The sequence below is a fragment of the Ochotona princeps genome, chromosome 9 (genome assembly GCF_030435755.1).
Source record: "Ochotona princeps isolate mOchPri1 chromosome 9, mOchPri1.hap1, whole genome shotgun sequence".
NCBI classification, from domain to species: domain Eukaryota; kingdom Metazoa; phylum Chordata; class Mammalia; order Lagomorpha; family Ochotonidae; genus Ochotona; species Ochotona princeps.
This window is the reverse complement of record NC_080840.1, coordinates 55,028,287-55,241,288: the sequence shown is the minus strand read 5'-3', so window position 1 is coordinate 55,241,288 and position 213,002 is coordinate 55,028,287. Positions and strand designations below refer to the sequence as shown.

General features: G+C 41.2%; 1 protein-coding gene across 6 annotated transcripts; it reads right to left on the bottom strand.

Annotated features, from left to right (window-relative positions):
* Positions 1 to 3,943: 3,943 nt before the first annotated feature.
* SULF1 (sulfatase 1) lies at positions 3,944 to 171,774 on the bottom strand. 6 transcript variants are annotated; one of them, XM_058668717.1, is made up of 22 exons: positions 144,636 to 144,915; positions 133,060 to 133,154; positions 77,381 to 77,451; positions 76,845 to 77,076; positions 63,151 to 63,390; positions 54,184 to 54,335; positions 51,176 to 51,345; positions 40,716 to 40,866; positions 39,266 to 39,441; positions 37,589 to 37,717; positions 37,253 to 37,309; positions 36,303 to 36,432; positions 25,124 to 25,340; positions 22,807 to 23,056; positions 21,475 to 21,571; positions 20,582 to 20,676; positions 20,192 to 20,257; positions 19,066 to 19,238; positions 15,533 to 15,675; positions 15,316 to 15,439; positions 13,459 to 13,492; positions 5,082 to 5,250 (listed from the first exon to the last, which is right to left on the bottom strand). In XM_058668717.1, the coding sequence occupies exons 4-22, from the start codon at positions 77,014 to 77,016 to the stop codon at positions 5,220 to 5,222; spliced, it is 2,607 nt and encodes an 868-aa protein (XP_058524700.1). In that variant the 5' UTR covers positions 77,017 to 77,076; positions 77,381 to 77,451; positions 133,060 to 133,154; positions 144,636 to 144,915; the 3' UTR covers positions 5,082 to 5,219. The 6 variants fall into 6 exon arrangements, with proteins under 6 accessions (XP_058524698.1, XP_058524697.1, XP_058524699.1 ...); XM_058668715.1 differs by lacking the exons at positions 13,459 to 13,492; positions 144,636 to 144,915 and adding an exon at positions 171,505 to 171,774 and having other exon boundaries at positions 3,944 to 5,250; XM_058668714.1 differs by lacking the exon at positions 13,459 to 13,492 and having other exon boundaries at positions 3,944 to 5,250.
* Between the last annotated feature and the right edge of the window lie 41,228 nt (positions 171,775 to 213,002).

Genomic DNA, 213,002 nt, shown 5'->3' with positions numbered 1-213,002 from the left:
GTTCCAACTCAGAAAACCCACATAAATCAGTAGGAAGCTAGATATGGCTAAAATATTTAGCTCTGCAGCAGGAACGAGCCAGCCCTCGATCAAGTTGTGCTAGATGTGTTTTGAGAAACGTTGCTGCTTGACAATTTAAGTGACAGCTTTGCTAAGGCAGGTCCTGGCAAGCAGAGATCTTTAGTTGTAGTAGAGCGACACCTCGTGGTCAGTTTGGAAAACACAAGGTCTATGAAGGAATTTCTGGTTCCTGGACTTGAGGATAGTATTAATGCATAACCTCTCTGTTGCTGAAATGTGCTAGAGGTTAGGTTGGCTTTTGCCTAGCTCTTCTGGCATTGGAGAGTTGGGTAATGTTGAAGAAGCTAGGCATGGAGGACCTCCGAGTGCTGGAAGGCTTCCTGGCCTGGTGGTGGACAAGTCACACAGCAGGCAATGCTATGGCTCATTGCTTTAATTTCTCAACTGCAATGAAACAGTGCTGGGCACGAAGTGGCTCCTTTTCCCCTGTCTCTCTGTAGAGCTTTTCCTAATATTCAGAGCAGTGACTCCTTCACCCCATCAGGAAAAATGTGAAAATCTCGCTGTTTACCAGCTTCCTGCAGCAATGGGCTTTCTAGAAGCCCTGTGATACGATGCAGGCAAACAGCCACCATCAAGGAGAGGAGGAGAGTGAGCCAGAGCAACGCTGACCCTGGTCACAGCAGGCAGAAATGGGGATGGGCAAGGTCCTAGGACCCACTGTTGGCATCAGACTTGGTACCTCGATTTTCTTACCAAGAGGAGCCTGCCAAATGAGGGACTTCTTCTGTCCAGTATGAGGAAGTGCAGGGACGTTTCGGCGGGAAGCAAAACATCTGAAGCAAGGTGGGAGCTGAAGTGTGGAGGGCATTTGTCCAGGTGCGGATGGGACCTGGAGGGCTAAAGCGAACGCAAGCATCCAGTTGAGGTTCAAGCCCAGCGAGTGGTCCTCATCCCGGGAAGCTGTGGAAGCAGATAGGATGGAGGGGGAGCAGGTGGAGCAGAAGGCTGAAGGTTCCTGGGGCCCCCAGGCTGCAATCCAGCAGAATGACCCAGCACCAAGGGCTTCTGCGTGGGAGGGAGCCTGCGACTTGAAAATGTGCAGTGAAAGACTCAGCAGGAGTGGAGGATGGACTGGACTGGACGGAGGACTCAGTGGAGAATGTGTGGGGAGCTGCAGGGGGAGAGGTGGGGAAGGCTGCGTGCCTACTGTAGCCTTCCAGATCTTTCAAATACAGGAGACTGATGTGTCCAGATGGTGTGTAGATGTGTTGGCATGTGGGGGTGGTGGGTATTGGATATCCATTCCTTTTCCTGTTAACCAAAATGCTGATGATCAAAGGGTATTTCATGTCAAAGATGACAGGTTGAGCCTCAGAGACCTAGTCTGAGCCTGGTGAGTAAGTTTCCTGTCTTGCATGTTATCTCCAACCAAGATGGAAGTTTCTTAGTTTACTCTTGTCAGGCTTCCACTTTTTTTGAGATACACAATGACCTTCTTACACCCACGCAGACTGTAAAATTTGGCTTGCAATTCACTAAATCCATTTAGGTCTTCTTCAATGTCCTGTTTATTCTTTGTGAGAGTGGACCCTGCCATGGCCACTCTGCCGTGACGTGTCTGTGTGTCTGGTGCATCGTGTGTACATGTGTGAGATGTTGTGTTTGTACATGTTGTATACATCCCGAAATGCTCACAGCAGATCCCAGTGCTGGACCAGGCGGACTCCAGGAGCAGGAATTCCATGTGGGGAAACATACATGTGGGTGGGTAGGCAGCCACGGGCTTGAGCTGTCATCTATTGCTTCCTGGGATTGGGCAATAGCAGGAAGCTGGGATGGGGTGGAGCTGGGACTCAAACTCGGGCCCTTGTATATGCCGGCAGCTTAACTGAGCTGTGAAATGTCTGCCCCAGTTTCGTGTGTTTAAGTGTTTAAATGGATAAAGGAAAGTGGTTGACCACTGCCTCTGCTGAATGTTTTTCTCTTCTCCCTTAGTGAGGAGGTAGAGGTGGTCAGCTGTGGGCTGCCAGGCTCTGAGGACCTATGGCGTCTGAAAGGCCACCCAGGGAGGTAATGAGGTCTCCCTCATGCCTCTTACAGGGAGTGGTTATTCCAAGAATAGTTCATGAACTGAACTAATATTGAATATTCAGCAGGATAACAGCAATTGGCCTGTCCACTTTTCAGAAGGGGCAGAGAACAAAGACTCATCTTTGGGTACATTATTACTTTGAACTCTGTTCTTTGACCACGCCAGGGTTTGTTCAATCGTCCAAGCATTGAACAAGCATGTCCCTTGGCCCTCTGCTCCACCACCACCCATGCCTTTTGTTTTTAAGCTTCTAATCTCTGAACACTACATGGATGTTAGTCTCTATTTCAATGCTATACCTTGGGAGCTTCGGAACACAGGAAGCACCTGGGAGTTGTCAATCAAACACTCGAGGGTTTGTAGGGTTAGGTGTCTGCCAAAGTTCACGATCCTCAAAGAATGCAAGCTGCCTTCAGTAGGGCTTTCCCTTGCTTTTGGAAAAATTAATTTTGGGAGGTTAGGAAGAGCCACACCATTTGTAGGATCCAGGGGATGGGGGCATGTCAATGGACGTTCCTTGGTCAATGATTACTGAGAATTTCAAGATGGCATCAGCATTAAGCCAAGCAGGTGCCTGTTGAGGCTGGGCTCGCTCTGACAGCACAGAGGCTGTCCACCACGGAAATCCCTCTGGGTCATGCTCTGCAGTGCGTCAGTACCACGGGGATGGCTCATGGTCAACTGAGTAAACTGAGATCAGCACTGGTCTACTTGTAAGGAATGAATGTATCACACAGGCTTGGTTAAGTTCATTTCTCTGAAACAGGTGAAGTTTAAACATGTTTTTATTTCAAGAAATATTGCTTCTGGACTTTTTTGAAGCCAGAATTGTTCTACAAAAGTATTACAGAGTTTTATACAAGATTTATTTTTTTTTTTAAAAAAAGAGCACAGTATGCCTCCTAATAGCTTGAATTCTTTATACAAAGCACATCATTCACGACCATAAATATGTTTATTCTGTCATTCAGCCGGTGACACGCACATCTGATAAACAGCTTAGTTAATTTTAACATATGTACAGTCTGTGAGAAAGACTTGAAGTTACCAAAGTTTTGACTATGACATATTAAATTTCCCTTAGAGGAGTTTATCTTAATACTTGCAGAAGGCATAATTTACTGAAGCATTTGAATTATCCAAAAATAAAAAAACCACTGTTAGGTTAAACAAAAAAAAATCTTCTTGGGAAATTAGAGGAATAGGGTACTCATGATTCTCACTGAGGCCTTTTTTTTTTTTTTTTTTTTTTTGCTGTTATTTAAAACTGTAATAATACAAAACAAGAATACTCGCAGGAATACCGACTTTCAAATGCAATTTTGAATTATGTCTTAAAGGCTTAAAAATAATCTTGGAACACAATGTTACGAAATGAAGCCATCTTACGGCTTATTTCATTATGGAGCATTTAGGATTTGATTTTATTGATTCCTTATGTAAATTTAAAGCCCAACACTTAAGCTTGTTGATCAGAAAACAACACTAAAGATGAAAAATGAAAGATCTTCAGTTATTTTTTTTCTCTTGGCAGGGAAATAATCCACATTTCGCAGTCTGGAGCATGAACAACTTGAGACTAGGCACAAATAGAGCAGGCAACCTTTGTTTTGTTCAGGTATTTATTTATTTGTTCTGACCACCAACATTTATTAGCCATGCCTTTCTGCTAATCAGTTTTAGCAGTGTCGAGGTAAAACACATGCAATATTTCCTGCAAAGTGTATATGAAACAATATGTGCTCTATACTGTGTGTTGTCCTTGAGGCTCTATCGGACCTTGTCACAGTTAGCTCAAGCATTGTGACCGGGCTCAGCCTGCAGACTCACCCAGCAGATATGGCATTCCAATCTCAAAGTGCAACAAATCACCGAATGAAACATGGTGGCACTGAAAACTTGCAATGGTTGCAAAGAACTCAAAGCTTCGTTCTGCAGGCAGTGTGGGTGTGTGCGGAAAGACTCACAGAGCAGGTCAAGTTTCAGAAACTTGGAAAGGCACCATTCTAGCCAGCTTATTTGGAATATATATATGTATATATATATCCCTATAATATTCAAAAGATAATACTATTTCAGAGCCGGACAAAACAAATCAAAACCTCCCACCCTTTATTTCCACTCTTGCCAAAGAGTGAATTACAACACAGAGTCCCTGTGCGTCTATCGCTTGCTCAGGTGCACATTAACTTCTACAGCACAAATGGACACAGGGTAGCTTGGAATATTGGTAGTCATAATTGCTGCCATTAGTTTACCAATAACAAGTGAAAAAGAAATACTGTGTTTCGGGTCAGGTCATCATTTCATCTAATCAGAGGGGAGGGGAGTTGAGGCACTGCCTTCTAGATGCTGTGAGCTGTCCTGCGTGGAATTTTTCTCCACGGTGGCCAGAGGCCTCCCCACTTGGCCGCACCGCACAGGCTGCTCTGGGCTGGCTGTGTGGGCTGTCGGATGGACAGGGGTTCCAGAAGAACGCACAGGAAGATACAGCTGATCTTCAAAAACATCGTCTTCTGGGCCACCCTCCTGGGGAGGCTCTTCCTGGTAGCTGTCCAGGGGTTGCAGCCTGGGGCTGGGCTGGAGAGCCAGCTCCGTCAGGCCGTTTCCACTGACCTCAGGTTCCAGGGGATGGATGTTTTCACGTCCCTCCCTGTTTTCAGTTTGACCACGGCTCCAGTGTTCAGAATGCAAACGACTCACTTCTGGAATGTCATTATTCCATTCAAGTTTATCCTCTGCATCTAACGGGGACTGGTTCCAAGGCAGGGTTCGAAGGTCAGCTGGCAGGGTCACATGAGGTGCTTCCTCAGCTGCAGGACTTGGGTCTGCATCTGGCTGGGCTGAGGCCATCTCGGGCGGCACAGGCAGCTCGGCTGAGATACCTGGGAGTCCAAGGCTTGGTGCAGTTTTCGTCTTATTTGCTTTCTTTTGCTCGAAGTGACTGTTCAGCAGTGCAAATACTCTATCTACATCCTTCAAGTAGTGAGTCCAGTCAGCCAGACTAAGTCTATAGTTTTGTCTGTATGCGTAGATGCTTTCAGTCACACGGTACAAGTCCTCCAGACCTTGCCAGCTGTTGTTGGCAGAGAGCCTGGGAAGGTTAGCCTTCCCATCCATCCCATAATTGTCCTCTGGGAAAAGAGAGGCAAAGGTGGTGCATTAGTTGAGAAAATGAGTCCTGCTTATCTAAATAAACCACTCAGATCATTCCTACAGACTAAAACGGTTTGGAATACAACATGATCAAGTGTTCTCCATTAGCACTTTGTGATCAAGGAGGGGGTGTTAGGTTACAAAGGCGACTGTACACAAGGAATTGGGCAAAAGATGAAATACATGACAACTCCTAGGAGGAGGCATGGTTGCTTGGTGTTGGAAGTGGCCTCGTCCTGTCAGACTTGGACTGAAGTTTTACCACTGGTTACTCAGGTGCCCTGTGTGAAACCCTCGTGGTCTGTTCCCTCATCTGTCAAGTGTGGGACAAAACCTTTCCTAACTTCACGTACAAATGGAAGGTTCTACCTTACAGAGTTGCTGCATGAATGGTGGACTTGAACATATCAATGTAACAGGCATGGCTTTGGATGATTTTTTTTATTCTACATTCCAGGGAAAAATAATTTCACTTTCCTTTTCTTTTTTTTTTTATGCCCAATAAATATGTTGTTTTCTGTTTCCAATATAAAGCCAAACTTGAATGTGATTAAACTCTAAATCAAAATAGAACCCCAAGAGTTCTATGTCTTAGCTAAGTCTATATAGCCTAGACAAGTCAGTCACTGGAGGGGTTTTATTCTCCCTCAGATCTGTCTCCATTCCTGGTATGACTACAGTCCTGAAGGAAACAATACTTTTACCCTAGTTGTGACTAAGGTCATGTAGAGAGGTGGCCTGGATGAATGCAGTAAACTATCAAAAGGAGACATAGATTAGCTGCAAAAATTAGTATCGCTACACAAAGCCCACTCCACGGGTTTTAAAAGAATGACAGAATTCTGTAACCTTCAGGTCACCTGTAATTTAAAAATCCACCAAATTCCAGAAGAGCTGTGTGTTGCACTTGGTCACTCTCCCTAGGGAACAGCAAAGATGGGAAAAGAGAGAAGTGAGGTGGAAGCCATAGGCTGATGGTCAGCTTGCAGGATGAACTAGTCCCAGTGGGAAATAGCACCGAGAGCGAGGAGGGAATGAGCTTTGTGCACGATAGCGGCAGGTGTTTGGTTTGGCAGTGAAGAAGCTGGTCAGGAAGCTCAATCCCATAGCAGCAGGCTTGGGTTGCAGCCGCAGCTTTACTCCTTAGTCCAGTTTCTTTCTATCATACACCTGGGGAGGCAGGAGGTGACGGTTCAAATGGTTAGATCCCTAACGCCTATGAGAGAGACTTGGAAAAAGTCCTGGGCTCCTGGCCAGGCAGCTGGCTCAGCCCAGGCTATTACAATCATGCTGCAGATGAACCAGTGGACAGAAAACCTCCGTCTTTCTCTCAAACAAATAAATAAACACTTAAAAAAGGAAGCGTGCGCGACTCAAAGAGGCAGTTTTGGAAGGCATTGCTCCAGGGAATGAAGGGTACAAAGGTGGGGAGAAACACCTTTGAAAAACGGGGGGCCGAGGGGAGGGCACAAGCCAGAAGGCAGGCATGCCAGGTCCTGGAAGAAGAAAAAAGAGAAAGAGAAAGCACTGTAAAATACACTATTTCTCCCCCTCCCCACTCTTGACTCATAGCACAATTAAAAGTATATTTGATTGTACAGAGAGGAAGGCATCCTCTAAACATGGAATTTGTGAGCACTCCAAATTTATGGAATGAAATCGGCCTAAATTCATAAGAAGTTACATTTCAAGAAAATAGAAAACGAGAATAAAAAGTCAGTCATCTCTTTTGCCCCTGCCAAAATAAACCATATGGTAAAGCAACACACAACCCTCCAGCGGTAAGTCAACTGAACGTTCTCAGTCAAGCATCTAGGGATCTGAAAATCATGTTAAATAAGAAAACAAAGTATGGGCCAGGAATCTCCTATCCAGCCAACCTCTCCTACAAGTCCCAAGACTATGAAGAGCAGCTTACAGCATGTTAGAATGTTAGGAATCCTGGAGACATGAACCATTCCTCAACAATCTTCTAGGAGATGAGTTTTCAACTGAGAAATCACTGGGGAAACTTTAGCAAAGGGATTGATGATGGAGAGTTAATTACATTTATTTCATCTAGAAGAAATACAAAGGTAGATGCATGGTGAAAAACAACGTCTGCATTTTATATAACAGAGAGAAAATAATGCAGTGAAAAATGGAAGAAATAAAATAGATGAAAGAGAAGGAGATCCTTGGAAATGGTTCAGGTCCGAGGAGGGTGGTAAAGAATGCCATTCAAAACTGATCAGTGAGCCCGGCGGAGTGGCCTAGCGGCTAAAGTTCTCGCCTTGAAAGCCCCGGGATCCCATATGGGCGCCGGTTCTAATCCCGGCAGCTCCACTTCCCATCCAGCTCCCTGCTTGTGGCCTGGGAAAACAGTTGAGGACGGCCCAATGCATTGGGACCCTGCACCCGCGTGGGAGACCCGGAAGAGGTTCCTGGTTCCCGGCTTCGGATCGGCGCACATCGGCCCATTGCGGCTCACTTGGGGAGTGAATCATAGGACAGAGGATCTTCCTCTCTGTCTCTCCTCCTCTGTGTATATCTGGCTGTAATAAAATGAATAAATCTTTAAAAAAAAACCTGATCAGTGAGATAATGAGAGGTGAAATAAGAAAACAGGGCTTCAGGGCATTATAAATATATAAATACAGAGGCAACCAGAAGGACCAAAATATAGCCCTTCCTAAGTACCAAAGAGGGAATACAATACCCGTTTCTATGTGGAATAGATAGAAGACACAATGAGAAATACACACGATGACAGGACAGATTCAGGCCAACCCAGAGCAGATGAATTAAAACCGAGTGTGAGTACTTATGGAATGCCACTGGGCCCGCCAAGCGGACCTCTGAGTACATGCTCAACCTCAGCCCCTGGGGCAGGGGAGTTGGCGGTCATTCAGGGACCAGCTGAACACAGACCTTTTCTCGCAACTCTTGGAGGACAGCAAGAACTGTTCTGTCTGCCCACAGCAGACACAGAAACCACATGGATTCCTCCCAGGAAAGGCCCAGCACAGAGCTGACAGGTGGGTTACATTGGGCCAACTCTGGGAACCCTGAGGGGTTTTATCAGTGAATTCTGACATGAATAGACTCTGGGAACTGGGCCCTGCCTTCTGAGTGATGAAAGCTAATGTTCAAAATATTAGTAATGGATTGGAATAGAAGATATTGTACCAGGTTGGACCACCAGATTGAATTTCTTCAGACCTAAGGACACACTTTTTAGTCAGTTTCCAACAGACAACAGTGGATGACATCCTATTGTAAGCCATCATCCTCAGAGTAATTTGTTCACTAGGGAAGCAGGAAGAGCAGTGAAAACATTTGGTGCAAAAACTGGGTGGGATGGTTTCATGGAGCAGTTAGTATGTCGCTGAGACACCTGTCTCCCATATCAGAGTACCTGGCTCAAGTCCTGTCTGCTTCTAATCTAGCTCCTGCTAAGGCAGACCCTGGAAAGCAGTAGATGATGGCTCAAGTTCTTAGGTTCTTGGTTCCCATATGTGGGAGTCGCAAATTGAGTTCCAAGCTCCTGGCTTTGTCCTGGCCTAGCCTTGACTGTATCATGCATTTAAGGATTGAGCCACTCGATCCAAGATCTCTCTCCCTGTTTCTCCCTGTATATCTCCGTCTTTCAAATGAACGAAAAATTTGAGAATAAAATGATGGGAGTAGTAGATGTTCCCTCTAGCTGTTAGGATACCTGCGCGCGTGTGTACACACACACACAAACACATACACACACATTGCAAAGGCTGAGTTTGATAGCTGCCTTTGGCTTCTGACTCCAGATTTCTGCTAATGCAGACCATTGGAGGGACTAAGTGATGATTCAAGTAATTGGTTCCTGTAACCTACACAGGAGACTTGAATTGAGCTCCTGATTCCTGGCTTCAGCCCAGCCTAACTTTTGTTGGCCTTTGAGGAATGGATCAACAGATAGGAACTGTGTTTGCTGTGTTTCTCCTTCTCTCTTTTCCTCTGCTTTTCAAATAAAAGTAAAATGAAATAAAATAAAAGGGAGCCAAAAAAAGGGCATGATTGGTTTACATACCATGCTCAAGATGAGGAGGCTAAGAAAGTGTCTTCACTGATGGTTTCCCTGCCACTTTTAGGATGGTGTGGAGAAGAGGTGAGGGGAAGAATCTGTTGCTGTTATGTACTTGCATGTCACATTAGCTTTGTCATTTCCTACCAGATTCCAGGATCAAGGAGGCACCTGTTCAAACAACTTTGTGCAAGAGTTTATCATAATCGACCCAATAGAGACAGAAAACTCAAAAGCGTAATTTCCATAGAAGAAAAAGAAAGGTTATTAGAAAACTTCAAGAACTACTCCACAAAGAAGAACTGGATCCATTTGTTTACATAGGAAACTTTTACCAAAAGTGCCACAAAAGAGATTACTTTTTTTTTAAGATTTATTTATTTTATTGGAAAGGCACATGTACAGAGAGGAGGAGAGACAGAGAGGAAGGTCCTCTGTCCTATGATTCACTCCCCAAGTGGCCGCAACAGCTGATGCTGCTCCGATCCAAACCCAGGAGCCAGGAACTTCTTTGCAGGTCTCCCATGCGGGCGCAGGGTCCCAAGGCTTTGGGCCGTCCTCAACTGCTTTCCCAGGCCACAAGCAGGGAGCTGGATGGGAAGTGGAGCTGCCAGGATTAGAATTGGTGCCTATATGGGATCCCGGGGCATTCAAGGCGAGGACCTTAACCATTATGTTATCGTGCTGGGCCCACACAAAAGAGATTCTTGACATAGACTATTCCAGAACACAGAAAAATCTAACTCTCAGATTCTCTTTATGGAGCAGGTATAGCAATAATAGCTATGGCAGGCAGGATAATGGGCCTCCAAAGACAGTTTTCTCCTGTCTGCAGAAACTGTGCATGCAGTAATTTCTGTGGCCAAATGGACACTGCAGAGGGGATTAAGTTATGGGTCTTGAGATGGCGAAACTGTCTTTGAGTTCCAGACGAGGTCATGATCATTCTTATGGGCAAAGGAGGCAAGGGAGTTAGGTACAAGAGTGAATCACTGGAAATCAGAGGAGAGAAGGAAGGAAAGAAAGAGGGGAGGAAAGAAGAGACATGAAGGTTAGCTTCGTGGCTGACTTCTAAGATGCAAGAAGGAGTCATGATGAAGGAAGGCAGACAATCACTAGAAACAGAAAATGGCATGGAAAGGGGGTCTACCCTGAGCTCCCTGCAGCAGCACAGTCCTGCTGGCACCTTCATTTCAGACTGTTAAGAACTGACACAGACTTCCGACCTTCAGAAATACCAGAGAATAAGCCTATATTGTTTCAATATTATAATTTACCAGAACAGCAATAAGAAATGAATAAAATACCTAGCAGATAGCGCAAGACAACAAAAAGGAAATGATAGGCCAATTACATTTTAAATATAATATAGAAAATTTCAATGAACAGAATTCAGTATTAGTTAAGTAAATAGTGCACAATGACCAAGTGGAATTTATTCCAGGAATGAAAGCCTGATTTGTTCTTAGCAAATCTATTAATACAAGGTGCCCTGTTAACAACTCTAAAGAGGAAACTTTTCTGGACATCTCTACCATTGTGGAGAAAGCTTTTGACCAAGTCAACATTTATGAATGATGCGAACACTGACCAAGGAACAGATGCCTATTTCGTTACCACTTTGAAAATGTACACATCTTAGTCCTGACACCTGCCTCTCATTTAGTGAGGGAATTCTAAAAGCATGTTCACCAAGATCAGGAACAAGATAACATACTGGAAACATCAGTTCTACACATATACCATGACTTGCTTTGGGTCTGTTCCCATTCAATCCAACAATACATGGTGAGCAATGAAGTTCTCATCAAATGTTGTATTTGGGGGCTTCCTGAGTCCCAGACATGACTTGGTAGTTGTTCTCTTAGTAACTCTGTGTCAAGATTTTCTGTCTGCAACGTGGATAGCTACAGCAAAGTAAAGTTCCCTACGGATTATGTCTGAAAATACCAGATTGTTTTGAGTCATAAGGTTGCCTTACTGCTGCTCCCTGGAAAGGAACCTTGGTAAGGACACTTGCATGAGCTTACATGAGCTTACATGTCACTCCTGTACACAGACCATCAACAGGTAATAATGCCAAGGCCATGTGAAAATGATCCAAGAAACAGTTGATTATTTCATCCTTTGAGTAGTGATGGCAGAGGCCCAAGAAAGGGAGAAACCCAAAGGTCATTGAATTACCTTTTAAGAGCAATTAACCATTCTTTACTTCAAAGGAAAGATGACTTAATGGAGAATAACTCAGTTCTAACTGGCGTGATGGTGGAAATAACCCAACTTTTTTAGCCTTTTTCATGATAAAAGTAAAAGAACACTAGACTGAAGATCCTTAGCTGCAAAACTTAATACACGATAAAATAACTGTATAGCCAATGTCTAGTGTTAGGTACAAATACAGTGTCACACTTTGGAAATGTCTTAATGTGATCCAGGGGAAGTAGGCAGCATAGACCTTGATTGACTTGAGTGTTTCTGGGAAGGTGTTTGTTTAGTTCGTTGGTTAAGATGCTAAGGTCTTGTGTAGGAGTGCCTGGGTGTAGTATCTACTTCTTGCCCCTGATTCCAATCTCCTGATCATGCAGTCCTTGTCATGTGTTTGGTTCACGCCACTCTCAGGCCAAACCTGTTCTGAGCTCTTGGCTGCTAGCATTGGCTCTGATCACCCTGGGCATTTGGGAGAGTGAATAACAAATGGTCACCTATCTTCCTCTCTTTCTCCTTAAATCAAAAAGGTAAAAATAAAAATAAAAAAAAGTTTAAAAAGAATGCTTTCCTATTATCTCATCTTCGTGTACTAGAGGAGGAAGGACATGTGACTGGTGTTGGGCAGAATAAAGGAAGGAAGGAAAGATGAGATTGAAAAGATAAAAAAGATATACATAAATGGTAATAAACTAGCCTCAACAGTCCAGCATCATTTGTCTTGCTGCTGGTGCCTGTATTCCACACTGCCTCTCCTGTGATCATTTGACTTGTCCTGAGACGACTGAACTACCTCTGAAAGGAGGAAGCTGAGATGAAAGCCCAGGAGCCGAGGTGCTTACCAGGACATAAGCAGGATGCCTTGGACCAGCAATCCGCTTGCTTCTCTGGGAATATATCAGTGTGATGGCACCAAGTAAGTTCATGTGTTTTTTGTTTTATTTTGTTTTCATGGAAAAAATTTCCCCCAATTAAATGTACCAACCAGAATGCTGACACATGAATGTCTCAGTGTTAGTGCTTCCCCAATCCCTGTCTACACTGCACAGTACACTTCTACAGATCTCTAAGGTCAACGCTTGGTGTGAAAAGTAGCAATGGTTGCCACTGCCGAATGACTAAGCGGTGGGCCAGCAGGTGTCTGATGCTTTTCTCCAGTACTATGCGGTAGGAGGTGTGGATGACGGTGAGAAATGGTGTAAGATGAGGAGGCTGAAGGTTGTTTTGGAGGTTTTGCATGTCAGACACTATTGTCTTAGTATTGTTTTGGGGGGGAAAAATGCTTTGACCTCAGGTATGTATTCCCACCCAGTAGCACAACTTACTTATTCATCACGTCCTTATAGAGTTTTCTGACTTGTACGAATGGCTGCTGATTTGGTGAGAAAAGTTAACTAAAGACCACTGACCAAGGAATTTTTTAGATTTCCCCCAACATAGCGAATGAGCATTTGAGAATGCTCTTAAAATTTTCATCAGTCCTTGTGTACCTTGGATAATTATCTAATAGAACTCTATGGTTTGTTTCCGTGAGGAAAACAAAGTGTAAGCATGACAAAGACATTCATCTCCCACCCTCTCCAAGGCTCTCAAAGGCTGCCCTCCCCGTCCACTCCCACTCCTTTCACATCATTTCATGCTTAAAAGCATCATCCAACAGGCAAACAAAACAAAACAAAAAGCAGCAACAACAACAATAACAAAAAACATGGCAATGAGTAAATGCTCTGAAAGATGTCTTGCTGAGGCAGTGAAGTGATTGGAAAGCAGAATGAAAAACTTGTAACCAATGATACAAGATGGCAGAGAATGCTGTTAGAACAAACATGCACCCCAAGCTATACCCTGTGCAACATGGGAAGAAACAGAAATTAGTTGAAATAACTGGAACATGCAATTATTGGGAAAGAAGCTGCCGAGAATAAAAAAGTGTGAATACCTGTGTAGATCATAGCTTCCTCCATCTTTATTTCCTGATATAGGAAAATAGAAGAGTAATTTATGTTAGATTTAGAACTCATAAACCATCCACTATGTAGTTTTCCATGCACAACATCTAAGTCCTAAAAAGAAATATATTGTGTTAAATACAGTGAGGGCTAGAGTCCAACAGAGATTTTTCTATTAGGTTTAAAAAAAAATGAGGATTGAAAGCTAAAAGTAAAAAGGTTTAAGATTAAAAATATATATATACATGAGACACGAGAGAAAAATTGAGAGTGGATAGGAAGGGAGGAGAGTTCATTTAAAAGCAATGAGAAAAAATAATTCTAGAAGTCTGTGGAATTCTCAAAGCTAAATTTTGGTTATTTTTAGATGAAACACTTGAAAAACTGGGCCGCTAATAATCAATCATAGAAATGATGCCGAGTGTGGAGAGGACTGCTTCAAGTGCAGCAGCAATAACTGGTTCCCCCTGCTGTCGTTTCACTAGGAAGAGACACTATCACATTTCACTAAGCAGAATCGTTATGTCATCACCAACAGGAGTTAAGAAAGCTATGATCTTTTGGGAAGAAATATCTGGGTATAACAGGTCAAGTGTGTTGAATGGTTGGTTTAGATTCCAGTCTCTGGTGGGTCCTTTTTTTCTTTATCTCTCTCTTCCTTCCTTTTCTTTGTGAGATTGGAGCAAAAGATCAATAGATATGAAGAATATTTGAAAAAAAAAATTGAGCTTAGTGAGGTCAGTGACAAGAGACCTATTTTGTGAGTCTAGTCCCCCTGGCAGTTCCCCCCAAGTAGGTGTTAACTGAGAAGTGTTGATTGAGGCCTGAGATGTGATATTTCTCACAGGACTTATAATTTCCTCTGGGATTCCTGTAGCATGAAAGTCATTGGAACCCTATAGTGGTGGAAACGACAGGAGAGGAGATTGTCTATTTTGAGATGGGACCATTTTCCCCCTTTAACTCACATGGCCCAGAGAGCTGCCCACTTTAATGGTTGCTGCGCTGGCTCTGCCTGGGCTCAGAGATATAGCTATAGAAGATCCCAGAAAACAGCTGCAAGAAAACTGCTCCCAAACGCCTGGAAGGCCAGTTCTTCCTTTTGGGACTGACTTGTTGTGCCAATGGTAATACCCTTAGCTTCAGCTCTTTTTCCTTCCTGCTATGGACCGCTGACATTTCAATTTCTGCAGAAATGACGAGAAGGGAATGGGTATTCTCATTATCCACGAAGGAGCTCGGGATCACATCACAAAGAGCTGCATTCCCCTCACCAAAGGAAGTGAGTTTGACACAGCAGGTCAGGGAAGGAACTTCTGGCAGGTCCCAACGAGGCCCTTGTTTACCGACAGATGCCAAGCTAATGTACTCCTCACACAGCTCTAGTTTCAAATGGGAAAAACTTGTATAAGAAATCTAATTCCCTATGACATGAGCTTGGATCCTACAGAGGTCATTTCAAAATGTGATAAGCAGAAATACAGAATTGTGTGTGTCCATCTATGTTCTCTCAAAGAAAAGGAAATTGTGGTTTACAGCGATGACAAAGACTTCGCAAAAGTTTTCATCTCATTTTCTGGTAGATGCTTCTACCAGGAATCAAGCTTTACTAATTGAATAGACCTGTGTGACAGATTCAAAGGAAGTGCTCACTGAACGTTTTGGTGGATTAAGTTTTTCATTAATGCTTCCAGGGCTAAGTTTAGAGAGCCAATTACGTGTGGAATTACCTGGAAAGTTTCCTGTGTAAGTATCACCAACTGGATGCTTCTATGCACAGGAATATTTTAAAGGCAGAAAACCTGGTAACAGTTGGTAAGATAAAACAAGATAAATCTTTTCCTTACCCATGTCAAGGCCTTTAGGTCTTGGGTTACATTGCTTGTACCCTTGACAGCTTCTGAGTTCCATTAGTTGAACATGTAGCTGATTCAAAACTCCTCGTTCTACTGTGTGCACTGTGTTCGTGAGCTGGGGAGGAAGAGGGCAGGACAATGTGTTTCAGCTCTTGCTGTGATGATCCTGTTCTCACCAACCTTCATAAAGTGAAACATACTGTCTTACCTGGTAAGGATCTGTATTCATGTCAAAATATTCCAGAAAGCCAGTAGCAAACTCGCAGAAGAGAAAGTTATGTGTCTCATTGACTGTTCGCAAACACCAGTATGTGTTATTGTTAGAACTTGTGCAAGCACAGAATGATCCCACTGGTGGGTGAAAAGAAAAACAAAACAGAATGAATAACCTTATAGCAAGCTGCTTCAGAGTTTGGCTTTACACTTTGAGGTTGATTTTTTCCCCCATAGATGTTGTGGTTTGATATTATATATCTACACCCCTTTTCCTCCTCCATACACATTTGCTGTGAAACTAGGTGAAAAAAAGAGAAAGAAAGATGATGATTTTCTACATGCAAACGCTAAGGTGCATCAGGCAGCCTACTTTAACCTCTCTTTAGCTTTGTGGTCATTTCAAAAGCAGACACGGATGCATTCTTTAAAAAGTCCAGAGGCCATTGCAGTAGGAGGTGATTTGTTGGGGGGTGGATCTGACTTTTCTAGTTAATGTTGTTGAGTATCTACCACTATGTCAAAAGCTCAAGTTGGCACTATGAATACTAGGAACGCAACAATAAAACATGTCCTTAAAATAAGAAACAGAATAGACAAAAAAGATGGCAATGAGACATTGATTTTTAAAAATTCAATTTAAGTATATACATTACCTACAGTATATGTATTACAAGCATACACGCAGATACACAGTGTATGCACACTATGGATAAAAGATCCTGAGATAACATGTATTTGTCACTGTGAGTTACTGCCAAAGGAAATTTGAAACCAAATGGTCTAGAATACTGACACCATGACCATCAACAACGCAATGCACACTGCCCAGTGCATCAGATTTGGTACCAAGTGAAATCAAGTCTCCATTTTGATTCTGAAAGATCTGAGTAACTGCAGGGTAATTTTTTTCTTTTCTTTTTTTGGCTCACTTCCTATTCCTTACATTGTTACACGGTGACATTCGGTGGTACTCAAGAGGTTAGCTGTATTGTTATGAGTTGAGCTATACTGGAGTAATTTGCTTGTTTATTTATTTATTTATTTATTTAGCACCGAGAGGATGCAATGTGCTAGCGACATGATCTCTTATCTTCAGAAATGTATAGCCTAGAGATCAGAGTTAAGCAAAAAGACAAGTGAAACAACATACATAATTGCAAACATGATCACTCTCATAGAGAAAAATGGAGGACGCACTGACAGTGTAGTGCAACAGTGGCCTCCATGGCCACAGGGAATGTGCCTTTCAGAAGTGACCTTGCAATAGGGGTTGAAGAAGCAGCAGGTGTTTGATAGACACAGGAGAAGAACCTTACGGAAGGAGGAGGCAAGATCTGTGAAGAGCCTGTGGTAGGAGGGGGCTTGGGATGGTCAACAGAGAACCAGAAGGCAAGTAGTGGAGCAGGCAAAGGTGGGAGCACACGTCTGGGGTAGGACTGGATCACGGCCTGCAGGCCATGTTAAGGACTTTACTCTTTAACCCCCAAAACACAGGGCATCATCTGCAGGTCACTCTAACTCCTCTGAAGAGGATGTAGCGGGGAATCTGGGAGACCACTGAGGAGGGAAGGCAGTGGTTGAGGTAAGACATGGTGGCGGCTTGGTCTTAGTGTGCTGGGAGATGGTAGGCAGGTGGAAGGTTGATGTCTCCTTCTGGCCTGTGAGATTATGACTATATATTGTTAGTACCTCCTCTTTCAAGGAGCCTCCAGCCCTGGACACAAGCAAATGCTCACTGCCCCTGGCCCTACTCAAGCAGTTCCCTCTGTCTGGGTGGTTGCTCCCTCCCACGTGGATTGCCTTGCCCTGCCTTTTGGTTTCAGCTGGAATTTCTCCTGTTTGCAGAGGCCTGTTAACTCCTTGCTCTGCAAAGGTCCCCTTTAACAATTGTGGTTTCTTTGATCACTGCTTCCTTCAGAGCATAATTTCAGCTTATTATTGTTTCATTTATCTCATTTTCTTTCCATATGTAAACTCCCCTAATTTAAACCTAAGTATAATGAAGGCAGAGAACAAGGTGGCTTGCTCAATGTTCCCAGTTCTTTAGTTCTTTTAATTTAATTTCTAGAAAAATGTATATAAAGAAAACAAATCTTATGCATTTGCTACATGCAGTTTTAAGAATACAGTGGTACTTCCCAATGCACACACCCTCTCTCCCATCCTTTCTTCTCATTTTTGCTCTAATTTTTACAATGGTAAGCTTTCAGTTTTCTTTATAGTCATAAGTTTAACTGAGCCTGGCAGAGCAGAGACCCAGCCATGGGTCTCATAACCCTCAGGGTTGCAGGTTTTGGAAACTTTAACAAAGTTTAATGCTGTGACTGTATGTGGTCATTCACTATTCATGCAATTGTACACATAAATGCACACATGAACATTGAAATTCAGAAGTGTCAAAACAGGAAGATGAAACAAACATCCTGTTGGAGAGGCCATGGATTGACCTTAGGATGGCCTGTAGACTCCTTGGAGTTTCCCGCTCTGAGGGTGCAAAGCAGAGGCAGGGTGGTATCCAGCCACTCTCTCAGTCACCAGATTTGGTGTCTCATCTCTGTGGTCCGTGAAGCTTGCCATTGACTGATGCTCTACGAGAATTTGGATGTTGTTTCCATGTGTTCTCAGTGGGTATATGTACACACCACTAAGAACAATACTTGTGTACCAGGTGGGAATTTGGCACAGTGGCTAATATGCCACTTAGGACACTCACATCCTCTATGGGAATGCCTGCTTTGAGTCCTGGCTCTGCTAATGAGTGCCCTGGAGGTGGCAGGTGATGGCTCCAGCACCTCAGCCATTCCCGCCCACATCAGAGACCAGGAGACAGTCCCTGGCTCTTGGTTTCAGCATAGCTCAGCTCTAGTGGATGTCATGATTTGGAGAGCAAATTAGGAGACAAAAGATCTCTTTTTCTCTCTGTCTTTTAGATAAATAAAACAAGCAAACAAATAAATAACTAGAAACTAACAAAAAGGAATAGTCCTTTTTTTTAAATAAAAGCACTGATTTGACTTTGCACCCTCAGAAATTCAATATAAAATCAAATAATTATGTGGAATTCCTGTTATTTCTCTCTCACACACATACAGAGCACCAAAGGGGGCTGAGAATCACCAAGAAGTGGACTTGTATCTTTCTTTTACTTCCTTTTGTTACACTTAGAGTGTGCCCTTGACACGAGATAGAAACATTGTAGCCAAATTGTTCACCATTTACTGGGTTATTAACCCACAGAACAGTCTTTAGTGGTCGGGGTTCTGCAAGTGGTGGGTGCTCTGCAGGACAATATCTTTGGGAGAAAAAACTCAAGGAGGGGTTGGCATTTTAAAACAAAACACACACAAAAAAACCATCCCTGAATTCCTAAATTTTTTTTTTTTTTTTTGCAGGAGGCACAATGATTCACATTGTGAGTTTGCACTGTGCTAGGTAGGATGCCCTTCCATCTTTGGAGAGTGCCTGGTCAGTGTTCCCGGGGTAGGCGCCGCAGGGTCGGCGGGGTGGTGGGAAGCAGCGACTCACGGTTCCAGAACGGGGCCGTCTGCCAGTGGTTGTTGTCGTGGGTGAAGCAGGTGAGGCCAGGCACGCTGCACGCCTCGCCCTTCCTCTGGCGTTTCTTTTCCTTCCTGTCCTTCCTCCTGCTACGGTTCTCCTTGAAAAGCTGCAGTTTGCTGTCTACTCCCTGGGCAGCCTCCCTGTTGCAGTAGAAGAGACTGATTTTAGGGATCAGAAAGTAGTATCTCAGTTAAAAATGGGGTTAGTGTTCTGAAAGGTGCGCCAACATTTAGATGCATAAGGACACATCCTGCAGAGGAAATGATTTGTGGGCAGAAGGCCAACTCATTCAATGACAGCTCTCTCAGAACTTATGAACCCTAATGCGACCAATATCTTCTTCTTTATTTACATGGAAACACTGATAAGAGTGAAAGCCAACGTGAATCACAGCTTGCTGCTGGCCGCCCCATTTGCGCAACTGTCTTAATCTGGTGGTCCAGAACCATCAGCTCCCAAACCCATGATGACTTGCATCAGATGGTTTCATTTTTGCAAGCTAAAAAAATTCTTTGATAAATTCTACAAAATAGGTATGGAGAGCCAATATTTTGAATTGATTTGTCTTCCTTTTTCATTGTCTTGACATTTCAAACACTATTGGGGCCTAAATATTTACTCTCCTTGATGTGCAATTTCTGCTGTTCTTTTCTTTTGAATATGCATGCTTGTTTCCACTTTCAGAATCAAATGATCTTACAGGCTGTTCTACAGAACACACCAATCTAATCAGTAGAGACTTTGCCACTCTGTCACTCTGCATATGGTCTGGTTATTGGTTCCATTGAGGAGGCACACACACACACATGATTAGAGACTGCTATATATATACATATATATACACACACATATATACGTATACATATATATACATATATATGTATAGTTGTCACTTGTCAAAGGATCCAGAGCATCACATGGTAAACTGAGGAGGTACAGGGTGTGTGTACCTATTCTTGGGCTATGCACCATGCTGGATCTGCCTTTTCCAAGGCACTGGCACTTTGCCCACATGGAACTCTTCCACCTTCTGGAAGTGCCCAGGGCACAGACCCTGACACCCAGCTAATGTGGAAAACACAGCATAACTTACTTGAATGGGTGAAGATGGCTCTTCAATTTCTCCTGCTTTTTCATGCCTTTCTCTTTACTGTAATAGCTGCAGGGAAGAAGGTTAAAAAGTGTCTTTCACAACCTTGCATTTGACCTTAGCAGTTCATTTTAAGAAGCGATAGCAGCAGAGGAAGGAAGTTGTCACTGTACTGCAACTCTTTTAACTGCATGTGACTTTGTACTTGCTGCTTGAGTTTATGGAAGATTTCATTTTACATTTTACTTCAACAGGTTAGGTTAATCACCATAAGGCAATGCATTTGTATTTTGCTTTCTGTTGGTAAAACAGAAAAAGGAGCCTGCTGTTCTGCCCTGCAGCCTGTGTGAGAGACCAGGCAAGCAAAAGCAGCTGGCGGAGCTCCACACCCACCTCTGTTTGCCACAGTTACACTCCTCAGGCTTTCTTCGCTTCAGATGTCCTCTTACTTCTCTTAAATTCTTAATTTTATCTTGCAGAGCTTCGATCTGGAAAACACGTATTTGAAAAATGGCGTTTGCGGTCACATCCTACCTTGCCAAGTGCTTTTCTTGTCTCCGTATTGGTTGTGTTCTGTAACTACGAACTGCAGACAACGATTTGTTAGGAAACATATGAGGCAATGTCAGGAAGTTCCTGGAGGGGTGGGTGTGTGGCCCAGTGATGAGCACATCAGGTGCATCGCGCACATCCCACTTGCTAACGTCAAGGCCCAGCTCTGGCTCCTGACTTCAGCTTTCAGGAAGTGTAGGAACGGGGGGATGGCAGTGATGGCTCAAGGAATTGTACTTCTGCTGCCAAGAGAGGCCTAGAAAGAAGTTTCAGCTCCCCTGGCCGGAGTTGGTCCTGGCCATTGTAATGCATTTGGATCAGTGGATGGGAGCTTTTTTTTTCCTTGCTTGCTCAAAAAAAGTAGAAAAAGGACTGAAAAGATAATTTATTTTGGTGTAATTTTGAAACTTATGTTTCATGCCTAGATTTTTTTTTATAATATGCATTTCCAGGAACTTTTTGAAATTTTACCTTACACTCTAACTGAATTTTATGATTAAATCATTTCCATACATATATAATTTTCCTACAGAGTCTACTGAGTCCATCCTTACCCTCTGCTCATTTTATGGTTTGTAGCACAATCACTGGTTTTTCTTTTTTTTGATCGTTTTCTTTTTTATGTAATTACAAAAACAATGACTTGGGCACACCGCATATCCCACCATCACAGCAGGGCTGGAAAACTGAGCTTAGATTTGGAATAAATCCTGTAGTCACATGGCCATACTCACCTCTTTATCAATGTATGCCTTATGGTCCTTCCAGGCTCTGGCTGATTGGTACAGTTCTCTCTCACAATGGATTGTGTCATTTGGAAGAATAAAACACCTGCACAAGTAAACCACAGTATAAGAAAATAGATTTACGTTTCAAAGAGAACATAATGACACTCTAAGTTACTAACATTGATACAAACGGTAGGCTTGGAGTCTATGCATCCACAGGCAGGATATGTGAACACATCCTGGCACTTGGCTGCACAAGGGATGATGTCACTTTTCAAGGCAGCTCTCAAAATTCATGCTTCTTGGAGTACATACCACCCCAGAACTCAAGTTTTGGAAGCATAAGCAAACACAAAGCGAGAGAGAGAGAGAGAAAGATTTTTTACAGTCATAATAAAAAATGGCTTGTTTGAAGAAATGCAGAGCCAGGAAGGGAGTATTCCTCCCATTAATTCTGTTCTAAAGGGCTTGCCTTAAGTATGCCATTATGTTCTGAAGCAAAGAAGCGGCCCCAGAGATGGAGAGCAGGTGGGCTGTAAGGGTCAATGTATAATGCGAGAGAAATGAATGCCAGCCCACATCTTTTTAGTATATCACTCTGACAACTGCAGGCATTGAGGCCAACCCCAAAGATAAAACCCCGGCAGGACCATGGTACCTCTCCTGCCACAAGAAATGCAACTGAGGGGAAAAAAAACCAAAGAGCTTGCTAGTAAATTCAGAAAGAGATTGCTTCTCCATCAAGAGAGCGAGTCATTTTGGAAGGAACTGAAAAGCCAATGAATCCATTAAAGCTTTGGGGGAGTCATCTCTCTTCTCTGCTTTCCTGATGTCCATGCTTCTTTCTGGTTTCTGTGAACAGCCACTGCTAACCTACATCATCTTTCTGGAAGCTTCTCTGAGACCCAGTTTCCTCCCTGTGACTGTACTTTGTTTTTGAGGTCCTGGCTACAATCCTGCTAGGAGCAACAGTGGCCATGCAACATGGAAGAGCCACTCCCAGCCCCCGTAACTATTTCAGTCTACTCTATAGATGTCAACATAGATAATTCCTTGGGATACAAATTCTATGCTGCTAAGTTAATATGGGGCAGCTTTACTCTGGCTTGATTCCCAGATAATTTGCCCCAATATAAAACTGAACCCAAAGCACATATTCCAGTTCATTACTGTTGGGGTTCCTCAATGGCCTCTTAGGGTTTCCAGCTGTTTTGGTGACCAGCCCTCGGATACCAGATGTTCTAGTGACACTATTTTAACCAGCACAAAATTGTGGTCCTACAGGGGAGTGGAAGCAACTGTGAACCCAAGTCTAAAGAACAGACAGAGGCCTCGTACTTGTGTGTCACTCTCACAGTGGTGGGGCCCACAGCATTGCTGCTGTCTGCCAGCATCCCGTTCCTGCTGCCACCGCTGCCCGCCTGGCGGCCTCCCAGCCCCCACGGGCCTTCATCATGGCGCTTGGCAATGTTTCTTGGTTGCAACACTTGCAATTCCTCTTCTTCCAGGTTGATGTCATAAATTTCGCCTTCAAATTCCACGGACAAGGAACGTGTCTGCCGGGTATGGACGAACCTGGGCTTGTACTCTGGAAACAGGGAAGATTATGTTACTAGGGGTGTCCTTGTGGAGTTCAGGAGGGAAGAAAATGGTCAGATCTTGCGAGGGGCAGACAGGACTTGGTGCATTGCTGGCGGGTGCCTGGTGCCCAGGGCAACCCTGTGGTAAGGCATTACAGGGGAGGCAGGTGGCTGCTACGGCTGTACCACTGGATAGCACTCTGCAGGACAACACGCTTCTATGACCCTCAGGGCCTTCAGCCTTCAAGGAAGGATCTCTAGATTGTTTCTTGGCCTTTGGGCTAAGACCAAGTGCAGGATCTCAGCCATCCTGCCCACTTAAAGCAGCGTGTGACCTGCGATGTCCAGTTTTCAATGGAAACCGTCTAGCCAGTATGTTCAGATACAACTGTGTTCCCAGTTATGGTGTTATTAATAGTGACAAAATGCCTTCTTCTAGTTTGTTTTCAATAAATAGTAATAATAGTTATTCTGTATTGAGGTTTTGCTGCACAATACTCACTTTATACTTAACTGTAACCTATCACGGTACAAGGGAAGAAAAGTGACTCCTCCGTCCAGGTCTGTTAGATTCTAAGCTGATGGAAAACACTGCTGAGCCTTCTGCGTGGGCCCAGCCCTCTGAGGGAGTGACATCCGGCTTTGGGGAAGGGACGCGGGAGTCTGCTGCTGAGACACATTTGGCAATTCAGCTGCAAGGCCGTGTCCCTTGTGATTTTAAACCCTATATTCTTTTAAAAAATTACCTATTTGTTTTCAAAATATTTTGTTCATGTTGAAAGCAGAGTTACAGAGAGGGGGAGAAAAGGACAGAGAAAGAAAATCTTCTGTCTGCCGGTTCATTACCCAAACAGTTGCAATGGCAAGTGTTGGGCCAGGCTGCAACCGGAAGTCTGTACCCTCAACCAAGTCCCAGGCCACCTATACTTCCTATCCTTTTATAAATGATTAAAACTGAGATTTTTCTCATTGGAAGGGGAAAAAAAAATTCCCCGAAGGAATAGTTCTTGATCTTCTCAGTTATGGATTCTATTAAGAATTTGTGGAGAGGCAGTGCAGTGGGTTACACTTCCACTCGCAATGCTGGCATCCCACAGGAGCACTGGTTTGAATATCAGATGCTTCGTTTCCCATCCAGCAAGTGGAAATGCTGTAGAAGATGGCCCCTTGCTACCCGCCTAGGAGACCGCTAGGCTTCTGATTTTGGCTTCAGCAGGCCTGGCAGCTGAGTGGGAGATCTCTGTCTTTTCCCCTCTTTCTCTGTCACTCTACCTCCCAAAAAAAATCTTTAAAAAGGACTCTGTTAATATTATTGACATTGACAAAAATATGCATATGAACATAGAATGTATTTATAATTTTGGATGAAATGTCAGGGTATTTGTGATCCTAAAGCCCATTTTGTGGGGTCCAGGGTTTATTTACACTTTTCAAGCCGGATAATTTGACTTCCAAATCTTGCGTCACTTTCACACTATTCCACCAGATGGCACTAGACTCATTCTTTTTTAGAAGGTGTTCGCTTGGGAATTTTTCAATCCCTATAATCCTGGGATTTTTATAAAGAAAATGCTAGGCAGTGCTTTTCATACTGATAGCAACTAGTTTGAGCCTGCCAGCCAGTTATATCTAACCACATTTAGAAAAATGTGTTGTCTTAATGGAGATTTAAGTATATGTCTTTTTAAAGAAAAGTACTTACGCTTCTCATCTTACATAGTGAAAACCTGCATTTTTTTAGGCAGAAAAATCATCAGATTAGCATGAATGTAAAATAAAATGGAGCTAAACTATACTTCTATTTTTTTTTTCTGGAATAATCACTTCATAGCTTTGTTAAAAAAATGAGTGACTATTTTGCATGTGGTCTTTGATTAAACATCCTTTCATTTTATGCTTAAGCTAAAGTGTTTACACAGCAAATTATTCTTAACTTTCTTTAAAAAAATAAAGAAAACGGTTTTTTATTAGCCTAAGAAGCACGCATGGGTAATCTCTACAAATGCAGAAGGAGCAATCCTTTGTCCCTTTAAGGCCTCGGTCTGCCTCGGAGAGGGGCACAAAGTGTGGCTTACTTGGAGTGCCCTGGTTTCTCAGGAACTGCCGTTGACTCTTCCTCTGGTCCCTGCTGGCACGATAACCAGACTCCCTACAAGCACACTCTTTGTCCTTGTCGTGGAAGCCGCGGGGGTGGAGGTTGCGCGTGCTCTGGCGGGCTGTGAGCAGGTCAGTGGGTCCCTTGCACTTGTGGATGCGCAGCTTGCCAGATGTGTCCTCGATGCACTGCCACTTCTGCAACAGCCAAGGGGAAAGCAGGTGACGGTTCCGATCCAGCTGTTATTGATTAGGAACTGCTTGCGGCCTTAGCTTAGGTTCGTTTGGCTTTTGTGGAAGCACTGGCAAGACCATTAGAGAGGGTGAATGGAGAAAGGCAAGCTTTTAAGTGACCCTGCAATAACTTGACGCCCAGTTATTTCTTTCACCGGAGGCCAAGACAGACGACAATGAAAGCACTGGAAATCAGAACGACCTCGGTGACACAAGAGCCCAGAATTGATATATGAATCCTCAGCCACCAGACTAAACAGTCTTGAATGAAACATGGAAAAGCCCTTAGTTCACAGAGACACAGGCCACAGCTGTCAGGGCCGTTTGCAACAGGCTCCTCCTGCTCGGCAAAAACAAACATGGTTGCTTTGTTCTCGGCCCCTGAATTTCTAATGAGAGCCAAGGAAGAGTGGCACATGAGGAAGACAGAGATGAGTTTAAATGGAGTCCATCCCAGGGCCAGCCAGCTCGCAAATCCCCCAGACAGACATTGGCAAACTTGTCAGGTTTTCCTTTTGTGTCTTTTCATCTCCTTCTGGAAACACTGCACACCCAGGAGAGCCTGGGCATGTTCCTGGGAGGGACTCAGGCGTGGGGAGCAGGCACAGGGTTTGCTAGCAGTGTGCGTGTGTGTGCGCGCGCGCTTCTCTCAAGCTGCAAGATACTACAGGCTCACTCCGATGAGCCTCCAGCCTGTTTCACAGTTCAGAATCCCCCGTGCTCCCTGAGCGGCAACCTGGCCCAAACAATAGCCCTTCCTTCTGGGGGGCATGTCATGAGATCCATCTTAGTTCTCCTGGAGACCTAATAACTTCTTGCCTTTTTGCTTCTGGAAGGACCCTGCTATGAGGGCCTTTCAAAAAGTTTGCAGGAAAAGAAAAAAGGAATCGAAAGAGAACTTTACCTGGTGTAAAATGATTTTAAAGCCCAGACCACATTTTTTGATGATATGCATATTCCATGAAGGTTTTTGAAGACTCCTCCAACTCTATTCCCCCTAGCCCATCATATTATGCAGGAAGCATATCAGGCCTCAATTTTCAGTTGACTGGAGCTATTACAGTAAGATAAAATGTAGTATTTCTTTTTTTTTTAAAGATTTATTTTTTTATTTTTATTACAAAGTCAGATATACTGAGAGGAGGAGAGATAGAGAGGAAGTGGAGCTGCCGGGATTAGAACCAGCAGCCATATGGGATCAAGGCAAGGACCTTAGCCACTAGGCCACGCCTGATAAAATGTAGTATTTCTAAACTTTCTTTTTCTTACCTTTCTCCCTACACAAGTATTATCTGTTTACTATTATGTGTAGGACTTTTTGGTAAATGGATACATGCTTTAACTATGGCCAGTACGATAATATCTGTACTGTAGAATTATGTGTTCGTTGTGCCACCTACATATTTTCAGATATATGAAAATAGGGAAATAACTATTAAACAAAGGGCATACCCATTATATGAGTGTATTCAATTTCATCTTTATAACAACATACTCTACTGCCGCAGCTCACAATTATATATCACATACATATCACATATCACATATATCTATACACACACTTGGATAATGCAAGAGCCACTGTAAAAATGGCAATTATTTTCTCTACCATGATCTGCAGAAGAGATCCTGCTAGCTAGAGGCTTAGAAAATACTCTCCATGCAAGTGTTGTAAGAATTCTGATGAAGTAAAATCGCCACACCATTGCTGCAGTACTTGATATCATGACAAGTTTTATAATAACACAATAAGACCTTGACATAGCCCCTAAAACAGTGATTTTACTTAGGGCATTTATCGTGGGAAGCCAAGAAAGAGGTTTTTTAGAAGAATTACTGTGAAGTCAGGAGCCATGTAAATGGTCAAACTTTCAAGGAGAGGACACGATTCCGCATTAGAACAGATTGGGCAGTGAGATGAGAAGCTAAGGCCACACGAGGCACCTGCCAACAGGAGCTGGAGTCAGCATCAGAGATGACACATGGCCTGCCACAGACACAGCTGTCACACGGCCACACTTCGGTCCACACTCCTGAAGTCTACCAGGAAATCAGTCAGGAGCCAGACTCCACTGCTGCCATCTTCAGGGAACATCCATCCCTCTGCAAATCCCTCCCTCTCTTCCTGGGATTACAGCATTTCAATTCTCCCCATCTCTTTGAGGGCTCAGTCTGTAACAATGATTTTAGCATATGTTTCTTCCACAGATATTTCTGCACATATCTGGTGCAGACTAAACTATTTCAACATACACTTTCTTGAGTTATTATTTAATCCTAGCTTTTCAAACTATACCAGAACTTAGAAGTAAGGGCAACGGCTGTGTCTCAAATAGTTGAATTATTCCCAGAAGTTAACTCAGCACACAGTCACGCTGATTGATAATTATGTATAACTGGTTTTAATTGATTAGGTCTGCTTGCATGTAATTAATTCCTGATGAGAAAACTGATAATTCTGGTACAAGAATACAGGTATATAGCTAGCTTGGCAGAATCAAACTCCATGAGAAATATGTCAAGCGTCTTTCACACAGTTCCAGTACTCCTCGTCTTCACTAACACCAACATCATCATCCACTGAATCTGTAGTTGATGCCACACACTGATATGGCGCACTTTATGAGCGTATTCATTTCATCTTTATGACAACATATTCTGCTGCCACAGCCCACAATTTGGAGAATTTTGTAGTAGTGTACAGTACACAAATTCTGTATTGGATTTGGGAAGGGAATTTTATACTCATATTGTGTGGCTTAAAGAAAAAAAAATCTGGACTGTCAAGCTGGGAAAGCCTGGATTTGAAAACCAGCCTTGGGCCCGGCGGCGTGGCCTAACAGCTAAAGTCCTCGCCTTGAAAGCCCCGGGATCCCATATGGGCGCCGGTTCTAATCCCGGCAGCTCCACTTCCCATCCAGCTCCCTGCTTGTGGCCTGGGAAAGCAGTTGAGGACAGCCCAAGGCTTTGGGACCCTGCACCGCGTGGGAGACCCAGAAGAGGTTCCAGGTTCCCGGCATCGGATCGGCGCGCATCGGCCGTTGCACTCACTTGGGGAGTGAATCATTGGACGGAAGATCTTCCTCTCTGTCTCTCCTCCTCTCTGTATATCTGGCTGTAATAAAATGAATAAATCTTTAAAAAAAAGAAAAGAAAGGAAAACCAGCCTTATCATACCTCTATGGGGTCCTGGCAAATCATCTATGCAATTGAAGTCATTGCAGATCAGTGAGCCCTGAAGATGACAACTAGAATAACAAGCTCTGGAAGAATCTGGCACATTGTAGGTGCTCCATAAAGGCAGATTTTTAAAAATTACACAAACACAGCCACAGTATTTATTGCTTTTTGAAGAAAATCTAGGATAAACTTGATGAGAGGCAGCCCTTACTAAAGGAGATAAATTGGCACCTGAAGACTTCAATTTAAATTTTTCTTCCTGCTAACTCTATGGCATTCAGCAAATTGCAGAATCTTCATTCTTCCAGATTCCACATCTGGTAACATAACACTTGTGCCTTTGGCCTCAAGAATATGTCCTGAGGCTACGCTGCGGATATTTTGGAATTCAGCGGAAAAGACGGTCTGCGTGAATCCGGAGCAGTGCCATCATAACTGGCCTTTCAGCATGTTTATCTAATCTTGGGCAACTTAATGTTTCCCGGTTGGAAATATTCTCCACATACAAAAGAATCATTATTTGGTGGGAGAATTCATGGCTTTGAGTCAAACAGATCTCTGTTTGCACTCAGACTTGTCACTCTTGTGGCTGTGTGACTTTGGCCAAGTGATTTTCCCACTTTAGCTTCAACACTTTCCCATTCAAAACAGGTTTGAAGGGCTGGCATTGTGGTGCAGAGGTTTACATCTCTGCTTGCAATGACAACATCCTAAATGGAGCTCCCTGCTAATGTGCCTGGAAGCAGTGAAAAATGGACTGAATGCTGGGGCCGCTGTCACGCATGTGGGAAACCTGGGTGGACTTTCTGGCTGCTGACTTCAACCTGGCTTAGCCACAACTATTTTTTTTTTAAGATTTATTTATTTTTATTGGAAAGGCAGATATACAGAGAGAAGGAGAGATAGAGAGGAAGATCTTCTGTCCGATGATTCACTCCCCAAGTGGCCACAATGGCTGGAGCTGAGCCAATCTGAAGCCAGGAGCCAGGAGCCAGGAGCTTCTTCCGGGTCTCCCACATGGGTGCAGGGGCCCAAAGCTTTGGGCAGTCCTCGACTGCTTTGGGAAAGACCACAAGCAGGGAGCTGGATGGGAGGTGGGGCCACCGGGATTAGAACCGGTGTCCCTATGGGATCCGGGTATGTTCAATGTGGGGACTTTAGCCTCTATGTTATCACGCCGGGTCCCAGCCACAACTATTGTTTGGGGAGTGAATTAGCAGATGGAACATCTCTGTATCTGTGTGTGAGTGTCTCCCTTTCTCTTTGTTACTCTGCCTTTTGAATAAACAAAATAAATTTTTATAAAAATAAATTAACAAGGGCCTGGCAGCGTGGCCTAACGGCTAAAGTCCTTGCCTTGAAAGCCCCGGGATCCCATATGGGCGCCGGTTCTAATCCCGGCAGCTCCACTTCCCATCCAGCTCCCTGCTTGTGGCCTGGGAAAGCAGTCGAGGACAGCCCAATGCATTGGGACCCTGCACCCGCGTGGGAGACCCGGAAGAGGTTCCAGGTTCCCGGCTTCGGATCGGCACGCACCGGCCGTTGCACTCACTTGGGGAGTGAATCATCGGACGGAAGATCTTCCTCTCTGTCTCTCCTCCTCTCTGTATATCTGGCTGTAATAAAATGAATAAATCTTTAAAAAAAATAAATTAACACAAAATTTGTAATGATAATTTCCCATGTAGAATGTCTAACACAGCATTAAGGGATGGTATAGCTCCAGTTATTTCTCCTGCCTGAGGTAACTAATAGATCATAATGATAATCGTGCATTTTGCAATATAAAAAGTGTCAGATTGGTTAAGGATTCTCCATGTTCTTATGAATCCCTGCTCATTTGCAAGAACAAGAGAGAAAAAATTGGATACAACTTTTGCAGTTGTACAGCAATGAAAGCTTAATCACACACACATGGGTACACACTCATGTTCTCCGTTATTATGTGTCTTCTGTGCACTTGGCCACAGTGCAGGTCAAATCATGTTCTCTGAAATGTTGCAACTCTTCAGTAATTCTGTGATAATCTGATATCCTTAATGCTGGGAGCAACATCATATAAAGTTACTTGCATGTGGACATGTGTCTCTACAGTTTTTATCTAAACATGGAGGGATATGAAAACATAAACATAAATATCCTGTTCAAATTGCTGCTTAGCCCAGCTGTTGTCAAGTTTACCTTAACTGTGCCCAGGCAATTTAGCTCCATTTTTTTTTTTTTGACTAGAGAGGAATGAGAAGCAGAGGAGAGGAAGCGTTTCCTTTTTTAGATTTTCAGCTGGGCAATAATTTGTAAAAATCAACACTGGGATGTTGGAAGAAGTATGGTTCTTGCATTCCAGGGTATATGAAATCGGCGAATGGTGCCAGCAATCAACAGACAGTATTGTTGAAGTCTTATGATGTGCTGGGTACTTGACATGTATAGCTTAATTTTTACAGCAATCCTCTGCACCATGTACTATTATTATGTCCATTTTACAGGTGAAAAAAAAGAATCAGTTAGTTTAAGTGATTACTCCGATTATGTATCAAAAAGTGTACCTTGCACAGGACAGTGATATGAAGGAGAGGAGCCTGGGAAAGGGTGTGAATGTTGAAAGGCCGACATATTGGCTTATAGGTAGATGAGAAAGTGGAATGTGCATGTTGTGTTAAGTGTCAAAGGGGACTGGAGGAGGACAGCCAGTCAGGAAGACAGAGCAGGTGCACTTTGGGTAGTTGATGGGTAAATGTCTGTCCTTAGGTATTTGTACTTCTTGCTTATTGGGAGAAAAATGCACAGACACTAGCCACCTAGCAGATGTGACCCTTCAGTCTGGACTGAAGTTTTAAGGAAGCAAGCCTAAAAGGCTGAGTGCGCCACACTTGGTCTGTGAGCAGATCAGAATCCCATCCAAGGATGGCCCAGGGATACATTCCTTCTGGAGCCAGAACATGCAGGGGTATAGGTATAATAGCCCAGCTGCAATGTTTACCAGGGTTCAGGGCGTTTCAGGAAGCTGGAAAACTAACTAGCTAGACCTTACTGGCAAATGTCTCTACTCATGTTTTGCAGCTGATCTTAAAAGTCAGGGAGGTAAGCTTTGGATGAGAATATAGTTCCTGGAAATAAGTTGAACAAGCTATATTCTAATTTCATTTATAATATTATAAACTTGCTTGATGCTGGAGTCCTTGCAGAATTTTAAGCAAATTTTTGATGTTCTACTGACAGAAGAACAGAGCAATAAACTGAGTTGCCCAGATGCTGGAATTTAACAACCCGACAAAATTATGCAATATTTACTTTATTAAAGCAACGCAAAGCTCCCTATTTCCCTTTCAATGTCAGAAAATACATAAAGCACACTTCAAAACTGAGTGTCTGAGGAATTTTTGCTTTATATAACTTGTTGAAGGAGTCACAATCCATTCCAGAAGAGGATGGAAAAAAAAAAACCAACAATATCACATGGGTTCCTTCCCTGGCAGTCCTAATTTAGTTTATCTCAGCTGGAACTCGAACATGAGCTTTCTACAATTGCCTGTGAAATTCTAATATGCAGGGAAGGCTAAGGGCTGCAGTTTTAGGTGCTGGGAATGGCCAGACCAAACCAATCATAGCAAACGCCATTCATAATTTCAAAAGGAAAACCTATTGTCTCACTCTTCTGCAGGCATAGCGCACTATGGGAAAGAAAGCACTCAATGGGAAATGAAGAGTTGGCTTTGGGTTGATAGAGTTTTGGACCTGAATTTCCTTATCAGGAAAATAGCATCATTAACTAGATTTGTAGGAATTCTTCCAACTTGGACATTCTTTGCGTCTTGGCCTGTGGTTCTTTTCTTTCTTTTTCTACTTACGTATTTGAATGGGAGGCAAAGGGAGAGAGAGAGAGAGAGAGAGATGAGAGAGAGAGATTTGCCATTTACAGATTCACTTCCCAACAACTGCGGTGAAGCTAAATCAAAACCAGGGGTCGGGAATCCCACCTGCATAGTACAGACTCAGTTGTTTGAACCATTATCTGCAAGTTCCCATGATGCACAAAACAGCTGTAATAAGGAGTGAAGCTGAGACTCAAACCTAGGCACTCCAACATGAGATGTAGGCATCTCAAGTGGTATCTTCATGCTGCACCAAATGCATGTTCCATGTGTTTCCTGACCTGCTTAAATAATTACAGGTGCCTGGCTTCACCTTTAGGCATCTGAATCTGACTTGCTCTGGGATGAGGTGATACAACAGTGTTTCAAAAGCTCACGCAGGTGATTTCATTGTGCTGCTAGACATGCACATCTATACTCTCTGCTGAACGAGAAGTCTTTGAAGACAAAAGTAGGAGTGTGCACATCTGTATGTAGGGGGAGCTGTGTCTGCACATAAACATGTTTGGGAGAGCGTGGTGGGACGTCACACACTGTCTTGTATTAATTCAGGAATACAGAAGTAATGCCAACACATATGTCCATATTGTCTTAATTAGCCCCTGCTGGTTATCCTGTGCACATTCAAGAAGCAAGACCAAGTGTCTGGGATTGCAGCCCATTGTGATTCCCTGTTGGTTCCAAGGAATGAGTATGACAGGTAAGATGGCTTGGAACAGTATCAACTCCCAACACTCACACACTGGAGAGAATGAGTTCAGTTTCATCTAGCAGTTGACATAGATGGTATCACTTAATTCTCACAAGAGTGAGATTAATTTTCTCTGTTTTGAGATGGAAAACCTGAGACTCAGGAAGACAAAACAAGAAAATGGTGGTTGCCCATATTCTAACTAGACCTTTAGACTTCAAATTCCTTTTCCTTTGTTTCTTACATGGTGAAGAGGCAAGGTAAGGGGTGAGGCAGAAGAGGGCATACACTTTCTTTGTTAATAAGGAAGAAGGCAAATGGGCTAATGGTGCTTAGTTTTTCCTTCATATCCCCACAGAAAGCCCAACCCCTGGTTGTACCATGTTATAGTGGAGGCAGCAAACCTGACCCAGAGGAAGACAAACAGGGCACAGGCCAGGTGCAAGGCCAATGGCAAGGAAACTGATTGCAAGCAGGCCCATACTAGACTTAGCTGTCACCCTGATTCTGAGCAAAACAATCTTATTTTCCTGGCTCTTCTTCCCACCTTTTAAAGTCAGTAATACAGCTGCTGAGATGATACTCTTCACAGGAGCCAGAAAGGAAGGATCAAGGGCTAAGACATAGAGACTCTGTTGCATACATGGGAGCTATTAGGTTTGACCCACAGTTTTCATATGTGCCTTCAAGAGGCTCAGCCTTTTCCTGAAGGTTTGAGTAGCACTAGTAGGCTCGGCAGGAGGTGACAGCAGTGCTTCTCACACTTTCAAGGAGCCTCAGAATCACCTGGAGATTTGAATACAAACATAGCCTGCCCAGCCTCACTCTGAGCACTTCCAACTCAGGAGGTCGGGGGGTGGCCAGAGAATTTGTGTTTCTAACCAGCTTGCAGGTGACGCCGATCTTCTGGCTTGGGGACCACACAGTGCAAACCCTGAGATTAGACGAACAGTTCACTCGGGCCACGGATACACAGAAGCCTGAGCAGTCTGAAACATGCTGTATATCTCGCCCATTGTGGAGCCCACAATGCCGTATTTAATGCCATTCTACAGAAACAAAGCCCTGCTAGGGCACAGCCTGATTCCTTGTTGCCTTCATTCAGGCACTCCTAAAAGCGATCGTTGCTGACAGTCTCATATATCCATGCAATGGAATCTTAGTCCATTCTGATTCTCACAGTAATACAGCAGTAAAGGAAGAATTCCGGGGAAGCAGGAAAGCACAAAACAAGCTTAGAAAAACATGGAAAAGTAAATTTAACTTTTTAGCATAGTATTCCACATAGGAGTGAAAAGTTTACGCTAAAGTGTCCTAACCTAGTTCACAGAAAACTTGCCCTGTAGGGCAGGGAGTACAACGTCAATGCAAGCCAGGTGGGGAGGTTTACAAACTTGTGTACTGAAATGTAGACAGTATACTTTACACCCAAATGGTTGTAAGGCTCACCACTGGGAGAGCTAAAATAGTAACTCATTTATCAATGTGTGAAAGTTTATATTTGATACTGAGCATGTCCAACTCTAGCATAAAAGTAACTAATCTGTTGGGGCTGGTTCATGAAAGTCATATGAGAGTTATAAAACATTTTTGAGGTTTTATTCATAATAATGCTTACAGCTTCCTGAAGAAAGATTTGAAGACTTCAAATTAAAATATAATGAATAGCTCTATGCTTCTCCCCCAAGCACTTGAAAACTAAGAGTTTCTAGAATGTTGTGGAGGCCGGGTTTATCCCTTCCTTCAGCGGCTCTCCCTCTCTGCCCTCTTCTGTTTCAAAGGGATCCTGCACACAAAAATAGCCTGAGGAAATAAGGAGTAAAAGGATCAAGCTGTTTATTATGATTGTCTATTCAAGAAGCTAGATGCCATATCATATAAGTATAATGAATGAGGCCATTTTTATAACCATTTCATGTGCCTGCTATCTTGAACTGGCTTTGACCAAATTGTGTGGGTACTGAGAGTTCAGATAAGTTAAAAAGATACACAAAGGATCCGGACCCTTCTTTATCCAGTTAATGTAATCTATCTTCGAAGGCAGCAAGCAGCTTAGGCTTTTGAATTAAACTCTTGTTTGGGTCCTAGTTTGGCCACCTGCCCATCATGCTTTATAAGCTGAGGATGACAATGCCCACAACCTTGAACAAAAGTGAGGAATAACATGAAAAAAAAAAAAAAAAAGAAACTACACTCAATGATTTAAAACAAGTGCTCAATATAGGTTAATTCTAACGACTTTCCTCTGATTTTTCTTCACTTACAATAATTTAGGCAGAGATTTAGTTCCTCTCTTATGGTAAATGCCTTTTCTTTTAGCTAGTATAGATTCCAGGGAAGAATATTTAAACTGATTAGTATCCCTATGGTCTCACTTTCATTAAAAGCAGTGTTAATTTAGGGCCTGACACAGTAGCCTAGTGGCTAAAGTCCCCGCCTTGCATGTGCCACGGTCCCATATGTGTTCTGGTTCATGTCCCGGATGCCCCACGTCCTTTCCAACTCCCTGCTTGTGGCCTGAGAAAGCAACAGAGGATGGCCTGAGTGTCTGGAACCCTGTGCCCGCATGAGAAACCCAGAAGCAGCTCCTGGTTCCTGGCTTTGGGGTCAGCTCAGCTCTGGCCACTGTGGTCACATATGGAGTGAACCAGTGGATGGAAGATGTTTCCTTCTGTCTCCTTCTGTCTTTGTAAAATCTGCCTTCCACAAAAAAGACAAATACACAAACGGAAAATGATTTTCCTTACTACTTCCCCATCTGTGTCACAGATTCTGTCCTTCACTTTGGGCTAGAGCATCTTGGGAAGACCTCATCACACAGCTGGGGGTGCATCATTGGCTGGAGACTTGACATCAAACTCTGTCCTGACAAAGCATCCTTTTCATCACTCTTTGAAAACCAGTTAATAGGAGTCCCAGCAACTTTCTCCTCAGAAACAGTGTCTTTGGGTAAAGAATTTCAGAAATTTGTCTGAGTGCACCATCTTTTGCTTTCTTTTTTAGCAAGCTGCCTAAGTAGTCATAAGAGGCCCAGAGGGGAACAGTTAAACACTTCTGTTAGGAGAAAGGTATCACAGTGCCCAGAATAAAAAGCCCATATCAATAAACATCTACTTGACATAGGTCTTTGAAATTAGAAACGTATGAATGCACGATTGAGAGGAAACGTGTGATGTCACTCACCTGCCCAGGTTGTTCACAGGCTGTTTGGTACCTGGCCTGTTGGCATAGTTCCTTGACCCTCTCATACTTGGGCAAGTGATTTGACTGTTGGATATTCTTGCTGGATTCTTCCTTCTTACGTAGAAATTTGCTTTGACACAAATGGGAAAACTTGTTAGGTGAGATGAGATCTGAATGACATCCCCAGAGTCCTGTTTGGTCCTCTTTTTATTCCCTGTCCAATGACTCCATGTTTTTCAAACAGCAAGAAACAGATGTTAAGTGTTTGTACACAGAACTTCACGTAGTGAGCCCTTTGTGAATATTACAAGTTGACGTGCAGGGAAGATGAAGGGTCAGGATAAGAAGGAGTCATGTGCCACAAAAGCACTCATTTTAAAACGTAGGACATAAATATCTGGTGTTACATGTTCAAAGGCTTTTTCTAAAAAAAAAAAAAAAAAAAAACAAAACTTTCCTGTCTCTTAATTTATGTAAAAAGGAAAACAAGGCATTGGATCTTATGAATGAGAAGGGGAAAACCAGGAAAGACTAAAGTAATTATAATAGTATATTTATATCATTAACAACATAAAAAGCACATGAAGGAAAGTAGCAGAAAGTAGGGAACCTAGCAAACCTTGGCGGCTGCGTAGGGAAGGACTTGGGAAAAAACAGTCAGGAAAGTCAACCAACTGGTTCAATTAGCCACGACTGAGCAATGCAACAGTAATTGCGTGCCCACGTCAAAGGTTTGGTTCCAACTTACGAGAATTTATTCTTCACAATTCTCTGCAGCAACAATTACTCAGCTGGCTGGTAGAGAATAAGCAGCAAACCATTCAATCTTGCAACTAGGCTTACGAAATCTGCATGCTTTGAAAACCAAAATAAGGAGGAGAAAAATTCCCAGCAGGGAGAACTGCCCACTAGGACGAATTCCCAGAAGTACCCTAGGAACCAATAATTACCCTCTTTCCACTAAGAATGTATCACGCCAAATTTTGGCCTTCTTGTTTGTTCGAAACCTGAAAGCAAAATAATAATATTTACTGTTGGCATCTGGACATCTTTCTGAATGGATCTGTGCTAACAGTTTATTTAAAGAAACACCTCTCACTTCCCACAGACCATGACTGCACCTCCATCAGAGCGTTACTCACCAACAGCCAAGAAAGGCTCAACATGGGGCGAGCCTCACAGGAAAAATTTGTTTTGCCTCCACTTTTTCAGCTGCGGGTTTGCTCTGGATGCCAGCCAGAGCTGAGTATGCTTAGCAATGGCTGAGAGAGGAGACACTGACGCACCTGTTACCTGGCTTTTCCGGGTCCAGCAGTTTGAGAACAGACTTGCCATCCACATCAGGAGGTGTGTCGAGTCCAGCGATATCCAGGATGGTGGGGGCCAGGTCGATGTTGAGAACGATCTGGGGGACTCTGCCAAAAATCAGGTGGTTACAGTCAAATGACAGCCAGCAGAGGGTGACATTCATGGGAATTCCACTCCTCTCACCCACCCTTCTGGTCCCCAGGGAAGGGGCAGCAGCAGCATTTGGCCAGTGTTGGTGACCTCTCAGCTGCAGTGGCAGTGAGCAAGATGAATAGGCTCTTGGGTTATGCCCTGCTACACTGCCAGGGAAAATGTGGCATAGTAGACGGATTTTGTAGGAACTATACTTTCTTCAACACCTAATGGTTTGCAACTCCTGTATTGAACAAAGGTTTGACATTCAATACTCTCAAAGAGCACAACAGTTTCTACTGTTTAATCCAATCCATGCCACCTAGTCCTTCAAACAGAAAACCTTCCACTAATGTCTGTCATTGTTCAGGGTGTTTCCAAAGCTCCTAAGAGACATAATGATCTTTCAAAGAAACTATGCATCCTTCGCCACCTCTGTCATTTACTCCCCAGGATGCAGTGTGATGCAACAGCAGATGAGGTGTGTGTCTGGGATCTGGGCCCTGGAACGGCCGCTTTCAGAGTTAGGGACTCTGAGAGAGGCCCTCCAGCTTCTCCTTTGTTCCTCCACAGGCAGGTGCTTTTAAAGAGCCATTCAGGCTATTTCTATTCTTACTTTTTTCTGTAATTCTTTCATGTACATAGTCCTAGTTTTAAAAAATCTATTAATGTGAGAGCTAGAGCTTCCATTTATTATCTTACTCCCCAAATACCTGCAACATTCAAGCCTGCTTCACTGAGAAGCAAGGGGTTGGGGACTCAGTCCAGGTCTCCCTGGGGTACGGCAGGAGCACAGTAACTTGAGCCACTGCCAATACTTTCCAGGATTTGCAGTAGCAGGAAGCTGAAATCAGGAGCCAACCTGGGACCAAACCCTGGTATACTCTGAGGAAGAATGCAGGCATCCTAACCAGAATCTAAACCATTGGGCAAACGCCCAACCCATGATCCATTGTACACAGCCGACGGATATGATTGGCAAGGTTTAGGAGACCCAGTTGTAATCTGGGGACATAGCTGAACAGGGGTGCAGTGATTTGCCTGGGACAGTAGAAATTTAACTCTTCTTGTCTTTTAGGTCTCTTTTCCTTCAAAAGAATATCAAGTGTCTTAGATTTTAGTCTTAAAATTACTTTCCCTTAATAACACTTTTTAAAATTGGAAACAAGTAGATTGGCATTGAAGGTTTTTAACAAAACAATGACACTGTATCACTGAATCAAGGACTGATATTGCCGCAGATCACATTCTGTCTGTGTGCCTGTGCCAGAAGACATGGGTTCTGGTCAATTTGGGAGAATCAGTCACTGACACAGTTATTTTCTCTTTCCCTTTAAATGGTATACTTCAGTTCATTTAACATGGGGCTGTGAGGAAAAAGGTTTTCATCTTCTAAATTACCAACCTATATACATCCTTCTTTGTTTTTAGATGAAAGGAAACCAGACACTGAGATTGGTAATCAAATTATTTTAGACACACATGCGATTTGACAGCTGAAAGTTGCAAACAGAAATACGTACATTGATCCTGGTTCTACACTTGGACCACGAATAAAGAAAGGCACACGAATATCAAAGTCATATGGCATGGATTTCCCCTTGACCAGTCCAAATTGCCCAATATGGTAACCGTGGTCGGCGGTGTAAATGATGTAAGTGTTCTCCAGCTCCCCCGTCTCCACGAGCATGTTATACAGCTGAAACACAACACAGAGACAAGTCAGAGCCCATGTGGCAGCCGGAGATGACACTTCACAGTACTGCATGACTTCCCCCAAGGGTCTCTCCGATGACTTTCAAAAGGCGAGAGTTACTTGGAAGAAGGCTCACACATCTGAATTCCATCCACATTTTCTGTTTGCTTACAGCTCCATTGAAACAAAGAGTAACTATTTTGAATCTGGAACCTTCTACTCACAGGTTTTGCTCATCTGTTGGGTAAATGAAGTGTACAAAAAAGCACATACCCTCCTCCTACCTGCCAACAAAACTCTTACTGCTGAAGTTTATAGGTTTTAAAAAAAACTCACTGTTAAAGCAAATTTTAGTATCATCACTTTGTTATCTAATTATCTAGGGTTAACATCAGGCTACTTCTGAGACAGATGGGGCTAAGTCCATCCTGAGGCACATCTAGTTTGACGTATATTGTGTTTGACAAACTGATGATTTAAATTTGTATTTCCAGCTTCTTTTAAAACAACAAGAAACTTACTAATACTTGACTCATATTTCTTCATGGCAAAAATTAGCTGAAGCTGAGTAGCTGCTACTGCTGTAGATGGATTCTTAATGTCAGCTTTACTACAATCCCCACTATTTCCTGTCATCTTAAATGGACCTGCTTTGGGCCTGGCACAATGGCTTAGCGCCTGAATCCTCACCTTGAATGTGCCATTATCCTCTGAACATTGGTTTTTGTCCTTCTGGCTGCTCCACTTTCCCTCCAGCTCCCTGTTTGTGGCCTGAGAAAGCCCAAAGCTTTGGGACCCTGCACCTATGTGGAGACCCAGAAGAAGCTCTTGGCTCTTGGCTCCGGATCCGCTTAGCTCTGGCCTTTGTGGCTATTTAGGGAGTGGACCAGCAGATGTAAGATCTTGCTCTCTGTCTCTCCTTCTCTCTGTAAATCTGTCTTTCAAATAAAATAAAATAAACCTTAAAAAATGGACCTGATTTAGCCATTCACATTATGAGGCCAATTTTGAACAGTATGTGAGGGTATGGCCTCTAATTTATGATGTTTTCATTTTTTTTAAAATCATTGTTACTGGCTTCATGGTAACCACATATGGGGAGGTAGACGGGGGGAAGAAGGAGAGGCTGAGAAAGTCACTGAATTCTCTCTCTGTACTTCTCTGTATGTGTGACTCTTGTCAAGGCTGCAAAATAAAAAGACTAAATAGTTAGCCAGAATGGATTTGCACAAGAGAAGCTGGACCAAAACCTCTCCGGAGGCAGCTCATGTGCTTACCCTCTCCACAGAGTCATCCACTGACATCAAAGTCTGAAGCCTTTTGCGCTGTAGGACATTGGTAAACTCCATGTGGATGGGCAGCATGGGGCCCGTGTACTGCATAATCCAGTGTTTATCCATATTTGGTGCATAGTTATAACTAGGCGTTCTGAAAACAGGCAGAAAGGAATCTTACTGTATATCTCCTCATCATTTAGGGAAACATCTCAAGTTAAAGGTGGTAAAATATCTGATAGATAATTTAAATTCTGCAGAAGTATTTTCTTCTCTTTGTGGCTATAGTAAGATCTGATGTGCTCCCCATGCTACATAGTATATATCTTCTCTGATGTACATTACTTCAAACTTCAAAAACCAAGACTGTCATTGTTGCAAATTCATTTGAGTTCGCTGAATAAAATGTGTAGGAAGAAAATCAGGATAATTACTGTTATGTTACAAATCTACTGGTAAAACTCAGCCATATAGAAGGAAATGTTCTCATGGTGATGTTAACTCATAAAAATTTTACTGCTAATTAGGCTATTAAGTATAGTCATAAACATGTTTATGTGAAATGATGATGAATCATAATTTCAACACTTTTCTCTCCTGAATTTATTAGAGTACTTCATTGATTACTTACATACCTAATCTGTATGAGTTTTTCCTACTTTTAATCTGAAACATAAATACCCTTAATCTAATTGCACATTACTCGAATTATAAACAAGTCTGTAATATATGTGCTTATCAATAAAGCTATTCACTCAACAGACAAATCAATACGTGTGGAGGATATAAATCTTATTAACCACAAGGAAGTGAGTACTTTTATGATAAATCAGATTGAATTTAACCTACTTCAGAGATCCAAGTGTGTCTCATGAATTCTGTTGGGAACCCACAAAATATGTTTGCTTTGCTAGAGTTTAATGAAATTCTTTGGACATTAAATCCTGCTCCTGCTCCAAATGTACAGATCTACACTAGGAAATTTCTCATAGAATTATCTGCTTCTATTTGAGCTCTCTACCAGTCTATAATAAGACTAAGACCGCAGAGCTGCTTAATGTTAAGAACTTGCTGTTCCACCAATTGTCAGGTATACATGAACTCATGTAATGACCTTAGTTCTGGGAAATACTTTTGTTATTCCCATTTTACAGTTGAGAAAATAGCTGAGAAAACCATGTTTAGCAAAGTTAAATGGCTTTTCCAGATGAACACAGTTATTAGATGGTAGAGCAAGAACTGGGTCTCCAAACCGATTTGCTTTAACAACATGAACATAAAGAAAAGTGAGAGGTGCTTCCTCTATCAAGGATTGCTTTTGATGTGAACCCATACTTTATAGACACTCTTCTAGAACAAGCAATAGTCTAGGTTGAATGAAAAGTTTGATTACCTGTCTCTGTTCTGGGGAGAATCTTATCAATGAGAGGCTGTGAACAGTGTTGATGCAAAAGGGACCTGGGCCACCACTCCACTAACATTATAAAACTAGAGGAGCAGTCAGGCACTCTGAGTCCAGATCTCAGGAATCTTGACTGAGTGAGCCCTTGGATCTGCAGTTGTGGTGGTGGGGGGTGAATTTCCCTCAGAGAAAATGTGAAACATTTGGGACGTAGATAGATACTGGGAAATGTCCATGCACAATAAGCCATGTGAATGCCACCCGTGACTGTATATTCTTATTAGGCAGTGGATTGGCAGTGCCCCCTTTAGATAGCAGAAAGTGCTATCCACCCTGATGATCAGTGTGGATGCTGGTCACCTGGTGAAATAGCACAAGTGCAACGTGGCATTTAGCTCAAATGACACTTCTCTGAAAAGTGTGCCACTTACGCACAGAAGTGGAAGTCAATTCTGCCAATTTATAAGGCTGGCGTTCTAAGGAGGGAAAGGGGTGTGGCCCAATGTGCTCAGTGGTAAATGGGGCTAAGAGCACTTCTCTTAAGATGCAGGTTTGTGGAACAACTACATACACAGAGAGATCATTTAAACATGCCTAGAACAAGTGCAGGTGTTTGACTCAGCAGTTAAGACGCTGCTTAAAATGCCCTCATTGGATATAGAAGTGCCTTGGTTACAGCCCCCCTTCCTTTACTTACTATCCAACTTCCTGCTGACACACACCCTGGGGGGGGGGGGAGTAGATTATGGCAACTGAAGTATTTGATTTGCTGCCACACACATGGGAGACCTGAATGGTGTTCTAGGCCCCTAACTTTGGCTTGGTCCAGCCCTTGCTGTTGCTAAGTGAAGCACCTGGCACAGAAGATCTCTGTGTTTCTACCTTTCAGAAAAAAAATGCCTAGAACACACACATGAGTGTTCTTCACAGGCAGGAGTGGCAAGCCTTATATCCCTGCACTTGATCTTTGCCAAGAATCCGAGAAGTGATAAGCCTTATATTTTTAAGGACCATTTTGACATTTCTAACTTCGTTAGCAGGCCATACGAATTTATCAATTTTAAAAATTAGTTTGCTACCGATGACTGGATTTCAAGCCTGCCTGCAGCTTGCCTTTGCAGGGCCAGACCAGATGATTTCACAGGTCTTATGCAGCCTGTGGGCTGGATGTTCCCAACTCCTGCACCGAATACATTTTGTCTAAGTACCTGAGGATGAAAAATCCCTTAGTGTTAAAAGTCAAACTCTTCACCTATCATCTGCGATTTTTTTTTAAAGAAAAGAGTCCAGCAAAAGCTTTCTTCTATCTTGTGAGTAAAGGAGTAAAGTGAATAGTCTTTCTTTTTTTTTGGCCTGAAAGAGCTGCTCATGTTGCCAAGTAAACCAAGGAAACCACAGTCAGAAGGGAAGGAGGGATGGCCTGCAGCCACGTCTCACCTCGCCTTACAAACAGGATCAGATTAAGAGGTCGAGAAGGAGGACAGAGGGCTTCTAAATCCCCTCGCAAAGGGCTTTTCACCCATGGGGGTAGTTTGAGGTCAGAAAAATACAGCCAGTTGGTTGTGAAAGGTCTCCTAGCCATTTACTGATTCGTGCCCTGAAAAAGAATACAGCTATAAAAGATTACCCAGGGTTTCTTTACAACACCCAAACATCCTCCTCTCATTGCCTTTGATGTTGGGTCGGCTTAATTTAAAAATAAATCCAGTTAGCTTTTTTTTTTAAACCACAAAACCTCAAGACAAATAAAATTACAATAGGGAACTGAAATGCAGGCTCATGGTAGGTAAATTATATCTTCCACCAGTTACCTTGATGTGCTTGGCATAGCTCCACTTCACTTGGAAGAACAGGAAAGGCTGTAGCAAATTACAAGCCTCAAATTGGACTCCTGGATTTCCACAATGACATATGTTAAATCTGGTTTATATTAAAAGAGAGAGTTCATGGCCTGTTGTCAAAGCTGTATTCCTCTCCCCCTCTTCCCTTCTCTTTATTTCTCTATATGTGAGATGACCCCCAGCTCTGGGGATAAAATCCCAGGTGGGATCCCAGCAGGCAGCAGAAGCAGGAGCATACGTCTGCCTTTTAGAGGAAGACAGGCTGCCACTGCGCCCTAAAGAACAGCAGCTGTTTGGGGACCTGCAGGTGGAAGGTCAAGGGGTCACTGGAGTTGACAATGTTGTTGAAAAGTGATTTCTTGCCAAAGACCTGTGGTTGCTTCCCGCTGAGGTTCTGCCAGATTTCTGGAAGATGCAGCCCTCTCCTCTCCTGCTTAGTGATAATTAAAGCTTGCTGACTTAGCTAAAGGTTGACTTAAAATTCTTTAAACAGGGTCGGGAGCTGTCAGGCAGGACACAGGTCTGATGATGGAGGCAGGCAACTGTTGGAGGGGAAAGGTGGAACAATCACACGTCCAGTGATTCCAGAATACAGAAATCAGATCTGCATTCTCATTCCAGTTCTGCTACTTGCTGGTATGTGATTCTGGATTACACTTTTTTTTAAGGTAAGCCTCGGTTTCCTCATCTATATAATGGGCACAGGAATTTCAACAAGTACTTATCAGGGCTCTGAGAGAGTATCATAGTCATTTTATAGGGTTGTTGGGAAAGAGCTTATCCTTAAACTGTTTGCTAGACTTCTGTGGCAACTCTTAGTAGGCAAGGCATCCTATTTTCATTTTAGCAAGAAAGAAAACGTGCATACTGCACAAAAGTGACTCAAGAACCCTCTGGGGACAGCACAGGAACAGCACTTCTTCTATGATGTCACAGGGACCACGGTCCTGAACCATGAAAGGCTTCTCCTATCTCAATGAGTAAAAACAAAACATAGTACACGCATTTCTTCCTAACAGAAGTCAGCCCTAAAACTTACAGCCTTAATCCTGACATCTGTTTCCTATTCCAGTGCCTCCCACCAGCTGCTGAGGACCCACTTCTGTTGCAAGCACAGTCCGACTCTTCAAGACGCATAGAACGCATCAGTGGAAATCTAGATCACATTGGTCTTCAAACAGAGTGTAAAAGACCAGACTGCTGTGGGGATGTTTCTGCTTTCTTCAAAACAAAAAAATTAGTGTGGGCCTTGTGGTGCAGTGAGTTAAGGCATCACGTGGGATGCCTGCATCTCATATGGGAGTGCATGAGATTGAGTCCCACCTCTGCTCCCACTCTAGCTCCCTGCCAACGCCCCTGCAGGGCAGCACACCGTGGTACAAGGACCTGTGCTCCTCCCACCCCTGTGGGAGACACAGATGGAGCTCCTGGTCCTGGTTTTGGCCTGATCTAGAGCTGGCTCTGGGGGACATGTGGGGAATGAACAGTGTGTAGATTATCTCATTTGTTACAGGACCTTCATTGTCACTCTTTCTTTTTCTGTAAGTTTATTTTCTTTCAAGCCTTGTTTATTGACATAACACATTTAAGAATTCTGAAACTCGATGTCACTTTCCTTTATGACAGGTGGATAACTTAGAAGAATGAATCTTCCTAACACAAAAAATAGTTTCAAGCAGTGCAAAGTTTCTGCTGTACATTAAATCCATGCTGGCGAGTTGGACAGGACTTGGCACTCATTTTTACTGCTGATGGTCTCTGCTGTCACTCCAGTGACAAGTATTTCCAGTGTTTTGCATTTGACCATGTGTTCTCTACATGTGTGATTTAGTCTCAAACAATCACCAAAATCCTAATGATCTCATTCTTAAAGGGAACTGGTAGCAGGACCATCACTCGCTGAGAAATTAAATTGGTCTCAATTCCCAGAATAAGCTAGTTTTACAGATTTAAGATACACACTGAAAGCATTAAATTGGAAATTCTATACTTAAATCTCCCAAGTCACGTCATCTCGATTTTCACTAAAATTGAAGTTACTTAATTGACTTCGTGGAGACATTCCCCACTTGAGTTCAAATGTCCTTAGATAGGTAACATTTGAACACAGGCAGAATGAAAACAACACCAGCTGCCCTTGAGCGTAGACCTTCGCAAAAAGAACTTAGTCTTTTCAACGTTGAAGCAAATACCACACAGAATTGTGCAAACACACAGGAATAACCTATGATATTAATAGTGACTGGTGTGCGTGGGGCAAGCCTGGTGTGATGGGCAGATCACAGACAACAGGAGGGTTGAGTTTTTGAACCAGCTTTGCCCAAAGCTATCTGGACCATCATTTAAAAGAAACAAGCTCAGAGCCTCCACTTTTTAAACTAAAAAATTAGAGCATTACAGTATCACTAGGTGTCTTAAATTCACAAACGCAAGCATGTTCAACTCCGATGTCAGGAGCCACGCCTGTCAGGCACTTGGAGGTAAAGAGAAGAAATACTTTTGTCCCTGTCTTCAGGGCAAACCTGCCTCGCATTACTCCAAGGTGTCCCTCACACAATGTTATGATTGCTGCTGCTTGAAGTTCCGGGATCTGAGCAAACAGCTAATATTGATGGGATATGTAGCAAGCAATAGGGAAAAAAATAAAATTGAAATAAAAAGGGTGCTATTCGTCTGCCCCAAATCAGCCATTTTCTGAGGGAATTTAATTTTTTTGTATCTTCCAAAGTGAGTATCTTTGGTATATTTATGCAAGAATGTGAACATTCTTTTTAAGGCAAGACATTTATTTCCAGCTTGAAATAACAAAGATGCTTCAATAGTTATTCTACACAGACGTAGCTTTTCCTTTGTTTACCCACAAGCCATGTTTAGGCAAAAACTCTTCTTTCATAACAACTCTTGCAAATTCGTGGACACAGATTTTTTTTTGGCCAGAATTTTAGAGTTCCTTTGAATCTGTATGTGTGACTCTGTATGTGTATGAGTACATGTAGAAGCACATGTACAGAGCCATACATGTGTTCTGGCATGGGAGTAAAGAACTGTTAAAAATAGATTTTACAAAATTGGTAGAGGCAGTTTGCTGGTGGATGATGAGTGAATGATGCCGGAGGCCCTCAGCTTCATGGAGTTGCATAATGTCACCCCCACTAGTCAGGTTAGGTGAGGTCGTAGCATCTTATCTATAGATCTGATAAGGTTGCCTGAATTACTATGATGACATTTACTTAGACCTGTTGAAGACATGAGTGCTTGACTTACTGGCTGATTAAGCAGGGCTCCCTGTCCATGGGGCGGAGTGGTGCTGTGATAACTGGCTTCCATCCAGAGTTGGTAGGCATAATTTCTTGCCCCAGTTGTAGGACCAACATGACTGTATGAAACCAGCTTGCTCTCTATTGGCAATAGCAGTAAGCATGGTGGAAACCTGATATACAGACTCAGGTCAGAGAGGGTCACCAAGCTACACTCTGAGGCCGGATGAAAGGATCAAAGTGGTGCGGATGATGCTTGGCCATCAAGGAAGAAGACCTGGAGGACAGTGTTCACATCCTGGCATGTTCACAATAGGGGAAAAGTTACAGGTTCTTGATGTGTTTTCACAGAACCTGAAAAAATACTTGTGCAGAGTACTGAACTTTGTGTATCCTGTTGCTTCTATGCATTGCTATTGCTTTTGCTGATGAAACCAGCCATTCACCAGCTCCTTACAGCACAATGGGCATCTTGTTTCCAACATGTCTCAATTCTTTTGTCTGAGGACTGAACCCTGAACCTGAACACTCCCTTGCCATGACACACAGGATGAACATTCATTCCCTGCAGTGCCTTCTTCCAGGAGCAGTCAGGGAAACATTCACAGCGAAGATGCCAGGAATTCAAGGCTTCCAAGGCCTGGGGGAGACATAGCCCATCTCCACATTCTTGGAGGTGTACAAAGACCAAGGTTTAGCAGCAAAGAGAAACTGAATCACTCAACCAACCACAAAAATGTTCATCTTCTGTGGCTAGGATGTTCTCCAAACTGGCAGCTACCCATAACACACATTTGCACCTGGAAAAGAACACAACCCAGCTTCATGCTTATCCTGCCTGTTTTTATGGAATGGCCAGGTGTGAGAAGCTCATCTCCCTGGCTTATCTCAGTGAGAGATTTGCCATGTGACAATGGGCAAGCATCAGCTTGTTACTTCCCTAGCTGCTTCCTTTAATCAGTAATTGAACCACAGGATTGTGGGTTGGGGAGGTCAGGGAAGATCAAATACTGGTAGATCCATATAATTCTTCTTCACAGAAAAGATCAACATAAATTAACACTGACAGAGTGGTTACTGCGTCCCAGGAGTACTGAGATACAGGGACTTTACTGCCTCTCAGTTTTTGTTCATTGCGTAATGTCAAGGTGCTTTTGTTATCCACACTTCACAGATGAGACAATAGAGATTATGGGAGGGTAAAGCAGCAGCTCACAGGCTCAGAGGGCAGAGCTGAGTCAGGAAATTAATCCTTGCTTATCTAGAAGGCTCAAGTGCTTTCACTCTGCCATGTGTAGATTTTGCTTTACAGAATCATTAGTTAGGACATAGCTGCTTCATCTGGACCAAAAAGGATAATAAATTTATCTCCACGTGGAAATGGCCAAGTTACATCATATTTTATCACTATTCTACTTGATAACCTCTAGTAATCTTTTGCCTATAGGCTGGGAGCAATTCACTGAAATATTTCAAAATTCTGCAATAGTTTTTCTCTTGTCTTACGCCATGTTGACTTAATTGTATCATTCTCCAGTTTCTAGTTCGTGTGTTAGACCATCCCACAGACACAGAAACCCGTGGTTGTGCCATGTTCTCTTCCTGAATTTACCTATCCAATCTTTGTAGAATTCTCTGAAAAGATTTTACTTATTCCACAAAAATTTCCTAGTTCTCCCAAAAGCTGTGAATGGTTTCTCCTCTGTATTTCCACAGCTCCATGTTTGTCTGCTTGTAAGTTATTCCTTCTGGGGCTTCTGGTCTTAAGACTAGCTGTCCATTTGTCTAAGGCAGGGGTGAGAGCAAACTTACTCTGCTAAGGATCAGATAGCAGCTATGTTAGGCATTGCAATTCATACAGTAACTACTGCAATGACTCAGCTTGGTTGTTGTACTACAAAAAGAAACAAATTTAGACAATGTCAAAGTAAACAGAAAAGTAGCGCTTGAATAGAACTAGAATAACAAGAACTGGTGACCAGACTGCCTCTGTCTTAGCATATCAGCTCCTAAATATTAGCCGTTTTGTCTTTTTCTTCCCTCTGTCACTCCGGTGATACACTGTGCTACAGGTTGCTCTCATAAATACTTGCAGAGCTAACTAAATTCCTAACTGTTGGAATTAGAGATGTTTTTTGAAAAGTTTCTGTTGAGACTTTGGGACCCGGGCAGTTGTGATCTGTCCACAGCACTGAGCTGTCAGAATCTCTTGACCTGCGCCTGACTTTCCCATAGGCTTGGAAATTTACTTTGAAGCTTGACTTCTAAAGAACCACAAAATATTATCTTTTTTTGGTCAACCCCTCTCCTCAAACTGAAGGAAACACCTGTAAGATTTATGATTGTGTAAAGTCTGTATGACTTCTAATTCAAAAGAACAGGAAAGAGATGGGTTTCGATGGGTTTACAGAGCCAAAGACATTTTTTCTCATTGAGTCAGCTGGTCAGTAAATTCTTAAGTCATAATGGATGGCCCTCCCTACTTGGGGGCTTCATTCATGAATTTAATGATAGCTTCCATAACAGCAAGGTGATATGTGGGGTAAGGTTTACAGAGGCTTGTGTGTCTGCCCATGGGACTGATTCCAAAACCCAAGTGCTCATTCAGAACGTATTCCCCAGTGGCTGGCAAAACATTCAATATGCTGAGAGCTTTGTAATGCATTTAAACCCTTCCAGCCTCCTAGATCCTGGGCACGCTCAGAAGGTTACCCATCCTGTCTTCATCATGATTGTTAGCTCCTGTCTTGACTCAGTTCTGGCCTACTATTTTTGATTCTAAACACTTGATATGATAGAAGCAATCTATATACCCTTGACTAGGAATCTTCAGCCAGTTAGTTAAACAAAATAAGAACACAAAGAGAGTGTCTTAGGGATAGATGATGACCAGCAAAAGGGCATCCTCAGTAGGTAGGTATCTGTCATCATAAGATGTTTTTCCATTTGCGATTTTGGTCAGAAAATATGTGTGGATGAAAAGGACTGGTACTTCGCACAAACATACTAAGCACCAATTTTGAAGGCTTAACAATCAGAGAAACAGGCATGGATTCCCTGTTCTCTGCCTTTTCCACGGCCACAAGCTTCCAGTAGACACAGAGCCAAGTGTTCTGTGTGGAAGGGGCATGTTGATAGCAGTGTTGGAAGAAGTTGTGTCCATAGAGCGAAGAACAAGATTAAGTTCTTTACAACCAAAGCACTCAGACTCCTACACCCTTGGCTAGTGAGCATTCTCAGCATATGAAACTCTCTACTCTGCCTCACCACCCTCACCCCATCAGCCCATCTCCCCTGTGTCTCCCTGTCCCCGCCACCAAGACTCCTGCCTCTCAGAAATAACATCAGGTTATTTTAAAGCTGTGACCCTAGAAGGCCTCCTGGGCAAGTCACTCAAGCTGCCTCCTGCAGCAATCCTCCTGACACATCTGCAGCAAAGCTGCTGCAGAATTTGCCTAGAAAATAACCCCACGTTGCTATAACCAGACCCAGGGTCGCCACTCAGCTGCTATGAAAAACATACGATCGACTATTTATTATTATTGGATCTGACTCATGAATATGAAAGGACTTTAAAAAGTCCATAGAAAACGGAATGAAAAGAGAAGTTTATTCTGGTACCTTCTCCCCCTCTCTCTGCCCCATATGAAATCCATGTATCATTTTTTTTTTCATGACACGTATTTTCAGTGAAATAGCTAAAGATCTGCAGTATGGTTTAAAACAACAGAAGAGAACATTTGATAAAACTCGTCCTCATCCTAACTCTAAGAGTTTCTTCCTTTCCAGTAGACCACTTGGAGATGTAGGAAATCTGATTTCCTAAGAAAACCCTCTATGTTCATCATGAGGATGTGCTGTTTCTGACTTGTGGATATGGGGTGTGGGAGGAAATAGGTAGAAGTGAGGGAAGGTAGTGGCCATGTTCCCCATGGCAGGTGGCAGGTCACTGTTATTACTCACATGTGTTGGGAGGCGTTGGGGTACAGTTTTGAAAACTGTGGGGCTGAGTCCTCAGGGCCGTGGGGCGCAGCGTGGCTGATCACCATCATAATGGGCCTATGGGGATACATTCTCTTAGACATTTTGAAGTAATTAATGCTCTCGTTAGTGATTAAGTCTGTGAAGTAGTCCTGAAACATACATTTGACACAAAACAACAATTACAAAAAGTGACAGTCATCAGATCACGTTTGAATACTGTTCTCCTCCGAAGGGACTCCCTGCAGAGGGGGATACCTAAAGCAGGAAGGAAAGATATTCCTCCCTAGGTACAGAAAAACACTTTTAGAATAAGAGAATAACAGTTCCCAGACACTTTCTAAGACAGTTAGCTTGATGACATGCAAAAAAAAAAATGTATCTGAAGCAACACACCATTTAAGTTAGGAAAGAAAAAGGCAAGTCATGTTTGCCCATGATAATGCACAAATCTTGCAACTCAAATGCTAGCACACAGGAAATACCGGATACATATTTCATGCTCAGGTTTGGCTTATGTAATACACTGGCAAAAATATTTTAATTACTTCAAGGGCAGGAAACACCCACATCCACTTCAAATCCACAGTTGCAGAACACACACACACACACACACGCGCACACACTCTCATAAGCCTATAAACACAAGAAAAGTTTTTCTCTTGCAATTGAAACTTCAACTATGAGAATTATATACAATAATCATTAATCAAAACCATGGATAAAATCCGGGAGCACAGGGAAAAGCTTGCAACATTTTATCAATTAATTTACTTGAAACACTTAAATATGGGGAGCAGTTGATTTCCTGCAGATTATACTGTGCTAATTGCACAACTAAAGTAATACAGCTGCTGGGATTAGAGTCTGACTTGCTAATAAAATGACTTAACCCACAGTTGGGGGTTGCTGCCAGGCTGAGATGGAGAGGGAGGAAATGGAATGAAAAGGAAAGATGAAAACTTAAATTAAACCACCTGCTTCCTCTAAGTGTGTCTCGTTGGCCTGGAGCTCCAGTATAAACTTTATTCGGAAAGTCCCAGGCATAGCAAATCACATGTTGTGGATGTAAGGACCAGAACAGCTGCAAAAGCAGTGGCAGTGCTAGAGGGACCAATCTGTGTCACACATCACTGTGAGGCCAAGACCACAGGCTGTCCCCTTTTTCTGTAGGGGTGTCTGTTTCACTCCTCCCCTCACTGGAAAAAAAAAAGATAGATATTCTTTTTGGACACAGTTGTCTTTGACACTTAATCAGCTGTGATAATGAACAAGCCACGCTGATTTAGTATTTGGAGGAAATCTTGATTACTTTGCTCTCTTTAGAACAACAGGGAATGAAAGGTTAATAGCTTGAACAAGGAGTCTGAAAAGCATCCCCACAGATAGATAACGATAGCGGTGACAATTAGTGCATGTGGCACACATGGGTAGCATGCAGTGGGAAATGACCCAGGGTGAGTGAGAGACTCAACCACTTTGAGCAGCCTTGTCTTCACTTTTTAAAACGAGGATGTTGTTCAGATTTGCCCCTAGGTTCCTGCCAACTCTCAGCTTTGATGAGTTTGGAAGTCCATGAGCAATGTTTGTGAATTCATTTGCATTCATTGTTTTCTGAAGGGTATGAGACAGACTCACACCTAGCTAACCCCAAAGTCCTTTGTGCTCAAATCAGACTAAGCACAAAGACAGCCTGTGCTTACCACAGATCAAGTTCCCCTTTTCTGATTTCCACACAGTGCTGCAGCCAAAGGGGAGAGCCGCTAGCTAAAGTAGATTCTCAGCTTCTCTCAGAAAAAGGCTAAAAAGGCAGGAAAGAAAGGGGGATATTCTGGACAAAGCAGGAGACTAAATTTAAAAATATGAGGGCATTTCAAAAAGGTAATGGAAGGGGTCAGCACTGTGGTGTAGTGGGTGGAGTTACTGTCTGATGGGATTTCTCTGGGCGTAAATTCAAGTCCTGGCTATTTCACTTCCAATCCAGCTCCTCGTTAAAGTGCCTAGAAAATCAGTGGAAGGCAGCCTAAGTCATTGGGTCTTTGCAACCATGTAGGAGACCCACAACAAGCTCCTGGCTTCAGCTTGGCCCAGCTCTGGCCATTATGGCCATTTGGGGAGTGAACCAGTGGATAGAAGACTTCTCTCTCTGTCTCTCCCTCTCTGCAACTCTGCCTTTCACATAAACAAATCCATCTTTTAAGAAAAAGTTCATTGAAAACAGAATTTTAAAAGACATTGATTTTAGTGCAAAAATTTCGAAATCCATGAAGAATTTTGTCATAATGCACATTTTCCCTGGTCTTTCTGAAGATCCCTTATGTGCATAAGTATCTAAAATATCTCCTTCACTTTTGGCACCTGGAAATTTTAAAATGTTGCTGACAACCACAAAACATTCATGATTTTTCAAAGATTCATTGGTTAGGGAACCGTGAGTTATGCTGATCTCTGTTTCTGTGAACTGGTTTGGGAATCCTGGGATGGCAGCCTTAGACACATCCGTGAACCCTCGCAGCCCAAGGGCAGATGTTGGACAAGTGGAAAAGCAAGGAATGCTGTTTCCAACCCTTCTTTATTGCACATGTCTGCTGTTTTTTTACCCGAAGTCACAGGCCAAATGCACTTTCGCTTTAGTGCAAAGCAGGACGGTTCACAATGAACGTATGATTATGTGGATGTGTCGTCAGAGAGGGACACACGGGTATCATCACAAGACAGACTGAAAGATCCGTGATCCTGATGATTCTCTTATCAAAGGCCGATTGCCTTTTATCTTAATGAGGTGGCGGGTGGGGGATCACTACTTAAAGGCAGAGTGCCTTGATAGGATTTTTCCCTTGCCTCGGGTTTAAAATTACCTTAAAATTTTTCATTCTAGCATTGTGAGAACATAGCAAGCCAAGCGTGTAGATACTTTAACTCACTTAAAAAGGATGTCCTCCACTATGGACAGAGCAAATTGATGCAGTGTAGAAGTGCCTGAAAATTACCTTTGCATAATCAAATCCATGCTTTTCTTTGATGCCATTGCGACAAACAGTGTAATTATAGAAACGAGAATTCTTGATTAATCCAAGCCATTCTCGCCACCCAGGGGGGATGTAGCTGCCATTATACTCATTGAGGTATTTTCCAAAAAAGGCTGCAATGGGGAAAAAAAAGATTATCTTTTCATAAGAAATGATTAATCACAAATAAATGCATAAACATGAAATCACGACTTGTAAAAGAGAATGGTAAAACAAAAATTACCTAGGTAACAGTAACACCAAAATAATATTAGCTTAAATGCTCTGATCCTTTGGCAAAATGACATACACACATTTTCCTTTGGAATAAATCTAAGTAGCACCTAAGTACATGGATTATGATTTAATAAAATCACCATAATGATCACAGCACTCTGAATGAATTTATGACTCATGATCCTACTGGAATAAAACCAAAATATACTTTCCGTGGAGTTCTTGTAATAATCTGAGAGGCCAGTGTGAGATTTGGAATGCTACCACTGGGCACATATTGGAAAACTAAAAGTTCAGTGTTTATGAGAAAATAAGTTTCCCACCTATTTGAGGGTTGTGAATTATAAAAATACCATTGGAAAAGCTTGTCTTTGTTTTTCCATATCCAGTTTGTATCCAGAGGATACAAACTTTCCTAACCAAGGAACTGTGGTCAACCCAATTTTATGGACATGGTGAGGGCTTGTGTGTCCCAAGTATTTTGTATCATGGGTAAGTATGTTGTGTGTGTTTTATGAACATGTGCATCTATCGCTGCTTATGAAGAATTCCAGCAACATGGAGATCCTACAGACATTATTAATTTTCACAGGCTTATAGCATAATAGAAACATCTATGTCACCAAAATGCTACAGTTGCCTAAAGTAGACCTTGGAAAGATTTCATGCTGAAAAAGTTTTAAGACTTCTTGATGTATTTTAGATGCAGAATGGCATACACACACAGAAAGAGAGAAAGCACACACCCATTTTTTTGGCTCACTCCCCAAATGTCTGTAATATCTGGGGCATAGTCAAGCTAAAGCCAGGGGCAAGAACTCCATCTGGTCCTTCCCATGGGATAGGGGCCCAAGGAGCTGGGCCACCTTTTGCTGCTTTCCTGGGCACATCAGCAGGAAGGTGAATTGGAAGCAATCCTTGATATGGGATGCCAATGTTGCAAGCAACAGCTAACTTGCTGTGTTAAAATGCTGGCCTTGCATTTATCTCTTGAGCTGGCATTCTTGGACCCAATATACTCCTAAGATTTTACGAGTTCTAGACTTTTACAGTTTCTGCTGTTCATTCAGATTATAATCTGAACTTTTAAACAAAGCTTAATTTATTTTGGGGCAAGTAGAGAGAGCAAGAGTAAACAGCAATCTGTTGGTTCACTCCCTGTATTCTAGCTGGCACCTACTGGGGCTCAAGCCAGTAGCTAAGAGCTCGGGTCTTCCGCACGGGTGGCAAGGACCTGAGTAGGGAACCCGTTGTTGGCTGTTTCCCAGTGTTTTCAATAGAAGGAAACTGGATTGGATGCACAGACAGGAAGGCCATCCACGCCTTTGTCTCATGTGCATTAGCAGCAAGCAGGCCTGGAAGCGGAGCAGCCAGGACTTGAATTGGTGCTTCTATGGGATGCCATCACTACAGGCAGTGGAGGACTGGCACCTAGGCACTCCAACTTGGGATGTGGGCATCTCAAACAGTTTACCCATGGTACCACAGCACCTGCTCTATTTCTTTTTATAATTAATTTCTTTGAAAATGGTCTGGATCAGGGCAGAGAGACATGGCAGTGTTTATTTCGTGAAGGTAGGAACAAATGAATCCATGCAATGAGTCCATGCCTGAGGACCGCCTCCCTCCCCTGGATCCCCAGGGCCTCTGGGTGGGGTTCTGGGTGTCGAATCAACTGCCAACAGCTCCCCCTTCAGGTGACTGAGGGTTCCCTCCCAGTTGACCAGGCACAGGGGGGAGTCTTTAGAGGCTCCCTAAGCCTTCCACATAGAACCACAGTGTGCTTTTTTCTTTTCTGACCCCGTGCAGCATGACCTGGGCTGGCAGGCAGCACACCGAGGTCACACCCAGTCACTGACAGCTCAGCGGGGGATTATGGCAGGAGGCTTTGCACTTCCCCTTCTGCCTTGCTGTTTCTTTTGGGCTCCTCATCCTCGGGAGTGGTGGGGTGGGGAGTGGTGGGGTGGGGAGGGTGCGAGGGTGAGTATTGCTATTTTCTCCCCTTTTACTTTCAGAGACAAAAGAACAGAAAGGTTTAGCGTACATTTCCCTCAGCTAGCCAGCTAGCCAGCCAGCCAACCAGCCTGGGTTCAAATCCCGGCTCTGCTGCATACTGGCCATCAATTCACCTCTCTCCTCCAACTTCCCTCTGTGATGCCAAACAGGGCCAGGCTTATAGTGAGGATTAAATGAATATGTATGTAAAGCAGTTACAAGGATGCCAGGCTCCCAACAAAGGCTGAATAAGCACTGCCACCAGCAGTATTAGAAGCATCATTCTTTTGGCCCTGTCTACTTTCAGCTGTTTTGCCATTCGGCAGTGCAGCAACACTGCGCTTTAGTCCATTTGAAAACATCTCTCCAGCTTACAGACATTTCTCCAGGGTGACTTACTTTGTAGCAGCACATTTTCCCTTCTTTGGCTTACAGTTTCTTGCTTCATGCATTTTCCAGTTTTTCCTGCTACTTTCAGTGGATTTCCGCCCCACTTCCAGACAGCCATGCCAAGTCATTCGTGCCCTTTGCTCATTGTTTGACTATGGAGGTAATTTTGTACTGTTTTCTACCCATTTCCATGGCCTCTGCCTTAATCCTCCCCTTATAAACTACTCCTTCAAGTCTCTTAAAATTCCCTGTTCCTTGCTTCAGAACTCCCTCCAGGTTTTTGGTGTCTGTGTTAATGGAGTGTAAAAAATGCACTCAGTATTCCAGCTGTGCCCTCACCCATCACACTTGTTCCAAGAGACCAGGCCTTCGTGCGTCATGATGCAGCGTCCATTGCTGTCAGCCTTAAGTCACTCTGGCCTTTTAATTTTCTTTTTTTCTTTTTTTTTGCCTCTGTTACTGCCTCCTGACATTGAGACTCATTTGTAATCATCCCTGGTCTTTCTCAACGTTTTGCTTCCTGGCAACGCTCTGCAATTGATTATCTGGACTTCTAATTATTTTCCTCCAGCTGCATTAAGTCTGTTTCTTCCTCCCTAAGGTGAATTTCATTTCCTTGCCCAGACTGCTGCCATGATGTTTTTGGATAGGTTATGGATGGTCGGAAGTTCTTCTATTTTTAGTCAATGGTAATTCAACTCAACTATTGCTATCTGAATGCATTCTTTCCAGCTGTTTCAGAAAGGGGCTGTGATACTAACAGAAGAAAGTCCTAATTATAATTATTGCTGGCTGTAGGCCACACTATTTCTATTCAGGATTACCTGTTACATAATCCTTAGACAAATTTCCTTGGACTAGAAAAAGAAAACACATTTATTTATAAGTGAGAAGCAGTCACCACATGAAGGATCTGATACTGCAGAGATATTAAATCTTATTTAAAAATTTCAAATAATGTATGGACTAGCAAGTTAAAGAATATATTATTTGGGCTTTTTCTCCATGTAGTTGATAGATTTGGGTGGCAGGATTTCAAGGTCGTTACATGATGATTTATTGTCAGTATTGGAATTTAGTTTGCCGAACTAGGTTGTAAGTCTTGCAAAGACAGGACTATTATTTTAAACCTCTTCATATCCTAATACCTGTATATTTCCAAACTCACTATAATTTAATAAATGCATACTCTATTTCACGGGTATTCAATTTATAAAAGGGATAACACCACAACTCACAAAATAAAAACATTCGTTTGTCTTATTTAAGCAAACTCTGCATTTTAAAATGTTCCATACAAGAGAATACATGGTTATACTTGCTATCAGCAAAATAAATTTTATCATGTGAAGAGACAGAATCAGAACACAGACTAATTTGTCTCAACTGATTTTTTACAAAATATTTTTCATAAAATGATATTAAAATATCATCTATCCCCTTTGAAATAATATGAAGTGCAATTAAAATAATCAAAATTTATTTCATATATAATTTCTATCATGTATTATGATTGCAATTTGAACACTTAAATTTTAAACCAATCACTATGATAAATGTAAGTGAGTATAATCAAGTTTTAATATAGTTTTGGACAGGAAAGAAAATTGAGGAGTCATTCTGGGTCAGTCTCAGTACCACATAGCTTGGCAAAGTGGCCTGCGTAAGTCCTTAAAACCAGGGAGGAGTGGAGGAATACGTAATGCCAACACCCACAGTCAGAGTGCAGGGCTTTCTTTTACATTTGATGCCACCTGTTGATTATGAATAATTATCTTTAAAATTTATGTCAAAGTTTGTGTTAACATTTATACCTTCAGAAGAAATTTAAATTAAAAAAAATCAAGCAGATTTCAGGCAAGGTTTTCATTTTTTTGAGAGATAATTCAATATCATTCCTACTTCACTTGTCAGAACATGAAGTGTAATAACAATATTACTGTATTTTTCCCTTCTTGAACATTTGAGCTCTTTTAGACTCATATTTTCCATGAGTAAAGTTAGAAAAATTTAGACTACAGACAGTCCAAAAATATGCCTCAGTTCTGAAAAAGAAAAATCATGTCATACAATAGTAAATATAATATTGGTTCAGTTCAATTCATTTAAATCCGTGTACTCTGGATGCCACCCAAAATAAGCCTCTAAGTAATTTATCTTCTCCAAGTAGTTCTTCATAAAAATGTATTACTGCTTTGTTCTTTTCTCTAGGTGGGTATTTATGTAAAAAACATATTTCAGTTTCCTTCATTATTTCTCTTAGAATTCCAAATAATATTTTCATTATTAGGGAAACAATAAAATCTTTATGTATTGGCCTGCTTCCGTTAGTTTCATGCCCAAAAGTCATTATGGAGTGTTAATACCTACCCACTAATTGTTTTAATTTCCTATGGTGACTGTCAGTTTTAGGGGTTTGTGTATTTTTGAACAGGACACAGTCCATATAGGATCAAGAATTAATGGCACAAAGACATCTTTGTATCTCAATTGTCTGAACGACTTCAGTGCTTTTCCCATCAAATATAAATTGAAATTATTTAGTTCTACCATTGTCACTTTAGTCTTTCCTTTTTTAAACTTTGAGATTCACTAATGGGCAAATAAAAATGTATTTTGCTGAGTAATTAGTTTCTTTTTTTCTCCATGTAAGTATTTTAAGTTGCAATTTCCCTTAAAGAATCTCCTTTATTTTGGTAGAAGAGTCAATATAAAATTCCATTATACCTAAGTGTGTAAACTCCTGGGAATAGATCGGCTTTAGAATCAGACTTCCTTTCTGATGGAAGCAAGCCTGCTGGGCTGCACTGAGGCTGCAGGCCCTTCTCAGGAACGCCCTTGGGTGCATACAACATCCCCACAGCCCTAACCCTTCAGGTTAGGGTACTAGCCTAGAAAACATCCTGAAAACCAAAATCCTACTGTCTCTTCTTTCTGTGAGAAAATGAGATTTGTCACTTCAACAATCTTGTGGGTATGTAGGAGTTTACCTCTCAGAAGATAAGGCAATTAAACGAGTTTATCTCTGAGCTGCAGTAAAACTTTTTCAATTCACCACTGGATACTTACAGAACAGTGTTATTGAAACCAGTACCAGGATATCCTAATCTTCTTAGATACAATTAGTTTGTTTTTATGCTTTGGCCCAGTGATCTTTGTAATGGATGATATTTCCATTTTCATTCTCAATACCGCAAAGCTTCATTGCAAAAATGCAGCCTTTTCCTAGAATTCACGGCATACAACTGACACACTAGCCTTGACCTTGAATTCATTAGTTCTACTCTTTATTCCTATTTGCTAGGGTCTTTATTGAGCTATGTTGTAGTATTTTGTGTGTGCTACAAAGCATGTTGGAATGAAGGACAGAAATAGCACAATGGAAAGGGGAAAGACTTTGGAGTCAGACGTGTTATGTTTGTGCTTTCAGCGAGTCAGGACTCCCAAGTCTTGGCTTTTTGTTGGGACTATGGGAGAATCCCCTCTCTCAGCTTTACTATACGAATGCCTAGTTTTTACTGTAAGAATGCCTAGGCTAAAGTCCTCGCCTTGAACGCCCAGGGATCCCATATGGACGCCGGTTCTAATCCCCACAGCTCCACTTCCCATCCAGCTCTCTGCTTGTGGCCTGGGAAAGCAGTCAAGGACGACCCAAAACTTTGGGACCCTGCACCCGCGTGGGAGACCCAGAAGAGGTTCCAGGTTCCAGGCATCGGCCGTTGCACTCACTTGGGGAGTGAATCATTGGACAGATGATCTTCTCTCTGTCTCTCCTCTCTGTATATATGACTTGGCAATAAAAAAAAAATAAATCTTTTTTTTAAGAAAAAGAAAAAATTAGAAAAAAAAAAAAAAAAGAATGAGGTGAGATACCTTAGCTAAAATGCCTGGAACAGAGTTAGTAGGCACAAAAAACCTTACCTATCTTTCTTTCTCATCTTTCCTATTTTGCCCTAAAACAAATTGGCAATTCCTTTTTGAATGGTCTAAGACCTGGTAGGGCTGTGTCACCCTGATCTCTAGTTCTTACAACACCATCCATATCACTCTGGTTGTGGTGAGAGTTCTAGCCCTTTGAGCTCTGTTTCTGCTCCAAGGAACTAAATTAGAAGGAGCCTGGGAATAAAAGGCACTGATTTCACACTATACTTCCCGTGAGAAAAACACAGTTTGGTGGTTAAACTCAGGAACCAGGCATTAGGGGACCATTTTTGATTTTATTTCTGAGTTGGTCACACAGTATTAGAAATCCCCATCTCAGTTATAAAACAGAGCCAAGTACATTTATCGTCTACAGGGATGTTTGATGGATTTGCAAATTGCTTTATAGTTCTCAGATGAAAGATGCTATAAATTTTAACCACTAATGTGAGAAAACACATTCAGGAGAGAGCTCTCTCTGAAACCCTACTGTAACCTAGTTTCTTTCCCAAGCATAGGCAAACACCCTGGAGATTCTTGGGAGGAGTTGCTTCTGTGAGCAAATTCTAGACTGCTAACGAATAACATTGCTATCATTTACACAATCAATAATTTCACCCATAAATAAGGAGTATTAAGTGTCACAGGATTCTCAGCAAACAAGCAAATGGCCACATATTTCCTCAGTCCAGTGGGAAAGATTAATCTGTTTTTTACAAGAAATATAAGAGAATATTTTCCTGCAATCTTTTACTTGCAAAGCTTCAGAATAGAGACTCTGTAGACCTGAAATCATTTCCAACAACATTAATGATGGCATCTTCTTTACTTCTTATGAATAAATCTAGATTATTCTGAAGGAGAAAAAAAAAACCCAAAGACAATTTGGCATTAAGGCCTATCAGCATCCTTATTTTCTTCCATGAATTAAAACTCAGAAAACCTAAGGAAATGCTGTGAGAAAAGTGTGTTTGTAGAGAATATTACCAGATGGGTGATTGTTTTTTTCTTAGTGAGATTGACATGGCTTTGACCCCTCTTGAAAAAGGTCCTCAACTTGCAGAAGACCAAATAATCAACTCTTGTCCTGTGGGTTAAATGATTATATAGTCATCAGGACACCTTCCTTTCCTGGAAGACAGAGGTGGATACTCAAGACTTAAAAATAACTATAATCCAAAGTTTAAAAAAATTTCCAAATTCTATTAAGTATCAGTGAATAAGTGACTCAATAAGGTATATCTTGCTGCTTTATTAACTCAGTAAGTAATTTTGATCATATGTTGTGTCACAAGACCTCAGAGCTGGTACTAAGCATTGTGAAAATACCTGGTAATGTCTCACTGAAGACAATTACAGATACTGCACATTTGATGCACTGGGAAAGGTGCCACGTGGGATGCCTGCATCCCATATCAGTGTTCCCGGGTCTACTCCAATTTCAGCTTTCTGCTAAGGAGCCTGCTAGGAGGCTGCCAGGGATGGTTGACGCTCTTGGGTTCTAGGCTTCTGGCCTCAGCCTCATTGAGCCCTGCTGTTGTGGGCATTTAAAGAGTAAACAAGGGCCTGGCCGCGTGGCCTAACAGCTAAAGTCCTCGCCTTGAACGCCCCGGGATCCCGTATGGGCGCCGGTTCTAATCCCGGCAGCTCCACTTCCCATCCCGCTCCCTGCTTCTGGCCTGGGAAAGCAGTTGAGGACGGCCCAATGCTTTGGGACCCTGCACCCACGTGGGAGACCCGGAGGAGGTTCCTGGTTCCCGGCTTCGAATCGGCGCGCATCGGCCCGTTGCGGCTCACTTGGGGAGTGAATCATCGGACGGAGGATCTTCCTCTCTGTCTCCCCTCCTCTCTGTATATCTGACTTTGTAATAAAAATAAATAAATCTTTAAAAAAAAAAAGTGAACAAGCAGATGGAATATCTGTCTTTACCTCTGTCTTTCTCTTTTTCTTTTTGTCTCTTTCTGTATGTCTGTCTGCTTTTCAGATAAATAGAAATTTTTTTAAAGAAAACAAACAATAGGACTTTACAAACATCTAAGAAAAAGATTGAATTGAGCCATGATCCCTTGATTATGTTCAAGTTTTCAAGTAAGCAAGTAAATGAGACAAAAATTCTACTGCAAGTTATTTTGGAAAATTCCAGTCGCTGTATGTTCTGATGGGATATGTACAACAACTTTGTATTGTGTCTACTGAGAATTGTTTTGACTTTCCTTTAAGGTGCTTTCACTGTTGCAACCTTCAGAGAAAATGTATGGGGCTGAAGAGGAAATTAACAGAGAAGCTAGATGATTTTCATTGAAGGACTCATTGAAGGGTCATGTAGTGTTTGACATGATACACTTTCCCACATGCAGGATGTTCATGTTCCCAGAAGTGCATGGAGAGAAAAAAACCATCCTTACCTGTTCGATAGCCAGTGTTGTTAAGATACACAGCAAAAGTGCGTGGCTCATGCATGGCCTGCCACGAGGGTGAGGAGCAGTTCTCATTGTTGGTGTAGACATTGTGGTTGTGCACATACTTCCCAGTGAGCATGGATGACCGCGATGGACAGCACATGGGTGTGGTCACAAAAGCATTGGTGAAAGTGGCCCCTCCATGTTCCATAATCTTCCTGGTTTTATTCATGACCTGCAGAGACCCTGAAAGGCACAATCCCAGCATTGTTCAGTGTAGTGCAACACAAGAGTGTCCGTTTGTTCTGTGTCACTCAGATCCTGTGTTCTCCTGATTTATTACTTTCCTTCCTCTGGCTGGAGGAGTCTATAATTTGATCTGCTCTCATTTCCAGAACAAAATTAAACGTGAAGGATCCTACCTATTTTGCAGAATAATAAACACATTTCAGCTTCTTTGCTCCTTAATCACACACACAAAAATGCAAGCTAATCTGATAATGAAAGCTAGAAGTTTAGATATGGAGCAGACTCAAAGGCCAGCAGCCCTTTGAAGATTACCAGAGAACAATAGTGGGTTACAGGGAGCATCAAGACTCCCAGCTCACAACACGTGCAGAATGCCATTGACATTGCTGGGATTACTCCATGGAGCATTTTAATCATATGAAAGAAAAGAAAAACAAATCTTTATTAAGTAAAAGTCCTTTCAAAATGCCCGTATTAATTAAAAAAAAAAAAAAAAGGTCTTCAGTGGAACTTAGTATCCCCCACTGAGCTCACCAACTGTATGGGCAACAGGTTTTATTTTTTTTTAAACTGACATCGTCACCGGTTTAGAGTTAGACTTGTTTGCATGTAATTTTTGAAGACAGGTTGGTTGCTGGTGTGGCACACAAAAGTACCTCTAAGATCGCAAAATGTCCCATTTAAACTGTACCAGTGGAATGGAAGCAGAAGATTGCTGAGGCAGAGGAAAAAAATTGATGTCGATAACTCTCTGCAGCCAAACCTTGCAGCTGAGACACATCCAAAGCTGCAGAAAAGAACAAGCCAGCATTCAATAGCCTTTTCAGGACTTGTCAAGAGTTGCACTGCACAGCGCCACAGCCAAGCCATTGCATTTGAATCCTGGAGCTTCAGATTTCCAACAGGTCTCACTTCTTACAAAGAAAGGGAGAAAGTCTGTGTTTTTCCAGCAAGGGAGGAAATCGTAATGAAAACCAGGCAGGCATTCAGAGCAGAAGAGAAGGACAGAGCAGTTACGAAAGGCGCAGTTATCCAGACTTCTTTATACACCAGAGTTTCTTATTCATACGATGCATATGACACTAGGACAGTTTCTAATTAGGTCTCATTGGAGCCCCTAAAATAAGCCTCAGCTGAGAACACTTTCAGCTGCTCCTCCTCTTGCCATCTTCTGGGGGGGGGGTGTCAACAACGAATAACAAAGTGTTTGACCAGTGCATGCAGAGCATGCTATCAACTTCAGCCCTCAAGTCTATATTGAATTAACAATTTTCTTCCTCTCATCATATCCCCAGACCAGAACCCATACATAGTAAGCCACTTGGGGATATTTACAAAGCAATGCACTCATGAGAAGGCAAATGTGGCAACAACAGTACCTGTGAAAGCAGGAGAGTAGGTATGACTCGTTTCTACGAGCTCTGAAAGGAGAAATGAGGACATAGAGAAGGAAAGGAATAGGCAATGAGGGATGAGTAAGGTGTTTGGTGAGGGCTGGGAGCATGGCGTGTGGGATGATCTGGAAGTTGAAAGAAGCAAATGGAGTGATAAGGATAACACACTGAGTGCCTGGCCTGGCAAAGGACCTGGAGAATTTTCTTGACAAAATGTGGGGCGAGAGTTAGCAAACAGCTTGGAGGTTGGGCAGAGATATTCAGATTTGCTAGAATGGACAGAAATGAAGACAGCGTGGGTCCTAAGTCCAAGACAGGAATGACATGATGAGAAAAAAATTTGTTGTCAGGGAGGTGATATTGCCGCTCCATCTAAGGGATAGCCTAGAGGCTCCTGAGGGTTCCAGGTGAGAGGAACTAGGCTGGACTGTACCACTGAGTAACCCTAGGGCACAGATGCAGGTGGTGTAGTGCTGCTTCAGAGGGCTGGGAGTTGACCAGGACCTCAAAGCTCTCCCCACAGGAAGAAAGCTGGAAAGGAACGTTTTCATGGGTAGTGAAGGAGTATCTACAAAGGAATATGCACTACAGAAGACCAAAGAAGTTCATTTGAGACCTAAGCTTCTGGGTGGGCATTTGATGAAGTAATTAAGCTGCAGCTTGGAAGAGTCGCGTCTCATTTCCATGGAGCATATGGTTTGAGTCCTGGTTCCATTTCCACTTCCAGCTAATGCACACCCTGGAAGACAGCGGGTAATGTCTCCAGCAGGTGGGTCCCTGGATTGAGTTCTGAGATATTGGCTTCAGCCCGGCCTGGTTCTGGCTATTACAGATATTTGGGATTGAATCAGTAGAATGATCTCTCTGTCTCTTTCTGTATGTCTTTCTCTATCTCTCTGCCTTTGAAATGAAAGAAAGAAAGAGAAAGAGAGAGAAAAAAAGAAAGGAGGAAAGAAAGCAAGAAAGCAGGAAAGAAAGGAAGAATGACAAGAATGAAGGAAAACAAAACAAAGGAAGAAGAGAAAGGAAAGGAGGAGGGGATGAATGGTCAGCCGTCTGTGTTGGTTGGTCATATAGGGCAGGGTTCTGTGGAGACACAGAGGCACAAAAAAGTGGAAGAGGAAGGAGAGGGAGAGGAAAGGCTGAAGATCTCCACTGGCCCCCACCTCTCCCCACTTAGACATCTGCAGTGGTTACTTATTGAAGAGTCCTGGATTCTGGGAAATCAGCAAGTACTGTTGATAAACTTTCACTGTCCAACAGCCTGTTTCCAAGAGTGAGCTTTCTGAATTTCCTGTGTGAGCCTTGGCTGAATTCAAATAAAGAAAGAATGCAGCTGTGGGCCATCCACTAAGGCTCTGAATCACAGAGCTGCAAACGCCAGTTTACAGACTCACCCCACTGCAAATGTGGAATGGAGGGAGAAAACTGATGTAAGGGCAAAATAATACAAAAACTGAGGCTAGAGAGTAATTGCAACTTACAGTTGCTGGGAATGTTCTTGCCGGGACTCGGTTCATGCTCAGGATCACTCTGTTTTTGGTCAATTGTATGTTCAGCAATCCCTCCAGAAACCTAGCTTCTCACCAGGGCCAGGTCAGAGGGTGGGCATGGGATCCTTGCAGGCACCACGAACAGGGCGACTTCATCCATGAGGGGCTGTCATGTGGAAGCTAAAACCCTGCTTGGCTGCCTGCATCCCATATCAGGGTACTTGGGATTGAGTCTCACCTCTGCTTCTAATTCGGCTTCCTGATAATGGGCCTGGGAGACAGTGTGGATGATTGTTCCTGAATATTTTGAACCCTGTTAACCCACATGGGATGCTAGGATGAAATTTCTGAATCTTAGTTTTGTCTTGCCCCAGATTCTCCTGTTATTGTCATTGAAGGAACAAACCAGAGGATAAAGGATCTCTCTTTCTCTCTCCCTGCCCCCCGTCATTCTGTCCTTAAAAAAATTAACCATTTCTTTAAAAAATTCTCATCTACCTTTACACTCACCTGGAAAACATGCTATAGTCACAAAATCTTGGACTGTATTGGTGAGTCTTGGATACAGCTCAGAAATTTGCAATTCTTTTTTTTTTTTAAAGATTTTTTAAAATTTTTTATTGGAAAGGTAAATTTACAGAGAGAAGGAAAGATAGACTTTCCATCTGCTGGTGTGCTCTCTAAGTGGTGGCAACTGCTAGAGTTGAGCTCCGAAGCCATTCCAAAGCCAGGAGCCAGGTGCTTCTTTTGTGTCTCCCACGTGGATGCAGGGTCCAAGGACCTGGCCCATCCTCTACTACTTTCTCAGGCCATAACCAAAGGGCTGGAAGGGGAGTGGAGCAGCTGGAACTTGAACTGGCACCCACATGGGATGGTGGTGCTTGCAAAGCAAGGATTTAGCCACTGAGTCATTGTGCTGGGCCCCAAAATTTGCAATTCTAAGAAGCTTCCAGGTGATGTGGAAGCTGCCAGTGAGTGGATCACACCTGAAGAGAGGTTCCAAGTTGGTCTGATCCAGGGAGATGTGAAGCTGGAAGACACTTCAGTGGTTGATTCTTTTTGAATGGCTGATATCACTCCCAAGGCTAAGACATACTGTAGACAGGAGGGGAAAACATTGACTTGACACCTAAGCCTCAGCCAGGTTCTCCTCTAAATTTTTTTCACACCTATCATCTCACTTAATCCTGACAATAGCTCCTTGTAGTGAGGACTATCACTTAGTTTTCCCATATTCCAGATAAAGAAACTGAGGTGGAAAGTGAAATCACACTCCTGGGGCCACATAGACCCTTGGCAGCAGAGCCAGGTGCTAGTATAGGCAGTTGGCTTCAGAGAGTGTGTCTTCAAGCTCTGTCTAGCCTGGGCAATGGCTGGGACGCCGACATTATCAAGACCGACAGGCAGAAACGATGCCAACTCACAGTCTAGAGAGCTCTCACTTCCTGCAGTCTCACCTTTTGCTCATCTGGAGTCTTGGGAGATGCTGACCCGCACTGCTGAATGCCTCCTGCGCTCCTAAGGGCTGAAATGATCTCAGAAATTCAGGCACCGATGATGGGAGACTAGGCTGTATGTCTGGCACATAGTGTTAATCACTGTCGCTGATCTTGAGTTTTCGGGCAGGTGCAGAAAATAGAGTGTAGAAAACTGAGCCTTCATCCTTCCGGTCAGTGTGTGCTAGCAAAGAGAGCACAGAGCCCCTTCTCTTTTTTTAATGGCTGCGTAATGATTGACATCAGCAGTAATAATCCCTTACATGGTATCTATTGTTGATGTGATTGCTCCATTGATTTTTCATTGGCAACCTTTACTAGAAACTAGACTATAATAATTCATGATTATGTATTCATGGCTGTTTGAGAGCAGTGTATAGGGGCAATTATTTTGTCCTTTTGGTAGAGAGGCTCAGTTTTGCTTTGTTGATTTATTCTTTGTTATCTTATTTGAAAGACAGAGAGGAGAAAGATATTGAAATCCTGTGTTCAGTTGATCATTTCTAAAATGCCTGTAAGAGCTGAGACTGGGCCAGGCCAGGTCCAAGCCAGAAGTCACAAACTCAACTCATGTCCCTCACTGGGGTGGCAGAAACTCAAGGACTGAATCATCACCTGCTACCTCCCAAGGCATGCAGCAGCCGGAAGACTTGAATCCAGGTGCTTAGATGTAGATGTGGGTGTCCCAAATGTTCTCTCCTCAGTTTTTGCTTTAAATAGAAACTCTGATTCTCTTGATTTTAAGCTGTTGGTGCCTAAAATGCAAATAGTGCTGATTTCTAATTATTAACAGCCAGCAGTATTTTGGAAGCACAGACTGAATACTAAGACAGTGGAGCATCCCTAATCCCAAAATTTGAAATCTGAAATTCTTTGAAATGTGAAGGTTTTGAATACTTTAAGGTGAATGAAATTTCATGTGACATTTCGGTTCATATTAATAAAAATGTTACTTAGAATGACCTCAGGCTATGTGTTTAAGTTATATGTGAAACACAAATGAATATTTTGCTTAGACTTGTGTCTTGAATATGTAAACCATTTGAAACACACAAAAAAAACCCTCCAAAAATCTAAAATTTCTCAAACATTTTGGATAAAGGATTCTCGACATGTAGTAGGATTCACCAGCTCAGGAGAAGATAGAGAGTTAAAAGAGCTCTGAATTAGAAATTATAGAAGGCATCTAGAATTCACCAGAAATTAGCCCAAGATGCCATTAAACCTCTTTAGGTGGCAGGAACCCCAGTATGTAACATCACCTGCTGTCTCCCAGGATATGTGCTAGCAGAAAGCTGGAATCAGAAATGGAGCTGAGACTTAAGCCTGGTTGCTCTAATATGGGATGTGGAAAATTCTAGGCAGCATCCTAACCAGTTACGCCACAGTGCAAGCCCCCATTAACTTTTGTGGTTTGCTTTTCTTATAAAGGACCTAGTGGGGGCCTGGCATGATGGCTCAGTGTCTAAATCCTTGTCTTGCAGGTATTGATATCTCATATGGGTGCAGGTTTGCGTTCTGGCTGCTCCACTTTCCCATCCAGTTTCCTTCTTGTGGCTTAGGAAAGCAGTAGAGGATGTCTCAAAGGTTTGGGAACCTGCATCCATGTGGGAGATCCAGAAGAGGCTCCTGGATCTTGGCTTTGGATTGGCTCAGTTCCCAGCTGTTGCAGCTACTGAGGGAGTGAACCAGTGGACGGAAGATATTTCTCTTTGTCTCTCCATCTCTCTGTAAATCTGCCTTTCCAATAAAAATTTTAGAAAAATCTTGAAAGACACACACTAATAGCAGCTGCCCTGATTAGTTGGCAAGGGTACGAAGGAGTAAATGGTGTGAATTCAACCCTCACAAGGAGAGTTGTGATGAGGCTATGTTATCTTTCTCATCTCAGTTCTGCCACAGTCAGTTCTTCAGCTTCTTTCACCTCTCTTTCTGGAAGTCTCTAAGGCTGGGATAAAAGACATCGAGTAGTTTTTCCATGCTTTAGGACTGAGGATGTTAATACTGGTTTGCAATGAGAACAATCTATTCTTGGCCTCTACATCCACACCGTTCTGGTGGGAGCACCCCATCCTGTGAGTTGGGAACCTGACACACAATAAAAGTGGCTGTAGCTGAATCTTAGGAGCCAGAGTGGGACATAGCTGTCTGGGCCGGTTTGGTCAAAGGGGAAACCTAGGCCACAGCTGAGTCCTAGGATTGTCAAGTGTCTCTCACAGTGTCAGAGCTCTGGGAGGGGGACTGGAGACATTTGCTACTGCTCCTGCAGGGTGGAGGGTACTGCGACAGCAGTTGGCTTGGACCCAGGATGCCAAATATGAGAACCATGACTGAAAGTCTGGAAGCTGCATGTACCCTGCGGGAATCCTGCCAGACCCACCACATTTGCAATTTGAGTGAAGTTTAAGTCAAGGGTCCAGAGAAGCCTTTGAAAGGGGGACATGATAGGCTGGGGAAGAATGGAACCACAGTGAAAAACTGAAATCGTTCTGTCCACTCTATATGATTCCCAACTCATCTGCATGAAAGTTCAGGAGGGAGAAAATCTCTCTCATCTGAGTGATCAAAATCACAGAGGTGAGCTGATGTGCTTCTTGGATCTGCTAGTTTAGAATACAGCTTCACTTTCCTGACTCAATTACCCCCGTGCTTGACTCAGCTACCTCTGTGCTAGATTTTCCATCAAGCTTATTTATGGTGTCCAGAAAAATCTCACAGAGCTAGAGAGCATTTTTACCATCATGACTTAGAGAAAGCTCAGACAGGTGGAATTCAGATAGAGCTGGTTTCCCAGAGAGAGACTTCAGTGTGGATTGCACACTGTAATGGTTCCTGGTCAGATGAATGACAATAGTGAACAAACACAGTTCCTACCAACTGTGCAGGGATGTGTGGACATTACTGTGTTAGGACAATGTACGATGAAATTAATTACCTCACAGTCATTTTCTCTGGCTAAACAGTGACAGTTCCTATTATGAAAAAAAGATTCCATATTTTAAATCAAAAGTGATGTATTTACCAATTTATTTCAAAGGCAGAGTAACAAAGAGGAAAGACAGAGATCTCCCATCTTCTGGCTCCTTCCTTAAATGTTGCAAACAGTTGGGGCTGGGCCAGGCTGAAACCAAGGGGACAGGAACTTTATCCTAGTTTCCCACATGGATAACAGGGACTCAGGTGTCTGGGCCATTATCTGTTGCCTTTCTAAGCATGTTAGAAGGAAGCTGGACTGAAAGTGGAGCAGTCTGTATTTGAACTGGCACTCTGATAGGGCATGCTAATATCCCAACTGGCAGCTTAACCCATTATACTTCAATAAATTCCCTATATTCTTCATTATTAAACATGATTTTTATTAGAAGCAGGCGCTTAGTCAAGTGGTTAAGACCTGATTTCAGTGCCTGGGTTTGAGTTTTGGCTCTACTCCCGATTCCAATTTTCTAGTAGTGTGCACTCTAATAAGTAGGAGGTGATGGTTGAAGTAGGTTGAATCTACCACCATCACCATGGAGACCTAGCTTGAGCTCCGGGCTCCTGTCTTAGGTTTGATCCATCTATTTCTGTCTTTCTCTGTCTCAAACAAAAAATTACGTTGCTATTTAATAAGCACAAGAAAATAGTATGATTAAAATTAGTGTACTTCTCTACTCAAACGAGAATGGCAGAGGGAAACATGTTTTCAGCTAAAACTAAAGGGAAAAAACAAGTTGAAAGAAGAAAAAGGGAAAGTTTATAAATTTCTCTGAAATATTTCCAGGTCACTAAGACCCATATACCTAGTCTCTCTCATAGAGCAATTGTAAAATGCCTGCCTACAGGGCTACACATAAAGCAGGCAAGTGAAGGCAGCCAGGGACAAGAAAAACCACAGTGCATTTGTGTCTTTGTAAGTTTACATTCAATAGGAGATGTGGTTTATGGAACATTTTTCTACAAAACAGCAGTGTGGGCATTTTGATAAACAGTACCGGCTTCTTGGCAGAAATGCTGGGGAGCAGTGGAGAGGAATGCCTCATTCAGGGTACAGCCACCTACAGGGGCAGCTGTGACCCCCCTTCACGCTTGCAAGAGATGAAATGCAAGCCCATATTCTTCTGGATTTTCATGAAAGCTAGGAATCTGGATCTTTGTTTTTTTTTTTTTTTGATAGAAAAGCTGACTTTTAAAATATTGATATAATTCGAAAAAATGTTCTGGTCAACTAGTCCACACATCTATGGACTAGTTCTTACTGAAAGATCACATTTTTGCCTTTTTAAAAATATTGATTTTCCTTTAAAGTTGAGGAAGAGACAGAGGGAAAGAGAAAGGGGGTGCAGAGGGAGAGAGAGATACACACACACACACACACACACACACAGAGAGAGAGAGAAAAATCGTTTATCCTCTTCTATCCACTGTTTCACTCCCCAGGTGACCACAATGGCCAGAGCTCTGCCAGTCCAAACCTGGGCCAATTCAAAGCTAGCGGCAGGAGCTCCTCCTCAGGCCATCTTGTGCTGCCTTGTCAGGTGCTTCAGCAGAGAGCTGGATGGGAACTAGGGCAACCAGGACGTAAAATTGGCATTGATGTGAGATCCTGGCATTGTAGGCAGCAGCTTTATCTATTCTAAAACAATGCCAACCCCAGTGTTTTACTTCTGAGTGAAATCAAGGGGCTACTGAGAAAAGGTTTAGAAGAGTTAGATCTTTGGCTGTGCTGATCAAGTTAGATAGGTTCCCCTCTCCAAGCATTTCTCATTTTTTTCCTTTTGCTGTATAAAATACTTGAAGTATAGGAGATAATAGAAAAAGGAATGCACCTCCTGGTTTTATTGAAGCTTAATATGATTGTAGCTCCTTCGTTTTTCCCCTTAATTTTAAAATAAAGATGAATGTTGATGCTCTTGGTTATCTTTCAGCAGAAGTACTTAGCATCGTGAACTTGATGGTGATCATTTCCATGTGTGTTTTCCTAGCTTCAAGAAAAATTAGAAATTTTCCACCTGTTATTTTAGCCTAAAATCATGAACTACTCATGAGTATAGGCATAACCAGAGAAACTTCTTAAGCTCTGGAGAAAGCAAAAATGCTAATCCAGAATAAGGGGACCATGGTTTAATTTTTCCACAGGCTCTTTCCCCCTGAGATAATGGTGCTTCATGCAACCAACATGGGTGGGATGAGAGTGTTCATTCACAATATTGTGAGTGAATGTTACTTGTCAAAACAAAGTGTTATTCCCATGTAAGATTCTAGCACTTTTATTAATGAATTCCGTATGTGTCTTAGTCCTTCAAAAAGTATTAGTTTACTTTATTTGTCCTCAAAGTTGAGGGAGTGGCTCCCTCTCACACGGAACAAGTGCTTCCCTTCTCGGTTTCATTTCACAAACGTTGATTACAGTGCTGCTTGGCCTTTGTCTTTTCAGACAAAGGGGAGAGTTCTTTTATTCTTTTCCAATAGAAAAGTATTCTATTAAAATTTTCATAATTGTCTTCCTAAGCCTTTTCTAAGTCTGTTGTATCTCTTTGTAGGCACAGTAGCCAAAATTGCCTGCAGCATTACAGGTGCAAAAAGTTTTGCATAGACAAAGATTTATGAAAGCACTTGGCAAACAACATTACATGGAAGTAAAAAAACAAAACCCAGCCATGTAAAAACCACAATGAGGCACCACCTCGAATTTATTAGGATAGGCATTATTCGAAAACACAAAACGAAGACAAAGCAGAAACTAACAAGTGTTGGTGAGGATATGGAGAAACTGCTAACACTTGTGCATGGTTGGAGAGACTATAAAACAATACAGTTACTATGGAGAGTAATAAAGCAGCTTCTGAAAAAACTATTGGGGTGAGCATTTTGTCTAGTAGTTAACAGAACCACATCCCACAACAAAGTGACTGGGTTGAATTCCTGGCTCCAGTTCCTGCTTTTAGTTTCTTGACAACGCAGACCCCGGGAAACAGCAGTGATGGTTAAATAAAGTTCCTGCCACTCACATAAGACACCTGGATTATGTTCCTGGTTCCCCTCATCAGCCCAGGGTGGGTCAGCTCTGGCCACTGTGGACATTTGTATAGTGAACTAGCAAATTATAGCTTTCTCTCTTCCTGTGTTCTCCTCTATCAAAAACTAAAAAGTATAGAACCGAGTAATTCCAGATCTGGGTATAGACTCAACAGAATTCAAAGTGAGGACTTAAAGAGATATTTGGGCACTCATATTCATAGCAGGATTATTCACAACAGCCACAAGGAGGAAGCAACTCAGGTTTCCAACAACACAATGAATGGATAAATAAGAACACTGTTTATATATACAACGGGATGTTATTGTAACAAATTACAACACAGATGAGCTTTGAAGACATATTTTGTGAACTGAGACAGTTACCAACAAAGATACTCTATGACTCCATTTACATGAAGTGCCTTTAAGAGTGGAATTCATAAAGACAGAAAGTGGTTCCCAGGGGGGTTGGGAGAGCGGAGAAACAGTGAAGACGTTAACAGGTAAAGACTTTTGGTTTTTTAAGGTGACAAGCACTCCAGCCATTGGTTTTGAAATGTGAATGTACTACAAAGACACTACTGAACTGTTCACTTAAAAGCTATTAAAGTGGTCACCAGCAAGTGACCACTCCCACAGGCATGAGTTTTCAGGTGATAAAGGTGGTTTTATTTGCTGTGGTTCACAGTCATCACAGTCATCTTGCATTACCAACTACTAAATATGCTCATCTTAGGCTTCAGCTGTCTCTTTGAATTTAAAACATTACTGTGCAGGCACAGGTTGTTTTTAGGAAGGTCTCAACAAATATTAGCTGAAGGGCTGATTGATGGAGGGAAAAGTGGTTAAATGTTTAGCTGTGTAGACCAACACCTACTGCACGTTCAGACTTTTCCATTATAGTGTTATAGCTTACCACAGTCACATGACTGCACCAAGGTCCAGTCTCCTCATAAATAGAGAGGTATAACAGTAATTACTTCCTAGGGTTATTTGGAGGAATAAGTATTAATGTTTAAAATGTAATCTGGCTAGAAAATAAACGGAGGAGGTAAAAAAAAAATTGCGTGGAGGATATCTGGATTGACTGAGCCTGGCTTACAGACTTTTACCAGTGAATATGAGCCATGCTAGCTAGCAGCACATCTAACGGAGTACAGAGTTCCATTGACCATGTTGAAGGCAAAGATGTTTTGGTATAGTGTACTGAATTTGAGGGTGAACAGTGGAGCTGGATTGTGAAGAAAAGGTAGGGTTTCTTCAGGTGAAATAAGTGTGGATAGGCAGAGGGGGTGAGTTGTAGAAATGTTTGGAATAGAGGCAAGGGAATGATTTCACCAATCCAGTCACCCTCAAGGGAATGAAAGTCACCCTCAAGGGAATGAAGGTTCGCAGAAGAACCATGCCTTTACAGGGACAGTCAGTGCGAGATTGGACAGTGCTCATTTGCCTGCAGAGGAGAAGAGCTTGGTCCTCTTGGCAAAGGGAAATTTTGGAAAATTTGGAAAGGATTCAAACTGAAAGATGACCTGATCAGACATCTGAAAGATAAATCTGACCATGGAAGGATTAAGAATAGAGTGGACTGGGAATCCAGGAAACCATCACTTATGGAAACACCTGGGTAGATGCGGAGATGAAGATCTCAGGGGAAGTCGAAAGGATGGATGTTAGTGATGTTAAGAATGTGAACTCCCTACGGAATTGTACCATAAAAGTAAAAATTAAAAAAATCTGATCTGACTTTTCAATAAAAAATAAATGAATTTTTTTAAAATAAAAAAGAATGTGAATGCAAATGTTTTACTTCTCTGTGACTAAATGAAAGGATTCAGAGAACCAGCCAGATATGTTCTAAAGTGCAAGATCAGAAAATGTCACATGTCTAGAAAATCAACAGTTTTTTCTGTTCTTAAAATGAAGCGAAAGAACTGAGTGCAAGTTGACTTCAACAATGATGACCCTTGCTGGGTGCATTTATTTCCAACTGAATCCAAAGAATTAACTTTGTTGGGATTCTACAGATTGTTTTCAAACTGAAACTCCAGGTTCCTTCAGTGCAGGTGCATTCCAGCCTAGGGAGTTTTGTGTGCCAAATCCCAGGCTACAGACCCTGTGTAAAGAAGTGTGCTCTGAAAGATTCTACTTGTGATCAACTTGTGTGTACTCAGTCAACGCACTGAAACAATGCCTGGGAACACTACAGAAAGAAATGAAGAGTGATGGTGTCCACTCAGGGCCAACTTTTCTTTCATAGACTGGGACAATGTGCTCATATGCTTATGGACAAGCACTAGGAGTAGACAAAAAAATCAAGAAGCGAGTTGGAACTCTCAGAGTATGTCCATGTTTCTGAGGCTCTAGAATTAACCCAAGCAAGTTAATTAAAAAAAAAACACCATCCCTAAGGTAACAACCAAATGATATGGAGCACATTGCCGTCTTCCACTACTTACTCATTACTATAACAAGCTATGAACAAACGATTCATACCAGAAACAATCATCATCAAAACTTTTGTGTCTATGAGTTGTCATATACATTGCATCAGTTCACAGTCATATTCTTCATATTTTTGGAAACCATTTTGTCCAAATAACTTAACAGTGTTTTGATCAGGACTTTCCAAGATACACAATAAAATCCTTGATTTCTATAATAGGTGTCATCAAAAAGTCCATGAAAAATGTGCATTACAGAAAAACTGTGTATGCATTTTAATTTTTTTGCTCCCAAAATAAATTTTTACTTTTAAATTCTGTCTTATTCAGGAATTTGAAAAAAAGTACCCAGATACAATATTCCATCTTACTATTCCTTCATCCATATACTTCCCTCCTGAGACTGTTTCAAAGGCTTAACACTAGAAAAGTAATGTTTAAAAAAAGTAAAAGGCTTAGCACCACCCAAATGCTTTATGATCACTCTAAGTTCGAAGGATAAACGCGGCTATTGGTGAAGATGCTATCATCAAGTATAACTCCCCATCCCCCAAGGTCTGAGAGTGCTACCGAGAAGGCAGCACAAGAAGCCATTTGAACAAGAAACAAGTGAAGAAAACAGTATCTCACCCAGCTCCACGTCTTGATCGTCGGTGAGCACAAGAATAATGTTGGGTCGGATATTTTTCCGTTCCTGCTGCAGTCGTCCTCTGAACCGTGGGGATCTCACAGTCGAGCACAGGCTGCCCAGCAGTTCTGTGCCCAAGACAGCCAGTACCAGAGCACAGCAAGAATACTTCATTGTATTTGGTCCAATGTCGCAAAGCTGACAAAATGTCTCAGTCTCCTGCTTTCTGGAGGTCTGGGCAGTCAGGGGAGGGAAAAAGGGAGAAGCAGGACTAAAATGAAACCCAAACCCCAAACACGGTTGCAGAAGAAGGGCTACAAATAAGTCAGAATTGGCACACACACTGGCAGCGAGAGGGCTGCACGTGAGTCAGACATTGCAAACCCTCCCAAGTGTCGGGTAGTTTTGTAAGCACTTGATTATTTTGCAAATTCACTTTTGTCTTTGATTCTCATTCCAACTTTTCTTATTGCATTTTATTGCCAAGGTATAATTTCCAAAAGCTCCACTGTAAAAGCTTTCCAACAAGGGCTAATACCTTGAATTAGGTGTCCTGGCTGAATGATCAATTTACACATTCAGTGGTATTCGGAACATGTAGATGGGGTCCTAGAACGGTGAGAAAGAAATGCAAAGCAAATATCAGTCAAAGGTTTAGAAACATTTTTTTTTAACCAGAAATAGTCTCTTGAAAAGGCATATTATATTATGGAGATATATATTATATTATATGGATATATATATATATATATATATATATATATATATATATATAATGGAGATATATATATCTCCATACTCTAAAAGGGATAAACAGAAAGAAGCACCGTTGAGAACTGTTAACAAATGACTCAAACCATATCTTCATTTCATAATCAACTCTTTCAGTGATGGCAAGAATGGCACTCCCTACTAGCGCTCCAGCAGTATTTGAAAACATGCCACAGATTGATTGGGAAGAGGCAGCAGTGCCTGGGAGAATTCATATCATTTGGAAGGCATGTTTACATGTGGGGAGCTGCTGGCGTTAAGGGCATTTTGTGGGAGAGGTAATTCACTCACCTGTATGTCATATTGAGTACCTAGCAGGCAGAATGAAATGCTAAGCTGTCATTTGTCATCTGCTTCGTGTTACTCCCTCCCCTGGGGAGTCATTTCCACTGACAAGATTTCACGGTGAGTGACTGGAAGGACAATCTTCTCCAGTCCCTCCACCTCTCAGCGTTCCTAACTGTCCCGCATCAATCATCAAGGGAGAAGGTGCGTCTCTGAAGAACAGCTGGTCCTACCCAGCCAGTGTCCTCAGCTCTCCTGCTGGCGCCTAACCGGACAGAGCCCCTTCCAACTGCCAGTCATGGGCCTTACTGTTGTCAACAGTGACCACAGCCCAGCCACCATGGGGTTTTTGCTTTGCCGCAGCAGATGTATATCCACAAAGCAAAATGAGTGATTGGCTCTCAGGCTAGGGGTGAGTGGCTACCCTTCCATACAAAAATAAAGAAATACATAAAATCCAGAGGGTCCTGCTGCGAAATCTTTGTAAAGTTGCATAAGAAGAGTTTTATGAAAGGGTTGGGAAAATGTGTCTCTCAACTTCAGAACAGTAAACCTACTGAAAGCTTTGCTGTTGAATTTTTGAAAGACAGCAAGTGGCTCTTTTTTTTAATCTTTTGTAAATTGTGAGAGAACCCCTTTGTGGAAATTGAGGCTGCCCTGAAATTAATTAGATAGCAGCCTCCTTCACCAGCCATGCTGTCCCTGCACACCTGAGTATCTGTATTTTGATCTGCAACAATAAACTGGCACCGGATAAGTAAGCAGAACTAATTAAATGTAAGCATCACATTGCAGGAGGCAAGGGGCTCCAGCCTTCATCTCTGACTCCTGAATTCTGGAGGATGACATGGGACAGTGAAAGAAGAAAGACTGTGCACTCTTTACTTCTGCCCTACGTACTGTTTGGTTTTCCACAAGCCCGCATATCCACCCCTATTATTTTAAACTTTACGAGTTGTTTTGTAAACAGTTCTAATACTTTTCACTCTACAGCCTGTAATTATGCTGCCCATTGGGGTGTGTGTGTGTGTGTGTGTGAGTGAGAGAGAGAGAGAGAGAGAGAGAGAAAGAGAAACAGAAAGAGAGACACACACAGAAAGAGGCTGATTTTGTAAGAAGATTTTAACGTAAATAAGCTGTACCAAGGCAAGCACTGACTGCATTATCTGCAGAGCAGCAAAACAAGCTGGTTACAGCTGATTCTATGGCTTTGCAGAAGTCAATATGTAAGAGACAGTGCTTTCTTCTTAATGACTCAGGTTTGCACCAGTGATTGCCGTGCATGCCAAGCCCTGCAAGCCTGCAATTATTCTGCACTGACTGTTTAGTTTCCCTGCATTTGCTTTAAATCATGAGAAATCTGATACGGGCACGAAAGGACATGAAAATGAAAGAAATTAGATGTCAAGCAATGGCTTGTTCCAACAGAGTGTAAATCAGGCTAAATACTTAAACATAGATATTTCTTAGTGGGCTGTCCTGTTAAGTGGCCGAACTTTGCTCACCTCTCAAAGCCTGCAATGGTGTGTGAGGAAAGAATGAACCGGGCTATGCTACTCTTGCTACAGCCTACATCTAAACCAAACTCTGTTGGCACGGCCTTACTGCAGGGCACAAACAATGGCAGGCCTTTTAAATTATCAGGCGCACGAGAAACTCAAAGTCCTTCATGATTATGATGCTGATAACTCCCTGGAACCCACTGCTAGTTATTTTTTTCTTAGTTTTATTTACATAACTTCTTTTTTTTTTCAGAAAAAAGAAATAGTTTTAGTGGTATCTTTGTATAACTACATCAAAAGGCATTTTATAATCAGAAAAACCGTGTGGATGTAGTTTTTTATCTATTATCAGAACTTACCTTCTGGAGAATGAAAGATATGAAAGGGACTTATGCTTTTTTGGGCACAGTTTATGGTGTTTTATTAATTGAGATAGTTTCTTATTTGATAATAACTACATATATTTGTGAGGTATGTTGTGATAATTTTAGATATATATGTACCAGTATGATTATATAAAGTTGAATAACCTGTCACCTCACATGCTTATCATTTTTGATAGTGAGTGCATTTTGAATCTTTTAAAAACCAATTTAAAATATCCCATATTGTGTTATTAACTGTGGTCATCTTCATAGACAACAGATCATAAAAGCCGATTCATCTTAACTGCAACTTTGTATAATTGGTCCAATTCTTTCCATTCCCTTCCCCTCGTTTATTATCAATTCAAGGCATTCATTCATAAGGAAATGCAAATAAATTGAATGGTAAAGAAAATTAAACTTTTAGACAGGTTTGGCCAGAAGAGAGCTCCATTTTTTTAAATCCCACTTTCCTTCACCAATACACACAAAACACACCACTGGCACGAAAGCGCACACAGACAATTCTTTATTCAAAGATGACCTTTGAAAACCTGTTGTCCTCCCACTGCCTGTTTCCAACTCCAGAAGGAAAACAAGTTTAAGAAAAAAGGAAAAGAAAAACCCCGACAGACAAAATGCAGAACTTGACACAGCAGACAAGGATGCAATGTCTGAATTGGATACTTTGTGGTGGGCGACAAGTGTCCTTAGAGACTAACAATTTATCTCAAGAAATACCAGAAAGTGGGAGAAATGTAATGAGAGCTTTTTCTCACACACTGGAAGGCAGCTTGAGGAATTAATTATTGCATTCACCATTTAGGACAAATGCAAGTTGCCTCTTCTTCAAGCCATAAAAAGAACACCCGAATTGCAGTTATGGGCAATTGATGTGCAAAGTTTAGTGGACTTTGTTTGGGACCGTCAAAACAAATGATTCATGTGACATTACATGTTTCAAGTCACATACAGCAGGAAAATAGATGGAAAGGACTTTGAGCCAACTGGATAGAACCTTTGGTTCATATAGTCTTGTTTTGCCATTCCCAAGACTGAGCAGAAGTCCTCATCTTTCCAGAAGGATTAAGGAACCTCTGTCTTAGCAAACCTCCCCTTGTTTAGCCTGTTGGTGCTAAGGTCTTTCAAAGCCAATAGAATCTGCGATGGAGTCAGGCTTGGTACAGTATGGGATGCCTGCATCTCATATCAGAGTTCCCAGGTTACAGTCCTAACTTCATTCTTGCCTCCTTATAGACACCCTGGGAGGCAGCAGGTGATAGCTCAAGTATTTGTGTCCCTGTCACTCATGTGAGAGTTGCAGCTTCTACACTGGCCAGGCAAAGACCTGTGAAGCAGCAGATAGAGGAAATATCTTTATTGCTCTCTATCTCTGCCTTTCAAAAAATTTCCAATTTTTGTAGAAGAAAACAGAAGCAGCAGCATGCTTTCCTTTGCAGCAGCATTTTTCAGTGTTGTCTGGGACTTTTCTGAGGAATCCAAGAGGCCAGAGCTATTTTGACAAGAATATTGACACACTATTTGCCTTTTTTCACTTTGCTGACATTTGTGCTGAAGGTGTTAACAGTGATGGTGGGCAAACTGACTCTAACAAAGTATGAATGGAGAAAGCTTGTCTTTATAAAAAGACCAGCAGGAGTTGAGCCCAAACACTACATGGATTAACATATTAAAACTCAACCCTGGGCCTGGCATGGTAGCCTAGCAGCTAAAGTCCTCACCTTGCATGCGCCAGGATCCCATATCAGCACCAGTTCTAATCCCGGTGACTCTGCTCCCATCCAGCTCCCTGCTTGTGGCCTGAGAAAGCAGTAGAGGATGGTCCAAAGCCTTGGGATCCTGCACCCATGTGGGAGACCCAGAGAGGCTCCTGGCTCCTGGTTTTGAATCAGCACAGCTTCAGCTATTGAGGCCACTTGGGGAGTGAATCAGCAGATGGAAGCTCTTCCTCTCTATTTCTCCTCCTTTCTGTGTATTTGACTTTCAAATAAAAACAAATAAATCTTTTAAAAAAAATCTCAACCTTGAGCATGTGTTTTTTCCTTACTATTTTGTCTTGAAGAGATAGGAGATTGCACACAGCCTTTTCTGCCTTGGGAAGTACAGAGGCTGCCTTGAGGAAAAGCTCCTAGATGATTGAACTGCAAGCTGAACTTATCATTTCACATTGGGCACAAATTTAAGCAAATTATGTATTTGCTTGAAAGGCAGAGTGAGAGCGAGAGCGAGAGCGAGGGCGAGAGAGAGAGAGCGGAGAGAGAGAGAGAGAAAGTCTTCTACTGATCGGGGATCTCAGATGGTCCCCTACAGCAGAACTGGGTTGGTCTGAAACCAAAAGCCAACAGCTCCACCCAGGTCTCCTATGAATTCACGTACTTGAGCCATCAACTGCTGAGTCCCAGATGTTTTAGCAAGAAGCTGGATCAGAAGCTGAGTCGCCAGGACTTGAAGACATAGATTTACCTGCTGCACACACCATCTATATCCAAGGGTGTTGTGCCTGTATTATTCTTTTTTTTTTTTAAAAGATTTTATTATTATTGGAAAGCTGGATATACAGAGAGGAGGAGAGACAGAGAGGAAGATCTTTCATCCGTCCGATGATTCACTCCCCAAGTGAGCCGCAACGGGCCGGTGGGCGCCGATCCGATGCCGGGAACCTGGAACCTCTTCCGGGTCTCCCACGCGGGTGCAGGGTCCCAAATCATCGGGCCGTCCTCCACTGCTTTCCCAGGCCAGAAGCAGAGAGCTGGATGGGAAGTGGAGCTGCCGGGATTAGAACCGGCGCCCATATGGGATCCCGGGGCGTTCAAGGCGAGGACTTTAGCCGCTAGGCCATGCCGCCGGGCCCCGTATTATTCTTTTAATTAAAAGAATCTCCTGGGTTTGGATACGTGGTGGATTTTTTGGAAAAATGTGCACCCTTTTCATTAACTCGGCAACTTCCCCAAATGCAAAACCTTTTCTGATGATGTTAGTTGTGATAGTAACATGTTATTTTTTGTTATAGGATGTGTCAATATTTAAAATACTTTGTGTACTTCTGTGCACCAATATTTTACAAACAATCACACTGATGCAAAATCATATAAGTTCAAATAGTCAAAATCATAAGATGATTATGGGATTTTAACATAATATCATGGACAGCTCATTGAGAGGGTTTGATTTTTTGCTTCAACTAACCTTTATGATCACTTGTCAAATAGTGTTGTAACATTAAAAAATATCATCAAAAGTACCTGAAAAAGCTATAAAAATCCTCCACTTCTCTAACCATTTATCCATATGGAGCTGGATTTTATCCATATATTTCAACCAAAAGTGTGTATTTAAATAGACTGAATGCAAAAGCAGATTCAAAAATCTAGTTCTCTTTGATTCAGATAAATAGAGAGTTTAAAAAATGCAAATTTAACATGGCTTTATTCACCAGTTTTCTTGATTTGAAAAATATAGCTATTTTTCATTAACATATCATTTAAGTGTACGAATGACATTGTTCATAAACTCATTCACAGTTTTTTCCGACTGCCTTGCCAGAATCGGTCTTCAATGTCTAGTCTTACACACAAGGCAGTTGTTGATGAGTGATGACAGTGTGTGTACGTATGTTTTGATCTGAGGATAACACCTAATTTTATAAATGAATGTTCATGCGTCTAAGTTATACAAAAAACAGGATCAGAATAACTTATTTATTCACCATAGTACTAAACATCTCTGAGACAGAGTAAACGAGTTGTTTTCAGCATAAAGCCATGCCTCTTCAGAGTTTGGCTAGAGAAAAGTGACACCATAACCAATGGAAATAGCAGAGGAGAGTATGCAATCACCACAGACTGAGTTTAGCCTGAACACACTTAGATTGTTGTCAGTGTGAAGCAAAATGGAATTATATCAGTAGGGAGATGGTGTCCACTCCCACCTGTCTAACCCCCATGACCATTCTACAAACTTCAATTTCTTAGGATCAGTTTATATGGGACCACTGTCCCCTTAATTTTTGTCTTTTAAGCCTCCTATATATTACATCTTTCTAAAGAGCAAATTGTCAGGTCATGCTATCTTCCTTATAATGCATGTAAAATTATGAAGGAGCTAATGTCAGCTTTTAAATAACATCATAATTGGTCCCAGAAAGTCTATTTCTTAATTTAATTGATTACAACTTTAATAAAAAAAAAAGATTGACACCAGTCTTCTGGTGCCTGATCAGTTTTGTGCCTCTTGAATATTAACTTCTCGCCCAATCAAGACAACTAAAAAGTGACTCTTTCTGGCAAGGGACACCTTTGGGGAAATGCTCAACAAAATGATGAGATCATCGTTGGATGGTGTTTTCTTCTCTTCTCTATCTTTCTGTTCCCCCCTCGCTCAATGCAGTGGTTTCTGAACTTGAAAGAAATTTTGGAAAGTCATCTAGCTATTCATGTGACCATTAATGTTGATTATGTCTGGATTACAGTGAGGGAGATGGATTGATATATTTTTTTCTAATGTATTATGTATATATTGAATTTTTTAAAAAAACTATCTGCTTCAATATAAAAGTAAAAAATTGGTACATTTACACTTCTTGATTTTCTTTCTGTCTTGTCAGGACAAATAGAGTTGAATAAGAGATTACAGCAAGAGATTTACCTTTGAGATTTAGTTTCATTAAGGTAGAAATGAAAATCATGTAAAAGTGAGCTTACCCAGGGTATTGTAGGGAATACAAAAAAGTCCAAGACTATTGTTCTTCCCACTTCTTTCAAGTAGGAATTAGCAAAACAAAGGGAAACAAAGTGATCTAATATTATGAAAAGAACTAGAAGGATTCACCATTCCTGAAGCAGATGCTGCAGTTTCTGAAAGGATTGATAACGGCCACTGTTTTCAATGGTGGCCGTGAGAACCGGGAACATGAGGACAAAGGGGTGATTGGGTTTCCAAAGAGGCAAGCAGACACTGAGAGCTCCAGTTAAAATGGCTTCAATGGAAAGACAGCAATATTGATTTAAAAATACAATTTTTTATATGAATCTTCACTTTCTTTTATTAAATTCTGCTGAATTTATCTTTGGCTTTATATACTTAGAAACTATTTAAGTATCTTGAAATATCGCAATGATACACGTATTCCAACTGCCAATAGCTTAACATAGTAAGAATCTATTTGTCGTTTAAATTACAAGTCACATGCAAGGTGGCAGAGAGCTCTATCCTGCCTGGTCATGCATTACTGTACGTCGAAGGGGACAGTGTTGTTGTGTTACCACTATAGCTTAAACAAGAAAATTTTGCAGAAACATTTTATGGTTTCAACCTTGAAATGACTTCACTTCGAATATTTCATATACTACAGGTAGAATCCTGTCCCATTGCAAGAGGGCTAGGAAATTTGGTGGAGTAGAGGAAGTGTTGGCTGAGCATGACTGTCTGTGTCACAAGCAGAAAGTTCCATCTGTTCCTTGTGAGGGTCTTTGTCTCTCTCTCTACTCTTCCCTATGCTCTTAGGCAATCATTCATACACACACACACACACACACACACACACACACACACACTTAAAATGGGCACACATAGACACACAGTAATATGAGATCTCAAACAATGAAGAAAGAGTTGATCATAGGTATCAAAATGCACTTCAAGTAAATTTGGAGATATTTTAATTTTAGTCTGTTTCCCTGCAATACCTAATTTAGCATAATACAAATTTAATTTAAGCTTCCACAATTCTTATGATACATTAAGCATAAGAAATATTAAAAAAAACCAACTAGATGCTGTATCAATTTGCAAAGGATTTCTCTGAATGGTGTCTCATAGTCAAATCCTATGTAGGAAAGAAGCCCTGATCTTACTACTTGATTCACAGTCAAGAGAATCCTACTTAATATTATGCTATCATTTTCAAGCTATCATGCTTATCACCAGCATAATGTTCCTTACTGTTCTCCAAGCATTGAAGACTAGCCGAGTGCAGATATCTGGCCCTTTGAGGAAGCGTACAGCTTTATACACAGCAATAGCTAAGCAAGAGGGCTCCGAGAAACAGACTAGAGGATGAAGCAGCATTTGAAAAGACAAACTGGGGGATTCTAGTGTCAAGCTGTCTTTAATTCCTCACTCAGGAAAATTCTAGTTTCTAGCTTAAGGCAATTTGTGGAAATTAGCTGTGTATTTTTAAAAGCTTAATACTTTTGGGGGAACATTAAAAAAAATGAAACATCTGTGGTTGAAGACAACGTCTTTGGTTAGAGATATTTTCAAGAAAACCTTGAAATTCAGATTGGTTCAGGTACTATTTCAAGATTCTTCCTTCATTACAAGTTGGACTGTAGAATAATGTTTTAAGGTCTTTTGCTGTATTGGTGTAAGTATATTCTAAGTTTTATGATGATTAAGTTATCTTTAGCCTATACCTAAGTCCTTGTGTTATCTTTAGAAAGTTGAGTCTCCCTTAGCTGTATGCTTACACCAATAAATGAATAATAAGCATAGTTTCACCTTTTTCAACTAAATTGATCAACACTACATAAATTTCTGAAGAACCTAAGGCATGTAGTCATGTAAAATATCATTAAGATAGAATACATTGAGTAACAACTGAAGAGAATTAATTCATTAGTCTTTAGCATAAAGTGTATAATAAATGTAAGTTGCATATTTTTATTGACATTCACCTGATTTGTGACATTCGTTTCCAAACTCATCTATCCATGTCAAGTTACTCTCTGAACACAGGTATTTACCAGTATGTTTAAATGGGTTACCACTATACAGATACAGCAGGAATTTTTTTTTTTTTAAACCATGAATTCACTAACATTTTCAGATTCAAATTATTCTGTTGGTAGCAAAAATCTGAGATAATTTGAAGTTTAAAATATGATTTCTCAGGCAGACATTGTGGGATAGCAATTTAAATAGCCTGTTGGGATACCAGCATCCCATGTCAGAGTGCTGCTTTAGGTTCCCATTACTGCACTTCTGATCTAGCTTTCTTCTGTGTACTAGGGAAGGCAGCAGAGATGGCCCAAGAAGGTGGTTCCCCTGTTACTTATGTAAGAATCCATGATGGAGTTCCTGGCTTTGGTTTTGGCCTGTCCCATCCTTGATGGTTGTAGTTATTTGGGAAGTAAACCAGTAGTTGGAAGATCTTTTTGTTTCTCGATCAATCTGCCCTTTAGGTAGGTAAAATTTGAAAAAAAAATGTTTAGTTTTTTAAAAAGATTTATTTATTTGTATCTGAAAGGCAGATTAACAGACAGAGAGGCAGTTCTTCCATTTGCTGGTTCACCCCCCACGTGGCCACAATAGGTGGAGCTGAGCTTCAAAGCTAATCCAAAGCCAGAAGCCAGGAGCTTCTTCTGGGTCTCCCATGTTGATGTATGGTCATTCTCTGCTGTTTTTCTAAGTCATAATCAGGGAGCTAGATTGGAAGCAGAGCAGCTGGGATATGAACCAAGGCCCATATGGTTGCCAGGATTTGTACACGAAGTACTGGCCTCTATAATCACCACACTGGCCCCAAAGTGTGTAACCGTTTTAAAAAACATGATTCACATCTTCATTCTCTCTTTAGAAAGCAGTTAGGAGATATTTTAATTTATGAGAATTATGCAACTTAATCATTACAAGAGTAAACTTTATGAACTTTAAGCTGTGAAAAACTTGGGACTGGCATTGTGTTATAGTAGGAAAAACCACTGTCTGTAGCACTGTGATTCCGTATGGGCGCTGGTGCATGTGCTAAATGCTCCATTTCCCATCCAGCTTCATTAATGCAGCCAGGAAAATTGCAGAAGATGGGCCAAGTGTTTGGACCCAAACACCCACATGGGGGAATCCGTAAAAGCTGTGGCTCCTGGCTTCCTCCTGGCCTAACACTGATGGTCAGTCTAACCTCACTGCATTACAGTCTCTAATATCATATCAGGTTGTTGTGACCATCTAATAGGTCTTTGGGTGAAAAATGTCTTTCTTTTGTTCCCTCTCCCTGTGATTGACTTTCAAAATAAATACTTTTTTTAAAAAAGCTGTGACCATTTATAGAAAAATATTTAAAAGTCATACTAGTGTTCCAAACTGTTATTTGCCCAGTTTCTAAACAATAAAAATAAAATAAAAAAATATTTTGAAGCAGCTCAGATTATGATTACTATTCAAAGGTGTTCGGACAAATTTATGCTTATTGTCACTCGAGTATCTTCATAAGTAGATGTTTAAAGGTGGACTAGATCTGAGAATTGTTAACTTTTAATTATAAACATGTAATGGTACTCCACTTCCAGAATTTGTTTTCTCACTAACTACCTTGTCTGAAGCCTTCATTTCTCAACGAACACAAGAACAGCACTTGTCACACAAAGAAGCCGATATAATTAAACCAGATGATGTGCCTCGGCAATAAAATCAGCCATTCATGAAAGCTGGTCACCAGAGGCCACTTCAAACAATGCATATTTCAAACTCATCGAAAGTAATCCCTTCTTTCTACTGATTTGTTTTCCATGAAGCCTTAAGCACATGTGTACCACAAAAGGGAGGTTTATTAAAACCTGATGTGATATTAGAGATTGCACTGCAGTGGGGTTGGGCTGACTTTACTTATTTGAGTCTTCAACAAGGAAAGTGATTTTGATAACAGATGTAGTTTTACTAAAAGCATCTGCATGATAATAGATGATGCTTGCCAATTAAAGGAAAGCGAAAATACAGAATTTTCCCTGTTATCTGTACTTCATCTGTTTATAAAATTTGTATATACAAATAAGGGGAAACTGAAGATAGTTCTTGCTGATTTACAAAGCATAACTACTTTGTGACTGGTGAGTGGGTAATTTTGAATTTGAACATTTGTTGGTTAAGTATTAGATCAACAGACCCTAAAAAGTCATTGTCACAAAAATATCATGCTAGCATATAATGCCCATCTAGTTCAAAAGGTTTTTGACTACTGGACTACTGTAAACCAATGGTTTCCAAATTCCCTAAACACACATTTCCTTCTACACTTACTGATTTCCTATTTTGATGAAATCTGAGCCTGAAAACTTTTGAAATCTTCGTAATTAAATTGTCAATGAGGTTTATGGCAGAATAAAGCTAGACAAGAAAGATGGTGAGCTGTACTGAAGTCATAATCAAAGTACTGGGTCCCTTTCTTCCACCCCAATTCCTTGGTAATTTAGTCACTGATTTCCATCCCGCAATTACATTTCGAGGGACTTTTTCTTCAGAAGAAATGTCTTCTTTGCTATACTTCGCTTCTAGTTTCAGAATGTCAGACACTTCAAAAAAGGTACTCAAAAGAATCACCATTTCACCATTAAGCAAGTGTCTGAAGCTCACAGCACTTAATTCATTAAGTAGAGCAAGCATTCATCAGAATGTTGCTGGTTTATTGGTGAAGCCTAAGATTCTGCCCAGCAATTTAGTAGGTGATGCTGAAGCTAACTATACCATAGAGACCAGCCAAACAGATTTTGCGACTCTTTTTTTCATCACGGTTGATTTCCCAAACCTTTGTACTGGCTCAGGCAGCTGGACATTGACAAGCTAGCATGATGGGTATTTCCAATTAATTCACAGCTAACAGCGCTTTTTTTTTAAAGATCATCTCTTGCAAAGATGCTGAGAAGACAAACATTCCAGCAGATCTCAAATCGTCATCTAACAATAGCTCTTTCTATATATTCTCTTCCAATGTCTGAAGGAACAGGTTTCTTCAATCCATTATGTACATGAACCAATGGAATCTGACAGTGGCCCAGAGCAGTGTTGCAGTTAATAACAGCATTATTAAATAATTCTTATGTGCAAAGATAGCTATACCATCACCAACTTAAAATAATCTACAAATATGTTGTGAATATATTTTCACTTTGGCTTTCCAATTCCTTTGTCCCCCCTGGGTCCTTAACCCCATCAATCATCTCATCCTGGAAAGACTTGCAGATAAGCAGCAATGCAGTAGAAAACAAACACTAAATCAGTTAAAAAACGTGGTCCCAATACAGTCAATTCATTGTACTGTTCAGGATTCCAAAGGTGCCATGTGAAACTTTGAGCTAACTTGCTTCCCACACTGTGATGTAGTATGAAGAAGGATGAAGCTGAAAAAAGCAACCTGGAAAAGCTGGGCAGAACTAATGGGAACAGAGCCAAATCAAATTCACCATTTGTTTTGTATGTCTTGATTCTTGAACTCCAAGTTAAGTACCTACCCTAACACATTGTTTATTTTGGAGAATAGAATACTCTAAGGGCAAAACTTCCTCCACAAGCCAACAGGTGTAAATTGGCAAGATTCAAAATGGCTGCCAAACATGATCTCAAATAGACCCCAGCGCTCATTCTAATCTCGTATGCTAAAAATCAAACCCACAGCACTGGCACTGTGACAGCCTGACAATCATAATGACACCAATGAGAGACCTTAAAGACAAAGGAAAGTGGCTCCCCGCTCCATAGCCCATTTCCCAGAAAAGCAATGATTATTCCTCTTACTTGTTAGCATATGGCTACCCCTTCTTCTGCTTGCCCTACATTTATGACTCCTTAGCTCCAAGTATGTTGAAAAATTGATTTGCAAGTGAACCAATGGATTGAAGATCTTTTTTTTTAGGTTACTCTGTTTTTTAAATAATAAATCTTTGAACAAATTAGCCAATGTCATACAAAGAAGTAACAATCCCTTTTATATCCATTGAACACATAACATGTATTAAACCTTGCATACTCATTAATTTACTTTAACATAGACATATATTAGTTCACCTTCGCCTACGCTGAAGTGTAAACAAACATCAATCATTTATCTTTGAAATAAACAAGAAGAGTCAAGGATGTTAAAAGATTGATCCAAAATTACATAGCTGTGCTGGTGCTGTGGGACGGTAGGTTAAGGCACTGCCTGCACCTCCAACACCCTATATAGGTGCCAGTTCTATTCCTGGCTGCTTCACTTCCAGTTCAGATCTCTGCTACTGTTTAAAGGAAAGCTGTGGGGGATGGCCCATGTGCTTGGACCCTGCACCCATGTAGAAGACCCGAATGAAGCTTCCAGTTCTGATTTGGATCTGGTCCAGTCTAGGCCCGGTCACGATGGCCATTTGAGGAGTGTGCTAGCAGATGAAATTTCTTCTGTTAAGCCTGCCTTTTGAATATATTCAATAACAAATCCTTAAAAAACAAAACCAAATACCCAGTCCTTAACACCATTAAAGATATTAAACAGTAAGGGCTGTAATTGAGATGACTCTACAACTCCACAGTGGCCAGAGCCTTTGCGTATCACTTTTGTTTTGTATTTTCTCCTCTATTCATGTACATTCACTTTAAGAAGTACTATATATCTAAAGAATTTCAAGCTGGTAAAATTAATGGGGAGACGTTTGGAGACAAAAGCGAGTTTCTAGTGTTGCTGGTGCTTCCAGGCTTGTGGTTATCTCCCCAAGAGAAGAAAAGAGGGCATCAGTATTGCAGCCACACACTGGGTACATCCCCCTTCCATCTTATAAACAGAAGGGGAAGCCCAGACCTCTGCAAAACAAAGCAGCGTTACTGTGTGAGACAGTGGACTGGTGCAGTTAGACATGAATATTCAAGACCATGAGTCACAACTCCACAGATTCAAGGGTCTCCTCTATTTGTATTTAGTATTGTGCAATTGAGAGACATCTTGCAGTGATTAATTAGTCTTTGGTGCAAGGCAGACGGTGAAGTAATTTGTGCCTAGTCATGCTGTTGGTCATTCACAGGCTTTGGGTTAGTCCTGGAGCATTTTATTTTCCAGAGACAGGCAGAAGATGAACTTGACTTTCCCCTTTTTTGTCTGTGATCTGAGAGATTCACCCAGCCCCCACCTCCCATCCTTCTCTGGGATTTTCTAAAAGAAAGGCAGGTGGCTGCCAGCTGTCCTATCCCACACCCTAATGAGATCATCTTCAATATCGCCAGTCCATGAAAATTCCATCCACTGAGATCCCCTTCCACCCGCCTGCCCCCAGCAGGATTTGTTCCTCCAACTGGGAAGGTACACCCATGGGAGCCCGCCTGCAAGCCTGGCTTCCTAGCTTGCTGGGTGGGGAGGTACAATCTGGTTCATACATTGCACTTCACTGCATGTAGCTATTTTTCTACCATCTCCTCCAGTGCAATTTGACTGAGGTTATTCACAGTAATGCTTCAATTATCTATCTCAGTAGGGGGACCAAAGGTCTCCAAATACTTTAATTTTGACACCTTAATTTAACTCCTTAGAAGCTCAAACTTAAGTAGACCTCAGGAACTGTTTTAAGGTAACTGATTTTGTGCAAGGAATCCCCTAAGACTGACTGATTCATAACAGAAAAGGGTGATTTCTCACTACCTTTCCTGGATGGTGTGGTCTTTTGCACATCAGCTAGCTAGGCTAGGACCTTCTTGTCACATCTTTTTACTGCACAAGTTGAGGTAGTAGCCCATGTGTGAGAAGCTGGCGCAGTTGAGTCCCTTGGCATTATGACAGGAGCAGGGCTGCTGGGGAACTCAGAAAAGCCACTCAAGCATCTGCTTATTCATTGATACGGCACATCTGCTTAACTGCCATTGGTCATTGATACGGCACATCTGCTTAACTGCCATTGGCCAAAACAAGTCATTGTAATTGCAGCCTGAGGTGGGGTTAAGTTCTGTTTCCCTGGGCGGAGAGGTTGTGATACAGTGTACCTATTTCATATTCCTACTCTTTAAGGAACACTGTGGACTATGTCGCTGCTTTTCTGACTGGGTCACCTTTGTTAACACCAATATTGTCTTTGGCTCTAGCTCAGCTTTCCCTAAGGGAAAGCAGTTTGCCCAATGTGGAAAAGGCACCAGACCAATAATAGAAATCCTTTTTTAACCTTTTTTTTCTATCAATAGCTTCTTCTAATTAGGATTGGTATATTTATCTCTTCCCTCCACCCCCAATATCCTAGGGAGAAATTAGCATATTAGAAGACAGATGGCTTTTAGATCATATTTAAAATGAGTGTTGACATGAAGATCTCTCTCGGGTAATTGTTTAGTGAGTTTAGTATACAGATGTCATGACAAATGTCAGGGTATGGGCCCTTTAGGAACTCATCACTTCCTTTTTGTGCTTTTTGTTTGTTTTTATTTGCCGGCCGTTGAGGGGACTGGAGCAACATAGTTAGGAAAGATCAGGTTTTGGATTAAGTTTCAAGTGAATGCTCCTGCTTGCACCATTGTCCACTATTGATAGGATACTTTTCCTTGATATCTGAGTACAAATAAAGTGTTTAGTTTCATTTATTCTGGCTGCCATGAACATTTAAGTTGAGCAAGCCTCTGCTGAGCACCTGCTACGCACTGCTGGAGGTGATGGATAAAGAAGAGTGGATAGTTGCATTCAATACTACACAGATCACAGTTCCAGAAGGTACTGGTAATGGCTCTCACTCTAAGGGGAGAGTAGACAGCATCCTTTGAAAGACCTCAGGATTTGCTAACTGTGCTGAATATTCACTATTCACTTGGGCTGACTCTAGCCTGAACCCCATAATAGTCTCATTTCATCTTTATCCATTGAAAACAAATCTCAAAGAGACACATTTACTAGCTGAAGTGGAGAAAAGCTAAATAATTCTAACTCGATTAATAGATAGCTCTTTCCTACCTGCTGTTTTCGTATACTATACATTTAGCTATCTTCAGAAAGCCTGGCCTTGCATTTTAATGGTAAACCAGATTTTTCAATTGCTGAGTGGTTTCCAGTGAAGATGGATTTGTTCTTCCATTGAAAAAATAACTTCTGTGTTCACAGGCTATCACAGTTCAGGAAAGAGATTGGCACCAACAGATTTGTTCTTCGCAATAATTTACTTAGGAAGGAAGTACAGGTATTATTATTTTTTCAAATTGAGTATATATTTATTTCATTTGCTAATTTATATGCTTATTTTTAATTTTTAATATTCATGATCCAGTACTAGGATTTCCCCTTTTACCTTCATGATTATTTTCCCACCACTGTTTCCCTCCATATCATTAGAGCAGTAAAGTATTGTTATTCCTTCCCCACTTGACTCTCCCTGCTAGCAAGTTGAGAAGCTTACACTGAAATCTACACCTGGGTCTTGTGACTGAGGCTGCTGCCTAGTTCCCGTAAGAAATTAGGTCTTTTTCATTTCATTGTATTATTTTGTTAGTTATCACCAACTCAATCATCCAAAAGCATAGATGTTAAAAACAAACTAACTGAAGGCACAGACAAGCAAAGACAAGTACATTTGCACTAGTTTTCAACTTTTCCACTATAACTTGAGGAAATGAAATAATGCTTTTAGATTTACTTGTTTTTTTGTGCACCATTTATTTGTTGTGAATATATAAATGGGTCATCAGTTCCTTAGTAACAGGTATAGAGTGAGTCAAAGCACTAATGCTACTTCCTAATCATTTCAGAATCATACTTAAAATATGTGTTGAAAGTAGGTATTTGGTAAAAATGTATCTATGAAGTAGTTCAGATGAAGTGAATTGATGAGCAATAAAGAGGAAAGCCTTGAAGTTCTGCTGATTTAAATATTTTAAAGTATTTTTTACAAAATACAGATTTTTACAGATATAGATTAAGAATCTAGATGGATTATACTGCTGAAAATGCATTGCATATTTCATGAACTCCAAATTTTAAATGGGAAAGAGAAAGGGAAGATAAGCTAGCACCTTCTCTGTGAAAAGCAAGTGAAAATGAATTTTCTAGCTAGGAGTCATGTGGGAGAAGACTGCAGGAATTGTCAGTTATTCTTGGAAATTAACCTTGCCTGCAGCTATTTGCCTGTCCATGGGAATGTGCACAAGAGGACAAAAAGGCATTCCATACAGCAGTCATAAGGCACACATTTTCTTCATCTGATATTAACATCTGTTTTTCTCCAAATCCTGATCTCATCTCATTTCTAATATTATTTGTTTTGAAAAGAACATGCCTTTTTATGTTTGACTCATGTAAATAGTTCTAAATTCTATAACCTGCACTATTAACTGCCCACCTCATCAGTCACTACCATCTTCATTTATAGCAAGATCCCAGTTTTATTTGTGATGGCAATGTGCCCAGCTATAGGCATCTTTTCTGACTCCCTATCCCATATGACTGAATTCTTTCCAATAAAATGTAATGAAAGAGTTGTGTGAGATTTCTGGGATGGTTCAATAAAAGAGTGTGGGTGGCCTTTTGTCATCTCCCGTGGCTGGAGCCCTCACAGCCATCTTGAACCATGAGATGCTCCCACAGACAGAATACCTCATGTTGAAGCAGAGAGGAAAGAAGCCTGGATTGCTGGCCACCAACATTTCAGCTCCAACAGTCTGACTTTGGATTTCCTGTACTTGAGAGAGCAAAACCTTCAGTCAATAAGGCACTATTTTGGTTTTAGCTATGTGTAGTCAAATTCCCAATTAAATCTCCTAACTAAAACTACCTTTTTTTTTCCTCATTCTACATCCATCCTATATTTAAAATGTTAGGAAAACATGGTCTTTTAAATCAAACCAGAGAGTTTGGTTTATATTTGGACCAGGGCAAACAACAACCTGTGGTTAATGAGGGATTTGATGAAATAAAGAAGTGAACAAATAAATGTGTAATTACAACTTCTGGTAAGTGCTCTGAAATCCATAGGGGCAAGGAGGAACATGAAATTCTCAGCAGGCATTAAGCTCCAAACTATATTTAACTAATATTTAAGGCAGTTTAAGGCTTCTGGGTCAATTAAAGAATGTTAGGAATTTCTCATTAGCCATGAAAATGAAAAGCAGAAATGGATTCCTCTTCTTGTATATTTCCCAGGATTCAAGTGGATTTCATTATGGTATGAATTGTTCTTTAGTCCCTTTCAACAACAAGAGCAAATCTTGGAGCCTATATTGTAGGCAGTATGGCAGGGCTCTACCTGAGTTTTCCTGGAAGAGGTCAAATGGTAACCACCATATGATGGATTTTCTTAGTCCTCTCTAAAGGAGGAGTTTCAGCATTTTTAGAAAAATTGCTAAAAATGGTATATTTTTATCTAACTGCAAAATTTCAATATTGGTTGCAAAAATGACAACAAAAACCAAATCCTCAAATCTTTATTTCAAAACATATTTTGATAATTTTTTTTTTACCTATAGACAATTTCCTTCCCTCATTCCCAAACATATTACTTTTGTTTAGCTTTAAAACAGGAATTCAACCTTCTTTTATATAGAAAAAACTTTTAAAATATTCAGGATTTTATGCTTTAAATTATTTTTTGCAATAATTTGTTAAATATCAGTTCTACCTGAAATTAGAATTTTATAAACTCAAATCAGTATGTAAGTGACACTCTTACTTGTAGACTTATGAAACTAATTCCATAGCAACTACTAAAAGTCCAGTTTGGCATTGACAAACTGGCCACGTTTAGAAGGAGAAATGTGGATCTTTAAACCGAAACACTTAAATCAATTCGACCTACATTTAACTACAGTGAGATAGAATGATTCCGTAAATTTGATTATATTATGCGTTCCAAACTATTTCCTGGCATGACAAACAAAGGAATTTTTGCTGCTGATTATAGACAGCACATTTTGGTACACAGATGAGACTGTTCATGACCACAGGGGCTTTGGCCCTCCTGGACCTGCCACCTTAAGGCCAAGGAGGTCAGTATCTTGATGCACTTGTAAAGTCAGCTTCAGACACTTCTAAGCTATTTGCAAATAGTGACTGCAAGGACACTGTAATGTACAGAGTCAAAATGGGCTATGAAGGTACCTACATGATGTGGCTTTAATGCAGTATTTGCAAATACTGTGCAAGGGTATCAAAAGTTACAAGATTAAGAAAAATCAAGGCCTTGATTTCTTTATAAGAAATCTTCCAAAGGTTCATCGAAAATGTACATTATCTTTTGAAGTATCCTTTTATTTGTAAGAATGTGTTGAATACAGTAATAATTCTTTGATTAATAATAATAAATCAGACACATCTTGAGTTGGGCATCATTTTGATGGCCATTTTTGTCTCACAGCAGCAGGCTCATATTACTCTGGATCAAGATTTTAAAAGTCGTCTTCATCATATTTAAGACCAAAAAAGGTGAAACCTCAAATAATTTATGATATCCTTTGTATTAAACTGCATTTCATGTGCTTGTCTTAATTTGTACTTTTCAATATGCCTCACTTCTCAGGGGCTAACCTATGTTTAGAGAGGCTAAATGGCCCCAAATCTCTGTTTCTTGAAGTGGAGAAGGAATCCTACATCTTGTACTTTTCTCTTACTCAGGAGAAAGTTTTCTCATGACCACATAAGGAGCACAGACAGCACTCAAGGCAAAGAAGCAGTTTTAGTTGCACAAATCTTTTTCATGGAAGCCAGTTCTGTCTCCATTAAAGGAAGACAGGTTATAGCTTAAGTAGTGGGTCCCTGCCGCTGACATGGGTAACTCATTTTAAATTCTGGACCCCTGACTTTTGTTTGGCCCTACCCCGATATTGTTGCCAGTTGGAGAGTCAACCATTAGATGAAATACACAGGTGAAGTCGAATGATAGCTCGCATTGCTCCAACAACATCGGCAGGCCAAGCTGGCAGAATTATCAGAAGAAATGTCACCTTTTCCTTTCTAGATTAAAAGTTGTTGAGGTGAACTCTGGTCTTACACTTGAGGTGTGTGTAAGGGTGCAATTAAAATTAGTGTACTATATTGTCCTATCTCCGGGTAATATGGGTATAATCCATTGACACTGGAATTTGGCAGAAATAAATATATAGGTCTTGAAACTTCATACTTTCTTCTACCTGTCCCTACTTATCCTTTCCTCCTCCATTACTCTGTTTTCCAAAGACAGCTACTACTTTTCTGTTTTTTCTTTTTCCTGTCCTTGAATTACTCTTTTTACTAAATACCCTTGTAGCTGTACTATACAGAAAATGCTATTAGTTTTTCAGACTGAAGACTATAATTGACACCATGCATTTATTGAGTTTTGGCCAATTTGGGTTAGCCTGGGCAGATTCTGAGGTATTAGTAAGCCCCTATTTATGAAATATTTGTCATCACCTAGAAAAGTGACCAGTTTTAGGAAAGATACAAGAGTTCATTTGTTACACAGACATATCACTCGCGTCTTAGTTTTGGATTTTTAGTTGTCAAAAGGAAAAGATCGATAGATACGCAGTGCATATCTATGTCCTGTGGAACCATGAGATGACTTCTCATAGCAAGAATGTGTACTCAGAAGCAGGGTCAGACATGTGCATGGTCAACAATGCACATCACCAAGATAGAAACAACTTGTGCCTTTGCTTGGCAGGAAGACAATTCCTGATTAAAGAAGGAGGTCTGCTCCAGGGGAAACCAGATGGCTATGGAAGGAAGTTGTGCACCTAGATTCTGTCTTCCAGGTAACACTTGTGTGATTTTGGAGGAGTCGGTATCAACTGTGAACCATAATTTCTTTTTCTAAAACATCTCCCAAGGTTACTTGTTAGTAACCAAAGCCTCAAGGTTAGTGGAGCCCTTGACACATATGCCAATACCTCATAATAGGCACTGTAGGGTTTGGTTTTTCATTTACAGAGGAAAATCCATGTGATTGTGTTAAGAGGGGAAATGACCTAGGGTGTTATTGGTGTCTCTGTCTGTGGCACAACCATGATCCTGTGGCCGTATAGGAATATGGAGGTCATAAACTTCTATATTTTTTCTCTCCATTTAATCTCACAATTCCCTACCTATCAGAAATGAGCAATCACATGTCCTGTTGTTTGTTATCACCAAAATATTTCTGACTTTGGTTCTCTCCTTTCTTATCCTTTCTTCACTGTGGTAGTTTGTGCCTTCATCATCGTCATCATAGAACTTCTATAGATCCTACTTTCTGCTCCCCTTTAGATTCAATGTAAAAGTATCTAGGCATTTTCTTTTTAAGTGCTAGCTTTGTTCTGCTCCAATTTCAATACCTTTCAACCATAGCCCTAGTATTAAGACATCCTCTAGAGTCAAAAGCCTACTGCTATCGGTCTAACCAACTCCAGTCTTCCAAAATGGTCAATTTATTTATATTATCTGAGAAAGTTCAGATCTCAGTGATGACTTCCTTGGTATCATCCTGTTACTCATACTTCCCCTTTCCACAGAATGTCTGCGCTCCATTCCAGAACTCTGGGAATTTGTCAGGCACATCTCTACTTTGGACTATCATTTCCCTTATAGAACCCAGCTGGAATTTGGCATACCAGAGGAACTTAATAAATTATTTTGTAACAGAAGAATGGTTGTTAAAATGGGATTCTACCATCTTTATGGGTATTTTCTCAACCGAAACGTATTCTAAATAAGAAAGTAGGTGTCCTTTGTTATTTTCAATTATATCTAAATATCTGTAGAGGACAAAATCTTTTCTATAGGGATACATCAAAAAGTCTATGAGAGTGAAGTTAGAAGATAAGCATATTGTAGTGCAAAATATTTTTGTAATGCATGTGAGGGTTTCTTCTTCATGTACATGTGCATGAACTTCTTGAAAACCTTTGGTATAAAAAAATAAGACATTTAAGTAAATATCCTTTTCAAAAAACACACAAGCTTTCATCTTGTATAATCTTTCCTTTTTCATTTCCTAACTTTCTCAAAATGAAAACAAAAGTTATGGGATTGAACTTTATTTTCGATTAGTCTGGAAGCCATTTCTGAGCTTTTATGTCATCCTTTCCAAAAACAAAATTTAAGGCATTTCGAAGTGCAAGCGCCCGGGATGACAGAGAGGTGGGCTTATTGACAGAGGTGCCTCTGTTTTGTCTTTCAAAGACAGTCCTGCACTCTTTCAGGTATCCAGCTGCAGGGCTCAAGTCTGGCCTCCTTTCCTTTCCTTTGGAAATATATTGAAGCTTGTACAAAGAAAACAAGGCCATCACCTTGGAAGGCTTTGACATGACAGGATTTTCTGCTCTCTGTCATTCGTCTCATTTTTGCTTGGGACTTTGTTTCCAAGCTCCTTCCTTTAGAAATCATGTCAAAGTTCCCCTCCCCCACCCTCCAGACAGGTGCTTCCCAGAGCCACTCAACTTCCTGACACATGGACTTCTGATGCTGACATCTTCAGAAAGCGGTTTGGGGCCTCATCTAGAAATCCCACAACAAATTGACACACATTGCCTGAGGACCAGAGGCCGTGACTGCTGAAAGGTTATGCCTCTGTGACACTGTCGAGGGGGCGCATGTGCCTGGATCAAAAGTCCAATGAATGGCTCAGGGGGCGGGGGGAAGAAAAAACAAACTGAAGTTCAATAAACACAACTGGTTTAGTACCATTTCCCTTAAATGACCATTTTTTCCCCAGATTGTTTCAGTACTATTTTAAAAGCCTTGATAACATACAGCCTCTAAAACATTTGGAAATCAGCAAAAGAAGTGAGAAATTGAACGTCAAAGCTGCCATTGCCTTATCTTGTTCAAACTGCCAAGTGCCACACTTTGATGAGTCTCAATTCAAGTGCACAGATATCAGGCTTTGGGTCCCTGACATGCTAGCAGGACATTAAGTGCATCTGTAGGTTGCTTTGCCCTTTGTGGCAAAAATGGAAAGCATTTGAACTTTAATACCAGAGAATAGCTTAGGCATGAGAGAGAATCTTCTTAAATAATTCACATTCTTGAGGTACCCTTAAATACCGTGTCCATACTGAGAGTGGAGCTAAGAATCTAATAGCTTTTTAATATGGTATATTCTTGGAGACCAGAAGTTGTTTCATGAAAATCTTTTAACAGGACTATGCATATTTAATGAATTTCTGGCAATAGAAATTCATTCAGGAGAGCACAGAGTTGAGGCCAATAAGAGGAGATGTATGAAATTATTAAGTGGTAGATACCTTGTGGATGAAAGCAGCTTTTGGCTAAGTTCCTGGCATTCATTCAACAGACCTCGTTGGAGCTGTATTGTGTACCAGATGCTTTCAGAGACCCAGTGATTTGTACCTGGCTTTCCTAGCTAATCTCCTTCCACCTGCAGAAAGAGAGAGGATGCTCTGAAAGGTCTAGCTCCAGGGCTTTGCTCTTTCCTCCTGAGCACCCATGACTAAAGTCACGCACAAGGAAATGAGGCACAGAGAGGTTAAACTGTTTGCAAGTCAACTCAGGCAGTCTAGTGGCCAGGCCCTTCCACAGGACACTGTGACACCATGGAAGGATCATGGTATCCAAACATGGTTTTTTGTGGTTTCACCAAGTCTTGCTAACAGAAATCCCTCTCTGATTTGTTCTTGTAGCTTACAAGACCCGCATGCTGGCCTTTAAAAAATGGAAAATATAGGGCACCACGTGGCACAGCAGTTAAGAATTTGCTTGGGACATATCTATCCCTACAAAAGTGCCTCAGCTTAGTTCCAGTTCCATTTCCAATGCCAGCTTCCAGCTAAGGTGCCTGAGATCAAAGACAAAAGCTCAAGAACCTGGTTCTCTATCACCCCCATGAGACACAGAAATGCAATTCTGGATTCCTGGCTTTGGCTCAGCCCAGCTTTGGCTATTGAGGGAAGTAGGGCATCCGAGAAATGAACCAGCTACTGAAAGATTTCTCTCTGTTTTTATCTAAACAGATTGAAAAAAAAGAATGAAAAACAAAAAACAAACAAACTAAACACCTTTGAAATGGAAAATATATCTGCTACTTTGTTCTAAGTGAATAACAAATAGTGACGAAGGACATCAAGAACACCTGGAAAAAGGTAAATCTGCCCAGGTGTCCAAGCTGTGAGGCTTCATCATCTTCGGAGATTTTGTGTTGGTCAAATGATGAAAAGAACAAAGAGCATGCCAGAGCCGGGGGAATTTGCTGAAAGAATTACACTCTACCGTTCCCTGACCCCAAGCATACAGGGAAGCAGGGTGTCCTGCTAATCACACACAAAAAACAGGCTGCAAAGAAAAGTCCAAATGCCCTCTGACATGTGGTTATTTGATTTAAATTGCGAATGGTACTCAGCATCACAGAGTTTATACAAAGTATACACGAAGTGAATTTTGGTAGCAGGCTTAATGGTTCACGTTTTGATCCTCTTAACATTGTTTAAATAGAAACTCAAGGGCCATTTCTTATGGACTACGAGGTGAATTTATGCTCATAAGCAGTGCTGGGAACCTTCCTAGACACACATGTGGATAGCTGATTATACTCTTTACTGCAGGGAGTCCGTTGTTCACCAGCAAAACCATGAACACCTACATCTCTACGAAAACACCATAATCTCTACAAAAGACCTGGCACAGACATTGCCAAAAGTACTTGGAGGGGACAAGTGGTACAGCAGTTAAGAGGCTGCCTGGAATAGCTGCATCCTTATAAGAATGCCTGAGTTCAAGTGGCAGCAATGTTCTTTTTAAAATAATTTTTGATTGTATTAAGATTTTGTATGACACAGTTAGAGAGGTGTAGGAATGGCCCTCCCCACTCCTTCTATCCCATATCTCTATTTGGGACCTTTTTTTTTTCCAAATAATAGGATTTCTTTTTTTTATTGGCTAAGTAGTATTCCATGGAGTAGATGTATCACAGTTTTTTTATCCATTCTTCTTTTGACAAGTATCTGGGTTGTTTCCATGTCTTCTGGACACAACTTACCAAAACTGAATCATGAGATATTAAAACTCTACAAAGGCCTATAACAAGGATGGAGATTAAATCAGTAATTAACTCGCTCCCAACAAAGAAGTACCAGGAATGGATGGCTTCCTGATGAATTCTACCAAATGTTTATTTATTTATTTATCTAGATTCATTTTAAAATTTTTATTGGAAAGTCAGACACACAGAGAGGAGGAGAGACAGAGAGGAAGGAAGATCTTCCGTCTGTTGATTCACTCCCCAAGTGACCACAATGGCTGGAGCTGTGCAGATCTGAAGCCAGGAGCCAGGAGCTTCTTCTGGGTCTCCCACATGGGTGCAGGAGCCCAAGGCTTTGGGCCATCCTCTGCTGCTTTCCCAGGCCACAAGCAGAGAGCTGGATGGGAAGGATGGCCGCTGGGATTAGAACTGGTGCCTATACGGGATCCTGGCAGGTGCAAGCCGAGGACTTTCGCTTTTAGGCTACCATGCCGGACCTTCTACCAAATATTTGTGCCTTGGACGCCCCAGGATCCCATGTGGGTGCCGGTTCCAATCCCAGCAGCTCCACTTCCCATCCGGCTCTCTGCTTGTGGCCTGGGAGGGCAGTCGAGGAGGGCCCAAAGCTTTGGGACCCTGCACCCGCGTGGGAGACCCGGAAGAGGTTCCTGGTTCCCGGCATCGGATCGGCGCGCACCGGCCCGTTGTGGTTCACTTGCGGGGTGAATCATCGGATGGAAGATCTTCCTCTCTGTCTCTTCTTCTCTCTGTGTATCCGGCTTTCCAATAACAATAAATCTTTAAAAAAAATATTTGAGAAAGATATGGCAATCTTGCATAAATTATTCAAAACAACAGTAATGAAGACAACCTTTCCAAATTCTATCTATGAAGCCAACATCATTTTAATGTCAAAACCAGATAGACACAATGTAGAAAAAGACTACAGACCAATATCTCTGATGAACCTAAATGCAAAAATCCTCAACAAATTACTATCCAACAGAATCTAACAAATCAGATAGACCACTCACCTGAACCAGGTGTGGTTTATCTCTGGCATGCAGGGTTGGCTTAACATATGCAAATAAATAAATGTGATATACCACATCAACAAAATGAAGAACAAAACCTGTATGATCATCCTGGTAGATGCAGAGAAGGCATTTGATAAAATTTAACGCTTCTTCATGTAAAAATCCCAAGCAAGACAGGCATAGAAAGAGTATTCTACAACACAATCAATGAACACCCAATTACATGAAAACATAATCAATGAAAATCCGAAGTCAGCATCATACTGAGTGGGGCAAGCTGGGAACTTTCCCCCTAAGTCTGGAACTAGACAAGGATGTCTGCTTTCACCATTGCCATTCATTATAGTATTGGAGGTTCTCATTAGACTTTAGGTAAAAAAAGAAATCAAAGGAATTCAAAATAGAAAAAAGGAAGTCAACCTATCTCTCTGTTTGCAGATAATTCTATACATAGGACAACCAAAAGACTCAATAAAGATACTGCTAGAACTTATAAGAGAGTTTGGTAAAGTGGCAGGGTACAAAGCAAATGAAAGCAAATCAATGCCCTTAGCGTAAACAACTCCAGGGTTGAAAAAGAACCACTCCATGTAGTCCCTTTCAAAATAACAGAGAAGGGGGCGGGGGGAATTCCAGTGCAAAAAAAAAAAAAAAAAAAAAAAAAAAAAATGTGTGTCACATAATGCAATGAAATTAATAATAATAAAAAAAAACAATAAAAAAAAAAAAAAAAAAACCAAAATAACAGAGAAGACACTTAAATACAATTGAAATAAACTTAACTAGAGATGTGGAAGATCTCTACAAGGAAAATTACAAAATTATACCTAGGAAACAAAATATTAAACTTTCTACTCTTGCCTATGCCAACAATGTCATGACCCACGCAAAAAGAAGAAAGTCGGAGTCAAGACTACACTTGATAGAATTTTTTACTACAAAGCACAGGGGACAATGGAGGTAGACATTATTTAAGTTATTTTTAATACAGGTTTTGCTACATCTCAGGGGATCTGATAGTTTTGTTTTTAATTTAATTTCTTCAAAAAATTTTTTTGTTGTTGCTATTTGTGGGTTTATTTCCTACTAATATCTTCAGTGACAAATAGGTCATACATAGCATCGCTTTCTTCAGGAAGGTTTTTGATTTTCTATTCCATCTCTTCAGCTACATATTGGTCGTTCAGTAGCATGTTAAATAACTTCACATTGTTGTGCATTTTTTATTACTGCTCCTGTTGCTGATTTTTGGTTATGGCTTTTCATTTAAGGGGGAGTATAGTAACTGTGTAGTAGAAACTACCATAACCAGTTGTGAAGATGCAGTGCAGTATGCATCTCTACTTCCAAATCAAAGATGAACTCACAAAGAAACTATGAAATATGTCTTGATAATAGGATGCTGGACTCTTTGCCACTGTCCATACCTACAATGTAAGGTTATACTGAAATAGTAGAATGATGGACATGTAATTGTTTATGAAGAACTATAGTACTGCAATAATATGTGGGAAAACCAACGAGGGGAGAAGTTTTGGGGAGAGGGTAGGGGAAACTCCAGAGTCTATGGAACTGCATCGTAAAATAGTAATAGTAATAATAATAATAATAATAATAAATTTAAAAAGATATAAGCATAGACAAAGACTTCTTAGAAAAGTCATCAAAAGCACAGGCAGTCAAAGCCAAAATAAACACATGGGATTACATCAAACTAAGAAGATTCTGTACAGCAAACCAAATGATCAGCAAAGTGAGGAGAAACTCAACAGAATTGAAGGAAATCTTTGCATGCTAAACAACAGATAGGGGACTAACATTCAGGATTTAAAGAAGAGTTTTGAAAACTCAGCAACAGCAACACAAACAACCCTGTTAAGACCTGTGTGGGGATAAAAGTAATGGGTGTAGGAAAAGAGCAGGCATTTTTCCAAAAGAATAATTCAAATTCTAACAGACATAAGAAAAACTGCTCGGGCTCTCTAGGTATTAGGGAAATGCAAATAAAAATCATATTGAGGTTCCATTTAACTCTAGTCTGAGTGGTTGTGTCAGGCCAAGGTACCTGCACACATAGGAGACCAGGGCTGGGCTAATAGTATCACCTGCTGCCTTGGGGCTGGGGGCATGACTGTCTGGTTAGGCCAGAGTGCCTGCCTGAGTGTTGGACTAGGAGGTGGCCCAGATAAGGCTGAGCCAGAGCACCCAACAGAATGTGAATAAACCTGATCTGTGGGCGGATTCTGTATTTGGGCTAGGCCACAGTACAACCTCATATCCTCAGTGACCTAAGACAATACAGCATTGGTTTCTTCCAAAGCTCAAAACAAAACCTCTGATGTAAATGTGCTTTAAAGATGTTTTTCTTTTTTTTTTAAAGATTTATTTATGTTTATTGGAAAGTCAGATTTAGAGAGAGAGAAGAGAGATCTTTCATCCACTGATTCACTCCCCAAGTGGCTTCAACAACCAGAGCTGAGCCGATACAAAGCCAAGAGCCAGGAGCTTCTGTGCATCCCACATGGGTATTGGGTCCCATGGCTTTGGGCTGTTCTGTACTGCTTTCCCCGGCCACAAGCTGAGGATATCAGGCGGTAGCTGCTGAACTGTAACCAAGAGTGCTTAGACATAAGTGGTTTCACAGCAGGTAAAGCCAGTCAAGAAGCACAGAGGAGGATACAGATCAGGTGACTCAAATTAAGTCCCCAGTAGAACCAGCTGCAGTGTGCCTTCATGTCTGTAATTATCACTTCCTCATTCAGTCTTTCGTTGTGAAACACAATTCTTGCTCATTTCTATTTCAACCCAAAGCATTCTAATTGACACATATATAATATAATTTTAACAACAATTTGCCATTGTGATTGAAACAACTCTTATACAGTCTAACATTATTTCATTTTCAATCATCATACTGCTACCTGAATTATTTTGACATATTAAGAATCATGAAAGATGATTTTCATGTTTAGAACAAATTTAAAATTCAATTCCTGTCAAATATGTGTAACATCAGTGTGTCCAGGTAACAAACTCATTCTATATACCTGAAAAATGTGCTATCTTGCCAATATCTCAACTAGTTGACAAATGTTCTATCTTGTCTCTTTTCTGTTAAGTCTCAAAAAACAGTTGGAATAGGGGTTTGTATTTAGGCTAACAGCTAAGATTTCCACATCTCTCATCAGAATGCCTGAGTTTAACATTTGGCTCCGGTTCCTAACTCCAGTTTCTTGCTAATGCAGATGCAGGGAGGCAACAGTGATGGCTCAGATAATTGAGTTTCTTTCACCTACATGGAGACTCATATTGACTTCCAGGTCTGCTGACTTTGGTCTGACCCCAACCATGGCTGATGTAGGCATTTGGGTGAGAATTCTTTCTCTTTGTCTCTCTGCCTGTCAAATAAATAAACAGATGAATACAAATGAAAATCAAGTTTACTCTTTGAAAAAAACAGCGGTAGAATGAAGTCTTACAGTTAATGCTTTTTTTTTTTTTTGTCAAGGATGGACAGGCATATGGGAAATCAAGCCAGTTTTCAATACTGAAGTTTGAATTGGTCACTCGACAGGTGGAGATAACATAAACCTGGACAGAATATTGGTTGTCAGGCTTCATAAAACTTTATTGAGGAGCAGATGTGGTGATGCATCGGTTTAAGTCCCTGCTTGGGATATCTGTATCTCATGTCAGAGTGCCTGATTCAAGTCCCAGATATCCCACATTTGTGATATAGGCTCTGCTAACGAGTTTGGGATGCAGTATATGGTGGCCCAAGTACCTGAGTTCCCATCTCCCATGTGGGAAACCCAGATGTTCTGGGTGTGAACTGGCAAATACAATCTCTCTCTCAATCTCTCCCTCACTCTGCCTTTCAAATAAATATACCATAAAGCACTTCAGTCACTAGTGATGCTTTTAGTAATATGTCTCTACTCTTCAGTTCAACATCTTCAAGTGCATGAAGATTCTTGTGTCTTATGGAGCACAAGTACTTCCTCTAAAGATGGAGTCAAAATTAAGTCACCCAGAGAAGTATTGGCCATGAACAATTTAGAATTACTTTTTTAGGATTTTTTTAAAAAAGTTTTTTTTGGAAAGTCAGATATACAGAGAGCAGAGACAGAGAGGAAGATCTTCCATCTGATGATTCATTCCCTAAGTAGCCTCAACGGCTGGAGTTGAACTGATCCAAAGCCAGGAGTCAGGAGCTTCTTCTGGGTCTCCCACAAAGGTGCAGGGCCCCAGGGCTTCGGGCTGTCTTCTACTGCTTTCCCAGGCCACAAGCAGGGAGCTGGATGGGAAACAGGTCCGCTGGGATTAGAACTGGTTCCCATGTGGGATCCCAGCATGAGCAAGGTGAGGATTTTAGCTGCTAGGCTACTGTGTTGGGCCCAACAACTTAGAATTCTTAATTTAGGTATTTCTCTATTTAACTCTAAAGATGTACTATTATGTTAAAGACATTTCAACAAATCGTTTGCAAATGCTTCCTGAGTTGTTCAGTTTTCATTTGGCCCTTGAAGATTGCCTATTTAGTAGCTCTTTCTTGCAAGAACTGTAAGCAAGAAAACCTCAAAGTTTAGTAACATGAATTGTACATTAGCAGGTTCTCAACCCTCAAGATATGTTTCTCTCATGTGGCTATTGGTGAAGCCATTCACAGAATATTTTTCCTAAACCATTGAGAGCTTCCCTTTCATTTCCAACCCAGGTCATAGTTTTTGCATTATCTTAAATCTTAAGATTAAAATCCCCTCAAGCCAGGAAAAACAGTTGACTTTACAACTGAACTTTGTGCATATTTTCTGCTAACGTATTGTTTAACTTTCTTTATGGGGTTTCAGGCTACTCACAGCAAGTCTTTCATTTTAATATTGCAGTAGAAACAAATTAAGGATAAAAAACACTATATTCTTTCTAATTTGTCTGGTTTTAGAACAAATAGTCCAAAGGCCTTCCTTCAGAGCTGGATTATCCTATTCTGCCCTGCTTACAGAAACCTTGAACTCACTGGGATTATATGTATCAGAGATAGGATTTTCAATAGCTTTTACACAATACTGAGTGCATGAAAAGATGACATAACAGATAGTAAGAGCCAAGCAAATAAACTTAATTTGACATTTAAATAAGTCAGCTAATAATTTATTATGCTCTTAATGTTAGTACATTCATATCAATTTTAAAATCTAAATCTTGTATTTACTAAAAATTATTCTAAATTACTAGTAAACTTAAGATAACATGTCAGATGGATAATTGCCCACTCTCCTTTTTAAACGTTCTTGCTGTGGAGCATGTTTAAAGATGATTTGGGTGTATGTTGTAGTACAGTGGGCTATGCAGTGTTGTTGGTAATGCTGGCATCCCATATTAGAGTGCTGGTTCAAGATTTGGCTGCTCTGCTTGTAGTGCAGCTCTCAGCAAAGATGCCTGGAAAAGCAGCACCAGATGACTCAAATGCTTTGGCCACTGCCAACCTTGTGCAAGGCTGGGATCGAGCTCCTGTCACCTGGCCTGGCCTAGTCCCAGCTGTTGATCCTTTTGGAGAGTGAACCAGCAGTTGGAAGATCTCTTTTTCTTTTTCTCTGCTTCTCTCTCTTTCACTCACTGAAACTCTGCCTTTGAAATAAATATAAATAAATAAATCTTTCAGCAACAACAAAAAACATATTCTCCTCTTTCAGACAGTAGTCCAAGCATTGCTTTCTTTATACTCATTAGCACACTTTTCTGTTATTGCACCCAGGGCACTCCTTGTGGATTCTTAAGATGGTATTAGTGACAACTTTTTTTTGCTATGCTAGTGGAGCTCTGAGAGGCGTTTGGATACTTTCTGGTGCATGTGCACTAGGAAGGAACTATGCCTGGATTTCAATTCTTTTGCACCAAAAGAAACTGATCTTTTCATTTTCCCTGACCTTTCCATGACAACATACCCTTGTGTGTTAGGCAACTTTTTGTTATCTTAACTTACTTAAATAATTGAGAGAAGCTACTTGGACAGAAAGAAGGTTTTTGCTGATAGTTTGGAGGTCCACAGTATGCAATCTGTTAGCTCCATTGATTCAGGCATCTGGTGAGACCAGAGAGGATGCTGGAGACAATTACGTGAATCAGGAAGCAGGCTGAACTCAGCTGATGAGGGCATGTCTCCAGTGATCTGAAGACCTTCCACTAAGTCAACCTTCCAAGCACCTGTAATCCATCACCTGGATCAAACACCTATAATCCATCAATCATGTACATGAGTCCATTAATCAATAACGTAGAAATACATGGGCTTCCAGGAAACAGCTAAACTACAATCTAACCAAAAACACCTTTATTATCTTCATATTACTAACCAACTTTTTAAAGAGAAGTGAAGCATTTCACACATTACATGTGACAAAAAAAAAGCTCTATGAATCTTAAAGAATTTATATTTGCCTGTTTTTGCTTTGAGACAATTGTTTTAAGACACAGAATGACTCATTTCCTTGCAAGAGCTTCAAGGGGCAGACATATGTTTCCATGGTTAAGTAGTCATTTAATATGGTCTCATCCCATCTCAGAATCCCTGGTTCAAGTCTTAGCTGCTCTTCATATCCAGCCTCCTGCTACTGTACACCCTGGGAAGCAGCAGAAGATTGCTCAAGCACCTGGCCCCTGACAACCACATGGGAGATCCAGGCTGATTTTCACTTTTCTGGCTTTGGCCTAGCCCAGACTTTCACTGCAGCACAACATTTGTGGGGATAAATAGGCATTCTCTCCAGTAGCAGGAGAGAATGCTCAGTGAGTATATCAGTGGAGTAGGGAGGAGGGGAGTGGAGGACTGGATGAAAATTTGCCATGAGAACAAAATCTATCATTAGGGCTCATTGTGGGGAGAGTGCAGCATTGCATTCTATTAGGGGGAAAGAGACCTCACCAAGAGATGCTGTCATCAAGGAGGTAACTGTATTTGGGAATTTTTGGTGTCCACATACCCAACAGCCATTCATTTTTTAACAACAGAGATTCTTCTGAGAACTTTCTGCCTTATGTTACCATCGTAGAGCATCTTTACTCACGGATCTAGCTTTCTGCACTCCAAGGTGATAAGGTGCAACCTGCTACCCTGCCTGTCCCTGCATTGCAACACAGTTATAAGAATTTGTGCATCTAAGCATAGGAAAGGTATAATTCAACACCTTATAAATGAGAGGCATACATGAGGACAGCATTTGCCTTGCATGGAGATTAGATGATTGGAAGGTGCCTTGATGAGTGAGTGAGTGAGTGAGTGGGTGAGTGCGTGAGTGGCAGGTGAGAGTGAGAGCCTAGGACATTACCGTACACCACCGTATGCGTGAGCTGCATTCAATTTACAAGGATATAAAATTTCTTCAAGAATAAATTCAAAGAATTCATCTTGGCTAGCTAACATTTTTCTTTTATTAATTTATACATTGTCTTTAACTCTTTGTCTATCTGGTAACAACACTTAGCTTAAATCACAAACCCACTATAGGCTTTTTTTTTTTTAAGATCTAGTTTTAAAGGCAGAGTGATAAAGATGGAGAATAGAGAATGTTTTCCTTTTCTTTTGCTTTTAAAATATTTGTTAAAAACTAAGACACAGGGGCAGTTAAAATTCTGATTAAGTACCCCCAGCTGACATCAGAGGGCCAGAGTTCATTACCATCTCTGGCTTAGGTTCCTGAGTCCAGTTATCTGCCAAAGCAGATCTTGGGAGGCAATAGGTGTGGCCTTATGAAGACCTGGAGTGAGTTTCCCACTTCCAGCTTTGGCCTTGCTGAGTCCTGGATGTTGCAGGCATTTAGGAAGTGACACAGCAAATAGAAGCTTCTCCTCTTTTCTCTCTCCCTCCTTCTCTCAAACAAAACCAAATAAACTCTGGCAGACATCAAATAAAAGTAACTGAAACACAAGAACACACATGACCTAGACCTGCATGGTCATGATCATGGATATTGTTCTCTTTCACCTCCAAACTTTGTCCCCTTGTTTTAGCCCACTTGGAGCTGTCATCTGCTGTAATAAACATGCCTTCTGAATAACTTGTGAAGCACCTGTCTGGCTGTCTAGCACTTAACTTTTTTTAAAAGGAGTATACTCTAAAATAACCATGCAAAATACAGTATAATAAATATGTGAACTGTGAACACAGATTCTGGTTGTCATCATCATGGACTGTGTATTCTATATAATTGTATGTGCTTGCCTCTATATGACTAGCAGTGCTATAAGTTATATCAGCCTCCCTCGTAAACATGTGAGAAACATATAGAACTGTGGTGGCTACTAAAGTTTATAGGAACTTGATAGGAACTTTTTAGCTTTATCATATCCTTATGGGATCACTGGACACTCCAACACAGGACATGGGCATCCAATGGGCCTCTTAACTTCTACACCAAACACCTACCCTGGTGAAATAGCTTTTAAAGCTCAACACTCACAAAGCAACATGGATCCATTTGAAGAAGGAGAACACAAGAAGAAACAAGGAGTGTTCCTTGAGAAATTAATTTTGAGTGGCACATGGCTAGTTTGAGACAGGAACACATATTTGGGCAAACCAAAATTGAATCCTAAATATGTATGGTTTTTTTCTCTTGAGTATCCATGGACAGATTATTTACTTTCTCAGTTTTCTTTTCTGTAAAGTGGAACAGACATCACAGTCAGTACCTCACACTATTTTTTGTGGTCATTGAAGAGTTGGTATGGGTGTGAAAGTGTTAACATTCTGTCTGGTACACAATAGGTGCTCAATAAATACCTTCTTTCCTTATTGCGCTCCATTTCTTCTCTACATCTATTTATGCAAAATACCTAAGGCTCCAACTCCTTAGCAGAGTGTAGATGTTTAATTTGAGGCTTTGGTTTAAAGGGCAGAAAGTGATTACTGAGCACTGAGGTTTCGGTTTTTTCCTCTTTCTAAGCAGAAGGATCAGATTATGTGACCATAACTTAAGACCTGGACTGAACTCTGGGAATGAGGATGGCTCCATCAAATGTTGCAGCTCATTACCTGAATAGAGGAACAACAGTGAAATCCATGGCATCCTTTGAAAACAGCTTTACCCAGTTGTTTTAGTTACGCTTTTGGCAATGAGAAGTTAAGATGGATTGCACATAACCATGTAATTAACAAGCATGGTGTAGTTTTCTGGGGACCTCAACTTTCTAGCTTTTACAAGAGGTGGTTATTGTACTTAGATAAACCTCTCTCTAAGGCTCATGTTAGCAATGTATACGATAAATAACAAACTGAATGTTCCCCATGACTCAGTATATCTAAGGTTCTGAACAGAGTGGCTCCATTCATTAAAAGGTATCCCAAATAGATTTGTCAAACAAATGAAAGACTATGGAGAGTAATCAAAGAAACGTTTTCTGTTCGATCACCGTGCCTGGCCACTGAGTGACCTGAGAACATTGGCTGTCAATGACAAGCCCTACCCTGGATGTCAGTAGTGCTTGAGAATGACTTGTTATTGAGAGTCCAACTGGACCCCTCAAACTCTTGCTGTCCTAGGCAGTTGCAAGGGTTTAGGGTCTGCTACAAGAATAACTAAATGCACTTACTGCATTTATTTCCTGTCTCTCTTAGTTCTGCCCTGAAACATGAAAATCACTCTAAATCACCATATAGCCCTAATAAATAGATAGGAAATGGGATAGCTGACCTCCATCAGAGAATCCTCTGATTCTCCCCTCCTGGCAGTCGCTGACACCTATGGGGAGTTCCCTCCACACGGAGTATGGCTGCTGGCATTACCACTGCCATACTGCAGAAATGGTGAATGTGATTTCTGCGACAAGGTCCTCAAAACACTGCAGCTTCTGCTTTGTTCTCTCGGTTCATGTGCTCTGGGGGAGGCCTGCTGCCATGCTCTCAGGACACTCCAGCAGTCCCATGGAGAGATTCACATGGCAGGGAACTGAGGCCTGTCGTTTCCAGCCCACAACACCTTGCCAGTCATGTGAAGGGGCTCTCTTGGAAGAGAATCCTCCTACCCCAAGGCATCCTGCAAAGGACTGTGGATCTAACCCTGGGCTGCAGAATCATGGAAGATTCTGAGCTACAACCATCTTGCTAAGCTGCTTCCAAATTCCTGACTCACAAAACTGTGCAAGATAATGGATAGGTACTGCTACTTTAAGCAACTTGTATTTTGGGGTCCTTTTAAATGCAATAATAGGTAACACTTATGAGAAACTTCTAGAAAAGATCAATTTCATGAGTGATTGAAGCCACTTTTCAATTCTGTAATTAGAGTGACCTAGTGAAGTGTTGAAAATATGTGAAAATAGATAGTGGAGGCATCCTGGAATTTAGCAGCTTTATCAGTGGCAATCCAGAGGAATCTCCTAATGGCTTTTTCGGAGCATTTCACCTCTTTCTTCTTTCATATATTCAAGTACTCCTTTAGCAGTTGCATGGTAGTTTATAGCAAACACGGAGTTTAGGTAGGCCTAACAAGCAGGGTTCTGCTGTGGGCGCCCCCACTTTCTAGCTCTGAGATCTTGAACAGGATCTTAACTTCCCTATTAGTCAAGTTCAGGAATAGTATCCACCTCACAGATTTTTTTTGAGGTTTTGAAAATCTAATATATATCAGGTATAAAAGAATAGCTGGAAAGTAGAAATCTCTTGAATTAGTACAAATGGTCCTTACTTCAATCAACAGATAGAAAATAATTTTAAAAAGTGAACTTCTCCTGAATATGTACAATTTTGTCTTGTTACTATTCCCTAAAGAATAAAGTATAACCACTACTTATATAGTGTTTACATTGTATTGGTTACTATAGATCTGGGAATAATTTAAAGTTTATAAGAGGATTTTATATATATATATATAGTATACAATTACAGATATTATCATTTTTATTTTAAATTATTTTTTTATTTGAAAGTCAGAATGGCAGGAAGAGAGAAGGAAGGAAAGGAAAAGGAAAGAGAGAGTGAGACCTTTCATTTCCTGGTTCATTCCAGGCCAGTCCAGGCCTTAGCCAAGTGCCAGGAATTCCTCCAAGTTTCCTTTATGGATAGCAGGGACCTAAGCACTGGAACCATTGCCTGCAGCCTCACAGGGTGCACAAGAGCAGTAAGCTGAGCTGGAAGCGAGGCAAGATGTCATTTCAGAAATTTCCAGTGACAGCTTATCCCAAGGCACCAGAGTCCTTGCCATGACCACTTTTATCATAACTATATCTTCACACCCTACTCATTTTCAGCTCTCTGTGTCTGTGATCTATGAATTCATGTTCCCTTCTTTTAAGCAATGATGACATTTTCCAAATTGCCTTTGAATTTGAATCAGACAAGAAAGCAGCATTTCACAGAATCACTCTGGTGTCTTGTCTTTGCAGCCTTGATCTGCTGTGACTGACTCTATCACAAAGGGACCAAAGCTCAGAATCCAGGCTATGGCTGCTGTATTTCATTCCTCTACGTACATGATGCCCTATCTCAGGATGCATCAACACAATTACTTCTTCGAAGAGCTGGACTTACATGTTTTAGCGTGGGGATTTTCAAAAGCAAAGTTATAGATAAGTAAATAGTCCAGTTTTCTAGCCAATTTACCATTTGCTAATTAAAAAAATCAAGTGCTGTAGGAGAAAATGAAGAGTTGTCTTTAGTTCAAAGTACAGTGCTAAGTCAACTAATCTTTTGAGAACATGGCCTAACTTGTTCACTTTTTCCGCATGAGAGGGAAATCAGAATCCACTCCACCTATGGGAGTTCCATTCCCACTCTTATCTGGGTGGAGGTAGGAAGATCAGGACAAACTCAAACTCACACCTCCTGCTGTCTAATCTCACAGGAATTGTTGGGGGAGAGGGGAGTTAGGAGTGATTCAGAACTTTAGCAATTTATTCCTTTTGCCATTTCATTTGAATTCAGTGGTGAGAGAATGGTAGAATAGAACAGCAGGTGGCGTCATCAAAATCTTGAAGGGCTGAACTACTTTTAAGGCCAGGAGGCAATGTGCCAAAGGTCATGTGGGGAGGGAAAGCAAAGAGAAATAACATTGATAAGGCTTAAAAGAAGAGACTATGCTATTGGACAAAAAGAAAGCCAGAGGAAACAAGAAACTGGCTGGATAGGCATTGTATTTTGTCATTTAATTAAAAAAATCATCTTCTCAAAACCTGTCTTCCTTTTGATCAAACTGGAGTAGGGAATGGGGCACTTTTTAATCCAACTCCTCATAAATTTCCTGTCTTAAATTTACCCTAGCCTTGTTTCTCTCTTCTCACTTAGAAAAACATGTAAAGATTTTGATATTCAAGCATCATTTTTCATCATGCATCTTCCATGAAATTCTAAAGTACACACACACACACACACACACACATTCCCATACCACATGTACAGAAACCACATAATGAAAATCTCATTTTTTCTTAAGCCTTTAAGTCTGTACAGGTAATGGCTGTTTATTTTTCATTGAATCTGTCTATCTTCTGTCTACCCTCTATTGACTCAGAAACATTTGGAGAAACACACCTTGTGGAGACACCTGCAATTCTGGTCTTTGTGCAACTGGTATTTTCAGTGAACCAAAGCCTTGTGTTTGCTGAGTGCCTGAGCTGCCCTGGGATCGCAGCCGGCGCAGCTCAGCCTGATTTGGAGCATCTGCAATGATGGCTTTCCTCCCTCTGCAGAGCCTCTCTGCCTTCTGCCCTCAGCTTCTCCCCTCTGACTCAGTTCATCACTCACCTTGTCTTTTCATTTGCCCTCTGACATGGCTATTGTGAACTTTTGTATTATTTTGATTTTTACTATGAGGCTTTCTGTAACACAACCTACTAGCTAGAGAACTCCCTCCCGTGTTATTTTCTCTTTTTCATCTTCTCTGTTTATAGACAATGTACAGATGGATAGCATGGCTGTGAGAATGAAGCTCTGAATGCCAGCTACTTTGTTCACCACGTCTATCCTAAAGCATGCTTGTACGAGGTGATTTCAAAGAGGTCATAGCAAATGCATTTATGTGAGAAGTTTATTGGGAGAAAAAAAAAAACACATGCAAGTCTTTATGTAATTTTTTTTTTATAATGTGTGTTTTCTGTGGACTTTTGGAAGACCATTCAGATACTCCACTTGCCTGGGACATCATCTGGCTTGGCCGAGCAGACGATGAGTCATCAACAAGCCGGAAGAGAGTTCTCAAGAGCAGCCAGCTATTCGCTGAATCCTGACACAAATTGTGCACAACGGCCTTTTAGTATGTGTGCTTCTAGAGTGTTTAAAGTACTTTTGGATTAGCCCACTCCTTCAGGCACTTAAAAGAGACTTATTAATTTTTTGCTGCTTTCTCATGAAGTTAATCCCTTACCTTGAGTGAAGTTCAAGTAGCTTCTCTTTCCAGAAGTAGCACAGCACAAATATTTTGCAATAAAAGCATTTAAAATATCATGACCAATACACAAAAAAGCCAATCACTTGACAAATTGAAGGAAGAAAAAACCCTCACAAAATTGAAGACAAGATACATTAATATTGGGATACAAAAGTCCCTACATTCCAATTCCCCCTGGCATCAAACCACAGCCTACAGTCATGGGATGAGTCTTTAACTTTCGAAGGAGGCCAAAGAAAAAGCTCTCTGCATGGTTGCCATTGGATTTTGGAATGAGGATTTTGTTGCATTTAAGGCACTAGTTGGTGCAAAGTTTCTGGGACATGGTTCTATAGTCCTCAGCATCCTGAAACTGCCAAGAGCTAGTACAAGTCAGGCATGCAAGTATGTATCGGTTTCTACTGTCATACTTCACAGCTCTGAGGAAAAGAATGCAAAATTTTATTACTAATTTTGAATGATTTTTCTGACATTATATTCTGATTAGTGGTAGAGTTGGGGTTGCTCGACACTGAAAGCCTCCAAGAAATTAGCACTGAGTGCTGAAAGTGTTTATTTTCCCTTCCCGGAAGATCCATGATCTGAAGTAATCACATTGGGAGCTCCAGTCCCTGTCAGTGATAGTTACTGCTCCAGCTCACACCATGGCAGCTACATTACGATCATTCTAGAATATAAGGTCTCTGACAGCAGAGCTGCCAGGAAACATTCTACATTACAGACTCCATGCCTGGAATAACATCCTGCTTTTGAAAGGCACGTGTTGGCATTTGCTGAATGAATAAATGGATGATTGAGATTTATCACGCCAGGCGAAGTCCACACAATCCACTTTATAGAGTGTCAGCTGGCCAGGATGTGTTTTTGCAATTTAAAAAATATTGCTATTATTAGCAAAGTACAAGCAATATCCAGGTTCATTAAAAATCCTCTACTTAGTATTCTTTTCCTGTTTGAATATTTATTCTTCTCCCCTCCCCAATTTCCTAGAAAAGTGCAAGGAAGAAGGTTTCCTCTGTTATACTGATTTTTTAAATGAGCCACCTGCTGTCATCCTTGCTCTGCTCACCACAGGCAAAGATGAAATTCATAAACATGAAAGGGAAAATGACTCCAGGGAAATGCTACCTGGCGATCTTTCTCTATAACATTCCAAAGAAAAATAAGATTCATTTTCACTACAAAATTGAACTTACTTAGAAGACTTAGTCCCCTAAGTATCTGCATGTTATGATTGGTACAGAACTTGCCCAAAGAAGATTCCAGAAATCTTACAACAAAACACATTTGCATAAAATGTCTTTGTTTTTACTATTTATTTAACAGCAAGAATGAAATATGGCCTCCTGTGAAGATGTGAAAACTTGATCGCCTTCTAAAAGCCATCACTGGGACAAACATTAGCTTGTGGGCACGCTGTCCGTTCAGACATCCCTGGAAAACACTTCCCTTCTGTACAGTCGGCCGCCAAAGTAAAGAGATGTGGAGTCATCAAAGAGTAGTAAAGGTAGGACCAGTGGCCTTCAGAGACTGGAACTCTTTCACCTAGGAAAGACACTTGCCTTATTATTGTCATGATGTGAGAATAATCTATGCTTAACTTTAGATTCTTCATTCTGCTTTTTCATTTGGCACCTTTCTAAGGATTTTCTTGTTTATTTCACTCAACCCAGCAGCAGCAAGTTTCGGTACATTGGTAATTTCTGGTGGAAGTGTAAAGAATCTCATGTCAGTAAACTGTCACTTTATATAAAATAAAATGGTTTATTAAGGCTTATGACCACATTTTCTTTAAATAATACAGTTCTAGGAAGTTGAACGCAAATTTGGGTATATTTATTCAATGACTATCATGAGAAAACGTTTCCCAGAGCCTGCTGGCCTGCCTTTCTTTCTCTGTCTCTCCATCCAGCTCTCTCTACTTTTCTTTTTGTTAGATTTTTCATTTCACATTGTGTGTGTGTATATATATATATATACACACACATATGTGTATATATATGTATATATACATAAGTGTGTGTATTATACACACTCATATTATCAGATTACATAGTCTACCAACCTCACTGTTGTCATCTCACCCCAGGACATCACCCCTCATTCCCAATTGATGGTAAACTCCTTTTTAATTTTAACTCCCTCCAGGGTTATGTCTGTCTGAATTCTTCAAGATTTCAAAGTTAATGGATGAGTCCAGGAGTGCCATTGCATCTTCCTTTCTGGACCACCTGTTGTCCTCATCTATAGCTATTTATTGGCCAATCTAGTCAATCCTGACCCTTTTCAGTATCAGATTTTTCAGTAATAGATCTTGTTGATGTTCTTATTTTCACATCTTAAAAATTCATTTATTTTAAAAGGCAGAGAGCAAGACAAAAAGGAATGAAACTTTTCCATCCAGTGGGTTACTCAGCAAATGCCTCCAACAGCTCGGCTGAAGTCAAGCTGAAGTCAAGAGCCTGGAAGTAAATTTGGGTTTTCTATGTAGGTTTAGAGACTCAAGTGGTTGGACTACTTCCCATTGTCTCCCAGAGTGTTCATTAAAAGGAAGCTGAGATAAAAATTGGAGCTAGGCCTGGGATCCAAGGATTTCAGTATGGACATGGGTGACTCCGCCACTGCAGCAAATGCTCGCTCCTGCTGTTGCCATGACTATCTGCAACTGATTCTTCCACAGGTGTTCCGAGAGCTACCTCTTCTCACCTCCTGAAGTTCAGAGCTCCAACAGTATTCCCTTGTTTTCACATTTTCCTCTCACAAGTACATCATTTCAATCATCATGTATATCTGCCACTGCTGCTTGATTATTTTAAAATTTTCTTAACTTCACTTATACCATTGGTTATTGTACTATTTCTTCACTAAATTTGTAGTAAACTCTTTGAATTGCCATACTTCTGTCTTTATTTTTCTTTTCATTTTATATTACGCCTACTATAAGGAAACTTTCTCTTTTTGTTATTGTACTAATTCTTATTAAAATGAAGAGAATAGATTGTATGTATCCCATAAGATCATTTCATTAATGCTCTCGCTTTATGCCATCAGTGCAGTGACCTTCAAGCCAATTCCTAATTTTCATCATCCTGGACCTGCTGCACACAATGGATGAAGCTATCCTCCTGGAAACATGGGTCTTCCTTTAGCTTCAGGGAATCAGAAAGCATCTTCCTCACCTCCAGTATGTATCTCCTACTTCCCTGGAGCTTTTCAGTATGCTCTGAGGATAGCTCCTCTTTTTGATGTCTCAATCTAGAAGTACTTTAAGGGGTCAGACTTTAGTTCATTTCTCTACCTATGCTCACAGACTTGCTTGTATCATGTAAAACACAACCAAATGCAAACAAGCATTCTCAATTCCAGGCTCACAATTCTAACAGTCTAAGTATTGATGTCTCCCTTGGAAGGGATGATCCACCTTCTTCAAATTCATACAGTTAATGGATCTCTGTCCTTTTGTTTGCTTGGCTCCAAACCTTGATCCCTCCCTCACTTTGTCCCTCTCTCCTCCATTCCTCCCTCCTTTCTTCACTCCCTCTTTCTCTTCCTTCCTTTCTTCCTCTTCTTTGCCTTTCATATACTCCACCCAGTCAATCAGGTAGTATATCTAGCATCCATTTTTGCTTCACGAGCCTCTTCACTTTTGTATACCTAGTGTTATGTGTTGTTAACATGACAGAGAGAGTCTTTTAAAACACAGGTGAGAGCATCATACTATGGTTTTGAACAAAATCCTGCAATCGTTTCTTATCATCTAAATAAATACCCCCAATACTTCCTGCTGATCTACAGGTCATGTACTGGCCCATTGTGACTTGTTTGATTTCATTTCTTAGAACATCCTATTTCTGTCATAATGATCTCCCTGTGACTCCTCTAAGTATGAATAATTTTGACTCTGGGACTTGTGTTCTAGATGTTCTCCCTGTCTATATGTTCTTCTTTAAGATATTTGTCTCTTTCTTCAAACCTTTGTTCACATTTTGCTGAGTCTTTTCTTGAATCTTCTTTAACACTGAAATCTTCCCTCATCCATAAGCTTTGATATATTTTCATCATATACTTTACTTTACTACTTTTCTATAATACAATATATAATTTCTGACCTAGTATAATGGTTATTTTTATTGTCTGTCCCTTGTTACTGGAATGTAAGACTTGCAAAGGTAAGCTTTTCCTGATAGTTCATTCATAGAAACATCCCAGGTACATAGTGCTTGGCATGGTATGTAGAAGGTACTCAATGGATATCCACTGAATTCATGAATGCATTCATAAAAGAAAGAACAAAGGAAAATGAATTAACCTGGTCTGTTTGAGCTCTTAACTTGAAAAACTTTTGTTGAGACTTCAAAAAGAAACTCTTTCTCCAAAGTGTTATGCCTGATGTTAGACCATGTATTAATGAGTCTGTCTGGTTTCCGAGTTAGAACGGTTTCCAAATTCCTAAGAAAACTTTCACCACAATATGCTAAAACAAGGTGTCATCAAACCGCAGCCTCCAATAACTCTGGGAACATCATAATAGGAGCTTTTTGAAAGATAGAGTTGAATGAGGGGCCTTATTTTAGGGTCTAATACAAAACCAAAACTTAAAGCAGATTCCTCTAAAGCTTGGCCACATGTTATGTACACCTGGCTCACACTGAAAGAGAACCCAAGTTGATATTTCATTTCAAATGGAAACTATGCAAAACTCAGTGGCTTCATGTGGTTTCAAGCCCAAGCCAGGTGGAACCTGAGGCTTGGCAAAGGTTTCTTTAAAATTCTGAGCTTAGACTCCTTTCCAAGGGAGAAATATTAGGGAAAAAAATCTTTAATTTTGAACAACTTTGGACCCTAAGCTTAAAGCACTACTTTTTAAAATATCATTTCATAAAGGCTTGAACTAGTTGCATTCATTACTTTGACAAATTTATCTCAACAACACACCAGGTTTTTGCTATTCTGTATTAGAACTTCAGGGGTCCTTAGCCCTTATATGGAGACCAAATTATTGTTTCTACCTGGTAGGTTGTGTTCTCAAAGAACAAAGATGAAAAGGTGACTTTCTGATGGTATCCAGGAGGATGAAACAACAGGGTCGATATCTCCTTCACAGCTGAATTCCTTAACGTAAAATACAGTGGCTTTCCATCAAAAGAAACCAGAAATTTAGTAAAATAGGAAGAAAAGAAAATTTTAAGGATCCTGTGGATGAAGGGAGATTCAGTATTTAAACTCTGTGTTATAGATACATTGTTTAACTTTGAATTGACCTGTGAATGTGTGTGTGTCTATGTGTGGGTCAATGGAATTGGAACAGTTTAGAATGTTAAGGACCCTTGAAATAGCAAAATACTCTAAACCACAAGAGATATACCAATACTCAGAAATTTTAAGCATTCTTACAAAAGACTTATTGATTTTGTGGGAGAGAAAAAAAGACTTATATATAGAGAGAATTTCCATTACTATGGTTCACTTTCCAAATGGCTGCCAACACCAAAGCTATGCCAGGCCAAAGCCAAGTGTCAGGAGCCTCATCTGAGTTTCTCATATGTGTAGCAGAGGCTCAGGTATGTGGGCCATCTTCTGCTGCCTTCCCAGGCTATAGAAGGCAGCTGGATCAAGAAGCGGAGCATCTGGGATTCAAACCAGCACCAATATGCTATGCAAGCAGCACAGGAGAAAATCCTAACATGCCATACCACATTGCTGGCCCCAGAATTACAAATTTTAAGAGATTTCTGCAAATGTCACAATCTTCTAGAGAGAGAGATTTCTTTTATAAAACTTTTTTTTGCAAATGCTAACATTTCAGAGAAAACCTTTGATGTATAAATGTAAAATCTTCTTAAAATTTCTACAGTTTATAGCAATCTGACTTCAAATTTTAGAAAGCTTATGTTTTTAAAGCTTCGTCCTTTAAATAAAAAACCACCGAAGTCATTTAAGGACTTCTGGAAATTACACCATAGGCTGGTATTTTATGATGCTTAGAAGTAGGAATCCCTGAAAGTGGATACCACTTTTGCTATCTGCATGGACTGAATGGTGGAAATATCCCCTAATACTCCGATTCTAGAACAACTTGTCATCAGTACCCTATAGGTATCTGAAAACACATGATCCTTGCTTCTGATGCTGGAATTTTACAGCTATAAGAAATGTTTAGTAAGTTTACAGAATTAGTGCCACCCAGGCATTATTTTGCAGCTTATATGTATTCATTTGTCTAATGGACTCTTCTTAAAAAAGCACATGTTGGGGTTGGTGACCATGGCATAGTAAGTGAAGTGTCTGACCGAAGTGCAGGCATTCCATAAAGACACTGGTTTGAGTAATGAGCTATTGCTATTGCTATTAATTGAGAGGTACATGCCTGTGTTGCACTATTGTCCAGCACAGTTCCCACAGGGTAGATGCTGTGTCTCAGACTGATATCCCCAGAGTGTGGGTGGGTGAGTATGGGTATTTAATGTGTAGAATCGTAGACAGACCAGCACTATAGGATTCCTTACAGAATTTTTAATTTCTTTCTTTTTTTTTTTTTTAGAATTTTTAATTTTATCAAATAGCATTGAAAGATACCAAGGATAAAATGCCTACTAAGTGCTAAGCATTATCCAAGTCTTCACTATATTTGATATCACTGAATCCTTAAAACAGCAAAATGAAATGGATGCTATCACTGGATCTCTTTTCAGCCCAAGATGCAGAAGCAAACAGAAATTAACGCACAGCCAGAAAACAGCATAACAGGAATTCAAACTAAAGCCATCTGGCTGTCAAATTCATGCTGCTAACCATTATACCACACTTCTCTCATAGCTCACTCTTCATTAGGAAAAAAGTAAGAGACTTCATATTTAAGAAGATCACCTTTGCAAGTGATAACTCCTGAATTCCTCCTAACCATTCCCTAACATAGAAAAGACTCCTGCTGACATCATTGTAATATACGCCAATCATGTTGTATGCTTTTGGCTATGCACAAAGACCTAAAGGTAGCCTAAATATAGCCAGGTAGATACATAATGTCAGTGTACATATGAGTCAGAGAGAAAAAAACACAGCAATATTTTGATTGCCAGAATTTTTGTCTATCTCATGTAAGGGTTGGCAGTCGATAGAATAGTTGTTCACACAAGTATACATAAGATGCACTACACAAACATTGTCTTACTATATTTACATTAGAGGGTTTTTTAAAGACCTCTATTTATTTGAAAGGTGGTGGGCTGAGAGAAAGAAGAGAGAAGAGAGGAGAGAGAGAGAGAGAGAGAGAGAGAGAGAGAGAGAGAGAGAGAGAGACTCTTCTATCCACTGTTTTATAACCTCCCAAATGGGAGCAACAATTAAGGGCTGGCCCAGGCTGAATCCAGGAGCCAAAAGTCCATTTAGGTCTGTCACATGGGTGGCTGGAGGCCAAGCATTTGGAGCATTTTCCATGGACCTTGCAGGCATTTTAGCAGGGAGCTGTATCAGAAGTAGAGGAGCCAGGACTTGAATTGGCACTCTAACAGGGGGTGTGAGCATCCAAGCTGCAGTTTAGCCAACTGTACTACAATGCCTGCACCACAAAAAATTCTTTAAAATAGATTGATTTACAAATCAGAAATGTAAAGTACATTCCTCTTCTTTCATGCAAAAAGTCCATTTTCAGCTCTTGCAACTGACCAAACTGACATCTTAGGTGATAGTTGAGTGAACTGCTTTATAAATCAAAATTTTGGGGTGAAAAAGCCAACAAGACAGTTGAATGACTTTTGAAGAGAAAGGCATTCCCATGAAAGCCACTGGCAATGAGCAGCAAGATGTTGCTTTTTTTTCACTTCTGTTTTGAGTACATACGTTAGCTTTTATTCTCATTTTATGTTATTTTTTAATGCGTTGAGAACAGTTAAAATTTTAGCATCTCTAGAGTCTTCATCTTTGCAAAACAATTTTGAATTTTTGGCAATCATCAAAAAATCCACATGGGGATTAGCTTCCTGGAAGACAGACATAAAACTGAAAGAATAATGAGAGAGTAATAAGGTGCTGGGAATAGCATGCTCTGATGGGAACTAATGATTACTGCATGATATCTTAGCCTTTCAATACCACAAGAATAGGTTGTGTTTGAGTTGCATCATATGTCTGCTATCTCTGTAAAGTGCTTTTGCCTTCCCTTTTTTTTTCTTTTTGAAAGACTCAAAAGTGAGAATGAGAGTTAATGCAAGAGAGAGTAAGTGCAAGAGAGAGGGCCTGGCGCAACAGTTCAGCAGTAAAGCATCGCCTTGTAAGTGCTAGGATACCGTATGGGCACTGATTCATGTGCCTTCTTGTTCCACCTCCCTTCCAGCTCCCTGCTTGTGGCCTGGGAGAGCAGTAGAGGATGGTCTAATGCCTCGGGACCTTGCATTCTAGTGGGAGACCCAGAAGAAGCTCCTGGCTCCTGGCTTCACATAGGCTCAGCTCCGGCTGTTGTGACCACTTAGGGAATGAACCAGTAGATGGAAGATCTTTCTGTCTTCTTTCCGTAAAATCTACCATTCCAATAAAAACAAATAAGTCCTAAAAAAACAACAGCAAACAAACAAGCGAGCCAGCGAGAGAGATCTCTTATCTCTGTACTCACTTTCCAGATGCCTTTAACAGCCAGGGACCAGGAAGTCAACGTGTATCTTCCACCTGAGTGGTAAGAGTCCACATACTCGAGGTCTCTGTCACCTGCTGCCTTCCACGGTGTGCATTAGCAGAAAGTGGAGGAGCAAGCAGAGACAAACGATGTAAGTATGTGGGCACCAGACAAAACATGTCAAGCACTGTTTTACCACAATGCTAAAGTCCTGTCGCCCGTATTCTTGATCTTAGGTTTACAATAGCTTAAGGGTATGGGATAAAGGTATTCTAATTTTGTAGAAAGTTACTGAGTTAACAAAATGCCTAAAACTGAAGTTTTGCCTTTTAGTGAAGAACCATGGGACCCTTAGCGTCTGTGGAAACACTCAGATGATCTGTACCCTGTGCTGGGCATCACTTGCTGTCTGTCGATGCTGCCCCAAGCCCCACTTGCATGGTCACTGTGCACCACTGAGCAACACTGCCAGGTGAGCCATCTGGTGAATACTGCCAGCTCTTGGTAGATTTCCTCTCCTAGAATAGCCATACTTGATGTAATAAATAACTGTAATGCAGAAAATGCATCAAGTCATTTGATAAACTTGTAAAAGCCAGGGATTTTAAAATTAATACCTTTGTTATACTATTTTATTTAGTGCAAGTTAAGCTCTCCTGAATTCCCATTTTGAATTATATTTTGATGTGATCTACCAATATTTATGTACTTGCTTTGCTAATCCCTTTCCTTTTTTTAATGCAGTTTTAATTGACTCATAACTTTGGCTCATGCATGTGGAGCACAGTATGATATTTCATAAAATGTGTCATGATTAGATCAGGGTCATTTGTATGTTCATCATCTCAAATATTTATCATCTATTTGTTTTGGAACCTTTTGGAAGGTTTACTGTTTACTACATCCATGTTCTCATTCACTGCTCTCTATCTAATCTTCTCCAACACTTTTATAACATCAGTTTTATGGTGGGCCTCATTGAATAAAACCATTGATAAATTACTTGCATTGTAAAAAATGGATTGGCTTTAAACAACATGTGCATTTCAGATGCTGTTGTGCACTGGACTCATTTTTTAATATGGTAGTAAAATGAAACAAAAAAGAAAACAGCATTGCTTTGAAAATTTAGGAATTTCTGATGTTATTGACCATTTATTTGGAAACGTTTTAGTTACTCATTTATTCAAAAGTAATAATCCTCTCTCAAAGACAGCTTAGCTAAATTACCTTTCCATTTGTGACATAAATCGTTGAAATTCACTTTAGGATCTGCTCCAAAAAAGGACTCCTTCAAAAACATGTCTCTATTTAGTTACTAACATCCAAAGTGTTTTTCAGACATAGTGTTCTACAAATATTGTAAGCTCTTCTAAATCTAGGTTATAACATAAGCTTCCCTAGAAATTTGAAAGCAGAACTTGTAAGTTAAACAAGAATTCACAGTATGACAGAAGGACCTTGTCTCTGAAAATGTAAATACACCTGAAGAACAGTGCTTTACTGAAGATGAACATCTTCTGGCGAGTTCTCTATGCTTGCAGATGCCAGTATAAAAAGCCAACATGCATTGTCTCAGTCCTCTCTTTCGGATACTTGGGTGACACATGTGCTTGTCCATGTGCGTGTAAGCACACACACACACGCCTCAATCAATGGCCTATTAATTTTAAGTTCCATTAATGCAATAACAACAAAATTTAGATAACAGGATTGTCCCCACTACCTAATTATTTCAGGGTGGCTTCTTAGAAAGTTCAACCCATTTTTGTAATTATGATGCAGTCTTATAAAATCTACACAGATCAGTGAGATCAAATTAGAACACCCTAGAGAGAAGAAACCCCAAATCCGGTGTATTTGCTGCTGCAATTAGGAGCTCAAGATCAACACAGATCATTTTGCCCCCACGTAACCTAATTTGGCACAAGGGAATATTTCTTTTCAGGGAGTGACCCCTAAAAATTGCCACTGCTACTGAGAAGATGGTAAATCTTTGCCTTAGCACCATTCAGAAAAGATCCCATGAGAAAGGGGATCAACTTAGAATATCTGTGTTGATAATTTATGTGACTACATTTTGCTTTTATAGATTCGCTGTGTTTTGAGAATCCAGACACTTTCAATCCGAAACTGTGGCACCATGATCTTGCACGTTGAGAACCCAGAAGCGCCACATCAGCACTGGATGAAATGAATCTATTTCCTAGTTGGCTTAAAGGCTTCAGGGGAAATATATTCATGTAAGCAAGAGATCCTTGAACCCTACCCGAGAAAAATCACAACCAAGAGAACTTCAAAAGGTTCATGGGAAATTGAATTAAGAGATAAGTTTATTTTGGTGTAAAAATATTTGAAATCCTACACAGATTTTTCATAACACACTTTACATGAGCTTTTTGAAGACCCTTTGTATGTCTGGGTTTCAAATTTTTTGCATCAAAAGTTTATATCTTTTAATTCTATCTTCCATGAACAATTTGAAGTACCCTCATAATCTCATAACAACTTGTGTTTCTGGGCACAGAACAAAACCATTGTTGAACTGATCTGATTTTGTTTCAGTGATTGTTCCAGGAAAGAATGACGTCATCTTGTTCTCTTTCTTGATCCTCAGTTTTGAATATCTTTCACCGTCACTCTAATTACAATTAAACTACATCTCCCAATGAAAGGAATAGATATTTTCCTCCTAATTTCTTGAACCAATGTATCATTATGGCAACAGCAAAGGATTTTCCCCTGGTCAGACCACATCCCTGGAGTTTGCTTCCTTGTCGGATAATCCACTGTCCTCTGGGCAGCCAACATACCCTGGGAGGGCCATCTGCTGGTGTCAGCCTCAGTCAGATAAGAATAGAGATAAGTGGTAATAGTGGCACAGTCTGATGGGAGCACAATGTTTCCCATGCCTGAACTAGCCTTTTTTTTTTTTTAATTGTATTATTCCTATATTATACTGCTTTTACAATGAAAATATGACTTAAAATGATGTTATCTTAGACAATAAGCTGCCCTCATTAATCAGAAATATTTAAAACAAACTAAAGTTTATAACAACAAAGTACAACCTGAGATGAAAAATAAAGCTTGATACATCACAATACCAGATTTCAGAATATACTACACAGGCCTGGTGCAATAGTTTAGTGGCTAAAGTCCTTGACTTGCATGCACCCACATGGATCCCATATGGGTGCCGATTTATGTTTTGGTGTCCCCACTTCCCATTCAGCTCCCTGCTTGTGGCTTGGGGATGCAGTAGAGGATGGCCTGTAACCTTGGGACTCTGCACCTGTGTGAGAGACCCAGAGGAGGCTCCTGGCTCCTGGCTTCTGGCTTCAGATTGGAACAGCTCTGGCCGTTGTGGTCACTTGGGGAGTGAATCATTGGATGGAATATCTTCCCCTCTATCTCGTCTTCTATCTAAATAAGTCTTTAAAAATACTATAAAGCTATAGTTATTAAAACAGCATGGTACTGGTATAAATGGAACAGGACAGAGACTGAGAAACTGATTCATGTGCATATAACTAATTGATTTTTTTGACAAGGGCACCAATCACATGCGCTGGGGAAGTATACGCTTCAATGAATGATGCTGGTAAAACTGGACACATACATGTAGAAAAATGAAATTAGATTTCTACCCCTCACCAAAGGCAAAAATCAATTTAAGCAATACCAGAATATTTAACTATATGACTTAAAATTATGAAACTGCTAGTAGAAAATATAGGGAAACACTGTAAGACATTGTTGTAGGCAATATTTTCTTGATAAGACTACAAGTGTAACCAAGAACAACACAACTAGGGAAAAGGAATTATATAAAATTTAGGCACTTCTACAAACAAAGGAAACAATGATTGAGTGAATATAGATTTGACAGAATGGGAAAAATACTTGCAATCTACTTATTTGGCAAAGAAATGACCAGAAATTATGAGAAACTTAAACTCAACAACAAAAAAGGCTGCCAATGTGCTTATAAAATGCATGAAAGATCTGAAAAGACAGTTCCCCAAAGAACTACAAAAACCCAACAAATAAATGAAGAAACTCGATATCATTAGCCAGCTACTAAATGAAAATCAAAATCAAATGAGATATCATCTCACCCATTAGAATGGCTAGCATCAAAAAAGAAGGTAAAAAATGCTGTGAAGATGTGACGTGAAGAAAGAGAACTTCCACATGTTGCTGGTGGGGCTATAAACGAGCAGTCTCTATGCTTATAGAGTGGGAGATCTCATACAAATCTAGAAATACAACTGCTATGTAATCCACCAATTCCACTACTTGAGCATAAAAAATACATGAAATCATTATTTCAAAGAGATTCCTGCTCTATTATGTTTATTGAAGAGTTTTTCAAAACAGCTAAAATATGGAGTCAACCCAGGCATTCATCATCAGATGATTAAATACAGTGCAGTAAGTAAGAATGGAATGTTATTCAGCTGTAAAGAAAAAAAAAAGAATAAAATCCTGTCATGTGCAACAAAATAGATGCAACTGTAGGACATAATCTTAAGCGAAATAAACCAGACACAAAAAGGCAAAGAACATATGTTCTCTCTCATATCTGGGAACAAAAATTCTGAATCTGAACAGAATGGGGATTGCTAGAGGCTGGGGAGGAATAGAGGGAGTTGAATAATGATACCAATTTAGTTAAATTGAAGGAGTAAGTTCCTAGTGTTACACATCATGGTTGTGAGACTACAGTTTATATAACCTAGTGTTACATTGTGTGAACAGACAGAAGGTGCAAGCTCTAATCCTAAAACAATGTCAGAGGAGAAATGTTGATTGCCTTGTTTTGATCAGTATACACTGTATACAGATGTGGGAGTATTACACTGTAGCCCATAAATATATGCAACTGTTGTTAATAAAGGATATTTTTCACTAGATGATCACAAAGGCAATGAATCTACTTATCATCCCCAAATTCATTCTTCAAATTCTGCAGCAATCTAAATGCTTATTGAATATTAACTTGATAATAATTTTTGACTTTTTTTAGAATCAACATTTGATATTAATTCCCTAAATGATATAATTCCCTATTTTAGTTACGGAATTTTGAAGTCACTTAAATTTAAATAAATGTATTAGATTTCAAAAACAATTAAAATATTATTTTGGATGTTAACAGAGAAGTACACCTGATACACTCATTATAAAATTTTCCACCCAAGTATACATGAATAGGGTTAGGAAAGGTCTTAATTTCCTTACAGACAGCACTGGTGCTGTTGTAAGTTATCCCATCTGTATGCACCAACAATGCAATATTTAAGTCCAGAAGGTACAACATTAGGCATTCATATTTTGGCAGGTGTATTTCAAATAGAAACCCAGGCTAAACAAAATTAGCAATCTGTTCCACAGGTGTGAACCTTTTTAATTGGAACCCACAAAAATCTCTCCCAAGCTGTGAGATTTAATTGTCCTCTTGGCATATTATTACAACTCATCTCTCCTTGAAACAAAGGATTATCTTTCGGCAATCTGTTGGGAAACAGAGAGAAAGGGCATCACCTGAGATTTGCTTCTAATATCTTCTTCTGTAATTTCTTAGGTTATGTACTTTAGAAGCAATGGCAAATTCAATAAACTACAGCTAAGTATTCATAAACCTGAGAAAATATTCATGAAAGAACTTCATATCCAAATTGATAGGGCAGCATTTCAAAGTTCAAAAGTGCTGTGAAATGGTCCTTATTTACAAACTTGAGCATGTGAGAACACACAAAGGGGACCCATGTCTTGCTATGATATGTACAAGATGAGCAGACTGTGGATTTATGAGCACAGGTATGGCAAAAGTGGGGGGACAATTGAAGGTTTCTTATCTAACCCAGCTGAAACGAAGGAGTCAGGTAAGGATGGGCAGAGATCATTGAGGTTGGTGGCAGGTGGGAATGAACTTTGAATTCTGCAGCCCAAGAAAGCAAAAAGCAGATGAAAGCCAGATCTCATAGGGGTCCACAGGTTTGTAAGCATCCTTTGTGTTAAATTTGAAAAATGATCTTGTCCATTATTAAACACTTAGTTTTGTTTTTCATAAGGATATGATGAGAGAGAAAAAAAGGAAATAATGATTTAAGTGGGAAAAAACCACCCATGAAAAGGAGAGACCGGAAATGAAAGAACAGCAGCTGTTAAGGAACACAATGGTGCTCCGTAAAAATCACTACTACAAAGTGCAGAAGATACAAAGTAAGACAGGTGCCAGGGGATGTCAGATCTGAACTGGGAAGATACTGGGTGATCTCCAGTGCTAACAGATCTTTATAGACTGTTTCACAGTTTTAAACAGCATAATGCCAATGGCTAGCCTCTTTCTTTCCAACAGCAAAGCAGATACGTTGGACTGCTTGTTCACAAAGAAAAGTTTGGCAGATAGATGTAAGAATCAAAGAACTCTAATAAAGTCATAGTTCTAATTGATTGAATTTATCTGTAAACATGCATGTCTTCTGATTTTTGTTTTGGAGTGTTTTCCTCACTGGTTTGATGTTTCAAAGTAAGGAGATCTAACTTCCAATTTGTTTTGTCAGCTTTGTATGTAATAGTTACATAGTGCACAGTAGTGGCAGTGTCCCTAGTCCAACTGTAGACAACAATTCTGAGAATCAGAGAAAAACTGCTGAGACTCAGGAGTTTGTCAGGGAACTGACCTCACTCTGCCATAGACTTCCAGCCATTCCCCTTCTTTCCTTGCCACTTGTAGAACGAATTTTAAGGTTTAATTTCATAAGAAATAGAGAGAGAAGCTGATCAAAACAATCCTCAAAACACAAACCTAAAATTCAGGCCAGACTTAAAGCTTTTGTTTAGTTTTTGGTTTTTGTGTGAGGTTCATGCACTTTTTTGGTGATCAGAGGATGAATTCCAAGGCAGTCTGGACCAACACAAGGCTTAGAAAGAAAATGAAGCAAAGGTTAATGGCTTTGAGGAGAGGCAATTTGAAACCAGAAGGAATTCAACAGTTTCCATTGCATTTGTTGTGGTAGAGTACTGAAGGGAGTAACTTTCCCAAAGCTGACATTTGAGAAAAATATCATGGGGGTGTAAACTTTAAGGGACAAGCCCCTGGGATTACTTTTGCCACAAATATCACATGGCTAGGTTGGCTCTCCCTAGCTCTCCATGGCCTCATGGCATTCTTGGTGATAATGCTTACTGGGCCAAGCTAAGAAACTGTGAGGACAAGCTGTGGGCCCAGCAGGTGACATCTGCTCCATTTCCATTTCTGACACTGTAGACACATGTGGATGCTTGAGCATGCCTGGCCTGTTTTCTACTGCTCCTCCCATTCCCCTGAGCTCCCCCAGCAGCTCATGATGTGTTAAGAAAGACTTGTGATTCAGATCCTCACTTTTCAGATGGCTCTTTGGACATTCCTGAAGCCTGATTTCATGACATGACTTGGCTACATTTCTGGTCCCTGCTAACTCTCTCAGTCAAGAAGCTGAGACTGAGACAGGCAGGTGTGGGGCTGTTGCTTCCTTGGTTTCTGCTGGTTCTTACAATCCTCCCACTGCAAGTGGCAACGGATGTTCAGCTGGCCTTTGGCTTAATTAATCAAGAGGTAAAAACTTGGTATGAGTACCTTTGAAGATTTTCTGCAATTATTCTGGCTTGAAGAAACTGCATGTCACTTGCCAAATCCACCCTCTTCAGTTGGTGGTGGGTGGCCCTCAGCAGCTACAAGGGAAGAGAGTAAATGTAAAATCAGTCGCAATTTATCAGCAATTTCCCTCATCTTTCAAATGTTGTCCTTTCAGAGCCTCAAAGGAGAAGATCATTAAGAATAATATTCTCCAAATTTCATGCAGACTGATTTTCTGACAAGGATTCACAAGAGTCTTTGAAGCACTGCGAGCAATTCAGTGCTTTTGTAGAAGTTTCCATTGTGACTGTCTTTATCAAAGGAAAGATGTTCCATTAGGTTCATTTCAGATTATTTGTTACCTAGATATTACAGAACCAAAGTTAAAAGAAGTTTCTTATTTTTGAAGTTTACAAAATACTTCAAGTTGAAAGGTTGAATAACCCTACTTCATTTATAAAAATCTATTTTAAAGGAAATTATGGTGAATCATAAAAATCTTTAAAAATTGCTACGAACTGTTATTTGATGAGTAGCAAAGTAAGCATGACAAGTGGTTAATTTTGTTTTTATTCATGATAGTTGAGAAATGACTAAAATAAATTTATATGTTTTGAAGAAACCCTCATTTTACTGCAATAGCATTCCATAAAACAGCCTCAGTACCAAGAATAACACATTTAATCACACAGACAACACACAAGCACGAGGGATGATATACGGGGGTGTTCAAAATGTTTGCAGAAAGTATCATATCTGTAGTTTAGTCCCAACTTTCAAGTTCCCTAATATAACAGAGATTGCATGATAGATGTAATAAGATAAAATAGGAAAACAAGTCTATTACATAGTTGAAAATATTCTTTATGTTTGAAATGTTTCTTTTGCAATATAAACATTAATATTCAATATTGGGGTTTGAACATTTAAGATACTGCTTGGGGTGCCTACATTCCCATATCTGAGTGTCTGGGCTCCAATCCCAGCTCCACTTCCCATAGCAGCTTTCAATTAAGGGGCACCTGTGGGGGGTGGTGCAGAAGATGATGGCAGAAGTGCTTGGGTCCTTGCCACCCAGTGATTGAGGTTCTGGCTCCCGGCTTTGATTTGGCTTACCATGACTGCTGGGAGCATTTAAGAGTGAACCAGTGGATAAGACTGGTTCTCTATTTCTTCACCTTTCAAACAAATAAAAATTAAATAAGGCATTTCATTTGGAACATTCTTTCTCTCTCCACGCGTGAGTGTGGTTTTGTGCTAACATCCAGAGGAGGGAATCTCAGGGCTAATGGGTACATATACTTTTACTCCCTAGACCTGGAATCACTTGTTCTGAGCTGGTCCGGGCAATTCCGGTTCAATGTGGTAGTCCTAGGTCCTGGGTCTGTTCTGGCAAGCACCACTTCAATGGGAAATGGCTGCAGCAGACCCTCTCTGGAATTGACCTGCTGCTGTTGTGCTGCCTTCCCCCCACACCATTCTTCTGTGCATGTCTTCATGCTACAACTAAATGCCTGTGCCTTCAGTCCGTGCCTTGCTTTGTGATCCTGCATGCCCCACCTACTAGAACATCAGACCACTCCTTGTGCTTTTTTTTCCTGGGGGATGGAGAGGTGCAGAACTTTCACATTTTGTTGCGAAGTCTCTGAAAATAACACAAATTATTATTAGCGTGATGTGGATGCCTACTTTTAAAGTATGTTCCTGGCGGACCCACAAATGCTTATGGCTATAGTCTACCTTGTGATGTCCTGAAACAAAAATTTACGCATCCACCATGGAAAATTTAAAAAGATTACCCCCCCCCCAAATTTGCATTTGAATATGATGTATGCTTCTGGTCAGGCTTGCATAGACAATGTAAAATTCACAGCAGTTTTCTTCTTGTTCTGAATCTGTTACGGACATAGATTTCTGAATTCTAGGCTACAGTGTTTTCTTAGCCACTTGAAATTGAGCGTGTTGCACTCTCTATACCGCTTCATCCTTCTGTGTGAGTTAAAAAAACTATTGTATGCCACATAAAGTTGGTGTGGAGTTGCATGAAAACATCCATGTAAAAAACTTAAGATGAATTTCTGACACAAAAATAAGTGTTTGATGAACACTGGCAACTACCCTTAACTGGGTAAACATTTTTTTGACTTATAATTATCTCCCTTACATATCTGCAATCAAGAGATTTTTAGGTGTAGGCATGTAGTGAGCAGGTAAGTCACCCAAACTCTGTGTGTGCCTGGTTCGAATTACAGCTACCCTGATTCTGAGCCACTTTCTTGATGATGTGAACCCTGGGTGGCAGCAGAAGACAACACAGATACCTGGATCCCTGTCATGCACATGGGAAATGTGGAGTGAGTTCCTGGCTCCTGGCTTCAGCCTGGGTAATTCCTGTTTGTTGTGGTCCGTCATTGGGGATGAATCAGTAGGTGGATAATCATTTTCCTTCTGTCTGTCTTGTTTCTGTCTGTCTCTCTGTCTTTAAAATAAAATGAAAATCATTACAGAGATTTTCATGGCTTGAGACTTAGAGCTCTCTTAAAGTTTATAAATGGAGATTTGGATTCCTTATTACTAAATGACAAAGTATGATAAAAATGTAATAATTTAAATAGTATGGACTATTGAAGAGAAAACAAAGGTTGCCTGCTTGATATATGTATGCATGTGAGAGTCAAATACTCCCATTGTGTTATTTGTGGGTTTGTTTGTTCACCAGAATAGAAAGTGATGAGAGAAATGAGTCATCCTAGTTCTTAGTTCCACAGTCTTGAACCTAACAGATGTGCTGCCTGGATTCATTCTTCCTCATATGGGCCAACTTATAACCATTGCTGATACACAGGTGTCACATGAAATATACAATAAACCTTTCATTACAATAATTTCTCTGTTTTTCTAACTTCAGTAATGAATAGTTGGTTAAAAAACATTTATTCCTAGTTTCAGCAACAGAGGATCACCTGCAAACAAAATGAATATTAATGTTTAAAATACTTTTGGTTTATAGTGATTTCTAAATTTTAAATGATATAAATATAATTAATATGTAGTTAAGTTAGTAAATTCTACATCTGTAGTTTTTACTTTTTACAGACTCAATCAATTATTTTCTTTTAAAATTTTATTTATTTTGTTATTTTATATTACAGATCCATAGGCTCTGGGATTTGCCTCCTACCCTCAACAACTTTCCACTTCCCACAATTGATTTCCCCTATGTTATTACAATAGTATAGTCCTTCACAAAGAGTCATAAGTCTAACATTTTGCTATCAAGCGTATCCTGACATTGTAAGTATGGACAATCACAGAGTCCAGCATCCTGTTGTCAAGATATATTTAACAGTTTCATTGGGAGTCCATCTTTGATTTGGAAGTAGAGATGCATACTGCATTATATCTTCACATCTCAATGTGATAGTCTCTATTACACAGTTACTACACACCCCTTAAACGAAAAGCCATAAACAACAGAAAGAAAAATAGAGAATTTACAACAACATGAAGTTAAATAAAATGCTACTGAATGACCAATGTATCACTGAAGAAATGAAAAAGAAAATCAAAAACCTTCTTAAAGCCAACAATGCTACTATGTGACCTATCGGTCAGTGAGGAAATTAATAATGATTCATTTTAAGGGATGAAAGTAAAAACAAAAGTATCAAAAGAACTTATTTTCCTAATTGACAGAGTGGCAGAGAGGGAAAGAGAGAGAGACAAAAAGAAAGAGAGAGGTTTTGCACCTGGTTCACTTCCCAAATGGCTGCAATGGCTAAGATGGCTGGGGCTGGTCTGGGTTGAGTGGTCCCCCACCAACTGGGGCATTCTCTTTGGCTTCTTCAGGAGCATTAACAGGGAGCTGGGTCAGATTCAGACCAACTTGATCCTCAACTAGCGCACTGATATGGAAGGTAGGTGTCAGAAGTGATGATTTTTTGACTGTTCCACAATGCCATCCCCAGCTGTAGATTCAATTAACCGTGAATCAAAACAAACAAAAAAACCTGTCTTGAACATGTATTTCTCCTGACCTTGTCATTATGCCCAACAATACAGCATAACTTATAGCAACTTTTCACATAGCGTTTGCATTGTTTTAAGGATGATAAGTAATGTAGACAAGATTTAAAATCTGCAGGAAGATGTGTGTGGGATGAAGGCAGAAACGGTATAATTTTACATAAGAATGTGAGCATCCATGGATTTGGGTATCCATGGGGTTCTGGAAGCAGTCCCCATGAATCATGAAGGATGGCTGTACACTTCCATAAATGTAAAGTAACTTTTACTTAGTTTTGTGGCACCTATTTTGGAACATTGTGGGAGGTAGAAACAGAAGTGAATGCTGGAGTTCTGGGGTTTATTGTTAGCTTGAGAGCTGCTGTTGGGGAGCCCCCTTCAGTTATGCATCTTCAAGCCCCACTCACAGTGGTCCTTTCTACACTTTCGTTCCTGCTGGCTTTCTCTCCTCCACATATTGAAATCTCAAGCACTCTTCTGGGACCAACTGAAATTCTATTTTCTGGCAGCCACAATTTTCATTAATCTCCCTCATCACACTCTACAACACTGACAGTGTGCAATAACATGTAGTACTTAGTGATGTCGTTTTTACTACTGATTCTGTAGCTCATGTGGGTGATGGTCTTGCCTTTGTTGCATTTCTAGGCAACTCAGAGGAAGGATTATATCTTGGTTTTTATATCCATCATATCCTCTAATCACAATGTAACACCAGGAGCTATCCGACAGTGACTGAGTACTACTGCCAAATACGGTCAGATCTGGGTCACATGCTGATCCTCGGTTTGTTTTTGTGTTAATTCAAGTTATGCATTAAAAATTGACGTCAGAGGTTCCTCCAGTAAGAACCAACTGTCTGCCCATAGCCCTAAAGTCAGGCCCCACAAACGTGAATGGATCAAGGAATCATTCAAATTACTGTGTGGATCATCTTGTCCCTTTATTCTCCCCACACTCTTCTCTCCTCCCTTCCTTTTCTCTCTGTTCCTTTCTTTTTTCCTATTTTTCTTTTTCTTCCTTAGAAACAGAGAGAGACACACAAAAATCTCCCACCTACTTGTTCACTCCCAAATGCTCGCAACAGCCAAGGTTGGGGCCAGTAACTCAACTTGAATCTCAGACTTGGATTCAGGGAACTCATTACTTTATCCATCACCAGCTGCCTCCCAGTAAATTGGAATGAGGCAGGACTGATTGCAGATGAAGATGGGGGCAGAGTGGGGGTGGAGGGTGCAGTGAGCAAAGCCAGGACTCAAACTCAGGAACTCCAATATGGATGTAAGGTCTTAACTATTGTGTTGAACATCACCCCTCTTCTTTCTTTCTTTGTCTTAAGCCAGATCTATAATATTTGCTGAAAACAATGAAACAGTACAAGAATTAGGAGTGTGTGTTTGTATGGGGGAGGGAGTGCCCACGCTAGTGTGGTAGAAGCAGATAGGGAGAATGCTCGTATTAGCATGTGCTCCATTCCTAAAATAAAAGGAGATGGCAGTTGTGATTGGAAGACTTCCAACACCCTTACTTGCTCCAAAATTCCACAAAGTATTGGCATGCATGCCCATTAATTTCACATTATCATCCACAAATACATATGGAGGTGTGCCAGGATTTCACCTGTTGGTAGTCTGTCAGAAAGTTAAGCTTGATTGTTTCACAGCTGTACTTTAAAAAGTTTTGTTTGGCTTCTCTTTCTCTGTTAGTGTGTTATTGCACTTAGCACGCATGTATCCATGCTATAAAGCAACTAGATGATTGAACTGAACTATTTTGGCTTCCTCAGTTCTTCAGAGACTGAACTGCATTTCCTGGCTCTGCAACTTCACAAACTTATCAGATGTTGCTGCCGAGAAATGCCATTAAAATAACAGTCCTTAGCGGAAAACACCAGCCCCATTCACAGTGAAATGCTGAAACGGGATCATACCTGCAAACTGTGAACTGGAGGCATTTTTCTACACTATGTATAAGCATGCACATTTAGACAGATGCATTAGGCAACTCTTGTTTGCAATCGCTCTCTGACTGTCTCCTAGGTGTGACATCAGTTTTGTTGCAGAAGTGCACTCTGCCTTTGCTCCCTTCGGCTTGGAAAGCACTAACTGGTGCCAAACTGCCTTCCCCAAAGAATTGCTGGAAGGTCCAGAATGTCCTCATTAGAAACCTTGCACTGAACCACATGAAACTTGCTATTGTGGATTGGTGCATGCATGTGGGCCAATTACTTCATGCACAATGACATGGGACCTGAAAACATGTGAACAGGAAGCCAAACCCATGAAAGAGCTGGGGAGTCTCCAGCTTTCCATGGAGCACTGAAATGAAACAAAATCCAGCAGTTCTCAGGACCCAGGTGTCTGAGGGACTGCACAGCTGTGACTGCTCTGCTCTTCAAACGCTGCGTAGGCAAGCACAGTGGCTGCGGCAGCACCCAGCCTGGAATAAATCATTATGTCAGCAAACCCACAAAGGTTGTGAGGAGTGGAGCACTTGCTTATGAAGCCAAGACTTAAAATGGCATGAGTAACCTAAACGTGCAATGGCCAACACCATATATGGAAGCTCAGTATATTCCTCAGCATTTCAAGTGTACTAATGGGAATTCCTTGTAATGTGTCTTGCACCTTCTTGAAATGATATGCTTTGCTATAATGCAAACTCACTGCTTTCTGAAGAATAGATTTGGTGATTATTTTGCACTGCTAAGATGTTAGCTGTTCCTTTTTAGGAATCTTCATTTTTTCCTGATGATAGCATTTTAGCAAAAATAGAAGAAAAATGTAAAATCATTTCAAGACTCAAAGATCATTTCTCAAGCTTGATGAATTTTGAAAGGAGCTATCATTTCCATCCTACTGGAATTCAGATTATAACTGAAGACTTTGTTGCTTATAAGGGATAAAACTCTGTATAGAGGTGGGAATCATTTTGAAACCTGTTTTCAAATGTTTCAACATAATTCACCTATCAGAAAGAAATATTATATAACGTTGCGAGACTAGCCATGAAGTCTGGGGCTAAGCCCAGAGTTTCATAATAATGACAGCTCCAAAATCCAGGTAATCTAATGAGTCTAGCCAGAGAAGGGGTGAGGTGTATGAGAAAAGCAATGTTATCAAGTAATTAGACCTCATAGATTTAAAAAGTCACAGCTTCCTGTCTGCTAATCCGATGGCTTTCCATTCACTCCAAATGTCAAAATTCTTACAGCTGTCATTTTTTTTTTACAAGTCACCAATGTTGTCCATACCTCTTCTCCAGTGTCAAACTATTGAAGAGTATGAAAAGAATCATCTGGTCAACCTGAAGAAGGATGAGCGTTGTAGACTAATGAGTTGTTGGGTTAGAAATTATCTTTTGTGCCTTGGATGCTGAAACCAGCCTGAAAAAACCCACAAAGCAAAGGAAAAGGACTCATTATTAATGCTTTTTGATTGGGTGCTCCTTTTACAAATATGTATTCTCACAGCCCAGAAAGCTTTTTCCCATAGCCTCTGTTCACTTCGGAAGGCTCAGGGATGCGACGATGACTTTCTTCGAGGGTACACATGGCTATCAGCAGGACTGCCCTAGTCACGACCTTTCTGGTGAAAAGCTAATGGAAAAACAGTCCAGTGGGCTACAGGGATGCAAGATTAAATACAGCAGGGACTGGGCCCGGCGGCGTGGTCTAGCGGCTAAAGTCCTCGCCTTGAAAGCCCCGGGATCCCATATGGGCGCCGGTTCTAATCCCGGCAGCTCCACTTCCCATCCAGCTCCCTGCTTGTGGCCTGGGAAAGCAGTTGAGGACGGCCCAATGCTTTGGGACACTGCACCCGCGTGGGAGACCCGGAAGAGGTTCCAGGTTCCCGGCATCGGATCGGCGCGCATCGGCCCGTTGCGGCTCACTTGGGGAGTGAAACATCGGACGGAAGATCTTCCTCTCTGTCTCTCCTCCTCTGTGTATATCTGGCTGTAATAAAATAAATAAATCTTAAAAAAAAAAAAAATACAGCAGGGACACAAAATTGAAGCCCCGAGACTAGGGAACTGATATTTGGACATTTCTTGAGAGTATTGGGACATAAGAGAAAGAGTTCCATTTTTATGTTTCTTCTAAAAATTTTAAGAAAAAGTCTAGCAATTTTACGCTTAAGAAAATTTTTACTTTGGCACAGTCATGCAGTTTAGCTTTTACTGATATTGCAATTACTGATATTACTGTCATTACCCCAGCTGGTTCAATCTTCCATAAACCTGTTTCTCTTATTTTATGGTATTCTATTTTAGCTACCCAGTTGATTCACACTATAGATTCCTATTTCATTCAGTTCTCAAGAATGTTTTACCTTCTGAATGGCTCAGGAATCTGCTCTGTTGTCTACCTACACTGCTTAGGGCCTCAGCATTTCTCACTTTTGAACTGCAGTGGTTTCTTAGCTGCTCGTGGTGTTTCTACCCTCAGACCTCTTGACCTGACCTGCATTGTATATGTGATACTGGCTGAGCCATCCGAACAATCGCATCACACTTCTTTTCCACTTTTTTTTTTTTTTTTAGCACTATATGAAGTCATCTTGTTTTTCTATTGACTCCAGCGTGATCCTGGAAGCACCCAACAGGGTGCATTAAACAGCTTGTGCCAAAGTGTCTCCATCACTGGCAAGGACTTGGGCAAAAAAAAAAAAAAATCTAAACATGTGAATTCATTTATTGAACCAATCAGACTATCAGTGATAGACTGGGTTCTTATTGGGTCCAAGCTTAATCTGATGCCAGCCTGCTATAGACTGGAGGGATCAAAATGAAACTCACTGGAGCTCCCCTCAGCATAAGCCATCAGGATCCTGCCGATTGGCGGCCTGCTGCCCCTGCAACTCCCCTATATACAACACTCCAGCTCTGGAAGTCGATGACTATTTCTAGCTCCTTAAAGCTGTTTCCCAGTACTACGCTTTTCTGCAATATCCCTTCACACCTGCTTATCTAAAATACCATTCACATCAATCTTATGTCTTGCACTAAGCGGAGATAACCACTCAGAGCTGCTTCTTAACCACAAATGTAGTTCTCCTTTTGCAGTCACACTGCTGTGTTATTTTGTTCTATCGCCTCATCTATGAACTCTTCCCAAACACGAATCTGACTTGTCCTGGTAGGACTAGTGCTTAGAACAGCATACAATATATGGTGGATGTTCAATAAATGAATGAATTGAATGAAGATGAAATAAGATGGAGAAAATGGAAAAGTCCTAAAATGGCCTGAAACATGGCTATTTTCAGATCCCCCTGTTATATTTCTGACATACCTTATTTCCTGTTAGTCCTTTCAGCAATCCTTTCCTCGGGGTAAGTCATTTTGGTTTTATTTCACTGGTGTGAAAACTGAGACTAAAACCTTCAGGATCTTGCTGCTGGTCATGTAGCCAAAACAAGCCTCAAATCCAGATCTCAAAGTTTGTTCTTTCTGCTGTGATTAACTATGCCTTTGAGACTAATATTGCGATTATGTGGCTGATCTTTATAATCAAATTAGCTTGGGTGTAGAATTCAGTGTTGACAGATCTCTTATAAATCTAAAGCTACTAGGGCCCAGTGGGGTGGTCTAGTGGCTAAATCCTCACCGTGTGACCGTCAGGATATCATATGGGTGATGATTTGTGGCCCCCTGCTCCACTTCCTTTCCAGCTCCCTGCTGTGGCACAGAAGGACGGAAAGGACAGCCCAAAGCCTTGGGACCTTGAGGAGCCTCCTGGCTCCTGGCTCCTGGCTTTGGATCGCCTCAGCTCTGGCCATTGGGGCCATTTGGGGAGTGAACCAGCAGACAGAAGGTCTTTTCTCTGTCTTCTTCTCTCTGTAGATCTGCCTTTCAAAAAAAAAAAAAAAAAGAAAGAAAGAAAAAGGTAGATAAAAAAAAATCTTAAAAAAAACCTAAAGCAACGAGGATTCACTCTTACATTCAGCTTGAAGGTTTCTTACAGAATCTCTTGGAAGCCATAGATAATTCTAAGTAGAACTGCCATTTAAGTTGAGTCTTAAAATTAGATAATTTTAAAAAGATTTATTTTTATTAGAAAGTCAGACATACAGAGAGATGGAGAGACAGAAAGGAAGATCTTCTGTCTGATGATTCACTCCCCAAGTGGCCACAAAGGCCGCAGCTGAGCTGATCCAAAGACAGGAGCCCGGAGTCTCTTCCAGTTCTCCCACAAGGGTGCAGGGTCCCAATGCTTTGGGCCGTCCTCGGCTGCTTTCCCAGGCCGCAAGCAGGGAGCTGGATGGGAAGCGAACCCGCTGAGGCTAGAATCGGCGTCCATATGCGATCCTGGTAGTTTCAAAGCAGGGATTTTAGTTGCTAGGCTACTGCCTGAGTCCCCAAATTAAATAATTTTATAAGACCTTTCAGGTTTGTTGAATGAGTAATGGAAAAAAAGCAATTATATTGTAATTTAAAACTTGATTTGAAATTGATCAATAAGGTCCATTTTGGAGGCTTATCATGAAAAATACTGAGCTGTAGATAAATATAACTAATATAAACTAAGTATATACTTTAAGGATAAACTTTAACTGTGTGTTTAAATTATATGTATGTGCACATACATTGGTACATAATATATATAACTTTCACATTTATTTATCAAAAGACACAGACAACCAAGCTCAGTGGATTAACCGCATCACTTATGGCATTGAAAGTGAGAGGCATTGCCTTTCCACATTATTACTAATTTCTGTTTCTCACTTTTTGCAGCTAAAGTTGAGACAATAATTTTCTATATCACACAACATATCAAGCTGTAATCAGTTACCCCAATGAAACTTCGTTCTCCTGCACATTTGGCAAATCGTGCTTTGTAAGTATTCAAGAACTGTATCTTCCCTACAATTATTCTAGAATTTTAAATTCTACTTTCTTTTGACATCAATTTCACCAACCAAACAGCATTATCTCTGAGCAGAATGCATTAATTCATCATTCTTTCCAGAGGCAGTTTAACAGCAGGGTTTTGGATCTTGCCAGTGCTTAGGAAGTTAGCACTTCACTGTTCGTTCTTGAACTTAAGCAGGAAAAAAATTTCAGAAACAAATCACATGTCCACTACATTTACTGTGTCCTGTACAGTTCCAAGCCTAATCTGAAAGATGGGATTTATTTCATAGTGTGAAAAGAAATTTTCAACAGTCATATCCGACTGGAATTGAGAGAATTCAGGGAAGAGAAACACTGAAGAAGAAGGTTGCTAAGGCGTGTTCCCCAGGTGAAGAACGAGGGTTGCTCTGAGGGTGTGTGTGTACAACCCGACTTTGCCAGTTTCCCTGAAGGTGATCAGTTTCAGGCCCTTGCCTGGCTGCTATTTGGATCAATGAATCAGCAACAGGAACTTCTTGCCCCTCTTGGTATCCTTAGGAGGGACCAATTCGGGTGGAGAACTTCCGGCCAGAGACACCCTTGGCATCATCTCGGCATGGGCGTCAGCGCAAGGAGTGGAACGAATCCGTACAAGGCAGGGAGGGAAGTGTGTCTTTTTCCTCTCCAAAGCAAAAGCAGAGCATTGTACTTACAAAAGCCGCCTTCACGATCTTCTCTAGAGAGAAAGCTCTGGGAACAGGGAGGAGGCAGCGGAGCAGAGATAAGGGTGCAGCGGGACTTCCTGCCTCCTCGCGAAGGGGAGACTCATGGTTGGTTATCTCCGCAGACCTCGGAGGGGCGCCGGTAGCCAGGGAGGCCCGACCTCACTCTCCCTGCTCTGTCCCCTGGCTTCGGAGCAGCCTTCGGGTTTCCTACTCGCCCTGCCTGACAGCAGCCCCAAGACTCATTAGGGACTGTCTGCGAAGTACTTGCAAGAAGAGGAGGGTTATATAAGCCCGTGTACTATTATCATCACACACCCCCAGAGAACCGTCGCTGCTAGACAAACAAAAGGCAGTTCCAAGAAGAGGAGGAGCAGAGGCAGAAGTTACAGTGGAGGTGAATTTAGGGACACTGTTGAACGCACTGGAGGAGGGGCGGGGGGAGGCAAGGCAATATGTGTATGCAAACCTCGACAAACAAACAGTGAGCTGCAGCTGGCCGGCGGCGCGATGGGAGTGGCCCGCTGTCCAGGCTCCGCGGCTCCGCGGCTCCCCGGCTTCCAGCGCCCGCACAGCAGCCACCTGGGGGCAGGCTGGGGTGACAAGAAAGAGGGGCGTCCCAGAGGCTTGGTAAACACTGAACTTTATTTTACTCGGACTGGTCTCCTCCTGCCTGAACAAACCCTCTGCTGTAATCCTCCACTTTTACAACAGCGCCTTGCTCTTACGCTCCCTGGGGGAGTATACAGAGCCATAGGGTTCTTTGTCCCAGGTCCTGGGGTCATCTGAGAAAAGTTCTGAGTGACTGAGTTCCGGCCTCCCCGACACCTCTGCCCACCCTCCCCCTTTGCTATTCATATTTCGTTAAGATTATTATTATCTTTCCTTGCTCCTGGCATTAGTCCCCACTATGTGAAAAAAAAAACTCCCGGTGCTGGCATGCAAAGCCCACAATTTTTGTCTCCACACTAATTTTCCTTTTCCCCTCCCGCCCGCCCTCCTCACCTCCTCTGGCCCGTTAGAACGTGATTCATTCTCCAAAGACAACTGCTCATTTCCTACCTTCCTCACATGCCCAGTCCCGGTTTGGGACTCTGTGCTCTTCTCCCTGGCGGCCTAGGACGGGGCCAGACAGAAATCAGGGGCTTAGTGATCGCCACTGAGAGCGGCCCTTGTGAGCTTCCGTGCGGCGCCCACAGGAGTGCAAGGACATTGAAGCATCGGTGGCCGTGGAACTGGTGCTACGTTTGGAAATTTTCCAAAGTTACAAGAGAAACAAACTTTCATGAAATGTGGAGATTTATTCCTGTTAATTTTGTTTTGTGGCTTTTCATTTAAGGGGGTGTGCAGTAGCTATGTAATGGGCACTATCATATCTAGTAGCAAGTTATTGAGCTTCACGGCATTGTAAATGTCTATTGTAAATTTCCTCCTGTTGTTGATTTTGTGTTGTGGTTTTTCAGTTAAGGGTATATATGGTAACTCTGTAATGGAGACTGTCATATCCAGATGTGAGGATACAGTGCAGTATGCATCTCTACTTCCAGACAAAGATGGACTCCCAATGAAACTGTTTACTATACCTTGACAATAGGATGCTGAGCTCTCTGCCATCGTCCATGCCCGCAATGATGGACATATGACTGTGTAAGAAGAACTATACTATAGTAATGATATAGGAGAACTCAGTGGGGGGTGGGGAGAATAAAGGGGGAATCTCAGGGCCTGTGGAACTGTATTGTAACATGATAATAATAATAATTAATAATAATAATAATAATAATTAAAAAGAAGAAGTAAAAAAAAATGTGGAGAAGATCTTGTGAACTTCCAGGAGGCAGCTTTCTTTGGGAGGCTTGGGTGGGGAAACAGGCCGCTGACACCTGCTACACTAGGACGCTGCGCTTGTAGAGGAGTTAGAAAGTGGAGGTGACTTTCCAAAATGGCAGGGAAATTACTCAAAGGGGAAATTTTCAGGGTCCAGCACGGTGGCCTAGTGGCTGAGGTCCTTGCCTTGCAACCACTGGGATCCCACATGGGTGCTGGTTCTAATCCCGGAGGCCCTGCTTCCCATCCAGCTTCCTGCTTGTGGCCAGGGAAAGCGGCAGAGGATGGCCTATAACCTTGGGATTTTGCGCCTGTGTAGGAGACCCAGAGGAGGCTCCTGGTTCCTGGCTTCAGATCAGCTCAACTCTGGCCATTGCGGCCTCTTGGGGAGTGAATCATCAGGTGGAGGATCTTCCTCTCTGTCTCTCCTCCTCTCTGTGTATCTGACTTTTCAATAAAAATAATTCTTTTTTAAAAGGGGGTGGGGAGGGAATTTTCAGAAAGCACAGACTGCTTGGATGCCTTTTTACAGGGGAACACCTCAGCTGTGGAAAGAGTGTGAGCTATCACAACAGCAGCCTCAGCAAATGAACAAGTGCTCTCTGGTGAATTGTTTTATGGTACGAGGTGAAACACAGAAGAGGAGCTGTCAGCTGCCGAGTTTCTTGTGGCTTTGTATTAAAGTATTCCTGATGACATTTCCCCTGTTATTCGCTGGTAAAAACAACGTGCTTTAAATTCCATCTTGGTGGTTAGATCGGCCATGGTGTCATTTTAGAGACTTGGGTGTGTCTGCACAGTACAGGCTCACCATCCCATACAGAATGTGCAGTGGATTAGAATAATTTTCCCGCCTCCACTACTTTGGAACAATCAAGACCGATTCAACTTTGAAAGAATGTTGGCCTCAAGTTCTTGAGGGTTTGGTTTCAGGACTGATGAAATCGTACAATTTGAATTTAATGTGGGCTCTTCCCTAATTTTGTTTTGCTCCACGTCAGGACCACAACCTTTGGGAGAAAGTCACTGTTTATGTATCCTCGCTAACATAAAAATCATCCTTAAACTGAACTATGTTTATCTTCACAAATGGGAAAACTGGTCAGACAGCTTAGAAAGTGACAGGACTAGGGTACAAAGCTAAAATGGTCTAACTACATGACCTATGATTTTTCCACCCTCCTTTAAGCTAAAAGAAACCTTGGGTATGATCTCAACTGCTGGTGTTCATACTGGACAACAAGGAGCTCTAGGCTTTCAAGGAAGTGTTTCTGGAACCTTGGCCATGTATGCCAAAGGACAATACATACGCAGAGGTCAGGGCAACTGCACATGGGCTGCTCTCAGTGGACTCAAAGAAAAAACATCATTATCTTATTGTTTTATAAAGTGGCTTCCACCTTTGTTTGAAGCAAAGATTTTGAAGCTCTTGATCTAGTTTATCTTTGTCCTAAAACTTTGAGTACAGAGAGGGTAAATCCCTTGCTCAAGCTTTTATTACAGAGAGTGACAGGCCCAGAGGTGGTCCAGATTGTCTCAAATTGTCCCGGTTCTGCTAGAAACTACTGTCCTGTTTCCCTATGCCTTCACGTGCTACACTGAGGGGAAAGAGACAGAATCTGTGATCAGGTTGAGCTCTCCAGTTAAGTGTCTGTACAGTGTTCTTGAACGACAGGAAGCAGAAAAAGCCTCTCTTGGCCAAGCTTGTCTATTTTTCAGCTCTTGAGCTACAAGTCTAAAGTTAGTCAACACTCCCTTATGCCAACTTAAGATCAAATAAAAGGTTAAATTTGTAACTTGTCTGAAGAATTCAGACCTCTGCTCTCTTTTCCTTCAAATCAAAGTGTGTAGGGAAGGTTGCATGTGCAGGCATTATCTGGCCAATGATATGGCACTGGCTGAGAGTCCTCAGTGTTTATCTATCCATCTGGCCGAGGGTAACTCAGGATTTTACATGAGACACAATTTGTGTGGGAACGATAGTGTGCTTTGGGGATATCAAGTGTGACCAAGGTAGTGTGTGACCCAGTTTATACTACTGATTGGCTTGTAAGGTCTGACACTTGAAGGCAAAGGCACTGAGCCTCAGCAAGTTCCAAGGCTCATCTGTGAGCTCCCTATTTCCATCTGCTAGACTCCTTAACCAGTGAACGAAGTTGCCCACCCAGCCACTCCCCTTGGCGCCAGAACCACCTGCACTCCACCTGGTCCTCAACCTGGTAAGTGTCACTTCCTTAGCGGCCCGTGCTAAATTTTAATGAATCGATCATGTCCTCCATCCTGTGACTCATTTGGTTATAACCCAGCCTGTCTCAGAGTGTAACCTTTTATGGCCCTGCATGGTGTGGGCATTCCCCCTCCTTTGGCTGTGATGGTTGATGTTCTTTTTCCGGTGCCTTGTGCTCTGTGTTCAGCCATCCTAATAATCCCAGGGCACGACTGCCTCCTTCACCAACAGGGTGAAGAGGAGGCAATCAAAACAGTGACCGGACACTAAGATGAATATTTACTGAGATTTTTGCAGGGAACGAGCGCGAAACTTCCCATCCACTGATGATCCGTGCAGAGACTACTTGCAAATAGAAATGGATTTTAAGTGAAATGATGGCAGCCAGAACTGACCTTTATTAATTTCCAGACCTTGGAGCTTTCCCATTTGCTCTTTTTAATTTTTATTCTTCTCACCTAGGGATTTCTGGGCACGATAGCACTGTTCTTTCCTGAGATGGCTTAACAACAGTCCTGCTTACAGGCGAAGGGACAAAAGCATGGTCCTTCTGTTCTTATTAGCGAAATCTTTACTAACTCCATCTTCACACCAGAAAGAATTTTTCTCATTTCTACAGCCAAGAGATTCTAATAAACAGATCTTTTCTTTTTCATCTAAAACATCCTAATACTAATATATTTTCAATGTCTCAGCTCTAGAAACAGCGTTGGAGGTAATTTCTTTTTCTATTCATGAGATTTACAAAAGGAAGGTCATGTTTGTATTAGACTTGGGTTTGAAATTAATCTTCTTTTCTCCCTGGCATTTCTACAGAATCCAGACACTTCATAATTTAGTCATTTTCAAATATTAAATACTTGTCATTCTTGAACACCAATCTAATCTTCCCTTTGTGGGAGGAGAAAGTGGACTGTGGACTTTGCAAATTGCTGGGAGGGCAGAGATGACTTCAGAGGTGGAGAGTGCCCATGGGAAGGCTTTCCAACCACATGTGCCAGAGAATGCAAAGTAGAAATGTGAATGGTCTCATAAGCGGCATGTATAACACCCTCCAGCCATAGAAAGTATTAATTAAATGCTCATTTACATTCCTCCTCATGAAAGAGACTCCATGGTGTAAATAAGTATATTCAAAGTCCACCACTGACCTCAACAATAAGGCTGTGCTGTCGCCTCCCCTCTCTGGATTGTGTCTCCTACAGATCGGAATATATTCTTGATGCCGCTGAGGAAGAATGCATTTCAACCACATCTGTTGCTCATCAAACTCTTATTTTAGAAGTAGGGAATTATTTTGGAGAGATAGAGTCTGTCTGGAAGGTCTTGCAGCAACAAGCAGTGCTCCGTCCACTTTATGACACTTGACCAACATGCACACAGTGCTCATTGTCAAGTGATTACAGAACCCAGGGAAAATACTGCCCACTCCCTGCTGCCCTCCCCCACTTCAAAGAATTCCTCACTTGACTAATTCTAAAGAATAAATTGATTTTCTCATCATTTGTTGCGTTTGACAATAGAAAGGCTGACACAGCAACACTGCTGACATGACAGCCCCTTTCCATCCGAGGGGAAGGAATTTGTGTTAATATTCTTAATGATTGGCATCTTTATGAGAAATGTGAAATCATGTATCCTCAGCAATAACCTGACTAGGATTAAAAGGTGCTTGGTCCCAACGGAAGTGATCTGTCAGGAAAAATTATTTAGACTGAAGCAAATTAACTGAATAAATTGGCTTACTGTAGGTTCCTAATTATAGCATGTGGATTCAAGTTTGTTGAAATTAGTTTGAACTGAAGAAGAATCTGGAAAGGATCTTTCAAGAAGTGATCTGACATTCTGTCAGAGGAAAAGATAACACATTTATTTGACAAATTCCTTTCACATTTACCAAGAATTTCTGGAAATGATTTAAGCAAGAACACGTAAATCAAGGGAAAGCACATTAAGTAACCAGGCGTGCATGTCTTGCTTATTTAGAACAACAATTGTAATACTTTATGAAAACACAGTGCAGCATGTCCACTATTGTGCCCTAGGTTTTAAATAACCAATCGAGTTTTCCATTAAGAGTTGTTACAGACCTTTAAGGCTGACTTGGGCATGAACCCAAATGACAAGTCTAAGAGTGTTGAACATTGAGTTAGACCAGCATTTAAAAAGCAAGGTGGGACTGACTAGGCTGGGTCTCAACCCCCTTCTGAGCCATGTGTGAGCTGTATGTGGGTATGGACGAGCCATGGCCGGGCTGAAACATCCAACAACAAGAACCAGAATGGGGTGAAAGCCAGCCAGGAAAAGCCACTGTTCCTGCTAGGACAGGAGGTGAACTGAGTTGGGTTGGCTCAAGGACTCCCTGGCATGCGCAAAATCTGGCACTGGGAGGGGTTCTGATGGAGGAGCCTGGGCAACTCCTCTGGCAGGACACAGTCCCTGCAGGTAAGCGCAAGAAGCATGATAAGAAACAGTCCAGAATAGGCCATGGAAAGTTTCCCACTGGCACACATTCAGCATGGGTCAGGAGCAGACCAGGCTGAATCAGTTCATGTCATCCACTGGCAAATCCGATCACCAGATCAGAGTGTGGGATGAGCCGGGTTTGGTTGCGACAAAACCAGTACACATTATGGAATGCCAGGGCGTGGTTGCCTGTACTGGATATGAATGCAGCACCCAACCAGCACACGTGAGATCCAGGAAGGAAGGGAGGGGCAGAGCTGGCGGGGGGATTAAGGGGCTGGTCCCCTCGCCGGACAGCTACTCCCAATGGAGAGCGTGGACTGGGATAGAGACAGACTAGACTATGCAAGGCTACAACACCTGTGCGCTGCATGTGGACTAGATCAGGGAAAAGCCAGGCTGGGCTGATTATTCCTGCTGGTGCAAGCATAAATTAGAGGGGGTGAGGGATGTTTGGGCATAGCCACAGAAGCTGGCACTGGGGACTAATTCTGTCAAGTCAAATCATAGAACCACCTAAAGAGTGCATAAACCGGGACTGAGAGACCTGAGAGGGAAAAAGTGGGTTCCCCCTTCTTGGGTCACTATTCCCTTGGGAGGGCATGAAAACTAGGACGGGGGCTGGGATGGCTAGATAGAGAGGCACTCAACAACACCCGTGAGGGCTGGATGGTTGAGTTGGTTAGATAGAACTAAGCTTTAATACCCATTGACAAGTGCCAGAGCCAAATGGGATGGGGGACAGACTGGTCTTCTGCTACACATACTGGCAAACCAGGGTAGGGGGCGGGCCTGGGGGGGGGGTTATTGTGGGTCGCCCCGACTAGGCTGCAGCTCCCACTGGTTTGTGTGAGGGCCGAGTACGTGCTGGGCAGAACCAGACTGGACTGCAACACCCATTGGTTCCAGTGCAACTCGGGACTGAAAACAGAACCAACCCAGCAATTGCAACCACCAGCTGATCGGGATGATGGACTGTGCCGGGCCCTGTGCTTGCTAGAACATACAAGAAACTAGTCTGGGAATACCTCAAAGTTTCTTTGGAGATCTCCCCAATCGAACTGCTGGACTCAGAACTCTAATCAAGAAAAGACAGAAGACAGAGCAGATCAATCATTCATCTCAGCTATATGTTAGCAGCGAAATACTGGGCAAACGGAGACCTTATGATGGACCATATCAATCAGTGGACGACCTCATCGAGCGAAACTGGCAGCGATTCATAACTAGAGAACTATTAACACCACTTGAGCACATATCTCAGAGCATGCCCCACATCCGGGACTCGGGGTGGGCGGGAAACCAGGTGGGGCTTCTCCCACAATATCCCCCTTTACCTCAGATACATGATGGAAACAATATGGACATAATAGTATTACCCACTTTCCTATCCCCCTGAACCTTTTTTTTTTCTTTTTCTTTCTTTAACTGTAATTAACTATGTAAAGATTGTCAACAACAACACAATAAAATAGATTAAAAAAAAAAAAGCAAGGTGCAGACAATTCTGCATGTTCCGTAGCGAGTCATTCTTTTCCTAAAGGCCTGGTGCTGCCATCCTGTTAACAAGTATTTATTGGCATCTCAGTCTTTTCTCCCCTGACAGTTTCACAGCAAATCCTCATGTAGCTCTTTAGCAAAAAGTTCAGTAAGTCATGGGAAGAATTACTTCACAGTAACAAATTTAACTAGTCAGGATAAAAAGTGTAAATGGCAGCAAAACGAAGCCTATCTCCATGTAGTTAATGAATATGTTTCACTGTTTAGTATCTATGTAGAAGCTGCTGTTGAGGGGCCTCATGGTTTTGTAGAGACCAATCGACATGAGTATAAAGGGTAGCTCTACTGGAGTGTATTTTTCTGTTGCTATTCTCACAACTGGAATGATCAGTTTAGGGACAGCAGTGTCTGCAGGTGAATGGCAGTGTCCAGAAGGTGGCAAGGACTTTCTCTCATTCACTTTCTCCTTCCTTTTCTGAATCTTAGGACATGCATGTCCTTAGGCACAAATTTGGCATTAATTGATTCAGATAAGGAAACAATTCATTCACTTTTCATGGGAAAAGCTCAGGTTTCCAGGTTCCTGTGTTTGAATAAAAGCATTCAGGGAAGGTATTTGTCATTGCTGTTAAGACCACCACCACATGGGCTACCTGCATCCAATGTCGGAGTATTTGAGTTTGACTCCAGGCTACACTACCAATTCCATATTCCTATTAATGCACAACCTAGGATGCAGCAGTGATGACCTTGGCCATTCACATGGGAGATTTGGATTGAGGTCCAGGCTCCGGAGCACTGGGCAGTGAATACTGGATGAGACATCTCCCCTTCCTTTCCCACCTCTATGCCTCTCAAATAAAAAAAAAACAATAACTTTAAAAGAAGTAGAACTCTTATTGTATATAATCACAATAGTTAATGATATGAAGGCATAACAATAAAGATCTCCTGGAAAACATGATAGTATTCATTAATAATAGTCTGAATTACTGTTGTAAGCTTAGCCTCACTCAGAGACAATCATAAAGGGGATCAGTGCTGGGGTGGGTGTTAGAAATCTTAGGAATTTTTGCTAGAAAACAGGATAACGAATCATAGCCCAAGACAAACAAATAAACAAACAAATAAAGGAAAATCTTCAAAGAAACTTAGTAGGTGAGGAATCCAGCTTGTCACATCATTCTTGAATAAGCTGCTATAGAGACAGGGATTGGCAGTGTAAAGCCTTGCTTGCCAGAGAACAAGAATGGAGAAAAGTCTTGGGGCAGCAACTGGCAGAGAATGAAGAGATGTATGGGGAATTGGACCCTGGACACAAACCCACTGCAGAGGTTGCAAGTCTCCCAGAGATGCTGATAAGGATGTGCTGAATCCCAGACAGGAAAGAGCCTTGCTCTGCACAATCTACAGGACACTCATGTCTGGGGCTGCAGGATGCATTAGTACAAAAAAGCTGGAGCTAAGGCCGCAGCCTGACGTGAGTGTGATGGACAGCACCAGGAGTGATAAGGAGGAGTTTTTAGAAGGAGCTGTTTGAAGGCTTTCAAGCATGCCAAGCTCAGTAACCTGAGCCCCAATGTGCGACTGACTCCAATGAATGCACTTTTGCCCTGAAATTCCCTTACAGTGCACAAAGTTAAACTGTGTGCTTTAGGATATGTGTGAGCTGTTCTGGAATACACAGGGTAGGACAAAGACAGTGTTTTAAAGACAGTTGGGAGGTGGGTGCGTGTGGTCTACCTGGCTCAGTTAGCCACTCTTGGGGGAAAATATTTACAAATGAATATCATGTAAAAATTTGGAATAGCAGAAAAGCACTGAGAAGATGGCTGGGTGTCAGACTGCAAGGAGAGAGGAATAAGATATATTTAGTACTTATCTTGAACTAATGTAGCCTTCCTACTGGTCCTTTCCTGGGTCATAGCTTAATGGGCCACTAAAGAACAGCACCATCAGGATTTTAACTGGAGCATTTGTCTATATTCATTCTTACGGGTTATAGCAAAGGGGAAAGTCATGACTCCAACCCCTAGCGAGGCTCAACATTACTTTTTATGCCTGGAAGTAATCATCCTGTGGCTGGTGTTGGCCGCACATTGGGTTAAGCCACCACTCTGAACATGATGTTCTGTATTGGAGTACCTGTGATCAAGTCTTGTAGCTGCTTCAAATACAGCTTCCTAAAGGTATACCTGGAAGGCAGGAGGTAATAGCTCAAATACTTGGCTCCCTGGCACTCACATGGGAGACCCAACTGCAGTGCTAGTCCTCTGACTCTGGGTTAACCAACCCCTGGCTCTTGTGGGAATTTGAGAATATACCAATGAATGGACAGTCTATTTCTCTTACTGTATCAAATAAATAATTTTTAAAAATTGGTCATCAAATCAAAGGCTAGCACTGAGGCACAATGCATTCAGTCTTGCCCTCTGCATCACTAATATTTCATATGAGCACTGACCTGGTTGCTCCGCTTCTGATCCAGCACCCTGCTAATGCATCTGGGTAGGCATGCATGGTTCAAGTGCTCATGCCCTTATGTAGCAGACCAGATGGAGTTCTTAGCTCCTGACTTCAAGCTGACTTAGCTACTTGGAGGGTGAATCAATGAATGGAAAGTCTCTCTCTTTCAGTCTCTATGTGTGTGCGCTTGTGTCGTCCCTACCACCTGTAATGCTACCTTTCAAATAAATAAGTCTTAGATAACATTATTGATGGAGCACTTCAACTTTCTAAGAGCTAAATTAAAAGCCATCTGAAAAAGAAATCTGTAGGGCTGGCCCAGGCGCTTGGTGGGCTAATCCTCCTGCAGTGACAGCATCTCATATGGGCACCAGTTCAAGTTCTGAATGTTGCGCCTCAGATGTAGCACCTATTACATCTTGGGAAAGCAATGGAGGATAACCCAAGTTCTATGGCTCCTGCACTATTGTAGAAGACCTGGAAGAAGCTCCTGCTCTTGGTTTCGGATCAGCCCAGCTATGGCCATTGCAGTCATTTCAGGAGCGTAAACCAGCAGATGGAAAATCACTTTCTCTTCTCTCTCTATTTCTTTCTGTCTTTTTCTCTGTGTAAATCTTCCTCTCAGATAAAAATAAATCTTTTAGGGCCCGCCGTGTTAGCCTAGAGGCTAAAGTCCAGACCTTGCTTGTGCCAGGATCCCATATGGGTGCCTGTTCTAGTTTTGGCTGTTCCACTTTCTGTCCAGCTCCTTGCTTGTGGCCTAGGAAAGCAGTCAAGGATGGTTCAAAGTCTCAGGACCCTGCACCTGCGTGGGAGACCTGGAAGAAGCTCCTGGTTCCTAGCTTTGGATTGGATCAGCTCTGGCAGATGTGGCCACTTGGCAATGAACCAGCAGATGGAAAATCTTTCTGTCTCTCCTTTTCTTCGTAAATCTGACTTTCAATAAAAATAAATAAACTTCTTTTAAAAAATAAATCTTTTGGGGGGGCAGGGGAGGAAGGTCTTCATTTCCTTATGAAAGCTCTTGTGTCATGCAAAATGTGTATTAAATAAATTTGGGTACCTTTTTCTTTTTAAAAAAATAAATCTTTTAAAAAAGAAATGTGCTTCCCCCCCTTTTATCATTTTTTTTCTGGCTTTAAAATCTAGTGCTTTCCTAATATTGCTAAGATTTAGTGAGTTGAGTCAACTTAATTTCAGTTTTTTGGTTTAGGCACGCACTGTTTTAAGATTTCTATAATTTATTTTATTTATTTGAAAAGCAGAATTATAAAGGAGAGCTACACAGAAAGAAGTCTTTCATTTATCAGTTTATTCCCCAAATGACTGAAATGGCCAGTGCTGAGCAAGAAGCCAAAACTGAACAAGAAGCCAAAAACTTCTGGGTCTCCCACGTGGTTGCAGGGGATCAGGCACTTAGGCCATCCTCCGTAGCTTTTCCAGAAACATCAGCAAGGAGCTGGACCAGCAGAGGAGTAGCTGGGACTTGAACTGGCACCCAGAAGGAATGCTGGCACTGCAGGCTTACCTCTCTATGCATGTCTGCCATAGGTTTAAGTATTTAGATATTGACATCTCACAGACTTCTTAACAGAGAACTCCAATGCCATCACTCATTGAGCAAACATGCTTTGAACGTTTAATATGTGCCAGGAGCTGCTGTTGACACAGGTAAGATGTGTTTCTTGCTTCAAGTGGTTGCTTGTAAGATGTGGTGATGTCCTTTTCCCACCTAGACTTTTGTATCCAAATGGTCCCAAGAAAGAATTCTCCCAATGTCAATTGTGGATTTATCACATTGTTGAATACATGGAAAAGAACTTCAGTAAGTTGGGTTTAAAGGACAAAATGGACAATGTGGATTGTACAGGTGCATACCCTGCCCTGGCCCCTACAGCTCTGTGACATTGATCAACTAAATCTGGGCCTGTTTCCTCATTTATAGTATGGGAACAGTGAGGATTCCGTGTCATAAAGATGTTGAAAAACTAAATTAGACAATGAATGCACAGCAATTACTTGGGTATAATATGTAGGCATTTAACAAGCCTCAGCTACTGTTACATATAATAGTACGATGTTGGGCCTGGCGACGTAGTCTAGTGGCTAAAGTCCTCACCTTGCAAGCAGCGGGATTCCATGTGGGCACCCACTTGTATTCTGGTTGCTCTACTTCCCTTCTAGCTCCCTGACTGTGGCCTGGGAGAGCAGTAGAGGACGGCCCAAAGCCTTGGGATCCTGTACCCACGTGGGACATCTAGAAGAGGCTTTTGGCTCCTGGCTTCAGATCAGCTCAGCTCCAACTGTTGTGGCCACTTGGGGAGTGAACCGACAGACAGAAGATCTTTATGTCTTTCCTTCTTTCTGTAAAACTGACTTTCAATACAAAGAAATAAATCTTTTTTTTTTTAATAATACAATGTTGATATTCTTATTAGTCATTTTGTTCTGTTCATAGGAAAATGTTATTTTTAAAAATTATTATATTAAATATAAGCCTGGGAGCATGTTAAAGAACTGGAGTATGACAAAGAACTGAAATGACAAGAGGATATACTAGAAAGAGCTCTGGTGCTGGAATTTACTATGCCTGTCTAAACTCCACCATGTAGCATATAAGAACACATTAATCTGCAAAATGGATCCAATTATGCCCATCCTAGTGACTGTATATAAAATATCGTGAAGATCTAATGTAATGAGGCTGGTGAAAACATGGTTTATAAAGATTATTATTAAATCAGGACAGGAAGTATGTTACAGTGGATTGAGCCAATGCTTAGAATGCCCTTATCCCATATCCTAGGGTCTGGGGTCAAGTTCCACTCATGCTCGTGCTTTTGCTATTGTGCACCCTGGGAAGCAACAAATGATGCCTGAGGTATTGGGTCTCTGACAACTGGATGGGAGACTGAGGGAGTTCCGGTTCCCGACTTCAGCTTGGCCTAGCCCTGGTTATTGCCAGCATTTGGATTGTAAAGCACAAATGTAAGATTCTTTGATTCTTTTTCTCCTTTCTCTTTCTTTTATTTCTCTTTCTGAGATCCACCCCCACCACAGGCTGTGGTACTCATGGTAATTATTGATGACAAATGGGCAAAAAGTTTGATTGGAGTTTATAAATACTTAGAAATATTATAAAATTAGGTGAAAATTACATTTATAATTAAATAAATGGATGACAGATTTGAAGAAAACTTTGGAAAAATAGAAGACCTGACTTCCAATTCTTCACTTTGTCTCTAAACAATTCTGTTTGTGTGTGCAGATTATTTAACTTCCCTGTGGCTGTGCCTCTTTATATTTGGAGACAATTTCAAACACAGAAAAGTGGCAGAAACAGTAGAAGAACACTTACATATCAGCGACCCATAGTCTGCTTTTTTCAATTTCATTTGCATATTATGATACTCCTTAATTCATGATAAGGATGTGTCTTCCTAATCTACTCTAAGTTGAAATTGTTTAAGTCTAAATGCATTTTTATGTACTTAATTTATTAAGCATCATCACTTTGAGCCTACCTTAAGCATAAAACATTGATGTCAGCCTACTGTTGGGCAGTTACAAAGTCTATGTTATAATAAAGTGTTGCACATTCATCTTGTGTGCTGAAATTGAAAAATAGGATGCCTCTATGGGCTCCATGGGTGTGCTTTTGTAGTGTATAGTCATACAATTGTGCAATGAATCATTGTATATTGGGATCCCTCTGTGTGTGTGTGTGTGTGTGTGTGTGTGTGTGTATTTAAAGAAAAAGTAGTTATTCTCTCCTAACTTCCAGTGAGTAAATTTTACTGCAAACATAGTATGCCTAAAATTATCATTTTAGTGTGTGACTCTAATTCTTATCCTTTAAAATGTACATAGGTGGGGCTCGGCAGTGTGGTCTAGTGGCTAAGGTCCTTGCCTTGATCCCATATGGCCGCTGGTTCTAATCCCGGTGGCTCCATTTCCTCTCTATCTCTCCTCCTCTCAGTATATCTGACTTTGTAATAAAAATAAAATAAATCTTTAAAAAAATTAAAAAAATAAAATGTACATAGGTACTTTATGCTACACAAAGTTGTCAAAATGAAATGAAATATCTAAAAGGAGCTCATACCCATATTGCTATTCTTTTGTGCTACTATAGTCTTAATGATCTGTGATTATTTTAAAATGTATAGTATATGAGTGAAATGGCAATCTTTCCACTTGATTATTTGTAGTCGTTTTCTGTATTACCATTGGATTAGGGTTATTAAAAATTTTCACTATGGAATTTATAGGACACATTAATTTATGCTATGCAGGAGATAGTGGACAGGTGCTATACATATCTGTATTCTTGCTGAAATCCTGGCCCCATCATAACTTTCAAGATTCTTAAAAATGCAATTGTCACAATCTCTTCAATCAGTCCTCAAGAGACATTAATTGATAACATAGAATTCTGAGTGGCTGGCATGTGAATGACACCCAGCTATACAATTTCACATTTAATCTAGGAAGATGGGAATTCTAGTTGGCCTATTGTCTATTTGAATCTGTTTCTGGCTGGAATCCAGCTGGCTAAAATGCAGCTCTGGAGAGTTGAAGTGGGCAGAGATGGAAACAGAAAAAAAATAAGCCGGAGATTTAGTGTCAATAGGGTCATCCACACTGTCAGAGAATGCCTGATGTAGCTGTAGATTTGCTGCTGATTAGTATCCTAAAATTTCTCGATGATAAAATGTAATATGCTCCACTAGTTGTCTTCCCCCATTCTGTGAATCTGTAATGAAGTCCTGTAGCATGTACTGGATATATCACATTGCAGTTTTGCTTGATAGACGCAGATGCTTGATTTAATGTTTCTACTATTAGAAAAGAAGAAACAATGATAAGAATCTACGATGAATAGCAATCAATGCACACAACTAAGAGTAACAATCTGTGACAAGATTCCAAATAGGAAGAGAGCTCATATGAGAGGAGAATTATTAATGCTGGTAACGTTAGGGAAAGACATTTCTACGGAAGTAACCAATATTCAGAAAGGGGCGAAATTTGGACCTGCAGAACTGAGATGGGAGGCAGCCCCCTTTTCCCTCAGAAAACACTGTGAGTAAATGCTGTGTAATGAAAGTGATGTAAATTCAGGACATATTGTGCCTTGTTAGAAAAGAACAAAAAATGTGTAAGACAGGTGGGATTGCTGTAGTGGAAAAGAATGTGGAAGTCCTTAATTGCTGGTGCTTCATTTAAAACTGACAGCCAGCTAGTTCAGAACAGTTGGATGGTGAAGCATAGCTAAAGCATAGATTAATGGTGGCATGTTAGACTGTGGAAATAAGAAAATGTATAGAGTTCAATTTACAAGCATGAGGTGAGGCAGAACCATATTTAAGTATTTCTCTTTACCTACCATCCTTTTAAATCTCATTTAGGCTTATTTTAAGGGAAGAGCAGATTGTTTGTAAAGGATGTGAATCATGCCATCCAGATTGAATGAATGGCAAAATAAAGGCAATGGGATGATGGCATGACCCTGAAAGACTAACCAATTTGCTCCAAATGACACTGCTAATGGTTGGCAGGCCTAAAACCCCAGAATTCCAATGACTTGTCCCATTGTGCACCACCTGCCTCTTTTTCCTATTGCCATTATTCAGCAATTTCTATTCATTGCTTGTGCCATGTGCTTAGTGATTTTTAAGTTTTCAAATGTTATCAAGAAAGCACCAAACAGAACACCCATTGTAACTAATTGGCACAGTATGAAAGAAAATCATCATCAGAAGCCAATGAAGTGTCCTAGAATAAGCTTGCAAAGGTGCTATGACCATGGCAGAAGCAATTGTGCTACGGTATTAACTGGGGTGGCACAGTGACAGGTAACTATCTCTGGGACAAAATGGCTAAGGAGCATAACAATGTCCAATTATGGAGGTGTCTTATAGTCTTATATTTTCTGTCATTTTTATGTCAAAAAAGTGACTTTATGACAGAATATCTTGATTGCACTGAAAGCTTTTTTCCACTTTTTTTGTACACTAATTTTTCTTTTCCCTAAATGGCCATACTTCTCCAATTCCAGAAGTCTTTGCAAGGCAGGTGTAAAAGAAATAGAAGCCTGAATCAAGACCTAAACCTAGATACCTTCAATTAAGTTTAGGAACTTCAGTTCATGGTTTAGTCCCTAATCTCCAGTTAAGGACATAGACTGGTTACCTAACTTGATATGGAAGAAAGAGACCCAGCTTGAAGCTTGCAAGCTCCAGTTCAACTTCTGTGTTTGTGCAGTTCATGCTTATTGATCCAGCTATGTATATCTTTTCCCCTTGTTTCATTGTACTTAATATCACAAATCAGTTGTTAGTTATTCACTAATTAGACTCATGTTTGGGAATCCTGAGTGAGATATAGATTATAGATGCTGTTAGGCTGGTATTACCTCCATTCAAACCAGGAAACATGCTCAGAAAACTCAGTTTGATCAAATAAAGCAGGATAAAATATTCATTGAAAACTGAATAGAATCCATCTCTTTTGAGGAATCAAAATCCTGTAAGTATTCATGGGCGTTGCAATTCCCACAGATTTTCAGTAGCAAGATGAAATTTCAATTCTAAATCTTGCCAACTCCAACTCTGCATTCTTTGAATGCTACTGCCCATTGTAAAGCATTCTCCAGAAATTCACGAGGGATCCATGAATGTTTTTGCACCAAGATGGACATGTTTTTTAAAGTGCATGTCTTCATTCTTATTTATTTGAAAAGCAGAGAGATGGAAAGAATGAGATCTTCTACTAGTTGATTCACTCCTCAAATACCTGCAACAGGAAGGGTTGAGTCAAGCAGGAGTCAGGAACTGTCAAGGTCTCCCAAATGAATGGCAGAGATTCAAGTACCTGATACCTGAAATGGTGCCCGTTCTCAGGAAATCAGAATACAGAGCAGATGCAGGACTCAAATCCAGGTGTTCCCAATATAGATGGTGGCATCTCCAGTGGTACCTTAACTGCTGTGCCAAACAACTGCCCCTAGATACATCTTGTAATTTTATTTACACACAAACCTTTTGAGATCTTTCGTACAGTAAAAACATTTTAATGGCAAGCAGAATCTTCTACTCCTAATAAAACTATACTAAATCCTGGAAACTGTCTATTGATTCAAAGAGGGCTTAAATAAGGAACAGCTTCCGAGTTTTGAAGAGAACATAATATAGTTGAAAAATATTTTTAAAATGACAAAATAATAAGTATTAGGAAGAAAAGCACAGAATGGAGAGACCATTCCCAAGCCCTAAAACTGATACTGCCTTGTCACTGGGCATTATGATCATGTGCCCAAATATCCCACTGTGTTCTGTGAACACATGCGATTATTAGATGTCAGTTAGAGATAAAGTAATGATTTGCTTTTGCATTGAAGACGGGAGAGTACATATCATCTGTAAAATAAATCACTCCTACATTCTGTAAATATTTTTCAATTAACGTCCTTCAAGAATGAGGCTGAAGTTTTAGGAGCAGAGCAAATTCGTATTTCATCTCTTCCCAACTTTAATTTTTTTTCTACATTTTGTGTCCTTCTCTGTCAACATTCTCTAAGTTGAAAAGAAAGAATTGTAACCCTTGGCAGAAGTAACTTCAGGTTACAACCTGAAAATTCATTACTTAACTCCAATTAGAAACGCCAGGTTGTTACTTAGCAAACCGTTCTTTCAATCTGAGAAAAGATCCTTTTTCTTGTATGAGCAATATGTCTTTTATATAAAGATATGATCATAGTGGAGTATTCATTCTAATGTCTGTCAATGCTCAGAAAATTGGATTTTATCAGTTTTAATCCTATTAAACACGTCTAAATTCATGTATGTATCCATGTTTGCATTATATTTAAGAGGTCCCAAGAGCAGCCTGTAGTACACAGACATTTGTCCCATAGCGATCTCTGTGGCTTTGGAAATGTACTGTGCAACAAAGAGACTTTCTCTCAGCACTCCTCTTCCCCTGAACTGCAGCTCCTTCCTCTGTGTGCTGGACTCAATGCTTCGGTGGAATCCTTTTCGTCTTTCTCCCTCTCATCCTCTTTCAGCCACCACCAAGCTATGTTATTGTTATTGACTGCTTCACAATTTTTCAAAACGTATTTGAGTGTGGGGATCCTCCTAATTGTCTAATTCTCTCTTTACTTGTCTCGTCCCATTCCTGAAAAGCGTTAAGGAGGTGGGCTTTGGGTGCAGTGGCATACAGGCCATTTGGACGTCTGCATCAAATGTAGAAGTGCCAGGGTCAGATGTTGGCTCTGCTTCCAGTTCTAGTTTCCCATGAATGCACACCCTGGGAGGGAGTGGTGCTGGCTCAAGTGCTTGAGGGTTCTGGTCACCCCGGTGAGAGACATGACCTGAGTCCTTGGTTTTAGTATTTGGAGAATGAATTAACAGAGGGAAGATGACTGACTATTTCTCCATCTGTCAAATAAATCAAGGGGTGGGGTGGGAAAGGAGGGAGGCCCAGAATGGAAGAAAGGGAGAGTCATACTTTCTCTTCTTTTCCCCTTTTCTAAATTTTCTCTCTCTTCTTCCTTGTTTTCTTTTGCTCTCCTCTTCTTTGCCCATGTGGCTCCTTTGACTGTATTTCCAAACTGCATCTTTATGAGACTTAAAAAAAATCATATGATGATATATATATAATCATAATGGAGATATAAAAATAAGGACATTAAAAAAATAGTTTCCTTATAATAATGCTTTTTGAAAACCATAGCCCTGTTTCATAGAGAAAGAAACTAAGTATGAGTAACAGGACACGTTTGCAGTTTGTAAATGATGAGTTTGAACAGGGAACCAATCCTGTCCAGAGCAGATCCCAGGTTCTCCAACAGGGGGCTCTGTTGACATCTGTTTTATTTTATTAGGTTTTTTTTTTTTTTTAGATTTATTTATTTTTATTGGAAAGACAGATTGACAGAGAGAAGTAGAGACAGAAAAAAAAGATCTTCCATCGCTTCTCGGCCTTTTGGCTAAGATCAAGTGTAAAAAAAGATCTTCCATCCACTGGTTCATTGCCCAAGTGGCCGCAATAGCTAGAGTTGGACTGATCTGAAACCAGGAGCCAGGAGCTTCTTCTGGGTCTCCAAGGCAGGTGCTAGGTCCCAAGGCATTGGACTATCCTCTATTGTTTTCCCAGGCCACAGGCAGGGAGCTGTATGAGAAACTAGAATAACCAGGACATGAACTGACACCCATCTGGTAATTTGTACATGTGAGGGGAGCTACTGAGCTGTCTCACTGGGCCCTCATTAGTGTTTATTAGCTGATATGTAACTACAAAATTCTTTGCATTGTTACTGAAAATTTTTTGTGTATCTTCTCTTCACAGGTCACCTAGATATGCCTTCCCAGCAAGAAAGGTGTCCTATACTAGTTTGCAGACCTCTCTGCTTCCAAGATAGAAAAACACACATAGGAAGTTCTTGAACATAATGGATCTTTGTTTGGCTTGTTCCTTTTGGCTCTACTTAGAAGGCATATTACACTGTATTTTGATTCTACTTAGAAGGCATATTATACTGTTCTTGAAACATCAACCCAACTGTTGGAAAATAAAGAGGTTCAAAGTGTTTGATATGGAGCACATCCCCAAATTTCCTTTACTAAATACAGATATCGTAGATGATAAAGAATGTGATAACACATGGGAAGACTCTCGGTGTCCAGAATAAAAAATATAGCATATCCTATACTTTCATTCAGCTGTTATATCCCTTTAACTCAGCAGCATGAAGTTCTCAAGAGGAAAAAGGAAAATATGATTTGTAAGGGCCTCTCTTTCCGGGGACGCACTTCTTGTAGCATGAAAGATAAATGCTAAAGTTTCAACAATTTCTGGACACACTGCCAAGCACAACTGCCTGCTCAGACATTCTGTTTTAAGGAAGATTGATGATTGGCAGATGAATGCTAAGGGGAGGTGTTATACTGGCAGGAAGTCTATATAAACAACATGTTATCGTGTAGCAAGGATTTTCTGCTAAGTCCTGTTAGCAATGTAAGTTTGGAGATACTCTCCATAGCTGTGTACATTTAAAGTAACATATATAAATGCACACTCTGAATGTAATTAATCTTTTGCTTTTAACCATCTCTGTGATAACTAATATCTTGTGGTAGTTTATCCTTCCTTTTCTCTTAAAGTAGTATAGCAGATGTTGCCTGTAAGGTTTTTTTTTAATTTATTCATTTTCATTGGAAAGGAAGATTTATAGAGAGAAGAGAAAGAAAGAAAATCTTCTATCTGCTGGTTCACTCCCTGAATGATTGCAGTGACCAGAGTTGAGCCGATATGAAACAAGGGGCCAGAAGCATCTTCAGGGTCTCCCACATGGGCACAGGGTACCAAGGACTTGTGCCATCCTCCATTGCTTTCCCAGGCCACAAACAGAGAGATGGGTGAGAAGTGGAGCAGCCAGGACATGAGTTTGTGCCCCATGCTGTGCTTGGAGGCGGAGGATTAGCCAGTTGAACCATTGTGCTGGCCCCAAGCTTTAACATCATATTACAAAACTGATCAACACTCTTGGGAATTTAGGTTTCTATTTTGGTTATTAGGAATGTGCAATTATTGCTCAGATGTGATAAGACAAGTCCCTACCTTACATTGCTATTCTTCTTTTGTGAAAACATCTCTACTTGCTCATGAATGTTTTTGTCCATGTTAGTCTCTTTCATTTTTTTTAATTTAACAAGAACCATCTGAGCTCCCAAACCCTCCTCCTACTGTCAACATTTAATCTTGTGTTAGAATTTGATTAGTATAACATGAAATTTGTAAGTTACTTTTGAAAGATTATACCTTTTACAATTACAACTTTCAGCCAGAAATATGGTGTGTTCATAGAATAGAGGTTTAATGTAGTTACACCCACTATAGTCAAGCTGTAGCATATTCAAAACCCTTAGATTTGTATTTTAGAAATATAGAAATAAACTCTTGTAGATTTTCACCTGTTTTACAAAAAAAGAGTGTTAGAAAAGATAAGGTGGAAGGTAACATGGAAAATTACTTCTTATCATTAACAAAGGCTTAATGCCCTATTGTGTAGGAATACATGGACTTAATATTTTGAAGCAAAGACAAGCAATTCAGCTGCTGTATATCTGAAGTTGAGGTTAAGCAATATAACTGCTAAAACTTCTTTCTGAGAGTACTATAGACATGTTGGCAGGACTGAGGGAGTGATCCTTAGAAATACTGCCATCCTGAAAAGTTTTAGTTGTTTTCCTCTCTCTGGACTGGGACAGGTGCAAACCAGATGACTGGGGTTGGAAAGCGTATCCTTTGATGTATCCCAAGATCCTGAAAACTGCACTTGACTGATCAGTGGTCTAGACATATTTTCTAAGTGGTATTCCGTGCTTTATTAGAGAATTTCTCAGCCAGCTGCCCTTCTGAGGGACAAGGCATCAGCAGAATGTTCTGCATCCTTGGGTGGGTGCAGAGTTTGCAAAAGAGAAGAGCTCAAGCTGATAGTTTTAAGCTCTTTGTTGCTTTTGCCTTGGAGGTGAGGGACAGCAAAGGTTCAAGCCCTCTGTTTTGTCTAAGTGGTATATTGCTTTACCGATTACTTCTGGAAGCTTGACCGGACTCTCCATGGTGTTTTGCCAAGTGATTATTTCTTTCCAAATAGTGTGCCAGGCGGAAGGAAAAGGAGCACATGACCCTTAGTGAATCCAACTCCCTGCTGGGGTCCACTGATCTGGTCTTTTGTTCCTGCACAGCGCTGTGGTCTGGGGCTTGCTCTTTATTACCCCTCACAGGGGACCCAGGATCCTGCTCCTCCTTGCAATGTGGAACAACTGCAGGTCCTTCAGCTCACCTGATCCAAATACTTAAATGCTAAGAGCTACCTTCTTTTTCTCTTTCTCTCTGTCTCTCATTCTCCCCATATACATCTTTGGTGACAGAAGAAAATGCTAAAGGAAAATTCATCATAGTCAGAATTAGTGATTGCTATAACTGAGACAGACACATTCCTGCATCCTAGATCTGTATCCATCCATAACACCTATCAACCTTTCTCTTTCCCATTTATTGGACATTTAATGTCAGACATGCACTCAGCTTTCTTCATCTGTTTTATTTATAATACTCCAAAGTTAAATGCTCATATCTCCATTTTACAGTTACAGAGAGGCTGAAAGTTGTAATGGCTAGGTCACTTGTTCAAGGCCAGAAAACTAGATTTTGTCCTTGGATTACAATACAGGTTTGTTTGAATCTTAAACCTGTGTCCTCCTGCCTCAAAGTCATATTTCCAATTTCCTGTGATAGACTATAAAAAAGTTGAAAATGAAGGGAATATTTCATCTAATAATCAAGTTTAATTTTGTGAAATAATTTTACATTTTGCCTAGGTGGCATTTTTTCTAAGATTTCCCAAGGTAAAACCAACTGAGGTTTGTTGATTTTTTTTCCCTTTTCTCTCATATGGAGAGAGGAAGCTATGAGGAAAAAAAGGCATTTGTGCTAAACTCAGTGAATAGAGAACCACTGACTGGCTTAAGGGAAGAAAAACACCATAGGAGGTGGGGATGGGGGAGGATTTTCTGAAAGGCGATTTTCAGCTGCAAGCTTGAAGGATGAGTCTGTGTCAGTAATGAGGATGAAGAAGTGGGACATCCTACATCCTACACACAGGTATGTGGACTTAGAACCAGCAAGCACTGTGTGCCTAATGATGAACTCTCATTTTACACACAAGATAGAAAATTGGAGTATAAAGAGAAGGCATGAGGAAAAGGAGCTGTTGAGCTTTGGACCATAGCTGGAGGGAGTTCTGTTGTAGGGATGTGGTGGGGATGTGGTTGGAAAGGAGTTAGGGAGACCACAGATCTGATGGAGAGGGCTGAACTTCATGTTGTAGGGAAGGAGACACCATGTGGTAACTCTCGGATGAGACAAGCCTTGATGGGAATGCTATGGTGAGCAGCTCAGGCCGCAAGTGGTGGACAGAAGAGAGAAACAGAGGCAAGGTAGGAGACGGCTGTAATGTCCCACAGGTGAGACAATCACTGTATTCTGATGGTAGCTGTGGGCCAGATGTGAGAGTCATTTTAAAGGATCAGCTCACAGAATTCGATGACAGATGGGCTATGGGGGACCGGGGAGTATTAGTGAGGAAAATAAGCTAACACGGGAATTCCCTTCCTCCCTGGCGTATTGAGAATGAATCAAAAATATTTTAAATAGGAAACATATTTCAGGAAAAAAAATTTTTCCATAAAATATTTTTATTTCTTTTTTCATGGATCTAACCAAAAGTCAATGTGAATTTACCATATGACCATGAACTTAATTTCATGCATGATCTTTTTCTCCCAAAGTAAATGATGAAGATAAAAATAACAATCTGTTTGGAGGCAGCTTTTAAAACATTTTAATCCCCCCAAATTTACTCCATCTTTTCTCCACTGAAATATCGCTCAGGGAAAAAAAAGAACCAGATGTCCTGACCTGACCCAGTGGTCGGCCTCATCCACATGGCAACGGTCAGGGAAATCTCAATACTATATATAGCTAAGTATCAGAAATCCTGCTGCATAGATTTTGGCGAATAAATCTGCTTTTAATCCACAATGCAAAAAATATTTAAAGTAAAAACCCACAACTCTGTGCATTCCTATATGAATATATAATTAGGTAAGAAAATGATCAGTGTCCCATTTGCCACCTGTCTTCCCCATGATAATGGAAATTGTTGTGACAATCTGCTGGAATTGACATACATTTCCTGAAAGGAAACAGAGTTAGAGCCCTTTCAGCTTTCTGATAAAGCTTTGCACTCAGCAACTGCATGTCCAGTCAATAATATCTGTGTCTTTTAGTCTCTCCCTCCACCGTAAAGTGCATTATCTAGCTCTCCTCAACAGACCATTCAGTTTCCTTTCACCTCCGAGATGTGGCACCCTAATGCCCACCTAGACAGAAGGTCACATCCACAATACGCAGGAGGTCTCCCCATTCCCTTTTATTTTCCACTTGTTTGTGAGGGCTCCCCTATGTGCTTCAACACTTTTACAGCTGTTAAGTTACTGATGGGAACTCCATGTGCGTTACCGGCACAGGCGCTGTCAGGAAGAGACCAAATGTCAAACGGAGGTATGTAGAAGTCACAATAAATAAGGCTCTGAGTGTCTGCCATCTGGACCAGCAGATTTAGAATTTGACAAGAAACTAGGATTGCCTGTGGGCACTGTCTCTTCCAGCAAGCCCTTCCAGTTTCCTCAGTCACTTCCCATTACTGTTAGGGGAACAGAAACACAACCTCACCTCTTCAAGGTGTGAGTATACTCTTTCTCAGCACTTCTTTTCTCTTGTTCTCCTGCTTAATGCTGCATAAGGATGATTTGGGGGTGGTAGGGTGGGGAAATTCTCTCATATTGCAAAGGTCCTGTACAGGCACCCCCTGTGATGTGTCTGTCAGATCAGGGGCAGAGACTCCTGGGGCGCCCCTGCTGAAACCACACCTTGCTTTGCTTAGGCTGCCGTCATGCGCATCTCACAGAGGGTCATCTGACTTGGGAGGAAGAAATTTACTTTTTCCTGAAATATTTCTCCCTTAGTGAAAAACGGCATGGATGGGCCACGTGTGCCGTGCATGTAGTTCTAATCCTGATACAATCCGAGATACAAGCTGGCCTTTCTGGCTTTATTTTTTTAAAACCTTAGTCCCATTGTAAAGCCAAAATGGAATGACTGGAATTCCAAAAGACCTCAGCTTATGCACTTAGTCCTATTTTGGTTATGTAATATCAGGAATCAGATAATACTCTGTCAGACTAACTGCCTGGTTATTTATGAGAATCTTTTCTCAGGGAAGAAAATGTTTGAGATAATAACCAGAGATGAGTCCAAAGAACAACACTATGCGTTGTCTTAATATTGACTTAAAACACAAACACAAACACAGGATTTGAAACATGTCAGCTGTATCACAAAAACGTATAAACAACATGAAATATCATTTCACGGGCATCTTTATACAGTTGAATACTGAAATCACAAAGCCCTAGCCATAAAGCTTGTTATTCAAATGGATGAAACAACTCCTTTTTGAGACTAGCTTGTGTGCAGTCTGATTCACACTCTCACCTGCAGAGAGCAAGGACGGTGTTGGGTTTCTCCACGGAACAGGAGTGTCCTGGAGGAGCAAGAATTATCACACCCCCCACATAGAGGCACAAAGGTGGACAGGACAAGTCTATAGCAACTGACTGGCTCAATTTTCCTGGTTCAGAACTTAATAAAACTGAAAAATCTACTACGTTGATTCCTGTGAAAACAGGGTATTGATTTTTTTAAAAAAAGAATTTTATATCACAAAGTAAACATAGTATACTGGGCGCAACTTCCTTTTTTGTGCTCCGTTCAGTTTAATTTTGGTAGGTGCTTCTGGCACAGTGGTTATCCAGTAGTCACATGCAAGATGACAACACATTTTAGGTTGCTCAGGTACCGGCACCCGATGATCATTAATTTCCAATGACTCATTTATAATGAAAACCTTTTTTGTTTGTTTGCTTATAACTAAGCCTAAAACTCTATTTATATTTAATTAACACTTCAGATAGCTTGTGTAAAACCCATACATGTAGTGGCTTTAATTACCCATTTCAGAGATGCTACTTTAGTTTTCCATGACTTGTAAAACTTTCACAAACAGATCTGCAAATGAATTACCCCCCTCTGCTCCCCCTGCGGCTGCAAGAGGGTTATGTTAAAGAGCATTTTCTTCCTTCCTTTTTTCCCCTGCTTTTCTTCCAGCTCCCAGCATTTTCGTTTTCAAGAGAACTATTGGCAGCTCAGAGGGTAGCTGAAGCCCCTTCTCTTACGCAGTTTTCAAACTTTGGAGAAAACGCCAAAAAATGTCTAAAAGCACTTGGCTCACCAAAAATCAGGCACAATCTACCTTGCACAAATCGGTTAAGAAAGCATTTCCATCTTTGTTAGCAACCCAGACATCCAGTCCATAAATAAATCTTTGTACATCGAGTAGCAAATGCAACAGTTCGAAAGTGAATTCTGATCGTGAAAGCTAAAATAAATGCTTTTAACCTTCTCTCTCTCTCTCTCAATGAGAGATTTATGGCTCCTATTTTGAGGGTGTAATGGGGACACGAAAAGGTACAAACATGCTCCAAAAGACATTTTTTCAACTACACCTTCAAAAGCCAGGCAGGAGGAGTGCTCCTTCTACAAAGAGAGACAAGCATCGAGCTGTGTGCGCTGTTATCTATGAGTCGTACAAAAGCTTTGACACGTGTGCTGCGCTAGCATTCCATTCAAAAACTACGTTAAAAGAGAGAGGCTGAGAGAAGCATTCACCGTCTTTTCCTTTACCTGAACCAACTGCCTTCCTTGTGGCTGCTGAAAACGACTCCGTCCTCTTCTTCCCCAAGCAAAGTAGTTCTATTGCCTGCAACTCTCACTTGGAGAAGACCACACAGCTCCAGCCAGGCAGCTTTCCTTCTCTTAATCCCCACTCGAATGTGATGACACACACTAACCCCAACCATCTGTTGAAACACGTCCTCAAGCACTCAGCACAGTGGTGTGTCAAGACAGGCTGCCCAATCCAATTGCTGAGGCTGGGTGTCTCTTACCGATTGGAGGCTGAGGGCAGGACTGAAGCTGCAGGTCTGAGAACTCCCAGCCAAGTAACCTGAGATTTTCGGAGAGAAAGGGACTGTTCTAAAAGGAGGAGAAGTGGGAGGTGCCTGAGCGAAGGTGGAGGGAGTGAATTGCCCCGGTGGCCAGTTGTGCGTTACTTTTCACAACTCCTGGTGTAGCCCTTGGGGACGCGGGGGGGGAGGGAGGGGGGTTCCTCAAGAGGATGCCCGGAGCCGCGAAAGCTTCTCTCCTACTGATCCACGGAGGACAATCTGCTCAACAAGCCACTCCCCCTCCCCCGTAGGAGAGAAAAAGATTCATTCTGACACGCGGATCAAGTGTTAAAGTGGGAGTAGTTTGCAGTGAAATGTGACATCTACGTTTTGAAATCTAAACTCCCACCTTCCTAGGAGTAGATCTCGGCAGGCTTCAGCATTCCTGGACTGGAGGGAGCCTCGGTGTGTTTGTGTGTGTTGGGGGTGGGCGGGCGTGGGCGTGGCAGTGGGAGGGGGTGGGGGGAAACACGCCAACTGCATAACTTCTCCAGGACCACGCAGAGCTCTTCCCTGCTGGTCACAGGTTGAACTTCAGAGTCAATGAAAAATCATTTTCATGGCTAACCGTGTAAAACAGCACACGCTCCCTGACATAAAAATGGCTTTTTACAATCACATGCTGTTTTCACAGACATCTCTTTGTAAAAGCACTTAGTGCTAGAGGCTGTACCCTCTGCTTGCTTCTGTTTATTGGTTTCTAGTTAATGACACTTACAATGTCCATATAGCTCATTAACAATTTTGCTCTGGAAATGTTTTCAAGTTTTGACTTTCTCAGTACATCTTTTTAAGTGGGGATTATTATTATTTTTCTAAACAGGTTCATAGAACTAATTACTTTGATAACAATCTGAACCACAAAATGGTCATACTCATTATGGTACTTTTAAGAAGATACCTGGAAATAGATTAATAGCTACGAATGTTACCATTTCAACAACTCCATCCAGTGTCCAGGGAATTTTGGCAATCAAAGAAAAAGCAAGTTTTAAGTACACCAGGTCCTTAGCAGTATTTTCTGGAACCAACATTTTAAATATTACATTTTTTGAAGCTTTTGAACTGGAAGGGATATTGCTTGGTGAGGTGAGGGCTCTTTACACTTGAATAGAATATTAGAATTTAAACTATCAATATCGAATTCTGGGATTGCTGGTGCACAGAAACAGTGTTCCAATTTCTCACAACATGGACTTGATTAAGTTGTTTTTGCAGGGGTTGTTATATTTACTGCTGGTGCAATTTTGTGAAGTGCTGGGTTAGAGAACTGTCATTTTCAGATAGGGAATGTTTGCTATAGCTGGATTATAGGGAAGCAGGAAGGAAAAAAAAAAAAGGAGTAGGAGGCTGAAGTCCTGCCTCATTTGCTCGTTTCTTCCCAGAAGTGCTTGTGAAGTATCTATTTCACAATACAGAGTGTGTTCTCTAAGCCTGGGCTCCTAATCACATCAATCCAGAGGCATCATCAACACAAACACTCCCAACAATAGCAAGTGGCAGGACAGAGCGGGGCAAACTTCCCTGGGGCACCATAAAATTTTTTAATAGTGCCAATTATTGTAAGGGCAGTTATTCTCCTTTGCTTTTGAGAGGGTGGGGTGGTGGTTAATCCAACCAGACCTGTGTCTGGAATTCTGGATGACCTGCACTATGGAATTTGAAGACCCCGGAGACATTATTAAGGTAGTTTGCATTCCCTTAAACTGTAAACTGAGTTCCAAAAGGAAAACTTGAGAAACTTGTAGAGGTGTGGAATCAATGTGTTAACAGCATTGTAAGCATCCTTTCTTCAAGACATTTCCCAAATGGGCCTGGCTGGGACCTACGTTACAGTTTATAGTGCTTTTTAACGTGAACATTTAATTCCATTCTTAATTATAAATCTTTTCATTATAGCTCAGTCACCTCTCTTTTATTGATAACTTGGGCTGTTTACTCGGCTTAATACGTACTTTAAAATGCATATAATGGGTCCTAGCCACTTGCTAGGATCTTAATACCTAGTATGTTCAGGGGCTATAAAGACCACCTCCGAAAGTGCTGCACAATGAATCCACAGAGGCATGTTTTTCCTTGTTGGGCTGAAATGCTTTTCTTGGGGAAAATAAACTCAAACAAAAACCTGAAGCTGGTGCTGCAGGATAAGGCCCCAGCTCCCCGGCTCCCTTGGAGTCAGCTCCAGTGCTCAGCAGAATGTCAGTTTTGAAGTTAAGAATTTTCCATTACTTCCCTTCCTTTCGCCTTGCCATCTGCAAACAGTTTATTTTTTAAGGCGGAAAAAAAAAGTGAAATTGATTCGGTCTTGAGAGATCTAAACCTCAAATGCAGCACGTTCTAAGAGATGCTATCCAGCATTTTAAAGTCAGCTCGGGCAGGGTGAGTGTGTATGTGTGGAGCAAAGTGCTCTGGCCTAAGAATGAAGCAAGGACTCTCCCAAAATGAAAGATTAATTATAGGTAACGGTGATATTGAAGAATAGCCCCCTCCTATTCTGTTCCCACAGTTAAAATGTCCCTTTACTTATTAGCTCCAATTAGTTTCCATGGTAACCGACCAGCCCTTGTAAATCCCCGCACTCTGAGCTTCACTCATCTTTGTCTAGACTGAGTCACCACCCTCTTCCCCCCACACATGGCGATTCAGCCAGGTCCATATCTATATCCATATCTCCCACACGAGCACATCCCTGGCACCTAAGTGACTGCATTCATTTTATAGCTAACACAATGGTGGCCAAGGGAGGATGGAAGTGGCATTTAATCCCTCAGCTACAACGCGTGCATCTGCTACCACACTAACTCCCCCTCTCCCCTTTTGGTTATTGTTTCTTCCAGTCTTGCTCTATTATCAGCTGTTTGCTGCTCGTAATTTATTTTCAGGGAGGCCAATACAGTATAATAAAAACCTCATTAAGCAGAGACACCTATCAGCCTTGCAGAAAGCCCCAAACTACTCTGGTTTTGTTGAAAGAATCATTAAAGTAAAAAAGAAAATCCACTTGTTTGTCATGCTTGAAAAAAAGAGAACAAAGCCAACATAAAGGTTTACCAAGCCAGGGGGCTAATATGAAGATTTAATGCACTTAAGACACCAGGGTTCTTTTCCCCTTGCACTGCTGGTTGGCCACGAATCCCAACTTGAGTGCAGTAAACAAATGATGGCAAGACAGAGAAGTGTGTGTGTGTGTGTGTGTGTGTGTGTGTGTGTGTGTGACAGGGATCGGCACCATCTTGACACCCACCAGCTATGATGTATTACAACACTTGCAGGCAGGTGATGCTACTAGAGTTGGCAAAGTCAGGGTCTGTGACTAGAGCTGTGCAATCAGATAGGCAAGGTGGGAAGTCTTCTGCAAATGCAGGAAATGTGGGGAGCTCAACAAGCTATAAACTTCCACGATTTATGCTTAATTTACTTCCCTGAACATAACTCAACTTCAATCAAGGATTATTTTCAGGCTATCTGTTTTTTACTTGTAAGTTTTGTGTGTGTGTGTGTGTGTGATGGCTTGCTTTGGGACTGTTTTAACATTTTGCTTTATTTTATTTTAGGAAATAAAGTAAAAGAGATCCCATCTACTGATTCATTTCCCAAATGCTCATAAGAGCTCCTCTCTACAGCCAGAATTGGATCATGGTCTCTCAAGGACAATTGAGAACAGAGCCACCAGACCCCAGGCAGAGATCTACATTAACAAGAGGCTAGAGTTAGGAACCAGAGCCAAGCTTCAAACTCAGACATTCTGACTTGGGAGAGGCTAAACACCCATCCAAATGGACCTTACCTTTATCTTGGTAAAGGTAAGTGAAAATTACAATGTAACACTACTTTGTCATATATATTACTCTTGCTGCTACTTTTCAAATGCCAGTTTTGGCATTCAAATTAAAATTATATTCCTCCAATTATGATGGAATGTTTTATTCTTAAAATAGTTTCTCAGGTGGACATCTGATGTCGTTTCTATAAATCTAAGTATTAGAAAAAGGAAAATTATGATCATCAATGCTAATAATATATGGAAATCTGTGAAGCTGCATACACCAATGAATTCTTTGATGGTAACATTTCTTAGGCGTTTTTTGTCCTTTAGGAAAAATTTTAATAAGTCCCATGATGCTAGAAGCAGGTATAACAAATAGTTTTGAGGCGGGCATTTGGTGCAGTGCTGCACAGCGAACCCACAAAGGAACATTTTTCTTTGTTGGATTGAAACACTTTTCTAGGGGAAAAGATTAATGTATCTGCATTCCATATCAGGAGTGCCTGCTTCACTTTGGATCCAGCATGCTGCACATGCACATCCTAGAAAGTAGTAGGTGTTGCCTGAGGTGGCTGGGTGGGGTTTTGAACTCCTACTTTGGCATGATCCCATCTCAGCTGCTGTGGACATGTAGTGGGGGGTGAACCAGCAGATGGAAGATCTCTGTGTTTCTTTCTCTCTCACTCTGCCTCTACAATAAATAATAAACCAAACTTTCTAAAAACAAAAGTTAAAAAAGCAATTTATTCTTTGTCATTCACATCATAATTGGTCTTTAGATATGCAATACATCATGCAATTTGGAACACCTGCCTGTTTGTATTACTTAAGGCTACACAACTTCAGACATTCCCTTCTTCAGTTAGGCCTTACTGCTGTATTCATTTCGAACCAAAATGTTTTCAGAAAAAGAGGAAGTTACTGGTTGTTAAATGAATTCACATGTTACGCAAGAAGCATCAGGCTTGCTCATGTTTGCAATGATTGGAAGCAGTGGTAGGGTTCATACCAGGGGAATGGTTTTATGACTTGAGTGAATTCCCTTCAGGAAGTACAAACCTGAGGTGAGCACTGCAAATGATTCTGGGAAGCTGGGGTGATGTGGGAAGTGGCTTAGATGAAAACAGTGACATGGTCATGAGATACTCCCATGATAATCACTGGGTTCCATAGAATGATGGCCAATAAGATGGTAAAATTTTTCTAAAATCAATTCTAAAACTATACTTGTGGAAATTAGTAGTTAGTCCTCATTTGAACAGATAGTTATTCTATTAGAATAGGCACTGACAACTAAGAGGAAAATGAGAATTCAGTAATAATAGAAACTTGGCTTTTATTTGGCAGATGTACCTAGATGTAGGGTTGCCAGTGGCTGAAATGAATTATACTTTAAGCCTAGAAAGCTAGATAATTATCTTCTCTTTATAATGCACACTTTCCTTCATTAAAGTAAATAGTATGAATGAAACCTAGAAGCAAGCACTACTCATGTCCAAAGAATAAAGCAGAATTTACTATTGGAAGGAAGAGTATTAAAAAAAAAACTTCCATTTGTTTATTTAAATTAAAATTAATACTTTACTTATTTAAAGACAAGGCTGCTGTTTTGTCCTCTAAATGCCAATAACTGCTGGGTCTGTGGTTAGGCTGAATGCAAGAGCCTCAAATGCTACCAAGAACTCTCATGTAGTTGGCAGGAACCTGCCTAATTGAATTGACACCACTGCCTCCCAAGGTCTCCAATGAAAAGAGAGAATGGTCAGGAACTAGAGCTGGGATTTAAAGGCACTTTTGCCAATGAGGGGTTCAGACATGTTCACTGCTAAGCTAAAAGCTTTTTTGTAAGTTTAATTTTTAAAAGATGTATTTATTTATTTGAAAGGCAGAATGACATAGAGAGATGAGGGAGAGAAGGAGAGAGAGAGAGACAAAGAAAGATTGATTTGAAGATATCTTAATGACATCAATGCAATATAGATTTTGGAAGAACTGGACAATCAGATTCTGAACTAAAAAATTTACTTGTTAGGGTCATAAAATAATTGGATTTCCAGGCAGGGATATTTCTCTCCTGTTATTGCCTCATGTTCAATATATTAATAAAAACATATAGCCCCTCATCTGGGATCTAATTTCAACAAGTAGATTTCTCTACTTTTCTCACAGTTATTTAAAACTTTGAGATGTAAAACTAAGCCTCAGATGAGTTTATGAAATAAAAAATGTACTGGCAAAACCATAATCGTTGAGCCAGCATAACAGAGGAAATCAGAGGAATGAGTGTTGTGCTGCAGAGAGTTGAGCTGCCCCTGCATAATGCTGCCAGCGTCAGTTCACATTCTGGTCACCCTGCTAATGTGCCTGTGAGGCTGGCAGGTGAAGACCCCAGGTGCTTGAGTTCTTGCAACTCACACAGGAGACCAGAATTCCGGTCTCCTGGCATTGGACTGGTCCAGTCCTGGTTTTTGTGGCCATTAACAACAAGAATAAAATGTTATTAGAAAAAAGGGTGGAGAAGTCCTTCTCTTAGACCGCAAAGTCCAATCATTTCAAAATCATACACTCTTTGGGGGGCAGAAGCTGCTTTCTTATGTTTTACACATCTCCACTTGAAAACCAGTACACTGTATTTACACATGGGTCTTCAATAAAATTTTGGTGGTTTGCTTGTCTTGGTGGAATTCCTGTGTGCTGTGTCTTCAGCAGCAGAGCAGTGTCTGAAATCAGTTTGCTGTAGGCAATTACTTCTCAACAAACTGGCCTGGTTAGTTCATAGTAATTCAAAAGCAAAATGTAGCTGCTTCACATTCTTTTCCTATTGTAAGGGCCATAACATGGGTCTACTACATTTGTAACACTCCTGGACAGTAAGTCCATATATAAAAGTTTTTAAGTAACAAATGGAAAACAGCTATACAGTCAAACTAACTTCAATGACAGTCTTCACCAAGAAATCAGAGCTTACACAGATGTTAGGAATATGTTCATTTCAGAGTATCTAGCTGTTCTTCAAATGAGCAGCCACGTCTGTTTACTCAAGCTAAATATAAGCTGGGATTTTGTAAGATGTTTTTAAGAAGAGATTTAAAAAATTGACACATCAACCTAAGCTTATGGTAGTCCTTCTAAGTCATCACATTAGGGTACACAAAAATACAGCTAAATACAACCAAAAACTGGATCTTCTTTCTCTTACAGTTGTAAAGTGCACTCATTATTTAGAGAATTGGCGAAATTTCTTAATGAGACTGTTGAAAGGACAGAAACAATAGTTTTGCTTTTACTTTCAAGGTATATTTGCAATATTTTCTAACAAACTAATATAAATAAATCAAAGAGGATACCTCTAAATGAATGCTAACTCTTTCTTACGGCAAACAGCTCTTTCTAGTTTAATTTAGCAAAAGCCTTGCTTTTTATTGTAAATATGCCACATTCTAAGATTGAAGTTGCTCCCTCTCTGCTTAGCACCAATTCAGATTTTTAATTAATGGTGTAATTGCCTCCAATGTCACCAGTTACAATATTAAAGCCGGAAGCTATGTAACACTATACTTTAGAGGCTCATTGTTATGTTTCTTGTTTATTTTGAAGACAAATGGAATCTATATATATCTAAAATTTTTCTCTGAAGAGATTTTCTTCTGGGTTTTTACTTAAAAGTTTATTTAATTTTCCTTTGCTAAAAGAAACCTTGCAACGTTCATGTATTTTGTATTGGGCTACATAATATTGCTCTTTGGCTTTAATTGTTTTTTGTTTTTTTTCTGACCTGACCCATGAAAAGGATTGTTTCTTCTTCTGAATTCCTATTATAGTGAAGAATAATTGCTAATAATGCTGAAACTCTCATTATGAGTCTTTTTAATGTATTTACTCAGGTTAATTTCATTAACTATTATACTCAAGTAAAGTCAGTCTTATCTGTATTTCAGTCAAGAGAAATGAGATTTAGATTCAAGGTCAAACACTCATTAAGATGCAAAGTCTGGATTGGAATTCCTACCTTCCGAGTTCAAACCACTAATGAATTTGCTCTTCCTGCTAATTGCAGTTTATGAGAATTTTAAGATGCTAGAGCAACTCATCAAGTCTTCATCACATTACAATAGCATCACTACCCTTATTTTTATATTTCAGAGATTCCTATAAATTGTAGAAACAGTCACTATTTTTGTGCTGAAATGAGAGACGCACAAAATCTTCAAGAAGAATTTTCCTACTGTAATCTGTCTCTTGTGTTCAATGAGAGGAATGTCATTCTCTCACTACATCAACCCAAGGACATTGGTGTTCTTGGACAAAGCTGGTGCCCTGGTAACACTGAATACGACTGAGATGCCTAGATCTGCCCAGTCACGCTGAGTTCTTTAACTGGGAACCTTGATTGCCTTTCACTTCTGTTAGCTGCTATTGGGTTTGTGTTTTAAAAATAAGGTAAATGTCCACATGATAATCATTAAAATATCATTCTTAATCAATCACTTCTAATTCCTTTAATTAATCCCAGGAAATTTAACTTGTCATTCATTAGTTTTTCAAGACAATACTATGATTTTTCTAATATTTCTTTTGAATCAGAAGTGAGTTCTAGCACCCTAGAATATTTGAAAAACATTTTAAACTGCTGTGAGCTCAATTATGGGATTAGACACTAGGGTTGAAAGCATCTAAAGGTTAAACATAAAGGATTTCTGCCTTTTTAAAAAGGCAGCTAACATTTTCAATTTTTTCACTTATTCTTTTTTTTCGCTTATTCATTTTTCCATGGTATAGATTTATAAGCATAGGGGATCACCCCTTGTCTCGTTCATTCTTATATTCATCTTCAATTATTTGTGCTCAAGTTATAACAAATACATAGTCATCCATTTAACATTAAAGTATAATTAAACGTAGTAATGGGAATCCTACTATTATTAGGGTGTGAAGAAGCATGCTATATTTATACATTGCTTCTCAGTGTGCTTATCGTCCTTGTAGGGTTTATAGCATTTTTTTTTTAGTTTAGTTTAGTTTTGTTTCGATGCTCTGTGTTGCATATCAGAAAGAATAGATGATATTTGTCTTTTGGGGGTGGAGTTGTTTCACTAAGCTTAACAGTTCCCAGCTCGGTCCATTTTTAGCAAAAGGTAAGATTTCATTCCCTTTTATGGCTAAGTAGTATTCCATGGAGTAAATCACCATATTTTCTTTATTCATTCATCTGTTGATGGGCATCTGGTTGGTTTCATGTCTTAGTTATTATGAATTACGCTGCTATAAAGATGGGGTTGCAGATAGCTCTCTAATAGGCAGTTTTTGTTTCACTGGGATATTCTTCCCAGGATTAGGATGACTGGGCTATATGACAGATGTATTTTCAGTTGATTGGCGAGTCTCCATACTGACTCTCATAGTGATTGCACTGGTTTACATTCAGCCCAACAGCAATGGGTCAGGGTGAGTTATCCCCCACAGCCTTAGCAGCAATTGTCATTCACGGATTTGTGGCTCTGTTTCCTTATTTTTCCTTTTTTTCCCTTTCTTTCCTTTCCTTTTTTAAATTTTCTGTTTCCTTTCCTTTCCTTTCCTTTTCCTTTCATTTTCTTTCCTTTCCATTCCTTTTCTGTTCTTCTTAATGATTTATTTTTATTGGAAAGGCAACTTTACAGATAGAAGGAGAAGATCCTTCATCTGCTATTTCACTCCCCAAGTGGCTGCAACAGCTGAAGCTGAGCCAATTTGAAGCCAGGAGCTTCTTCTGTATCTCCCATGTGGGTAGAGGGTCCCAAGGCTTTCGGCCATCCTCCATTACTTTTTTGGGCCACAAGCAGGGAACTGAATGGGAAGCGGAGCAGCTGGGACACATGTGCCCATATGGAATCCCGGCACATACAAGGCAAAGACTTTAGCCACTAGGCTACTATGCTAGGCCTGATGGTTCTGTTAATGTGCACTCTGGGAGACAGTGATAATGGCTCAAGTACTTGGATTCCTGCCATTCATATAGAGGACCTGAATTGAATTCCAGGTTTCTGGTTTTTGCCCTGGTAGCTTTCTGTTAATGTGCACTCTGGGAGACAGTGGTAATGGCTCAAGTACTTGGATTCCTGCCATTCATATAGAGGACCTGAATTGAATTCCAGGTTTCTGGTTTTTGCCCTGGTCTAAGCTTCGCTGTTGCAAGCATTTGGGGCTTAAACTAGGAGATTCAACAGCACTGCCTTCCTGCCTGTCTGCCTCTATCTGTCTCTCTGCCTATCAAATAAAATGAAACTATGATAAGCAAAAAAGTAGAAAAAAACCCCGATTATTGTGGTGCAGTGTGTTAAGCTGCCATTTGGCATGCCTGTATCACATGTTAGAATGCTGGGCCTACTTCTGAATCCTCTCCTTTGAATATGCTCCCTGCCAATTGTGTCCTAGAAGGTAGGAGAGGTGGTCCAAGTACTTCGGTCTCTGCCAGCCCGTGGGAGGCCCAGGTGGAGTTCTAGGCTCTTTGCTTCGGCTTGATCATGCCCTGGCTATTGTAGCCGTTTGGAGAGTGTGAAAGAAGAGAGAATCTCTCTTTCCTTCTTTCTCTTCCTCTCATTATCACTCAGCTATTTAAATAAATAAACAAATCTGTTGAAGAAAAAAGGAAAAAGAAATCTTTTAAAGCTATGTATTTAAAAGACAGAGAGACACAGAGAGATCTTCCATCCACAGACTCATTCCCCAAGTGGCCCAATGGCTGGAGCTGAAGGCATGTGCTTCTTCCACTGGGCTGAACCCTGCTGCTTTCTTAAGTATATTCATGGGGAGCTGGACAGGAAATGGAACAGGCTGGTTTTGAATGGACACCTGCCATGCTGACCCATGAAGTCTAGTTCTGTAGAGGAAGGGAAGAAGGCTACACTTGGAAAGTTGAACTCAGGAACATTTGATATCTAAAATGGAAGCAAGACTTCCCCTTTTCTGTAGAGTACATCTCCTATTTGTGTAGCTCTGGAAATTGTGAAGACCTCAGGGTTATAGATAATATGAGAGTTAGAAAATGAACATTTAGGGGAATAGATCCTAATAGAAAATTCTTAGCCATGTAGACTTCATTCATATAACCTGTGCTTCCTCTCACGAAGATGTATCTGTGAAATTTATTTCTTATGTGCCTGCCCCTTATTTCTCAGAGAAAACAACTGCCAAGGAGATCGGGACTGGTGTGGGAGTGGTCTGCAAGGAAGGTAAGATGAAGATATGGCAAGGAGGCAGACTGGCATTGAAGACATTATGTGAAATCTTTACCTGTTCCAAACTGGGATTGGCTTTACCACTAAGTAAGACTCTTGATCTTCATGTGATATACTCAGGGATGCAGGGCATTTAAGCTTGCGACACCTCTACAGTAAACACAATAACTTGTGTTTACAACAACTTGTCACATGGAAGATGTTTCTCGATTTCTAGAAACTAAGAAAGTTTGATATTCTGCACTTTTTATGGAAGATTTAAAAATGTAAATCAATTTGAAGCTAATATGCTCAATTTGTAAGAAATCAGCAGTCTTCAACATCTTTCTGCTTGCCCTCAGAAAGGAAATATGCTTTATCATCTCTCTTGGCTTCCCTTTTTAAGGTATATACATTTTTATGAACAGAAAGGGCCCACAGACTTATTTCCTCTTGGACAGCCCAAAAGTTTAGCCTGTGTTCCCTGAGCGGTTCCTGCACAATTTGCCAGTACTCTGCACCAATGCTGATGGGCAGCAGGAAGTTCACTTTGCTATCAGTGCCATTAAGGATGTGGGGCAAAGATATGGTCTTGTGGTATTCAGGAAAGCACATATTGACCTTACCCATAGGTCAACAGAGCTCACTGAGGGTGAGAGAAACATAGGGTTGCCAGCATGAAGAATTTATGTTAGTACAAGCTCCCAGATTGGTTCTTGACTAGTGAAAAGCACGTGAGGTATGGCTAGCACAGCCACGCTCCAGCTCTCCGAAGACCTAGAGAGACTGAAGAGTATCTGCACACTCTAGCATCCTGTAAGTACACATAGCTTCCTTATTTTACTCTCAGCTCTGTGTGGATTTGGAATAAAATTCTACAGATCCTGTAACCCCAAGTATGATTAAGACAAAGGAGGGCATTGGAGGATAGGCAGAAATTCTGAAACAGTTTACTCACTATAGCTTCTCATTCGGAGAGTGTTCTAGATTCACTGTCCAGCATTGTCCCCTGGAGGGGCCGGATCACCACAACTAAAGAAAGCAGTATGAGTTAGGTGTTTGGCCATATCTTGCTTTCTTTTTAAGATTTTTATCGGAAAGTCAGATTACAGAGAGAAAGATCTTCTGTTCGTTGATTTACTCCCCAAGTGGCCACAGTGGTCAGAGCTATGCCAATTTGAAGCCAGGATCCAGGAGCCTCTTTTAGGTCTCCCACGCGGTACAGGGTCCCATCCTCAACTGCCTTCCCAGGCCACAAGCACAGAACTGGATGAGAAGCGGGGGTGCCGGGATTAGAACTAGTGCCCATATTGGATCCCGGCATGTGCAAGTACTTTAGCCACTAGGCTACTGTGCCAGTCCGGGCCATACCTTGTTAACAGATGCACAACGCAGGAAAGGGGGGCCTCAAGTCTCTCTATTCTGCCTCCTGGACACGCACATAACTGTTGCAATGAAAGTCCCAGAAAAGTACTTCTGACGGAGGTGTTCTCTCTCTCTCTTTTTTTTTTTTTTAAAGTCCAGCTATTTATTGTCCAGATGGGTTGAACAGTCTCTTGGGGAGACCATTTCTGGTCTGTTGTTAGAGCTGGCAGAATATCATCCCATTCAACCAAGAGTCCCGACATAACATCAACAGCAATTTGCAACATTATGGAATTGACATGGTTGTGAGTAACCAGTGTGTTACAAAAAAAAAAAAAAAAGCAAGTTCTTAACCACAACCTATGATTAGCCCATTGACATTTCACTTTTAGTTTTATACACAGAACCGGCTGCTATATACCTTAAAATGGCTATAAGGTACCATTCAGCTGTCTCATGTCTATTTCATTTTAGTATTTAGCCATTTGTTGTGTTGAAGTATAATTTTGCTGATCTTGGCAGATTTTAGGGAAATCTAGACTGACTTGTAACTAACAAGACATTTGTCGACAATTAAGGTGCAGAACATTTTTTTGTTTGCTTGTTTGTTTTTTGGGGGGGTGTGCAGGGAAATCCCCAACACCATGGTGAGGAGTGACTAATCTTTGTATCGGGAGGTGTTCTCTTAAGAGAACTATCCCACTGTACTCTTTCCTTTACTTGTCACAAGTCAATAAAGCTTTTCTCTGCACCACTCCTGTTAAAACCTGATAAGGTGGTAACACTGCAAGGGAACAGCTTCATTGTGTCTGATAACAACCCTTGGTGGTGATACTGTTGTTGGGGGGAGACAAATTTAAAGAGATTTATGGAATATTAAAAAAATCAGACTGCCATAACTTAATTCATCCTGTGGCATACAGTTAATACCTATATTTTAAATTTTATGTTTGTAATTCTAATATAGAGCACACTAATTTTATCACTAATATTAAAATGATCAGGTTAATTAAAAATAGTAATTCCTGGTGTAAAATGAGCATAGGTCAGAAATGGAACTCAAATTTAAATTGAATGATGTACCTTTTGCAGAGTACTCTGATGTCAGTCAGGGTAATTGAACTTGGAGATACAGTTGTCCCTTGATATCCACAGGAAATTGATTTTTTTAGTTCCCTGTATCAGATGCTCAAGTCTTATATAAAAATTGGCATGTTTGCATACAAACCATGTGCATCCGCCTTTGTACTTCAGATCATCTACTTGTTACTTATAACAGAAAATGCTGTATACGTATTTCCTAAGTAGGTATTATTCTCTAAGGAAAAATGACAAGAAAGAAATCTTTTTTTCTTTTGAAGATTTTTCATCCAGGTTTGGTTGGATTGGTGCATATGGACTACTATACTATGTGGTCTAATTTGGGTCCGGTAAGAGCATTACCCTACTAATGAATAACTAATGTAACCATAAGGCAAAGTAAAAGAACATTGACTTGGGATGGGATTAATCTTGGTTATATTTTTGCTCTGTTCCGAGTCAGGTGAGTGATCCTGAACAAGTTGTTTTGCATGTCTGGAGTGTGATGTGTGTCTTTTCTATAAAAGGAGGGTGCTAGGATGCTTTAAGGGTCATTTATTTCAGGCTCATTTCTAAGCCCTCTGCTCTAGCCATAGCCAGAAAAGAACCTCTAATAGGCAGCCACATACTATTGAAGCATGGCTTCTAAATTACCTAGAAATAATGTTGGGAACATTGACTTTTGGGCAAATCTCATATTTCTTTTGTTTTGATGTTGCAGACCCAGAATGAAAGGAGACGGATAAATGGTGCCTAAATTGTGGCACTCTTAAAACCTCAACACTATTGCTCAGAGGCTCGGGTATTTGAATCTCCCAGCCACGCTCCACGCCAGGCTTACTGCTGGGGATCCTGACTCCTCAATCAGCTCTGCCAGGTGGTGGGAAAATCCTTGGTGTGTGGACAGCCAGAGTACCAACCGCTCTGGGCATCACCAACTGGCCAACCAGTGGCGAGCTCTGGGGTCTCAGGGGTGTATAATTGCTATTTAGGGGATCCATGGATAAGGCCACTGTACAGACAGGTGAGGAATGAATCCTGAGAGACATCCACTTACAGGGCCACTGTACTTGTAGGTAAGCAAGGGGACTGAGACCTGGTGGTTTGGTGGGGAGAGACTGGAAGATCTGTATGGGTCAGACTCATGCACCAGCCCACATGGGAGTCCTGAGTTGGGCTTGTTACCATGGAACATTGCTGACCACCACCACATGCCAGTCCATGCCAAAGCTAGTGCTGGCGGCACGTTTAGCAGAGCTAGATTCCAGTACCTGACTGAATGTCATAACAGGGGATGGGTCACATTAGGCAGGGTCAGGACACTAACAAGCATGCGAGAGAACCAGATTTTGGTGGTAGATTCTGTGGGATATGTGGGCCAAACCCTATGGAAATACAAGTCTCACTGGTAAGCTCAAGAGTTGGGGTGGTGATGGGCTGAGCTTGTGTGACCATGGAATCTGCCCAAACTCAAGTGTACAGAAACCGAGAATAGTTTGTGCAGGTCCAGCTGTAGCACCCACATGTGTATCCTGAAACAGGGTGTGAGGTGGGCTGGACCACAACATTCACCAGCTCCTGCTAGGCCCAGATAGAGGGACAGGCCAAGCTGGGTACAGGCCTAACACCCACTGGCATGTATGAGATCTAGGTCTGGGAGTGGGCCGAGTCGGGGAACTTGGGAAACTCCCCTGTGGGCTATAGCTCCCACTGGCGAGCATGTGAACCAGGCCTGAGGGTCGGGCATACTGGGCAAATTAGCTCCAACTGTTTTCATATGTGGGTTAGTTTTAGAAGGGGATATACTGGACAGAGCCAAGCAAACCTTAGCTCACCAGCAAGTGCAGAAACCAGGCTGGAGTGCAGGTGATGCCAGGCTAGGCTGTTACACTTACAGATTTGCATGAACCATGGATGGGAGCAGACTGAGAAGAGACAGGTTCCAGTACCCACCAGCAAGAGAAAGGACTGGAAACTGACCGGGTCAGGCCAGTCTGCAGCATCCAAAGGCAAAGGCCATGACAAGGGAGGGACTATGCTAAGCTAGGTCAGAGCCACTACTGGCATACCAAGATCTATAGCTAGGAACCTAGGAACAGGCCTGACTGGGGAGAAAAGGGGCTGCCCTGGCTGGGTTGTGGGTCCCACTGGTGAATGTGAAGGCTAGAGTGGGGGCAGCTGTCTAGTCTGGCATGAGTGTAGTGTTGCTGGGCTCGGTCTGTGCTGCACCAGACTGGACTAAAGGTCAGCACCTACTGGTGCTCATGAGAATGGGGGTAGGCTTCTGCTCCTGCTGAGCCTGTGTGACCTGTGCCTGGGTGCAGACCAGCGTGGCTGGGCCGTAACACCCAAGAGTAAAAACCAGAATGGGTGAAGGCCGAACAGAAAAGGCTACTTTTTCTGCTAGGACAGGAGGTCGACTACGCAGGGCTGGCTCCTGACTCACTGATGGGCACACAATCTGGCATTGGGAGAGGTTCTGATGGAGAAGCTTGGGGAACTTCTCAGTTGGAACGCAGTCCGTAGCTGAGTGCAAGAACATGAAAGTTACCAGTCCATACCACGCCAGGTAATGGTACTTACTAGTATACATTTAGCATGGGTCATGAGTGAACCAGTTTGGGCCAGTTCACATCACCCACTGGCAAATCTCAGCACCAGAATGGAGTGTTGGTCAGGCCTGGATGGGCCACAACACAAACCAGTTCAGATGAGGGCCAGTACTGGCTGCACTAGTCTTTTAGAAGTCCCACCAGTGTGAGCTGGAATCTGGGGTGGGCTAGACTCATCCACGCTATAGTACCCAATGGAAAAAGCCGAGGTGAGGCAGGACATGCAGACGGGGCTGCAACACCCAACCAACACACATGAGAACCAGAGTGAAGGGCAAACCTGTTATGGAGTTGCATGGGGTTCCCCTGCTGGACCACACTACCGGTGGTGAGAGTTGGAATAGGGGCAGACCAGGTTGAGCAGGGCTACAACACCTGTTGGCCTCATGTGAGCTGGACCAGGGGAAAGCCAGGCTGGGTTGACTGTTCCTACTGGTGCATGCATAAGCCAGAGTGGGTGAGGGTTGTTTGGGCTTTGCCACATCATCAACTAGCAGATGCTGGCATAGGAGGCAAATTTTCTCGAGTTAAACTGCAGCAACACCTGGAGAGTGCAAGATCTGGGAGTGGGAATGAACCCATTAGGGAAATAGTGGGTACCTCCCTTTTGTATCACCACTGTGACTGGTGATCATGAGAACCAGGACTGGGGCAGGCATGGCTAGACAGAAAGTGGCACCCACCAGTTCAGTATAAATAGGCTTCAATGCCCATTGACATATATGAGTTAAGTGTAATGTGGGACAGACTGGTCCGGTCTGCTGTACATACTTGCAAGCATGGGAACGAGGGCAGTAGGCAGTGGACAGGACTGGTGAGGGTTATTGTGGGTCACTCCAACTAGGCTGCAGCTCCCACCAGTTTAGATGGGGACCAAGTGTGTGGTGGGCAGAATCAGGCTGGGTTGCAATACCCATCAGTATGTATAGAAAACAGGGCTGGAGACAGAACTGACCCAGCAATTGCAGTCACCAGCATGTGCAGAAGAAGCTGATTGGGGCAACGGACTGTGCCAGTCCTTGTATTGGCAAGCACACACAAGAATCAGATCTGGGATCACCTCAGATGAAGTTTCTTTGGGCATCCTCCCAACTGAACTGCTGGACTCAGAACCCCCAACCATGGGGAGAATTGCAGGGTCCAAGGCCTGACCATGGAGTGCATATGTCAGACCTGAGCCTCCTCAGTGGCTTAGACGGAGCAGTGCACAGCATATTCAGATGCACATGGAGGACATGGTAGTACATTGGAGTCTGCAGAGGATGCCTGGGACCATGGTAGGAGACAGAACAAATGGATCAACTTCCCCAGCCAAGTGTTGACAGTGAATATCTGGGCAAATGGGGACTCTCAGTTGTACTACATCAACCAGTGGTTTCTGGAGAGATTTCATCCTGTTTGTTGTGGTGAGATCGTCAGGAATTCAGAACTGTTGAACTGTTGAAACCTCTTGAACAGGACCCTAGAGCATGCCCCACATTGGGACTCTTGGGGTGTGTCCTTCATCCCAGGATACAGAGGCATTTGGGAGGCTGGTTGTGGCTTCTCCCTGATACACAGGAAGGAATAAAGAGAATATGGAAATAATAGTCTCATACACCTTCCTGAAGCCTTTGACCCTTATCATTCTAATTAATTATGTAAAAATCATCAAAAAAAATCTTAAAAAAGAAACCAATAAGAGGTCCGCACTCTGTTGTTTTTGTGCTCTGATTGAATGATTCTCTGGAACTGTACTTTTCGGAGAGGATGGCTGTTGCTGCCACTTGTAAAGTTCACCTTCCATATTATAGTGCTGCTTTGAATCTGGTTTGGCTGGCAGCAGATGATGGTTCACACACTTCATCCTCTGCCCCCGCATGGGAGACCTGCATGGCGTTCTGGATCTCTGACCTTGGTCTACCCTAGCAATGGGAATTTTGGGCATATGAGTAGTGAACTAGGACATGGAACATCTCTTTCTCTCTATCCCCCTCTGTCTTTCTCTTTGATTTTCTTTCATTCTGCCTTTCACATAGATGAAACTAACTAAATAAATATTTTTCTTAAAAAAAAAAAAAAAACAGAAACAGAATATCCCTCCAACAGCCTGTGGCAGGTCATGATTATCTTGAAATTTATTTTCTTGCTTTGTACCCCTACATCTTGGTAGAGAATAGGCTTGAACCTAGGTAGTATGCTGAGGTCTGTGTTGGCTCTCACCTTCTTCTGTTCAGTGCACTAGATTGGATGAGCTCCCACATCCTTTCTATACAAACATATTGTGGTTTCAGGCAAGCTACTGAAGCCACAGTGTGTAGGGTAGATTCAGAGACTGCCAGAAGCTGATGTGGAAGGCGTTGAAAATATGAATTGGAGGATTGGCAGTGGGTAAGGAAGGTTGAGGATGGACACAAAGACTGTTGAAGCAGAGTCAACACAGTTTTGTGACAGATTGGAGGTCCTGGAAGAAGGAAGAGAGTGCGTGAAAGAACACCACAAGCTTTCTGAGTTGAAACTGCACTAGCTGACTATGTGGTTTGCAAAACGCACACTGTTGGGTTTCAAATGCTTGAGTGAAAATGATTAGCCAAAAGGGTCCAAGAGGCAAGTGGCAGAGGGTGATGTTTTCAGGGAAATGATGGTGAGACAGTCAAGTAGAATTATTCAGAAATCATAAATCACCAACTCTGAACTCAAGAGTAAGGTACAGACTCAAAATGCACATTGGATGATCCCACGCGGAAAGCTGAAGCTTGTGGGTAAGGAAGAATATAAACACCAGGTCTGTGCCCAGGGACAAAGCTGGAAAGGAACACTTCTTTTCATGTCAAAAGAGATTCTGGGAAAGTTTTCGGAGGCTTGATCGTCAATGAAATCAAGCACAAAGTCATCAAAACAAAAGAAAAAACACATCCACAGCCTGGTGGTTGGATTTCACTGCGAATAAATATTTTTTTTAGATTCTGTTTTCATCTTGATCTTTTTGTCTTCATTTCTTTGCTTTTGTTTGTTTCTCTGCCCGTTTCTGTCTTCTGTTTTTCCTCATCTTCTCTTACAGCTTAATATATGGAGCAAAATGTAACATTTCAGTGATGTTAATTTTGTGCAATTCAGTGGTATTTAGTAGAGTCATACTGTTGTGTAATCATCATCATTCTCTAGTTCCCAAACTGAAAGATCATCTCCCATCCATTAAGTCACTCCAGTTGCCATTCTCTCCTCCTATCAGCCTCTCTCAACCACAAATCTGCTTTCTGATGCAACAGAGCTGTTTCTTTTGGACATTCCATGCAGATTGAGGCATGGGATATTTGTGGCTTTTGTCTAGCTTCTTCTACTGTCCATTCATATATAGCATCTGTTATAGCTTCATTCCTGTTTACAGCTAAATATTATGCCATTCATTTATACATGACAGTTTGCTTATCCATCTGTGTGTTGATGAGCACTTAGGTTCCTGTCTACCTTTTGGCCTAAATGGATAAAACTACTCTAAACACCTGTGTTCAAAGTTTTGGGTGAACATAGCTTTTTGATTCATTTGAGCATCTACTTGGGAGTGAAAGTCCTGATTCGAAGACTACCAAACTGTCTTCCACAGTGGCTGCCATGTTTCGAACAAGACAAGTAAGGGTCTTTACACATGCAAGCATTTAATCCTCACAGTCATAAGTTTATGGAAGTGAGAAGGTGGCGGCTGGCTCTAATTGTATATTTCAGAAGCAAGACAACTGAAAGGCTTTGGTCATTGGGAAGTAGTCTTTGCAAATGAGTTAGTTATGTAAGTGGAGGTGGGCCTAGCTTGTTTCCATACTTGCTGGTTTGCCGTATCTTGCTTCCTTCCCAAGCCTCCACCATTGCCATCCTTCAGCCTCCCCCAATTCCAGAAGAGGCAGTGCTGCTCAGATCTTAGAGCTTGGACTGCAAACCTTCACAATGATGCCTATACATTCTAAGGCCTGTCAGTTTTCCGTAATCACCTGAGACAGCGCGACCACAGACTAAGGTACTTGCTGTAAGTTGGTTTGAGGAGCAGGTCATGTTGCTTGAAGCAATGATCAGTTTTTTTTTAACTTAGCTTCTTATGATCTATTGATAGCTTCTAATATCTTAGAATGATATATTAAGTGACATAAAAAACAGAAATTATTTTGAAAAACAGTTTTGGAAGCTAAATGTTCAGCTTAGCTTTTGTGGAGTGCTCTTTCTGGCTGGAAGGTAGTCACTGGTTCCTCATATGAGAAAAGGAGGTTAAAAGGATGAAGAGGGAAAGAGAGAAAAGAGACAGTGAGAGGAAAGAAGAGAGAGAGTCTTCCAATTGTGAAGGTCCCATCTTCACGGTTTCATCTCAACCTGATTTTTTTTCTCAAAGACCTCAATGCCGAAATGAATTGAGGGGTTGGGGAGTGGAGTGCAGACTGCCCTTGACACCTATGGAGACTGGTGTTGGTCAGGCTCTGAGGCTAGGGCTCTGATGGACTTCATGGAAGAGCCTGGTGATGGTGAGGCTAGTGAGAATGATGTAAGAAATCAGAACATGAGCACAAGTGTCTCTGAATAAGAAAGGCAAATTTTGACTTAGTAGATTTGAGAAGGTGCTAAGTTTCTGCATTCTTAATAAGTTCTCAGAACCCAGAAAGAATTTTCCAAGATTGCTGATGTTTCCTAAGAACAACATGATATATCATTGAATGGTTTTAAAAAGAATGTGAGCAGGCCTGCTGCGGTAGCCTAGTGGCTAAATTCTTCACCTTGCACGTGCCAGGATCCCATCTGGGATCCTGCTGGTTCTAATCCCAGCAGCCCTGCTTCAAATCCAGCTCCCTGCTTGTAGCCTAGGAAAGAAGTTGAGGATGGCCCAAAGCCTTGTGACCCTGCACCCATGTGGGAGACCCGGAAGAGACTCCAGGTTCCTGGCTTTATATTGAAGCAGCTCCAGCCATTGCGGCCTCTTGGAGAGTGAATCACTGGATGGAAAATCTTCTTCTCTGCATCTCCTCCTCTCTGTATACCTGATTTTCCAATAAAAATAAAATGAAAGTAATTAAGTAAATAAAATAACTCTTTAAAAAAATGCGAGTGCCAACTTCAGATTTTTAAAAGATCACTCCAGTTTTTAAGTGGAAAATATATTGGAATGGGGCAAAAAGAAAAATGTGGAGAAAGGAGCCAGTTGATTTAACTGTGGTTAAGTAAATTAAAATTTGCATGTGCCTTTGGTGGAAGGTTCTATAAATACTAGCAATTTTAAAGATAATTTTATGGCATGGCAAGGTATTTCCAACACAATGCTAAGTAAAAATTCAGAGGTAAAAATTAGAAGTAAAACTGTAAAACTTTTCTTCAACTTTGGAATACCAACAAAGCTAATTCATCAGTTTGTTAATGATTCCTAGGAGAGTATATGTTGAATGATATTTCTCTTTATGTGTGTTTTTCTTGTGCATTATATTTCTATCTTTCTCTCTCTGATTTTTCATATGTTCAGGCTGCTTTCCAAATCACAAGGGAACATTCTCAAAGTTGTCAAAGACCTGGAGATTTCTATCTGTGAAATCTTGAATAAATCTTTACAGAAACACCCTTAATACAGTAAATAGAAACTCTAGGAGTGTTAATTTCCTGGCCCCTCTTAGGGCGCCATGCTGTTGCTGGTTGTCAATTTCACACATGCAGTTTCTATCCATTCAGAGCTGACAGCTTGGATTTCCCCTTCTATTGTAATAGCTGCTCTCTCTTCTGGCTTCCTCAGGCTTGCATTTGGTAACCTTTGCCCTTTTATTTGGTACAAACCAAAATGCCATCTTTGGAAAACTAATGTACCAGAGAAAATGGTAGCATGAAGCCACATAACCTACTGTTCTTTTCCTTTCTGTTTGTGAAGGCTATTATTAGAGTTCATTTTAGAGAATTTCAAATCCATTCAAAGTATCATGGGTTTAAATTTTGCTAATGGAAGTAAAGCTTTTGATGTTCTGGTTTAGAAAGCTGCCTGGCTCTTTAGAGTTCACATTTTCATACACTGGTACAATTGATCAAAGACTTTATTTTAAGTCAGAGAGAAAAGGCAGTTTGCCTTACCTACAGTGTTTTATGTTCTCAACATTATTATTATTTTCCTTTTTTATTTTTTGATGAACCATTTCTCTGTTTGAAGATCTCCTTTTCTGCAACATGTATTGGCTTCACCTTCATTTTGATCAGTTTGAGAAACCATCTGGAAACAGTTGACAGTGATGTCACAAATCCAGCATTATGATTTTGGTGTAGGATCAAAGAAAGGAAGGAAAAAAAAACTGAGGCTAGGAAAAGCATGAATTAGCATTTAATCATAAATATCTACCACAATAGAAAGAGTTAAGAAAACCTGTAAAAGGAAAGGGTGATGAATGAGAATTCCAAGAGGACTGGTTGATTTGTTTTGAGGCTTAAGTTAGTGAATGTGCTGGTATTTATTTCTGCTTCTGTTGTGGCTAGAAGAGAAAAACATTTGTCCCTAGATAAGGCTGACTTGCAATGCCAGAGTTAAAAAAGACTTCCAAGTGCTGGGTTTGGCAGGGCGTCCTGAAGCTAAGTGTAGAAGAGTCTGGAAAAGTCTTAAGCCAGGGTTAAAGGCCATAAGCAAGGACAATAGATCAGGAATTTGGAGGAATTCATACTCTACAGGAGAATTCCTACACCACCCATGAAAATAACAGATTGCCTGCTCACCAGAGAACACTCACCCTGACACTAAAATTAAAACTAAACAGGAAGCCACCCCTAGGGAGTAAGCAAATGATTAAAAGGGGGATTTAAGGCTAGTGAAAGGGTGAGAATTTAGAATCTCCATGTGAAAGATCCTGCAATGACAGCTAATATAGGAAGCGGCTTCTTTATCCTTCTGGAAGTTGAGCTCGCATAACTGATAGGCAGTTTGCTCTTCAGAATATTAGCTCATCCTGGGGAAAACAAGAAGAGTGTGTTTCTAACCAGCCAAAACTATTCTTCTCCTATCTATGAATGTCAGCCAAAAACTAAAGATCTGAGTGAGTTTCAGGGAGGGTGATGGATCTGGCAAAGTGTAAGAGGTTTTCTTTGGAGAAATCAGAGAGCAGTACTCCAAAATTCTTTCCCTGCTCTTTAAATCAGCTGTCCAAAGGCAACTAATACTGAGAATTAAGCTGGCAAGGTGGAAAAATAAATAGATCAGCAATGCTACATTTTCTGGGATCATTCTCAATATGATAATATTGAAGACCTTATTAATAAGAGTAACATTTAAAACATCCTTGGATGCTTATTTTGATATTTTCGTAAAATAGTTTTCTGCCCATAAATTTAGTCAGCCTCTTAAAAAAATTATGGAATTGTGTGTTTCAATTTCAGCTTGGAAATTAAGGTCGTTGTGCTAATTCATGGACTTTCTTTAGCTCACAAGGGCTGCCTAAAGAGATTTGCCTGGACATTGGTTGCTTTTGGCATAGTTGAAGTTACCCCAGGATTCTGTCAAAGTCATTCTTACCTAATACAATATTTCAAATTTCCAACTTTGATTTCTGTTTTCTCTCATTATTTAATTACTGTATATCTCAAATAAGACACGGAAAGAGTATTATCTTTTATTATGAAGAAGCAAGTAGTCATACCTGAGGGAAAAATTACGTTGATAGACAACACAATTCAATATGAGAATTATGAGCCTAGCCAAGGCTGCAACGGCCGGAGTTGAGCCAATCTGAAGCCAGGAGCCAGGAGCCTCCTCTGGGTTTCTCACGTGGGTACAGGATCCCAAGGCTTTGGACCATCCTTGACTGCTTTTCCAGGCCACAAGCAGGGAGTTGAATTGGAAGTGGGGCTATTGAGGTTAGAACCAGCATCCATATTGGATTCTGGAACGTGGCAGGCGAGGATTTTAGCCACTGGGCTACCGCATGGGACCCCATACTTGAGTTTTAAAAACATGTGCCATCCTAGCTTAGATGAAGAATGCTTCACTAGTGTTGATAAGCTTACAGAAGGATATATTGTATTTTATTTTAAAACAAGATAATATCACATTTTCATTATTTTGATTTGTAAAAAAAAATGATACCAGGGGAAGAGAGAGAGTAAGAACTTCCATCTCTCATTTCACTGATTCATACCCCAAAAGCTTCCATCAGCTCCAGGATGAAGCAGCAGCCCAGATCTGAATCCAGATCTCTGGCTTTGGGTGTCGGGAACATCATCTGCTACCTCCCAAGGAGTGTATTGAAAGGAAACTGGAACTGATGAGAAAGAAAGTGACTTGAATCAGGCCTTGTCATGTAGGATGCAGGCATATCAGAGTGGCATCTTACATGTGGTGACAAATGTCCACTCTTGATTGCACGTTTTTGCCTAGAACAACTGCAGATTCATAAACAGTGCATTTCTAATGTGTAAAGCTCCATTAGTAGACTGTTTAAAACTCGTAACCTAGCCCTATAGCAGTGGGAGCTGAAGGACAGGGAAGGCAGAAGGAGCTGAGCTGCCAGTGCTGTCAGCACAGGGAAGCATTCAGGGACCCAATCTCTAAGGCGAAACGCTGTTTCAAGTTCTTCACTCTGTGTGAAGCTATGTAACTTTTAGTTCTCTCATTTATAAAATGATTATGTTTCTAAAAGTAAATGCTGTAGTTTAGGCAAAACAATCCAGTAAATATATGGCTCCTACTAAACCTTCCATAAGGGTTTTGATTAACACAGTTGTTTGTGTTCTTGCCAAAATGAAAAAGAACCTCACCAATTCTGAATTTTAAGAAAAAAGCCTGTGGCAACTTTAACTTTTACAGTTAGATACAGTTACCTGGATTTTGTAGTCAATAATAATGCAATGCAGGTGGTGCAAAAGTAAGTCCCCCCGCCCCTTTCTCCAACCTTCCCAAGCACTAGAAATGTATTCCACTTTTCTGAGTTCTCACATATGCAATGATGATAGTAAGACAATGTGATATTAAAAGCAATGTATAACCTTTTTCATATGTACTTTCATATAAATTTTCTGAATACGTTTCATCTGCATAGATTTAAAACAATTTTGCCTATGTCAACCTGCCTTTTGAAAAGGTATTTGTTTATTACTAGGTGAAAAAAATAACATAAAAATAGGTGATACATGGATGGATAGATGGACAGAGAAATAGATTGATGAATAGAAAGCATGATAGATAGATCTCTATCTGTCCATCCCAAGCCCAGAAACTTGGAATTCCATGCAGGTCTCAAGTGTCAGGGACTCAAGTGTTTGAGCCATCACCTGCAGCTCCTGAGGGTGTGTGTTGGAAGGGAGCTGCATCAGAAGCAGAACAGAGATACAAAACCACACACTCTAACATGGAATGCACGTTGTGCCAAGTACTGGCCAAAACACCTGCCCCAAACTAATTTTGAATTCCATTTTCCCACAACCTTGTTTGAAATACCCTTGTGAAAATATAACCACACCATTTGTGTTCACAGCAGCACAGTGGCAAAATGCTGTAGCATTCCAAATGCTTACCAACAAGTGAATGGATAAATACAATGTGGGGTATCCATAAAAGTTAGTATTATTCAATCATACATTGGATGGGTTATTGTGTGTGCAATATCATGGATAAACTTTGACAGCATTATACTAACTGAAGAAAGACAGAGACACAGATGGACATCTAGTGGATGAGCCATTTGCACAAAATATCCAGAATAAATAGATTCATGGTGACAACAGATTATTGGTTACCAGGAACTGGGGGAGGAAGCAGGGTGAAATGACTGACAATGGTTCTGGGATTTTCTTTGTGGGCAATAAAAATGTTCTGAACTTGATGACAGTAATGGGTGTTCAAGTTGTGAATATGCTAAATATAATGAGTGCACATTTTATACTGATGAATTGGTCTGTGGATTCTATCTTAATAAAGACATAGGGTTTTTGTTTGTTTGTTGTAAGTCCAATTGAGAGCTATAGATGATGGCTCATAAGGCTTCTAGGTCAGTCTGTGCTCAATGTCCTGTCTTACAAAACAAGCTTGCTTGAAAATATAAGCGAGTCAGGGAATGTGTCTTTGGGTTCTTCTATTATGGACGAAAAGAAATCATTTCATTGGGCCTATCACGGGCGTCCGTATGTCCACAAGTGACTTGATTAAGATAAGAACTACTTGCTGGAGACAAGTTGCATGTGCCTGAGAGGAATCAAAAATGGTGTGCAAGAGACAGGCAGGGTCCTTGTCAAGAATCCACTGCGTTGGATGAGACATGGACCCTTGCTTGTGCTAACAATAAAGTTTCTTTGCTTTTGCAAAAAAGAAATCATTTCAGAGGACATGGAGACAAAAGATGGAGAGTATCCACAGCTGCTCTTGTAATAGAATAGGTGGCAAATCAAATTCTTACTATAAAAATGAAGAGGAATGGCCAAATACACCTGCGCCAATTTAGACATAAATGAAAATAACTTTTCTTGTGGCTTCTCACCATATATTCTGGCTCCTCACTAAATTTAAATTTTCAAGATCCTTAACTGAAAAATCCTAAAAGCAGAATCCTCTGTCGATAAATACAACACAAGTCATTTTTGAGCTAAAAAAGTAATGGTTTGTCATTTTCCTTCCCTTACAAACACACAAACACCAAATGCTGATATCACAGAGTTTTGTTGTAGAATTATTTTTTGTCTTGCACACCTAACTTAGAGTCAGTTTAATTTGATTTGCTCTACATAGGTGGGAAAGATGGTTGAGGATTATTATGTACTTATTTATTTATTTATTTATTAGACTAGATGTTCTCATGCAATTCTTTTTTTTTAAAGATTTATTTATTTTTTATTGGAAAGGCAGATATACAAAAAGAAGGAGAAACAGAGAGAAAGATCTTCCATATGCTCCCCTAGTGGACACAACTGCTGGAGCTAAGCTGATTGGAAGCCAGCAACCATGAACTTCCAGGTTGGATGCAGGGTCCCAAGGCATTGGCCCGTCCTCGACTGCTTTCCCAGGCCACAAGCAGGGAGCTGGATGGCAAGTGGAGCAGCTGAAACATGGACCATTGCCCATGTGTGACCTTGGGGCATGCAAGGCCAGGACTTAAGCAACTAGGCTACGGCACCAGGCCCTCACCTGAGATTCTTATCACTGACTTTGTTCCAATTGTTAAGCATAGGAAGTTAAACCTTACAAAAATGGCAGGAAAGCAATCACAACATGTCCTCAGAAACAGGTCTCTGGAAGCATCAGATAAAGGCAAACAGTGCTTTGCTGTGGCTTTTCTTCAGAAAATAGTGTAGATGAGAGTGGTAGGTAGGGCTCCAAGTCTGGATACTAGCTTTAACCAACCCCTAGTGACTGGGGAGATTAAAGCTCTTCACTTTAACTGGCAACTTAGAAGGACTCTCTCATTTTTATGAACCTGGTCACTGATATTCTGGCCTCTGAGCACACAGAGCCCTGTAGATAATCTCTTCCTAAAACAAGACAAAGGGGGAGTCCAGGGGCTCTCAGAAGAGGAAGGGGCGTGTGTGTGTGTGTGTGTGTGTGTGTGTGTGTGTGTAGGAAGTCTGCTATCAAGTGCAGGGGACAAGCAGCAATGAGCTGGCAGATATTGATGTTTAAGTAGTTTATGAAAAGAACTGTGAGTGTTTTCAAGAGTTGAAGAGCTCAGTATCCTGAGATCACTGAATGTGTAGTATGGAGTAAAGAAAATGAGAACTATGTTGGCACTGTTAGGAGTGGAGGTTTACATTATGGAAGACATGGAATATGGTATAAAATTAATGACTTAACACTTGTTTAATCTTAAATTTGAGTTGGAGTCAATAGTACAAACTTGAGTAGTATTTCATTTAAAATTCATCTTTTTAGTCTTATAAGCTGAAAAGGAGTAGAGACAGTGACATAGCCAGATTCATTGAATCACTATTACACTTTGTGATAACCTAGTTTTCTGTCACACACACACACACACGCACGCACACACACACTCACACGGTGTTTTATCTGACAATCTCGTGGCTAGTAAGCTTTATTTGAAACAGAAGTCATTCTAAATACCACTTCCCATGAAAATGAGTCAGTGGGGATCCAGTGTTGTCTGTAATGCATAAACCAAATCTAGTTTGATTTTTCTTTCTCTCTCTCCCTCAGGAGATTTCTTTGCTTATTCATAAGGCAAAGTGACAGGGAGATACAGGGGGAGAAAGAGAGAGAGCTCTTTCATCTACCAAATCGCTCCCGGAATAACTATAACGGCTGGAGTTGGGCCAAGCCCAAACCAGGACGCACGGATTCCATGCAGTTCTCCCACATGCGTGACAAGAGCCCAACTACTGGGATTATCAGTCATTGCTTTTCCAGACGCATGAACTGGGAGCTGCACCAGCAGCAGAGCAGCCAGCTCTTGACTCCGTGTTCTGACATGGGATACTGGCATTTCAGGCTGTGGTTTTACCTATTGTGCCACAATTCTGGCCCTGTATCTTACTGTTTTTAAAAACCACTTTATTGAGTGTGATTTTTAACTAATTAGCTATAGAGTGGCATCATGTAAAAAGCCACTGTCTCTGACACCAGCATCCTATATTGGGAAACTGTTTAAGTCCTGGTGGTTCCACTTTGAACCAACCAGCTGTTAATGTGCCAGAAGATACCAACCCAGACCTTAGGCCCCTGTGCCCATGTGGAGACCCAGATGAAGCTCCCAGCATCTGCCTGATCCAATGTCAGCCATTACAACCATGTGGGAAGTGAATCAGGGAATGGAAAAGCCTTCTCTAGCCTTTCTTGGTAAATTTGCCTTTCAAATTGTTCAATAAATCATTAAAAAGAAGTTATACATGATGAATGTATAAGACTTGGTGTTTTTGGACTACTGTAAGCCCATGAAACCATCATCTCCTTGAAATTCATATACATTGGTTACCTCCCCAAACTTTATCATGTTACTTTGAGTTTATTATTTTTCCTGAATTTTGCTGAGAGCACTTAATGCAAGGAATGCCCACCTAGTTAAGCATAACATGTAATATGACTAGTTGTAGGAACTGTGTTGTATAGTAGATTTTTAGTGCTTATCTTCATAAAATTTTGAGATGTGAAATTGTGTGTTTGACTATCACCTTCTCACTTCCCCCTTCCGCTAGTCCGTGGTAACCACTGTTACCCTCTTTGCCTTTATGAATTTGACCTTTTACATTCCACAAACAAATGGTATTTGTCTTTCTTTGTGTAGTTTGCTTCATTTAGCCCCTCCAGAGAGCGCCTCCAGGTCTATCCACATGATTGCAAATGGCAGGATTTTCTGCTGCTGCTTTTTTTTTTTTTTGGTTGAATCATATTCCGTTCTACATATATGTTATATTTTCTTGAAGGTGTTAAATGAATTTTTAGTTTCATTGATTTCAGTGATGAACATAAAAATGCAGGTACTTCTTCAAGATTCTTCTTGAATTTCCTTTTGCTAAATACCTAGAAGATGCAAAAAATTGAGGTTATTTTTTAATCTTGGGGATATTTTCATAAAGTCTCTTGTGTTTAGTTGAAATGTTCTATTAACAATTACTTTGGAAAAGATGTTTTTATTTATTTGAAAATCAGAATTAAGAGAGTGAAGGAGAGGCAGAGAGAGAGAGAGAGATATTTTCTGTTTGCAAAGGCTGGGGTTGGGCCAGGCCGAAGACAGGAGCCAGGAACTTCATTTGAGTCTTCTGTATGGGACCCATCTACTTGGGCCATTCTGTAATGCTTTTCCCAGGAAGGTGGATAAGAAATGGAGCAGCCAACACCTGAAACCAGTGCCCGTAAGGTATCTCAGACTCTTAGGTGCTAGCTTTGCCTGCTATGTCACAACATCTGCTGCACTAAAATCTTAGCTGAATTTCTACGACATTTTCAAATGGAAACGACCAATTTTCCAAAACAATACAACATAATTGCCTTTTACTAAAAGCAATTACTCCTAAGTCTCTGTTGGTATGTCCACACAAGAAATATGAACACAGCAGCAAGAAAAAAATTATCTGAAGATTTCAACGTTGGTTCAATCAATAGGAAAAGAAAATGAGTCGTAGGTGGCTGGAAGAATGTGTGTGGGGTGATTTATAGCAAAATTTTACATTTCTACTTCTTTATAAATTGTTCACAAAATTGTACAATATTGCTATCATCTAAACATAACAAATAAATAATTCGAGAATATAAAATAATGTGTATGCATATAATGCATGTTATTCTTTTTATTCATTCATTTTTTTTAGTTTAAAACATTCTTAATTTCTTGTGTAACTAATTTCACACAGCTATAAAGCAGCAATATTCTGACTTTTGAGGTTACATTTTAAAAAGGACATGACCTTGTGGAGGTACAATGCTATACTACAGAAGAAAACACAGAAAAATAAAGTGAAAAGTTCCAAGTCACAATCAATAATGGATTTAATCATGAGTACTCTGTGTCACTGCCGCTGATCTCTGTCTTTGAAAAGTCACATTAATGAACACAACAGTGATGATTTTCTCCTGTTCATCCTCTCAGCTCATGAAAGTTTGATTAGGAAATTTTCCCTTTCCTTCCTTTTCTTTCATCACCAAAGAGCCAAAAATGATGAGAGCAGTATGTTCTGCCTATCACCCCGACATTATTTTTATTCCACTTTTGTTTCAAACAAAATTCTGCTTCCTTACAGAAGCCCACGGGAGGACCAAGATTTCTGCCTGACCACTAAGTGTGTCTCAGTGCTGTGGAAACATTTCATTTTCTAGTGATTTCAAGGTCTGCACAGTCCCTGCTGTTTGTAGTCTTTATTTTTTTAAAAGAAAGAGAAAAAAGAACAGAAGAAAAGAAGAAACCCTCCATGACAAGAACATTAGGCCCCAAGGGTGGCTCATTTCAATTTTGCAGGCTTTTTCTGTGTTCAATCCTGCAGGGGTACTTATGTCAACGTCTTAATAAGGGACGTAAAGCAGTTTATACGCCTGAGAGCCTGTGCACTCCAACCAGAAAATCAGCGTGAAGGGGAGAAGGCCAGCTCTACCTAGGCCAAAGAAGCTGCACAGTCACAGGCTGTTCCGGAAAAGACCAGCTGGCACAATTTGCGCAAGGCAGATTTAATGTTGTCACCATTAAGGACTCAAACAAAACATCTTTGAAAAAGCATTTGTTGACTCCCTTCTACTCATTCCCTGAATCTTGAATTCATCGTACACATATGTCAGAAATAACTCTACCCAAACTCAATTAAATTCTATTTTTTATAATGTTTGAATAACATTTCTCTGCACATTGAAAAGACCTGTCAGTAAGCCAGAGTGATTTTGACTGCTTCCCCAGGCCACAAGCAGGGAGCTGGATGGGAAGCAAGGCTGCCTGGATTAGAACCCCTGCCCATATGGGATCCCGGGGCGTTCAAGGCGAGGACTTTAGCCACTAAGGCACGGCACCGGGTCCAGTCCATAAGATTTTTAAAACATGTATTTATTTACTTATTTGAAGGCAGAGTAACACACACACACACACACACACACACACACACACTTATATCAGGTTCATAGGTTCAATCCCTATATGGCTGCAGTACCTAGGGCAAGGCCAATTGAAGACAGCAGCTAGAAACTCTGCTTGGATCTCTTAAGTGAGTGGCAGGATATTGGAGTCATCATTTGCTACTTACCAAGCACATTAACAATCGGACAGAAGTAGGGTAGCTTGGATATGAGTTGTACTCTGCTTAGCTAATTGAACCTATCTACCTCCACAGGTGGCAATTACAGGGATTACTAATTGATGATGAAGTATTAAAAATAGCATTCTATATATCTTTGATTTGATAAAAGCTCTTCAATAGTCAAGTTCAAATATATGGAAGCTTTTGGTAAAGTAGCAAAAATGCCACTTGGGTGGTCTACATTACATTTCAGGTGCAGTTAGAGTCCTGGCTGCCTTCAAATAAAATTTTAAAAAATTGGGGGAGAGGCTGATGGAACTGGGACTTTGTAGGAAAAGCTACAGCACCAGTATCCTATATATCCCAGCTGCTCCTTCCTATTCAGCTTCTTGCTAATGTGCCTTGGAAAGCAATGGGTGAACTAAGTGTTTGGGACTGTGCCACTCACATGGAAGATTGGAAAGAAGCTCCTGTTCTCTGACTTTGGACTATCCCAGCTCTGGCCATTGTGGCCTTTTTGGGAATGAACTAGGAGATGCAAGATCTCTCCTCTCTCTCTCTCTCTTGCAACTCTGCTTTCAAATAAAATTTTCTAAAAAAAAAAACATTCAACATCCAATGAATTCTTGGCATATGCTGGGAAGAATCTGATCAGAACACAGATAGAAGAGAATCCAAAGACTGGGACAAAAATAGAAGAGCTTGACTGGTGTGATTGAAGGCCTGTGGAACAGCAACTGTAGATAAACAAAAATAAAGCAGGTAAAATAAACTGTGAAGATAAAACAAAATAAGACAGTATTTTCAAACTAATGCTATTTTTAAAAGCTCTGGTGTTTCATGGCTAATATTTCAGTTGAATAAAGGCAATAAAGATTAGTACTTTAAGCTATAAAATATGTTGCATGAGGAACAATGAATTTCAGCGAACTACTAAGTTCTGGTTAGATGGTAGAGAAAGCTACATGAGCGATGCAAAATTTAGCCATATGTAATATTCTTATTTTAATATTTGCATGAGTAGTATGATTGATAGATGTGGGAAAGCACATGATTGAATTAATTCACAGGATGCCTGAGTTTGGTGAAAAATGTATGGTGAACTGGTTGTTGCCTGATCTGATGGCAGCATCTATCATAGCTTGAACAGGTCTTGCTTGGAAGCACAGATGAAAATTAGCATATTCTACTGCTTTCTACTTTATTCTGATTTCACTCTTCTTCTTCAACACTATATTTCAAGCAATGCCTTTCCTCACTGGCAATTTCCTAAGCCAATTGACCAGCTGATCATGATAAGCCAGCACTAGCTAGAAAATACCATTGCCACAGTGGAGTCTCCTTCCTGGTACTAGGGGGTAGTGAAGTTAAATTCTCCAAGTGAGGAGCACAGATTGTTACATCTGCTTATCCATTTGTCTGGAAGGAGAATTTGCCTTTGATTTGGAGCTCCAATGATTCATGAGCAGTGACTAGTGAGTTGACGAGATCTTTGGAAACTTGTGAGAGATCACAGCTGGAACTGATAAAGACAAAGTCAGGGAAGAGGAGTGTGGTAGCCTTCTCAAAATGCAGGAATGTTAGTGTTCCCAATCAATATTCACCCTAAGGCCTCATCACCTAAGAGGTTCTTGATTGTGAGTTCCCAGGATGCCCTGCTCTGTGGGTGTTTGCCTGTTGTGGGTGTTCCCTTAACCTAAATCTGGCTTAATGGGCTCATGAATAAGGCAGTTAAGGTAGAGGGACATAAGCTGATAAACTTCAGTTTTGGGACCAGCGTTGTGGTATGAATCTGTCCAAGACTGATCAAACTACTGTTGCTGATCAATGTACAGTCTACCAACAGCAAAAAGCAAAGCCAAGAGACAATATTTATCTTTGTAAGAAGTAGGTTAGTCAGAAACCTTTTTTGGGATGAAATGTATTCACTGGAAGAAGCCTTGTTTGTGAGGCACACTTAACCTCTCTGCATTCCATAGCTCTGATATTCTGACACTGATTCTGAGCAGGGACTGTATTTCATAGAATGGGAAGAGGAATGGAGATGTAAAATCACTGAATGTCAGCTCTGTTCTCAGGACTGTGTGCAAGAATGAAGATTTATTATGTTTCTGGTGGTTTGGTATACATGACACATGCATCCACATATATCTTTTATTTTGTATGAGGTGACTATGAGAGGGTTGACTTGATCACTGACATTGAAAAATAAAATTAGAATAAAGTAGAAGTTGGTAGAAATTTCAAGGATGTTTTTCTCTCTTAAAAATATTTATTTATTTTTATTGAAAAGACAGATTTAGAGAGAGAAGGAGAAGGAAACACAAAGATCTTCCATATATTGGTTCACTCCTCAAATGACCACAATGTCTGGAGCTTAGCCAATCCAAAGCCAGGAGCCAGGAACTCCCTCCAGATCTCCCACATGGGTGCAGGGTTCCAAGGTTTTGGGCCAACAGTAGTTTTCACAGGCCATCAGTAGGGAGCTCGATGGGAAGTGGAGCAGCTGGGAAATGAGCTAGTGCTCATATGGGATGTGCCATTTGGAGGTGGATGTTTAACTAGTTGAGCCAATGCACTGGCTTTCATGTTTGGTTTTGTTATAATTTAGTTTTGCTCTTTTAAGTACAAGTTATTACACTGTAGAGCTTAAAAGGATATACTGGGGAGGGGGGGTGTGTGTGTTCTGTGACTCAGTAGACTAATCTGCTACCTGCAATGCTGACATCTTATTTAGGTACCAATTCTAGTCCTGTTTGGTACACTTCAGATCTAGCTCCCTGTTTGTGACCCAGGAAAGCAGCAGAGCATGACTCAAGTCTTTGGGTCCCTGTACTGATGTGGAAAATCCCAGGGAAACTCCTGGCTCCTGACTTCAGATCAGCTCAGACATGGAAATAGCGGAAATTTTCTTAGTGAACAGCCCATGGAATGCCCGTCTCTTTCGCTGTCTCTCCTTCTCTTCTAAAATCTGCCTTTCAAATAAAAATATGTACATTTTTAAGGGATACATTAGTAATTCAGTTCATAAGAGCATAATGTGAGTAGTTCATACGTCTTTAATAGCTACATTACGTATACAACCACGCAAACTATAGAATCTCAATCTAAAGATTATTACATTCAACTTTGAAATTCAAATACAAGCGTATTAATGAACAATGAGAATTTGTAATCATCCTTTCACTGAATTAGAGTATGAACCATATAAAACAAATACCACTAGTTAAGGTTTAAATTTGTGTTGCTATGTTTTTTCCCTTTTGTTGATACTGAACATCTGAGGCTTTTATAGAAAAACACCCTAGGCCACAGTTGAGGCAAGATATAAAACGAGTTCCTATAGTCATTATTTAAATAAAAATATTTACTAGCCTTAATATTAACTCAATTGCATAGGTGTGTCAGAACTGTCAAACTGCCTATATAGGTGAGGGATAGAGTATAGCAGGTATGAAAGTTTTGCACTTTCAAGTCATGTGTACAGTTTTGGAGATAACCAATGCTTTGTAGTTTGTCCTAAAGCTAATCACTCTAGTTTTTTAAAGATTCGTTTATTGATTATTTTTACTTAATTAATTAGAATGATAAGGGTCAAGGGCTACAGGAAGGCGGTGGGACCATTATTTCCACATGCTTTTTTATTCCTTCCTGTGTCTAGGAAAGAGGGGGAGATAAGGGGAAATATCCCACACAGCCTCCCAAATGCCTCTGTATCCTGGGATGAAGGACACACCCCAAGAGTCCCAATGTGGGGCATGCTCTAGGGTCCTGTTCAAGAGGTTTCAACAGTTCAACAGTTCTGAATTCCTGACGATCTCACCACAACAAACAGGATGAAATCTCTCCAGAAACCACTGGTTGATGTAGTACAACTGAGAGTCCCCATTTGCCCAGATATTCACTGTCAACACTTGGCTGGGGAAGTTGATCCATTTGTTCTGTCTCCTACCATGGTCCCAGGCATCCTCTGCAGACTCCAATGTACTACCATGTCCTCCATGTGCATCTGAATATGCTGTGCACTGCTCCGTCTAAGCCACTGAGGAGGCTCAGGTCTGACATATGCACTCCATGGTCAGGCCTTGGACCCTGCAATTCTCCCCATGGTTGGGGGTTCTGAGTCCAGCAGTTCAGTTGGGAGGATGCCCAAAGAAACTTCATCTGAGGTGATCCCAGATCTGATTCTTGTGTGTGCTTGCCAATACAAGGACTGGCACAGTCCGTTGCCCCAATCAGCTTCTTCTGCACATGCTGGTGACTGCAATTGCTGGGTCAGTTCTGTCTCCAGCCCTGTTTTCTATACATACTGATGGGTATTGCAACCCAGCCTGATTCTGCCCACCACACACTTGGTCCCCATCTAAACTGGTGGGAGCTGCAGCCTAGTTGGAGTGACCCACAATAACCCTCACCAGTCCTGTCCACTGCCCTCGTTCCCATGTTTTCAAGTATGTACAGCAGACCGGACCAGTCTGTCCCACATTACATTCAACTCACATATATGTCAATGGGCATTGAAGCCTAGTTATACTGAACTGGTGGGTGCCACTTTCTGTCTAGCCATGCCTGCCCCAGTCCTGGTTCTCAGGCTCAGCAGCCGCGTGGCAACCACTGTCATTCTAATTGGCCCGCTCCCAGATCTTGCACTCTGCAGTTTAACTTGAGAAAATTTGCCTCCTATGCCAGCATCTGCTAGTTGATGATGTGGCAAAGCCCAAACAACCCTCACCCACTCTGGCTTATGCATGCACCAGTAGGAACAGTCAACCCAGCCTGGCTTTCTCCTGGTCCAGCTCACATGAGGCCAACAGGTGTTGTAGCCCTGCTCAACCTGATCTGCCCCTATTCCAATTCTCATACTCACTAGCAAGAGTGATGGTCCAGCAGGGGAGCCCCATGCAACTCCATACCAGGTTTGCCCTTCACCCCCTGATTCTCATGAGTGTTGCAGCCCCGTCTGCATGTCCTGCCTTACTTCAGCATTTTCCAGTGGGTGCAATAGTCTGTTTCAGGCCAGTCCTTCCCCAGTTTTAGCTCATGCTGGTGAGAGCTAGAGCCTTTGCCAACCAAGTCGGCCCCCGTTCCTGGCCCTCATCTGAACTGGTTTGTGTTGTGGCCCATCCAGGCCTGACCAACACTCAATTCTGGTGCTGAGATTTGCCAGTGGTTGCTATAAAATGTCCCAGGCTGGTTCACCCCTGACCTGTGCTAAATGTATACTGGTGGCTATTATTACCAGGTCTGGTGTGGACAGCTCACTATCTTGGTTCTTGCACTCACCTATGGACTGCGTTTCAACTGAGAAGTTCCCCAAGCTTCTCCATCAGAACCTCTCCCAATGCCAGATTGTGTGCCCATCAGTGAGTCAGCAGCCAGCCCTGCGTAGTCCACTTCCTGTCCTAGCAGAAAAAGTAGCCTTTTCTGTTTGGCCTTCACCCATTTTGATTGTTACTCTTGGGTGTTACAGCCCAGCCACGCTGGTCTGCACCCAGACACAGGTCACACAGGCTCAGCAGGGCAGAGGCCTAGCTTAGCCTTTTTGTACACCTATCCTGGTTCTCATGAGCACCAGTAGGTGCGGTAGTCTATCCAAATCTGCCACATCCCAAGCCAAATCTATAGTTGTGCCGAGGGACATTGCTGCCATGCCCAGACTAGACAGCTGCCCCCACTCTAGCCTTCACATTCACCAGTGGGACCCACAACCCAGCCAGGGCAGCCCCTTTTCTCCCCAGTCAGGCCTGTTCCTAGGTTCCTAGCTATAGATCTTGGTATGCCAGTAGTGGCTCTGACCTAGCTTAGCATAGTCCCTCCCTTGTCATGGCCTTTGCCTTTGGATGCTGCAGACCAGCCTGACCCGGTCAGTTTCCAGTCCTTTCTCTTGCTGGTGGGTACTGGAACCTGTCTCTTCTCAGTCTGCTCCCATCTATGGTTCATGCAAATCTGTAAGTGTAACAGCCTAGCCTGGCATCACCTGCACTCCAGCCTGGTTTCTGCACTTGCTGGTGAGCTAAGGTTTGCTTGGCTCTGTCCAGTATATCCCCTTCCAAAACTAACCCACATTTGAAAACAGTTGGAGCTAATTTGCCCAGTATGCCCGACCCTCAGGCCTGGTTCACATGCTTGCCAGTGGGAGCTATAGCCTTCAGGGGAGTTTCCCAAGTTCCCCGACTCGGCCCACTCCCAGACCTAGATCTCATACATGCCAGTGGGTGTTAGGCCTTTACCCAGCTTAGCCTGTCCCTCTATCTGGGCCTAGCAGGAGCTGGTGAATGTTGTGGTCCAGCCCACCTCACACCCTGTTTCAGGATACACATGTGGGTGCTACAGCTGGACCTGCACAAACTATTCTCGGTTTCTGTACACTTGAGTTTGGGCAGATTCCATGGTCACACAAGCTCAGCCCATCACCACCCCAACTCTTGAGCTTACCAGCGAGACTTGTATTTCCATAGGGTTTGGCCCACATATCCCACAGAATCTACCACCAAAATCTGGTTCTCTCGCATGCTTGTTAGTGTCCTGACCCTGCCTAATGTGACCCATCCCCTGTTATGACATTCAGTCAGGTACTGGAATCTAGCTCTGCTAAACGTGCCGCCAGCACTAGCTTTGGCATGGACTGGCATGTGGTGGTGGTCAGCAATGTTGCATGGTAACAAGCCCAACTCAGGACTCCCATGTGGGCTGGTGCATGAGTCTGACCCATACAGATCTTCCAGTCTCTCCCCACCAAACCACCAGGTCTCAGTTCCCTTGCTTACCTACAAGAACAGTGGCCCTGTAAGTGGATGTCTCTCAGGATTCATTCCTCACCTGTCTGTACAGTGGCCTTATCCATGGATGTCTCCAGGCGGTAATTCCACCCTCAAAACTCCTGCGCTTGCTGCTTTGTGTCCAGTGGGCAATGGTGACCTTGGCTGTCTTTCCTTACCAATCCCAGGACGTTCCCACAACCTAGAAGCAGTGGATGGGAACTAGTACCTCCAGCAAGAAGCCTGAGCTGGCACAGATTCTCCCTGCCACAGCTACGTGGCTTAGAGATTCTTATATCTGTGCCCATTGAACTGACTTATCTGGACTCCACCCACCAACATGATGGTGGTGGGTGGAGCCATAATCCTGTGCATGCTTCAATCTGTACGAGATCTGCCCACAGCTTGATTGCTGTGGATGGAGGAAATTCTTTGACCTTGGTCCTGGATAAGCCCAGGATTTAGCCACCATTTTGCAGTGGTGGATGGGAAGCTAGGATCCCAAGCAAGAAGCCCTGTTTCTGTTGCATATTCTCCAGCCATAGACACATGGATGGGAGATTCACATATCTGTGCCTCCAAGCTATCACACTAGTTTGAAAATGTTAGCTTAGTGATGAAGAAGCACATTACAGGTATTGTCTAGCAAACTGGTGATATTTATGTTTACTAATTATGAATAATATGATATAAAATTGGGAATGCAGTTCAAAATCTGAAAGAATAATTTTGGGCCCTGTGCAGTGGCCTCTCAGATAAAATCCTCACCTTGAACATGCCAGAATCCCATATGGGTGCTGGTTCTAATCCCCACAGCTCCATTTCCCATCCAGCTCCCTGCCTGTGGCCTGGGAAAGCAGTGGAGGACGGCCCAAACTCTTGGGAACCTGCACCCAGGTGGGAGACCTGGAAGAAGTTCCTGGCTCTTGGCTTCGGATCAGCTCAGCTCTGGCCATTGCAATCACTTGGGAAGTGAATCATTGGATGGAAGATCTTCCTCTCTGTCTTTCCTCCTCTCTGTATATCTGACTTTGCAATAAAAAAATAAATCTTTTAAAAATGAATAATTGTGCTAATTCCTTATTCTTCATCTTATTTGTAAGTATCTCCTACCTTTGGGAAAGTATATATTTTTAACTATGTAATGTGGATTGTGAATCAAGTTAATAGACATGTTTTTATGCAGTATTATTTTTCAGTGCTTATTTTTACCTATTTGAAAGTCTATTGACAGAAAATGTATGTCTGTGTGAATATTTGTGTGTATGTGTGTGTGTGTGTGTGAGAGAGAGAGAGAGAGAGAGAGAAGGAAACAAAGAAATTTTTGTTTGTTGTCTTTCTTCCCAGTTGCCTGCAATAATTACATTCTAAGCCAGACTGAAGCCAGGAACGGCCATCCAAGCCTCCCACAGGGATGTCAGGAACCCAAACACTGGAGCCATCACCTACTGCCTCCAGGGTTCATCAGTGGGAAGTTGGGTTACAAGCAGAGTAGCAAGAACTTAAAATAGTACTCCAGTGCGGCATATGGTGTCCCAAGTAGCCACTTAAACTTCGTGTCACAGCACTTGCCCCCGGACATGTGCTTTAACTATAGCTCAGGTAGGTTTCTTGATACCCTTCCCACTTGATGAATATCGGATAATTATTACAAAGTTACGACTATTTAATTATTAGTATCCTAAACTTATGTTTAATACTTTATACATTTGATGTTTAAAAAATTATTTGATTTTTATTTAAAAAGCAGTTTTGTAGAGAGAAGGAGAAACAGAGAGATCTTCCATTTGCCATTTCATTCTCCACATGTGCACAATGTCAGAGGTAGACCAGATCAAAGTCTGGAGCCAGGTGCCAGGAGCTTCTGCCAGGTGCAGGGCCCAAGGACCTTGGCTATCTTCTGTTGCTTTCTCAGATACGTAAACAGGGAGCTGGATTGGAAGTGGATCAACTGGGACTCAAACCGATGTTCATATGGGGCACATACGTCCATATGGGAGAGGCTTAACTTGTTATGCCACGACACTGGCTCCAAACCAGATTAAAAAAATATATATATTGCATTCTTAAAGTGAAAATATTTCTGTGTATGAGTGGATATATGCTGTAAGTGGAAGGTTTACTTGCATCTTCTTTCTTGCGTATTTCCTAAGGATTTCTATGTATTATAGAAACAGAGGCTTTGTTCTTCAGGCAGTTTCAAGCAAGGTAGTTCAGACAAACTTAAACTAGTGTAGAAATAGGAAGTGCTTACCAAGATGGGCGGTGGTTCAGTGACATTCAGTCATGTTGCATCAGGCCTCCACCTCTGCTGTTCAGGTTTTTCGGCCCCAGCTTGGCTGGGTTTATTTCTTTGACTGTAAAATCCCTGACGTCATCACGGATATTAACCTTCCACAGACTAGCTTGTTCCTGGAAGAAAAGGCAGCAGCAAGCCTTCTTTATTTTCTCTATCTTTAGTCTAATTGGGCCAAATTGATTTGTCCACTCCTCACCTAATAATTGTTTCTCATGTAGTTCCATGTGCACTGCCTGGCTTTTTGGCAGAGAGTTAGAACCCTGCATGTTTTAACGATGTGACCAGCACAGAGTGAGTGCTTAGCAAACTACCATCTTTTCTGTACTGTCTGTAAAGTCTTGATTGGTTTTACTACTCACCAGAGCATAGCTTCCTAGGGTCTTGTCTTTCCTGAACTTGCTTTTGAAGAATCAACACTTGCCCTCATTTTTCACATTAAAAATGTCACATAGTCACATGAGTCCAGTCATTTACATGT

Excerpts from the sequence above, each read along its gene's own strand:
- SULF1 (XM_058668715.1), bottom strand. The coding sequence starts at position 77,016 with ATGAAGTATTCTTGCTGTGCTCTGGTACTGGCTGTCTTGGGCACAGAA. Across the intron at positions 39,442-40,715 it reads TGGATGACTCTGTGGAGAGG|CTGTATAACATGCTCGTGGA; the intron begins GTAAGCACATGA and ends GTTGTGTTTCAG. Across the intron at positions 36,433-37,252 it reads ACATTCTTAGTGGAAAGAGG|CAAATTTCTACGTAAGAAGG; the intron begins GTAATTATTGGT and ends TTTGTGTCAAAG.